This window comes from Thamnophis elegans, chromosome 3, assembly GCF_009769535.1.
Source record: "Thamnophis elegans isolate rThaEle1 chromosome 3, rThaEle1.pri, whole genome shotgun sequence".
NCBI lineage: Eukaryota > Metazoa > Chordata > Lepidosauria > Squamata > Colubridae > Thamnophis > Thamnophis elegans.
Genome location: NC_045543.1, coordinates 50,943,935 through 51,232,292, shown reverse-complemented (window position 1 = coordinate 51,232,292; position 288,358 = coordinate 50,943,935). Strand labels below are relative to the sequence as shown.

General features: G+C 37.7%; 1 protein-coding gene and 1 long non-coding RNA gene across 10 annotated transcripts; one reads left to right on the top strand and one right to left on the bottom strand.

Moving 5' to 3' along the window:
- The first annotated feature begins 95,725 nt into the window (after positions 1-95,725).
- Positions 95,726-258,410, top strand: NRG1 (neuregulin 1). Of its 9 annotated transcripts, XM_032214214.1 has the most exons (13): positions 95,726-96,262; positions 132,431-132,614; positions 143,344-143,468; positions 161,290-161,340; positions 162,938-162,988; positions 228,119-228,242; positions 233,849-233,907; positions 239,001-239,024; positions 244,354-244,456; positions 247,518-247,644; positions 251,114-251,244; positions 252,106-252,309; positions 253,964-258,410. In XM_032214214.1, exons 1-13 carry the CDS (start codon positions 96,100-96,102, stop codon positions 254,616-254,618), a joined length of 2,001 nt encoding a protein of 666 aa, XP_032070105.1. In that variant the 5' UTR covers positions 95,726-96,099; the 3' UTR covers positions 254,619-258,410. The 9 variants fall into 9 exon arrangements, with proteins under 9 accessions (XP_032070105.1, XP_032070107.1, XP_032070108.1 ...); XM_032214216.1 differs by lacking the exon at positions 162,938-162,988; XM_032214215.1 differs by lacking the exon at positions 239,001-239,024 and having other exon boundaries at positions 95,727-96,262.
- Positions 235,050-244,016, bottom strand: LOC116506454. Its single transcript, XR_004255029.1, has 3 exons — positions 242,793-244,016; positions 236,480-236,541; positions 235,050-235,414 (listed from the first exon to the last, which is right to left on the bottom strand). It is a non-coding gene; the product is annotated as an uncharacterized LOC116506454 (long non-coding RNA).
- Positions 258,411-288,358: the final 29,948 nt, after the last annotated feature.

Genomic DNA, 288,358 nt, shown 5'->3' with positions numbered 1-288,358 from the left:
GAACTTTTAGTGTCAATATGAGAGGGGGCTATTCTGGCACATTTCCATAAATGAATCACTCACTGTACACATGTTATTAATTTGATGTAAAGTTTGTCTAGAGATATATTTTTGCCACTCATGGGCTTCTCAACCCCAGCTTACAAATGTAGATATGAGTGCTTATATAGAGAGAGAGGGTGGGGATGGAAGAAGAAATAGAGATGAGAGGGAGAGGGAGATACATATGGTATTCTACAAAGCAAAACTTGCAGTCATTGTCATCATTTCTTTACGTGTCAGCATCTCCCATAGGACTCATTGTGTGTGCAAGAGAGGGGGGAGGAAGGGAGTGAGCAGGGGGAGGCTACTTGGAAGAAAGAAGAAAATGTCTTCTTTTCAAGACTCATGATTTTGCTATCTCTGTCAGAAATTATGTTTCAAGGGAGGAAAAATCAAACAAATACAGCAAATGCAACAGACAGGTTTAAAATATAATCTATTCTAGGTTTTTGGAGCTATTTATTGTGCAGCTGAACTGTATCACATATCCGTATTCAATTATGGCAGCTTTCTCCCATTGGATCCATTATAATTAAAATGAAGAAAATAAAGTAGAACTGTTGGATAAGAAAGAACCAATTTTTTACAGCCAGATTAGCCAGAGGAGATATAGAAACTACTGTGATGAGTTAATTATTGGCGTATTACTACAGACACTTTCACCAATGACTGACAAGGAAGTTATCATAGCTATTCTTTTTCAGCACAAGACTGTATGAAGCTGCAAAATTGTTACAATCATTCTGAATGAATGTTATGAACATTGATCTGGTCCTTTGTTATAATCAGCATAAAGCTTCATAGGTCTCATATCTTTTATAATCTAGGATAGTTAAGCTTATCGTAACTTCTAGTTCTGATGCAGGGGATGTTATTTAGTCCAGAGGTTCCCAATCCCTGAACCATGAACCGGCACCAGTCCGTGGCATTCTAGCAACCAGACCATGTAAATAGCAATAGCACTTAGATTTATATACTGCTTTACAGTGCTTTTACAGCTCTCTCTAAGCAGTTTACAGAATCAGCCTATTGCCCCCAACAATCTGGGCCCTCATTTTACCCACCTTGGAAGGATGAGTCAACCTTGAGACTGGTGAGATTTGAACTGCCAAGTTGCAGTCAGTCGGCAGTCAGCAGAAGTAGCCTGCAGAACTGTACTCTAACCACTGCGCCACCTAGAGTCATCCACTGGATGCAGACAGCCTGCAAAATCACACCACCTCCGGTCCTTGGAAAAACTTCTCTCCACAGAACCAGTCCTTGGTTCCAAAAGGTTGGGGGCCACTGATTTAGTCTACAGCTGTTGTATTTATTGTTTATTTCATTTTTTTCTGTAAGATATTGTAGGAATATAATTAAATGGCAATATAAAACTAGTTTAAATAGACAAAGCCACCCTACTGATGATTCCCTGCATCTCAAAACATTTAACACATGGAGGAATGGAGCAGAACATTTGTGTAGGGAACAAAATCTCTAGCATAGTGGTTCTCAGCCTGTGCAGAGCTGGCAGCAGATATGGACAGTGAAGAAGTTTGGGCAGGGGGGAAATTAAGCAGGTTCTCACAGGTTCTGGAGAACCGGTAGCAGAAATTTTGCGTAATTTGGAGAACTAATAAATACTACCTCTAGATGGCCCCAGAGTGGGATTTAGAATGGAGATTTTTCAGTATCCTTCCCCAAGGAGTGGGGAGGAAATGGAGATTTTGCAGTATCCTTCCCCTGCCATGCCCACCAAGCCACACCCACAGAACTGGTAGTAAAAATTTTTGAATTTCACCACTGGGTTGGGGAGGAACATGAGCTAGTCTTGGAGTCTGGAGAAGGCTCTGATGAGGGCTCTCTGTTGGATACAGAGATGGGGCCTTTCTGACAGTTATTGTGTGCCTTCAGAGTCGGACATCAGTGGGGCAGACGAACAGCTGGAGCCTGTTCCCAGTGTGCACATGCACAGAGTTGCCAGATGAAGGGAACAGCTGAGGAGCAAGGACTGACTTGGGAGTAAGGCTACAGGTGGACTATAAATGGCCTGTCCCATAGGGAATAAAAGAGGAGCAAAAGGAGAGTGGCGTTTGCAGGAGACAATTAGTTCACTTAATTGGTCCCAGACTCTCAGAAGCTCCTTGCCAAGTTTTGAAGATATCTGCCTAGCAGCTCTACAAGCCACATAAGGTCTGTGACTGTATATTGAAAGACTTTGCTGGATATACAGTAAATGAGAGTAATTCACAGTAACTTAATAAAAGGGTTTTTTTGTCAGGACAAGGAGCCTGATTCGTGGTTTGGGGTAGCCTAGGTCAGAACAGAAATGTTATGATTGAAATTTTGAATTAGGTCTTGAGAGTCTATGGCCACATTCCGTGGCCACAAAAGGTATTTAAGGGAGATCCATGGGGGAAGAACATGTTGAGAACCACTTCCCTAGCAGAACATGGATAAGGACAAGCATGAAATATTAGATATTTGAACCATACGGGACAGTGGCAAACACAGAAGTAGCCTCCCTCTATTAGAAAGATACAATGTACAGTGTGGCCTGAAAAAAAAACCCATTTAAATATATATTTTTTATATTGAAGGACAGAACCTTTGTGAGAAACTTAATGATTACCATACGTAAGACTACAGGTGCTGGATGCTGGATTTAGTTTTCCAGAGGAGATGCAGAATGAATGTTACAATCCGACGTTAAGCTGGAATGAATTAACTGTTCCACTGACTTCACAGATGAAATGACTAACTGATGGTCTGTTGATTTAACCCAGTTCAAGAGTTGGCCCGGAATCCATAGTTTATCTTATGTTATGTACAGCTTAGAAGGCCAAGCTTATTGTAGTGGTACTGGATGGGATCCCAACATGTTTGCAGTGTGTTTCAAGAAGATAAATGTGCTTCACCTTATTTCAGGCCATGAGCTCATACAAGCAATCTTTTCTTTTCTTTTTTTCACATGGATTACAGTGTCAGAAAATGGATTTGTAACAAAAATAGATCAAATCTATTTTTTTGAATTGCTTTTTCTAGAAACATCTGAAAAATATCACTCCAATTAAGGAAATTATCTGTTTAAGCTACTAGCGTAAACAGACGGAGCTAAGGAAATAGTGATTAGGCTTTCTATAGTCATTTGCATTCTTAAGATATCCGTCAGCAGCCACAACCATCTGTACATCTTCCAACTGAGCTGTTCAAAAGAAAGAAGGACAAAAATGCAATGATTGGGATCTGGGATGCTACTTTGTTAAGCCACAATGTGCATATGCCTGATATCTGCCTGGACTTCCCATTACTGGCTCATCTAAATCCTTAGTAATGTTATGTTCTGAAGAGATCATGGTTTTGAAATCTTGGCTTTTACCAAGATTTTAAAATTTGGGCCACTGATATACTAGATTCCTTAACTATATGGTTTGCAAATGCCTCAACAGGCTTTGTAACATGTGCTTTATAACCAGTTATACTTCCAAAGCACTTCTAAACACTCCCAACCCTCTAAAATATTGTATTTCCCCTCCCCCACCACTTATCACAAGACCTTATTTCAAATGCTTGGCAACTGGCTTACATTTGTGTTCAGTTTCAGCATCCTGAGGGTCACGTGACTGTGACAGCATCCTGTGGTCACATGACTGTGATTTGCAACTGTGATTTTTGCCGGAGTTAAGTTTATTATTGCAATTTAATAAGTAGAGTTAGTTCTTGCTCATGTCCAGCCTGCAATCTACAAATCATATGCCTGAAATGCAAATATCTGTGTTGCAGTTATAGCATATCAGAGACTGAAATTTGGCAAAAAGTTAAAAGGTGTATTTGGTGTCAAGCCCTGTGAGGTTGGCCTGTGTAAGAAGAACTTGGGTTTCTGGAAAGATTGTTATTGTTAGCTGTAGTAGAGAATAAGAAAGAACACTATGAAATAGGCTATATATGTTACCAAAGTAATGAGGAGAAACACTTAAGTCTTAAACAAGCAGAAAGTAAGCATAAGTGTCACCGATAGATGCCTCCCTAATCCACCTGGGTATAAGAAGGGGAGACGGTGTAGCACAATCATATTGATTTTGTTTTATAGCCGCTTTCATTAAAAGTAGTTTTAACTTTTCTGTAGAATTGATTTTTGATCTGGAGACGCTGACACTAATAGGTTATTGTGATAGACTCACAAAAGTTTACCAAAACAATTCTCCTGCACAATTTATCCTAGTGTAATTAAAACAGAGTTATACTTCCATCCATCCCAGACTCAAGAATTTCCCCTGGTTGCTCTTGGTTTTTTTATGTTTAATACATATTAATATATTTAATACATATAATTAATAATCTTTAAACAAAAAGAAATAGTAAAAGAGATCAAAAAGAAAAAGTTAGAAAAGAGACAACCTCAAATATGTTAAGAATACAAACTAAGTAAAGAAAGAGAAAACATGTACCTTATAATTTATACTTACGATTTAGTCACTGCTTTATTAATAAATACACTACATAATATCTGTACAAAGTATTATTATAAGATATCAGAGAATATCTATATTGCTTCATTCTTTGATTAGTGGGAGAAATTGCTGTTTCCAAAACAGATAGATCCCATATTTCTGACAATCATACCTTAACATCTGTAATTTCTCAATATGATTCTTTTAGCTATTCCCCATGCTCGATAGAATCATAATTAATTTCTGATACACAGAAGAATCTCTTTTGTAACCCTATTTCCTCCTCGTCTTGGTGCCCTCTCTGATTTCCCAATGTCTTTAGGACTTTATGCACAACTGATAAAATCTGAGCTTTAGAGAAGAGTGAAATCTTAGAGATGGTTAAAGGGAGGCATATACTACTGCTCAGCAATAGGAAAAGAATATCTCTTCTGCAGTGAATATCTATAACCTTCCTCCTGCACCCCAAAACAAAATGGATGATTTGAAGCACCTACTAGAACAGAAATTTACATCTGGAAAGTCCTTGACAATATTTCTCTTGTGTATGATAGCAATTGGCCGTCAAGATGACCATGACAATCTGAATATATTCCTCTTCCTGATTTGGCCTCTAGCAGATGCCCTTAAGGTGCAGAATGCACCTTATTTATATTCATGGAAGATAGAAAATGCTTTAAAAGAGCATTAAAGCAATAAAGCCTGTTGTGTGACATGAAAATATAGGATTGTGGAAGAGATGTCATCAGATCATGCATAGGAAAGCAGACTGGTGCAACTGAAAAATTTGTACAGCCACATACTTCAAAGTAAAGAATTTGCTTGTAATGTTGGCACACCGGTTGACTCTTTGATCGAACATCAAATCCTTCTGGGCATAAGGAGCACGGCAGGTAAGGACACCTATTTATAAAAAGTAGATCTGCCTTTAGTAAATTCTGTTGACATATGCCAAATAATACAACTACTCACTTGCAAATGAATGTTATGGAATATAGTTCTGTTAGTGCAGACACTCCCCAGAGAGCAAAACTCAAGGAAATGGAGGAGGCTGTCAAAGGACAGAAAAGGATTTGGATATATGGAAAGTACATGATAATTTAGTTTGGGCTCCTGTTTTGTTACACAGGGAAGTCCAGTGTTACTCAGGAACATCCTTGACTTTAAAAACTTATGGCTTTGACCAACTTGCCTCCAGAAGTTGTGAATGTTCCAACACTGGACATTTTTAAGAAGATGTTGGATAACCATTTGTCTGAAGTGGTGTAGGGTTTCCTGCCTAAGCAGGGGCGTGGACTAGAAGACCTATTTCAGAGTTGGAGTCCCTTCCAACTCTGTTATATTAAATAATTGTTGCCACCATTTTGACTTTCTACATTCCTTTCACAGTCATCACTGATAACAGTATTATAACAATGTTTTCTTCCAATAAGATACGTAGTGCTTTGAGTTCATATTTATTCAGTTGAAGAACATGCCCACTGAACTCATTGGTGTTATGACTGAATCACCCTTAATTGATTTTATTTGGTGTTTTCTGAATGTAATTTACATTCTGATTATAGCCTATTTTTATTATTATTTGTCATCAATATTAATATCTACTCAAAAGGGTCTTTCATTTTATCCTTACAGAATGTATTGTTGCATGAAGAACTAAGGCAAAGTAGGTTCCAGATTATGCTATCTGATATCATCAATCTGGCTTGTAGCCAGCAAACTTTAGCCAGTCATTTACATTATCTTGGTTAACTGTGATTTTGACAAAAAAAATGTCTATGCATTTATTGTAACTTAAGGACATCCCTGGAAATATTTCTTCAGCAATATTTATTTTGATACCTAAAGGGTGACAGGAAAAGTTTTTTTTCTTTTTCTTGTCACCCTTTGAATGGACCCATAGCTGTAAAATGCGTCCTGGTGTTCTATTGTTCACATAGCTCCATCTTTTTGTTTTTTCTAGATTTTAAGTTTGCAGCCATGGTTTAATTCTAAGCTCTCATAGGTAATTTTCATTTTTTTTCAGTATTGATGTGATTCATTACTTACATATTGTAGTCGTCCATTGCAATAAATTTTTCTGTTGCATTTTTTTAATATTGGCTTATAGGTAGTATCATACAATATCTATATTTGTTTCACGAATAAGAAGGCAAATAAAAGATTACTGGGAAAATACAATTTCCACAATGGAAGAATGGATGGTAAATGTGATGGAACTGGTGGGGATGATAAAATTGACAGTCCTCATTAACAGGAAGAATTTATTTAGTTTTGCTTCCATTTGGAAACTATTTCTGGATTTTGTACTCAGAACAAAACAAACAAAAAACGAAGCCCTAATTTTAGATTTTTCGATGTTAGAATGAGTTTGCTGTTATAGAAATCGTTTGAAGCACTTAAAAATGTAAAGCAAAAGACTGAGGCTATAACTTTTTTTTGTGAATTCTACTGCTCTGAAAAAGTCACTACTTTTTTGCTCCTTCTTTCTACATCTGTCTTTAACTTTCTCAGTTTGGGGGTTGGTGGGTTGTATTTCATTTTGTTGTTCAGTCGCTAAATTGAGTCTGACTTTTCACGGCTCTATGGACCACAGCTCACCAACTCCCCACCCCCCACCTCATCATCCACTGTCTCCCGGAGTTTGCCCATGCTTATTGATGCAATGACACTACCTGACATCCTTTTCTCCTTTTGTATTTAATCTTTCCCAACAGCAGGCTATTTTCCTCTTATCTTACTTTTCCTCTTACCTTACAATAAACTGTAATCAAAATTGGAAAAAAGATGAATCACAAAATTAATTCTGCCACTAAAACAAAACAATTTCCAAATTCCAGGTTTTAGAACAGATACCTATTATTTAATGATAGCATAGGAACACATTCAGATAACAGCTATCTATATGTATCTGATCAAAAGTACTGAGAAAGAAAGAAATCAGAGATATAGAATTGGGAAGGGAGGGGATCTAAAGAGTTTGATTATGCTGCAAAAGGTGAAGTTGTACATAATCCTAATATTTCTGAATAATAAAGCTACAGCAGGGATGACAGGTGTTTATCAAGATAATAAACGAGATGGAAGTAGAAAAAGACTTAGACAGAAATATAAGTAGTTCCATTTTAGATGCATAAAGTATCAATGAGTCACCAATTGGATCAGAAGTAGACCCTGTAACAAATCACTGCCTGAAAATGTTGCATTATATAATTTACTCCAGTATTAATAGAAAGAAAATGAAAGAGAATATTTAGGAGACAGGAAATGGAAATACAGAATGCTAGGATTACTAGAGTCTATGGATGTGCAAAACATTTAGATCTCAAGATGTTCCAGCCTCAGAACAGATGTTTTTAGTTTTCCAAGTGCAGAAGAAAATGTATTTCAAGATTTTTATTTTTGGTTGGGGTGCTATGAACGTAGACTGCATCCACATACACAAAGAAGAGATGTTCCTTGTCATATACTGTGTGGGGTTTTTTGCCTTTCTCTCTGCTGGAAATAGAGGGGCAGGAATGGTATTTTGAAAATGTATGGCAGAACTTCAGAGATGTTGCTTAAGAGGGAAACCCTAAGAAGCTAAAGCTGTCCAGGTTTGTTCAAAGAGCGGCTCGGTTTGCTTCAGGAAGGGATCTTCTGTACATAAAGGGTCTAGTCAAGAATATTGCAATAGGTTTGATTTGTCTTCTTTGTAGTGCTAATTCTTATTTTCTATATCTCTGTGCAAGCTAACAGTAAACAACAGTGCAATCAAGGAAACACAAAGACCACACCTACTAACACTGACGGGGCAAGGCTATGTTTAAAATAAGAGCAAACCTCACTCCCTACTAGCATTGATAAAATCACCTAGTTTGGCAATGAAATGTTTGCAAGAAAATAACCAAGGTCAGACACAGCCAAGGACTCCACATACCAAGGTTTCAGGATAGATACTAGATGAGAATTAGGGAACTATTTTTATTTATATTTCAAACTTTGTTCCAGAAAATATCTTTTTTCTATAGAAGATTAGAAAGTTTGTAACTCTTGATCTCATCTTGTTATGGAACAGACTAGTACCTAGAACACTGTATTATTTTTTAAATTATTCCTTTTTTATTATTTAAGTTTTCAACAGCAATAGCATGATTTGGACAGGTCTGTAATTATCTTTTCCAATGTTTGCCTTTTTAATCATTAAAATTAAATGGATGTTTTACATTTTAGCTTTTTCCCCTTTAAATAAAGTTCGATCATCAGTGCTAATAGGGAGCGAGGTTTGAGTTTATTTTACATATAGCCTTGTCCTGTCAGTGTTGATAGGAATGGTCATGGTGGTTCCTTGTTTGGGATGTTGTTTACTGTTAGCTTATTTGCCTGAGTTGGTGATTCATTGATTGGGAAATTGTTTATCTCTTGTTTGTTGATGTGATGTTAATCTTGGTATTAATTTCTCATATAGGTGTTGATTGTTGGTGATTTCTTTTTGGCTTTTGAATGGCATATAGATGTTGTTTATATTTATGTGCCCATTGATCACTGATTTAACCTTGAACTACAAATATTATCTTCTATTGTTTCCCTGGTATGGGTGAATGAAGAGATTCTCACAATCTGTGCTGTCGTTCAATAAAAAAGTACAAAAGTGAAATGATTTTAGCGGTAAAACCCATTGGCTGTGTATTGTGTGGCTATGTTCAACATTTCCTTTTCTTTTTGGTAGATAAAGAACGCCACATACCCAAGTTTCAAGATACTGTAGATGCCAGGTGAGAAGCCCCCTAGAAGATAGGTGGTGGGAGTATAACCTGCTGAAGCATTATCCCAGTAGATGACGAAGGGTTAATGTATAAAGGCAGAGAACTGCTGAGAGGAGAGGTGGGGAACCTTCAGCCTTATAGGTTATCTGTTACTATATAGAGTATGAAGCCAGACTTGGATGTTTTGAGGAGCCATATCTCAAATTCTTGCAACTACTTTAATTGGTTGCTGTTTTGTAGAATTTTCCCCATTTTTTTCTGTTTTAACAGCAGGGATCAAGACCCTTGTTCTTACTTATTTAAAATAATAAAGTGATACAGTGAGGAAGGAAAAGCAATAGTTAATTTCTTAATAGAAGACCTCTATTCAAAACTATGGGCCTAGTGAATGACATATTTTTTTAAAAAAAGAAACCTTAGCAAGTTCATGCGGCTGTATAGATAGATTCTAGATTATGCTGGGCTTTTACAGGCAGATAATACACAGGTGTATTTATAGGTGCATCTCTGTGCTTAATATAGGGGTACTGTTAATTTTGTTGGGGTTTGTGTATGTAAAACATTTAGTACAGTACTGTTTAAGTCAGATATCCCATTGTTGATAAACGTTTAGGTGCTTTTAAGAAGGTAGATTTGTAAAGGTTTATACAGCTATGGCATGTTTGCGTTCTGCAGGATCCTTGGTGCTTTCTGAGCTTGGTGCTTTTCTTGCAGATGTTTCAGCACCAAACTAGGCAACATCATCAGTATTGTTTACACCCACTATGGTATTATCCAGTTCGGCAATGAAACATCTACAAGAAAACCACCAAGCTGAGAGAGCACCAAGGACCACACATTTTGACTCTGAACTACGCATATTTTCTTTCAGTAAAGTTTTTTAGCCAGCAGCCAACCTTATGTGGGGGTGGGGAGAGTACAGTTGCCTTTGGTGGACTTATGACTGCTTTTTGATCTGCTAGATAATGGGGAAATGGTTGCCAACCAAAAAAAATGCCGGGATTATTTTAAAGCCCCACACAATATTAGAAAGTTTACCAAGGAGATTACTAATTGAAATGAATGTTAAAGAGATTAGCTGCTCTGTTTGTCATGTAATCTGTTGGCTAAGTGACTCAGAGGTTTATTGAGACTGAAACGTTGTTTTGCTCCCCACTGATGAGTGTATGAAGAGTTGAAAATGGATACCAATCTAAACAAGTGAGAACTTCACTGAGAATTTGGGTTTATATTTTCAAAAACTTTTTAAAAATTATACCTTCACTAACATTTATAAAATGTGGATGGTAGTAGCAACAGCACTCAGATTCATAGAGTGTCCCATAGTGCTTTTACATGGTCAGAGTACTGCCCCCAGCAAGCTGAGTCCTCATTTTACTGACCTCGGAAGGATGGAAGGCTGTGTCAACTTTGACCACCATCAGGATTGAACTCCAAACTGTGGGCAGAGTTTACCTGCAATACTGCATTCTAATCACTGTGCCACCCGGAATCAGCAACACTCATTGTAGGTTAAAATACACCTGTTCTTACAACCCTCAGGTTAAAAACAAGAAGCAGCAACTTATTCTAGGACTGGAAATTTAGCATTTTACATTGAATTTTGCTCCATTAGAAGACCACTGTATTGTTCTTAAAAACAGTTTTAGTATTTTATCCATAACTTTGTTTGAATATAAATGAGGCTTCTCCAACCTGATTTTTTTTTAATGTGTTGCAACTGCTGCTTCCTGAATTTTCAGCCAAAGTATCTACCATATTGGGAAAGGATTTGTGCCTTGAAGATTGCAATTTTACATCTGTCCTAATGTATTAAAAATTATCCATATGGTTATGTGTTCTGATCCCCCTCCATCCGGTGCATAACGCTGACATAAACTTACTGTTAGCCACACTTTATTCACAGTAATTACTCACAGACAAGACGTTGGCAGCAACCCAGACTCCCACAGATAAGAGATATAATACACACAAGAGCTTCTCCAGCTTGGTATAAACGGTTGTGTTCTGCAAAAGGTCTCCTCCCAAAGTCTCTTCTTATATACTCTTTTGGGAGGAGCCAAACTACAATCACCTGGGCTCGCTTATCTCTTATGAGTCTGTCTCCATAATTGCTGCCTTCGTTTCTCTGCCCTTCTCTGCCTGCGTCAGGGACAAACTCCCTTTGCTCTTCACCACTGCTCCAGTGCCTGATGTCAGGGACAAACTCTCTTTGATCTTCACCACTGCTCCATGCCTCAGCCGCCTCCTGGTGGTCAACCAGCCTCTCTGGTCCCTACTCAGAGTCTGAATCCTGCCCAGGGTCCTCCACATCTTCCAGAGCCAACTTAAGGGTCCCTCGCTATCGGAGTCCATCGGCAGCTCCAACGGCTCCTGCTGGGCCACAACAGTTATGGTAATGGAAAATGAACCCAATGCCCTTCCTCATGGCAATATTGATGTGTATTCCTCGTACCTCTGAATTTGCAGAAAATTATACATTGCACTGGTACTATATCTGAAGTTTATTAAGCTTTAGCCATTAGAACATTGTTTCTCAACCTTGGCAAGTCTAAGATGAGTAGACTTCAACTCCCAGAATTCTAGCTGGGGAATTCTGGGAGTTGAAGTTCATTCATTTTAAACTTGCCAAATTTGAGACACACTGCATTTAATGAGGAAAATTTTCAGGCTAATGGTGGGTGAACCCTTAGCAATAGCAATAGCAGTAGACTTATATACCGCTTCATAGGGCTTTCAGCCCTCTCTAAGCGGTTTACAGAGAGTCAGCATATTGCCCCAAACAATCTGGGTCCTCATTTTACCCACCTCGGAAGGATGGAAGGCTGAGTCAACCCTGAGCCGGTGAGATTTGAACCGCTGAACTGCTGATCTAGCAGTAGCCTGCAGTGCTGCATTTAACCACTGCGCCACCTTGGCTCTTCTAGCCTTTTCATCTCCAATCCAATCTCACCTATGGTGGGGGGAAAATAAACATCAACCACTATTAAGGTATGTGGGGTGAAGCAAGGCTGGGGATGGGTTAGAGCTGCCTCTAGAATTATCGTATATGATCCCTACACTGAATATTGTTAGTATATATCTAGATCAGTATGTCTGTTGCATTTATGCACATAGACACATTTGGATCTACTGATCTCAGCATTCTGATGTCATCACCCCAACATGAAGGAGATTTCCTAGCTGACAGTCTACTAGTTTTTCCCCCAAAACTCAGTAAATGTCTGAAAATGGAACCTTTTGAATGCAATTTTATTTCTACCCTGGGCATAAATATCACTTTATCTGCTGGAAGACATGATAGATTCATAACCAATGACAATGATGATTATATTCATTCAGCTGCATCTGACTCTTTGTGATTCTATGGCCAGGTCTTGCTACATCTTCCAATCTTGCACTGCTTCTTTGAGTTGTACTATGCTCTGGTTGGTGTCAACATTGATGGTATCCAGCCACAGTGTTCTTTTCTGCCTTGGTTTTCTTTTACTGCTAACTCTTCCCAAAATAATTGTTATCGCCAGTGAATTTCCCTACATGACTTGGCCAAAATAAGGGAGATGCAGTTTCATGATTTTAACCTTCTAGTGACATGTCTGGTGATCTTATGCACTTCAGTGCTTGCTTGTTAGTCACCTTTCCTATCCAGACAGGAGCCTTCTCCAGCATCACAGCTCAAACTAGAACCAATATCCGCATGTAAAATTAAAAGTTTGACAGGCTGCCCTTAGGAAGCCTTTTTGTTTTCCAAAAAACAAAAATGGGGAGGATTTGCTCATTTCCCCCTCCGCCAAAATAAACCCAAACTACATATATGATCTCTAGAGGTAGAAACTTTGTCTATGGGCTTGGGACAAGAATAAGAAAGTAGGAAGGCCTTAAGGAATGCCCTGTTCAAAGGGTGGGGGTGGGGTGTTACTAATCTGTTCCCAAGGACTGAGGTTACTTCTGGGCTTCCACCTCTAAGGTGGAATATATATGTAATATATACATATTATTTTGTATATATTATTATGTGTGTCTGTGTGAGTGTGTGTGTGTGTGTGTGTGTGTTTGTAGATTTTCACGGGTGTAGGTACGCTGGTCTTGTTGTATTCAGGTCTTTTCCCATGTAAGATTGAGATTGTCTTGGCAACGTTTCGGCGAGGTTTCACTCGCCATCTTCAGGCTGGGTTTTGGGTTTAAAGTGTGATCGGAGCTGCCGTCTTTCGTACATACATACATACATACATACATACATACATACATACATACATACATACATACATACATATATATATATATATATATATATATATATATATATAAGATTTTTACAACCCCTGGTAAGCCCCAATTATGGGAGGAAGCTAACTGCTTCCATCATCTGTCAATCGGCTCGTCACAAGAGTCCATCACGACAGAAACCCAATATTTTTTGTTGTGACGAGCCGATTGACAGATGATGGAAGCAGTTAGCTTCCTCCCATAATTGGGGCTTACCAGGGGTTGTAAAAATCTAATAGATACCTTTCACCCTGGCTTCGCTGATAACGGATAAAAGCCTGTGGCCTAATGGCTAAGATCTCTGCCTGGTGTGCCTAGTATGCCATATAGCCCAGGTTCAAATCCCAGTAAGGGTATGGCTAGCTGATGAGAGCTAAATAGCTTGAAATAGATCTATACTAGTCTCCCTTTATTTATTTATCAGCACAAATAAAAAGAACACACACACACATATATACATACATACATACATACATACATACATACATACATATATATATGCATGCTGGTCTTGTTGTATTTGGGTCTTTTCCCGTGTAAGATTGAGATTGTCTTGGCAACGTTTCGGCAAGGTCTCACTCGCCATCCAGTCTTCATACACACACACATACATACATACATACATACATACATACATATTTAGTGTCACAACCTCTGGTAAGCCCAATTATGGGAGGAAGCTAACAGCTTCCATTATCTGTCAGTCGGCCCGTCACAAGAGTCCATCATGACAGAAACCCAATATTTTTACTGTTGCCTTTGTTACACATTTTGTGTTTATATTTGTGCTGATAAATAAATAAATAAAGGGAGACTAGTATAGATCTATTTCAAGCTATTTAGCTCTCATGGGTTTCTGTCGTGATGGACTCTTGTGACGAACCGATTGACAGATGATGTAAGCAGTTAGCGTCCTCCCATAATTGGGGCTTACCAGGGGTTGTGACACTATATATATATATATATATATATATATATATATATATATATATATATATATATATATATATATATTTGTGCTGATAAATAAATAAAGGGAGACTAGTATAGATCTATTTCAAGCTATTTAGCTCTCATCAGCTAGCCATACCCTTACTGGGATTCGAACCTGTGCTGTATTGCTTCTTAGGCAAACGTCTAAGCCATTAAGCCACAGGTCTCCTCCTTATCAGATGAAGCCAGGGAAGAAGGTATATATTTAGTGTCACAACCCCTGTTTTAAATGTAATTCCAGTGCTTTTGGAATAGCACCCAGTGTGCCAATTACCACTGGAATTACCACTGCTGGTTTGTGCCATAGTCGTTGAATTTCGATTTTTAAGTCCTGGTATTTTGCCCACTTGTCGACGGATGTCCAGGGACCCCAACATCTGCCGCAGCCCTTGTTAACCCGCGCAACGACCGATGCGGTATGGAATTCTTATTTGTTTTTTTCACCATATTGTATGGGTTGGCGGTTTTTTTTTTACGGGACCAGATGCCAACCTGACCCCAACCCTCCTCCTTTCTCATCCGGGCTTGGGACCGGCAACGGCAGAGTTGTTGTTGTTGTTGTTGTTGTTGTTGTTATTATTATTATTATTCTCTATAGTATTTTTGTGTCTAGACTGGACTCCAAAGCCAAGCTTCCAATCACATGTTACTTTCCAAGTCAAGTTCAAGTTTCTTTACCCAAACCTATTCATAAGTCTTGGGATCTGATGGACGCCCATCAGGGGTGGGTTTCGACCGGTTCTCACCGGTCCCTGCGATCCGGTTGGTCGCCGAACCCGGAAGTAAGTAACTTCCGGGAATGGCGAAGCCCCCCCCCCGCGCCCGCACGCGCCCGCACACCCGCGCCCACTCCTTACCCAGTTTTTACGAATTCTGCCCTTCTACGCATGCGCAGAACGCATACAGCGCCTGCGCGATCCTCCAGGAGCAGCTGGAGCATCGCGCAGACGCTAGTACGCATGTGCGCGCCGTGTGCGTGCGCGAGGACGCCGCGTGCGTGCGCGAGGACGCCGCCGGCCTCGTTCCAACCGAACCGGTTGGAACGGGGCGAGAAACCCACCCCTGACGCCCATGGACATTCTTAATTATTCCAATGCTTGGATATCTCACTTTAGGCCTCCCTACCCAAGAAGGCCCAAGCCTTCTGGCATCTTATTTACTTTCTTGCAAAGCTGCTGCCACCTAAATCAAAAAACAGACATAGCAAAAGAGATGTAAGTAGGAGAGATAAGGATTTGCCCTCCACTTATATAAATTTTGTCTTTTAAAAAATGTTTGTGCGTATATGTATATCTGCATATGTAAAACACCAAAAGAATGGGATTTTTCTGTTCTTTCCCTCTCCTGAAGATGTTTTCTTCAGGCAAATTGCCTCCTTCTTTCCCACCTATCATTTCACATCTTTGTGTGTCATACAAAATCACTAATGTATATCTCACCAGCATGCACACATATACGCAAACTAATATAGCCTATGTATACACGCAAACTAATATAGCCTATGTATACACCAAATAGCAGCTTTGCAGCAGCAACAATCATCAGGAAATCCAGAAATTCTGGATTATCATATTCTCATATGAAAACCAAAATAAAAATCCTGGCTGGGAGACCTATCGGCCACCAAGGAAATCAGTAATCTGGTATAAAAACAAAAAAAACAAATGTCCCTCTTGAAAATAGAACTAACATGATTGGGTAAAGTGACCACAGCAGACTCTCATGACCAATGAAAGTTGGGGAGATCCCAGCCTCTGGCCATGTCAGCACCATCATCATCATCATCATCACTATATTACCTATAAATTTAGTTTTGTGGCAGGGGAAGAAGAAAAATAATGCAGGCATACCAGAAGAGTTACAGACATCCCAAGATGCAAGGAGATCAGGATGAGGTGAAGGCACTATCATTATTGTATCTAAACAATTATCAAGTGGGAAATGAGAATGAGTCATTACAGAGAATTCTGTTGGATGTATTACAAAAGAAGAAAATTCAACAAATTAGTATTCTACCAACAAAGATTGAGAAACTGAGTGCAGAAATTTAGGACAGATTGTCACATAGACAAATCTATGTGGTTCACTAAGAATTGACACCAACTTGATGGCACATAATCAATCTATCAGAATGTTGTCTGAATTTAACATACTGATTTGAATTAAAATGCCAATTCTTTAATATAAGCTTCTAAGTTGGTCAAAATCTATTATTTTCAAAATTTCCTCCTTGTTCCCTTGAAGCTTATCTCGCTTGAAAAATCCTTTTAGACCTTCCTTAGTGGTCATTATTTGTGTAAACATAATGTCTATTCCCAAAGAGAATATCTAAAATTGCATTTAGTGCCTTGATCTACTTCTTTTATTGTTAATTTTTGTGCTTTTCAGTAAGATGCCTTTGGCACACAACTGTAGTGTTTTAAAAGGCTTTTATTGGATAGTTGGTCCAGGCAGAATGATTTTGCTGTTCAGATTTTAATTGAAGAGAGCAGCCATCCCCAGAACAAATTAAGTGGTTGAAAAATTAGGTTAATATTTTGCTGGAAGTGATAAAAAAATCCTTGCCTATTCTTTTTAAATATAAAAAGAAAAGCAATTCAATGGATTGTATTTAATAAGTCAGGAGGAAAATTGCCAATCTGCTCCAGCGTGTAAGAAATGCATAATGGAAAAGCTAATTTATTGTTAAACCTGTAAATGCTACTCCAGAATTAATAGCAATAGCAATATAGCAATAGCAGTAGACTTATATACCGCTTCATAGGCCTTTCAGGCCTCTCTAAGCGGTTTACAGAGAGTCAGCATATTGCCCCCAACAATCTGGGTCCTCATTTTACCCACCTCGGAAGTATGGAAGGCTGAGTCAACCCTGAGCCGGTGAGATTTGAACCGCTGACCTGCTGATCTAGCAGTAGCCTGCAGTGCTGCATTTAACCACTGTGCCACCTTGGCTCATTAACTTAATTAAAAAATAATAATTATCACTTAGATGTCATAGTTTTGCAGAGTTAAAAGAATAGAAATCCATTGGGTTAACAATAGTTAAATGTACAATTGGAAATGGTTTTAGGAGGCAATTACAGGCTCATTTATCTTGATAAAAACTACAGTTAGGATGCCAGTCAATTGCTTAATAAAAGTTTATCAGTTGAATGCTTTTTATTGTTGTCAAATAGCATAATAAACAAAAACATGAAATCAAGATTCTGGATTAATTGCATTGTTTGTTTTTTAAGGGGAGAAATCCACACATTCACAGCAATTACTATTAATTTGCTGCCACCTAATGAACTGCAACTGATTACTATCTGGTGCTACAACAGATAGGTGGGATTCAATTCTTTTTACTATCGGTTCTGTGGGCGTGGCTTGGTGGGTCTGGCAGGGGAAGGATACGGTAAAATCTCCATTCCCTCCCCGTTCAAGGGGAAGGATACTGCAAAATCCCCATTTCTTTCTGATCAGGTGGGACTTGGGAGGCAGAGAATAGATGGGGGCCGGCCCAGTCAGAGGTGGTATTTACCGCTTCTCCGAACTTCTCAAAATTGCCACTACCAATTCTCCAGAACTGGTCAGAATCTTCTGAATACCACCTCGTATATATCTCATAACCTAATTCTCCTGGCATTCACTTCCATTGCTACTGCCCCCACCCCCATATCTTTAGCAGCAGTCAAGAATTTCCTAATTCAGAAACCCAGTGAAATTTGGGAAGGAAAAGGCAAAACAATCTCCACTTTTATATTGATTGATTGGTCTGTTTTTGATCATAGTCAATTAAGATATAAATCAAAGGTACTGGACACTTTGGCAACACTTGGCAAGAATACAAGTTAACAGAGTGAAAACCTGTTCAGAGCAAAAGATAATAGAAAATTAAATTGGGAAAAGTTTACTTGATAAATAGTTTGGAAAACAAGTGACGGTAAGGGTGATTCCAATCAGTTTTTGCTTCAGCTTTCCAAACTGGGGGACTTGGTGATTAACTTAGTTAGCTTTTTTCAAGTTTCAAGTTTAATTTTATTTATAGGCCACCCAATCCCGAAGGACTCCGGGCGGCTTACAGAGAGAGGAAAGAATAGAAAATAAGAGAAAATAAAAATAACACAAACAAGTTAAAAAATAACACAAATACATTCATTTCAGTCGGGGCTGGACTTCAACAATGAAGTCAACAGCCCCAGGCCTGCCAGAATAGCCAGGTCTTGACAGCTTTTTCCCCCCACCTTAGATATGTAGTAGAGTGGAGGAGCAAAGAAGTACCAGTAATCTGACAAAGCAAATGCTTGAAATGGGACAGATCTTGTTAATGGTCCCTACTTCAAAGTGCAAATAATCTTGTCTGTATTATAATAGGCAAGAATTTTGAGTGAAAACTTTACATATAAAATTATTTTTTCTTTCTCTTAAAATGGTTTGTAGTTGCTATTTAAGGCTATCACTTCTGGAGTATTTTCTTCAATTATATTAGTAGTCTGGCCTTTTCCATATGATTAAATAAAATGCCAGGTTTATGCTATATTGATGTTTATTGTCTTCAAGGGAAAACAAAGAAAGTCCAGATGCTACTTTCTTTGTTTTTCCTTGAAGAGGTTTCACTTCTCACCCAAGAAGCTTCTTCAGTAAAGAACTAAACTGAAGTAGCTTCTTGGATGTGAAGCAAAATGTCTTCAAAGAAAAACAAGAATGTCCAGTTGCATTTTGAAAAAGCATCTTTGGGACAGCCATGACCTAGATGACTGAGAATCTCCATAGACACTACATAGTACCTTTTCCAGTATCTGCTTTTCTTCAGCTATGTTATCACATAGTCTTTTGTTAGAATGGATGCATACACTGTACTTGAAATGCCAATACATATGCAACCATCTAGATTCTCATTAGAGTCACAAATTCAAATTTGAAAGTGCAATCATACCAGGCATAATTTCTTTTTTTTCTGCCTGGTTAACTTGAGCAAGAAAGTGGCATTAAGCATGTTTGTACTCAGAAAAGGGCTGACTGGGTCAAAAGCATTTTTCTTACTCAAATTCTGTCATGGGACAGTTGTGTAAGTTGACCTTTGTTTTCCCAGTGGAACAAAGCAGCTGTTGATTTAGAGCCCCCAAATATGCACTTTGACACTTGTCCTGCTAATATAACAGCTGAGAAGTCTTCCAGCAGTCAGAAGAAGTCCCGCATATATAATATGTATAATTTCCAAGCAGTTCTCCTCCATTCCATTGAAATGAGTGGAAGCTCTGCTCTCTCTCATTTTAATTCTCAAAGGGATGGTCAGGTTAATCCCTTGCTAGTTTCTAAATATCTTGGGAATAGTATAAACGTAAATGGGCTACTGTGGATATGAATTGTACCAGAGATTGCCCAATTTTAAACTTTGTATTGCTATCTCTGCTTTTCTCATTTAGATGTTTATTGTGGATTGAGATCTTTTAAAAAAACTGCATGTATACACACTTTTCTAAACATTGCAGCTATTAATTTTATATCAGCTATAGAAATTTAAACATATTTTCAAGTTCAGCTTGACTCCTGCTGAATATAGGAGCACCAGCATGTCATTTTTTTGAGAATACGGAAGGTTGCTCATTATAATACCCTTATAAAAATACTAATACTTTTATAATATTTATTTATATACTATTATAATAATTGTTCCTATTTAAAACAGCTGGCATTTGGATATCTTATTTTATTCTAAATAACAACATGATTTTATTGGAAGGTACAGTATAATGGTCAAAGTAGGTACAGCATAAAATTCAGGTTTTGCTTTATTAAAAGTGGCACTCCATCCAGAAACAAATACATCTCTACATTACTACAATTGTCCTTTTGCCCAATCAGGTTAGACTTCTTAATTCTATCTAATGATACTAATTGCAGCCAGGAAAAAAAAATACTTCCCAAGAAAGTAAGCTATTATGGCTGCTCTATGAAGGGATATTTTTGCTAGGATATAAGAAGCCCAAACTTGTGCTTACACAACCAAGTACTGGATACGGAAGGCCAAAATGAACAGTGTTCCTTTTCCAGATACATACAGTATTTGCAAGCAGCCTTTGTGTCAAAACCAGAGCGCAAAATCACCTACGTATTACAATTTCTAATTCAAAACAGAATCAATTGCATTAACCTTAGCCTATTTTAATGCCCTTCCTACATTGATCACAGAACAGAAATTCAAGAACATTCAATATATGGATAGATTATGCCCCTGGGATGCTAGTGCCGTTGAGTCTCATATGCTCCGTTGTTATCAAGTTTATATAGATATTTGCCCTTGCTTCATACCCTATTACTAAATGAATAATTCTGAATGTTTAGACTTATGTATTCAAAACACCTATTCTCATTTGGGAATCCCATTTATCTCTCTAAATAGAGCAAAGTTTTGTTCTACTGGTTGCAGATTACAGCAGGCCCTGATGAATTAACACTTGGCTAAGCACCTATGCTATTGTATATATGTGGATCTCTTCCATTTTATGCTTTATGTTACATGTGTTTTTCATTTTTTACCATTGTCCACGCTCATAATAAAGTTAATCTGATTTGCGTTTTTCATCCTAAAAATAGAGGAATTTGGCTTCTTACATCACTTTCACATAAACACTGCATGGAGTCGATCCATGCAGCTGCTTTGCTTGACTCCCACCCACCCCTCTCACCCTAGACCTGGCAGGAAATCCTGCTGCCCTGAAACCTGTTGGCCCCACATGTATTCCTACTGCCTGCCCAGAATGGATCCAGGTTGTGTTGCTGTCCATAAGCTGTGCTGGGAAAGGAATAGATGTAAGCAATCAAGAGATGGCAGGTGAGTCAGAAGAGACTTTACTTCATAAATAGTACCTTAGCTCAGGTGTCAATAAATGTTTGAAATAATTCAAAGCAACTGCACCTTAATTAATTATAAGGCTAGAAAGATAGAAAGAAGAAGAGGACAGTGAGCAGTAAGGGGGGGGGGATAGACTTGAATTTAGTGGTGATAGGCATAGTATTGGAATATGGGGGGAGGGGACCCATCATCTTGGAGACCTCTATGGTGTGGCTAAGGGTTGGTCCTGACTTGATAGCATATTATCAGTGCTAGCAGTGGGGAATGTCTGTTACAATTTCCTACAATTTTTTCTAGTTTTTTATGCTGCCCATAGTCCATTGGACATGGATAAGTAATACATACAAATAACAGTAATCAAACTGTGGCATGTAGTCTAGCATTAAACATATCTTACTAAAATATGTATAGTTCTTGCTGAGCTGTGGTGGCAGAGTGGTTAGAATGCAGCATTGCAGGGTGACTTCTGACCACTGCCAGTGGTTCAGTCCTGACTGGCTCAAGGTTGACTCAGCCTTCCATCCTTTTGAGGCTGGTAAAATGAGAACCCAGATTGTTGGGGGCAAGAGGCTGACTCTGTAAACGGCTTAGAGACGGCTGCAAAGCACTATGAAGTGGTATATAAGTCAAAGTGCTATCACTATTGCTTTCTTGATTTTGTCAGCTTGGAGTGTGGTGGGGAGTGTTGGCAACAGTATTAAGACTGCAACATTTCCCTCAGCTGAAATCCCAGTCGTGTCAATGTCAACTACTGTGTCAAAAGTCTTTTCTCACTTATTGGTAAATTGTGGTGGTTAATTTCCAGTTTAGTGTGCACCCAGCACCCTCCCAGTCAATCCCTAGGTCACAGCCAAGAGAAAGATATTTTGTATATATATATTTAACTGTCATCCGGTTTTGTGCACCTGGAATTAAGCTCTTGGTTAAGTGGTATTGAAGAACTGAAGCATAAGATTTCTGATATGTTGATAGATGTGACAACTGCAAAGTAGCCTTAGAATATTTTATCAGAAACAGAAGTGAACCAAAGGCCACTAGAAAGGAAATTATTTAGTGTACAGGCTACATTTGCCCCAAAGCCCAGTCCTTTAAAATACATTTTCAATAACATGCATTAAGAGTCAGAGAGTCTAGTTCAGTGATGGCGAATCTTTTTGGTACTGAGTGTCCAAACTGGAATATGTGCACCAGAAAGGAGCACCGGCAACTCAAAGACCAGCTGGCTATTGCGTGCATGCCTTTGCAGGGGGGAGGTATTTTCAGCCTGTTTTTCCGGCCGTTTTTGGCCTGGAATAAGGCCTGGAAACAGCCTGGTTTTTTGCTGTTTTTCGGGCCATTTTGCAGTGCCCACAAAGACCAGCTGGCTGGTGTGCATGTGAGTGCAGGAAACCAGAAGAGCAGCTGGCAACGGTGTGGATGCCCACAGAGAGGGCTCTGTGTGCCACCTCTGGTACCCATGCCATAGGTTTGCCATCACGGGTCTAGTCAGTTTAAAGACTTTGCATTCTAGCCCACTAAAAAAAAGATAAAAGGGACACTGTGGAAGGAGGAGTTTTGGTTTCCCTCATACCCAAACCAACATGACAGAACAAGTGCTGAACCCAGAACAAGATGAAAGAGGGATGTGGCTTTGCATACTTGCTGCACTGTAAGCAGCTTTATCAGGAGGGTCTTGATATGTGTTGAGACCATGGGAGAACCCAAAGGTGTCTTTAAGCTGCTTCATCTATGGGACTAACATAAAAATTCATCCTCTGAAGATTGTTAGGTAGAGCCTTTGTACTGGGACAAGGAGACTACACAGAAATGGCCATGGTCAAAATTTCAGAGTTAAATTGTCCAGGCTGGTGATCAATTTGCACATAGGTTTGTGTGGAAGGAGACTATTTTATGGGTTAATGTTAAAAAATTTATTTTCTTTTGTGACCTTTGGATAGTCATCTGTTGTGTGGATTGCATAAGGCTAGCCTCTAAATAAACACTGAAATGTTAAAGCGTGAGATGTTGAGATTGAAGGGTTTTTCTTAAAGCTCTCAAATGTCTTTTATTTCAAACCTTTTTTGGAATGTTTACTATTGTGGAGGGGGGAGAAGATAACTTAAATGGAACTCCTAGCCCCATATTTCTGATGATCTGTTTTGATAGGGATTAATCTCAAGAAGTTCTTTAAATAATAGAACAATCAAACAATTCCTTTTAATTAGAGAAAACACAACAGATGTTTCCAAAACTTGTAAAAAGAAACAAATTTATTTATTGAGAAATAAATGTGTTTTTTCATGGTAGATGGAACCTGATTGTTTAACACAAACATATTATTATAGCTATAAACCTTTTCTATGAGAAACTACATGTTAAACAGATGTACCATAAGCACGTATTTAGCAGGTAAAGTTTTCCTAGTATGTAGATTCTTCAGAAATAGGTTACTAGTAAATCTAAGGGCAACAGAAAATCCAATGAAACTGCTCTACTTCTTTGTTCTGATCTCTCAAGCTCTATTTCATGGTCTACCCTGTCCAATTTTTAGTCATGCCTCTGATTATTGTAGAATGAGAAGAAAATGGAAAGCAGATACACAAGATTATGCACACATCATACATTACAGTAAAGAAAACAGAGTTTGAGTATGATTCCCCTTTATAATGAGATCCTCAAAATAGCACAATTTTTTCTCACAAAAGGAGAGAAGGCCTCATAACATGCTCTTAGACAATGCGCTCCTTCCTTAAATCATCTCTCCATTTTTTTTATTCTTCTCTGCATACATATATGGTAGAAATGAGTTTCCATTTCATATTAAATAGAAAATATTAGCTGAGAAAATCTATGATTACTATTTGAATGTAGTACAATTGTGTGTACTACATTTACACAATTGTGAGTGAGGATGTTTACCTTGCTGTGTTCTTTGGCACTGAACCAAGGGAGAACGGAATGAGCCTGTTGCAGAAGATTGCTGAAGAGAAAATTAGTCATCAACATGGAACATGCAAATGTATCTCTTTATGATGTACATGTGATTTTTAGAGACTAAAAGAACTACGACTGTGAAAACTTTTCATGTACACTCTACACTTGAAGGCTTTCTGACACTTCCACCTTGTTTCACCTCACATAAAAATGTCTAGAAGGGAGGGTAATTCATGTTATGAATTCTAGATTTGTTCCTTGACCGAGGCTACTTCGCTAAACACTGAGATTTCATAAAGCCATCATGGATAGCTGATGTCCATTCTATTTTCCATCATAATCCTCATTTAAAGTCAGCCAGGCTAATGGATGTTGTCAAACCTAGAAGCAATTAATTAGCCAGGCACTATGTGAGAAAAATAATATCTGAAACGATGCTGCTAATGGAGAATATCGAAGGGGAAAGATTCATTTCATTACATGTCACATCAGGAACAATAAGGTTATTAGCAGAACTTTGCTGCTTGCTTCTGATTTAGACTCAGTTCATGATATGAGCCTCTTCCTCATTAGCCTAACTGGTTTACATTTTCTAAGCCCCTTAGATTCCTCCTTGATCAATGGAAGGGAGCATTAGTACAGCAGCCTGCAGGAGTCAAACATTGCTTTAATGTTGGGGATTCAACTCTAATAGTTGACCCACACTCAGTTTGCAATTTTCTTGGAAGGACACTTAGAATAGAAACCCGACAATGAATGTGAGTGACATGACCCATTTTCCCTTTTCTGGAAGCACTGGTTTCCACTCCTTAACCCAGGGGTGTCCAACTCACATCATCACGGTGGCATCATGTGACATAGTGGGACTTTTTCCCCCTTCACTAAACTGGGTGGGGGCAGAGCCAGCATGTGATGCGTTCGCCAAGCAAGCCATGAATTTGACAAGCCTGCTTTAACCCTATCCCTATTTCAAAGATTGCATTTTATTTCTTGCAGTTTCTTTTTTTTTTCCAATCATAATTTCAATTTCTCCATCAGGTTTGAGGATTTGTTTCTAGGTTTGAAAGGATAAGCTACATTTCTGAATGTAGTCATAGTTTTTGAATATTTCTCTAATACATTTTGATATTCCTTTTTTGAGGTGTCCTTGGTGCTCTCTGAGCTTGCTTGTTTTCTTGCAAACATTTCATTACCCTAACTAGGTTACATCATCAGTGCTAGAAATATTGAGCTACAAATATTCTTTTTTATTGATATTCCCTTCTGTCCAATATATGCACAATTGTAATGACTGTACCCTAATGCCATATATTTTGGACATTCTGTCTGTCATACCTGTGCAGTTTCCTTAATAATTGGGTTTTTGCATCCATCTTGAATGGGACACTGTTGCAAAATTCAGAGAAGCTTAAATTTGAAGGATCACTGGAATTTAGTTTGAAAAATGGGTTAAAAGCAAGAAAATAGATAAATTCATATGCATATATAAACTGAATGAATCCTCGTCCTAAATGTAGATCAATATATAGAGAAATTAAGCAATCTAAAACTGCAAGAACTATACTATTAGCAAGCCTGTAACCTATATGTTTCTTTTTAAATGATAGCTTATTTGAACAGATCCACAAACAAATTTTAAAACAAGATGCATAGCCTGATATTTGCATTTTTTTATGACTTGATATACCAGTGATATAACCTCAAGAAGGACTACCTCTCCTTCTGTACTTAATAGTTCAGATATTCCTTTTTTTTAGTTGGTTATTAGTTTTAGATTTTCTGCCCCTTCTTCCTTTAGTTATATTTATCTTCATGACTATAAACATGAAATCTCAAATTTACTTTAATAGAAATGTGTGAATCAGCCAAGATGCAATTTAGTTCCATGATCTCAGTTTTGAAAGTCGCATGATTCATTTTGAAGTAATACTTCAGAAGACTGAGATTTGATTCAAAGAGCCAAGGTGGCGCAGTGGTTAAATGCAGCACTGCAGGCTACTGCTAGATTAGCAGGTCAGCGGTTCAAATCTCACCGGCTCAGGGTTGACTCAGCCTTCCATCCTTCCGAGGTGGGTAAAATGAGGACCCAGATTGTTGGGGGCAATATGCTGACTCTCTGTAAACCGCTTAGAGAGGCCTGAAAGGCCTATGAAGCGGTATATAAGTCTACTGCTATTGCTATTGCTATTTAGCCACAGACAACAGAGATTCCCGCAGCCGCATCATTTGGGGGCATATAATTAAATGATTTATCAATGATTATATTGATAAAATATCAGTGATAGACATTAACCCAAAAGTACATTTAGATAGTTTCAATACATTTTAAAATATTTCTTCTGCATCTCTTGTAAAATATAAATAGCAAGGATGAACAAGGGAGAATGCAGCAGCCTCTAAATTGTCTAGCCAAGAGCTTATAAAAATTGTGATGAATCGATGCAGAAAACATTTTATTCCAAAGTTCACTACTTGCTAATTGTTCTTAACAAGCCCTCCTAAATAATCCTAGCATGGGACTGACAAACAGAAACAGAAGAACAGATTTCCTGACATGTTCTTAGGTTCATGAAGATATAAACATTCATTTTCCAGCAGCTCATATTGCTATCAAAGAACTCATCATAAGATTTGACCATGTTACTAAGATGATTTAATCAAAATTTCTTATAAGCAGAATCATTGTAAGCTTTTCACAGATTTATATTTCTATAAAAGTAAATAAAGTTGCTGATTTGTCAAATATTTCTAATATTTCTGTCTATCATCCCTCCATTCATCCACCTATCATCTAACTATTATCTGCCTGCTTGCCGGCCTGCCTGCCTATCTATCCATCATCTATCTATCAGTATGCTGATTTAGGTCTCTATATGAAAGGTCCTACTTTGCAGAAAACAGTGCAAGCAAGTTTGGAACAAACTAGACTTTGGTATTCTGACAAAAAATGGACCTAAATTGTGCTTTATCATTAGAAGGAAGTGCTGATTGTGTATATATACTATTAAGGCTGGTAATCCAGCATCCTTTTTTAAAAAAACATACTGAAAAGTATCATGTCCAAGGAATGAAGGGCAATGGAAAATAATTATTTAAAGGCCATCTCTTGATAGCCATGCTATATGGAAGCTTGTGGATTGGAATGTAAGAAGAAGAAAAGAAAAGAATATGAATTAAATTAATGAAATAAATATACATCTCTTGTTGGTTTGTGAAAGGAAAGGAAAGGAGGAAAGTATAATTTGATGAATACATTTTGGAAAATGTTGATGTAGATTAATTATGAATGACAGGTTAAAATGGATCTCAAAAGATATGAAATGACAACTCTGAGACTGTTGTAGATGTGTACAGAAGTAGGAACATATATGAAGGTGACAGTTGAATATCATAGTCCAGTGCACAGAGATAATGAAAGAATCAGGGAGGAGTTTTGAATAATTGTTTAAATTAATATGATCTAGAGACAAAAGTTATTCTGTTAGATAATACAATTGGATGAATAGGAAATCAAGTGAGAGAATACGAAAAAGGTAATCAGGCCATTCAGAATAATTAAATGTATGATTGGTCAGTATACACTTAGAAACAGTTCTATTTAAGCGTAATTCTACAATGCATACATGGGGCAACATAATGAATCTACAAGTGTAATTGATTTATGTATGAAGAAAGTGAAGGATATAAAGGTGCTGAAAAATGAAAGAGACTGTAGATGAAACTATAATGAAAGACTGTTGTAAAAGAAAAAAGAATAAAACATTAAGATTAAAAGGGGCAGAGAAAATTCCAAAAAGATTCAGTGGAAATGTGAAAATATGCTTTGGAAGTTGATGGGCTTAAATAAAATGCTTCCAGCAAAGTGAATTGAATTAAGAGGTGAAGCTGAAGTGAAAGAATGCTAGATGAACTATGTGAGATTTTTATGAGCATGATATGAAAAAGAAGTAATTAATGTGTGAGAATGTTGAAAAATGATAAAGTTGCAGGTCTAGTCAATGTAATTGGAGAAATGTTAGAATACAGATATGGTTTGGTTGTGGATTCATTATATGACTTTACGATGTGTGTATCAAGACAGCTTAGCCTGATGCCTGGAAGCATGCTGGGTTTTTTTTCCCCTTAGCTAAAGAGTTAGGGAGCAAGAATAAATGAAAAAAAAATACAAGGGGTTATTAAATGTGCCTGGGTAGATGTTTGGCAGAATTCTGCGAGTATGGGAGTGTGACAATTAGCAAAATTTAAGAAGTACATTATGGCTTTATGCTGACCAGGGGTGTCCAGACCAGATGTGTGCTTTTTCAGCAGGTCATTGAGAAATGTATGATGTTTATTGTACATCTGCTAATTTGAACCAGACTGAGAGACCATTTAAAGGCTCAGTAACCCTTTGCAGGTGTTATGGCTTAATTAGCTGATTAGAGTGGGGACACTTTGAGCCTAGAATATTGCACCTTTTCACAATATTCTAATTTTCTGAGATTGTGGAATTGGGGTTTTCATGAGCTGTAAACCATAATCATCACAATTATAACAAATCACGGCGTGAACTATCTTGCTTTGCCTGTAATCAGTCTACCTCATATATTAGTTTTACCTTTTAAGTTGCATTATTGAAATAAATGAACTTTTGCATGATATTCTAATTTTTCAAGTTTCACCTGTATGTGTGTGTGTGCATGCGCGCGTGCGTGCATGAGTGCATACATGTGTGTGTGTGTGTGTGTGTCTGTATGTGTCTGTGTGTGTATTGTGGCCCAGCAGGATCCGGTTGAGCTGTGGAGGACCCTGGGCAGGGTTCAGACTCAGAGCAGGGACCAGAGAGGCTGGTTGGCCACCAAGAGGCGCCTGAGGCATGGAGCAGTGGGGAGGAGTCAAGGCAGTTTGTTCCTGATGCAAGACAAAGAAGGGTGGAGAAACGGAAGCAGCAGCTGCGGAGGCAGACTCAGAGACGATAATTAAGCCCAGGTGGTTGTGGCTTGGCCGCTCCCAAGAGAGTATATAACTAAAGAAGTGGGGAGGGGTCATTTGCAAGACACAACCGTTTGAAACAGTATTGGAATACTCTGTCTGTTGTGTATCTGTGCTGTTGGATTTTGGATTGCTGCCAACTAGTCTTGCATGTGAGTCGTGTCTGGGCCTTCAGCCAAAGGAGTTGATGAAGCCGTGATTAAAGAGTGGCAAGAGTGGTGATTTGCGGGTCAGAGGGGAGGGTCAGAAAATAAATAAAACACACACACACACAAACACACACACATATATATTCATAGATTTTCACAGGTGTAGGTATGCGGGTTCAGGTCTTTTCCCATGTAAGATTGAGATTGTCTTGGCAACATTTCAGCGAGGTCTCACTCACCATCTTCAGGCTGGGTTTTGGGCTTAAAGTGTGACCGGAGCTGCTGTCTTTCTATAAATCTTGGTGGGTGGGTGTGGAGTGCTGGCTTTGTTTCACTAAGTGGAATGCTTGGTTGTGTGGTTGTATCATGATTGGTAGATTGGTGCTGATTGGTGCTGGCTGTGTGTCTATTGTTGTTTCGTGTTGTAATGGCCTGGGTGGTTGGTGGGACTCATTTGTTGACTAGGGCTGGTTTCCAGATGTCTGGTAGGTGGGAGGTATCATCACACTGGAGGCAGGAGGTATCATCACATTTATTCATGTTGTGGGGGTGTTTCTCTATTTCGATAGCTTCCATAATTATTCTCTTGTTGAAGTGTTCAGTTTTGGAGATTAACCTGGTTCCTTCACAATTAATTTCATGTCCTGTAGCTTTAAGGTGCTGGAAAAGGGAGGAAGTTTTTTCTTTTTTCTTACTGTGTTCTTGTGTTCTGCGATGCATGCATTTATTCTCCTGTTCGATTGTCCTATGTATGTTGCAGGGCAGATTTTGCATCGTATTTCGTAGACTCATTAGTTTTCTAGTTGGATTTTGTCTTTGGGGTTTCTTAAGATGTTGGCTATTTTTTGGTCAGTGTTGAAGGCTGTATTGATATTGTGTTTGTGGAGAATTTTGCTGATTTTATCTGTGGTGCCTTTGATGTAAGGGAGGAGGGTGATGCCATTGTCCTGTTCTGTGTCTTGGTTTTTGGAGGGGAGTCTCCCTTTGGAGTAGGTTGGTAATTGTTTTTCTTTGGAATCCGTTGAAGATTAATATGTTTGTGAGAGTGTGTAATTCAGTTTTCAGGTGATCTTTGTCGGCTAGGTGTTTGGTTCTGGAGATGAGGGTCTTGGCTACAGAGTTGATCTGTGCAGGGTGGTGATGGGATTGTGCATTTAAGTAGCGGTTGGTTGTTTTTTTCCGGTAGATGGTGTGTCCTAGGGAGCCACTGGGTTTTTTTGTAGATTAGGACATCCAGAAAGGGAAGTTGGTTGTTTGCTTCTATTTCCATGGTGAATTGTATTTTGGGGTGTAGGCTGTTGAGATGTGTGAGGAAGTTGTCCAGTTTTTCTTTCCTGTGTGGCCAAATCACAAAAGTGTCATCAACATCAACACAAGCCAGAGTTTGGGTTTGTGTTCAGATTTATCTAAGGCATTAGTTTCAAAATGTTCCATGTATAAGTTTGCGATGACAGGTGAGAGAGGTGATCCAATGGGTACTCCTTCTATCTGTTTGTATTTTTGTCCATTATAGGTGAAGTATGTGTTGGTTAGGCAGTGGTTGGTCAGGTCCAGGATGTCTTTAGGGGGGTTGTGTTTGTTTTGTATAGCTGTCAAGTCTTCTTTTATAGGCACTTGGGTGAAGAGGGATATGACATCAAAACTCATAAGTAGGTCGCTTGGTTGTGGGTTTTGTTTGTTTATTGTTTCTATGAAGTGGAGTGAGTTTTGTATGTGTGAAGTGATGGATTCTGCATCTCACTCGCTATATATATATATATATATATATATATATGTATGTATGTATATGTATATGTATATGTATATGTATATGTATATGTATATGTATATGTATATGTATATGTATATGTATATGTATATGTATATGTATATGTATATGTATATGTATATGTATGTATGTATATATGAGAAAACTTTAAAATAAAATAGTGTACTATATCCACATATATAGATACCTGTTGTGGCCCAGCAGGAGCGATTGGAGCTGCAAACAGACTCCGCCAGCAAGGGGTCTTATGAGTTGGCTCTGGAAGAGGTGGAGGACCTTGGACAGGGTTCCGATTCCAAGCAGGGCGCAGAGAGGCTGGTTGGCCACCAGGAGGTGCCTGAGGCATGGAGCAGTGGTGAGAGTCAAAGGGAGTGTGCTCCTGATCTTGGAGTAGTGATGAGGAGACAGGGGAGGTGGTCTTGGATGCCTGGCAGATTGACGTAGAGAGCAGCTACGCAGTTACAAAAGATAATTGGATTCAGGTGGTTGCAATTAGGCTCCTCTCAAGATTGTATTTAAGGAGAGACTCAGGGAGGAGTCTGATTTGCAGGATTCAACTTCATTCTTAACGCTGGAGAAGCTGTTATCAGTCTCTGTCGAAGTCTGAGTTGCTGCCAAGGTTCTTATCTGTTTTGTTGTGCTTGGCTTTCAGCCACCTAGGTTTTGGTTTCCTGCTAATAAAGTGCTGTAGAATTCTAGTTAAGCTTGTCTCGGCATTTGTTACTGGACAGAGGAGGGGGGTCAGAACAGATACCTAGATTCTACTGTTCAAAGTTATGTTCCTTTTAGTTTAGTGGTCTTATATAATCTCATTCCGTAAACTGCTTAACAAAATTTTAAAGCATCTTGCATGGTATTGTACTACAGATAAATCAGTCTGTGGGAACCTTTCTAACCTGAGATTTAAAGGTACCCACACCACCACATTTCTGCATAATGGTTTATTGCTTTGAAAGAAACAGTGAGTAGTACAAAGGAATTGTTGGCAACATTTCTGTGATTATCTAAGCCAATTCTACATCTGCAGTTGTATAAATTTTTAACTGAATCTGTTGCCAGGTGTGTTGTTCAATTGCTTGCCTTGTGTTACATGATGAGGAAAAAGCAGATCTAACAGAGTAAGCAATGAACTTAAGGAAATGTTTTCTTCTTAGATAAACACTGGCATGAGATACAGCGAATTAGTCTTCCTTTCATCTTGGCCATCCCCAAGGGATGTTCATTAGTCAGGGTTCCATTTCAAGTTGAAACTTTACTTGTCATAGGGATTGGTATAGAACAGTATAATTCACAAATTGGATTATGTATGTATCCAATTACAGAATTGTATGTGTGTTGTGGTGTAGTGGACACATAGTTGAGTATTCCCGGCTAAAGTTAGTTTTATAAATGTAGGCGTAAATCTCCTGCAGAATAGTAAGTAATATATTGCCGTAACTATCATAGAATTGGGGAATGACTATTTCCAGGTGTGGGAGCCTTTAGTTAATGACCAAATTTCATCTTCACCCTACATCCTTTATTAGTAATGAACAACATTTACTATATTCAGGTTGTAATACCAAAACAGGTTCGACTCTGTAATGGCTTTCTGGCACGTGATGGTAAATTCAAGGCAAATGGAGTATTGTTGGTCATCTCTTATTCCTTTCACTTTTTTATTGTACATTTCCATGGAGGGACATCAAATTCATTAATCATGCTAATGATTTTTATAATTGACTTACAAAGAAAGAAGAAAGACATGGTTTGATGATTTTTTCCATATTGCAAAATCAGGGAACAAAGATGGACAAGAAAGGATAAGCTTCGGTCATTTGTGAAGGCAAGGTTGTAGCAGTGAAATGTAGATTGGGGGCATCCCTCCTCAACTAGTTCCATCACCACTTGACTAACCCAGCTTGTCTCGGTACTAAATAGAGTCTTCAGGATGTGCCTTGTAGAGAATAGTGCCTGTCATTGTCCTAAATCCAACCTTTAAATCTCCTTATTTCTGACAACTCAGACCAGCAGATTCAGCTCCTTGATAAAGATCATCTGTGGCTTCCTTTGCTGGGGACAAAAAGTTGAACAAACTGAAAGGTCATCTATGTTGATGTATTAAAGCTACAGGATTGCACCATGTTTTGTAACAAAGTTGGGTCATTATTTATCTATTTATCCTTTTTTTCTTTTTCCTTTGCTTTGAACTGGAGGGGTTTGCTTATCGTGATGTTTCCAAGTCTGTAAACAGCTTAGGAGTAGCAGCTCTACTTCCCTAAATAGAGTGTTAGCTCACTTTTTATCAGTTCAACTGAGAACTGCCCATCTGTTGCTCTTTCACATCTGGAACCACAGATGTCCCTCCTCCCAGTCATCAATTACTGCAAGGAAATTACTACACCATGTTTATCACCTCTGTACCCAGTCACCTCTTCTCCGTGAAGTATCTTCGTAAGTATATCTAGTAAGCAGCCTACCACCCATCCACCCACCCACCACATTAGTAAAAGAAATATACTTTTTTTAGACATAAATGTTAGATTAAAAAACCCAACTCTGTCATCACTGGACACTTGTTAACATTCTGCTACTTGTGTATGTTCTTTGAATGCTAAGAAAACCTTCAAGTCCCTTATGGACATTTTCTAAACATACAGCCAATAAATAAGAAAGAAAAAGATATAACGTTATTTGAGTTTAGGCACACATATTTTACTATAGCATATTTATTTGCTACAGGAAGTCAAAATGGGCTTTGGGATACATGGCAATGACCCTTTCATGGCATCTTTTAGAACCGATTCCTTAAAACTCTAGAAATCTAGAAATCTATGGAATCAGTTCTAAAAGATTGTATAGAAAAATAATTTAGGGGGAAAATAAGCCGAATGGGACAATTTGGTGCAGCCAACCTGCCACAAGCAATTTGCCATGGACAACTCAGCATGGACAACTTATGGCAGGACAACTGACTGTGGGACAAGTCGCTTGCGGGACAATTCAACAATTCAATTTCAGTGTTTAAAATAAGTTTTAAAATATTTTAATTTTTGTCATTCACATTTTGTCCCTCCTTTGGCATCCCTTCTATAATGATTCTATTCCACCATTTATTAAATATTACTGCAACTCTTGTCCTGTGGTAAGTTGCCCTGTGGTGAGTTGGCCATGGTGAGTTGTCCCACAACAAGTTGGCTGCACTGAGTTGACCTTGGCAAGTTGGTCATGGTGAGTTGGCCACATTGAGTTGTCTTAGACCCAAAAATGAGTTCTATCTACATCAGTGTTTCCAATAAAGACTTTTGGAAGATGCTTCTGGGTGTACATAATATAATATGTTGTGACCTGCCAGCAGAGCTGGCAGCAGATTCGGACAGTGGGGAGATTGGGGAGGAACATGGGCCAACCCTAGAGTCTGGGGAAGGCTCTGATGAGGGTCTGTGTTGGAGGCAGAGAGGGGAACAAAGCCATATTCCAGTTATCAGCTGCCTTCAGAGTCAGACATCAATGAGGCAGATGAACAGCTGGAGCCTGTTCCCAGTGTGCGCATGCGCAGAGTGGCCAGATGAAGGGAACAGCTAAAGAACAGTGATTGACTTTGGAGTAAGGCTACAGGTGGACAATGAATGGCCCTTCACAGACAAAATAAAAGAGGAGTGAAAGGGGAGTGGAGTTTGCAGGAGACAATTAGTTCGTAACTCTCCAAGACGCCAGATAAGGTCTATGACTGTAAATCCGGTTCCACCACAAAACCGCGGTAGACTAAAGCGCACTCGACGAAAGCGCGTACCTGACGTCATCACAGCACGACGAAAACATCACGCTGTGAGTGGTAAATTTAAAATTAACGCGAAAACCTTACCCTAACCCCCCCAAACCTAACCCTAAACCTAACCCTAAACCTAACCCTTAACCTAAACCTAAACCTAACGCTAAACCTAACGCTAACCCTTAACCTAACCCTAAACCTAACCCTAACGCTTAACGTAACCCTAATCCTAACCCTAACCCTAACCCTAACCCTAACCCTTACCTTTTCGTGAATTGGCTTGCTTTAAAAGCACTTTTTAAAGTGCCCTTTTTTCTCCGCAGTGGTAGTTGTCGCGCTGCTGATGACGTCAGGTACGCGCTTTAATCGGGCGCGCTTTAGTGGACCGTGGTTTTGTCATGCCACGGTAAATCCTCCCTGGAAAGACTTTGCTGGATGTGAATGAGCAGAATTCATGAGTTTCATGCTCTTGGGATGCCTGGATCAGAACGTAATATCACAAAAGCAATGTACAAACACATTTAGAAATTTGTTTCTTGCATCTGAATTATTTTACCTCTAAATAAAGAGTTTCCATATGGTAGTTGATAAACATAATCCCATAAATCTGTTCTAATTAGTGAAGAGAGAGCCATAAGTTATCTTGTAAGGAGTGTCTTGAGACGTGTGATTTTTAAGAAGGATTCAGCTTTGTCAGGTATATAAGCTGGACTGCGGCCATGGCATCTGAGCCGTTATCTGCAATTTTAACATTCCTTTTGTGAATAGAAAAAGATCCTTGAAAAGAAGTGTCCATTCTTCTTTATAGCACCTCTTAGTTTCAAATCTGGTCTGGTGAAGAAAAAGACACTTGGGTGAAAGCAGATGGAGGAGAGAATTAGCTTTGTATAGATAGGGATGCAACACATACTTTCACTCTCTCTCTGACGTATGCTGCTATTCATATATGTAAGTTTGTGTACACTTAGGACAGTGGTGGGTTCCAGATCCTGTTGCGACTGGTACAGTGCAGCAGGGCCCGGTGGTCACCACATGAATGTGTGCAATGCGCGCATGTATCCTTACCTCCTGTGACACTCCGCAACACCTCCGCAATACTCCAGCTGCAGATGCGCCGAAGAGCTCAAATGCAGGTAAGGACAGCAGGCAGGCAGGTGGGCCCTCTGGAGCACCATATTGGAACGGTGCCATGCAGGCACCGGTATGCCCGTACCAGGGCGTACGCCCTGAAACCCACCACTGACTTAGGAAAATGTTATGCTATTAAAAAACAAAAGCCCACAAGCTTAAAATAGAGATACACTAAATGAATTAAGATTCAGCAGCAAAACACTAGCCATAATTACCTCTTGCAAATATGAATAGTCATTGAGTTCAAGTAATTACTGCAATAAAAATTACAGTCTAAATACATGTCACCACTGAGTCAGTAGGTAGATTTCTGCTTTCCAATTTAACTGGACCAAAGAATTAGAAAAAGAAAGCCTTCTCCTAGTGAAGGAAATAGGAAATCTCCCATTGATTTAATAGAAGAGGATTACCTTGAATCATTTTGTTTAATGTAAAACATCCTGGGTAGAATATTTACTCCATGAGTCATTGAGTCATTGTCATAGTGTTGCATGCAATGTAAGTAAAAAGGCTTGCTGTATATTTTTCTTGCATTGGTTTCAAAGGCAAAGGACTCATAATTACTCATGCAAAGTGGTGAGGCAGAAGCCAGTATAACAAAGTCCACACTATTATTGCAAGTTCACTAATACTCTTCATATGGCCAGATACGCAAAGAATTAACAAATGTAGAACACCAACATGACATCAGATGACACTATCTTAGTCACTTTGAATACACACAGTTGTGAATGTTATTTTTAGCATTCAGTCTTTAGAGTGAAACAGCCATATTTGATGTATTGAAACTTTATCTCATCAAGTTAAAACTCACAGTTTGTATCATTACGGCCACTATTTACATAAACAACAGGCAGCAAGGGCTGCTTACGTACACTGTTGATTGCGTAACAAATGTCCCCAGATGAATTTACGTAAATTGCAAAAGACAAATAAGTGAAACTTACAATACAGCTTCACTTCTTGACAATGCAGATGCAACTGCTGATATTCCACATGAGAATTACTGCAAAGTCCTGAAGGATTGTCTGAAAATAATTAACTCCAATACAGTAAATAAGTTTGCAAAGTTATAAAAATTGCTCAAATAATAAGCATGGAATTTTCTTTTTCCTTATGCAACATTTCTTAATTCTTCTTATTTGTTCATGCTGGTCATTAAGAAGTAGGCATGTCTGCCAGCAATTTTCCTTTTAAATACATTTATAAGTTTTCCCCCTGATATTTTTGTGTACAATTTTTTTGCATCTCAAAATTCAAAACATGTGCAATCTGAAAAAAAAATAGGCTACAAACCATTACTTCTTAGTTAACCTAGTTATTTATCAATAACCAAAACATAACTCATGGGACCAATCTCTTCTTAAAAATTTCCAATGTTGGAGCATTCACAACTTCTGGAAGCAGGTTGTTCCACTGATTAATTAAATTAGTGAGGAAATTTCTTCTTAGTTCCACTTTTGTTCTCTCCTTGATTAGTTTCCATCCATTGCTTCTTGTCCTACCCTCAGATGCCTTGGAGAATAGGTTGACACCGCCCCCTTCTTTGTGGCAGCCTCTGAGATATTGGAACACTGCTATCATGTCTCCCCTAGTTCTTCTTTTTATTAAACTAAACTACCCAATCCTGCAATCGTTCCTCATAAGAACAATGTGCAATTCTATCATCTATCTTCAAAAGATTCAAAACTTGTTTGATAGCAATTAGTAATTTGTTATTAAAATAGTAAGACTATTCTGTAGGAGAGCTTTCAAAACTGTGGGGTTTTTTATTCAAACTAGTAAAAAATGCCATAATATTGTTAGTAAACTTTGAAGTTTCCCAGAATGTTCATAAGACCACAAACTAAAAAACAATGAGCATTGAGTCAACAATTCCAAACCACAGATAGGACCAATCCCATCATCTTCCAAAAAATTCTTCCAGAAAGTCATTTTTCTGGATTGACATCAGCCTGGGGACCACTCTCAATTAAAGGGATTATTCCATTAAATATGGGTCATTACTTACAACACAATTTCTGCATCCCAGCCCCCACACACACATGCACACGTCACAGAAATGAGGAGCTACAAAAAACTTTTATCAACCAGAATAATTCCATTTCTCTTTTCAGTTATTAAATGAACTGAAAAGCTGACTAATGAGTCATAGTGGATATTTCTGATCATTTAATACTGATATTTTATTTCCTGTCATAAATGATTCAAATAAGCTACGTTATCTTCCATATATATATACACACACATACACACATACACACAGTAGTCAATCAATCAATCTTTATTGATACATACAGTACCTTTCCACTTTCTCCAGCCATTATCCAAGCTAAGAATGGTAAAAGTTATAGTGTGACACATCTTGAACACACTAAATTGAAGAATGCTGTTTTAGGCCCTTCTTTTTCATGTTCTCTTATTCGTTACTCAGTGATTCACCTGTCGCCTTAAAATATAATGTGGTTTGTTTGATTTTTTTTGGTGACAATTCAAGTTCTTCTATGAATTTTGTGGCATAACGTATTGTTTGATTCAGATGTAATACTTGGTTCTCATGTTGTCTTAAACATTAATCTAGGTCTACACATTCTCTAAACTCTACACTACGGTTTACAACCCAAATGACCGAGTTTACAAAACTTGCTATATATTAAGCCAAACGTAAATGCATCACAGTTTGGTTTAGAGAGAACATTTTTGCTGGTTCTAATAAAGGACCATAGTTTTGAAACCTCTCCTAAGAAATAGCCTTACTATTTTAATAACTAATTGCTAATCCTACTAAGTACGTTTCAAATCTTTTGAAGATAGAAGAAAGAAGAAACACCCTGTTATATATCAAAGTTGCAATTTTTGAGCCTTTTTCTTAAAAAAAAGAACAAAAAGGAGGGAAATCTGGATGATGCAGAAGGAAAATATGTAGTCTATGGGAGTGCCCTCCCATAGTAGGCATTTTAGAAAGAGGTGATAAAGGTTCTAAAGGGCAAGGAAGATACTGTGACAGGAGAAGATATTCTGTTTGCTTGTGAATGAAGGAAAGAATACCTTTCAGAAACAAAGGGCATGGAAAATTCTAGCAACTGAAATCATATAAGTGGTGTTTGAAGAGGGAGGAAATGGAAAGTCTCTTATTTCCTTCAGCTTATACTTTGTTAATCTACCCTACTGTCAAGACTGAAACACAATCAACAATGGTCTCCATGCTTCCGTTGCCCTTTTATCTGTACTCCGTGAATACACGTAGCAATAAAGAGAATAAGAATAAAGTTCTCTACAGCAAACACCATTAAGTTTCTGCTATGTACTTTGTGGATGTCCGAATCTTCTAGGGCTCACCACAACTTGTCATTATCAACCCAATCAAATCTTGTAGTCAATAAAGCAAATATAGATGTTCTTTGATTTTCTTGAGATTTTTCCTTGATCTAGCATAGATTAGCAATATGATCACCAGGGCCACAATCCTTTCTAAAACTAACTTGAATATCTGGTTATTCCCTTCCAATAGCCCATTTCAATTATGTCACTATTCCTTGGATAGTGAGCAAAGCTCACTATCCAAGTCTGTAGAGATTCTCAATCATCCAGGTCATGGTTGTCCCAAGGTGCTTTTTCAAGAGGCAACTGGACTTGATTGTTCTTTCTTTAGAAGATGTTTCACTTCTCATCCAAGAATCCTGTCAGAGCTGAAGAAGCTTCTTGGATGAGAAGCAAAACATCTTCAAAGAAAAAACAAGAAAGCCCAGTTGCCTCCTGAAAAAGCACCTTTGGGACAAACAAGACCTGGTTGACTGAGAATCTGTACAGACTTTTAGCTATACAATTTGGGATGAACACCCTTTGAATGGTGTGAGAGTAAGAATGGATTTCCAGAGGAAAAATTGCAGACTACAGGAACCAGGAGCACTACTCAAGTGACCCTGAGGACACAGATAAATCTCCAAGTGCTTCATTGACCCTCTAAAAGGATACAAAGGACCCGCTTCCTGCAAGGAATATACATCCTTCCATTCCCCACTATCTAGGCAGAGATGAAGAAGCTTCTTGGATGAGAAGCAAAATGAAATTGCCTCCTGAAAAAGCATCTTTTGAACTCACTATCCAAGCAAAAGTCTTTGCAGCAAACTCTGTTAAGTTTTGGCTATGTGCTTTGTCCTTCTGGAAAGACAGGTGACCAAAATGGAACAACAGTCAAGATCTCAGTTTTGTAATTTTGTAAATTACTAAGCTCAACTCAGAAGCTTTATCCCTACTGCTGTGTGGGTTTTGCCAAAAAAAAAAATATCTCATGCTCATTCTAAGAGTAAACCGGCCATTTGTCAGAGCACATGAGTTACGTGTGTGGGGGCTGTCTATGTAAACTTACTTGACTAAAACCAGTAAACATTTCTTCATTGTCGCAAATGATCAACAACAGAGTAACAAACGCAAGTTTAACTTTAGATCTGCCTGTTTATCATTATGACTTTAAACTGTTTATGAGAAGAGGAGTAGTTTGAATACTCCTCCAAAGGATGGGCAAAGCCATATGGGTTTCTTTCTGAAGCAAAGTTCAGAGGGACATGTGCCATTTTTTTGCTTGATCTATGTATCATTTTAAATGTGTTTACTGACATTTAACCATGACATTAACTTGCAGGATTGATACTCTTTCTACAAACATAGTGAATTAAGAATGGAAGGCAAGGATATCTGAGGCTAAGCATAAGTCTTTTATGTGTTTCTGCATTTTCACAAACTATACAACTTCTTTCAGTTTTGCCTAGGTAAGTTATAAAAGAAGCCAACATGTATCCTATGGCTTTTGATACTTTTATAAATTCATGTTTTATTATTGTTTATTTATTTGTGTATTTATATTAAGAAAGAACCAAGGGTGGGCTTCAAAACTTTTAGCAAGGGGTTCTCTGCCCGGTTGCTGGGTGGGCATGGCCATAGTGGGCGTGGCCTAGTTAGCCTCCTGCACCACGGCGAGTAGGAGGGGTTTTTTTGCCCTTCCCAGGCTCTGGAGGCTTTCCTTGAGCCTCCGGGAGGTCAAAAACGGCCTCCCCAGGCTCCAGAGGCCCTCTGCAGACTGAAACAGGCCTGTTTCCAGCCTTCCCAAACTTCTGGTAGGCCTGTTTTTTGGCCTCTTCAAGCCTCCATGCATGCCCTGCAATTACTTGCATCCAAAATGGGTAGCATGGGGACTCCTGGAAGGGAAAGGGTGGGTGGGGCCAACCACGAGTGGGATTTGGGGGTTCTCCGAACTGCACAGAATCTTAGCTAGAGGTTCTCCCAACCCCTGCGAACCCCCAGCAGCCCCCCCCCCGGAAAGAACAGTCAAGAAAGAGCAGGTTCTCTTTGCTCTCTTGCAGTGTTTATCAGAGCAGCTATAGATTAACAACTATGAGCTTGCAAATGGAGATATAATATTTTAGACTGAAATCAATGGCTCTGCCTTAAGCCATGTTCTTCATAAAGGACAAAAAATGTATTACTTCCTGTAAACAAAAAGTGATTATCTTACCCCGAATTACCTCTAAAGAATATGTAAATACTATCTTTTTGCCTAGGGACTATAAATCACAATTGAGTCACAATGGAATAGCTGTTCTTGTCTGTGCAAATCATCGAAACACTAATTCATTCAAACAGAGCTGATCTAAGGCGTTTTACTGGCTAGGATGAAGAATGTGATGTTTTCATCTGTCAGAAGAAGCCAAGTGAGATGCTTCGAATATTTTGATGCATCCTCCCAGCATGCACTACCTGAGACAACTGCCTTGAGCTACTCCATAGCTCCTACCTTTGGGAACATTTGCACTTTCCATTTCTTTCCCTTAAATCAGAGGTTCCAAACTTGGGAAGACTTGTGGACTTCAATTCCCAGAATTCCCCAGCCAGCCATGATATCAGAAGTTGTAGGAGTTTCATCTCTGGAGGCTTTCCAGAAGAGACTGGGCTGCCCTCCATCAGAAATGGTGTAGGGTCTCTTGCTTGAGTGGGAGGTTGGACTAGATGACCTATAGGGTCCCTTTCAACTCTGTTAATCTCTTAATAGAGATCCCGGAGACCTCCTGCCCCATGCCCTGTGTCAATCGATCTATCACCTGGAAGACTTGCCAAGAGTGGCAAGACAAGTTTCTCCAGACTAGCCCCGTGCAGACCTACCCCCAAGAGACCTCTTTTGAACTACCCCTTTGTATCTTGGTCTCCCTTACTGTGGTGTTGTTGTTGGGGGGGGGGTTGCCCAGCTTCACCACCCCCACCCCCACACCATTGACTCTGCTCACCAGAAATCAGCAGGCAAGGTCAGCAGTGATGATCGCACAGCCCTGGCATAAATTCAGTGGCATAAAAGACCTGAATTTTGATTACATGACATGGCTGGCTGGGGAATTTTGGGAGTTGAAGTCCACAAGCCTTAAAGTTCCCAGGTTTGGACAGCCCTCCCTTCAATTCTTATTCTTTACCCTCTTAGTCAAGTAGCTGGGAAAAACATGACAATATGTATCTTTTTTCATGTGCAGCATTGCTTTGAATATTCAGTCTTTTGGCCACCTCTTATAAAAAGGCCTTGACAAGAATACAAGTAGTCCTTGACTTACAACAGTTTGTTTAGTGACCATTCAAAGTTACAACAGCACTGGAAAAAGGGACTTATGATTGTTTTTCACACTTATGACCGTTGCAGCATTCCCATGATTCCATGATCAAAATTCAGATGCTTGGCAACTGGTTTATATTTATGATGGTTGCCGTGTCCTGTGATCAGCTTTTGTGACCTTCTGACCAGAAAAGTCAATGGGGAAGCTAGATTCACTGAACAATGGTGTTACTAATTTAACAAATGCAATGATTCACTTAACAACTGTGGCAAGAAAAGTCATGAAAAGGGTGGAAAACTCTCTCAACAAACATTTCGCTTAGCAACATAAATTTTGGGCTCAACCGTAGTTGTAACTTGAGGGCTACCTATATTTTAATAAGGTGGGGAAGAGAGGAAGCAGGCAAGCTGAGAGGCAGGAGATCCTAAAAAGTTCTGGACCTGAACCTAGAAGTGTGTTGGCTGGGGAATTCTAGAACCTGAAATTAATATACCTTAAAGTTGTGTTTACCAATGTGTTTGTAACTGCGGAGACAATTACATTGGCAAAACTGGCTTTCAGAATAAAGGAGCATCTTCTGAAATGGGTCCAAATAGCCTTGAGTTATCCAGCCACAACAGCAAATCATGGCCATAAAATGCCTTTTTCGGCCATTGCAAGCCACTTACTATGTATGGGTCACCAGGTGGACCGAAATTCTGTGTTTAAATTTCTAACTGTGCCACCGTTTCCTGTTTTGCTGAGGCGGTTACCATTAATTGTTTGAACCCCCCCCCCCTTGTGCATGCAGCAACAGCTTTATGTAATCTATACCTCCCGTGGGCATAAGCAGAGGTGATATTCAGGCAGTCCTGACAGGTTCTGGAGAACCGGTAGTGGAAATTTTTAGAGTGGGGAGGGAATGGAATTTTGCAGTATCCTTCCTCTGCCACGGTCACAGAACTACCCACAGTAGTAAAAAATATTGGATCCACCACTGGGCGTAAGGCTTGCCATTGGTTGCTTTCTTGCATTCATTATAGGCTTAATTAAGGCTCTTGCTAGATCTTATATCTGAGGCTGAGTTTAACCGTCTTATTGCAATGTAAGTACTGATGAGTTAATATCGAATGCTTGCATCTACCTCTGTTTGTCTTTTGGCTGTATTCTTAAAAGTATTAAAAGGGACTAATTGTTCTAAATAACTTAAGTTGCCAAGTTTGAAAAGCACTGCTGTAGTAAGTAGGGAGACAAGATGCCACAAACAGAGGCCAAGGAAACCAGATTTGATCACACCTACTTCTCAATCTGGGGATAGTAGTTTCCCATCGATTTAATCAGGCAAAATTAGAGGACTTCTGGTTGGGTGGAATCAAGCAGCTGCACTGGCATTTCCAGCCAAGTTAGATTAATTTAAACTTTTGAGGGGTTTGTTTTCATTGCAGCCTAGTCTGTAGTATGAATCCTATTTGGTGAGTTTAGGGCTCAGTTAATTAAAAGAACATGGATTAATTCAACAGTTACACAACTTGTGAACAGCTTGTGAACATGCCCGGAGCATATGTCCAAACTACTGTTTGTGATGCAGATCTGCAAATCAAAGTAGCTGGATCTCCTCATCAAGGGGCTGTAACATAACACACAAAGTGTCTTGGCCCTGTTGAGGTGGGCAACAAGCCTCCCACAGACAAAACTCAACAAGGGAGATTCCTCACAATTCACTCAGCTCTAGAAACAAAACCCAAATTCAGACAAGTAATCTATTGTGGTTGTTCCTAACGTCTTTTTTGCTCTTGCATTCTTTGCTCATCCTGCAGGAGTTAATGTGTACTTTTCTTTCTTTCTGTTTATTTTTTGAAAGATAGGCTCCGGGTACTTGAGTCCAACAAAGTGCACTCTTGCTTGAACTTTACATTGTGCTGCTCTTTCGATTTCTCAGAAGTGTTCCATTTTTAGTTTCTTTCCCCCCGCCCCCAAGGATTGACTTGTCTTCTTTAAAAATAAGAATCAGAGCCTGTTTACATAAGTAGCATTATTCGATTCTCCTCAATTTTCACACACAAGTTGTCTCACCAAAAGAAACAAGTGTGTTGCATACTGTATTAATTTACCTTACATTTATATATATTACGTATATTAGCAGTGTCCTTTCACATCTTGGTATTTTCCAGATGTTTGGAGTTCACCTGGCATGACCCCCCCCCCAAGTGACATGATCTTTGGTTATGATGCTGGCTGATGATTTTCAAAAATGAAGTCCAGCTCATCTGGAGAAGATCAGGCTAGGAAAAGGCAATGGAAGTTAACTACAGTGTACCTTTCCAACTTTAAAATTGCCACCAGAAGAACAGCTCTTTGCAATTGAACTGAGTTATACTCACGTTTCTTATTGTAAAATGAGAATCTTTTTGTCCCTGTTTGGCTTAGCAGCATCACCTATAACTTAGCTTTAAGAAATGCATTTTGGTTCCATAGTAGATCACCGCAATATGGATTGTACTATTTAGAATCTATTTTAAAACATTAGAAGACAGTCTTTGGCAGTGAAATAGTTTTGAAAATAAAAAAGGAACAATGTGTAGCTAAACATTTCAAACTTCTTAAAATATGAATGATTAAATAAAGGAGATGTGGAAAGGGAATAAGAAGTCTGTTGGTCCTCAGTAGATCCTGTGTTGGTTCCCTCATTTCCCAGACTCTGTGTCACCTCGGATGAATATAGTTGGCACCTTGACAGAACATACATTCCTACATCCTTTTTGCTACCATCCTATAGAATCAGTTTTATAATTGTGGGTTTCTTTAGCTTATTCAAGTGTCATGAACAACATCCTTCAAAATGGTTCCTTCCACCACGTCTACTTCTAAGAGGTACACTATCGTATGTAAATTACTTGTACCTCTGGGAACAAAATAGTACCTACTATGATTTATTTGTTTGTGGCTAATTACTAAGTACCACCTTATAAAAGTATTCTAAATAAAAGTGCTGTGCATGTTATTTAAAACGGGTGACCCATTTGCTACAAAGTATTTGGTAGAAAAATCTAGGGGAGGAGAACATTTGAACAGATTTTTATGGGGTTTCTCACTTCCTTCACTGCCTCTCCCTTTGAGAGATGTTTCACAAGATTATTGATGACAATGGACTTGACAGGTTGAACTGTGTAAACCCTACTCCCTCCTAGCACTGATAATGTTATCTAGTTTCGTAATGAAATGTCTCTAAGAAAACAACCAAGCTCAGAGAGTACCGACCTTGAGGGAGTACAGAAAGGAGAAACCTGCTAAGCACTGTTCTAGAATAATCTTCACCTGAGTCCCTGTGGAGAGTATGGGAGAAGATGCAAGAACTACATCTAGATAGCATACAAGCAAGCAAGGAAGGCCAGGCTAGGCAAAGGGTATACCCTGGGGAGAAAATGATATTTAAAACTTAGATGGACACTATTCTGATTTACTAAGATAAGAGAAGGAGATACAACACAATTCAACTGTCAAAATTGAAAGTTTTCAATTTTAGCCAGTTGTCCTTCCCCTGGAGTTGAATTTCTGGTCTGGTCTGGTCTAGTGAGGATGAGACTTTCCCTTCTTTCTTCAAATATATTTCCCCAGTTACTTAGTGGTTTTTGTCTTGTTTCAAGTGGAGGGGCGGAAGGCACCGAGAACAGTTTTGTTCCTTCAGAACCTAGAGAAAAGAGATTAATAACTAAAGCCTTGTATTCTAAACATAAATAGTAGGTTGGTATTTTAAAAAAAACCACACACATGACCTGAAACAGTCACAAACAAATGCTTGAGGCATTCAAGTGGATGGTATATAAAATAATAATAAAGAAATAACAGGGGAAAATGCCAACAACAACAACTGATAGATAGCAGATAAGACTAGTGTAAGGTAGAAATGAAGAAGATTTAACATTCCCGCAATAAATATTTCCTGTATAATGGACTTGTTACTCTCTGTACTTTCAATAATATTGACTATATTTTTTTACATTGTAGTTTATTTTAAAAAATGCAATCAGAGAACTGACAATCTTTATGTCTCTTCCAATATCAAGAGATTCAACTGTACTTCATGTGGTAAAGTTGAAAACCTGACCATTTCTAATATTTTAATCTGCACACTTGAGGATATTTGTAGTTTTTTCCTGGTTGAAAATTCTGTGTATCCTCTTCATTTTTCTCAATCACCTCTGCCATCTACGTATCCTCCAGTTTTATGGGCAGGAATATGGGAGAACAGAATCAAGACTGCATGTGAAAAGAAAGTCTACAATTCTTTTTTAAAGTAAGATTTTTCTGAATGTTTTTTATAGCTGTAGAAATGATAACAATTGAATTCAAGTTCTACATTTCATTTTTTAATTTCTTTTAAAAGGTATCTAGGCTTTAAAAAACCTCTAAGCAATACCAAAAATGCATCACCATCACTATTATCATTACTGTATCATCACATTTGCAGGATATTTAAGAAGAAAAGACTCCAATCTATAGCTGCAGTTCTAAGCTTTCTTAATACTTATTAGCCAGGTGGTGAGAGCATGGGAATGGAGGGAGAAAAGGGAAGATATGGAAGAAAAAGGTATGAGTAATAGAAAATGAATGAACAATTTAGTTGCTTAAGATTTGTAAATCAGGCCATTTTATTGTACAATTTCTATTAACCTTAATAACTCAAGACAAGGTTACATAATTTATAAAATAAAATACAAATAAAGATTACAAAATCACCCGGGGATCCACTATCTGCACCCCAAATAAGATCATTTTCATAGTTTTACAAAATAGTCATCTCAGAGAGTGAGGCGTTTCATAGTATGGGATATCATCCTCTACCTTCCTTGGTAGCACTTGCAACTGAAAAATGGTGGCAAACAGTTAAAATCATGAGGGACAATCCTGGAAGTACATTTTACCTCAAACTATGTGGATTTAAAGGCTAAATCACCTTGAGCTGGGCCTAGAAACCTACCAGTAGCATTAGCAGAGGTATCTCACTATGAAACACTTAAATATAATTTAGAAAGAGAAGGAGAAGAGAAAAGAGGAGAGAGAAGAGAAGAGGACTACATCAGAATCCTAGAAAAGAAATTTTGGTATAAAAGCTGGAACAAGTGTAGAGACCTTATAGCTCATGCTCTAAATAGACTTGCCTTGAAGCAATTCCTTTCGAGATAAATAAATGCTTAACCATATTCCTATTAATATGAATAGGCCATAAATCGTATGGTTAGAGATCCCAAACAAACATATATGGAATCATACTATAAAGGTCTATTTACAGGAAAGATTGCAGATGGTTTAGGATAAAAAGAATGCTATATAAACAAGTACAAATGATTCATGCAAATGCTTAGGACAAGCATAGACAAATACATAGAATATAAGTCATAGTTCCTATGACTTGCTCAGGTCCCACACTTTCTTTTCCTCTCTCTGAGTAAAAGGGTAAACATTATGATGAGCAAGCCAAATGAGTAAGGCACTTATATGTTATTTTAAAAAGCAATTTCAAAATATGCACTTAAAATACATTTTTTCAATACATTTCAACATTTTTAAATCCTGTTGCCATCTCATTCCTAATATGCTGACATTCGTTAGATCTGTAGCCACTTTCACAATTAATAAATATGCTAGTTTGCAGCACAAAATGATATTTGGATTGTTTAAAAAGCATTTATTCTAGTGAAGAAAGATTCTTGGCTTATAAATAAAACTGATAAAGTACCCTGGATAAATGCACCGATGCTGTATATCTCCAAAGAAACTAGAACCGCTTTAAAATTATTGTTTTTATTATATGCACAGATGTGAATAGCATTCTTCAGCGAGGCTACATAAAATGGTAAAAAGAGACTCTTTTGCATAATGTTATCAATCTTTCTATGAATAATTTTCTTGGTTATAAAAATTAAGCTGGTGATAAAGTTCAAGTGGCCTCCTGGGTTATAAGGACTGGATGAAATATATATTCAGATGGCCAGATTTAATAGTCCTAAACCGTTTGTGCCTATTTGCAAACTGATCAGCACAGGACAATATTGCAAAGATATAATGCAATGCAATGCAAAGGACCTGTTAACACACAAAATCTATCACTTTCAGAAAAAGATCATTACTAAAAAAAAAGCTGCATATAAATACTAATCCAAAACATGACAAGCACTGAAATTTAAAAAGTATACTTTATTTACATGACTGGGAGTGGGGGCGATTGGCAAGGGTGTATCACTCCAGTTAATAGCAAACCCAGGTAGATTTTGCAAAGAAAAACAGAACTAAAATAGGAAGTGGAAGCATGTTTGGGGAAAATAAATATCGCAACAGTACAAAACATCTTTAAAAAAAGACTCCTAAATCTTCCTCTAACTCAAGACCAATGGGGACTGATCCTTTACCATTGGTCAATAATTATTGAGTAGTTACTGGAAATGAACAACCAAAATTAGAAACAAATAAATTTAAGTTAAATAAAACCCAAGTAACTTCAAGGATGCTCACTTAATCATATTTGAGGAATGATCGCCCCTTCTAAAACAAAAGCTGAAAATATTAAGTAATGTAAATTCTTAAACAAAATGATTTGAACAGTGATAATAAAGATTTCCAGGCTCTCCAGGTACAGAAGTTGAAGGAATTCTTCAGCTTTTTTCTTTAAAGTCTATTATTTGGAATAAAAGAAGATCAGCTCTTTAGATCTCTATACAGCACAGTATTAATGTATAGCAATTATGCAAAATATTAAAATGGAAAGACATGACATTGACCACAAGTCAGTGTCATTTTTTTCCCAATTATAACATATAGCTACAATATCTGACCCATCAGAAAAGTTAAACAAAGAAGGGATTTGAGTTATAGTGCTGGAAAAAATTATTGAGACTATCTTAGAACACAAGAAGAAAAAATGATTCTGTAATAGATGACATAAAACCAGACTGTTTATTAAACGCGCTAATAATGAAGCTAAACCTGACCATTTTGGACACATGATGCAAAGGCAGGCATTTTTAGGTAAAATTCTGAAGCTTGGAAAAATGAACCACAACAAAAAGAAGCTGACAGAAGTCCGAGGTAGCTAGATCTGATCATTGATGACACAAGCAGGGCCTCACAAGTATTCAAAACAGTGATTGACAAATAGTCTTGCTTTGGGAAATAATGTCCATTGAGGCTCATAGCAATCAAGAGAACTGAAAAACAAAAGAGTAACAGAGCAGAGAGACGGATTATAAACCCTGAATTATGTAAATCTTGAAATTGGTCCCCGGTTAAGAGGGAGATGTAAACTCATTTTGCTAAGACTACCAGATGAAAACTCTGGATGACCACTAAATAGAAATTGAATATGCAGAAAACTCTCATCCAGTGACTGTCCGGTGCTCCCAAATCTGGTAGCCCTCCCATTCTCTGTTAATCAGACAATCGCAAAGCCAACATTGAGGCCTCTATCCATTACTGAATAAGAAGTTAAAATTAGAATAAAAATAGAAGACCCATGGCTGGTATGATTTCCTTTTACTCCTGTTTCTCCTTCTCTCCCATAGAAAAGGTTTATCAGGAAGCAAAGCAACATTTATAACATAAAATTGAAAGCAATATTCTTCATATAGTTATCCAAACCTTTTATTGTTATTGTTTTTACTGTTTAATAAAAAGAGAGGTTTTCAGAAACAGGGAAAGAATCATTCTCTATTAATGTATACGCAGTCTTTTCCTTAGAACATTTTTTATATTAGCATTCATCAAATGAACAGGATAATTTAGAATAATGATTTTACAGTTAAGCCTACACTATTATTATTTTTTTAAATTGTGACTGTTGGAAAGTAATGTGTCCAGTCTTTCGGATATAATCATCTTGCTCTTTGTACATTTGTGGCATGTTGTAAATTGCATGAAAGGAAATAGCAGTAATAATAGCACTTACTGTAGACTTATACACCACTTCATAATGCTTTACAGGCCTCTCTAAGCAGTTTACAGAGTCAGCTCATTGCTCCCAACAATCTGGGTCCTCATTTTACCTACCTCAGAAAGATGGAAAGCTGAGTCAACCTTGAGCTGGTCAGTATCGAACTGGGAGTGAGCAGCAGTGAGTTAGCCTGCAATACTGCATTCTAACCACTGCATCACCAGGGCTGAAATGGATGCTAAGTTTCATATTTATACATACCAGAAGTAACTCTTAAGTCAGTAAGGTTTAGTGGTGTTTGCTTAAAGCTTTCCCATGTGAATTGTGAATATCTCACGAGTAGCTATTTTCTGTATCTTTTTGTTGTCATGCAATTCTTATCCCGACTTTCCCAAACCATGTCCAGTAACCCTAAATTTGCACAGATCAGATTCCCTGTGATAAACTTGACAATTCTGTCTCAAATGTCTTCCCCCCCCCCAAGTTCTCATCTAACAATAAGTTACATTATTTATGGTTTATAAAATATACCATATTATAACTGGCTGATTGAAAAGAGTAAACTAAGCTAGGGACAGGCATCTTTTCATTGTTTATGTGATGAGTGCAAACGGTAGAGGGTCTTGCCTAGGAAATGGCTGCATAAAGGGTGAAATAACTCCCGAAGGTGCTCTCCACCATTCCAGCGGGCCCTCCGTAGGGTCTAAACATATTCCTGAAAATAAATATAAAACCTGGTGTTCTGATTTTTCCTCACCCTCTGAGATAGCATGCACAGTAATATATCAAAATACCCCTCACTTCCAAATAAGATTTGTTCTTAACATTTATTCCCAGCAGTAACATCAAACAGCCATGCATCATCCAGCATTATATCATTCCTCTAACTTGGTTGTGTGCAGAAAGGGAATTGGGCTTGCAGTAGCACAATGCCAGGTAAAGTCAAGTGATCTGGTGGGTTTTTAATAGTACAAACCCATATTCCAACATAATGTGTCTAATGGAAATATGAGGTATACTAATTAATTTACTGTACTACAGGCTACATGAGAAAGGCCAAGGGGGAGAGAAGGAAGAGCCACAGATGGGACAATCAACATAAAGAAATATTTCCGACCACAGAAGGGAAATAATTCAGAAGGGAGCCTTCCTAGTTTTTTGGAGAATAAGTACTTTTAGACTTGGAAAGATCCTGTTAATGTAACCTTAATGTAGTTAATGTACTGTAAGTGTTCCATGAAAAGCTGGGTTCTGAAGTCAGTTTACAAAAAAAAATCCTATTAAAGCATCCTGAGCCTTTCCGTGAGTAATCATAATATATGAATAGAGGCCCTGATGGATTACCAGTAGTGCTTCCTTTAATTAAGATTTTAAAATGTGTTGCTTCATGCAGCATTTACTCAGAAGGAAATGATTTGCCAAAATTAGGCAGATTTTCTGTCTTTTTATAACTGTGTCAGTTCATCCAGTCACTGGAAATGCTGTTGTGAAAAGAAGGCATACTCCATTGCGATATTTGCTTTCTTGAATTTGTTATTTGCATTTCTGCAAATATTTGCATTCTTGAAAATCGTAAATTCTTATTAATGCAACTGTAAGCATTAGCCTAGAAAACTGTATCTGGAGCTGCTAAACTGCCACAAAACCTTTAGAAAAATAATGCAGGGGGGGGCACCTCATTGTAAACTTTATTTGGATCTGTGTTCTTTTCTTTCAATGGAACCAAAAGTTAGCATAATGAGAAAGTAAACAGTTAAGCAAGAAACCCCTTTGTTTTCAAGCTGCGTCCCGAAATGCCTCCACTTCTTTCAAAGGGTTGAAACTATTGCCAGTTTTAATGTCAAGTTAGTATACAGTCCTCTTTTACTAAAAAATCTGGGACCATTTGAAAGAGATAATGGATTAGACAGCTGACTAAGCAGTCCATTGACCTCTCTAGCAGCTTGCTAGATTGATGATCCTTTGCTTCTCTCCTGGGGAACTGAAGCATGCAAACCTATCTTTTGTTATTTTGGAAATAGTGAGCTCTTCTGTAACATTCTATTGAGTGGTACTCTGTAAGATAACTCGGGGAGGGTGGCTCCACTTGGATACAACAGAGGTTACATCAAAGCAAATGAGAAACAAGGAGTTCATAAAACATGAAAGTGCACACAGTCAACCATTGATGACCATGGGAGCAGAAAACCAATTAAGTTAAATATCCAGGCAACAGTGATTGCTCTGACAGAGAGAAGGAGAGAATAGTGCTATGGGAGTTGTATGCACAGACAGCCCACTCAAGTTCTGGAAATACAGTGAAATGAACTGTACAGCTGATGTTAATTCATTTTCTCAAAATATTGATATTTCTTGTTAATGGTTATCTTTGGAGTGCTGTGTTGGTTGCCAAAAGGGCATTCTTGATTCTTGGGTAGATTAGGATTCTCTGCTACGATTCAGATTTTTAAGTTAATGCCTGTCTTTTATATACAGAGGAATAATTTAATAAATTTCACCAATACCAATTGGCAATCAACTAAAAAAAATCCAAACCAAATGAAAATTGTGGAGACATTTTATGGAGTAACTCTTTAAACAATTGGCTGCTATTTTCACATGTTTTAAGATTGAAAAGCCCACTAATTTTGCCATTTATTATAGGAAAATACTCAGCTTGCACAAAAATGGGCAGGATGGAACCTTTCAACCTTTTCCTCAAAATCATGTTCTTCTTTTTCAAAGTTCTAAATATGTGTTTGGAAATCACATGAAAAGAGAAGTAACTTGAAGGGAATGACAGCAGAAATCCTAGAAGAAGGCTCTATGCATGCCATTCACCAACCTCCACAAGCACAAGACCATTCTCCCATAGGAAACAACTGCGAGCTCTTTCATCTATTTGCTTGTTTTTGCCTGAGTTGCATACAACTTCTGTTTCCACTTCTTAGTGCTGGTGGACCCTTGGCATTAAGAAACCATCTGATCAGATCCGGAAATGGTGACTCCAGAAGTCATTCAAGCTGACTCAGTGTAAGATTCTCATTCTCTGGATAGAATGGATGCATTTGGGTTTGTTTGTTTTTTTCCAGTAGTGTGGGATGAAATGAACAAGAAGGCTCTTTACAGGAATGGGGATTCCCAAATTTTATAGAAATCATTGTAGGAGTTGCATTGTAAGCTGCATCCTTTGTGTTTTTTATGTGGCTGCGGTTTTGTGGTTTATGAACAGAATATGGAGAAAAGTAAGCTTGGCCCAGTTTTGAACAAATGGAAAAAACTATATGTTTATTTGATTATCATCCCATCTTTTGTAAAAAGGTAAAGGTTCCCTCCGCACATATGTGCTAGTCGTTCATGTCACTAGGGGGGGCGGTGCTCATCTCTGTTTCAAAGCCGAAGAGCCAGCACTGTCCAAAGATTTCTCTGTCCAGCATGACTAAACACCAAAGGTACACGGAACACTGTTACATTCCCACCAAAGGTGATCCTTATTTTTCTCCTTGTATTTTACATGCTTTCGAACTGCTAGGTTGGCAGAAGCTGGGACAAGTAACGGGAGCTCACTCCATTACGCAGTGCTAGGGATTTGAACTGCCGACTTTTCTGATCAGCAAGCTCAGCATCTTAGCCACTGAGTCACTGTGTCCCTATCTTTTGTAGAGGGTCTCAAAGCAGAGCACATAGAAATTACTCACATTTTTCCTGACAAGAACTCTGTGAATTTGGTTGGGTTGAAAGTAACAAGCTCAGAGTCATCAAGTGTGTTCCCATGGCTGTGGGTAGACTAAAACCACTCCTAATCCAACAACTTTATCACAATACCGACACTGGTGCCCTAGTATGAGATCTCTTTCTTGAATATAACAAAGCTGGGATTTTAGCATAAGTTTAAAGGATTAGCTTACATCATATGTCTTTTTTCATCCAATAAATATATTGTTAGGACAAGTCTATTGGGTAAAACAACCTACAAACACAAAATTGCTTAATTGTTATGCAACTACTCAGGAAGAGACCAGATAGAGCATGGCAGAGTGAATGATAAAACCAAGGGTATCACCCCTAACAGCAAGATGTTCACCATGGGTCCAGTGGAATTGAACTGAGCACAAAGGTCTCTCTGATTGAGCAGAGCTGTCAGTTCAGTCAATGAAATCAGTACTTTTCCATCCCATCCACATCATAGCTTTAAAAAAAGGAATTGCTTTGCTTTGTTTATTATTATAGTTGTTCTGACATTGGTTTCTACTGCAGAGCTGCAGAGAATCAGTCTAGGACTTACATTCAGATCCATTCAAGGAAAAGAAAAAAGAAAAGGGGAGGGGAGGGGAGGAGAGAGAAAGGAGAAGGGAAAGGAAAGGAGCTCCACTTTGAGATTCAGCTTCCAACTGTTTCAATTGCACATTTATTTATTTTTTTAAAAAAAGAACTGAAATACAGATTGACTTCTAAACAACCATAAATTACATTGCTACTCATATCTGGCTATTGATATTGCCCTTTTCCAGTCTCACTTAACTTAGAGGCTCTTGTATAACAGTTGTAGTTCTGGATTGCTTCAGGCATTGTATCTTTTGCTTATTCCTGTTTTCAGGGTATACAGCAATAGCACCTAGACTTACATTCAGCTTCATAGTGCTTTTACAACCCTCTCTAAGCGTTTTATAGAGTGAGCATATTTTCCCCAAGAGCCTAGGTCCTAGTTTTTATATAGCATAGTGACTTCTGGCAAATGCTGGTCTAGTCCACCCAGTTTTCCTGGCAAAATTTTGGCAGTGATTTGCCATTGCCTGCTTCCAAGGACTAAGAGAGAGTGATTGGCTCAAGCTAGCTGTGTCTCTGAGACACCACTAGAATTCACAGTCCCCCATACATTAATAGGCTCTCCATTTCTTTTATTAGATGTGATAACTGATTAGATTGGTGTGTGTGTATGAGAGAGGGGGAGAGAGAGGGAGGGAGAGAGATGATGGTGAGAAATGATGAAATTGTTTCCTCAAAGGTTGAATTTAAGGGGATTCATTTAAAGAATGTGGAAGAAAACTAGTGTTCCTCAGCTTTTGAAAACTTGACTAAGTTTTAAATATCTTGTTGCTACTACTAGGTATCTCTTTGACAGGTGAGTACATTGAACATTCCAAATCTCCATAGATACAATGCAATCCTCTCTTCAATAGAGGTAAGGTCCTCAGTTCTGAATACACTTTCAAAAAACCTTGACAGAAAATTAGAATACCTAGAGCAGCGCCATCCCCCCTCCCTCAACTTTTTGGGCACCAGGGACTAGTTCCATGGAGAGAGGTTTTTCTGTAGACCGGAGGGGGTGTGGTTTGTGTGCTGCCTGAATCCCGTTGATGGGGCTTCACTTGTCTGTGGGGATTGATTTCTGGCCTGCCACGGACTGGGCTGGTCCATGGACCAGGGATTGGGGATCTTTGGTTTAGAGGGCTACCCCAACACCCCAACCATCCAAACTTGAATAAACTATTCATTTAAAAAAAAAAATACTTTAAACAATCTACCATGAAACAAATGTGGATGCTTCTCTGTACAACTCTTAAAAGAAACCCATTTGAAATCTGGAATGCAGCCTTTGGAGCCCTTCCAAAAGATGTCATCAGTCTCTCATTTTAAGTGTGAGAGAAAGGAGGAGGGGAAACATTAAATACATAACCCGGAACAATCATACTAATTATATTTAATTAGAGTGATTTTAGTTAAATTTGTGTACATGCAGTCATATCTGCTTTAGTTTTGTTCTGCCTCTCCCCACTTTTTGGAGTCGAGTTCCTGGCACAGACATTGTGTAGAAGTTGCGCCTCCAGTTTTAAGAAATACCCAAAATACAGAATGACTTGTGCCAATTCACATGTGCATGGAAGACTTTCACTTGTAACAGTAAACCGTAATTCAGACTTACCAATATGAGTAGGAATGTGCCTTTTGAAAGTGGGATGCTCAAAAAAGCCCCCCCCCCTATTTCCCTAAGGTAGAACTTAGCCTCACTTTAACAGATTTCTGGCTTGCTATTAATGCAAACCAAAAATTGCAATTTAAAATACGTTCTAGTCCATTCTGTTTGTAGATTCCCAAAAGAGATTCCCCTTCTCCTATTACCTTGGAAACACAAAACACAAATGTAGGGATGACTCATATGCCTACTTTTTACCATTTCCTGTAAAACATGGAACTACCGTTTATAAATTAAAGATATTCGTAGTTACAGGTTTTGTACAGACAAGATTGTACTGATGTGAAGATAGCCTAGAACAGGGTATTATTTATCACCTATTTCATCAAACTAGGAGAAGCATTAAAGAGATTATCAACGCATGACACATGAGATGCTTCCCATGTACACTAATGAGGGGGTTACCCCACTGAATTTCCTGCTTAGCTGAAAAAGCCCACAAATGCAAAGGGAATATTTATTATTTTTCTCATTAGAATGTTTGCTCCTTATTTTCAGCATCACAGGCCGATGTGCTCTCATAGGGCTTGTCAATCCCACAGAAGAATCATGTATCAGTCACTTATTCAATCAATTAAACATTTAACATTTCTTTGCCAGCAAACTTCCTGGTGCCAAACAGCAATTTCCTTTTAAAAGAGGGGGGGAAGAGAAGACGATGAAGAAAGAGTGTGTAGGTTGGATTATAGAGAAAGAAACGTAACAGCAGCTGTGTCCTCGGTTAAGTCAATGTGTTTATCTAAACTGTTTGTAAAGCTCGATTATAAACAAACAAAATAGAATTTAATCATTCCCCATATTCGTTTTAGGTTTCATTTAACAGCCACTTTGCTGGAGCAGCTCATTTGCTGGAGTTGCTGTCCAGGGTTGAGATGAGTATTTGTCATTCTTTGATGTCTTTTGGGACAGCATCTCTCTAAACTTATACCCTTCTTCTCTAGTCAATGAAAAATCCTGGTCACAGATCATGTTCTCAAACATTCTGGCCTCAGGATGCCTTAAAATTCTTAAACTGACTGAGAACCCCAAAGAGTTTTGGTTTGTGTGGGATACATCCATAGATATGTACTGAATGAGAACGTAGAACTGCAGAATTTGAAAATATTTATTCATTTGACTCTTTCTGGACCACCTGAAAGGCATCAGGAGTCCCCAAACCAGCCTTTGAGTACTGCTGTTCTACATTAGTATTTGTTAGCTTGGTAACAAACATCTATCTCACTTACCCACTCAAGGGAATACGCTAATTCTATGTGTTGAGCAATCACATAAGAGTGATTTCATAAGGATCAGTTTGTATATTATAATAATAAACAAAATTGTTGTATATTCTGAGTTGCTGTTTAAATAAGTGTGATATTGCATACCTTTTGGCTACTTCACTTGGCTATTATAAGCAAGTACTGCTAATTTTGGCATAAATTGACTAGCATTCAAAAATATGAATTCCCAGTTTATCCCTGGATTACATTGGTATCTGAAGTCTGGTTTACAATTCCTAGCTTGTTTGAAAAGGGATAAAGGGTGAGGTGTTTGCTATGGACTTCCTAATTAGCTTTACTGTTAGAAAAAGTAGAGTGACATGATTGTAAATAATAAATTCATTATTTTGAATATTGGTTACATGGAAACGGGATATATATCTTCAACAGAGATAATAGAAAATTTTCATTGATTGAGCAAGATGGATAATCTGCATTTAAAAATAACTTCAGCAATAATAGCAACCAGCTTGCCAAATTCTTATTGATCACATTGACTTAATGCCTACCCTCCATTTTAATGGTAGTTTTAATCCAATGCTTAAAAATCCCTAGGTTGGCAGATAACTCAATTAGAGATTCATCCAATCCTGAGTTGACTTCTAATGTTGCAGTTATTCTCTATTTAATTCATAGATCACATATGCTATATGTCTGGGCAACAGATATCTTCAAGTCCTCATTTACTCTAGTGTTCAAATAGTTATAAATCGAAAGATATCATACAAATCTCATTAATTGTGGAGAAAATAAGTGGTCCGTTTAAAGAAATCAATGCACATTCTTGTCAAGGGTGACCTTTTAAAATTTGATTTGTAGTTCAGAAAAGGCAAAAACAAGCCACCAGGGACATTTGTTACAATTTCTCATATGTTTTCTTAAAGGAATCAGCCTCAGTGGCGTGTTGAATGTAAATTGTCAGTAACAAATTGAGTGCACTGCTCATAAAAATACACATTTTAGGATACTGTGGTTAAGATGCTGATCTAGAAATGGGACAGTCCCATTAGCTGGGAAGGTTCAGTGGATGATTTTGGGCTAGCCACTCAATCCATTCTACTTTATATGTTAATTTTGAGGAGGAAACAGGATTGATCTCCTGAACGAAGGTGAATATAAATCAAAGACATATATAAGATATCACACAAAAAACATGGTGGCCTAGAGGTGGAGCTCTTGTCTTAACATCAGGAGGCTGTGTTTGAGTTTGATCCTAAGTCACGGCAGATAGTTCTCTCTCTGGTCAAAAAGAGAAAATATCTGCTGTGAACTGCATGTAGGCATCAGGGAGGCATCCAACCAGGAAATGCTCAGCTCTCACCCCGACCTCATATATGATATCACAAGGAGTCACTATACATTGGGCAGCTATACAAATGTGTTTAATAAACAAACTAACTAATAATGGTTTGTATTGTAGTAATAATGGTATTAAATAATGGTAATTATGGTTTGTATTATTACGCCCAGTGGAGTTGCTGCCCAAAATGGCATTTTAGTTGAGTTCCTGCCCTTGACACTGTGCACTATCGATGAGTAACTCTGTGTTTTGGTATCTCTATGTGATTTCCTCTGCTTTGGCTAGTAATAGTCAGAAAACAAAGAGCAATTAAAATGAGAGTGGGCTCCGTGACATCAAGAGGCTTTTTGATGGCTAAAATTCATGGTTTTGGTGGAGAATGGCCGAGCAGCAAAAGGAATTATGCAAATCGTGTAGGACTAGGTCATGTATATGGAGAGTCATTGTCTTCATTTTGAGAATGATATGGTAGAATGCTTTACAGGATTATATTATAATTATATTTTGTTATATCATAATAAGACAGCTACTATATTCTGCATTAGAGTGGTGGAACACTGTTACTAGTTCTCATATTTGTTACTGTTGACAGAAGGACTGGAAGCTACAGAAATAAGAATTAAAGGTTTATGGGCAAGTCTTAGGGATAGGGACTGAGCTACCAAAATCAGTGCAACTGATGCTTCTGACTTCAAATGGGGATCCATGTTTTGAGCTCAGATCTGGGAGCTTTACTCCAACAGTCAAGTTGCTGATAACCTGGTTCATAGGAAGATGAAGGGACCTCAGAACAGAGACTGCATTTTGGGAGACAGCCACTTGGACTCCTGTGCTGAATAAGTATGCTTAGTTTCTTTGAACACCTTTTTCAATTCAGTCATTCAGTAGGTCTACAGGTAATCCTTGACTTAAAACAGTTCATTTAGTGATTATTCAAAGTTACAATGCCACTGAAAAAGTTACTTATGACCATTTTTCACATTTATGACCATTGCAGTCTCCACAGTCACACGATCGAACTTCAGATGTTTGGCAACTGATTCATGTTTAAGATGGTTGTAGTGTCCCGGGGTCATGTGATAACTTTTGTGACCTTCTGACAAGCAAAGTCAATGGGGAAGTCGCATTCACTTAGCAAACGTGTTACTAACTTAACAATTGCAGTGATTCACTTAACAACTGCGGTAGGAAAGGTTGTAAAATGGGGCAAAACTCACTTAACAGCATAAATTGTGGGCTCAGGTGTGGTTGTAAATCAAGGACTATCTATATCCCACACCCATTCTGGGAGAAGGTTTAATCTGGTTACCACCAAGAAAGCCCATCCCATATATTGGAACTTAAATTAAACTTTATGTAGTGTATGTTTTGCTCATCATCCAGCCGCACTTGTTTCCATATTCCAAAATCCCTATTGATACTCTACTGCCATGGAGACTATACTGGGGGAGCGAGATTCACTTAACAACCATGTTACCAACTTAACAACTGCAGTGATTACTTAACAACTGTGGCATGAAAATTGTAAAATGGGGCAAAAACTCATTTAACAAATGTCCCCTTAACGACAGAAATGTTGGGCACAATTGTGGTCATAAGTCGAGACTACCTGCAATAAGTGCAGTTGTTCAGTCTGTTTCAGAACAGTAGTTCAACCTAGTTGTCTGATATGGGCAACCTCCTTTCTCATTTGAAAATACTCAATTTTCACAGTACTTATTTATTTGTTATGTCCTGTCGCAATCAAAATGAGCTCCCAGTAATTACTTAAGGCATGCGATAATGCAATAAATGCAGACCTTGAATCTCTAACACTATGAGAGTTTTCAAAAACGTTTGCATTATTTTCTGATTGGAGCAATTTCTTTTTTTTTTTTTAATATATATTTTATTATGTTTTCATTCTATACAATCACATATTCACTGTGCTTAATCAGGGCATATAACATTGAATATAAACACGGCCCTCACTTATATAGAAAATGCCCTCTACAATACAACCCAGTATACCACCTTAGCCTGCCATACACCCTCTTCACCCCCTCCAACTTTCATTCTTCTTCTCACACACCCCTCTACGCCTACTTCCCCTCCCTTCTTTCTACCTTAACCCTATCACTCCCTCTACATTCCCTCCCTCCCTTCTCCTCCTCCTCTCTCTCACCCTCTCCACCCTCCTTCTTCTTTCACTCGACTCTTTCCTTCGTATCTATTACCTTCCAGTATATTCGGTTTTGTTCTATTTTCGCACTAACATTGAAAAGCCACAGATACAAAATACAATCATGGAAGTTAACACATATTGTATTTCCCCCCCCTCCCCCCCTCCCCCTAAATCCCCACCTCCCTTCCCTCCCCCCGACTTCCCAAAGACCATACATGGTATAATTTTGAACAATCACAGTCTAAAATATCTCTACATTGAACTCAGCTTCTTACGGTTACCCAAATTTTAAACAATTTAAATTATTACTGATACTAAGCATAAGCTATCTGGAGTTTCTTAGTCCCATATTACTTTTTATGTAATCAATCCACTTTTTCCAGGTCTCGTTTATATCTCTCGTTTGAATGTTCTTTGAGATATGCTGAGATTTTGGCCATTTCGGCTAAGTTCATAACTTTCAAAGTCCATTCTTGAATTGTAGGTAAATCTTTCTTCTTCCAATACTGCGCCACCAAGAGTCTTGCTGCCGTTATTAAATACAGAATCAAATTAGTCCTCTGCTACTGTAAAATCAATACATATACCCAGTAAAAACAACTGGGGGGTAAATTTTATCCTTCTTTTAAAGATGTTTTGCAGGATCCACCATATTTTTATCCAAGAATGCCTTAACATTACGACATGTGCCACCATATATGAAAATATGTAGCATCACAAGAACCACATCTCCCAACATTTAGGTTGAACATTTGGATACATAGAGGCAAGCTTTTAGGATCTAGGTGCCATCTATAAAACATCTTATAAAAAGACAGGGCTGTCCTCTGTCCCCATTATTGTTTATTATAACTTTGGAAATATGTTGAATAAGATACGGGGCCTGGGCGGTCTAAAAGGGATTAAAATTAGACAGCAAGAATATAGAGTCCGTGCATTTGCGGATGATCTGGTTATAATATTGGAACAACCGCAGGAAACTAGTAGGGTATTACTGAATACGATCAATCAATATGGTCAAGTCTCAGGATTTAAATAAATCTAGGAAAAACCAAATAAATAGCTATAATATGACTACCAAACAGAAGAAAGAACTGGGGGCGATGCTAAGATTGTGAGGTAGTTAAAAAAGTTATATCTTGGAGGTAATATTTAATCTCAAATGGGAAATTATACAAGTATAATTATGAATCACTTGGCATAGTACACAGTTGGAGTTGAAAAGGTGGAAAAACTGCATTTGTCCTTGCTGGGTAGAATAGCGCCAGTAAAAATGAACATTTTACCAAAAATTTTTTTTTTTCAAATGTTACCAATACTTAAAAGAGATGCGAATCTTTTAGAATGGCAGAAGGGTATCAATAAATTTGTGTGGGCAGGAAAGAAGCCGAGGGTAAAGATGAAATAATGCAAGATGCACGTGAAAGAGGAGGATTGAAATTACCTAACTTAAAATTATACTATGATGCAGTGGCATTATCTGCAATTAGTGATTGGATTCATCTAACTAATGACAGAATTTTGAATATCGAGGGATATGACTTGTTATGGTTGGCATGCTTACCTGTTATTTAACAAAAAACGGATAAGAAATTTAAAAATCACATCTTAAGAAATGCTTTATTGCGGGTTTGGAAAAAATATCAACATAAACTAAATGATAAAGTGCCCATGTGGGCAATTCCTAGACATGCAATTGAAAATATGAATGTAGAACAAAAACACGATAGAACCACCTATAGACAACTTCTTATCTCAGAAAGAGGGGTGATGGAACTAAAATCTTTAGAGGTACTTAAAGAAGAGAAGGTAGTTCAAACGTGGTTTCAGTATGGTCAACTACAGGCTAGGTGGAAAACAGATCAAAAAATTGGCTTTGTAAAAGTTGAGGATTTTGTTTAAACAAATAAGAGATCAAAGCTCAATGCATATAAAGAGGATATATAATGTATTAGTACAGATGGATTCTGAAACGGAACTGATTAAGGATTGTATGATAAAATGGGCTCAGAATATCGAGGAACCAATAATGCTTGAAACATGGGAAAGAATCTGGGTAAGAAATGTGAAATTTACACAAGCAACAAACTGAGAGAAATTTTTTTTTTAATATGGAGCAATTTCTAACTAGATTTAAAGTGACAGGCATCCTATCTTGAAAACAATAGGCATTGGCAACCTCTATTGCTAAGCAATGCAGAACATTGAAACGAGACATCACATTGCCACAGCCCGCAATTTTACTGCTGGCTTCTCCATCAATTCTGCTTGACAGAAGCTGGCTGTGAAATGTGCAAATGGTTGTAGGAATGCTGCAACAGTTGCCAAGTCTGGGGCTGGTAAGAAAATTATTTTGTTTCAGTCCAATTTAATTTCATATGGTCACTAAAGAAGGAAATTATTAAGCAAGGACTACCTGTACATCGAGGAGATCAACACTGGCTGCATTTTAGAAGGCCAGATCTTGAAGATGAAACTCAAATACTTTGGCCACCTAATGGGAAGGAAGGACTCATTGGAGAAGAGCCTCATGGTGGGAAAGATTGAGGGCAAAAGAAGATGGAACACAGAGAATAAGGTGGCTGGATGGAGTCACTGAAGCAGTAGTGTGAGCTTAAATGGACTCCAGAGGATGGTAGAGGACAGGAAGGCCTGGAGGAATGTTCTCCATAGGGTGATGAGGGGTCGACATGACTTGCAACTAACAACAATAACCTGTACATCCCCGACTCATATAACAAAATATTTATTCAAACAGTAATGTGTTCAGTAATTCTAGTTTGAGATCTAAGGGAAATTTGCTGTGTTTATGAAGACTTCTAGGTTTTTTTGAAAGAAATTCATGGAAGGCTTGATTGTTTTTATTATTTTACTCAAGGACATGGGGATTTCAGAGCCATTTGTATTGAAACTAGCTGAAGATCTTATACTCATTTATCAGTTTTAAGTGTTGCAGATATATAAGTGTTTGCAGTAGTATTCTGAAACTATGAATCTAACCTGAGAAGGGATTAGTGAAGCAAGTTTATAAGTAACTCAAAAAGAAAGGTTTATTTAAGGAAATACATTAGGTAAACTCTAACATTGAGCTAATTAAATCCTACCATGGGTGATAGAGAGTAAATGCCTGGATGTGAGCAAAAAGAGCAATAGGAAAATGATGCTGGCAGGAAGTATCCAGGAGCCAAAATAGGCAAATGGCAGATCAAGTAAAGGTATCCTTGACTTACAACAGTTCAAAGTTACGACGAAATTGAAAAAAGTGACTTATGACCATTTTTTCACAGTTGCAACCATAACGCATCCTCACGGTGATGTGATCAAAATGCAGGTGCTTGGCAACTGGTCATACTTATGATCATTGCTGTGTCCCATGGTCATGTGATCACCTTTTGCAAACTTTTGACAAGAAAAATCAATGAAGAAGGCATATTCACAAAGGGTTACTAACTTTGTCATTGCAATGATTCACTTAAAAACTGTGGCAAGAAAAATCGTAAAATTGGGCAAAGCTCACTTAGCAAATGTCTCACGTAACATCAGAAATGTTGGGCTCAATTGTGGATGTACGTCAGGGACGACCTGTATCACAGTGCAAAACAAGTGGATATTGCACACACAGCCAAAATGAGTGCAGCTTGCATCACAACTATTATCTTGCTGACTTAAATTAAAGTATCTTATTTTCCAGTCAGATACATGATTGTATGAAGGAACTTTTCTGTTTGTTTGATTCTTGATTGATTTGTTTTTAGATATTGATTTAAGATTTATTTTAAGTATACGGATACAATTACCTAAATGCGCACAACAAACATTAGTTGCAGTAGTCTCTACTATACACACTGACACACATGCACATCCACAAACATGCATATAATATTTTATCTTGCAAGATACACCTTAAAAATAATTTGAGAGTTATAACTTTTTGGCAGCTAAGATGTTTAGAAATCTTCCTAGTTTGAGGATATGGACATTCATGTCAGCAAAAGATAAGGTATGTCTAAATGTAGACACTGAACAATCTGATACTGTAATACAGAACACTGAATTTAATTTCACACTTCACAGACAATAAGGTCATATTCCTTCATTCATGTTTCCTTTTTAACCAACAGCTTTCTCTAAGCACAGAATGAACTTTAGAGTTAGAATAGATAGATGATAGGGCAATGATAGGTAGATGGATGGATGGATGGTATGGATGGATGGATGGATGGATGGATGGATGGATGGATGGATAGATAGATAGATAGGTAGATAGATAGATGGAAAGAAAGAAAGATAGATAGATAGAAAGATAGATGATAGATAGATAGATAGATAGATAGATAGATAGATAGATAGATAGATAAATACATACATACATACATACATACATACAATACAATACAATACAATAGCAGAGTTGGAAGGGACCTTGGAGGTCTTCTAGTCCAACCCCTTGCCAAGGCGGGAAACCCTTTCGGACAAATGGCTATCCAACATCTTCTTAAAGACTTGCAGTGTTGGGGCATTCACAACTTCTGGAGGCAAGGTGTTCCACTGATTAATTGTTCTAACTGTCAGGAAATTTCTCCTCAGTTCTAAGTTCTCTCCTTGATTAGCTTCCACCCATTGCTTCTTGTTCTACCCTCAGGTGCCTTGGAGAATAGTTGACTCCCTCTTCGTTGTGGCAACCCTGAGATATTGGAACACTGCTATCATGTCTGCCCTCATCCTTATTTTCATTAAACTAGTCATACCCAGTTCCTGCAACCGGTCTTCATATGTTTAGTCTCCAGTCCCCTAATCATCTTTGTTGCTCTTCTCTGCACTCTTTCTAGAGTCTCCACATCTTTGCTACATCATGGTGACCAAAACTGAATGTAGTATCCAAGTGTGGCCTTACCAAGGCATTATAAAGTGGTATTAACACTTCATGTGATCTTGATTCTATCCCTCTGTTTACGTAGCCTAGAACTGTGTTGGCTTTTTTGGCAGCTGCTGCACACTGCTGGCTCATATTTAAATGGTTGTCCACTAGGACTCCAAGATCCCTCTCACAGTTACTACTATTGAGGATGGATAGATAAATAGATAGATAGATAGATAGATAGATAGATAGATAGATAGATAGATAGATAGATAGAGTGAGTGAGTGAGTGAGTGAGTGAGTGATGAGTGAGTTAGTTAGGTAGTTAGGTAGTTAGGTAGTTAGGTAGTTAGGTAGTTAGGTAGTTAGGTAGTTAGGTAGTTAGCAGGGACGTGCAGGCAGGGGAGGCAGGGGAGGCAGGGCCTCACCAGTGTCATGAGGAAAAGAAAGAATAATTAAAAGGAAAAAGACTAAGGTAGTTGCTGCCAGACTCCAGAGTCACAGTGGATGACTCTGAGTCTGCTTAGTGCTGACTGCAAGGGGAGGTGAGAGAACTACGGGCCTCCTTTGCATGAGGATATTTTGGGCCTTTTAACCCTTGCTCAGAGTTAAGCAAGGGTTAAAAGGCAAAAAAAATTATTATGCAAAGGAGGCACATGGTTCTCTGCCTCCTGATCTGGGAGCAGCAAATCATGCTAAGTTGCCTTTTTATTTAATTTTTACATTTTCATCATGGCAGGTGGACAAGAGGAGAGTTGAAATCCACAGCTGCAAAAGGTATGTGGATCGAATGGAGGAAGGGGGCGGGGAATTCAAAATTATTGTAATTTAATTTGTAATTTTTTATTGTGAGTAATTGTGTGGTATGTGTGGTGTTTCTTTCTTCACTTCACTCAAACAAACACTCTCTCAATTTGAGAGAGAATTTGTTGAGAAGAGAGGGGCAGCTCTCTCCCCCCCCACTGGAGCCCCGTCCTGCTCCCCTCTCCCTTTCCAATTTTCCAATTTCCAATTTGAATAGATTTGTATGCCGCCCAATCCCGAAGGACTCCGGGCGGCTTACATAAAAACAGTTTAAAAGTATTTTAAAAGTTTAAAATACAAGACAGAAAACAAATTAAAAGGACACAACATGCACTCGATCTTAATGGGGCTGAAGGTCAATCCAGATCAACAGCCCCAGGCCTGCCGAACAGCCAGGTCTTAACAGACTTATGGAAGGCCGAGAGAGTGGTGAGGGTCCAGATCTCAGGGGGTAGATCGTTCCAAAGGGCTGGGGCAGCTACAGAGAAGGCTCTCCCACGAGGAGCCGCCAGACAACACTGCGTAGTCGACAGTACTTGGAGAAGGCCCGTCCTGTGCGATCTTATTGGGTGCTGGGAGGTATGTTGCAGGAGGCAGTCACGAAGATATCCAGGTCCTAGGCCATGTAGGCTTTAAAGGTAATAACCAGCACCTTGAAGCATGTTCGGAGACCAATAGGGAGCCAGTATTGCTCGCGCAGCTGCATTCTGGACCAATTGTAGTCTCTGAACACTCTTCAGGGGCAGCCCCATGTAGAGCGCATTACAGTAGTCGAGCTTGAGGTGACTAGGGCATGAGTGATCATTTGGATTTCCTCCTGGTCCAGGTAGGGCCGCAACTGGTGCACCAGGCAAACCTGGGCAAAAGCTCCCCTGGTCACAGCTGACAAATGATGTTCTAATGTCAGCTGCGGGTCCAGGAGAACACCCAGGTTGCGGGCCCTCTCTGAGGGGTGTAAGATTTCACCCCCAGGTTTAAAGATGGAATATCTGAACTATTTTTGAGAGGCAGCATCCAAAGCCACTCAGTCTTGTCAGGTTGAGTGCAAGCTTGTTCATTCCCATCCAGATCCTGACAGCTTCCAGGCACTGGCACATTACTTCTACCACTTCACTGAGTTGACACGGGGTGGACAGATACAGCTGGGTATCATCCACATACTGGTGGTATTTAATCCCATACCGACGAATGATCTCACCCAGCGGCTTCATGTAGATGTTAAATAGGAGGAGGGACAGGACCGAGCCCTGCGGCACCCCGTATTCCAGTGACCAAGGGGTCGGCCTCTGTCCTCCGACCAACACCAACTGCGACCTGCCAAAGAGGTAAGAGGAGAACCACCGTAAAACGGTGCCTCCCACTCCCACCTCTTCCAGCCGCCGCAGAAGGACACCATGGTCGATGGTATCGAAGGCCGCTGAAAGGTGAATAAGCACCAGGATAGAGGAATTCTCTCTATCCCTGGCTCGCCAGAGATCATTGGTCAGTGCGATCAAAGCGGTTTCGGTGCAGTAACCAGGCCTGAAACCAGACTGAAAGGGATCTAGATAATCCGCATCATCCAAGGTCCGCTGGAGTTGGGAGACCACCATCTTCTCAACAACCTTCCCCAGGAATGGAGGTTGGAGACTGGACGGTAGTTTTTAAGTACAGCTGGGTCCAGAGCAGGCTTCTTAAGGAGGGATCTCACCACTGCTTCCTTTAAAGGTTGCGGGAAAGACCCCTCTTGAAGTGAGGTGTTTACAATCCTCTGGATCCAGCCTTGTGTCACCTCTCTGCTGGTCGAAACCAACCAGGAGGGACAAGGGTCCAGTAGACAGGTGGCGGTACTCATCGCTCCAATGGCCTTGTCCACTTCCTCAGGAGTGGCAAGCTGGAACTCACTCCACAAAATTTGATCAAGGCTCTCCCTCGGCATCTCTGCTGGCACTGTCCAAATGGAGTCCAGGTCCATCCGAATCTGAGTGACTTTGTCCGACAGAAACTGAACAAATACCTCAGCTCTTCCCTGTAAGGGTTCACTCGCATCCCTCCCTTTCAGGAGGGAGCGAGTTATCCTAAACAGGGCAGCCGGGCGAGATTCTGTGGATGCAATAAGGGCGGAAAAATGGGCACATTTTACCGCCCGTAGCGCCACTAAATAAGACCTAATAAAAGTTCTTAGTAGTGTTCAGTCGGATTCGGAGTTACTAGCCCTCCAGCATCACTCTAGGCATCTCTTTTGGCGCTTCATCTCCTGGAGTTCCTCGGTAAACCAAGGCGCCCTCCTGGATCCACTGCCATGGAGAGGCCGCAAAGGCGCAATCCGATCTAGTGCCCTAGCCATTGCAGTATTCCAGGCAGCGACCAAGGACTCAGTCGAATTGTGGGCAAGGGAGTCAGGTATCTCCCCAAGCTCCGTCTGAAATCCCAATGGGTCCATCAGGCGCCTGGGGCGGAACTATATAATCAGCTGCACCACCCTGCAGTGGGGGAGTAGCTTCTGGAAATCAAGCCTCAACAGGAAGTGATCTGTCCATGACAAGGGCGAGATCTCAATCCCCTTTAATTCCAGATCACGTCTCCATTGCTCTGAGAGAAACACAAGGTCGAGCATGTGTCCCACCACATGAGTTGGACCCTGAATTACCTGGGTCAAGTCCATGGCTGCCATGGAAGCCATGAACTCCTGCACCCCATCAGAGCGTTTGCTAAGAGATGGCAGGTTGAAATCCCCCAGTACTATAAGTCTGGGGAACTCAACCTCCAGTCCGGCTACTGACTCTAGGAGCACAGGCAGGGCTGTTGTGATGCAGCTGGGAGGTAGGTACGTCAGCAACAAGCCCACTTGACCCCCTAGGTCCAACCTCACAAGGAGGGACTCACACCCGACATTCTCTGGAGCAGGGATCCTGGGAGGAACTAATGATTCCCGGATTATAACTGCGACTCCTCCACCCCTTCCTTGGTATCGTGGCTGGTGGAGCACCTGAAACCCTTCTGGCACATTTCTGAGAGGGGGACTCCTCCATCATGGCCCAGCCAGGTTTCAGTAATACATGCCAGGTCTGCCCCTCGTCTAATAGTAAGTCCCGGACGAGGGGAGCTTTAAGAACCACAGACCTGGCATTTAGCAGCAGCAGCCTGTGACCAGGGCCCTGATTTCCCATGTCACCTGGTTCCCGAGTTTAGCTATCACGGCCGGAACGAGGGATCACTGTGACGTAGCGAACCCTCCTTTCCTGGTAATAGCTAGCCCTGAAGCTCCCATCGTACCTGCCCCTCCCAGCCGTGACCATAATGCTCCAGCCCGCCCCCATGCCTGTAGACCCCCCTCTATCTCTCAAGGCCCCCGCTCTACTTGGCAGGCCATTCAAATCAGACACTCTGAGATGAGAGGCGGATCCGGGGCCCCATCCACTTCTGCTTCTGGACTCAGTGGAGGGGGCTCCAGGCCGCACTCTCAATCCCCTCATACGTACCAACCAAGCATTCTCTGCAAACATACCCCACTATAGTTTAAAAGGATACAGCAATACAATAAAAATAATAATTACGCTAATTTAAAAAAGGTGGGATCATTCACTCACAGGCATACACATACACTCCACATACAAAAAGAAGAAAAGGGGGGGTTGCGCAGATATTAAATTGGTGTTGAAGTTGTGCAAGTAAGATCGTTGGTTCGTGGGGCGAGGACACAAAGGTCGAGTCGATGGCAAGGGGGTGCAGAGGGAATTGTTCATCTTCTCTTCTCTCCCAGACAGTGTGGTAAAGGGAGGCAGAGGTCTGGGTGGTTGAGATGGTGTCTCTAGTATGGTGGGTGGTGGTAGTGGCCATGACAGGGAAAACAGGATCGTATATCTGGGAATCCATGAGTCCAAAGTCCAAAGTCCATAAGCAGTCCAAAGTTCATAAGCAGTCCAAAGTTTGTAAGTAGGGAGAGCCAGGTGGTAATAAGGCAGAGAGCCACAAAAAGGGCAAAGAGGAGGCCGCAACGTGGAGAAAGTCCGATCAAATGGAGGAGGGGCACCCGAAGGAGTCGTAACGATGGTAAACAAAATTAGCTGTCCACCTCCGTCCAGCGCCGCACAAAACAGCCACCCCACCCCGTGGAGACAGACGACGAGCCGATACAGCTCCGAAGGCTCCAAAGGCTCCAAGGGCTCTCCCAATCGCAAAGAACAGAGGCAAAGGCCGCCCGGACTGCCGCAAGCCAAAATATGATGAAGAAAAGGGAGAGGGGCCTGGGAGGGCCGTGGCGGCGGCAACAAGGCCAGCCGCCTGATCCCATTCAGCGCCATCTGGACTGGCCACCCCCTCGTTGGCAGGATAGTGTTAGTGCGGTCCCAGAGTTTCTCCCGAATTTCCAAGTCCAGAAGTAAGGCCAAAGGTGTTGGCATATTAGAAGCTGCCGGGCGCCGCCATCTTCGCTGCCAAAATGAGAGAAACCACCAAAGCAACCGCACAGGCTGGATACCAGCCAAAGGAAGCAACCCCCCAGTTGATCGTCTCGCCAAGTCCCCCGGGTCATACTCTACCATTCGGCCCCTTTCTTGCGGGGCTCGCCGATAGAGACCATGATGTTTTCCGGCGTTCTTTTCGCCTATCCCGCCGGAGCAAAGAGGCTCCCCGCCATTCACAAACTCGCACATGCGCAGAGACTAAGAAATAAGATGCATCTGGGTTTATCCAAGAAATCCACATTGCTTGCTGTATACTAGAAACAAACAGTTGTTTCCTCCTCCTCCTCCTCTCCCCTTTCTTTGCCAGCTGCCACCTCGCCCCCCGCCTCCTCCGTCCCCACTGCTGTGTCCAACAGGCCAGGCGTATTGCATTTATGTCAGACATAAACATGAGATGCCTGGCTTGTTCCAAAGAGCCAAGGTGGCGCAGTGGTTAAATGCAGCACTGCAGGCTGACTGCTAGATCAGCAGTTCAGCGGTTCAAATCTCACCGGCTCAGGGTTGACTCAGCCTTCCATCCTTCCGAGGTGGGTAAAATGAGGACCCGGATTGTTGTTGGGGGCAATATGCTGACTCTGTAAACCGCTTAGAGAGGGCTGAAAGCCCTATGAAGCGGTATATAAGTCTACTGTTATTATTATTATTATTATTATTATTGTTGTTGTTGTTGGACACAGCGGTGGGTCGGAGGAGGCGGGGGCGAGGTGGCAGAGCGCAGCAGCGGAAGGGACGTCCCCGCCGCTGTGTCCAACAGGCCAGGTGTCTCTCGTTTATGTCCACCATAAACACGAGACGCCTGGCCTGTTGTACACAGCGGTAGGGTTGGAGGAGGAGGGGGCGAGGCGGCAGAGCGCGGCAGCAGCAGGGACGTTCTCACTGCTGTGTCCAACAGGCCAGGCATCTTGCGTTTATGTCCGCCATAAACACGAGACGCCTGGTCTGTTGGACACAGCGGTGGGGACGTTGCTTCTTGCCGCTGCCACACTCTTGCCTCACCAACCATAATCCTCACCGCACGTCACTGGTAGTTAGGTAGTTAGGTAGTTAATTTCAGGCATGTGATGTACAAAATGTAAAAACTGGGAGATTAACACTGTTCCCTAAGAAAACTCAGGAGAATTCTGCCCCCTAAATGTTATGTCATCCCTGCAATATCATCCACTGTACTTTAAAGTGACTAAGTCAGGTCATCAGTCAAAGGGCAGAGTCTCTGCTGAATAAAACATCACAGCAACAGAACTCAATGGAATTTGTCCCGTTAAGAGACAGGAAAGGAACCAGAAGGTGATCTCAAGAGTTAAGTTCATACTGAACTGCAGTGTCTTGGCTATAATGAATCGGCTTAATGTGTACATGGAACCTATAGATCTCTGTGAGCAATTTCTACTAAGAGAGAGGAAAAGAACCTATATGTTTGTTTAGTGCAATGTATTTCAGATAGATTTTGAGAATTTGATGCCATTTAACACAGAGCTTGGGTCCTTCCTGCTCCAGAGCATTGCTGTTCTCTGCCTTCAGATGGGGCACTTCAGGTCATGATATCAAATTGGTTTTGAGGCTTAATGACGTTTATTTTGGTGGCTGTCAAAATGCGGTTCAGTTTTCAGATTGGCCTTCTAATATCGGGCCATCCTCTGTAAGATATAATCCTCTCCAGATGTTTGTTTTGCTATGTGGCTTTGCTTGAACAATGACTGTGGTTGCAGTTTATTGTGTGGAAATTTTCAGCCTGCTGTAAAAAAAAAAAAAACAATACGTAGAAAGGAGGTAAAGCAAGTAAGGCAATAGATCAGGGGTCCCCAAACCTGTCAACTTTAAGATTTGTGGACTTCAACTCCCAGAATTCTGGGAGTTGAAGTCCACAAGTTTTAAAGTTGCCAAATTTGAAGACCTCTGCAATAGATCCTTTTTGCTTTTGCAGCATTGATATGAATGAACTAAGGATAAGAATGTGCTAATCGGGATGTATTAATTGTTGGTGAATCCTCTGGGCAGAAGGGAATGGAATGGAAGGGAATGGAATAGAATAGAATAGAATAGAATTCTTTATTGGCCAAGTGTGATTGGACTCACAAGGAATTTGTCTTTGGTGTATATGCTTTGGTGTACATAAGAATAAAATAAATTCATCAAGAGTAAAAAGATACAACACTTAGTGATAGTCAAGGTTACATGGCCTCCAATGGATTCAGCCACGAGTTTCACAAACATTCAACCTTCGATAGAGTGATATGTTGCTAAACAGCTGTAGTTATAAATCTTCCTTTTTTTTCTGACGCTAATACCTACTTGATCCTGTGGCTATGTACAGTCCGGCTGCTAAAAAATATCTCTTCAGATTATGCTGAATAGGACTTGTTAAACTCAAAGCCTTGGAAATAGGTGCAGCTTGGGCCTCTTTCTGCTGTTTATATGACTTCTTCTGAGGGATGGACCCGTTAACTCTTGTGTCAAGACTGGGAATGGAAGAACAACCGAGTCAATGGAACGAAAAGCCTTGACTAGGGCAATGGCAATTGATAACTTTCAAAAAGTGATATTAGGTTAGTTGGAATATATTGGGCACTAAACCTCCAAATCAATGTTTTTCCACTTTAAAAAACAATAATTGGAACCTCTTCAAATACATGTATACTAAACGTTTCACCTTTTTTGCCCCACAACCATTAATTTAGAATTAACTTGAAAACCTGGATGGTTTAAATAAAACTTGATTTGATTGATTTGATGTTTTGGGAGTGTTAGGTGACCAATATACAGGTAGTCCTCATCTTACAACAGTTCAACTAGTGACCATTCAATGTTACAACGGCACTGAAAAAAGTGAGTTAGGACCGTTTTTTACACTTACAACCATTATAGCATCCCCATGGCTATGTGATCAACATTCAGATGCTTGGCAACTGACTCACATGTATGAGAGTTGCAGTGTCCCAGGGTCATGTGATCCCCTTTTGCAACTTTCTGACCAGCAAAACCAATGGGGAAGCCATATTCACTTAACGGCCATGTTACTAATTTAAGAACTGCCATGAATCATTTAACAAATGTGGCAAGATATGTCATAAAGGGGGGCAAAATTCACTTAACAAATGTCTCACTTAGCAATAGAAATTTTGGGCTCAATTGTGGTCATAAGTCAAGGACTACCTGTATTTATCTGCTGTTTTTGTTTTGTTTTGTTTTTGTTTCTGGCAAGTTACAGTTACAGAAGAAATGTTTTGAATTTCCTGTTCTTTTTCTCAAATTATCATGTGCTTTCAAATCCCAAATATGTATATTTAAATACTATTAACCAATCTCATAGCTGGTTAAAATCCCGGTTAATAAATAGTTTACAATTCTAAAATAATTTCTCTGACAATTAAATAAAATATCAATGTATTAAAAATGAACCCTGTCTGAAACTAGGTGCATATATAGTATTTACCTAAATTGTGATGATGTTTCTATGCTATCCTGACCTAGTTCTTCTGCTTTCTTAAACCACTAAAGTGTATGCTTTAATGTGTTGTGTAAACCCAAGCAATTGTCACTTATGTAATAAATAAATAAATTTGTAGTTACACAAATCATGGCATAACAAAGGGCAAGAACATTGCTTGAATATTAAACAACTAACTTTGTAGTAAAATTTAAATTTTTGCTTCTTAACTTTAGCCAACCAAATATTCATATGGTCCTTATGTAATCTATAATAATGCCTATTTGTTTTCTGTCAAAAGCCTGAGCATTTGTCCTTGCATCTAAATGAGATATATGCATCTCAGATGTGACATTGTTTTCATTCATCTCCTTTGAGACAACTAAATTCTAATCTGAATAATAGCCAACATAAAAAGTTAAAACAAACAACAGAAAGCTGCTGCAAAAGGCACCAGTTATCATCCAAAATGAGTGAGGGAGCTCAAATACATCAAAATGGCAGGCTCAACTAGGTTATCAACCCAACCCCTTTCTAATACACTGGCCTAAATTACACAGACATAAAATGCAGAAGCTCAAACTGCCTGCCAATTTAATGTTGTTGTTTAATAATTTTGTTACAAGTTTTAATTTTATTAGTAAACAATAATACAAGTTAAAAAGGAAAGAAAAAACGAGTGAATAAAAAGTGCTAGAAAAAATGCAAAGAAAAAATTATCCTTATAAAAATGATTTCCTTTCTCATCACCAATATAAACAATTTCACTATATATTTTTTATCTCTTCTCAATTAACTATTAAAAAATTCTTCTTCCAAAAACTCAGCTCTTAATTATAGGAAAATCCAATAAGCAAACTCTTCTCCAATCCAAGAGTGGTGTCAGCAAAAACTCCAAACAGAGCCTTAAAATAATAATGTTGATTAACAAATGTGAAACTCATCATTCTGTATCACAACCCACAATTGCAAGCAAATCTATATTTAGATCCAAGTGGTTTCAGTATTTTATTATAAATAAAAGGCTGAAATGTAACATGAAAAAGAAGGACAATATCACCTTTAAAATAAAAAGCTCACAAAGGTTGCTAAATGCAAAGACAATTAGATACTAAGATAATTTAGATACTGTCAGATTAAGGTTACAGATTAACAAAATTGGAAGGGTTCTTACAGGTCATCTAGTCCACCGCCCTGCCCAAACAGGAGACCCTACATCTGCCTCTACCTAGGATCAAAATCATAACCTCCTGATTGTGAAGTGAGAGCTCCACCTCTAGGCCACAGGGCAGGGGTGTCAAACTCAAGGCTGGCCCGTGGAGCCACCCTGGAAACAGTGAAGAACTGGCCCATGGTGCCTCTGCCAGCAAAAATGGAACTCAGGAGGGCCATGTGTGATCCCCCCCTCCCCAAGCTCCATTTTCTCTGGCAGAGGGTTGCCAGGAGGCCATTGAGCCAAAAACGGAGTTCAGGAGCCCTTTTTTTGCTGGCAGAGCGCTCGGGCCAGCACAGGCGCCCCTGACTCTAGTGATGTTAGGCTGGTGATATCCACCCTGGCTATGCCCACCCCAGCCCTCTAAGTTCAAACACAACCCTGATGCAGCCCTCAATGAAATTGAGTTTGACACCCCTGCTGTAGGGGGAAAGGCTTAAACACCAAGGGTTTTTTTTTTCATTCAATCAGGTCCAATTCTCAGAGACTGCCTATACAAGTCCCTCAGTTAACTATAAATAAATCCAACACATATATTTCTAGTCCAGATATTAGCAAGTCCAAAAAGAGCCACCCCCCAAAATATGTTGCATTTTAACACTGATTGAATCAACCCACTTTATGTTCCTTCCTTTTGTGTAAAAGAATCTTGATTTTTTTAATCCATCATTCAGCGATGAGTAATCCATTTGATCCATGATTATCAATTCTTCTCTCAAATTTCTTCCTTTTTGATGTTGTTAAATGCCTGTACATGCCCCTAACTATTGGGCACACCTTTCAAAAATGATAGTGATTTTTTTAGCAGTGTTTTTTTTTAAACAAATAACATGATGTTATACAGCATTATTACGGATATACTTATATGTCAGGTCATATGGAGCATTTTAAAGCAGGATATAAATGAAAGGAGTGTGTGTGTGTGTGTGTGTGTGTGTGTTTCTATTTAGAAAATATACAATATATAACCACCAACTCACACATGGTAACTCTGTGCAGCTTACAAAATACATACCCTTGAAATATTTTTTTTAAATTATCGAATATGCAATTTTCGGAATACTAATGTCCTTTGTGCCAGGCTTAAATTTTAGACTGATATATGGTTGTAATCAAACATAAGAATCCCATGCCTCTTTTATCCTCCCAATCCTACATTGTCCGATGAATGTATTGAATGATATAATACCATAACATTACACTTCCCTTATTAATCACTACATGCAATGAAGATAAAATTTCACAGGATGATGATGCAATATGCATTTTATGTTCAAGACACAACAGGAATGGAAGGGGGAAAGTATGGAATTCCTGTTCTTTTTTGCAGAGCTTAGGAATCAAATTCCATAATATAATAAAATGCCATTATTAATATTGTGATTAAATATGTTCAGTAGGCAGTTGTACAACATTCACAGACTTATTAATCATTGCTGCTACCTAAAAGTGATGTAAATATTGGAAGGGAATCCTGTGATACAATCTTTCCTGAACATTACCATTCAGTTTGCAGGGTGAGAAGGTGAGTATTTGCATAACATTCTATGCAAATAGAAAACCACTGAAGAGCTAATCAAGAATATCTTTCTCCAAAACTATACTTGCACAAGTGCCTTATTTCATGAGAAAGGCATTTGAGCATGGAATTTCTTCATCTTCAACCTGAAGAATAGAGAGAAAATAATTTTGTTATTTGTTTTATAAAATATTCTGGCTTATTCCACAAACTTTGGTTAAGGCAAAATAAAAATAAAAAAACACAGTATAATATGTGAATCCTACCAATGTGTGCTATGCAAAACCAACCTCTAACCGGCTGGGGAATTCTGGGAGTTGAAGTCCACAGGTCTTAAAATTGCTAAGGTTGGACATCCCTTTTCTAGAGAAACTTGATCAAAACTGCTTTCCATCAAAATTGCCCAAGCTTGCCACATAGCAAGATTGAGACATGCCTTTAACACATTTCCTCTTGCCTACGCAGACAGGATACACTTCCTTTTGGGTCATGTTTTTCTCGTTGCTTTTAGCCCAAGTGTTGTCTGTTTTCCTTTTATAGATCCAGATGTTGATGAGTTTAAACATTGAAAAAGAATATGTTAACAAGAGCAATCATATGAGAGTGGGAATAACTAATGGAATACTTGAACAGTAACCTCTAAATTCAAGAGAATTTAGGGATGAGCAACTCCAAGAAACAAGGTTGTTGAAAAAAGAGATATCCTTTATTTCCAAACTATCTTACTGGTATCATATCCCCTAATTGTCCAGCCCAAATTAAATCTCATTCTTCTCCTAACCCTAAACTGGCACAAAATAAGTTCTTCCTTCAAAAAATAAATCCCTCTATGAAACAGTACATCAAACTCCTGCAATGGATACACTTCTTCTTCATCATCATTCTAGCCATTGTCTCTCCCCTGCAGGATGAAGGCCTCATCTCCATGTTTCCAACCAATATGATCTTGAGCTTTCTTTTGCCAATTGAGACCGATTCTCACGATTTAAAGTAATTGAACAGAAACTAGCATACTAATCATCCAATTCCATAATCATCTCTATTTCCCAGTAATGTGTTGTGGTCTTAATATAACCCCCATCCATAAGCTTAAAAAATAAAACTGGTAGGTGGGCCAAGTTTCATGCCTATCTGACCAGTGGTGGGCTCCAGGCGGTATGGCCCAGTATGGCCGTACCAGTAATAGCCGGGAGCAGCAGCCACTGTACCGGTATGGTGGCTCGTTTGGCCCATCTGCCGGCCCATGTTGCTTACCTGTTTTTAAAGCAACCTGGCCAATTACGCACATGCGCACAGTATGCAGCACCTGCGCAACCTCTGCCAAGCAGCTGGATGTTGCAGGGCGGTGGTGTGCACATGCGTGTGCAGCTTGCATGCCCAACTAGGACACCCGTCCCTGTGTGCAGCTTACCAGTTGTGACTGGATCCGGAAGCCACCACTGTATCTGACCAGAAAATATGGAGAGATATAATAAGATCTGATGCAGTGTTAGTGATTGATGGTAAAGTGATGTCCTGGCTTTGCCATAGGAAAATAAGGCTGGAAGGAGGACGGCTACTTTTTTCTATATATAATTTTATTAAGGATTTTGAGTACAATAGTGAGAACTAATACAAACTAAACTGAAAAAGAAGAATCAACAGTGTAATAAGAAAGAATAAAAAGTACAAAGAAAAGGAAAAGGAAAGGAAGAGAAGAAATATATAAATAACTTGCAACCTTTATTATAACAAGTCTAGGCAAATGTAACAAATCTTCACTCCTGGTAAGGTTACAAACAGATATCTCTTCATACCATCTCCAATAAATAAATAAATAAGTACGTACGTACGTACGTACGTACGTACGTACGTAAGTAAGTAAGTACGTAAGTAAGTAAGTAAGTAAGTAAGTAAGTAAGTAAGTAAGTAAGTAAATAATAAACTTTTCAATCCTGATCACAGCAAAAGTCCAGATGGGTTGGCAGAACCTGGAAGAAAAAAAGTCTAATTATAGCCTTAATCAAGTAAATACATTTTAGATGATAGATAGAGATGTAGATGATAGATAGATAGATAGATAGATAGATAGATAGATAGATAGATAGATAGAGATCCCCCCCCATATTACCACTCTACTGAACATTTAATTCTCACAGCACTATCTCATTTCTAATCATTTGTCATCTCATCTTTCCTGCTATCTTCTCCTATTGGTTTCTTATGATTTATCAATTGTTGTTTGTAACTTATGATTAATGATTGTAACTATGATTTATTACCTGTGATCTATTATTTGCTGTTTATATATGATCTGTGAGCTTATGCATTGGAGACTTCTTTGTGTGTTCAATCATATTTGGGCAATGAAGAATTCTAATTCTAATTCTACTCTACTCTATTCTACTCTACTCTACTCTACTCTACTCTCTCCCAATGCTGTTTCTATGAGGTACAATTAGGGATTATATTTTTTTGTGGGTATGTTGAAGACTCAAGAAACTTCTCAATTATGACACCTCCACTTTAGAGATCTTTCACTTCTGAGATATGAGAGGCATTTCAGTAGATCAGTTTCTCTGATATCCACTCTTTGATCCATTTGGAGCTGAGTAGTTTGAATATATAGACCCTGCACAAAACAGTTTTATAAAAGTTTTTTTTTTTGCTTTTCATTTTTTCACTTTTCATTTTTTATTTCCATTTTAAATTATATCAGCTGTTTTGCTATTGTTTAAATCCAGGAGAAATATGGGAAGAAAGCGGGGGAAGAAAGAGGAGGGAGAAAAAGGAGTTTGTGACAGAAGCAATATTTGAATGGGAGATATCTCAATTCTTATCATAACCTCTTAGCCACGAAGCTCCTAAAGCAGCAATTAGCAACATGAAGATTCAGTCCAATTTAACTGGAGCATCCCAAGTGGCTTCCAACATGTTCTCTGAGCAAGCTGATGCTGAGGTTTCTTGTTTATTCCCAGTTCTTTGTTCATTTGAAACCCTGACAGAATCAGTCATCTATACCTAAAGTTTATATAAGGCTACACTTAAGAGAACTAACTCATGTCATATGTCTTTAATCAAAGCATTCTGCAATTCAAGATAAACAATAATTCTATAATGAGATTTTAAGGAACTGAAAGTAAGTCCCGTAGGCATCAAACCACAAATGCTGTAACATTTGAACTTTCTCCATGTTGGGACCGAAGCTTGACAACAGACCCTTGTTTTATTTCTCACCTCAGCTACTTCTCCAAGAAACTAATAAAAAAGTTCAAAGCCATTTCCATGGAATGAAAAACACTCTGGGAATAGAAGTTGGGCTCGCATGCTGAAAACATAGTGGAATAATCAGTTCTTGCTTTCTTGCTTTGATCTGTTAGTCTTTGGTTAAGTCAAAATATGCTCCTATCCTGACACAAATTAGTTGCTAATCAATTATTTCACATGAACATGGATTTCTTTTCTGCATTAGAATGTTAAGTACAAGTAGTCCTGGATGTACAACCACAATTGAGCCCAGAATTTATCTTGCTAAGTGAGACATTTGTTAAGTAGGTTTTGTCCCATTTTACAACTTTCCTTGCCACATTTGTTAAGAGAATCACTGCAGTTGTTAAATCCATGCTTCCTCATGGATTTAGTTGTCAGAAGGTCACAAAAGATGGGCACTGGACACTGCAACTATCATAAATATGAACCAGTGGTCAAGCATCCAAATTAACTCACATGACCATGTGGATGCTGCTAAAGTCATAAGTGTGAAAAGTGGTCATAAGTCTCATTTTTCAGTGCCACTGCAACTTTGAACAGTCATTAAATACATTGTTGCAAGTTGAGGACTACCTTTTCGGTCAACTTCATTTGCCAGACTGAGGCTGAAGTTCTGTATATCTATATAATGTATGTGGCACTGTAAGGTGCATTTGTGTGTGAGAGAGAAAAGGGGGGTGAATGTGGACACATTCACATATATATTCACAGAATTTCTATCCACACTTCTATGAATGTTATAACTACACTTTTATGGCTTTAATTTAACACATGAGTGGTTTCCTGGGTAAACTTTCACTTTAATCTCCATTTCATGCCATATAATAATATGATATCCTCACACAGCTTATTTTCCATCATGAAGAAAAAAGCTCAAGACAACTTTCATATTCTTACATATTTGAAATATTGAGTGAAAAGTCTGCAATGACTCAATTACATTGCAGAAGAGAATATTTTAAAGAACCAGTGGAAATCACTCTTTAAACAAAATTGCTACTGTGAAAAAATAGAATGAAATTTGCATAACACAGGCTGAATTAACACTATGCTGCATATAATCTAATAAAATGAAATTCAATAGTGAAAAAAGTAAAATTCTACATTTACGCAAGAAAAATGAAATGCACAGGTACAGTATAGATGGTACCTTGCTCAATAGTAGTAACTGTGAGAGGGATCTTGGAGTCCTAGTGGACAACCATTTAAATATGAGCCAGCAGTGTGCAGCAGCTGCCAAAAAAGCCAACACAGTTCTAGGCTATGTAAACAGAGGGATAGAATCAAGATCACATGAAGTGTTAATACCACTTTATAATGCCTTGGTAAGGCCACACTTGAAATATTGTATTCAGTTTTGGTTGCCACAATGTAGAAAAGATGTGGAAACTCTAGAAAGAGTGCAGAGAAGAACAAAAAAGATGATGAGGGGACTCAGTCTAAAACATATGAAGAGCGGTTGCAGGAACTGGGTATGTCTAGTTTAATGAAAAGAAGGACTAGGAGAGACATGATAGCAGTGTTCCAATATCTCAGGGGTTGGCACCAGGGCACCTGAGGGTAGAACAAGAAGCAATGGGTGGAAACTAATCAAGGAGAGAAGCAACTTAGAACTGAGGAGAAAAATACTGACAGTTAGAACAATTAATCAGTGGAACAGCTTGCCTTCAGAAGTTGTGAATGCCCCAACACTGGAAGTCTTTAAGAAGATATTGAATAACCATTTGTCTGAAATGGTGTAAGGTTTCCTGCCTAGGCAGGGATTGGACTAGAAGACCCCCAAGGTCCCTTCCAACTCTGCTATTGTATTGTATTATTGTATAATGGTAATTAGCTTCACTGAGGCCAGATCTAGTGTTGTAACTAGAACAAAGTTGTTGTTATGCTAGCCCTTGTCTGCTTAATGGACAGTCCTCCTGTCCATTAATATCTAATGAAAACAGGATCCAATGTGATATTATTGCCAATCCAATCTGACTTCCAATGAGCCCATATGTCAGAAAAAAAAGTTGTAAAAGTTCATCACAACAATGGTCCCCTCTTATTGGCTAGAAAATAGTGAGTATGGCTAGAGCTACTGCAGTCAGACAGTATTTGGAAGGCATATCTCATAGGCCACCTAATATTGCAAAACAATTTTAAAGTTCCTTGTGGTTGCTTTATGGACTGACTGATTGAGTCTTGGATATTACCCAATTGTTGACTGGATTAGTATGCTTACAAAAGACAATTTCTCAAGTTTTGTGAACTCAGCTACGTTTTCTTGGAGGAAAAAAATATATCTGTTTCAGTTTCAGCATCTAGAGTTTTCTTGGACAAGATGTTGTTAGTGCCCTATTCCTTGAGTGTATTCTTCTTGAAAAATTGCTACTCTGGGTCCAATTCAAAATATAGAGATTGAAGAGTTTGATGTTTCTTCCCTCTCTCTTTTGATTATTTGCTTTATTGGAGAAGATAAGGGAACAGAATAGAGCAGGGAAGAGAGAGCAACTCAGGAAATTCCAGGAATTCAACTTCCAACCTCTTACTTTAATTCTAAGATGTCTCCAGTTTGTAACTTTGGTAGGCTCATATCAGCATATAATACAAGTAAAATGAAAGAGGGGAGGGGAGAAGATCTTCCACACTATGTTAAATGAGAAACAACAATGGAACCTTTGAAGGACATGCCATACTCCATATTCCAAAACTGGGATGGGACATGACTAAGAAGCAAAAGAGACTAGGGCAAAGTTCAAAGTTGATTTCATGCTATATCATTTAATTGTGTGAGATGGATTTATCAAAAAACACATGGATTTTTCTCCTCCTGTTACAAATCAGTAACAATGCTTAGCGGAACTGCCCCTAAAACTTGCATGGACTGCAGATTGTACACCCATGCTAATTAAGTAAAGCTATCTCTTTAAAGAACAGAAATTATTCCAAATAATACTATTTAATGAGCAGATGTGCATACAAAGCTCCTTGATAGAAGATACTCTATTTCTGCTTGTTAATATAACTTGCAGTTGCTTATTTTAAGCTCTTGAGAGCTTGGAAATAATAAATATTATACTATTTCTGTCCACATTGTGTCATTTTTCTAATAAAGTTCATCAAATTGGTGATAAATCAGATGATGTTAAATCTTACACATACTCTTTGTATATAAAACCATTTATACAAACAACCCAGAAATTTGCCTTTACTGGGAAAAATACGCTAATACAACGTCATCCACTATTAGAAGTAGTAGTGCTGCCAAATCACTTGTTTAAATATTCGATCTCTCGTGACCCTCATGTTCCCTCCCCACTGTTTGGGTACTTTCGGTCATCATATGCTGGAAGTTTATAAATTCAGTATAATAAAAGTTATGGTTAATCTGATTCAGCTGAGGAGGTAGAAAAGAAGTTTTTATTAAGCTTGCAAATATATAACTGCTGATCAAATGCTGTTCAAATGCAGAAATATCTTCTTTGAGGGATTTATCTTTATATCTATATCTGTCTGTTTGTCTGTCTGTCTATTTATCCCTCCCTCCCTCCCTCCCTACCTCCCTGTCTGTCTGTCTGTCTGTCTGTCTATCTATCTATCTATCTATCTATCTATCTATCTATCTATCTATCTATCTATCCATCCATCCATCCATCCATCCATCCATCCATCCATCCATCCATCCATCCATCTATCTATCTATCTATCTATCTATCTATCTACCTTGTTTCCCTGAAAATAAGATAGGGTCATATTTTTTTGACCCCCAAAATAAGCACTTGGCCTTATTTTCAGGGAAGTCTTATTATTTTTGAGGTGCAGGAGGCAGTGAGCATGGTCACATCATGGCTGCTGCTGTGTTGCAATATTTTTTGGGAATGGCTTATTTTCAGTGGAGGGCTTATTTTAGTGCATGCGTTCAAAAGCCCAATTGGGCTTATTATTCGGGGAGGTCTTATTTTCAGAGAAACAGGGTATCTATCTATCTATCTATCTATCTATCTATCTATCTATCTATCTATCTATCTATCAATCAATACAGTAAAGTAAAAGTAAAAAAAAGTATCTATCTATCGGCTTAGGTGTGAATGAACTGTTAATGGGATATTCTCAGTTGTGTAAGTTTTCCCCTTCCAGTCCTCTTTATCTCTGAAAACTTGAGAAATACTCTAGAATTATATGGAAAATAGCATTGGATCTGGAAAATATACGAGGAAACATAATTCATGAAAATCACTTTCTTCTTCCGTTAAATCAAAGATCAATAGTTCCTCTAATTATGAAACAAGTCCCATAGAGTTTGATTCTGATGTGACACCAAATAATGGCTAAGCCAAGTATAAGCTTAACAGTATTATCATTATTTCCTCTCCTTTTTTTGCTTTTCTGTTTTGAAGAGAAAATAGAAGCCATTGTTTTCCAACTTAAACATAATGTTGAATTCTAATTTGCAGATAACTTGTCAGGCACAAAGAATCAAGACTATTTGTGAGGGTTGCAACATAAATGATTAATTGAAACATATATCCAAGAATCTGGTCAACTAATGATCTACATTAAATTGGTGCTAGATAATGGTCAATGGAATTCAAGGGGTCTGCAATTGGATTACTCCAAAAATATCTTCTTTAGTCATCTGTCTGTTCATTAGAGTTATCTCTGTGTCAACACAGATTTAAAAGTGTCCAATTGTAATATTGTTAATAAATAAGCATAAGCATATCTCATTAATAAATGTAGTCTGATTGCAATTGTTGACTGAACAAAATTATTTGAAACCTAAGGTGATTAGAGGGGAAATATCTTGCATTGATTAAATTTGATTTTATTCCTAAAATCAGATTTAATTCCTTCAGAGCTAATTTTTTTACATCCAATAGTTTTTTTATAAAACTAACTTTTATTAAAGGTTGGTGACAAAATGTTGGCTTAAATTAGTGTTCACAATATATATGAAAATATACATTAGAGTATACAAATCATACAATCCGACTCATTCAGAGGGGCACACGCTCAACCTCCTATTTCTCTCGGAGCAGTGGAGACATGATCTAGATTTGAAGGGCATCAAGATCTTGCCCTTGTCATGGTCAGATCACTTCCTACTGAGGCTCGACTTTCGGAAACCAATCCCCCACTGTAGGGAGGGGGAACTGATTAGGTGGTTCCGCCCTGGCGCCTGATGGACCCTATAGGATTTCAGACGGCACTTGGTGAGATACCTGACTCTCTAGCCCACAGTCCGGTGGAGTCCTTAGTCGCTGCTTGGAATATAGCAGCGGCGGAGGCTCTAAACCGGATTGCGCCTTTACAGCCTCCTCGCGGCAGTGGATCCAGGAGGGCTCCTTGGTTCACCGAGGAACTCCAGGAGATGAAGCGCCAAAAAAGACGCCTAGAGCGACGCTGGAGGGCTAGTAACTCCAAATCCGACCGAACACAATTAAGAGCCTTTATTAGGACTTATCTAGTGGCAATACGGGCGTCAAAATGTGAGCATTTTTCCGCTCTTATTGCATCCGCAGAATCTCGCCCAGCTGCCCTGTTTAGGATAGCCCGCTCCCTCTTGAAAGGGATGGATGCGGACGAACCCTTACAGGGTAGAGCTGAGGAATTTGTTCAGTTTCTGTCAGATAAAATCGCTCAGATCCGGATGGACCTGGACTCCACTTGGACGGTACCAGCCGAGGCGTGGGGGAAGGTCCTGATCAGACTTTATGGAGTGAGTTTCAACTTGTCGCTCCTGAGGAAATGGACAAGGCCATGGGAGCGGTGAGTGCCTCCACCTATTTACTGGACCCCTGTCCCTCCTGGCTGGTCTCGATCAGCAGGGAGGTGACACGTGGCTGGCTCCAGAGGATTGTTAAAACCTCTATTCTGGAGGGATCCTTCCCGCATCCTCTAAAGGATGCGGTAGTGAGACCCCTCCTTAAGAAACCTTCCCTGGATCCAGCCATTTTCAACAACTATCATCCAGTCTCCAACCTCCCCTTCATGGGGAAGGTTGTCGAGAAGGTGGTGGCCTTTCAACTCTGACGGACCTTGGATGAAACAAATTATCTGGATCCCTTTCAGCCGGGTTTCAGGCCTGGTTATGGCACCAAAATTGCTTTGGTCGCCCTGATCGATGATCTCTGGCGGGCCAGGGATAGAGGACATTCCTCTATCCTAGTGCTTCTTGACCTCTCAGTGGCCTTCGATACCATCGACCATGGTATCCTTCTGCGACGGTTACGCGAGGTGGGAGTGGGAGGCACCGTCTTAAAGTGGTTCTCCTCCTATCTCTCAGACAGGTCACAGTCGGTGTTGGTTGGGGGACAGAGATCGACCCCTAGGCCCCTCAAATATGGGGTGCCGCAGGGTTCGGTCCTGTCTCCCCTCCTATTTAACATCTACATGAAGCCGCTGGGTGAGATCATATGCTGGCATGGGATTAAATATCATCAATATGCGGATGATACTCAATTGTATCTGTCCACCCCGTGCCAACTCAGCGAAGCAGTTGAAGTGATGTCCCAGTGCCTGGAGGCTGTCAGGGTCTGGATGGGAATGAACAATGCTTGCACTCAATCCAGACAAGACCGAGTGGCTATTGATGTTGCCTCCCAAAGATGGTCCAGACATTCCACCTCTTAGCCTGGGGGGGGGTGAAGTTATACACCCCTCGGAGAGGGCCCGCAATTTGGGTGTCCTCCTGGATCCACAGCTGACATTAGAAAACCATTTGCCGACTGTGACCAGGGGGGCCTTTGCCCAGGTTCGCCTGGTGCACCAGTTGCAGCCCTATCTGGACCGGGAGGCACTTCGAATAGTCACTCACACCCTTGTCACCTCAAGACTGGATTATTGTAATGCACTCTACATGGGGCTACCACTGAAGAGTGTTCGAAGACTGCAGTTGGTCCAGAATGCAGCCACGCGAGCGATAATGGGTGTACCTAGATACACCCATGTTACACCTATCCTCCGCGAGCTGCACTGGCTTCCCATTGGTCTCCGGACCCGCTTCAAGGTGCTAGTCATTACTTTTAAAGCCCTACATGGTACTTGACCTGGCTATCTGAGAGACCACCTCCTGCCGTTTACCTCCCAACGACCAATAAGATCGCACAGGTTGGGCCTCCTCCAGGTGCTGCTGGACAATGCCTGCTGGCGGCTCCCCGAGGGAGGGCCTTCTCTGTAGCTGCGCCGGCCTTATGGAATGAGCTACCCGCAGAGATCCGGACCCTTACCACTCTCCCGGCCTTCCATAAAGCGACCAAGACCTGGCTGTTCCAGCAGGCCTGGGGCTGTCCAGCCCCACTTGATTGAATGGATGATGTCTTATTTTAAATAATTGCATTTTTAATATTTTTTTGTTTTACGTTTGTTGTGAGCCGCCCAGAGTCCCTAGGGAGTGGGCGGCATACAAATCTTATTAAAGTTGCAAAGTCATGTAGTTTGCCAAATTGAATCCTGGTAAACGATTTCTTCCCCAAAATGCAGGCTTTAAAAGAGATCTAATAATGGTTTTTGAAAGTTAAAAAGCAGCTTAAAAAATAATCACTGAGATGTTCTATTCATTTAGATTGTTACAAATTATAGGATAAAACTGTTCTAAAAATCTTTTAAGATATGACTTGCAATCAGCCTACATAAGCATTTCCACTTGCTGTTAGTTAAAAACTTTGTGCACCATTTTTCCAACCAAGCCTTCTAATTCCTTTCAGTAGCCCATCAGTGCCTTTTTTGTCCCTTGCTTACTAACACAACTCATGAGATTATATAACTACATGATAAAAAATAATAATCAATCAAGATTTGTCATCTTTAAGGTATAATAGAGTATAAATGAAAAAAAATGTAAATCGCTATCATTATTTTCCATTTCCGAGGTGGCTGCAATAATGAAATATATAACAAGTGCACCAAGGAGTTTGCATATGAACAGTCTGTATAGTACCAGAAATATTTACTGTACTTACTATCTCAGGAAGTCCTCTGTGAAAGTATCAGACAGGCACAGACCTGCTTACCTGGGCTGTGCAATGCTAAATATGTTTAATTGGAACTAAGTCCTATTTAATTCAGTCGGGTTTTTATTGCCTTAAGAGATTCCAACAGACCAAATGGTTGCACGCAGAATGGCTACAGTAAAAATAAGCTATTAAAGTGCATTGAATAAACACAGCCTATTTCATAAGATCTGCCTATCTATCTACAAGTAGGCCTGCCTTTTATCAGAATTAATTGGTGATGAAGAGGTATTATCTGCATACCTGTTACAAAAGTCATTTCATATCATTGACTCATTATAAAGAATCAAGACAGCGGGTGAATCTGAATAGGTTGCCTCTCGATTAGAAGATAGAAGAGTCAGCAAACAGGTTTAATTCGCTTCACTCCAGGGGCTTGTAGCAGTGGTGGGATTAAAAAAAATTACTACCGGTTCTGTGGGCATGTCTTTGTGGGCGTGGTGTGGTTTTGTGGGCATGGCTTTGTGAGCATGGCAGGGGAAGGATACTGCAAAATCCCCATTTCCTCCCCACCCCACTCACCTACTTTCCAGCTCTGTTCTCCTGTTCAGGGCAACAAAAGAAGAGTCTGGGGACTGGGAGGCAATGAAGGTGGGACGGGGCCAACCTATTTTCCGGTTCCCTGAACTACTTAAAATTTCTGCTACTGATTCTCCACAATCTGTCAGAACTGGCTGAATACCACCTCTGGCTTGTAGAAAGAAAAGACCTGACCAACATTTCAGACCTACTGCAAACCCAGCCTCAGACTGCATGGACAGTCTGAGGCTCATGAACAGGGACCCTTGGCGAAGAAGTAATATTCTTCTCCAGGACATGTGGTGAATGTCCTCACAATGACCATTTTGCTCCTTTTAATAATAGCAACACCCTAGTATTTCTCATTGTTTCTAAAACAAATATTTATCTTTAACATTTGTACATATACTGAGCTTGTGGCAGATTTTAACTATGAAAATCCTCACACCAGATCTACTTTAAAATTAGGTTTATGCAATATAAAGAAAGGCAGGATGGTGAAAATAATGTCTGCTGCTTGCTGAGCACTGACCTCTTAAGGAAATTGAGAGATACTGCATCTCATATAAGAAGCTTGATGTTTTCTTAGCAAATCTTAGATTTCTTTGAACCGTGCTTCAAGGATCTTGAAGTGTATGTGAAGAGTATGTCACACTATTTCAATGCCACATATTCAAGAATATTATGTCAAAGCTGTGACAATTGTTTAGCAAAATCATTTGAACCTGCTTTAAAGAGGGTTTTTTTGGGGGGGGGGTTATCTTTGTTTGTTGCAAGCAAATATGGGGTTCTGATTAATTCATTCATTGCTCCTTCTGAGTGTACTGCAAACAACTGCCATCATACTATCAGTGCTTACAAGGTTCAGAATGAGATGCAATCCTGATTAACAGGAGAGTCGGCGAATCTTTGTATTATTCAAATATTAGAGGAACTAACTCTGAGCCATGATCATCTTCACTATGCCACACTATGAAGAGGGATTTCATTGTTAATTTGAAGTTCTAAAACATAATTAAGCAATCTTGGAATACAGTATGAATAATTTAAGAGACTTCTAAGAATTAGTCCTTATCCACTTACCAAACAGCAGGAAATTGCCATATTTCCTGGTAACTTTATTACTTTGCAGTTACTTTATTTATGCCTTCTGTCCTGTCGTGCAACACTATAGATGCCTTTTTTTTTAACTGCAGCTTTGTCTGAAATCTAAAAATGTTTCTTTGGGGTTTGTTACTCAAGGATTGCTGAGCACATAAAAAGCAATGTTGCTTGGATAGGAAGGCTGCACATGTCCATTAATCACCTAGTTTATTTAAAATACATATGTGATTTTTGGTCTTTAAGCAACTTTTAAAAGTATTTTTGTATGTCAGCCATGAACTAATGCGCATATTTGAAACTGAGTATTTCCTACTTTGTGACATTCTATCATCCTATACCTCTGGTACCTCTTTTTTTTAGCTGCAGTTACTTTATTTATGCCTTCTGTCCTGTCGTGCAACACTATAGATCTTCAAAGCCATATGAAAGTTAGCCCTGGACTTTTCCTACATTGCCCCAAATTGGAACACTTTTATTTATTTCCATCACCATCTGCATTGGAAAAAAGAGCTTTTGGGATGGTTGGTTTGCCCTTGAAATGTCTGTCCATGATACACAGATAGTAAAAATTAATTTATGAACAATTCAAAATTACAATAGCACTGAGAGAAGTGACTTACAACTGGTCCTTGTACTTATGACCATGCAAGCATCTGTACGGTCACTAATCAAAATTTGGGCACTTAGCAACTGGAATGTATTTATCCTGTGATCACCATTTGTAACCTTCCCAACTGGCTTCCAGCACACAAAGTCAGCTGGGGAAGCTGGATTCACTTAACGGCCACATGATTGTCTTAAGAACTGCAGCAAAAAAAAAACATTGGAAATGTAACTCAATTAACAATCGTTCTGCTTAGCAATGGAGATTCTAGTTTTATTTGTGGTCATAAATTGAGCACTGCCAGATGAGCTTCCATTCGCTTTTTAAAAAAGCGAACAGCCCTTGAAAACAACATTGAAAATCTTCCTTCTTAAAATGATCCCCAGTGGGCTCTCTTGCTTAAGAAAAGAAGAAATACTCTGCTGGATCAAAACAAGATTCTCTTAGCCCATCTTTCTTAAAAAGACTTCTCCTACCAGAGACACTAAGTCTGCCCTGCCTGGTTGCCCCATTGGCAGAACTGTTTCTGAAGGGCTGCCTTGAAGAACAACATCTGTATTAATCCCCAGCTGACACTCAAAGTGACTGAAGGGCCCAACCCTTCTATCTCAGGTGGCTGGGGAAATAGTAGTTTAACTACCCTCATTAAAAAGCAATCAATCAATCAAAGGAGAAACAGGATGCTCAGAAAGACATATAGTATTTTAAGAATTCTGCTGAATTTTCAACTAGCAACTTTTTACCAACAATTATACTGACTTCACCATTATAGCAGTCTCATTGAAAAATGGATGAAAAATCAAATGCAGTCATAATAATAATGTAGTTTTATCTCCATGTATATGCATTTTGATACTGTGACTTTTATATGTGCATTAACTTTGTGTTGGGGGGATGTCTGCACAAATGGATAGACATTTGTATACAGGTAGTCCTCAACTTACAACAATTCGGTTAGTGATGATTCAAAGTTATAACAGCACTGAAAAATTGAGTTATGACTGTTATACACACTTATGACCATCGCAGCATCCCCATGGTCACTTGATCAAAATTCAGGCGCTTGGCAACTGATTCATATTTATGACGGTTGCAGTGCCCTGGAGTCTTTTCATCATCTTTTGTGACCTTATGACAAGCAAAGTCAATGGGGAAGTGAGATTCACTGAACAAGCATGTTACGCAAGAATGGTTGTAAAATGGGACAAAACTCATAACAACTGTCTCGCTTAGCAACATAAATTTTGGGTTCAATTGTGGTTGTAAATTCAGGACTACCTTTATATGATCAGGAAGACCCACCCAGAGGAAATTCGGCAAAGATGGGAGAAGGGGAATTGTCCAGTGGGCATCGTAATCTCTGTCCACATTGCCAAAATATCTCAGACCACACAAGCATTTTTAAGCTGGCTCAAAATCAAGCCAGCATGAGCAGAAGATAGGAGCAGCTTAAATTACAAGTATGCATGGGCTTTTTGCAATATAGTAGTAATTAATATCACGTGCTAATTTTTTTCTAGATGGTAGCAAAAATTCAGTGTACCTGGCACTTTCCAATTCCCCATAATGAGTAAGGAACTTTTTATCACATCAATTAATTTCTAATTATACTTTCCCTTTATTCTGTTTTATCAAAACAGATTAAATACATCTTGGGATCTTTCAGACACAACAATCTTGGGGACCGCAGACAAACACAGACTTATTCCTATCTACCTGTCTATAACCCTCTCCTCTACTTCTTATTGTGTTGGACAGTTTGCTAATCCATAGTTTTCAGATGGAAAATAGGATTGTAAAAGTATATGTGCTTGAAGATAGATTTAAAATGCCTCAAATAGATGATTTAACCTTTCCATCACAACTTTTTTATAGAATAGAAATCTATAAAGCTTTTCCTCTTTCTACTAAGCCCCAATATTTGCAACTACCATATCTTGGCAGCAAAAATCTGGTTGAACACTAGATGGCAGTAAATATTTCTTTGTTGCCCTCTTATTAGCTTCTGGTTTTTGCAGCCCAGATATAATAACTGTACAATGTGAGCTGAGTTAATTTATGTTTTATGGCTTAGCTTACTATATGATCCAGATAATTGTGATTTATTCTATACAACTCAGTCTTTTCATATGCGCTTGGAACTATTTGACTCTACAAATACATTCAGATTAAGGCTTTTTTTGAAATCCACTTTTTAAAAAAGAGCTATGGAATTCTTTCACTTTTAATTATTCAGGTAAAGTGGCATTGTGATTGCAAAACATACCAAACCAAGGTTAACTGAATCATGGTTTATTACATTAACCCAATTATCTGGATTTGAAGAGCACATCAAAATATAAACTAACTACATGGGCTTGTTTCATGCAATTAAACTTCTTGTCTTTTGTTGGCAGCAAAATATTTTATACATTTTTATTTCTGCAATATACAAATTACTAGAAATAATGAGAAAGCAATATATACAGTACACATGTTCTGTGCGTGCATGTATGCATGTTTTTCTCTATATGTGTGTGCACATTTTTGTGAGTAAACAGGCTGAATACTGTATGTGAGTAAACAGATGGACACATTGCCCTTATTTCAAGCTGAGATACTTGCTGATTTATTTTCAAATGTTCAAATGATAGCTCGCTTTAGAGGAAGTATGGTATCATTTTATATATATTTTTTATTATGGCTAGGGACTCTGAAACCCAGAAGCAACCCAGATGTCCGAATTTTAAAAGAGGTGGAGCCATTTCATACCTGACATGCTAAAAAAAATAATTATTTGAGAAAATCCCATGGATTCCATAGACTTTTCTTCTTATATGTATAATGATGCATTATAAATAAACATTAATAAGTCTGGTTTATTAAGCAAAGCAGAAACCACCCCTTCCTAAGCCACATTTATGAATGCTCACAAATGTGAGGATTTGCACCTTCACCTTCTCTAGGTATTTCCGCCTTTGGTAGAAATACTAAATATGAAAGCAAGAGATTATTGGTAATTTATTGCTTACCTAGTAGCAGAAGGCAATAAAATTCACTGGTACTGTATGTTGCACATTAAAAGGTATAGGGCATTATAAATCCTAAAAAGATTTATATTAACAAAGGATTAACTGTTGTTATCAGACTTCCCTCAAATGTACATACATAAAGTACATGCATTAGCTGAATGGCTATGAACCAAAGTATTCCAAATGAAAAGTGGGAACTCTTTCAAAGTAAGGATTATACATTTTTCAGTAACTGGGTAAATAATAACATTCTAAGCTGCAAGAGTGGGAAAAGGTTATCTCTGCAGAGTGTATGGAAATGTTATGTCTAAAACAAGGATAGGTAGGTACAGGTATGGAAGAGACAATGTTATGCACACATTGGGGCATTTAGGAAAATGGCTACCTACTCTATTATAAAATACTGAACATTTGTGCCTTCCCTTTGCCATTATTCTGCTAAATGGCATTCTCCCACTACAAAGACAGAATTTAAGAGATAGAAAAATGCCAGATTGCCATTTGGGAAAGAGCTGAATTTCAAAACAAAGGAAGTTTTTGATCCACCTTTCATATATTAAATCATTAGAATACCCATTAAACTTCTCAGTGTAAACTGGAGAGTTAATCTTGTTAGTACAATTCTGTGTATTGATTGAGGATTTCCCTAAATTAAATCATCTGAACTGCTGACCTAATAGAAAAAAGGGGTGCCAGGTGCAACACTTTGCCAAATCTCATTTTCTGTTCCCAAGGAGAGGGGGCAGGATCTCCTGGATCATTAACTATCAGTTATGGGGAATAAGAATCTGGATCGGGAGCTGTCATTGTTGGTGTCCAAACTTTAAAAGAAAGGATCAACTTTCATTTCTCAGCCTAGTTACTTCTCTTGGGCAACCTGTGTGCCACAGGACAAAAGGCTTTTAGTTTAAAAGAAACAAACAGACAACTTCACAACCTGGGAGGGCAGGATGGGCATCTAGGACTTTTCTGTCCAAAACCTCATCCTTGTACTTTAATTTTGTTTTAGTATTTGTGTGCTCCAGACTGCCTTTTAACAATTCAGGTCTATGCAGAAGGAACTGTAGCAAATGCATCAGCCAGGGGTCAACCCCGAGAGCTGAAAATGTCTCATTGTTTAAAAATATCCTCTTAGGGGTGCAGGAGGATGAAAGCTCCATGGGAGGTATCCCTCCGTGTTTTCTTCCCTCGTTTGTTGCCAGTCTAACAAAACTTGGACTAGATGACCCACAAGGTCCATTCCATCTCTGTCTAATTGAATACATCGCCATTATCCTTGGCTTGGGCAAAGTGAATGTAAGACTTGAGCAAAAAAGTCTATTATCCATCATCCAATAGGATCCACCATCCAATAGGATAATGTTACAGGATCCCATCTGGGACCCAGGATAACGTTGTCGGATCCAATCTGGGTCGGTCCCCTGGACCCAGATGGGATCCTGCAACATTATCGTATTGGATGGTGGATCTATTGTTGGATAATGGCTCTATTGGAATCTATGTAGCAGAAGTTCCCCTGAAGATGGGCTCCAGCACGAATCCAAAAGCTCGGAAGACCAAACCTGCGGTCCCGATGACCAACTCAGATTGGATCCTGAAAAAGCACCTATTCTCAGGGGGAAGTTTGGATGGAGCCCCCCCTCGGAGGGCGGCCGGACGAGCGGTCGGTCCTCTCTCTCCTTGCAGAAGCGGCCTCTGTTAGGCTCCCTCCGACTCGACTGGCGATTCCCTCGCGGCTGCTCCGCCCCACCCGCCCACATTCCCACACCCTCGTGCCCCCCCCCGGGGGGGTTTGCCTAGGCTTCTCCCGTCCCCCGGCAAGCGTGTGCCTGAGTGTATGAGGGTGCCGGGGGCGGACTTACACCTTTCCTGCGCGGAAGGGGGAGAGAGGCGGAGGGGGGAGAACCTGGCAGAAATTCCCTGCCCCGAGTTCTCGTTCGCTCGCGCTCTCCGAGGCTGCAGCATATGGAGCTAGGAGGACCGAGGGAGAGCAGCGGGCGCTGAAGGCAGCTGTGCGAAGAGCGGAGGGGGGGTGAAAACGGAACAGCGGAGAGAGAAAGAGGAGACGAAACTTTTCTCTCAGCTCTTCTCCGGCCGTTGCCTCGCTCGCTCTCTCGCCGTTGCCCGTTCTGTGTGTGCGCGTGTGGGGGGGCATTGGAGTTTTGGAGACGCCACCAGCGCTGGACATGAACGAATCGCGGAGAGTAGCCACCCAGGAGCAGGGGGCAGCCGGCGTTGCCGCCGCCTCCTCTTCCTCGCCGTTGGAGGGTCCGGAGAAGAGGCGGAAACCGCGGAAAGGCAAAGGGGGGGCCGGCAGAAGAGGCCCTCCGCGGGAGGAAAATGGGCCAGGTAAGTTCCATTCCCCCCCCCCCCCAAACTATAGGGATGAGAGCAAGAGGGCGCGCGCCTTAGCCCGGGCAGCAAAGTGCATGGTCTCTTTGGCGGGACACAGGTGGGCGGCTTGATTGGGAGGAACAGCCCCCTCCCCAGCTTAGAGGCACGTGTCTGTGTGCTTGTCTGTGCGTGTGTGTGTGTGTGTGGCCGCGCGTTGATTCTCCCGCCTCGTCCCCAACTCCAGTCGAGCAGCAGGCCGGTTGGCCCCGGAGAAGGTCCCGCACACGCGCGCTTGTTTCTTTTCGCCCTAAGCTTTGGAGCCTCCAGATAGCCGCTCCCCGCGTAACGGCTTACGTGCATAGCCGCTAAATCGAGCGCTCGCTTGTATTGTCTTGCGAAATGGGGAGAGGGGTGAAGGAAGAGCAGAACACACACCACAGAGAGAGAGGGAGAGAGAGAGAGACCCACCCCTGATCAGCAATCCTGGGAACGCAAAGGAGTGGCACAATTCTCCTCACCGCTTAGCCGGACCGTACAGGCAGGGTGAGAGCAAACCCTCGCGTGCCTGCCGCGATAAGCTGCTGTTTGGGAAGTGGTGTGCAGGTTCTTGGTTAGATGGGTTCAGATCTGGAGAAACCATATCTCTCTCTCTCTCTCTCTCTCCTCTCTCTCTCTCTCTCTCTCTCTCCTCTCTCTCCTCTCTCTCCCCCCCTCCCCCCTCCCTCCCTCCCATTCCTTCCTCCCTCCCATTCCTTCTTTCTTTCTTTCTTTCTTTCTTTCTTTCTTTCTTTCTTTCTTCCCGGCCATGCTCCCTAAAAGGACTTCTTTTGCCTACTTTGAACTACCTGAACTAGTTTCCTCAAGACTCGGTCCAGCTGCTCCCAGAATAACTTAACCTGAGATTAAACATACCTAGAATTGCTCTGTAGAAAGGTGCAAAGACTATTTATCCTTCAGCATTTCTTGAATTCCTGGGAGGCATAGTTGTCTTTACGGTTATACACATCCATAATACTGTATTCTTTTATCCTTCCTACTGTATTCACAGTTAATGATGATGAGGTGGTTTTTTATTGTGTTTGTAATCTCTGCTTTGCCTGCATGACAACCCTGTGAGGAAGGTCTGCCCAAATCGACCCACAAAGTTGGTGATAAATTGGGTTTTATATCTTAAATCTTCAGTGATTGGTAATGCTTGCTCCATGATGCCTTTCTCCAACTTTTCTCCAACTTGCATAAATTCCATTTCGTGAAATATAGCAGTTTACCGTGTCTTTGCACTCATGGACATGGATGGATTGAATTGTGTTGCTCTGATCTGATAGTAGTGTCAATACATAAAGTGGAAAATGCCTTTTAATGCACGCTTCAGGTTCAAGTTTACATTCTGATAACCACAAACAAGTGTGATCTTAAAAGTTGAATAAAGGAAGACTTTTGCATGTAATACAGCAGGTAATTGCTTTGCCCTAGTTATTCTAGAAGTGACATCTTGCATACTATATTCATATATAAGAATAATTAGTTACACTTGGATTTTTTTTTAAAAAGCACTGATCTTGTGTGACTTACTACTTAGAAAGGCACGTCATGCTATTCTAGACAGGAGAAGATAGAACAGTGTAAATCATGTCCAATTGTTTCTTTTTGGAGGATAATAAAAGTTGGTCTAAATTTACAAAGTTGTCTAAATTTACAATAATTAACATCTCTTTCACATCCATTAGCCTTAAGAGCTTTGCCAGTGCATCTGGTAATGGTCGTGTGTTTGGATGTTAAAAGCGGACTCTCACTAATAATGCTATATTGGTGGGATATTTCCAGCAGTAGTTCCAGCTGTTGAACATCTGTAGCATGCTACTGAAGCAGTGCTAGTTTCAGCAGCCTACTCCCAAAATCTCCAGAATCTGGAGAATAAGGGCATGACATCTTCCAAGATGAATAATATTGAAGAAGGCAGAAGTCTGAAAATAAGCAGTCAGATATCGTAGTTTCTTTGCCAGTCTGTCCTCTTAATTTTGGTGTGACTTACATCAAGCAGATGTGTTTACCAATGAATCCATTTAATTTCATTACTTCCAATGAGTTCCAAAATGATATATTTTATTATATATTGCATAATCTTCTGCGTGTATATTCAGAAGTAAGCTTCATTTGCTTAAATGTGACTGACTTGGAAAGAAGTAACTGTAGCCTTGAACTGATAAACCTGATGTTGTTTAAAAGAATTTGAGCAGGAAAATCTCTAGTTAAGACCTTTCCTCAAATGTGAGCCTGTTAAGTGAACATTAGTAAACTTTTTTTAGACCTTATGTTTTCATTTGCAATCAATAGGAATGACAATACTCATTATCCCAGAAGACCATGTAAGAGTCAGTGAAATAGTCTAGAAAAATCACTTTGGACATTTGAAATAGGTCATGTAAGTGTTAATTGTCCTGTTTTATATATTAATCCATGGTCAGTGAAGAAATTAACAGTTTCCATGGACAAGCTCTTTAAATGAGAGGTTCATAAGTTGTATCCCAAAAAAGTTCAAGGAACATCAAAGAAGAAGAATACCCTGTTTCCCTGAAAATAAGACCTCCCTGAATAATAAGTCCAATCGGGCTTTTGAGCACATGCGCTCAGATAAGCCCTCCCCCCAAAATAAGCCCCCCATGAAAATATTGCAACACAGCAGCAGCCTTAAGGTGATCATGCTCTCCGTCTCCTGAACTTCAAAAATAATAAGACCTTCCCCAAAATAAAGCCAAGTGCTTAATTTGGGGCATCAAAAGACTTCGGGGAAACAGCAGTTGACTACTGCTTTTCTTGCAGCTGTTTGCATATCTTTGTAAAATTAGTGGGGTTAAAAGGGTTCCTGAACAACTTAAATGAAACTCAAGTATTGTTTGGAAGTAGATGAAATAGAAACTTTCCCTTTTTTAAAATGTAGGAGGATCCAATCCTGGTTGCCAGCAATCCATTTTCACCATACAATAACCCACATTAAGTCTTCAAAATGGTTTAGACTGGGGACTGCCAAAAGGGAAATATTAGTTTTCCCTCAAATATAGATATCTTTGTAAACCTTTTCAGATAACCCAGCTGTGATCCAAACATCAATTAAACTTAAAACGTGTTTTTGCAAATGTGTGTAAAAGACTATAAGACAAATCTCATGATAACAAGCAGTCAGTACTAACACTGGGGATTGGTTTGCCATTTTAATAGGAAATAATAACATCTTTATCCATACTTTACCTACAAATCTATTCTCTATTCCATAATAATGTATGCTGCTAACATTTAATGTTTGAACAGTGGATCCACTGATACATTTGTGAATCATAAAAATATTTGTCTTTGCTTCTTATTTCAAACTAACATGTGAATCTTGAATGTGGGGCTTTTTTGAATGGTTTGGAACAAACCATTCAAGGATGAGTATCTCTATCTGATTAGAGTATCTCTAATCAGAATGTCTGTAAATAAGTATGCCTATTTGTATACATGGGGCCCTTGAAGAACTGTATATATGAGACTCTTGAAGAACTGTGTGGAGTAAACAATGTTTTTTTACATTTTGTTTTGTTTTGTTCAGGAACAAGAACAGATAATGTTATAAGATAATCTTGTAAAATGCTGCCCTCCCCTGTTGTTTCCTCAAACTGTTGATATTAATGGCTTAATTCTGCCATAATTAAAAAAGATCAAAATGTCCTTGTTCTAAGCACTGAGAAATTCCATGGGGAGCTTCATCTGGTAGAAAGTTATACCTGTAATTTAGTTTAATTTAATGGTATTTACAGATTTTTAGTATTAAATGGTGAGGGGGGGTGTTTGGCAGAATGTATTTATTGTTGATTTTATTGAGGCTGTGCTCCCAGTTTCTGCTGATAGTAAAAGATATATTTGTTATAATAAATATTTTTCCTACAGATATAAACTTCTGAAACCGAACAAGCTTGTCTAGACTGGAAGCCCTAACATCATGTTTTGTTTTGTTTTGTTTTGTTTTGTTTCCTAAAATGCAAGAATGTAATGAGGTATTATGCAAATGCTTTAGTGGAAGATGATATCAACTAGGATACTAGGAAGTAACTCTTTACTTTCAGAACTAAGACAATTCCATTGACAAAAGTTTTAAAAGATACCTAATGAAATTAATTCAGAAAATGAAAAATTTCTCTAATGTAATATTTTTCTTATCAAATTGTCAAACACAATAAGCTTATAACCAAGCAGCAATTCTTGAAAATAAGTTCTAATATTAGTAGAGAAATGTACAAATGAGACAGATCCAGACATTGCCTTTTTTTCACACATCTTAATTTTGAGTCATTGGTTTTGAATCTTTTATTAGCAAAGGTCATTGTTCGTATTAACTATGTCTTGAATTGGAAGTAGTACAAATGCAATGCTTTCACAAGTGAAATTAGATGTAACTACATTTCCCTAATTTAGTCACATTCCACTTAAGAGCTTTGGTGTAAAGATGAGTTTCAACCCCTTTTTTTTTGCAGTATGACACTGCTGAGATTAATGTAGGCAAGTGTAATAGAAAAGTTTTTAGTCAAACATGCTACCAGGCAAGGTTTTGAGGAAAAAAGGTTGAGTATTTGAATGAAAAGCAACCAGAAGCTTCCTTACCTATAATTGGCTCTATTACATTTATAGGTACTACACATAATAGTTGTAGCTTAGAAAACTGATGTGTATTAATGCAGCGGCCTCCAACCTTTTGGGCATCAGGGACTGGTTCCATGGAGAGAAGTTTTTTCCATGGACCAGAGGGGGCGTGGCATTGCATGTTGTCTGCATCCTGCGGATGTGGCTTAGTTTGTTCCCAGTTTCAGGCATAGCATAGCCCAGCACTGGTCCACAGACTGTGTGTGTGGGGGGGGGGATGTTATTTAGTGTAAATATATACAGCATATGTAAAGTTAAAGGTTTCCCTTGCACATATGTGCTAGTCATTCCTGACTCTAGGAGGCGGTGCTCATCTCCATTTCAAAGCCGAAGAGCCAGCTCTGTCTCCGTGGTCATGTGGCCGGCATGACTAAACACCAAAGGTGCATGGAACACTGTTACCTTCCTACCAAAGATGGTTCCTATTTTTCTACTTGCATTTCTCCATGCTTTCGAACTGCTAGGTTGGCAGAAGCTGGAACAAGTAACGGGAGCTCACTCCATTATGCAGCACTAGGGATTTGAACTGCCAAACTGCCAACCTTTCTGATCGACAAGCTCAGTGTCTTAACCACTAAGCCACCATGTTCCTATATTTCCCCTATCAAAGTTAATTGGAAGCTTACAAAGATACCAACATGCTGAATTGATACAATAGTTATTATAACAATCCTTGTCTGCAATTGTACATTTGCATGTCAGAATTCATTAGGATAAGTTGCCCATATATATAGTGAGTAGAATAACCCCAATTTAAAGAAAATAAAAATAAAAAAGTTAATGATTTTCTAGGCAGCTTAAACCTATTGACACGGGCTATGTTCCATCAACTCCTTAGCAATGCTCATTTTTATTCTGCACTTACATGGCCAAGTGCATTCAGCTGCTTAACTTGATTTTTGTCCTCTTGTCTGTTTTAACTATAAAAATATTTCCCTTTTGAGAAAGGGAAAGATTATGTACCATTAAATGCAACCCTCCACTTGCAGTGCCTGACAAGAAAAATCAAACATAGAGGGTCCAGATTGTAGAATATAAATTACTCAGTACAAGACAGTTCTTTCAAACAAGTGTTTGAAGCTTTATGGTATAATCTGTTGTATTCATCTGGATACATAATGTTTTCTTAGATGGTCTGCATACAAGAGAATTTTTGTTCTTTTTTAATCCACAAATCTCCATGGAGCAAATACACACATTATTTGTACTAAGTTTACATCAGCAAGGATATGCACATTTTTCATTATAAAAACCCTTTCCCAAAACTTGCTATAGATATAGTCTTTCCTTGGTCACAAATAAGAAATACCTATGGTCACAGCCATATCTAATTATGATAGATTATGCTAATTATAACCAAAATAGAATTTTGATTTGGTAGTATTTAGTTATGGTAGAGTTTGTTGATTGTTTCTGTTTTATTTATCCGTGCATAGAGGAATTCCTTAGTTTCTATATCCCTCTTGCCACTTTTTCCATAAGATAAAACTTGAAAAGAGTTTGAAGATAACATACTATTCCATCTTCCACAGAAGAGGGATAATGCTGAAATCTTATTTTTGTATAGTATTGCAAAAAAAGATATTCAATATGATCCTGTTTACTTTCTCCCCTTAATATTCTGTTTTGTTCAATTTATGCTTAGTTTTTTAAAAGCACGTTTCCTTAGTAAGCGGAAATGAATATTTCTTAACATTGTAATTTGCCGTGAAGTTTCTCCCTTTCATGGTAAACCCATTGCAGACAATATTAGTATATGAAAATAGTATTATCATCTGAACTATCATGTAAAGACTTTGAGTAAACTGTGCATTAGAGCTATGAAGAAGACTGAGTTCTACATGCTTCTCTTCACAGCTGACTAAGCAATCGGAGAAACTAGTCATGTGAATCCACCCTTACAACTTCTATAAAAAATTAACTTATGAATCAAAGTTGATGGTTAATAAAAACAATTTTTGTAGTCCTTGGAATTGTTTGGTCATGATAGGTAAGGGGCACAATCTTAAGCTTAATGAAGCTTGAGTTCCACTGACATGACTTGTACTGATGTCACTGTGAGGACCTGGACTTTTTTTTTGATAAGTTAGATAAGAGTGCATGCAGTAGGGAAGGGGGATTTTATGTAATAGGTGTAGGGCCATTTGCAACACTGGAGATGTGTGGATTGCAGTGACTACTAGTTCTAGGAATTCTGCTGTGCAACTGAAGTTTTCTCTCTCGCTCCATTGTTAAATAACTCAGGGGTGGAACAGAGTGCTCTGAGAAGTCATTCTGTTGAATAACATTTTGGATGCATTGGCATATTATGAAAGAGAGACCTGAAATGCACTTTTAAAGAAAGTGTAGTAGGTAAGCACGCTGTCTTAATTTCGTTTCCTCCCTCCAAATCTCAACTGGTCCGTAAAAGTACAGGTAGTCCTTGATCTACAACCATTCCTTTTAACAACCATTCAAAGTTACAACAGCACTGAATTACAAGAGGTTGTGCAGGATTTGGAGCAGTATATGTATATAATGGTTAACTAGATGAGAAGGAATAAGCTGAGTCTGAAGCCTTAAAAGATTGCCATATCTGTCCTTTTCTTGATGGAGCAAGTGCATGCGTGAAGCAGTGGTGGGATTCAAATTTTTTTACTACCAGTTCTGTAGGTGTTGCTTGGTGGGCATTGCTTGGCTTTGTGGGTGTGGATTGGTGGGCATGGCAGGGGAAGGATACTGCAAAATCCCCATTCCCTCCAAATTAACTGGGATTTGGGAATATTTATGTATTTATGAAGAATGCAGAGTTCTGGGTTCATTTGTGGCCTTCCCAGCAACTTCAAAATCCACAGGGGAAGCCAGATTTGCTTAATGGCCACGTGATTTGTTTAACTGTGACACACACAAAAGATCATGAAATCAGGTATAGTTCACTGAACAAACACCTTGCTTAGCAACGAAAATTCTGATCCCACTTGTGGTCATAAGGCAAAGACTACCTGTATGTAAGCTGTAACAAACCAAAAAATTTCACTGTCCCATACACATTCTAATCCCTGTCTCAGCATATATGTCTGCTGTTCTACTGATAAAAAGTCTTCTCTTTTTAATAGTTTTTTTAAAGTTTGTATATAGAGAAAAAGCCCTTTTGTAGTTGAGTATCAATTGCAACAGCATATCACAATTACTTTAAAAAATGGCTTCTTGTCTTTAGCTTTCCATTTTTACAGGAGAATCTAAGATGTGAATGGAGGGATCTTTTACTCCAATTAGTTTTGCATCTTCTGACTTAAGCTTTAATTGAAAGGGCAATGCTAAAATTTGTATAGCGGCTGGTATAAAAAGTAACTTTGCAATAAAAGTTTTACATACTTATGAGCCATGGTGGCGCAGTGGTTAGAATATAGTAATGAAGGCTACTTCTGCTGACTGCCAGTTGCCAGCAATTTGGCAGTCATTCTCACCAGCTCAAGGTTGACTCAGCCTTCCAAAGCCAGTAAAATGAGAGTCCATATTGTTGGGGGAAATATGCTGACTCTGTAAACCACTTAGAGAAGGCAATAAAGTACTGTGAAGTGGTATATAAGTCTAAGTTCTATTGCTATACAGTAGACTATTTGTAAAATAATAGTCTTACATAGATCTCACAAAACCAAACTTGGAATAATCCAGAGATAAAAGATAAAGTTAAAAATGTTTTCAATATTGTAAATAGTGAATTAAAAATAAATACCAGTCTTCAATTATGAAGAAATTTGGAAATGGGCATTGATGTATTTTTTCTCTCTCTGATACTTTAGCTGTTTTTCAAATGTTCCTGAACAAATGGATTTTCTTTGGCTTGTTTTTTAAATGTAGAACAATTGGGTCTTCAGCAGTGGGAGGCATTAGTGCTTATAAATACAGGTGGTGGGGAAACTGTGAAACTTGGGAGAGAACATTAATAGAAGTTGACTTTTTGCCAAATGAGATCATCAAATGGCTACACTAAGTATGCACATAGGCTGCACAATTTGTGAAGCAGTTTAGAACACATAAGATTCAGCTAAGATTCACTATGGTCATAATTCTAGGAAATATTGTACATAGAATAATATTAAAAGTTCCAAAGTAAATTATGTTGTAATTTGATCGCAATTTTGTTTTTGAGCACATAAATATTTAATAATTTAAAATTAGCTTTGTAGTTGAAATTTTGAATCCTTTACCAGACCAATTGAACTGATAAACATATATCAAAATGTAGTACAAATTATTTTGGACTAATATACCTCCATAAACTAATCGACAAGTCATTCTTATTTTGAGTGATTCATAGCAATTCAGTTTTTAAGTTATCAGCACATAAATCACTGTGACCAGTGATCCAAAAACAGCTGTCTTTCGAAAGCACTTCTTATTTCAGAAGCTACTTGGGCCTCCATTGGAAAAGGTGAAACTGGGAATACCCTTCAAGTATGTACTTGCTCCGTCGAGAAAAGGACAGATACGACAAACTTGTCAAGCCTCAGTGTGAGTTTATTCCTTCTCATCTAATTAACCATTGTATACTGCACATATACTGTTCCAAGTCTGCACAACCTATCTAGATTCAAATGTAGAAGTAAAATGTATCTACACCAACACTTTTTTTCTTGCCCATGATCTAGCTGTATTGTGTAGACATCTAAACTAAGTTCTCCCTATCATGCACTAATGACAGTGAGGCCATCATACTGCTTCCTATTTAGGTTGGATGTCCATAATTGTTAGTCCACGACATATAGAGATGTGATTTCCCTGGACTAACAAACCACAGGGTCAGAAAGCTATCAAAATACAACCATATTGAGTGATGGAATTTCACTCAAAATGAAGGTGGCTTCTATGGCTTCATATGGATGTTGAAAAGCTGATACTAGTACATCCTAGTTCAGTAGCTAAGGCGTGGTCACCTAATAATATTCATTTGACATGGGCACCCAGGTATGGTTGGAAGTACTCCAGCCCTATAATTGATCTACAAAGGCACAATGAGTACCCAGAAGGCATACAAAGTCGCTGTATGATCAAGGAGGAGTTATACTGCTCTTTCCAGATGCTGCTCCAAACCCAGGCTTGAAATCCAGATTGCAATCAGTTTCTTTCAGGAGCATCTAAAGCTCTTCAGAAACCACACAGTTAGGCTTCTTCTCTAAGAATGGGATATTAGCAATAGCTGATCATTATTAAGAACCCATTGAAAAATTCTTAGAGATTTTTTTTAAATTACATTTTGGGCCCAACCAAAATGTATTGGGCAGATTGAATTAAAGATAAATGCCAAATATCAGAGAACTTGTACTTGGATATCATATTTGTCCATATTCTTGGAGGGTATTACATCCAGAAGAATCTGACATGGAGATAGATGATGTTAGCATCAGATATAGTACAGCAAAATCTAAAGTAATGTTGCTATTTTTTAGATTTGAATATTGCCTTACCAACTACTAGAATTTTACTAGCCTGTGACATTTTATTGAGCTCTTAAAATGTCATAATTTCTTATGGCTTAGCTAGTTTTAAATGTATTGTGTATTATGGCTTAGCTAGTTTTAAATAGTGCCTTTTATGAAGTAAACTAGCAAACAGATAACTCCTGATCATCTACTACAGCTAAATTCATCTATGCTGAATTAAATTGTGGCTAATGATCTCTTATGGGCCCTCTGCCTATTAAACGAACACAGAAGCTAGATTTATGTAACATAGACATGCATTTCACAAGATGATGGGAAAAAAGTGTGTGTTTTTTCTTAACATTCTTAAATATTGTCTCTGCCATCAGGTCTTCTGTAATATGTAAAATATTATCATCTTGTACATTTATCAGCTAAGAGAGATGAGAGAAATTGGTTTTGTTTCACATTTAATGTGAAATATTATAGCATTTACAAAAAATTGAAATTGTGAGACCTGCAGTTTTCTTAAATTTGTGATGCAGTGAGATTAAAGAGTGTAAAATTCTATAATTTTAAAGATCACAAATATACATACAGAAGAATTCACTTGCCAAAAATGTATGCTTGAAACCACCTCTATCAAGAATTAACATTTCCATTTTATAAATTATTATTTGTACTTATTAATAAAATGTTATTTTATTCCACCTGGTTATACTTAATTCAAGGGGGCTTGAGTAACTCACTTCACTACTTTTCTTTTCCCAGTCTGTATATTCAAAAAAATGAATGTTGTACTCCCTTTTGGTAAGGGAGTTACCATTGGAAATAAGCCAAGTAGCAATCTCTTATGCAAATATATAAATATAAATTAAATAAAAAGTATAAATGGTAGACATAATTCTTGCTATAGAGTTGAAGTGAATTATCATTTATTCACTTTAGTTCCCTTGTTACATTGGAGTCCAGACTATTTAAAGACTATTTAAAGAACTCCAGGAACATGCAGGATAGAAAAACATATTATAGATGCAGCAGTCCTCAATTTACAACTATAATTGAACCCAGAACTATAGTCATAAAGGTGATCCGGTTGCCAAGCGCCCAAAATGCAATCATATGATTGAGTGGAGGCAGAGTATGCAGCTATCATGACTTTTAAAGTGTAAAATACCTTTTTTTGGGGGGGTCTATTATAAATTTGGTTGTTACTAAAAGATTGGTTGTAAGTTGAGGACTACTTGTAATTATTTTAATTTACTGTTAATAACAATTATTTTGATTTTGTGACAATGTTTTTTCTTAAATGTTCCTATTGCCTCTACCTTCAGGTCTTCTGTAACATGCAAAATATTTTTTACATATTTATATGTAAGGATTTGCCTGGAAACATCCATAACAATTGCAACTTATAAAAGAGACCCAGTATATATAAATATAAATTTAAAAATATATAAAAATATAAATAAATTGTAGCTTGCCATCAATAATGTATGATGAATAATAATCTAGTCTTGTGGATTGTGTATCCGTAATTGGTTCTTGCTGAAACCCCAGAAAACAATCTTTCTTTTCAATGTTACCTTTCCATATTAATTATGATCTTACAATTAAATAAGGTTAACTTACCATATCTTTCATAATTTAAATACATGTTACAGGAGTTGTGTGTAATCCATGCAACTGTGACAATTTTCTTGCTACTGCTTTGTTGAACAAATTGTCCTGACAGATAAAATTCTACAGAAAGGAAACAGTATCTTGTGCCTTGCAACTCATACATTATTTAAGGCAGAGATACAGGGCAATTGTTTGTCCTGTTGACCTTAATCTGCCTGCATTATTTGTACCCTGGATTGTGTTAAAGATCGGAGGAAAGGGGTTTACAAGAAGAAGATTAGAAACTTGTTTTTCTTCCTTTTTTCCTTTTGTGACTAATGAATTAGCTTTTGTGACTAAAGCTAAACAAACCAAGATTCCATTTCAGTTAGAGAAAAAGAAGTCTAGCATAGAGAGGAAGAGCTGGGAATTATCATAGATAAGAGTAACCATATTTTCAAGTAAGATAGGATAATTCTTTGGGCAAAATAATCTTTTGAAATGAATAACAAATCAATCTCCCTGGGGTTTTTATTCCATGTAAAAATATTTATGCACTTCCGTCATGGCAGTATTGGAAAAGAAAACACTTTAACCTAATGAATGTCTTCAGATATATCAGAAAATATTTAAAAATAATTTGATGATTAATCTTCATAAAATGAATGCAGCCCTCTTAACAGCACGTCAATTAACGTCAGTTACTAGGCAATCAACTTTTCCCTGGAAATAACAAGAGCTACTCTACAATAGTTAGTGGAATGTAAATAAAACGGTAAGGACATACCGGTACTGCTTTTGCTCAGTTTACAGTTAATAATATCTATGTACGGAAAGATAGTTCCTGTATATAATAGGCACAGAAACTCTTCTAGACATTGAGCAAATATTGATGGGAGAGAAAGGGAGAACATACCTAGTGCTTGATTTTAAAAGTGGAAATGTGTTAAGTTATGCAAAGAGGTTATGAAGAGGTTATCACAGCTATGTTGTATGTACTGTATGATGTCTCCTTTGAGAGTGGGGAAAATACAAAAAGGAGAAAGAAATTCTTATAGAATCAGAAGTTTCTGAATGTCTTCAGAAGCTCCATGTACTGATTTGTTTCAAAGAGTTCCAAGTATGATCTTTGGAGAACAGTTTCCCCATTTTCCATGTTAGTTGACCCACTGAGAAATGAAGCCACAAATAGAGATGAGCATTAATTGCTCTCTGCATTTGCCAATAAATGCTTTGATTTTTAAGAAGAAAGTATCCACTTATGGATGGATGGATGGCAGGTGCCTACCAACACCTTAGAATTCTGAACATCAATGATGATTGTGGCAGGGCACTGAGTGTTCTGGAAATGCTATGAATTCTTAGCAAATCATTGTGCTATTAACAGTCCAAAAATAACAAGAATGAATGCAATCCTTAACAGTGCTGATAGTTTTTATCATTTTCCGTTATGATAGAAGAAAGTAAAACAAGTATCAGGAGTTTGTATAAATTGTTTGGGCAACACAAAAAAGGCACCAGCACAATAGACATATTTTCTCTCTTCCACTTTCTAAAATATATTGTGATCACATATGCTTTCATACAGGTGAAACTCGAAAAATTAAAATATCTTGCAAAAGTTCATTTATTTCAGTAATGCAACTTAAAAGGTGAAACTAATATATGAGATAGACTCATTACATGCAAAGCAAGATAGTTCAAGCCGTGATTTGTCATAATTGTGATGATTATGGCTTACAGCTCATGAAAAGTGCAAATACATAATCTTAGAAAATTAGAATATTGTGAAAAGGTGCAATATTCTAGGCTCAAAAAGTGTCCCACTTTAATCAGCTAATTAAGCCATAACACCTGCAAAGGGTTCCTGAGCCTTTAAATGGTCTCTCAGTCTGGTTCAGTAGGAATCACTATCATGGGAAAGACTGCTGACTTGACAGTTGTGCAGAAAACCATCATTGACATCCTCCATAAGGAGGGAAAGCCTCAAAAGGTAATTGCAAAAGAAGGTGGATGTTCCCAAAGTGCTGTATCAAAGCACATTAATAGAAAGTTATGTGGAAGGGAAAAGTGTGGAAGAAAAAGGTGCACAAGCAGCAGGGATGACCGCAGCCTGGAGAGGATTGTCAGGAAAAGGCCATTCAAAAGTGTTGGGGACTTTCACAAGGAGTGGACTAAGGCTGGAGTCAGTGCATCAAGAGCCACACACACAGAAGGATCCTGGACATGAGCTTCAAATGTCGTATTCCTCTTGTCAAGCCACTCCTGAGCAACAAACAACGTCAGAAGCATCTTACCTGGGCTAAAGAAAAACAGACCTGGTCTGTTGCTCAGTGGTCCAAAATCCTCTTTTCTGATAAGAGCAACTTTTGCATCTCATTTGGAAACCAAGGACCCAGAGTATGGAGGAAGAATGGAGAGGCACACACTGCAAGATGCTTGAAGTCCAGGGTGAAGTTTCCACAGTCTGTGTTGATTTGCAGAGCCATGTCATCTGCTGGTGTTGGTCCACTGTGCTTCATTAAGCCCAGGGTCAACACAGCCATCTACCAAGAGATTTTGGAGCACTTCATACTTCCTTCTGCAGACGATCTTTATGGGGATGCTGACTTCATTTTCCAGCAGGACTTGGCACCTGCCCACACTGCCAAATGCACCAAAACCAGGTTCAATGACCGTGGGATTACTGTGCTTGATTGGCCAGCAAATTTGTCTGATCTGAACCCCATAGAGAATCTATGGGGCATTGCCAAGAGAAAGATGAGAGACATGAGACCAAACAATGCAGAAGAGCTGAAGGCCGCTATTGAAGTATCCTGGTCTTCCATAACACCTCACCAGTGCCACAGGCTGTTGGCTTCCATGCCATGCCGCATTGAGGCAGTAATTGCTGCAAAAGGGGCCCAAACCAAGTACTGAGTACATATGCATGCTTATACTTTTCAGAGGTCCAATATTATTCTATGTACAATCCTTGTTTTATTGATTGCATGTAATAATCTAATTTTCTGAGATTGTGGATTTGGGTGTTTCATGAGCTGTAAGCCATAATCATCACAATTATGACAAATCATGGCTTGAACTATCTTGCTTTTTTTCTCATATATTAGTTTCACCTTTTAAGTTGCATTACTAAAATAAATGAACTTTTGCACGATATTCTAATTTTCCGAGTTTCACCTATATGTGTAAGAATTGCATACTGGTAGTCCTCAATTTATGAACAACCATTTGAAATTATGATGGACCTCCCAAGGGCTAGTTGTGATATCTGACCCCCCCCCCATCTCACATGATCGCATTTCAGGTGCTTAGCAACTGGCCCACATTTATGGTCATTTGCAACATTCCATAGTCACGTGACCATAATTTCCAATGCCTTTTATTAGAAGCCAGTGTTTATCTACAGTTTCCAGCAAAAAATATTCATTGCAGACAATGTATTTGTTTAACAATCATAACATTCACTTAATGTCTGCACCATTCACTTAATGAAGAGAGGCTCAGCCAATCTCATTGTACACATGTTGTACTCTGACAATAAAAGGTTGAACTTTGAACAACTGCCAGAAAAATAACTGTAAAATCAGGTGAGATCACATTGTGACCCACTTAAGACCAGCATGATTTACAACTGTAATTCTGGGCTCAATTATGGTCGGTCATTGAGGATTATCTGTATGGTACTGAAACCAACTTTGTTTCTTTTATGAAAGGCTATGAAAGTATAAAAGTGAACTTTTATGTTTACTGGATTATCTAACAACAGAACAATGATTCACGCCCTTACTTTTTCATTTACAAAATTAGTTTTTTTTGCTTTCTGTGTTATTTTTATTAATGCAGAGATCTTTTTAATAAATTCTCCCTTTACTTTTAATGTTTTAAATAGATGAACTAGTATTCCTACAATGTCACACATTGCCATCAACTTTTTTTCCTTTTGTAAACAAAACAAAAAGGCACTTTTTAAATATATAAAATATCATTTACAAGTGCTTTCTTGTTTTCTGTAATAACTGAATAAATTCGAGAATGGTATTGATGTTGATTGTTGAAGATATAACATTTGGTTATGGCCGTGTCTACCTTCTTGTGGGAATACTGCATTTGTAAATAAAGAAATAAATATATTCTTTTGGGCCTCAGAAAACAATATAACTTGGGTTAGATGTTGTTTTCAATAAAATTCATAAATAATACAGTGTTAGATAATTTTTAGAATAGACATACTGAACTCACTAAGATTAACGAAGGATCTTTTGATTTCAGTTCTTTTGCTATAAACATGACTAATCTGGATCCACTCTCTAATTTCCAGTATTTATGTCTTACCTTTATATAAATAACACAACTATTTTGGTATTGTTGTTTTTTAAATGAGCAAAATTGACCACACATTTGCGTAACTTTTTAATTGCCTCTGTTCACTGTCTATGACTAATAAGAATAGTTTCCAAAAGTTTAACAGGAAAGTTTTATAAGGATTGCTCCTCTTTTTCTCTCTCTCTCTTTAAAGTAATGAGCTAATGCTTCCTTGGGCAGTTGTATTTAGGTGATTGAATCAGGTTGTCTCATGGAAAGGAGAGATGCTATCTTCAAGTGATGTCACTGGTTATTCTACAAAGGAAGAAGTGAGTCTATCCTTCTCTTTGCAGCTGCTTTTAGATTTAATCGTGAGCAGTGTCGTAAAATATTGCAAGCCACCATTTCTACAGAGTTCTTATTGAAAGCATTAACTTGTATCTGATGGCAAAAATGGATTGCAATTCAAACTGTATGCATCTCCCAGTCAAAACAACGCATAGGATTTAAAAAGATATAAACACCGAGGTAGCGAATTGCAAGAAGAAAGCTGTGTAACTTAGTTTGGCACCTAGGTTTGGCCACCAGAGGGTGCTCCACGAGCAGCACATACTAAAATACACACTTTATTTGTTACTTTTTATATATTCATAAGAATATATAAACTGTGAAACTCAGCGTTAACATATTCTAATCCATACAGTACATTTTTGGGAAAACATTCTGTTATCATTCCACAGTAAGTTATATTGCTTTGGCTAGGCTGATTATCGATAAAATATTTTTTACTAAATTTTACCTTTAAAAACAGAGGTGGTCTTTTGGCTTTTTTATCCTTGTAATTTATCTATTAAAACCTCAAGTCTGAAAGGATGCAGAATTATTTGAATTAGTAATTTCCGTACTACTTCCTAATGTTATTGTTTTGTTTTTAACAGTGGTTGTTTATCTGGAAAGTAATTTTAATTGTTGTACATTTAGTACATTTGGTTTAAATTTTTTATTTATTTGTCAACTTTGTCTGTCCCTTTCATCCAAAGTGATTGTAAAACAAGAACTGAAAATATTGCTTAAGCTAGTTTCCAAATAGGTCAACTCACACAATTTCAAGGTTACATTAAATGGTTCAATTAGATAATCTGGAACTAAAGATAGTTTTGTATCCTATAATGAACCCAAGTTAGATGAGCCTCATTAATATGTATATGCAAGGTTAAACCTTTTAAACTGTTAAATGTATACACGCTGTAATTCTGATCACATTCTGGACTTTTCCATTTAAACTGATAGCAAGGAGGCAACTGCTTCCATTAGACAGCTGTTGAGACTTAGAAAAGGTATGTGTTTTACACAGTCAGAGACTTCCTTAGCTTTATTCATGCCTGACTGACTAGAGAGGATTATGGAAATGGCAACTTTTAAGACAATCTGTTAAAGAGTTAGAAAGGTCATCCATTTGTTCATGTTCACACATGCGGTATACGCATTCTGATGGAGAAAGGCAGATTCTGACTCAGAAGCTGAGATACTGAACTTGTGCAATCTTGAGTATGGAATACATTCAGTATGAGTCAAAGACATGTTCCAGAACATGTCTTCTTCTCTTTTTTCATATATATATATACTGTACATATACCGTTCCAGGTCTGCACAACCTATCTAGATTCAAATGTAGAAGTAAAATGTATCTACACCAACACTTTTTTTTCCTGCCCATGATCTAGCTGTATTGTGTAGACATCTAAACTAAGTTCTCCCTATCATGCACTAATGACAGTGAGGCCATCATACTGCTTCCTATTTAGGTTGGATGTCCATAATTGTTAGTCCATGACATACAGAGATGTGATTTCCCTGGACTAACAAACCACAGGGTCAGAAAGCTATCAAAATACAACCATATTGAGTGATAGAATTTCACTCAAAATCTCCTGAAGGTGGCTTCTATGGCTTCATATGGATGTTGAAAAGCTGATACTAGTATACCCTAGTTCAGTAGCTAAGGCGTGGTCACCTAATAATATTCATTTGACATGGGCACCCAGGTATGGTTGGAAGTACTTAAGACTTTCATTTTTGAAAGCATTGTTTTTTCACATCACTTCTTCACACTTGCCTAAAACTTTTGCACAGTACTCTGTGTGTGTGTGTCTGTGTCTGTGTGTGTGTGTCTGTGTGTGTGTGTGTGTAAAAATTTGCCTTTATGTATATAATTTGCCTTTATATATATGTATCAGATAAAATTTGCAGGCATGGAAAAACTACAAGGTCTATTGCATTCTTCATAAATTAAACTCTATTTTAAACCTGCTAGCATTTTTGTCAGAAACCATCATGTTTCCCAAATTTGTTGATTTTTCCTGTAACCATTTAAAACTGTCTTCGAACTCCAGAGTCATAAGTATAGATTAGATATCAACTGCCCAGTTTTCACAAAATATCTGTTAATGAATGACATAATATGAAATGAGCTTATCAGAAGTTGTCTTAAGCAACTAGAGAAGAAAAATGGAAAATGTACCAAAATGTTAGGCAACAGGAAAAAAGCAGCTTTCCTCCTGCCACGGAATGTTAAAGGCATTATATATGCGAGTAGTCCTTTGTGATCGTAATGGAAGTTGGAGTTCCATCGCAAATCATGATGATCATAAGTCAAGGCACCATGGTGACCACTTCTGATTTTACAACTTTGTTCTTAAGTGAGTCCATGTATGCCTATCTTCTTTTTTTTCCCTGGAAATCAGCCCCAAAGCTAGAAAGTGGCCAAAAACAATTGTTGTAAATTACTGTCAGGTGACTGCGGAATGCTGCAGCCAGCCAAAAGATGAGCCAGTTGCCAGTTTTCATGGGAAACTTTGAAGCAAAAATAGAACAAACAATTAAATATAATAAATTTTTGACTTTTCTTTTAAGAAAAAAAACTTGAGTTATTGAAATTCCTCTTGTTCATTTACTTCACAAGCCTATTTTACCTTCCATAACACTATGAAAAATAATAATAGGGATGATAAAAGCAGTAAAAGAAATGGCTATTTTATTTTCTAATAAATACAGGTAGTCATTGACTTACATCCACAATTTAGCCCCACATTTCTGTTGCTAAGCAAGACAGTTGTTAACTGAATTTTGTCCCCTTTTATTGCCACAGTTGTTAAGTGAATCACTTAAGTTAACTTAAAATGGTTGTTAAGTAAATCTGGCTTCCCCATTGACTTTTCTTGTCTGGAGATTGCAAAAGGATTTTGCAAAAGATTGCAAAAGGCATCATTAAAATTGTCTAGTTTTATGATAAGCAAAGGTTTCGTGACCACAGGTGATACTGCAACCATCATAAATACGAGTCACATGGCCATGGGGATGCTGCAACAGTCATAAATGAAAAACTATCATAAGTCATTTTTTTTGCAGTACCATTGTAACCTTGAATAGTCATTAAATGAATGGTTGTAAGTTGAGAGCTACCTTATCTGTATCAGTACTGAAAGCAACACTAATTTTGATTTCTCTATATTCTCTTTTTGCCCAAATTATTTTAGGAAGGCGGTTTCTTTTTAAAAAAGTACTTTATATGTTGTTACCTGATCTCTATATTTATCAGTCTATGTATCATGCAAGGATGACAATTGTTAGCTTTGCAAGGAAGCTCAACAAATTTGGGATACTCATGAAAAATTCTGCCAGAAGCAAACCTATCTTCATTATTATTATTATTTTCCTTGCCTCTCTCTCTGACATTTAAAATACTGTAGCTTAAAGCACTGTTTTTTTCTTTCTGAAGAATGAAAAACAGAACTGAGAGACAATTGACTTTTAGACTGAAAGATAACCAGTCTGATTGTGTAACAGTGAGATTTGCTCATCTTCACACTTTTGCTTCTGTGTTAATTACAGATTATATCATGACTTTTAAATAACTGAAAGCTTGGAGAAATGATTCACGAAGAAATGCAATGGAGGCCTTGTCTGAAAACATGTAATTCTGTGCCTCTGTTTTGGGTGTGTCTGATTCAATCACACCTAATAAGAGAAAAATACGATTCCTGCCTCATAGTAAATCATGTCAAGATATGGAGTGCAGATTTCTTTGTTGATTACCAACCTCTAATACTTTGAGCTCATAGAAAGTTTGTGTTTTTTGCCACAAAGACTTCACACAACAAACAGATTTAAATATTTAGGAATAGGTAGAAGGAAGAAAGGATGGATCCTTATCAATAAAGGCTGAATGTAGCTATTATTCTCAGGAAATGTTGCATGTTAGCAACACATTTAAGGGAGTATTATAATAATAATAGTCAAGAGCTTTAAACATCTGCCAGTTATACGCAATATGCCTTCATTTGTATGGAAAAATAAACCAGAATTTTGGGTGATTATTCATTATGTGCTTGTTTGTACATTCAGCTCTTTTCCTCCTTGCCTTGCAGATAGTCATTGCTAATCTAATGAGAGTCAAAAGCTTTACATATTGCCTAAAGTGGGAATCCTGCTTTATTGCATATGTTATGAATCATAATTGCTTTTCTACTTAGCTTGTTTGGACAGAAGCAAAAAACTTGCCTGTATGGGCACATGGTAAGCCAATAAACTTTGAAATCTGCAAAATCCTATTGACCAGCATAAAATTACATTACTGTAATATTTTGCTATATATTTTTAAAACCTGATGTCTTTCAATTTAAGGAAGATGTACCTGTAAATAATTTTTCTTTCTAGTTTTCTCACATAAGTACTATAGAAAGAAATTTAGAGTATTTTATTGAAAATATGAGATGACTGATTTGTTTTTCAAAGTAGGGTTGGCACTGTATTTAAGTTTCTGTATGATTGAGCTGATGCTATTCAATTAGCATTAATGTAATGTGCCAGTGATAAATCAATTCCATTTCTTTTCTGAATCCTCTCTTTTTTACATAACTCAAAAGATCTGTTTTAATTGATTGGTAAACGAATTTCTCTTTATTATATTGCAATATGAGTTTAAAAGTATAAGACATTCTAGCAGATGATTAAGATAGTATTAAGTAATTATCTCTTAACCCAATAACTGTAAGTTGAAAGATACCAATATTTTGAATGATTACAAAATTACATAGGAAAACAGTACATAATTAATTCCAATAGAAGAGCATTTATGTACCTCACAGTTTAACTGTGGAGTTCTTGGTTCTAAGCGTCATTATTTGTTTAAGTTATTTCATTATCCATCTTCGTAACACCTCTTTGAGAGACATAGGTAGTTCAGAAATGTGAAAAATAAAAAATAAATACATGAATAACATCAGTGCTAATGAGCATGAGATTTGCTACTAGTTTATAAATTCAGTAGTTTGTCCTGCCAGTTTGGATGGGCATCTGATTTTCTCTCTGGTAGTTCTTTGATTAGGGTATTATTTTCTGTTTGGATAATGCTAATCCTTGCTTATCTGACTGCTAGAAAATAGGTGTTCTGGTCTTTTATACTGGTATTACTTTTTATTTTCTTTTTTGCATTGTGTGTGTGTGTGTGTGTGTGTATATGATTTATTTCTATGTGTCTATTGATGACTGATTTGTATGAAAGGCAAGCTTCCAGAAATCTTCCTGGCATTTTTGGATTTCATTTGGTTAAAATGCTCACAGTTGAAACAACGGTTGAGTCTGCTTATGTGGGTTGTGAGATTAAAGAGTTTCTGTTGTGTCTTGTAACTACTACCTGGGGTTCATGGATATGTGCTGCTTATCTTTTACCAATTTGCCCTATATTGTGGCTGTTAGGTCTTTACACTGTAGGTTGTAGGTTCCTGTTTTTTCTTCTTAGACTACTGGATTTTTTTGTTTGTTTGCTTAACATGTTTTTGAGGGTTTTAATTGGTTTGTGTGCTGTAATAATGTGGGGTCGTTGAAACATATAAATGTTTCCTTCTTGTAGTGTTCTGGGTTGCTGGAATGTGTTTGTACTCATCTGAATAATATTCTTACAAAGCTTCTCTTGTAGGGGGTTGGGTTCTTTTTTTGGTAATGGAGCATTTGGTTAGTGTGAGTTGTTATTGATAGATTTGCATTTCTAATTCACTATTGTTTTCTCTGCTGATAAGGTTATCCAGGAAGGATAGCGTGTCCTTGTTTTCTTCTTCCTTGATAATTTTTATCATTTTTAAGTTGTTGTTGATAGTTTCATGTGTCTATTCTAATTGTTCCTTTTTTACTATGACAAAGGTGTCATCTACATAGCAAATCTCTAATTTTGATTATGTGTGTAGGAGTATAGTATTTTCTAGCAGCATTATGGTCTTTGCTATGAGTACACAAAGTGATAACACCATAAGTGTCCCTTTGATTTATTGGTATATTTGGTATATTTGTCCATCAAACTGAAAGTAGGTAGTACAGCAGATATGGATGAAGTTCATGAGTCCAGATATTATATTTAGTATTTTTGGCTATTTCCGTTGTGTTACGTGGTATAGCTGCCATGGATTCTTCTGCTAATCCTGGATTTATGGACATAGATCCATGACATTGAATAAAACCATAATTTTATCTTCTGTCATTAGTTATAAAATAGAAGCCTTGAGAAAAATGAGGATCCCCCAGAAGGTATCCTCCAGGAAAATTGGAGGCCTCCAGTAATTTTCCTCTAGAAAATTCAGGACCTCTAAGAAAAAAATTCCTCCAGAAAACTGAGGACCAACAGAAAATTTCCTCTGGGGAGAGTGCCTCCTGAAAATTTATTTGGGGGAAAATGGGAGCCTCCCAAAAAACTCCAGAATTTTTTTCCTCCAGAAAACAAAATGCTTCCAGTGATTTTCCAAAATTTTCCTCCACTAAAATGGAGACCTCCAGAAGATTAAACATCTAAAAAGAAGGTGAAATTGTGGTTTCATTCACAAGTACTCTTTATATCCAAAACCAACATTGACCTACCTGACTGAGCATGTGCTGAATGTAAAGGAGAAAAACTAATTATGAAAACATTGCAAATGTTTTTTAACAATCTGTAAAGAAAAGAGAAATATTATAGAGAATGAATCTATATATTTTCCCTTCAGTTTGATTGTGTCAAATTCTCAGAGACTTGATTGGACAAGTCCTTGAAGATTTTTTGGAAGTCATTTGCCATTGCCTCCTTCCTAGGGTTGAGAGGTAAGTGACTGACCCAAGGCCACTCAGCTGGCTCTGTGATTAAAGCAGGACTAAAACACAGAGTCTCCTGGTATCTAGCCTGATATCTAAACCAGTGTTTCACAGGACTTAAAGTCGCCAAGGTTGAGAAACACTGATCTAAACAACTACAAAAAAATCTAGCTGTCTGCACATGCATGCATACTCAGACACACATACAAATATGAAGACAGAGAGAGAAGCAAAAAATTTAGAATTAGTGTGAAAATGAGAGTGAAGTGATGGATGATGGAGAAATATTCATATTAGGGAAAGATTAGTACAAGTTAACAGATATTGGAAATGAAACAATACCCATGGGAAGTTTGCATTGCTTAGAACAATATGTGAATGCTATCCCATTATCCTGAAGCCAGAATTTTTTCCCTGGACCCCAACATCAATTTAGACCTAGCCAAGAAACCTTTAGGTGGTGACTATGGCAACAAAGATTCTTGTTTCCATCCGAAGCCAGCTTGAGTGTGGTAGTCTGTCTGGTGGTAGGGAAAACAGCTGTGCAACACGAGGAAGTTGCTTGACTGTAGTAATCCTGTTTGGCAGGTCAAGGGTGATCCCTTGCCTGCCGGGATTTATGCAATGCCGGGGGCTAGGAAAGCACTCTTCTAATAAACCCCAGATGTTTCTGCTCTTCCTACTTAAGCTTGAAAATAAATCCAAAAACATGATCAGCAAAAGGGAGAAGATATTTGCTATGAGTTGCTGAAGAATTTCCCTTTTGATATTAATAGTTAGCTCTCTTTAAAAAGAAATGTTTCAGTACATTTTATAAAGGTGATCTTTCTCCAAAATGAGCCATTCCCTTTAGATTTCAAGTGAACACTGGACTATTGTCAGATGTTCTACGTGGGGTTGTCCTTGAAGAACATCCAGAAGCTGCAGTTGGTTCAAAATGCAGCAATGCAGACAGTTATGAGTACCCCTTGACTTGTGCCTGTAAACATTTCTGCTCCAAGGGTGGCATTGTTGGCATTAAGTATTTTCTGGATTCAGCTCAAGATGCTGACCATCACTTGCAAAGTCTGTCATTACATGGGGCCAGGCTATTTGCATGGGGCTAGTTGCGGGACTGGCCTTCCCCAAATTGTCCTCCTATCAAATCAGATTTTGAAGGTGAGGCATGTTATGGCTCCCACCAATTAAAGAACATTGTCTGGCAGGATCCAAGAGGACAGCATTGTATTTATTTATTTATTTATTTACCAGATGGATACCCATGCTCTGCTACGAAATAATATGATTGGGCTTGATAAAAAGAGCCAAGGTGGTGCAGTGGTTAGGGTACAGTACTGCAGGCCACTTCAGCTGACTGTTATCTGCAGTTCAGCGGTTCAAATCTCACAGGCTCAAGATTGACTCAGCCTTCCATCCTTCCGAGGTGGGTGAAATGAGGACCCAGACTGTGGGGGCAATTTGCTGACTCAATTTGCTAAAAATCTGTAAACCGCTTAGAGAGGGCTGAAATCCCTATGAAGCAGTATGTAAGTCTAATTAATAAATAAATAATAATAAATAGTTGCAGTTCGGCAGTTCAATTCTTACCGGCTCAAGGTTGACTCAGCCTTCCATCCTTCCGAGGTGGGTAAAATGAGGACCCAGATTGTGGGGGCAATATGCTGACTCTGTAAACCGCTTAGAGAAGGCTAGAGAGCCCTATGAAGCGGTATATAAGTCTAACTGCTACTGCTATTGCTATTGCTAAATCGAGACAGCTTGAAAATTAATGAGTAGTTACAGTTGCCCTCTCCTCTCTCCTACTTTCCCTCAGACTTGCCCCACAGAAGCCTCTTCTCTCCTATCCCCTCAGGCTGACCTCACTGATCCTCTCCTATCCTCTTCTCTTCCTCAGGCTTGCCCCACAGAGGTCTCCCCTATCCTATCCCCTTCTCACCCTCAGTCTAACTTCTTAGCATCAGAGCATTTTTCAGGTGGAGAGGGGGAGTAGAATGGCTAAAGTTTATTGTTTGTGACTATTACATGATGGTCATCTTATTGTTTTACCTCAACTGATGGTTATAAATTTATTTATTATATTCTTTTGTCAGACATGAAAGACCAAAATCCATATGGTGAAGGTTCAGTTTAATTGATTTATTGCTAAAAGCCCAGATTTCTTCTCAAGTAATGGACAGCACCTGGTTATAGGTAGATGAGGATTAATGGCAATCAAGAGGACTTGGACTTAGTTCATTTGTGGCTACAAAAATATAGTAGGCTGATCCCTCTTTTTAATTCCTCTCCCTGGCTCAGCCAGTCCTTCTCCTATAGTTTTTGCTAGCTTAACTATTGTTCAGCTACCCAGAGTCTCTTGATGAGAAATTCAGCCATATGGATTGAATTACATAAACAAATTAATAAATAAGTAAATAGGAACCACCAGATTTTGCAATTCAGAAAGTATATTTGAAGTTTTAATCTTAATAACGGAGTATCTGGCAGGGATAGAAGAATATACAACCCAATATTAAGATTTTAGACAGTAGAGAACTTCTTGGTTATGTAAGATCAGTACAACTTTCATAACTCCAGCAACAAAGCTCAGTTTAAGTTGGATGAATGTCTTACCCCATCTGATTAGGTAGGTAGGTGGGTGAGTGGGTCAGTGGATGGATGTAGACATATAGATATAGCAATAGCACTTAGACTTATATGCTGCTTCATGGTGCTTTATAGATCTCTCTAAGTGGTTTATAGAGTCAGCATATTACTCCACATAATCTGGGTCCTCATTTTACCAACCTTAGAAGGATGGAAGGATAGTTAACCTTGAGCCGGTCAGGATCGAACTCCTGCTAGTGGGCAGAGTCAGCCTTCAATATTGCATTCTAACCACTCTACCATCACTGGTCTTCTATTTATGTAGATCTATCTAAATCTAGAGATGATAGAGATAAAAATGGAAATTTTGAGAGATCCAAGGATAAAATAGAGATTATTGTCCAAGTTAGGAACTTGTGTAAGCCACTATTAATTCATGCATAAGAGATGCCCCATTTTGAAGAACTGCTGCTTCCAAAATATTTTGAAACTACTATCAATGCTGTCTTTTTCAAAATCAAGAGTCTAACTTTTATCTCAATTCAACATTATTTTATCAATTTTCTCCCTAAATCATTGATTATAAATATTTTATAAAGTAAGCAGTATTTGTTAAGAATACATAGTAGTTAAAGAGTATTACTTCATATATCTAGTAATAATCGCAAATAGCTCTGAGTTTATTCTGGTTTTTTATGTATTTGTTTCACCATCAGAAATAAGTGTTTTTACTTTCTTAAATGTGTTTAAGGTTCCTTTACATTTTATTGGCAGTTATCTATTTGTAGTATTAGTCATACTTTGCTCTGTACAGTAGGCTAACAACACTGCATGGATCTGATTCAGTGGTGGGTTTCAAAAATTTTTAGAATCTCTTCTGTAGGTGTGGCCTGCTTTGTGGGAGTAGCTTGCCAGCCATGTGACTGGGTGGGAGTGGCTTGCCAGCCATGTGACTGGGTGGGAGTGGCCAACTTATAAAATGTGGTGAAACTTACTTAACAATGCTCTTGCTTAGCAACCAAAATGTTGGTTCAGAAACTCTGGCATTTGAAGCACGCAAGTCTTAAAGCTGTCAAGTTGCACCCCTAACCCTTTACAAAAAAAACCCTCAGGGGTGTTCAAACTTGACAGCTTTAAGACTTGTGGACTTCAACTCCCAGAATTCCTCTCTCGCTCTTCATCTTGATGATGTGCGGATGGGCGGGGGTAGGGAACTGGAACCAGTTCTAAACGGCACTGTAGATTTGTGGAACCTCTTCTATAAAAGAGGTTAGAACTGGCAGAAACCCACCCCTCATCTGATTATATTGAGTTGTCATGTTTTGGAAATGCTTAGGGTAGAAATGACTTGTTGTAATTACTTAACACAATTCTTAATGAAGATACGTGAATAAAAAGATCAAGAGGCAGCTAACATATGTTATTTTAATATTTCCCTCTCTGAGGTGGTTTTGTAGCCGGAGGACATACTGAAATGCCTTTGCATTCTTTCAAGTTGTGGTATGAGATTCTTGTGACAGTCAAAAGGCTGTTATCACGATCTGGATAGACTGCAGTACACTTTGCTTATGACTGCCTTTAAAGATTATTCCAAAATTGCAGATGGTCTAAAATGCATTAGATGCATAAAAAACAGTGCACGCTTGTGTTCCAGAGCCTGCATTAACTGTCATTAAGTTTCTGGATGCAAGTTGAAAGTGCCAGTTTAGACATGTAAAGTCCTAAGTAGTTTGGCGCTGCTGTGCCTTTGGAATGTTCTCCTTCATCAGGAATTGACAACCCTAATACAAATGCCCTAAAGAAAAATTGACTATAATCCTCATTAATGGATATTAGGTGGACTGAGGACAAGAGGAGTTCTTTTCTGAGATGGTCCCCACATTATGAAACAGCCCTTTTCATGCAATCAGATTCACCCTCACTTTGTTGCCATTCTGGAAGAAGTTGGAATGTTATATAAATTACATACTTATATTACTTTGTTTATTCAGGTCGTCCTCGGTTTATGACTACTCATTCAGCAACTGTTCAAATTTGTGGTGACATTGAATGAAGGGGGCTTACACTATTCCTTGGAGTTCTGGCAGTCATGTAATCACAATCCAGGAAACTGATGTGTGGTGATGACCTCACAATGAGCTGCAGTCACATGATTGCAATTGCCAATATCCTCTGCCACTTCTTGAGAGGCAAAGTGAATGGGGAAGCCAGCAGAAAGCTGAATGTTGGAAGGACCCATGTAGTTCTTGTTAAACAATGGTAACTGGATTGCTGTTGCTAATAGCAGTAGCACTTAGACTTAGATACCACTTCACAGCGCTTTACAGCCCTTTCTAAGTGGTTTACAGTGTCAACATATTGACCCCAAAAATCTGGGTCCTTGTTTTATTGACTTCGGAAGGATGGAAGGCTGAGTCAACCTTGATGGACTCAAACTGCTGGCAGCCGGCAGTCAGCAGAATTATTCTGCATTACTGCATTCTAACCACCACGGCTCTTGTGATCAGATGATGTCACACGATCACATTATGTCACACTTCATATGCATGCATACATATCTATGAACACATGTAAGCAACAAACAAAACTATATTAAGTATCTTATTTAGCATACATTATTGTTCAATATGTTTTATGTGTGGACTGCAAAAACTCATGATTGGGAGAGGTGGAATCAAAGAAAAATAATAATATTTATCTTTTATTGTACTCCTGAAAATAATTTTGCACAAGCCGCAGGACATAAAATGGAAATCAAAAGTTTCCAATTTTAAGATTATTATGAATGAAAATCTTTTACTTCTTGCAATTAAACAAAATGCAATCATTCTAGAAGCAGGGAGATTTTGTAGGTTCCTGCATAAACGCAACACACTTTTTCTCTACACTCCTCAAACTGTTCTTATTTTTGTTTAAGTTGTTCAATTACCTATCATATTTTAGCTACATGTTTCTTAGCTGCCTAGTACTTTTGTTGTAGTAGTACTGCTTTAAGTTAACCACTTTGTAAACCAGTGAAATTGAATAAGCTTGTGCTGTTAAAAAAAACTTTATTTGCAGCACTAGGGTTTCACAGTCATAACATTTCTGAAACCAGAAATAAATACTAGTTTCTTAAAGTATTGCTATTATATGAATGGAAAGTATAGCAGAGAGTAAGGGTCTCTATGTATATTGAAGTGGCCATAAATTTTATTACCCTTTTTTTATATTTAGCTGCATATCTTTGTCAGTCTGAGGCTTCAGGAACCTGTTTTCAAGGTAGTTTCGTTTATAGTTTATTCTTGTATAAAATAAATCCTTGGGATAGCTTATAAAACTAGAGAAGAAAAGAAAAAGAAAAGAAAGATAGTTCTTAAAGAAAAATAAATCTTCCGCAGTAGAATGCATCTGCAAATATGCCTTTTAATTTGAACTTCTAATATAAGGTGTTTGGTTCAATATTCAATTATTATGCTAGTTTTGTTATATCATATTCAAATACAGGTAGTCCCTGACTTTTGACCACAATTGAGCTCAGAATTTCTGTTGCTAAGTGAGACAGTTGTTAAGTGAATTTTGCCCCATTTTATGACCTTTATTGTCACAGTTGTTAAATGAATCACTACAGTTACTAAGTTAGTAACATGATTATTAAGTGAATCTGGTTTTCCCATTGACTTTATTTGTCAGAAGGTTGCAAAAGTGGATCACATGATTCCAGGACCATCATAAATGTGAATCAGTTGCCAAGCCATTGAACTTTAGTCATGCGACCATGGGGATGCAGCAAGAGTCGTAAGTGTAAAAAATGGTCATAAGTCACTTTCTTCAGTGCCATTGTAACTTCAAACCATCAGTAAATGAACTGTTGTATGTCGCGGACTACCTGTATTTATGATTTTCAGAAGCATACTCCAAGATGAAGTTTCTTAAATGAGGCGTAGCAAAAAAAAACCCACAACACAGTGTTTTCATAATTCATTGCTGCTAATTAAGTTAATAGTGCTAGAGTATCTGTGTTAGCATCGATTACTGCCAGAGAAATGGTCACCATACTCATTTTAACAAGGTGTTTATTTTAATTTAATCAATTGCGGTTTCATTGCACTGTTGACAATTCTCCCTCTATAAGTCACGTGTAACGTTTATTAGCAAGCTAAGGGAGAACATTGGATCTCATCTAGAAAAGTGTTGCCAGAATATATTAATTATAAGGTAACACAAAACACTATGATTTTGTTCAGAAGCAAGAAATGGGAAAGGAGCATTTTCCTTACAGTGTTTGTTTGCATCGACCATGTGAAAATTCTGGCAAAGAAGTAAAACTAAAGGTAGTACTGGAGTTAATGATCAGAACTGAGCCTGGAACTATAACTAACCCATAATTGTTAAGTGAGTCACCATGCATATGCCCAGTTTTGCAATCTGTTTTTCAATGGTGGTTAATGCTGCAGTTGTTATATGAATTCAATATACCCAATGGGCATTTTTTGTCGCTAAGTGAAGAATATATGTAGTTCTTCATGGATATGACTTTACTTCATTTCCTACTATGTTACTTATAGGGACAATTATAGTGACATATTTTGACAATTCTACTCTGTAGCTTTTTCAACAGTCAATATTAACTTTAGACTTGTTCAACCAATAAATTATGCCTTGGCATATTCATTCGTATTATTAATTTGCACATGAAAGTCTGACAATCAACAGTCTTTGATTACTTAAGGTGCATGATAAATTCAAGGGCTTTTGACCTGTGTGCCTAATTCTGAGAAGGAATGATAACTTTTCATAGTTCAGATAGATGGATAGAACTCAATTGGCTATCTATTATAACTTTTTAGTGTTCTGGACTACTAAGTTGATCTATCCAGAGCTGCTTCTTATGAAATGGGCAGTTGTATAAATGTGATAGGTAGGTAGGTAGGTAGGTAGGTAGGTAGGTAGGTAGATAGATAGATAGATAGATAGATAGATAGATAGATAGATAGATAGATAGATAGATAGATAGATAGATAGATGATGGATGATCTCTGATGTGTGCTAAATGAGATGAGCATTGATTTCCAGGTACAATTCAAGGTGCTAATTGTTACCTTTAGGTTCTTTGTGGCATAGAACCAGGTAACCCGTGGGATTGGGTTTCATCCATTTGGCTTACCCATTATATTGGGACAGAATGGATATGCTCCATGTCCATTTTATTAAACATTGTCAACTTGTGGGTCCAAGGAAGCATGCTTTCTCTGTGCGGCCTCTGGCCTCTGAAACTTCATCCCCACCACCACCAATACAAATAGCATCCTCTTTTCTGGCATTCCCAAAGCCCTTAAAACCTGTCTTTGGTCCCAAGCCTGGACTTAATGTCTACTGGAAGAGGATTCATATAACATTAAGCCAAAATCATGTTGTTCTTGTTTTTAAAAAACAAGGCAATTGTACACTTGATAAGTTCTGTAAATAACTGAAAGAGAAATAACACAGGAAATCTATAATAACAATTTGCCACTTCCATTATCAAATCAATTACTTCCAATTATTGATTTGCCAAATATATACATGAATATTTAACATAATCCATAATCTATTGAATTATTTGCCCTTGTCCATTAAACTTAGCATAAATTGCAACTCTGCTCCATCTTTTAAATATACTTCTGCTAATACTGGAAGCATGTCTTCTAAATTCAAGTTTGGGACATTAGCCTGGATGCAGGGTCTCCCTTTCTCTGTGAATATTGTTTTTAATATCTGATGAAAAATAATAATAATTTCAAACAGCTTCAGTCAAATTACCTTCTTAAGCAATAGGGAAATTTCACAAGAGGGAAAACATGCAACTTGTAAGAAAGGATGTTTGAGCATCCTCATATTAATTTCTGGAGGGCTGATAATAACAGTTAGGAAATATCATATTGCAAAGTTTTCCCATTAAAAAATTCATTTGGAATAAGAGTAAAAATAATAGATTTACTTAAAGATATACATCAGTGCAAAATGCTTATGAAAATAAATTAACATTCTATATTGCTGTTTTGTCAGTTGTGTAAAGTACATTCTTGTAAACTATGTATTTGATGCATGATTTTGCAGTATATTGCAAGCTTAATACTTAAGTAGAAACTAGGATTTATAATGTACTATATTTTTTTAGGTAGATAGGTAGAAATGGATAGTTTACAATTCAATGGTAGCCCAAAAGTACATTATCCAGCCACATCAATTTGTGGTCCTTAACTAACATAATGCCTAACTAAGGCCATTATGCAATCTTAGTATAATCAAAAGCTTCCATGGACAAATTGTTTAATTTCAAAAATATTTAAGTTTCATCATTTGTTTCCTAGTTCAAAGGCTCTATAAAAGAATTTGGCAATTTTAAAATGAATATTAGAATCCACAAGAAGAATTTAATAATAATAACTACCTGATCTACCAGGAATTTTACTTAGAATTATCACTATATAATCACTATCACTGTATATCATAAAATTGATAGCAGTATATGAGCTGTGGTTCCAATTGTTCTAAAATATCTGAGGTAAAACTTCTGGGCCAAAGGTATGGGGGTGTATCAATATTTTCCAGTAAGTCTGAACCACTGACACAAGTTAAGATGGTATCTGTACTGTGAATTATTCAATTTACAATATTTGGCAAACAATAACAGATAGTTAACAAGATGGGTCAAATGTTCAGGGTACATTTTACCACTATCTGTCCTGCTTACGACTGAAGAGTAATCAAAATTTTGGTGATTGCCACACCTATATAATTATTATTTGTGATATATAATTTTATTGAATTTTATGTCTATATTTTTTTAGTTTTATAAGTATAGCTATATGTACAGGCTGATATCCCTGTTGAATGCCTGTTTTGCCCACTGCCTCCACTACATACCTTCTTCAAGATCATTGTTTTGTGATTCTCTGCAGTGTTTGCTGCAAAAAAAAAAGCTTCTTATGGAAATAGATTGCCTATATTAAAAAAGCTAAAATTGAATTCACTATTTTATTGAAAAATATTAAGGCTCAATATAAATTTAATTGGTAATAAATTCAATAAAACAGCTCTTATTTTGGGTTGACGTCCAGTAGCTTGTGCTGCAAATGTGTCCTTCACAAGATGTTTATGTGCTATGCGAGATAATAATTAGAAAACATTCATGATAAATTTTGTGCAACTTAGTCTTTTATATCTTTACCTTTTAAGGGTTTTTTTCCCTGGATTCAGTGGGATTTATTCCCAAATTAAGCTTGTTTTTGTAGTCCTATATTTGGCTTCCATCATTCAGACAAGCTGCCTTTGTACTTTTTTTAAATTTTTATTTTTATTACATAAGACAACACATACACACAACAATTAAAGAAAAAACAGGAAAAAAAAAGAAATTGAAAAAAACACTAAAACCCCATCATCACATACAGCATGTCATTTGGTTACAAGTGTTTTAACATTTATCATTCTTATACATTTATTATTTCATTTAATAGGTTATAATATATAGTTTGGGTTGTTTTGTTTACCATCCCTTCCTCCTGTTGTAACACCACCTTATTTTCCCTTTCTTTTCTCCCTCCCTCCCTTCTCTACTTTCTTCCTTCCTCCTCTCCTTTCCCTTCCTTCTTCCTGTACCTTTCTCCTACTCCTGCTCTTCCTCTTCCCCTTCCTACCCTCTCTCCTCCTCTTTCTCTCCCTTCCATCCTCCTCTCCTTACCTCTTTCTTTTCACCCTCTCTCCCTTCTCTACTTTCTTCCTTCCTCCTCTCCTTCCCCTTCCTTCTTCCCTTACCTCTCCTTTGCTCCTGCTCTTCCTCTTTCCCTTCCTACCTTCTCTCCTTCCTTTTCTTTCCCTTCCATCTTCCTTTCCCTTTCCTTTCTCCCTCCCTCCCTTCTCTACTTTCCTCCTTTCCTCTGTGGGGGGAAATACAGTTAGGATAGATTAGCAAAGGTAAGGGAATAAGAAATGATACCAAATTATGTCTGGGTTGGCGGAAGTACCATCCCAAGGAAACATAAACTGAGATTTAAAATAGACACACCAACAACAATAGAAAAAGAAAGGGAGAGAGGAGGAGAGAATGAAAGGAAGACGGGGGAAAGAAGAAAGAGGTAAGGAGAGGAGGATGGAAAGGAGAGAAAGAGGAGGAGAGAGGATAGAAAGGGGAAGAGGAAGAGCAGGAGTAGGAGAAAGCTACGGGAAGAAGGAAGGGGAAGGAGAGGAAGAAGGAGGAAAGCCTTTGTACTTTTTGATATCATTTACTCTATACCTTTCCTTTTAACAAGAAATGGGCTTTTTTTTTTTTAAAAAAAAAGGCAATCTGCTGGCAGTAAACTAATTACTACAAGGTCAGTTAATGGTACCTGATAAAGCGAAAATACCACAATGGTTTGCAGAATCTATAGGTTGATTTCTACAGAATCCAAGCTCTTGGTTTCTCCATAGTTAACCATTTTTTTTAAAAAAAAATCACATTTAAAAAGGACCACTAAGTATCACGTTAAGGAAGTAAAATCTCTCAACTTGGATTTCTTCCTGTTTTCCTATCTTGCAATTTTGTAGTAATTCAATGAAATCTTAGACAATAGAACTAGCAATAATACAGCCTGTTTAGGGGGATAACACCTTGATGATCTTTAAAAGGGTTTTTTTTTCTTTTGCTCTTGCTGTTTCTTATTTTTTCCCATTGCTGTTTCTTCATATTAATTCATGCATAACTTTTGCCAATTTCTGTGAAAGTAACAGAATTTTATTTTTAAAGTTCTAATATTTCTTGACTGCAGACAAAATAAATACTAGTCTTACTGATAAATATATAGTGCATGATAATAAAATTGACTTTACATCAATAATTATAACAGCTGTATTTTTCTAATATCTGGGGGAGAAGCTTACCTATGATTTCCTCATCTTACTGACTAATTACCTTGATCTTTAAAAATATCAACTGTGCCATAAGATGTTAATTGATGCTTAACAGCCAAAATATCAAACAACCTAGGTTTGAATCTTTTGATCTTGGTAGAGTCAACATTACATTTATTAGAATATATTTAAATAGCTGAACTGTTAAAAACCTGCAACCCTTAGTTTAGCAAAGGAGGGAAAGTCACGATATGTGATGACAACGTGACACCACGAGTTTGACACCCCTGGCCTACTGGATCCCAAGGAAGGTGATATTCAGTTGCACACACCTCACTTCTTCACACAATTTGGCAGCTGGTGGGTCTATTTTATATATGGATTTCCCTCTTTGGCAAGTAGAGAGATTTGGAGATTTCCATTCAAGACTTTCCTAAAAGGAAAATGAAGTAAAACCATAAACATACTTCCTGCTTTTCATTGAAATCTGCCAGTGCACTGCATTCACCCTGCACAATAAGTCATAAACAAGTTATGCAACTCAGTGAGGGGGAGGGAAGTAATTGGGCTGGTATTCCAGCTTGGCTTTTTATGTCATGGAAACATCTGTAATCAAAGCCTGTGTTTATTTTATTACAAAATGTAATGTATAAAGTGTTCCCTCTTTGAAAGCAGAAACTAGATCTTGAAAGATATTCCTCTAAGTTTCAGAACTGGAGAACAGTGTAAATAAAGCAAGCCTATTACTGACAGAGATAGACTCTTTTTGAAGAACAAATTTTATTGTACTGACACAGCTTGGCTTTATTGGAGCTTGGCTCTATATTAGAACATGATCTGAAGGCCCATGAAGCAACAACTTTTCTAAGACTGGTGTGATTTTTTTTTTCTGTGTAGCACACCTCTAGAACTGCTAAACATGTTGCCTGAATTTCCATTAGAAAATAACACAAGATGTAAATTTAGTGGTTTCTATCCAATGGTGCCATTTGTATAGCAGGCATCAACAGTGGAAGGGATTCCTCTGTTGAATCAAGTTCCTATAGTTAACCTTTAAAAAGTTGCATGGATGATTTATCTAAAGGCAAGAACATTTACTAAATTCCAAATGTTTTATAGGTTAATAAATATTCTAAAATACGTTTTTCCTGGTTGGGAAAGTAATGCTTTGCAGGTAAAATAGATTTCTCTGGGCTAGAGAGATTCCTTCTAGTGATCATACTATAATCTATTGTAGAATAAGTGGAAATCTTGTCAAATTCCACTTCTAGCCTTGAGATCCAGGAACAAGAGGATCCCAGAGTATTCGTTTCTGAGTTTCTGCAAACTACAAATGATGGAATAAGAGAGATCAGCATTTCCCCATCATATTATCAGTTCATCCAAACATAACATTATTCAATACACAGAATACACAGGGTGTATAACAAACTTAGTGATTCAGAGCAGCTTTGATTGTTATCATTAATTACGCCATTTGTTTCCCTTCATTTCATGATATATTTTTTTCATGAACCTGGCAACTTTCATGTAAACAATGCATAATATTTAGATGTCTTAAATGCTCCAAGTTGCTCACTTTTGTTTTCAATTTCAAAGACAATGTGGTCACTTACGCATTATTATTATTATTATTATTTTTCTTTAGCTGTGCCTCCTAAATTGAAGGAGATGACAAGTCAAGAATCTGCTGTGGGTCAGACAGTAGTTCTCAGATGTGAAGCCAGTTCTGAGCATACCTCTCTCAAATTCAAATGGTTAAAGAATGGAAAAGAAATAACAAAAAGAAACAGACCAGAAAATGTCAAGATTAAGAGCCCCAAAAAACAAAAGTAAGTATATAGCAGTGTATCTACAAAGCTAAGAATTGTTTATCTTGATGCAGATATCAACTGTATTAATCATCTCAGATGCCCAAAATATGCTATTCTGTTTGGAAAGAGATAATTAATGGAAATAGATTGTTATTTTATTTTAACTTAATGATTTTATGCTTCTGCTGCTGTTATATCTTACTTCATAAAAAGTTAAATATAAGTTCTTTGTCATTATTAAGCTAATTCTATAGGGCAGAATTTCTTTTACAAATAATGTATTTCTAATCCTGCAATAATCGGGCAATAAGCCAAACTATGCAGGAAAATATAAATGTATTAAGTGGGTTTGCACCCTCTGCTAGACACATTCACAGTAATAATCATTGTGAGAGACAAAGAACAAACCCTTAATTTACTAGGTAGATATTGTTATGTTTCAGGGGAAAAATATATACAGTTTCCTCTCATTCTTCCTTATAAAACTCACAGACCTGTTGCATGACAATCAGAATCAATATATTTTTAATGATCTGGTTAGAATGTGAATATAAAGTGAATATATTTTTTCATTGATCTGACTAGATTGGTTTGTGCATTAGTTTAACATTTGTGCAATCAGTATAATGCGTTGATTGGTTTTGGATACATTTAAACTCCCTATTTTTTAGTTTAATCTACCTCAAAGAACAGTTACAAAGCTAAAATCTTGGCATGAATTTAAAAAATGTAACATGAACATTTTGATGTGTTTTGGTCCATTTCTCTGAGTGAGCACAATTGAACCAAATATCAAGACACAAGTATCCCTCATGTTGCTGATTTTATCATATATTCATTAAACAAAGATGAAACTTTTATTAGTTCATTTCAAAGAATGAGTGTCTGGAAAGCTTATTATGCTTATTGTCATGTCTGCAATTTTCAATCCCAAACAGCAGCCAAAATCAATAAAAACATTTAATTTTTTTGATAGACCAAAGTTCTTTTTCTCTGTTTCTTATATTAAATACTAGAATACTAAATTGCCACCATCTGTCTCTGTATTAAATACAGTAAAGGATGACTTAGGAAATTACTGGGTTTAAAATGAACATGATTGATTGAAGCAGTAGAGTTGTTAAGGCTGTGCAACTGGCAGAAAAGGCTTTTTTCCACCTTCATTTCATGCAAAGCTCAAAGAGGCTGAAGTATTGCAGGAAAATAAAAGTTTCACAGATGGATCCAGGTTACTTTGGACCCAGGTTTGAGTGCAATATTATATATTTTGTATATAATATGGTCCCTGGTACATTGTGAGGCATGCTTTAGCAAATGAATCTATTTGGGCAGATTTATTGAATATGCATTTATGAAAATTATTAGACTTGATGTTACTTTTCAGTAACAGCTAGCATGGTTGAGACGTTGAGCTTGAAAGTTTGTAGAAAATTTGAGGTGGACTCTGAGAATTCAAGAGACAAGCTATGAATTTTTTCGGGTAAACGAATGTTATCTTGGATAAAATACCTTATCTTGGATAAAATTTTGTTTATTCTCCTAGCTACAGACACTGAATGAACTTTGTAAAATTAGTAGATATATTTTATTTGGATTTCTATTTATTTTAAATAGAAACTAGGGGGGCATTCGCCCAGGTTCGCCTGGTGCGTCAGTTGCGACCCTACCTGAATCGGGAGGCACTCACAACAGTCACTCGGGCCCTTGTGACCTCTAGGCTGGAATACTGCAATGTGCTCTACATGGGGCTGCCCTTGAAGAGCATCCGGCGACTTCAGTTGGTACAGAACGCGGCCGCGCGAGTGATTGTGGGTGCACCGCGGTTCACCCACATAACACCTATCCTCCGCGAGCTGCGCTGGCTACCTGTCGATCTCCGGATGCGCTTCAAGGTGCTATTAGTCACTCATAAAGCCCTGCATGGTAGTGGATCTGGATACTTGAGAGACCGCCTCCTGCCAATCACCTCCCTGCGACCAATTAGATCACACAGATTGGGCCTCCTCCGTATTCCATCAGCCAGCCAGTGCCGGCTGGCAACTACAAGGAGGAGGGCCTTCTCAGTAGTTGCCCCGACCCTTTGGAACGAACTCCCCGTGGAGATTCGTACCCTCACCACCGTCCAGGCCTTCCGCACAGCCCTCAAGAACTGGCTAGCCCGTCAGGCCTGGGGACAAGGATAGTTGCCCCTCCCGAATGATGAATGTATGTTGCTTATTACTTTTATTATATGTGTCTATGTTACTGTTTGTACTTCCCCTCCCTGATTTTATGTGAGCCGCCCTGAGTCCCCTCAGGGAAAAGGGCGGCCTACAAATGTTAATAAAATTCTAAAAATTCTAAAAAAATTTTTTTAAAACATGCATATCAGTATCATGGTCATAGTTTGATATTATATTTCATACCAGCTGAAGATGTACAGGTAGTCATCAACTTACTACCACAATTAAACCCAAATTTTATGTTGCTAAAATGAGACATTAAGTGAATTTTGCCACATTTTACAACCTTTCTTGCCACATTTGTTAAGTGAATCCCTGTAGCTGATAAATCAATAATCTTAAATATGAAAAGTTGCCAAGCATTAGAATTTTGATCATGTCACCATGGAGATGCTGCAATGGTCGTAAGAGCAAAAAACAATCATAAATCACTGTTCTCAGTGCCATTGTAATTTTGAAAGATCACTAAATGAACTGTTGTACATTGAGGACTACCTACATATGACACAAGGAAGGTTTATGATTTCTACCCCAGAGCTTCTGCTTAGATTCTTTGTATCAGAAAATAGGAATTACCTCAGAACATCCTAATTTGTGCTTGATTTTGCCTGCATGTTTTCTTGCTTTGAATGGAGCATTGCTCCTTTTTTCCCTTGACCTTTCCTGTCCCTTTCTTGTCTGTGCTGCCATTTCTTGAACAATTTTCTGGATGAACTGTTTGTGGTCAGCACAAAAATTTTGATTACTGAGAGAATGTCTGGATGACAGACTTTACTCATACTTCAGCCTAAACCACTTTAGCCAGAAATAGCTTTGAGTTTGGATCATACCATTATGTAGGCCTGACATAAACAGTTACATAATTCCAAAATACAAATTGATTACAAAACAAATAGTTTTATAAATATCTTAAAAGCCCACAGTTCCCTTTGCCAACCTGATCACCTCATGTGTACAGCTCCAGTGAGATATATTTACAAGTTTGCAAGTGAAAGGCTCAATCTCCTGCTTTTTATTTGGATGTTTTGTGATACTTTAACACAATTTTCTATTTGCAAGTTACATGTAATGGTTATATTAAGTTATTCCCTACCAGAACTGAGAGCTCCTGTTATATCAGTACAGTTATTTTTAGAGGAGGAGGCATGAAGTAATAGGCTAATTATTCTACAAAAATTATCATGTATATAAAGATGATGGAAAATATGCTAAGTGTCATAGGATATTCTTCAGTAAAGATTTTATTTAAAAATATATGATCAACAACACAGGAATTCAAATAAGGTTTTTATACTGCATATCACAGTTATGCAAATATTTAGACCTCACCTTAATTACAATCTTAAAAGGAGTGAAATAAAAGCTATTAGATCTAATGACCGCATTGAAATTCCATCCATATCTTTATAACTTGAAATTGATACACTTTGAGAACCACCTGAATGTAAAGATTTTGTACATTCACATATGGTTTAAATTAAGCATACCTTGGTATGTTTGAGTTTAATTCATACTGAATTGAGCAAATATTATTTTTATAAAATAAAAAGGCAGTGTTTAAAGCAATTATCAATAATGTTGTGGGGCTTGGCGGCAATAAATACATTTCTGTAGTTGGTTCACCTATTCAACCCATCTTGACTTCATCCCTTCATTTCTCCCTCCTAACCTGGTCTTATTTTTATTTACAATCCAGCTTCCACAGGTGCTATGCGAAGCTGAAAGCTTTCCTCACTGCCATACTATGTATAAGTTCAGTGTCAGGCAAACTTTTTGTGCTGGAGGATATGTACACAATGCTGAAAGCCCATCATACATAACATACATGCCACTGTTAAGGATCTTCCATATTCACAACATGTTTTTGTGCTAACTATGGCCTTCCACAAAAGATGCATTAAACAGAATGCAACTAACCCTCCTTCTAACACACCAAGATGCTATCTAAGATTACCAAGAGGGAAGAGGTTGCATCTTTAACAAAAGTACCCATTGTAGACATCCATTGATTTTATTATTGAGGTATGCACATCATATTTATATGCAGCGTAAAGACATTTTATGAAATAGAGTTAAATGCTAAATCCCATCACTTTGTGTCACACCCAAAACCAAGAATGATAAATGGCAATTCTTCCAAGCTGAGCTCTTTATTGTTTCTTGCCTATAGACAAAATCTTGCCAGACTAAAGACTCTACTATTTACATTTGCAACATACTTTGTGAACTAATAGGAAGATGTTGTTTTCACCCTCTTTCTCTCACACATACTTTCTTATCTGAGTTGCCTCTTAGACTGCTGAAATTCACCCCTCCTCCTAGGAACCCACCTCCTCACTACTTTCCACCACACTTTATACCATGGCAAATTGTTGACCTTATTTTTAAAATAGGTAAAAATAATATACTAATAAAATCAGATGGAACACAAAACCTGCCCTGGCATGGATATTAAGGGATATATGCTATGTTGCTTGCATCTATGCTGGCTAATAGATACAAGCAGTATTAGTATTAGTATTTTGGTCTAATACTTAGGAATGCACTGTGCTGCTATTATTTCAGTGCTTTCATATAACACAATTTATTGTATATTTTCATTACTTTATCTTCATCGTTATTTTGTAAAGAAAAATAAGCAGATGTTTAGTAACTGGTCCAATTCAGGCAACTTATATTTGTTATAAAATCATTTACATTTATCTTGTCCTCACAAATTGAGGAGAGCAGTTTAGTTTATCATTGGCCTAATTATATATTAGAGAAATGTGTATCTAATACAATTTTAAGGAATGGATAGAAATTTATATAGATTCAATGTGAAGTTTAATCTCCTCCTCATGCATGATTTCTGTTTGAAAATGAAACCTGGGATTTCTGTAAGACTATCCATAGGAATCATGTTTTTATTCACTGCATGGAAATTAATTTGGCGGCTTTCAGGCTGAAATCTAAAAGTCATGCATCAAATATAAAGCATATATTGTAACTGTGAATAAGAAACCCACAACTTCCTGCGTTTGCTGTGGAGACTTATAAGCTAGTTGCCAATTCATTGTATATGACCAATAGCTTCACAATATTAGTAAATATTTAATATTAAAATCTTTTCTATTCATGTGTACTCATGGGTACTCATATAAGAGTATATGTGGGAGACCTTTTTATTATTTTCCAAAATTGGGCATGACTTCCAGAATATTTTCTTATTTTAGCATTATTTTTCCTTGGTAATTTTGTAGCCTCTACAGCATTAAACATTTTTGTCCGTTAATAATCCATATAGCTCACTTCCCCCATTCTTTCTTGTTTGAGAATCCCTAGGAACGTCTCTAGATATTGGTTAATTATAGTGGGAAGGGGTTTTTTTCTGTCTGGGTCTGGTCTTATCAGTACCTTGGAGAGCTCACTACAAGAGTTTACAGGAAACCTGGTGTTCCATGACTCAGTAATGGTCATCTGAGATTTAAGAAGTTGACCCCTTGGCAATTGGCATGTATTTACCACAGGGCCATGTGGTCGCCATTTTCAATCTTCTCAGCCGGGTTCCGACAAGCAAAGTCAATGGGGAAAGCCAAGTTCACTAAACTACCTGATTCACTTAACAACTGAAGTGATTCGCTTAACAAACATGGCAAAAACAACTGCCTTGCTTAGCAATTCTGGTCCCAACTGTGGTTGTAAGTTGAGAACCACCAGTAATAGTTATTAGGTAATGGAAATGCCAGCTAGGTTTCTTCGTGAGTGTTTGATTCCTTTTAAAATAAAGACCTGAAGATTTCAAACTATGCTGCAAAGGAATGGTTTTCCCATGGTCTGTCCTGAGCAGTCTTTTGAAGTGAAATCACTTCCAAAGCTAGAGAAACATCAGTTTTAGAATCCTCATTTTCTATAGAAGGAGGCATGTTTTAGTCTGGAATCTATGGTGGGGTTCATGCCTGTTTTCTTGTATAATTTCTTTAAATCATTGTACAAGAGGAAAGTTTAAGAGCCACTCTGGTGTAGTGATTAAAGCACCAGTCTAGAAACTGGGAAACTGCGAATTCTAGTCCCTGCTTAACTATGAATCTACCTGGTAACTTTGGCCCTGTCACTACCGTAGGAGGAGACAATGGAAAAACCTTTCAAAAAGATCTTGCTAAGAAAATTGTAATAACTAATCCAGACAGTTGCCAGAAGTCAAAAATGGACTCAAAGGTCCCTCTCCCCCTTCCCCCCAAAATGAGGGAAGAATTGAATTGTACTGTATGTCTCCTATGAATGATGTTCCAGATATGTACAAGGAGAACATTGGGCTTTTGTAGCAGGCTATTGCCTTCATACGTTTTGCCCAGAAGCTTAGTTTTTTTTTTCATCTGTGTTTTAACTGATCCATGCCAATCTATAATTTATTTCTTCAACAATGATTGGCTACATTTTAATGTTTAATATTAAAATTAAAAAGGAGTGCTTAGTTTTATTTTTAAATAAAATTTGGTTTATCTCTAATATTATCTCCCAAGAGCGGGGGAAGAGCTGAATATGGTGAACAGTTGAGGCAGCTGGGTATGTCTAGCCCAGTGATGGCAAACCTTTTTGGCACCGAGTGCACAAACCAGAATGTGTGTACGTGTGCGCACACTGGAGCCCCGGAAACTCGAAAACCAGCTGGCCGGTGTCCGTATATGCACAGCCACCCAGTCTTCTGGTTTCCGGTGCATACATGTGCGCCAGCCAGCTGAGCACCACCCAGCTGTTCTTTGTGTTTCCAGGGCTCTGGCACACATCAGGATCAGCTGGCTGGTGCACATGCACACACTGGAAACCAGAAGAGCAGCTGGGGACAGCACACATGCTCACAGAGAGGGCTCCGCGTGCCACCTCTGGCACACATGCCATAGGTTCGCCATCATGGGTTTAGCCTATTGAAGAGAAGGATTAAGGAGAACATGATAACTGTCTTCCAGTATTTGAGGGACTGTCACAGAGAAGAGGGGATTGATTTATTCTCCAAAGCAGAGCAAGACAAGAAGTAATGAGTGAAAGCTTGATTAAGAGAGATCCTACCTAGTAGAAGTAAAGAATTTTTTTCTGAGAACAGTTAATCAATGGAATATTTTGCCCCTTAAGAGTTGTGGGTGCGCCAACACTGAAGATTTTAAAAAACAGACTGGATAACCATTTGACTGGGATGTATAAGGTCCCTGCCTTGAGCAAGCAGTTGAACTAGAAGACCACCAAGGCCCCTCCCAGCCCTATGATTCTATGTTCTAATCTTACATTAAGATCATGTTTCTATGCTATATGGTTAGATGTTGCTGTACTATGTTAAACTTATTTTCATGTTGCGCTTTTAATCACAAGAAAGGCAGCATAGATTTCAGGGCCATTGTCTCTCATATACTGGATTAAGAGACAAGGCACCAACTGGAAGATAGAAGCTATTAAGACACTCCTCAAGTAGGATCTGAGGCTAATGTATAAATAGATGTGGGGTGGTTTCAGACCTCTAGCCTTATATCCTACATTCGCAATCATGTCTACAGCAGTGGTGGAATTCAAAAATTTTCGCTACAAGTTCAGTGGATGTGGCTAAGTGGGGACATGTGACTGAGTGGGTGTGGCCAACCTGATGTCACACATGACCCCCCCCCCACCAAGCCACGTCCACAGGAAAAGGTAGGATTTTTTTTAGGATTTCTCCCTATCTATCCCCACCCTCCCTTCACCAGTCACCCCCATTTCCACTCCTAATCCCTAGCTTCCTCCCCCACCACTGCCTCTTTGGTTGCTTACCTTCCACAGCGGCTGGTCCAGAGTCTGGAAGGCAATCTGACCGGACTTTTCTGCTACCCCCACCAGCTGCTGTTACTGGGATGCAGCTGGCTGACAAAGAAGCCTCCCAGCTGCCACCTCTTTGAGAGCTGCTACAAGCTACTGAAAAGTCCTCTGGTTGGTGAAAAAGCTGCTGCCATTGCCTCTATTTTGTTTGCGCATGCGAATCCCATTGTCTTGCAAGTCTGCTTTCTATGTATCTCTGTGACTGGGCGGGCCCAGGCATTGCTACTGTTTGCCGAACTGGGCAAAATTTCTGCCACCAGTTCAGGCGAATCGGTGCAAATCAGTTAAATACCACTCCTGGCTTACAGGGTTATACAATGTTTCCAAGTTACTAGAAAGTTCTGAGCAATGATAATAAAAGTGCTGTAATCTATAATGTATCATGATAGTGTCTACTTCAACATGAAATCCTAACATTAAAATCCTAAATTAAGCATTGTAGTTAACATTTTTGAAAAACCACATGTAACTCCACTGCTTTTAGTGAGGCGGTTGAAGAGTTAAATTATTGTACTTAAGATTGTCCTACAAAATTTGGCAGTAGTTAGAAATCTTAACTGATCCAAACAAAGTTAAGCAGGATTGGCCATCATTAGTAGCTGGATGAGAAACTGCCAAATCCTCTCAGGGTTACAGTCTAAACTGGGAGATTAAAACAACAACAACAGAAGAAGGAATTGCAATCCATATCTGTACTGTTGCCAAAATAAATATGTAAATACATTCATTTAATCATAGGAGGGTATTCAGTTTCAAACAGGGTTTATCTCTTACTGCTAAGATTGCTTTATTTATTTTTTAAAAAATAGGACCTAAATGTTTGGGTATTTTTATTATTAGAAGTATTTTTCTTTGCCCAGCCAAGAGGGCTCTTAGAGTTACTTAAAAAGTTTAATAATGGGAAGGTTTGTGCTCATATATTCACATTAAAAAAAAGATAATCAAAAAGAACACAATTGAACTGCTTTCTAGTTCTAACTTCTAATGATCCGTTCAAACAAGCAGTTAAAGGTTAATCTCAAGTTAAAGACAATAGCTTATACACTTTTTAACGTGATGACCAACAGTTGAGCCTGGAATTTTGGCCATAAGACATTGTGGTCCTTAAGACTGGACTACTGCAATGCACTCTACATGGGGCAGCCTTTGAAGAGTATTCGGAGACTTCAACTCGTCCAGAATGCAGCCGCGCGAGCAATTGTGGGTGCACCTCGGTACACCCACGTTACACCTATCCTCCGCGAGCTGCACTGGCTACCGATCGGTCTCCGGATACGCTTCAAAGTGCTAGTCGTAACTTATAAAGCCCTTCATGGTATTGGACCTGGGTACTTGAGAGACCGCCTGCTGCCAATTACCTCCCAAAGACCCGTTAGATCTCACAGGGTCGGCCTCCTCCGGGTTCCATCCACCAGCCAATGCCATCTGGCTACTACCCGGGGAAGGGCCTTCTCTGTAGCAGCACCGGCCCTTTGGAATGAACTCCCTGCGGAGATCCGGACCCTCACCTCTCTCCAGGCCTTCCGGAAAGCCGTCAAAACCTGGCTGTGCCGGCAGGCCTGGGGTTGATGAGTTCCCCTCCCCTCTCGACTGGTATGGCTGTGTGATTTTCATGTATTTTAATTATGTGTATTGTGTTTATGTTCCCTTTCCCCCCTGAGTTGTTCGCCACCCTGAGTCCCTCCTGGAGAAGGGCGGCATACAAATAAACCAAATACAATACAATACAATACAAGTGTGTCACTACATGACCGGACTCGATTTTACAACTGTAAAATTATATGACTCGATTTTTAAGACAGTTGTAGAACAAATCTCTGTGATCATTAAGTGAATTATTTGGTTGTTAAGAAAACCGCATGGATGTTAAGAAAATCCTTTCTTCTGAATAGATGCTTTTTTCTGGAAACTGACCAAAAAGGACACAAATGACATTGTGATGTTATTGTGGGACATTGTAACCAATTGTAAATGTTAGCTGAAATGTGCCAAGCATCAAATTGTGATCATGTGTCTCCAGATGTGTCTGTGCGGCAGTCATAACTTTGAGGATGGATTGTAAGAAACTTTGGGGGGAGGGTGTTTCACCATATGGTCATTAAGTAAGGAGTACCTATACAACCAAATCTATAATAGGAAAATGTGTGTTATGTATTACAGGTAGTCCTCAATTTATGACCACAATTAAGCCCAGAATTTATGTCTCTTAAGTGAGAAATTTGTTAAGTGAATTTTGCCTCATTTTGCAACCTTTCTTGCCACAGTTGTTAAGAGAATCACTGAAGTTGTTAAATTATTAACACAGTTGTTAAATGAATCAGGCTTCCCCATTGATTTTGCTGTCAGAAGGTTGCCAAAGGGAATCACATGAGCTTGGGACACTGTAACCGTCATAAACATGAGTGAATTGCCAAACCATCTGAATGTAAATCATGTGACCATGGGGATGCTGCAGCGATAGTATGTGTAAAAAATGGTCATAAGTCACATTTTTCAGTGCCGTTGTAACTTTGAATGATCACTCAGCAAACTGCTGTAAGTTGAGGACTACCTATAATTTACAATATGTCATTTATATTATGAACATGGTTCCTCTCTGCATCTCCAGTAAAGGAGGAATAAATCTTTTAAAATGTTTTTGTGTATATTTGTTTCTTTCAATGATGCATAAAATGATTAATATTTATTCAACTTTCTTTCCTTAGAACATTCTCCGAACTCCGCATTAGTAAAGCTTCTTTGGATGATGCTGGGGAATATACATGTAAAGCAAGCAACAGATTTGGAGATGACAGTACTAATGCTGAAGTAACTATTATAGACACCAGTGGTAAGATGTGATTCATTCTTATCTAGAATTGTTTAAAAGAAAATGAATTGTTATAAGAATGATATTTTTTTTCCTGTAATATATCTTCTTAAGGGTATAAAATGACACAAAACTAAAGTGAAAGTATTTTGGTTTATCATTTAATAGATAATATAAAGGCCAAATATAGGTAGAATTTCTAAATAATAGGATACAATATTGGAGGGGACATTAATAATGTTTACACTGAGAAGTTCTTTGAATATATTCCACCTGACACATTTTCAAATGCAGCTGTGAAAACAATATATTTTTATAATAAGTGATCATATTTATTTTATTACTCAGATAAGTAAATTAAACTTTTGTCTGTTTTTGGGCTTAAATGCAATCATAGTATAAGAGACTTTAAAATGTATATATTCTACCACAGCAGCACCTGCCGCATTGCTTTTCTAGTCAGCAAAAACAGTGAAGATATTCACCTTTGTGCACATGGGAACTGCTCCAGTTTAATATTCTCATTAGAGAGATTGCAGCAACAGATTTACAAGAAATACATATGGAGTTGTTAAATTCATTTATTCTTGAGTCCTGTAATTTAGATTTGCAATTTTAAGGTGCAGAAAACAGAAAAGTAAAAAATAGTTTGTGGACAATGAAAAGAGATACATATTTTTAAGCTGTGTTCAGCTATGTTTTTCACAGCAGATACACAAATTTCTGTTTACTCCATCAGGATCTATATAATCTTTATAACAGATACTCCTGGTTATGAGCCACCAGATGATTATACAGTTTGCCATTTTGTTTCCTAAGATAGCAAAACTCAGATGCTTTGTCTGTTTACCATTACATGAAAAAACAAAAGTAAAATGGAAATGTATTGTGTTGTGCTACTTTAAATTGAATGTTCTGGATTTTCAAACATCGTGCTAAAAAGTGATATGCAATATATTTATGTGCAGATGATATAACTATAGAGGCAAATATTTAATTATACATTGTAGTGTTAATATTAGAATCTTTTATTTTGATAATGTTACTTGTTCTGTGTTATCTTGACTTTAAAAGCTTATGGTATAAGCTTTATGTTAAAACAATATATTTAATATTTAAAAATTAAGGGATTTTAGAGCACTGTGTGAATCTTTACAAAGTGATTTGAGGCCAAAATGTCCATAAAATAGTGATGGGAGAAACATTTGCACCTAAAATGCCACTATTATTTAAGCTTCATCCTAGGAATTGCTTGTATTTGGGAATTTATCCAGAGAAGGGTCATTTACATTTCAAATGTCAAAACAGCACTTTGAATGAAATAAGAAATATTCTAGAAACCAATGAAGGTAGAAAAGTATTGGTATATTATGTCCAGATCATTTTTAAATTATGTTGAATTTTGGAGGCCACTTTCAAAGGTTCATTTCCATGTGTAACACATATAAAAAAAAAATTCAGCCTGAGTTTCATATCACAAATAAACTGAGGACATAGTATGTTCTATATTACCCTGAGTTGACAAAACTGTTTTGAAGCCATTTGACACTGTGATAGAGTTGCAATCAATGAGTCCCTCTCTGAGAGAACAAGCTCAGCAAATAAATAGGAGCTGTGGTTGCACCATGGTTAGAATTTAGTATTGCAGTCTGACACTCTCCACTGCCAGGAGTTCGATCCTGATCAACTCAAGGTTGACAGCTTTCCATCCTTCTGAGATTGTTGGGAGCAGTATATTGACTGTAAACTCCTCAGAGAGTGCTGTAAAACATTATGGAGTAGTTTAAGTGTTATTGCTATGCTATTGCTAAATAGATATATCCTTATTGTATCACATCTTGTATCTGTTGAATTTCATTTACCATCTCTTTCTCTTAGAATCTCCAGCTAGTCTGCATAGAGAGGGGTTTTTTTGCGGGGGGGGGGGAGTATAGAGTCTTTGGGTGACAGAGTTCATAGGCCTGACCTCCCCATAATCCTTGAAGCCTTATCTGGTGTTCTCAAGAGAATGCAGCTGGTGAGATTCTTGTAACATGGGTGGCTAGCCATAAGGCTTCTGTCTGAGACTATTCATGAGTGCTTCTGGTTGCTTTGCCTGACACTTTTGTATCTATTAAGTCTTCATTTTATTGGTTAGCCATGATGCTGTTTTATGTAGCTATGATGTTGGCAATTCTTTCCCCAGCTCTTTTCAAACTTTTATACATTAATGAAATTGATAAAGATTTTTGAATCATCATCAAACCTACATGATTAGATAGAACTTTATAGGAGTTAATTAGGCAGGAGCAGCTCCTCTATCATTCTGGTTAGATTGAAATTGTGTCCTTTAAAAAAATATAATTATTAGCATTAGGAACATAATCATCCTCTTCATTTTATTCATTGTCTGTCCAGTGTAGGATGAAGGCCTTTTCTGTATGTTTCTAACCTTCATGGTCCTGAGCTTTCTTTTGCCAATTGGGCCCACAATACCTGCTGATGTTGTCGATCCATCTTGTTTTAAGTCTCTTTTATGGATGCTTTTTATCAAGTGGGATCCATACTATGTCTGCCTTGGTCAACTTGCCATCAGTTCTTCTTGCTTTGTAACCAGCCTATTTCCATTTCAGTTCTTTTACTCTCTTGATGATATCATATACTTTTGTTCGTTCTCTAATCCATATGAAGTCTTTCTATCTTGCCTTGCAATGCCAAGCATGTATCATACATACATACATACATATGATACATACATAGAATAATAGCTAGGGTACCCTTATTCAAAACTAAGTATTCAAATAGCTGAAAAATTGACAGAAAGCTATGTAAAGAACAAAATTACAGTCAAGTTTAAACTACATGAAAAAACATTACCAGTAAATTCTACTGTTATAATAGTGTTCTACTGAAATACTAATTTATGAGTATGAAAGTAATGGATTAAACAGGTATTTCTTTTCAATGTAACTGACCTAGTTCCCATACATAAATGAATTGGTTGCCCATAAATCTGCACAGTTTCACACTTAAAATGGTTTTAGCAGTTTGAAGTAATATCCCAGACTCAGGATTTGGTCAGAGTACAAGGGTGAAGTAATGACTGAGATAAATGGACACATCTTTGTGCACCAAAGGATATTCCTGTATTCTCTTCCAACTAAAAGAATGGAGAAAAGATCACAGAAAGTATGAGAATTCTTATTGCAAGCCCTAAGTACAAGATACAACATTCCAACCAAGTTTGCTAACCTATCCCTATAATGAAATTAAAGTGTGGTTCAAATGGAATTTTTCAAGTGCTGAGCGAGCACCAAGAATATTATATCTTCATAAAAGGAGACATAAGCATTAAGAAATGCAATTCAGCAAGGTACGTTTTTTCAGCAAGTTTTTGAAGGCAAAAATACCAAATAGCATACTAGATTGGCAACAGAAGGGCTTTAATAAAATATAATTGATTTTCCAATGTTATATATCTTGTTCTTTGGTACAAAAAGCAAATATTACATCAAAATGATAAAAATAACGGGAGGAGGGAGGGAAGGAAGGAAGGAAGGAGGAAGGAAGGAAGGAAGGAAGGAAGGAAGGAAGGAAGGGCATTCTCTGTATAGGGTCTGGATGCATGATGGGAACAGTTATTGAGATCTGAGAACTATTCAATTCTTTCCTATTATGACTCAGGTTTATTATAAGTTTGCTGGGAAACATTCAATAATAAAAATGCTTACATATATGATAAATAATATATTAAAAGCTATACAGAATTAATGTTTTGTAGGCCCCAATTATATAGAACAAGAGTAGTTAATTTTTAAAAAAAATCAAGGGCAGATTGAGAGTTGAAATGTTGAAATCCTGAAATGGCTGCCATGGGAAACTTCCCTACTTACAAAATGGTTGCCATGGATAGGCATTGCTAATAACAAAGCACCCATTTATAAGATGATTGATTAGTGATGCTCTCTGTAATCTCAGTGTAGCATTTGCATTTAATGGCTCTCCTCCAAGTGAACATGACAGCAGAAGCTGGTGATTTGTTTTGTAGTATGCTAAGTTTCCACTTAATTTCTTTTATAATTAAAAGAATCTTTAGAAAATATTGAGTGAAAGAAACACCCCAATGGGCCACGTTGAAAATACTAACCCACAATAGAAGGGTACCATATTGTCTGCTCCTGATATAAAGGCATGCTTTTATAAATACACATTGCTATGACAAAACAATAACACAATATATGTTGTGTTATTTTTTTGTCATAGCAATGTGTATTTTTATTTTATTTTATTTCGAATTTGTCTGTAATTCTGTTCTGTTTTACCCCATTAGCATTTTTCTGCTAGTTGTATCCTTCAACATCTTATCGGACCATTAAAACAATGGTTTTAAAATAATTCTAAATATATGAGCAAAGAAATAATTGGAATTATATTCACAGCATTTTAAAGATCAGCATGTGTATGAAGAAAATAGCAAAAAAAAATCCAATTAGATTATCCTGTTACAATCCCCAGTTATTCAGCTGTTATCTACCTTAAATATAATTGATCATCTCAAGTGTTTTCTGAAAACTCTCCAAATAGCTATCTTGAATCAACTATTTATCTTGGATTATTTTGTAAGTGGCCAACTGAGGCAGCTTTCAAATTGTGCAAGACCTCTTAATAATCCCTCCCCTTTTAATAGAACAATTATCCCATATATCTAGTCCTCTTCCCTCTCTTGGCTCTTTAGGAAAGATCGGGAATTGTAGAGTTTCATGACGTTTTCTAGATTGATGCTATGTTTTGGCATTTTGTAAGCTGCTCAGAGCCTATGAGAATTTAGCAACATCAAAACACTAAATAGCATGGATGATGTTACCAAGTTTGAGAATGAAACATCAAGAAAACCACCAAGCTCAGAGAGAATCAAGGACTCCTCATTCCATCCCCAAGTTACAAATATTCTCTTCCATCAAAAACACTAAGTAACATTTTGTCTTCATTATAACTGACATGGTTTTAGAAATTGAATAGCTTTCTCAGATTCAAATGGTAAGAAAAGAGTCATTGTTTCCAACATAATAATAGTGAAAACTCTCCCAATTATTCTATACATATATCAATAAAATAGAAACATTAGACAATCTATAGGCTGACCAAGAACCTCTGATGCCTTCTGGCATCAGCCTTCAAAGAAATACCAGAACTAGCATAAAAAAGGCCTCCATCCCAAGAAGGAACCCAGGAGAGGTGGATGAATTCAAACCTGTTAAGGGTTTTAGCAGAAGAATAAGGACAAAATTCTCTTGCTAAATTCTGATGTCACAGCAAAATAGATCTGGATAATCAACACAGTCCTGGTGAGCAATCATTTAAATATGAGCCAGCAGTGTGCTGCAGCTGCCAAAAAAAGCCAATGCAGTCCTATGCTGCATTAATAAAGGGATTAAAAATTAATCAGTGAAAACACTTGCCTCCAGAAGTTGTGGATGCTCCAGCACTGGAGATTGTTAAGAAGTGATTGGACAACCATTTGTCTGAAATGGTATAGGGTCTCTTGCTTGAGCAAGGGGTTTTACTAGAAGACCTCCTAGGTCCCTTTTCTGTAAATTTCCCAGCACAGGGTTCAAGGTCATGTTTCAGGGTATATGACAGCCAATTTGGTCTAATGGTTAAGGCACCATGCTACAAAGCAGGAGACCATGAATTTAAGTCCTGCCTTAGCCATAAAAGCCAGCAGGATGACCTTCGGCCAGTCACTCTCTCACACAACACAGGGTGGTTGTTATGGAGAAATAAGAGAAGGAAGGTGCATTGGATACATTTTTGAGTTATAAAAATAATGAAAGTGGGATACAAATAAATAAATTTTAGGCATGAAAAAATGCTTATTTTCAACAGAACAGAAGCAGCTTGCAGGAAATACTGTAATGATTTACTTTAACAAGATTTTTCACAAAGTCTCTCATTGTATCCTTATTAACCAAAAGGTCAGACACAGGCCTGACAAGTCAACTATTGAGTAGACTGTATAGGCTAAATAAACAGAGGGATAGAATTATTAATACCACTTGATAACGCCTTGGTAAGGACACACTTGGAATACTGCATCCAGTTTTGGTCACCACGGTGTAGAAAAGATGTGGACACTCTAGAAAGAGTGCAGAGAAGAGCAACAAAGATGATTAGGGGACTGGAGGCTAAAACATATGGAGAATGGTTGCAGGAACTGGGTACGTCTAGTTTAATAGAAAGAAGAACTAGGGGAGACATGATAGCAGTGTTCCAATATCTCAGGAGTTGCCACAAAGAAGAGGGAGTCAAGCTATCCTCCAAAGCACCTGAGGGCAGGACAAGAAGCAATGGATGGAAACTAATCAAGGAGAGGAGCAACCTAGAACTAAGGAGAAATTTCCTGACAGTTAGAACAATTAATCAGCAGAACGGAATTAATTGTGTGGATGCTCCAACACTGGAAGTTTTTAAGAAGATGTTGGATAACCATTTGTCTGAAGTGGTGTAGGATTTCCTGCCTAAGCAGAGGGTTGGACTAGAAGACCTCCAAGGTCCCTTCCAACTCTGTTATTCTATTCGATTTAATATGATTCAATTTGATTTGATTCTATAATTGATTCAAGGATTGTATTCAAGTGACAGTTATTTAAGGTATTGAATTTATATTGAGAGATATTTTGAGTGGAATATCACAGGGCTTGACCTTGCCACTGTTCAACATTGTTATAAATAATATGGGCAAGACCAGTGAGGAAACACCAAATCTGCAGACAATGCAAAACTAAAAGGAATGGCTAATATATGGAAGGGGAGATAAAAAAGACATTAGAATAATGGATGGAAACAGAAAGAAATCTAAAGTCATGCATTTAGATAAGAGAACTAAAAGAAGCATGTATAAAATGGAGAAAAAATGGCTAAAGAGCAGCACATCTGAGAAGGACTTGGGTGTACTTAATGGATCTCAAGGTCAAAGGTCCCAACAATGTTATTGGCAGTGTACAGAATCCTAATAACATCTTGAGGAACATTGAGAGGAGCAAAGAGTTCACATTGTGGAATGTTTATATTCTGGTCCATTTGGAGTAATATATTGAGTCCTGCACACCTCCATTTTAAATGGACATCAATAAACTGAATACTTAATTTCATTTGTTCCAAAGGGGTAAGACTAATAGGATGCAATTTCAAGGATATAGATGCAGATTAGACCTTAAAAAGAACTTCTTGACAGTGAGAGCTGTCAATTAGTGGAGCAATTATTGGATGGAGTAGTTTCTTTTCCTTCAAGTAGGGATTCTCAGAGGCTAGATAGTTACCTGTCCGGGATGGTGTAGAGAATTCTGCAATGTGCAGAGGTTGACTTGATTTCTTAGATGCCTTCCCACTGTTTGATTCTGTGATTTTATGCTATTAAGCTGATATGACATTGGTTGAAGACATTCGCATATTTATGCAAGACTAGGTTTTGAATGGGACTTATTTTTCCTCACTCAGTCACCTGGAATTCATTCCAGAAGAATTGTTATAACAATTAAGGAAGCAACTCAAACCCATTGTCTTTGCTTCCTTTGCAACAACTTTTCCATGCAATATTGCTGTCTCATTCAATGCTGCTCTCTCATGCCCTCTGATTCTTTGTCCCCCTTCAAAACATTTCTACTAACAGACACTAGTCATCAAGCCCTACTAATAAAATGCATGATTCAATCAATTTCATTTTCCTGCAGAAGTGGCAAGGCATTTTACTCTTGTTCACCATCAAATGTGTTTGCCTTTTAGTTCTTCTCTGTAGCAATCCTGACACCAATGTTTTGTTTCAATTTTAAAAGGCTGAATACACATTCGTAAACAATTTTCATTAACCATGTTTTCTTCTCTCATTAATGGTTATATTTTTGACTAAAGATCTGGTTTTGCTGCCTCAGTCAATCCCAAATAATAGAATAATGTAAAAACCAATTATTAAAACAAATCAAATACCACGTTTTGTATTTTAAGGCTATCTTTAAATTATTTGAGCATTTTTTCCATGTTGCTTTACTCTGAAAATGAAGTTCTCCTTAGGGAAAGTGTAATTGAGGTCAGAAAAGATGTGTGGAATTTCTCCACGAGAAGGATATAAATAGCAAACAGAAGGAATTGGTTACATTTACTGTATGCAAATCTCTTTTTGCAAACTACTTTTGCCTTCACCTTCTTGTGTGAGCTTTGTGGAATGTTAAGTGTCTTATGCCCTAATGAAAGGTAACTGATAATATTTTGTAAAAATAAAAAACAACATTTTTTTCAGAGTTTGTTGCAGAAAAAAATCAAGTCCAGAAAGCACACACAGATAACTGATTCAGCTGGATTCATTAACTTCTTTATATACATAATAACAGATGAATACATGTACAATACCTATAGTAGATTCTTTCAACATGGTAGAAGTTACAAGCAGAACACAAGCAGGAGAGAACAGTTAGTTTCATCTCAGAGTTCAGAGGAGACATAGTTTCATTTCCAGCACAGAGCTTAATACAGACAAGACTAGTTTAAATTCTCAGCACAGCATAGAACTGCAGGGCTAAATGACACCCAGGCTCCAATCTATTTTAGCTCCCATTGGCTGATCTGTTGACATGCCTATTCATTGGCTGACCTTGTTATCATGTCTCTCCCAGTTATGAATATTCTAACAATTTTCAGGTAGGTATGTCAAATACAACAGAATATTTTATTTAGACTTTCAAAAAATTAGGGTTTTGTTTTAAAAAAAGAAATCCTGCCTGTCGTACACATACATGCCCAGCCGTTTATATTTTATGGAGAGAATAGAGAGAAATATGACCTTTCCCCAGATGTTTCTTTATTTTCAATGGACTTCTGTTACATTTAGTTGGATGCTTCTTTCTTCCTTCCAATATTAAGATTTCATAAATGTGATCATGAATTTGTGCTAATGGGCATACCCTTGGAAAGCGCATTGTCTCTCCTAAACTGCTTGGGAGAAAAATATATTGACAGGAAGGCAATAGAAATAATGCCATGATTTCTATCACACCTGTTGCCACATATAAACTTTATTTCAATGCTAAGGAAAACCTTAGAAATTCATTATATACTGTAATGATGCCCTCATCCTAATGATTCAGATGCCTGAATTGTTGTTATCTCACTTGTGTAAATTATATTGTAATTTTTCAAATTGTTTTCTTCACACATTTTTGTTTTAAATGGTTTGACAGGTTGTTTGGCTTAAAAAAAAACTGCTGATCGTCATTTGAAATTAATAAATGCATTAGAATTCATAAACAGCAAATAACAGGAACCATCCGCTACTTGAGGATTTGAACAGACAGAGGGCTGTTATGTTTTCAGGAGCCAAACTTCTGAATTTCCAGTATGAACAAAGTACTATTTTTCTCTTTTTCATCCCTCTTGACCAGCTACATGTATGGTCTCCATGGATTGTGCTTAACTTTCAGGCAATGATTAAGTCTTTCAGAATATGTTTATGTTTTCATTTTCATCTTTTTATGGACAAAAATATATGTACATTCCTACTACTTACCATTGTATCTGGAGGAGGAGAAGAAATATGGAGGAATATTTCTTATTTTCAGGGAGGTATATAGATTTTCATTGAAATATTGAAACATTGGTTTTTTTAGAAATATGTCATTACTCTTAATAAAGAGATTAAATAGGACAGTGACTTCATATTTTCTAAAGTTTGGCAAATGTTTAGATGGCAACTACAGTTCCTTTCAGAAATGTTACTACCATCTGCCATTTGCCTTTTGGCAAACAATAAAACAAGCAGCACACTTCAAGTAATTTCTTCCTGTTTTCTGTTTATCTCATTCCCATTTTCCTGTATGATGCCAAAAGCTTATTTTTTTCCAACTATAGGTTTGAGGTTTGAGGTTTTATTCAACTTGTATGCCGCCCTGTTCCCGAGGGACACAGGGCGGCTAACAAAACCAAAGGGAAGGGGGGGGACAATACAAAATGGAAGGCAACAAAAACCAACAACAATACAAAACCAATTTAAAAGGTCACAACAAGCACACCAGTTTGAGTGGGGATGGAACTCAACAGCCCCAGGCCTGCTGGAACAGCCAGGTCTTAACGGCTTTACGGAAAGCCTGAAGGGTGGTGAGGGTCCGAATCTCCAGTGGGAGATCATTCCAGAGGGCCAGAGCAGCCACAAAGAAGGCCCTCCTCTGTAGTTGACAGCCGGCATTGGCCGGCAGATGGAATTCGGAGGAGGCCTAGTCTGTGGGATCCAATGGGTCTTTGGGAGGTAACCGGCAGGAGGCGGTCTCTCAAGTACCCAGGTCCAATACCATGTAAGGCTTTATAAGTGTTGACTAGCACCTTGAAGCGTATCCGGAGACCAATAGGCAACCAGTGCAGCTTGCGAAGGATACGTGTAACGTGGATGTGCCGAGGCACACCCACAATCGCTCTCGTGGCTGCATTCTGGACAAGCTGAAGTCTCCGAACACTCTTCAAGGGCTGCCCCATGTGGAGCGCATTGCAGTAGTCCAGTCTTGAGGTCACAAGGGCATGAGTGACTGTTGTGAGAGCCTCCCGGTTCAGGTAGGGACGCAATTGGTGCACCAGGCAAACCTGGGCAAATGCCCCCCTGGTCACAGCCGACAAATGGTGATCTAAAGTCAGCTGTGGATCCAGGAGGACTCCCAAATTGCGAACCCTGTCTGAGGGGCGTATAATTTCACCCCCCAGCCTGAGAGTTGGAATACATGGCCAATTATTGGGAGGGAAAAACACAAGCCACTCGGTCTTGTCAGGATTGAGAGCAAGTTTGTTTACCCCCATCCAGACCCTGACAGCATCCAGGCACTGACACATCACGTCAACCACTTCACTGAGTTGGCACGGGGCGGACAGATACAGCTGAGTATCGTCCGTGTACTGGTGATATTTTATCCTGTGCCGCCGAATGATCTCACCCAGCGGCTTCATGTAGATGTTAAACAGGAGGGGGACGGGACCGAACCCTGTGGCACCCCACACTTAAGAGGCCTAGGGGTCAACCTCTGCCCTCCAACCAACACTGACTGCGACCTGACCGAAGAACGGTGCCTCCCATCCCCACCTCTCGCAACCGTCGCAGAAGGATACCATGGTCGATGGTATCGAAGGCTGCTGAGAGGTCAAGGAGCACCAGGACGGAGGCATGGCCTGTGTCTCTGGCTCTCCAGAGATCATCGGTCAGTGCGACCAAAGCAGTTTCTGTGCTGTAGCCAGGCCTGAATCCAGACTGAAAGGAGTCTAGATAATCGGTTTCATCCAAGGACCGCCGGAGCTGAGAGGCCACCACTTTCTCTACAGTCTTCCCAACAAAGGGGAGGTTGGAGACTGGACGATAGTTATTTAAAATGGCTGGATCCAAAGACGGCCTTTTCAAGAGGGGTCTCACCACCACCGCCTTTAGGGGGGTGGAAAGAACCCCTCCTGGAGGGAGGCGGTAACTATTACCTGGATCCAGCTCCGTGTCACCTCCTTGCTGTTCATGACCAGCCAGGAGGGGCACGAGTCCAGTACACACGTGGAGGCACTCACTGCTCCGATGGCCTTGTCCACTTCCTCAGGAGTAACAGACTGAAAGTCAATCCAAAGATGTCATTCAAGACCTTGCCCCGGTACCTCGGCTGGCTCTGCGCAATTGGAGTCCAGGTTTGCCCGAAGCCGAGCAACTTTATCCGCGAGAAATTGGACAAACTCCTCAGCTCTGCCCTGTAAAAGATTGCCCGCATCCCTCCCTTTCAGGAGGGAGGGGGCTATCCTGAACAAGACGGCTGGGCGTGACTCAGCGGATGCAATCACAGTGGCAATGTATGTATTTTTTGAAGTCCGAATTGCCAGAAGGTAGGCTCTGATGCAAGTTTTTAACCGTGCTCGGTCTGACTCGGATTTACTGGACCTCCAGCAGCGCTCCAGGCGTCTCTTTTGGCGCTTCATCTCCCGGAGTTCCTCAGTGAACCAAGGAGCCCTCCTGGATCCGCTGCCTCAGATAGGCCATAAAGGCGCAATCCCATTGAGAGCCTCTGCCGCCGCAGAGTTCCAAGCAGTGACCAAGGCCTCAGCCGGACTGTGGACGAGAGTATCAGGTATAACACCAAGCACCATCTGAAAGCCCAAAGGGTCCATAAGGCGCCTGGGGTGGAACCACCTAATCAGTTCCTCCTCCCTACAGTGGGGGGGGTTGGCCTCCAAAAGTCAAGCCTCAGTAGGCAGTGGTCCGACCATGACAGGGGCAAGGTCTCAATACCCCTCAGACCAAGATCACAACTCCACTGCTCCGAGAGAAATACGAGGTCGAGCGTGTGCCCCGCTGAGTGAGTCAAACCCCGAATTACTTGGGTCAAGCCCATGGCTGTCATGGAAGCCATGAACTCCTGCACTCCGTCAGAGTGCTCGCCGAGCGAAGGCAGGTTGAAATCCCCCAGCACCATAAGCTTGGGGAACTCAACCGCCAGCTCGGCTACTGACTCGAGGAGCGAGGGGAGGGCTGTTGCAATGCTGTTGGGAGGCAGGTATGCTAACAACAAGCCCACTTGACCCCCAAGTCCAACTTCACCAATAAGGACTCACACCCGACAAGCTCAGGAGCAGGGGTCCTATGAGGAACCAGAGACCCTCGAATAACAATGGCCACTCCCACACCCCTTCTCTGGGGTCGCGGCACCTGAAAACCCTCTGGGCACATCTCAGTGAGGGGGACTCCTCCTTCTGGGCCCAGCCAGGTTTCAGTAATACATGCCAGGTCTGCCCCCTCGTCTAAAATTAATTCCCGGACGAGGGGAGCCTTGTGAACCACAGACCTGGCATTTAGCAACAGCAGCCTGAGACCAGGGCCCTGACTACTCATGCCATCTGGCCTTGGAGTGGGACTAATAGGGCCAGAAGGGGGAATCTCTGTGACATAGCGAACCCTCCTTCCCCGGTAATGGCTCACCCTAAAGTCCCCGCTATATCTGCCCCTCCCAGTTAGGACCGTAATGCTCCGGCCAACTCCTGTGTCCATGGGTCCTCCACCCTCCCCCATAGCCGCTCTGTTCCCCGGCAGGCCCTTCAAATCATACATTCTAAGGATGGGATTAAACCTAGGCCCCCCTAACACTTCTGCTAAGCACTCAGTGTAGGAGGTACCCGGTTATAGTCCCAGCCTTCTCAAACATACACACTCAAACAGTCAGGCAATCCCCACAAACGATTTAAAAAACACAAATACAACAATATAAAGATAAAAGTGGGTACATTCATTCAACCACAGTCATAACCACAAGCACTCACCATACATTAAAATTCGCGGAGCACTGCACTAGTGCGATATAGAAACGATGGTGTGAAGATGAAGGGAGAGCTGCTCCGCTCTTCTCCCTTCCTCAATGCCCCGGAACGACATCCACGGCCACAGGACCAAAAAAGTCCGTCGATTGGAGGACAATTGTACATAAAGGGAAGTACAGTGTGATAATTTTCCTATCTCAGAACTTGGAACATTTTAATGATATTAATACATATTCTAGATATGACCTTGGGTGATTTTGGAGGGGGGGGCAGGGTAACAAATTCCCCAATGAAGAATCTTGAATATCTCAAAAGATTATCTACCATTTTGTGACATTTTGGCTATTCCTAATAAAAATGTAAGTCAGCTACTGTGAGTTCGCTAAGATTTAAACTAATCTTATAAGAAACACATCTTTGATTAATTAAAGTAGCAATACTCTGCCTTTGTGGATCTTCATATTAGCTCAATGCTTGAATGATCTTTCCTTTTTAGTGATGGATCATAAAGTATATGTTGGGGCCTATTAGTTCTCATCTCTCATACTTTCCCATCCACTCTTTTTCAAAATATCCCGGAGGAGTCCTTTACAAAAATTGGGGGAGGTATTCTTACTGTGCTTCCAGATCAAACAAAACAAACCCCTCAGTTTTCCTGTATTGCTTTTCCTATAATGCTTATTAGAAAAGGTTTTTGAAAATCTTTTCATTCTTACCTTGTATCATATATTGGAAAGGCTGAACAATCTTGAGATATACATAGGGTACTTTTTTTTGTATATAATGTTTACCGTGCATACATTTATATTTAAACATTAATTGGGAAGAAAATCTCCATAAAATATCTAAAGATACAGATCTAGTATGAATAATATTTAATATTCATTTATTACAACATTTTGGTGCTTATTTATACATTGATGCAATCAAGTATTTCAAATATTTTAAAGAGATATTTAGAACTGTATGATATATATCCTAGTATAGTCTGGTTTTAAGTTAAAGATCTATGAGAAAAGAAAACAAGGTCTGTAGAACTGCTTGTCAACAATAATGGCCTGAAGAGTTATTTTCTTTTGAAATCCTAATTTCTTGTCTTCCTCTGAAAACAAGATTTTATTATCCTACATGTTTGGATTGAATGATGATAAAATATCAGGATGTTTGTGTTGTGTATGAAAAAATAAGAATGAAATCTCTGCTTCGTTTAATATTTAGTGAAAAGATTGCTTCTTTAAGAAGTAGATTTGTAGATTTGTAGATTTATTATAATTTATAGGCCGCCCTTTTCCCTGAGGGGACTCAGGGCGGCTTACAAAAACACGGGAAAGGGGGTACAAAGACAAAAAGCATAAGACAGTACATAGTATTAAAAAATAGAGCACAACATTCATTCATCATTCGGGAGGGGACGAACTAAGATTTTTATCCCCAGGCCTGACGGGATAGCCAGATCTTAAGGGCCGTGCGGAAGGCCTGGGCGGTGGTGAGGGTGCGGATCTCCACGGGGAGATTGTTCCATAGCGTCGGAGCTGCAACTGAGAAGGCTCTCCTCCGCGTAGTCGCCAGTCGGCACTGACTGGCGGATGGAATTCGGAGGAGGCCTACCCTGTGCGATCTGATGGGACGCAGGGAGGTAATTGGCAGAAGGCGGTCTCTCAAATAGCCAGATCCACTACCATGGAGCGCTTTGTGAGTGGTAAGTAGGACCTTGAAGTGCACCCGGAGACCAACAGGTAGCCAGCGCAGCTCACGGAGGATCGGTGTTATGTGGGCGAACCGTGGTGCGCCCACGATCACTCGCGCGGCCGCATTCTGGACTAGCTGAAGTCGCCGGATGCTCTTCAAGGGCAGCCCCATGTAGAGCACGTTGCAGTATTCCAGCCTAGAGATCACAAGGGCTCGAGTGACTGTTGTGAGGGCCTCCCTATTCAGGTAGGGCCGCAACTGGCGCATCAGGCGAACCTGAGCAAATGCCCCCCTGGTCACAGCTGACAAATGATGGTCGAAAGTAAAGTACGTAGATAGTGCTTCAATTTAATTATGAGATTGTAACTCCACTGAAAGATTTTCCCTAAATTGTGATTAAAAAAGATAACCACTTAAGCAGCTAAGAGTAATGATATTCTGCTAAGAAGAGATATAAGGTTGCAATAACAAGTATTTTTTTTCCTTTAAAGCTCTTGAAAGATGGCTTCTAAATTGTGTTCCTAAAGCAATATTCTATAGCAGTGACAATCTCCCATCATCCTTAAAGGATGTTCCTCAACCACACTCAATGTGTAATCCTCAATGGAACTGCATCTAAATGGAGGGAAGTATGCAGTGTAGTACCCCAAGGCTCTGTTTTAGTCCTAGTACTCTTCAACATCCCCATCAATGATTTGGATGAGGGAATAAATGGGGAACTCATCAAATTTGCAGATGACACCAAGCTGGCAGGAATAGCCAGAAGACAGGCTTAAGATACAGAAGGATCTTGGCAAACTTGAACATTGGGCACTATCTAATAAAATGAAATTCAATGGTGAAAAGAGTAAGGTTCTACATTTAGGCAAGAAAAATGAAATGCACAGGTACAGTATAGTTGGTACCTTGCTCAATAGTAGTAACTCTGAGAGGGATCTTGGAGTCCTAGTGGACAACCATTTAAATATGAGCCAGCAGTGTGCAGCAGCTGTCAAAAAAGCCAACACAGTTCTAGGCTACATAAACAGAGGGATAGAATTAAGATCATGAGAAGTGTTAATACCACTTTATAATGCCTTGGTAAGGCCACACTTGGAATACTGCATTCAGTTTTGGTTGCCACGATGTAGAAAAGATGTGGAGACTCTAGAAAGAGTGCAGAGAAGAGCAACAAAGATGATTAGGGGACTAGAGACTAAAACATATGAAGAACAGTTGCAGGAACTGGGTATGTCTAGTTTAATGAAAAGAAGGACATGGGGAGATGTGATATCAATGTTCCAATATCTCAGGGGTTGCCACAAAGAAGAGGGAGTCAAACTATTCTCCAAGGCACCTGAGGGTAGGACAAGAAGCAATGGGTGGAAACTAATCAAGGAGAGAAGCAACTTAGAACTGAGGAGAAATTTACTGACAGTTAGAACAATTAATCAGTGGAACAGTTTGCCTCCAGAAATTGTGAATGCCCCAACACTGGAGGTCTTTAAGAAGATGTTGGATAGCCATTTGTCTGGAATGGTTTCCTATATTGGCAGGGGGTTGGACTAGAAGACCCCCAAGGTCCCTTCCAACTCTGTTATTGTATTGTATTGTATCATATAAAGAATGTAGAACACATTGCAATAATTGGCATGGGAATAAATTCATGTCCCAGGTTTGCTGATGATTTAGTCCAAACTGATTAAAAGCATTCCAGGTCATTAAGGCTATTTGAGCATCCATTGAAGGTATACCATAGAATAGCCTCAAGCCATTATCTACTCCCAAACTAATGCCTACTCCAGCACACCATCCTCTGAGTTCCATTTTCTTGGAATTCTTACTAGCCCTCATCCTGCAGATTCTAGTCGTCTAATCGAATGTAATAGACTGGATTCCCAGGAGGGACAGAACACACTCCAGAGGAATAAAAGACAGTCAGTCCACATACCTTGTGCGAGAGAAAAAGGATGAAGGGATATTAGGGTTTCTGACTATATGGTAGATGCATAAATACAGTGCTTCAGTTTGACAAGATTTCGCCTAAAGATATAGAAATATATATATATTTAAGAATCAACATTTAATTATTTAAAAAATCGTTAAATTGCAAGAATCAATCTTTCTTGACAGATGCAGAATTTATATATGCCCATCTAAGTCTGAGAAAGAGTAATTAAAAATGGTTAGAAATTATTTGATAGCTTCACCAATGGCTTCATACCAACATTAACTAGCAGAAGGCCAACCTGACAATATTCTGTAGCTTAATAATTATGGAACCAACAGAACTTTTCCATTATCAGTTTCACAACTGTCCTTTCATTCTTATTTCATTTGACTGCTATATTCTTGTTTCACATTAATGTGTGACACTATAATATCCTTAGAGCTATATTATTTATACATCAAGACACCCAGGTAATTCTTAAATCAAATGAAGCTTTATGTGTCTTCTACATGGCTCAGAAAGAGGAAAGAAGTCTCTGAAATCAAGATATTAAAGTTATTTTTCACAAGAAAACATTATTTAAATCTGCTATCATCACCTAAATTGTTTTTTTTTCAGTTATACAATGCATGGTATATAATAGATTAACTAGATCTTAGTCTATGCCACCCAAGGGAACTACTTATTCACTTCTTATATCATCTTTCAAAATTTTTCTATTTCCAAAAAGTAAAAAAAAAAATAATAATAATTGAGAATAGTATTTCTAAGATATAGCTATATGTGAGATTACTAGAAATAAATTTTAATTATATTAAAACTTATAATCTTTTTTTTTCTTGTTCTTCCTGTAATTTCATCAGACCACCATCTTACACACATGGCAGTTCACTGACATGTATAGCTGCTTCTGATTCCTGCTTTTGTTTTTTGCAGAACCCACGGGCATGATACCAGTTTTGACAAAAGGAGTAAATGCATCCTCACGTAAGTCAAGTTGTACAACTTGCCAACCTAATGTTAATTCTACAGATTCAGGGTTTTTTGCCCTAGCCTTTCTTTGCATCATTATACTTTGGATAGAGTTTAGACCTATCATAAGGGGGAGAGGGGAATGCAACTGGATCCTGGATCTACATTTATGAGTTGAAATCTCAACTGGAATTTAGTGCCTTTCTTATTATAATGCCATTACATTATAAGTTATAGCAGCCTATTACAATTGCAACTTGCCAGGTATTCATCCTTCCTTTGTCTTCCTTGACAAGATACTTCCTTTTTTGGCATGAAATATTAATGCCTCTCATTTCCTCTAGTTTTGCATGCATCCTCTAACAAAATAACATTATTTAAAAAGAGCTGCTATTATATTTAGATCTTTTCCTTATCTATTTTATATTCCCTCTGTTCCACATCTTGGATTGTATTTACTTTTTTAAGCTTCCTTTTCACAGAAATTAGTTTTTGAAAGAGGACCTACATTATTTACAGTGGGGCTACCTACATTTGGAATTTTTAAAACCTACTCTTTGCAATGTCTGAAAGTTTCCACTCTAACGGCTGTCTTGTATGCTCATATTGCATGCTGCTGCTTGTTCTGTTCATGTCACTTTTGTGGCACAGCAGAATAATGAATGCTGCATCTCTCTAGCTTTTCTGAGAGTCTTTTGTCTTAACACTGCTAGTTCTGGAGTGGTAGCATTCCGAAACCAGAACGGAGCACGTGGCCTTCTGAATGCATGTTTTGAAATGTTACTGGATTTTGGCATGTGACTACTTTTTGCATTTCCTAAAGATCCTCTGTTTTGCCTTTCCTGTGCTTTATCAGACTGAAAATTCAGTCACTCCTGTTTTTATTTCTCTTTTCTTCAGCTGGTTATCAGATCTGGACTTTTGTCAACTTGTCAAGTTAATTTCATCCATTCAGATTTTTCTACATAATTTGAATTATCATTATAAAAGAAATGTTTGCGTTGTTATCCAAGTTCCACTTCAGATGTGCAATTCAATCTGAAAAGGTGATTCCAGTGGATCATTTTTGAATCGGATACCCATAGTCTAATTATTTTAAATTTATCAACATTACATGCACCATTAAACTTCTTTCATTCTTTTGTATTTTGCTCTTATTACATATTTTTCCAAAAGCAGTGCTGGTCATGAATTCTTTGCAGATGTTGAATCATCTAAACATCTGAATTTTCTTATGTGACCCAGAATAATTAATCTAGTCAGAAATTATATTTATTTCTAGTACTATCAATGTAATAATATAGTGGTCCTTCAGTTCAATACAGTGATATCCTATCATACTCTTACAAGTGGTTACAAGCATTTTCCTTAATACTTCTAGTTTTCTGCCAAGAATAAGGAATGTTTTTAAGATTAATTTTGGCTTTAACGAATGATTCCCAATGTAATTAGGACCACATGTAATTTCTTTGTAGTTCCCTGCTATTCGAAACTGCTTTTTCAACCATTTTCCTCAAAGAATTTGACCTTCCTAGGAAGATAAATTTTAAATCCCACTTCATGGATAGGATTTTTCCATCTCTATTACCATGTTGCTTTCTGTGTATTGCAGAACTCATAGACACGATTTCTGCCTCTACTGAAGGAACAAATGCATCTTCTAGTAAGTATATAGTACTACTAGCAATCTTCATATATCTACAGCCTACCTATATTTGTTTCAGTAAATATACAAAATATATACTGATTCTTGGAATACAAAACAAATTGCAAAAATAGTCAGATTTTTTTAAACCACCTTCCCCAGCTAATATCTTTCAGATATATTGTTTATTGCCACTCCCCTATCATCCAAAATATCACCATAAAAATATCCGTCATATCTTAAGCTAAAACTCATTACATCTGGGAGGCACAAAATGCAGAAAGATTGCAAAAGGAATCACTCCATAAAAAGAAAAAGCAATTTGCTTCCTTTCTTTGAAAAAAATATTTTTTCCTTTTCCCCCCTTTCCTTTCTGGAAAGGGTTTTTTTTTCCATAGCAGACTGTTTCATTAGGTTTACTGCCAATACTTTTAAGCAAATTGTGGAAGCAGTAATTACTGGTGTTTCTGACTCCAGAATATGCAAATAATCCTACGCTTTAGATACCATTTTACATAATTGGAGTGCACAGAATAATTGCAAATTGGAAGAATGCCTATGTTGAAAAGGTGTTTTATTAAAAATATCACTTCTTCATTGCAGTCAAGAATCATGAGATTATGAAAGTTCTAGGGACACTTTCTTCCTTAACTATACTGTGCTTTGTGTGCTATATTATGCTTCAAGAAGTTCTTAGCTTATACTAATGTGTTTTGTTGAATGATCCTTTTGACTTCTTTGATGAATATTAATAGTAATGCTAGCAATATTAAGATGATATTGTCACAGATAGATCAATGGATTTGAGCTGAGAAGATTGTGGATAATATCCAAAATAATAATAATGCAACATACTGTATGATTTTGGCCCAATCATAAGTCTCAGTGAATAAGATTGTAGGGTCTAGTACCATGTTGAGCCTATGGCATGCAGAGCCCTCTCTGTGGGCACATGCACCGTTGTCAGCTGCTCTCCTGGTTTCTGGCATGCGTGCTGGTCTTTGTGGGCACTGCAGCATTAGAAAACAGATAAAAATGGCCTGAAAAACAGCCAAAAAACAGGCCATTGGGGGGCGTTTTTCAGGCTCAAAACGGCCTGAAAATGGTCCCCAAAACAGCCAAAAAATAGGCATGTGTGCAATGGCCAGCTGATCTTTGGGTTTCCAGTGCTCTGGTGCACACACATGCATGCACGTTCCGGTTTGGGCACTCTGTGCCAAAAAGGTTTGCCATCACTGGTCTTGTACATGCCTGTCAAACTCAATTGCATCACATGACTTTTCGTGACGTATCATGACTTTTTTGCTTCTGTGGAGCTGGGGTGGGCGTGACCTGAACATGACGCATTCGGCCCGCAGGCTGCCAGTTTGACACCTCTGGTCTAGTAAAATTTGAAGGGTTTATTCCTATTACCCTGAAATTCTAAGATTACGTTCTAAGGATTTTCTGCAAGATACAGACTTCTTTCTATTGATTATGTAATGAATTAGGCACATGAATATGGTAAATCAGATAAATGTATTTTATGAAGAGTTTACCTGAGTGCAGTTAAACTATGTTTCACATTAAAATAAATTTGAAGAGGTATTTTAGGGTGAAATAAGACTGAGCAGGAGATGAAAATTGGAATGGTTTAAAAAAACAGAATGTCTTTGGACAGATGAAACAGTTGGGGAAGGAAAGTTTTTTGGGAAGGAATATTGTGTGAAACAAGAAAATTGGAAAATAGGCTAGTGGAAATAATAATAAGACATTGGAATCCAGATCCATAATAAGATGAGTCCTTAATAAGACAAAGGATCTTTTAGGATCTTTCATTTCTGTTGCAGCAAAAATTCTTTTAATGTAGATGTCTAGTTTTATAATTTTAAATATCTGTATGTTTTCAGGAAAATGTGAATGTATTTTCTTATCTGAAGCTCACAATAAGCTGAAGTTAGCAAAAGTCACTAAAAAAATTCTTCAGATATATTCAAAAGAAAAGGGAAAGAAAAGCAACATGCCAGCTACTTGGTATGGGTATTGGATAGCAAATGATAACAAGGGGAAAAAAATAGAACTGCACAATTCTCAACAATTCAGAAAGTCCAACCTGCTGATATGTATATTTTACATGAAGTTTTAAAGTGGTATAAAAACTATGATTCCAGTTCAAGCTTCATGTCGACATAGTCAAAGAACATCTGTCAATTTTGATGGGTTCAACTATCAAAGCCAGATAGATTCTAAAATTGGGGAAATTCTATCCTTTGGTTGACATCCTAGATGGACAGCTGCAACATTGGACAGTGTTTTAATGACCCATAATTCCAATTCTGTGGCTCTGTGCGTGATCAGTCTCCCTAGTCTCTTCACATCATTGTAACAGGAGAAAGTTAAATCTCTTTATGATTCCCAACCCTAAGATAAAAGACTTAAATAGCAAGAAAATTTTAGCAACAGGAAATAAAAATAAAGTTAGTCCCAAATTGTCCAACTGCAATGTTGAAAATAATGTGAAAGTGCCATGAGATTAAAGATACATGCTCAAAATACCACTTTCAATGTTAGAATTGGGAATAAGTGATTATAGTGTGGAATGGATGAGTGGATGGATGGATGGACGTATGAATAGATTTTAATTTCACCCTTCGTACTGTGAAAAGATCATTAAAACACTGAAAATCTGATGTCTGCCATTCCTACACAATTGCTTTTATATTTTGTATCAATAGAAAACTTTATTTATCTCATGTTAGACTATGTCTAGCCTTTGTATCTTCCCCAACATGCACGCAAATTCATGGGAATCATAATTGCAGAAAATACAAATAGATTGTGATGTATGATGCTACTCTGTAACAATTGTTGAGAGTTAATATTGGTCTAAGAGGAGATATTAATTAAATAACAAAATAGGTTCCTTACATCTTAGCAAGGTATCTGTGATGGCATGTATAGTATACAAATATTTTACGGATAAAGTTCCAACCGCAATTAAAATTATTAGAATAAAATAAAAGTAAAAAATTATACAAATGCTATATAATCAGTATACTTCAAGATATGTTTATAATATCATAAAAACACTTATAGAGATATAAAACCTTATACCTAGCAACCCTGCAATTTGTTTTTATCTATAGGATTTATAACAAGGTATTTTCATTGCTTTATAGTACAATATAGTACAATATTACTATAGTAAATAATGAAAGTCATATAGTACAATAAGGAAAGTAGGAAAATTGCTGTTTATTTCAAGCAAAGGAGCAAAGACGCAGGGCTTTCTGTTTTAAACTCCCATGAAATTATTGATTCCTAATCTGTGTGTACTTGGGGTTTATTTTTCCGTTGTATGGATTTTGTTCTACTGATTTATATTTTCTCCTCTCTAGCCATACATCTGCTCCTTTATACATCTGATAAAGTTTTGTGAATGTTGCTTCTCCCACAAGAGGCTTTCTCTTCTTCTGGCACCAGGCTAATATAGCCACTCTTCTGGAATTTCTATGTGACCTTGTAAGGTAGAACACATGTATAATTTATCAATTTAGGGAAGTTATACTTCCTTGCTAGTTGGGCAGAATACATTTATTTCATTAGCAAGCAGCCTTTTTCTATAATAGGATTAGTGTAAAGAATATATCAGCCAGGCACTCTTCTTGAACACGCTGAAAGGCTTCAGTAGAAAAAAGTATATGTCAGCTGTCAGAGTCTAGCTAAGAGGTTGCTGGTAATCAATGGCCTCGTGGGATTGATGGAGCCATCTTTCAAGTGGAAGACTGCTGTTCTTCCTGCTATGGGCTCAGATTCATATAGGCAAGGGGGTGGGGAGAAGATTATTAACTCTGTAAAAATACCATCAGCTGTTATATTACTAACAAAAATGAATGAATGATCAAAATCAAGAAAAACTAGAGAACCAAACTGGGTTTGTTTTATCTCTTTAGAAACGAAACCTTACTAGAATAGAATTCTGCTTAACCTGCTCTTCTGACACAAGCTGACACAAACACCTCTTTTAAAATTGTGACATTTTAAAATTTCATATTACATCTTATCAAAAAGCTTGTATATCTTACAAGTTTGATACATCATCAACTTTTTTTTTTCAGTCATGGATTTGCTATATCTTGAAAATTCAATAGGTACATAAATCTGTGCATTTTTAATAAAATTAAAAAAATTAAATTAAAAATTAATTATGAAATGCAACAATTGTACATGCCAACATTAGCATGGCAAGCATCTGTAATGAAAAGTCTCTTAACTTTTTGGGAAACAAATGCTGCTGTCCTGCCTTCCACAATTGTTGCTGTTGTTCTGTTATTTTGAAACTATACATTATAAGAATGTGTGTGTGTGTTTGTGTGTGTGTGTGGGTTTAAGAGGTACTAGATTTCTCATTCTTTTCTTCTATAACCACTAATTTTTATCATTGTGTTCACTGTCTGCCTTTTAGAAATTGCTGAGTAAACTCATTTACATTTAATCACATCAATAGATCAAAGGAAATGTCCAAACCATTTACAATCAGTTAATTGCTACAAGAATAATTTGAGACTGTCTGCTGGGTTGTTCTTCCAAAACCATATATGAATTTTCCCCAAAAAATTGTTTGTCATTACTTAACAATTCTATTTGGCAAGGCTTTAGGTCTGTCTCATCACCTAATGCACAGGCTCTTGCTTCTCTTTGCCAGGAACTACAACTTCCCATTTCAAAAGCTATATAGACTTTCTAGCATCTTCATTCACATAAATAATGCATTTAGTTTCACTTATAGAAGGATGCTGCCTGGGATTATTGAGCAGGGGGAGAGATGGAGGGCAAATGTAGACAAAACAGGGCATATAGTTACTATTATTAAGTAAACATCAGGTTACTTTTGAAATCATCAATTATTTTGGGATTGTACTGGTTGTTATAATAAAAAAATGTAGAGGATTAATACCCACTGTTTCTTCCTTCCACACTTGACAATTTCAAAATGTCCTTGTTCTTTTTTAAGTGATTGATATTATGTATGGGATTTTACCTATCCATCTGACGCACTAAGCTAATCAAGCAGTGTTTCTGTATTTATTAAGTTGATGTGTTGCATTGTGTGTTTTATAGCAGTTTCAACATGTATGGTATTGATACCAAAAATGGGAAGGTCTCCAAGTTTGTTTCAACTTACAAATTTGCGTTTAATAAAAACAAATTTGTTAAGGCACTCATGATTTGCTGTATGTCAGAACTGTAGCATCCTGCTTCTTATCCACCTATAGAATAGATTGTGGATAGGAGCCTTGGTAGTAGGCTATTTATCATCATCATATCCAAGACAGCAAATTGATTTAGGAAGACCACAATAATGTGCAACTTTTATCTTCCATCCAAGAGGAGCCTAGCAAGTTTGTAAAAAATGCATCTTTTTCATTGTAGCATCTAATATCTCTCGCTTTCTTTGTAGAGCCCAGCTTGGCCCTTCCCATATCAAAATTGATAACTTAGTGTCCAGTGAATGCTGTTCTATTATGCAGGAAATTTGGGATGTGATGGAATCTGATGTGTTGAGTGGCTGTATTATGTTTTAAAGAAAAAAAAATCCATTTTAACTTCTCAGGAGATATGAAAGTCATTGTTGGATTCTGATTGGAGGGAAATGGCATACAGAATTTAGCAGATATAACAACATTTATAATGGACCAATAGAAGCATGTCAAGGGAGTTTCCATAAAGCTGAGTTTAGAAACAAAATTTTACTGCCTATGTGCATGCTTGCTTTAGGAATACTCAACATGCATATTTGTAAATTATCAGATTGCTAATACATCACTGTACAGGCCTTTTGGTGTTCTGTGCTAACAAATGAATGGTTAACAATATCTTGATTTTTTTTTTTTTAACAAACACATTTCACGTGGATGCTGTATCAGCTGATAAGAATTCCAAGTATATAAATACGTTCTGTCTACTTCTATCTGGGCTCTAATTTTGAAAACTTTCCTAGAAGCTTCCAAAACTTCTCTTTTTTCTAAAGGGAAAAAAAGTTTCCTGCAAAAAAATAAGGAAAGAAAGCCATCATATTTGAAAATGTTAGAAATAGCATTTTCAAAATCATACCCATGTTAACATTATTTGAATACAATATCTAAAAACAACAAGATGGGTAGCAAATGAATTTGATAAATAAATAAACAAGGTAGTGTAAAATTGTACCATAATTGTTGAGTGAATATATACGTAGTTGTGGTAGAACAAGACTAATATGAATACTGTCTTGTTTCTGTGTCTGTGGAGATTCTCAGTCATCCAGCTCACAGTTGTCTCAAAGGTGCTTTTTCAAGAGACAACTGGACTGTTTTTTCCCTGAGGAAGAAGAAGAAGATGACAAAGACTAAACTTCTTCTTCCTCAGGGAAAAAAACTTTTGAAAAAGCACCTTTGAGATAGTCTTGTTTCTGTGTAGTTGTGTTCGCTCTGTGTATTCTGTGTGTTTCTGTGCATCTGGAGTCATAATGGCAATGCAGTTCGAAGTTGGGACTCCTCGAGGATCAACCCTGCTGAGGTGAAAATAAACTGCTATGCCAGAGGGAAGGCCTTCACTCTGCTCAGGGACTTTCAATTTGGTTAGTCAATTCAAATCTTTATTACTATCATAGACCAAACATAGAAAGGGTAAAATAAATACAAACAGCCAATTTTAAAAACCAAATGCAATATAAAATATATAATGCTTCATCTCATAATTTTCTATATTATGTAATGTTGAACTAAGCCCTGAATGATATAATTTTCATATTGTGGAAGGAAGAACTGCTCCCCACTGATTCTTCACTTAACATATTTGTCTGTATTGCAGGTTGTAGTTAATATATGTAGCAATAAATAACAGGCATTTATTTATTTATTTATTTATATTGTGATATATAGAAAATGCATCAGACAGCGTTCCAAGTAATATTTCAATAAAATTTATAAACCTTGCCAACTCTAGAGCAAACTGCTAAAGAACTTTAAAAGAAGAAATAATAAATCATCATTTAAAATATATAACTGCATTTTAAAAATAGGTTAATTAAAGGTTGGAGGCTCATACAGAACAATTTCATTTACTCCATGAGCTGATTCAGACCCCCTCCCCCATTAATTAAGAAATTATTAGAAAGATAATAAATTAGTAATAATACTGGCCACCACATATGCATAAACATTAATTTCTACAGAGAGGGAATGAACTCATAGCAGATATGTAGCAATATACCTGCTAGCTATGCTTCCCTTTAGATTTTCTGAAATCCTCAATGGTTACAACCAGGCTGCAGGGAACTCTGGTTAATTGTACCATGGAAGATCAAAGAGCATGCATGCACAATCCACAGAAGCAACTTGGAGTAAGGACAAAACTCTTGTTTTCTGAAAATCAGCAAATAAGTGGGCTTTCACCTCGCCCTTTCTTGCCAAACAACTGATGTATATCAGAAGCCAAGGACAAAAAAAAAAAAAAACAACGATACTGATTTGCTGTGTGTATTTCCCATGGATGGCTGTGTTACAATAATAGCTGACTGCTGGAAATAAAACCAGGAAAGCAATCTAATCAAGCAAGGGAAATCTTTATGGGATATTACAAAAAGGAGGAGACTGAAAAAGGAAGGGGAAGAAATAGCATGAGAGCTGTATTTACCCCCTTGAGATAGTCATTGTCAGTCTGGGATGGTAAAATTCAATCTACCGTCCTTAATGCAAAAAGAAAATATATACTAAGAAAGTATCACCCTTGTTGCATGTTGATTAATAGCATTGTGGCAAACACTTATTTTACTGCAGGTTCTATGCTACTCATTCTGCAGATTGAATATACTATTCCTTGAAGTGATTTAGTTAGGTATTAAATAGTTTTTAATACCCTAACTAAGGAGCCTTAGTGGCACAGTGGTTGGAATGCAGTACTGCAGGCTAACTCTGCCCACAGTCTGGCGTTCAATCCTAACATGGCTGGAGACTGACTCAGCCTTCCAATCCTTGTGAGGTCAATAAAATGAGGACTCAAGATTGTTGGGGACAATATGCTGACATTGAAAATCAGTCAAAGAATGCTGTAAAAACCACTATGGAGCAGTATATTTTGCTATTTTCCTCCTTTCTGTATTTTCCTTTGTTTGGCTGGTTTCTTAATAAGCCCAGGAAAAAAAGGTATTTTTCTACATTTGAGATCCTAAAGCTATTAGCAGATAAAAATGATGATGGAAAGTTAACGTTTTGGTAATTTCCAGAGTACCTTCATATCGGATTCCAGTAAGATTTGGAGTGTATCAGGGGTGACCAGCATATTAGAAACCTTGTAAAGGATTGTTCCAAAGGTGCTTTTTTCAAGGGGCAATTGGACTTTATGGTTTTTCATGAAGATGTTTCATTTCTCATCCAAGAAGCTTCTGCAGCTGAAAAAGCTTCTTGGATGAGAAGTGAAACATCTTCAAAGAAAAAATAAAGTCCAGTTGGCTCTTTAAAAAAAGCACCTTTGAGACAATTATGGCCTAGATGACTGAGAATCTCCATAGACTTATAAAGGATTGTGTGAAGCTATGATTTGATGAAATATATTAGATATTCCATAAAACCTACCATGACATTATTTTGTACTAGATCCACTAAAAAGAAAAAGGAACTGCAAAGTATCCTAAGGGAGACAAGACTTTCTTTTTAATGTTGAAGATTTTTTTCACATTTTGTACTGTTATCAACTGTTACCCTGTAAAGTAATAACTTTATAGCTCCTTAACAGTTTGTTATGCCATGTCCATTTGATATTCTTGTGCAATCTATCTCTCAGTAGCTTAAAGTCACCCTTAATTTAAGTCACCCTTAGCTATTCCAGTTTTGAAGTATTGTTTTCCCTCTTCTTCCAAGCCAATGGTTTTCTAGGAATCTATAACTTGTCATTAATGGATTGTGTTCTACCCAGTTTCTATTGGTCTTTAGGTACATATACAGGTACAACCCTCCCCTTCAGACAGTGGAGATGGCCCTTTATGGCTGCAAGAGACAGCTGACACCTGACTTCTGAAGAGGCTTTTGTTCACATAATAATGCCTGCTTGGTGTTTTGTTTGAGGATTGTTTGAGGGTATTTCAATTAACCTGCACATTAGGAAAGTGCAAAGTAAGAAAGTTTGGCTTAAAATGTGAAAGTAAAATTTACAGGTAGTCCTCGGCTTACGACCACAATTGGGCTCCAAATTTCTGTTGCTAAGCAAGACAGTTGTAAGTGAGTTTTGTCCATTTTATCTTGCCATCATTGTTAAGTGAATCACTGCAGTTGTTAAATTAGTACATGGTTATTAAGTGAATCTGGCTTTCTCATTTCTTATTGGATCACAAAAAGTGATCACAAGGCCCCGGGACACTGCAGCCGTCATAAATATGAGCCATTGCCAGGCATCCAAATTTGGATCATGTGACCATGAGGATGCTGCAAAGGTTGTAACTGCGAAAAACAGTCATGTCACTATATGAACTGTTATAAGTTGAGAACAACCTGTGTTTATTTTAAGGTCAGGCATTACAAAAGGCAAAATTACAGTTTTGTGGTCTACCCAACCCTTGCAGTCTTATGTGGCAGATATTAGATTCTGATTATCACAGAAGATTATGGAGAACAGAAAACAAAGGGACTGCAAAGGAAGTAGATTTTTTAAAAACTATACCTTCCTTTTCAGCCATTTGAGCTGATGATATACGTAAAATAGAGAACAGTATTTTATTTACTTCTATTTCAAATAAAGTTGGTCTGAAAAGATAGAGAATGTGAAAGCTGGTATTATGCATGTGTTCAAAGACATCTGAAATGGATATGTTAAGACTCTTTGAGAATAAGATTGTGATTGATCACTGATCATGATTATATATATCACCTTAGAGAGTACAGGTATATTCCTGCAAGGATGTAATAGGAATAAAGATGGGAGTGAGCCATCACCTTCCTGTATTTTTAATGAGGTTTTTTCCCTCTTTTGGACTGGATCTTTGGCTAGAAAAGGCTTTTTTTTCTAGTTGCAAAAATGGCTGAATAGGGTAAACAAACAACAATCTCAGCAGATCTAGTAAAAGCTTTCACTGGAAAAAAAATCAAAAAGTCAAAATAGTCTTTAGTTTTCTGAAAAGGCATTCAGGCTTAAATACAGAATAATGCAGAATACTTCTCCACCCAATGAAACCTCTAGATCAGCATTTTTCAAACTTGGCAACTTTAAGATGAGTAGACTACAACTTATAGAATTCCTCAGCCAAAATGCAAAATTTACATATACTGCATATTCCCATCATGGCCTCAAATATTTGGGTTGGAAAACTTAAGCTTGTGAGAGGTCCTCCTTCAAGTTACCATCACCTGGGATGCAAGAATCCTGATAACCACTAGAGGGCAGCAAAATCCTAATTAGTGATTGCCAATATCTTTTCACTTCAGATATGGTAACCTCCTTTGAGTCAAGCGCAACTCCCAATAGCATTACACCCATATGATTTTCATAGCAGCAGTATAGAAACAATTTGTCTGCTGCCTTTGATGAGAGAGGTAGGTAAGTAGGAAAGTAGTTGTAAGGAATGTGAAATCTTTGGAGAATTAATAGAAACCATTGAACTTGTTCCATCAATAGAACTGCATACATTTTTTGCTGCCTCAGTTTTACTTGATCAGTTTTGATGTGTTTACTCCTATGAATAATTCTATACTCATTTTATGTTTACATATTTGAAAATCTCTGTTTTTACTGTTATTGATTAGTTTTTATTAATTTTAACAGAAGATATTTTACTCAATACTTCTGAACAACTAAGAGTGGATGAATGATTAAAATTAATGAGGCTACTCCACAGTGCCTTGAGGCCAGAGAAACTGATACAGTGCGTAATCTTGAAAAACTGTAGATTTTAAGGATTCAGAATATGTTCCATCACTATATATTGACACTTTGGACTGCACAACCTCCAAGGGAAATCTTGCTAACCCTTACACTGTGATATTCAGACTTCTGTTTTATATAGTAACGTTAAAAGCAGTTGAGTTGTATTTGGCAGATTGAATCTCACCAGGCTCAAGGTTGACTCAGCCTTCCAGCCTTCTGAGGTGGGTAAAATGAGGACCCAGATTGTTGGGGGCAATAGGCTGACTCTGTGAACCACTTACAGAGGGTTGTAAAGCACTGTGAAGCAGTATTTAAATATAAGGGCTATTGCTATTGAAATAGTTAAATTAAGGAATACAATTACAGGTTTTGGTAAATAATAAATTATCAAACACTGAATCCTGGTGATTTATATGGTCCATATCATTTTCTTATATACAATACAAAAGTGGATTGCCGTTGAAAATTATCATTTGACTATTTTTCATCGTGAAGTCAATATTTATATAATTTCTGCATTTGACCAGTCACGGTTATGTTTCTATGCAGATTTAAGTTCCTTTTATAGTTACTTTTGTATATTTTTCATTTATGGTATCAGTGTCCTTGAAAGTATTTATTTTGGAATTGGTAGCAGTTCATTAGTTAACAAGAAAATAATGCAGATTGAAGAAAGAAAATGAAGAAATGCTTTAAATTTGGTTCTCCTTTAAATACTTTCAGACAAAAAAATGAAATATTTGCAAAGCCAGATTGTTGTCCCACATAACAGTTTTTCCCATTGAAGGCTTTTGTGTGAAGCTCATTCAGTACTAATAAAGCAGGAGCCACAGTAATCATCATAGCAAAATCATAGATTGTTGATGTGAACATTCTGATTTAAGTGCAAGCTTTCTCAGATTGGATCATATGACCAAAAAGAAAAAAAAAACACTTCCAATTTAAAATGAGGATTATGTTCTCATCCTGTCCATTATGATTCTAACTTGCTGGATTGATAGGAAGGCAAACTTTATATCTAGGTAGCAGCAGAAAGCAATTGCAGCTGAGAGGCCTGCCATCCCCCTTGGGAAGGATCGGATATCCAACAGCCTCAGCCTGAGGTCCAGCCCATAAGGCTGTCACCTACAACCTTCTTCCCCGCCCCGTCCTCACTGCAGCTTTGTTAGATTTCTCTAATGGTTGGGAATCCTTTCGTGATCATACACTGGGAGGAAAAGGAAAAAAAGACCGCTCTCTGGCTCCTGCATGCCTCTTTTTGATTGTACGTCTCTATTCCATCTAATTGGATGAAATAGGAAGTCCCTGGCAGCCCTGTCTTGCTGGGTGTGCGGATTTAACTCAGGCCAGCCCTGCAGAGGGGTGGGGAAAGAGGAAAGAGAGCAGAAGGAAGGAAGGCACGGAAGAGAAAGAGTACTCTGGAGGGACGAAGAGGAGGAGGAGGAGTTGGTAAGGACGCAGAGCAGAGAGTCCCCATCCTTTTATTCCTTCCTCTATAATGATGATGCTGGGAATGATGCTCAGGAAGCAGGCACCTGCTGCTCTGTAATGATTCAGCCTCTTTCAACCAGCTCCTTTGCACAACAGGATGCTGTTGTTACTGTCTCTGCTGCTGCCATTGCCGCTGCTGCTGCTACCCTCCTTACTGGTTTTCCTTTGGCTTCTCCTGCATGACTCCAGCTGTGTTTTCCTCCTCCTGAGCAGCCCCCAGTCTCAGATGCTGAAGGTGAGAAGCCGGCTGTTCACTTTGGGCTGTTGTTGGTTCAGTTAACCAATTTTGTGGAGGAATTGAGCTTTCTGCTTTTCCTTGCCTTGTTTTGAAGAGCCGGGGATGGCTTGAGAAGAAACTAGGAATTTAAAATAAGAACCTTTGAAAAGTGGGAAGGGAGGAGGAAGCTTCACTATGAGAAGCTTCTTTTCTGAGAATTTCGAAGGTTTAGATTCTTTGGTGGTCTCTTTCTGTTGGATCATTTTTTCTGATGCTTGGACTCTATTTTTATGCCTGTGCTGTGATGCTGTAAGATTTCTGAAGCCGGCTTTCCTGTGAAAGGGGATGGACCCGAAACAAGCTTTATAATTAAGCGTTCTTGAGAAGAATTCCCCTTGGAAAATACAGGCTCAAAAATGTCGGAAGCTAGCCTGGAAAAAGCTCCACATCCTTCAACCCAGCTGAGTCCCACTGCATCCCTTGATGGGCTTCCTGGTGAAGAAGAGATGCCAGAGACTCAAAGGGAGGAAACCAGGATGCAGGGAATAGCAGGCCTTGCAGCTACTTGTTGTGTGTGCCTGGAGGCAGAGCGACTGACGGGTTGCCTTAATTCCGAAAAGATCTGCATCGTCCCAATCTTGGCTTGCCTGATCAGCCTCTGCCTCTGCATTGCTGGCCTTAAGTGGGTGTTTGTGGACAAGATTTTTGAATATGATTCTCCTACTCACCTTGATCCCAGTAGGGCTCGACAAGATCCGATTACCTCTATGGACCCTACTGCACTGTCTGCTTGGTTGCCATCTGCAGCGCAAACCTCCTACTTCCCCCTTCCCACCAATGAAGCCGCACAGGAGATCATGGAGCAACCCAGAGGCCCCATGGTAGTTACTTCTGAGATTGCCTCTAATCCATCTCCATATAACACTGTCCGAAATGATTATTTCTTGCCATCTTTGGTACCCTCGCTACCTCTGCCTAGCCTAAAACCTGAAGTGAAAAGACCCACCACTGCATCCCTGGTACAAGAAATTGAAACCAATATCCAAACAGCTGCACCAAAATCAGGTAAGTTCATATTTTATCCCCCGCCCACCCACTTCCTATGCCAGTTGGATCACAACACTTTGCATAAAGTACCATGATGAGTGAACATTTTTTCCTGATCATTAAAACTGATGATGGTTAGTGCAAATTATACTTTTAACTTATTCCTTTATGAAAGTTCACAAAAAGAATATGAGGGAAGTGAAACTTACTGTACCATTTGCCAAGTCACTTGACTTTACACGTCCATTACAGTGATTTTATTTTATCTGAGCTGAATTGTCAAATTTCTTTATTATTCAACCTCTGCGTATTTTGCATTCCTGACAAATTATCTGCCCCTTCACATAGCATATACATTTCTCCCTTAAAAGCAAGAATAAAATAAAAAGTACATTGCTCTGAATTTTAGCAATAATTCTAGGTTCTGATATTACAAGTTGTACAACCTTTATCAAGGATTGCTTCATTGTCATATGCAGTTCTACTTCATTGCTATATGCAGTTCTATTAATACCTCTTTTGCTGTGGAATTCATTAATATTGTTCATAGCTCTTTATTCTGGGTAAAAAAACAACAATAACTTGCTATATTCCACCCTGGAATCTTTTTTATGGCAAGAGCCTTGGAATGTATAGTATAGCAATGAAAACAAAGGTGCCTCTAAGCATGTACAGACTGTATTTCTCTTGACCTTGGCTACCAGTTTGGAATCAAAACGCAATGTATCTGACTTGGAGCATCTCATTTCTAGGCAATACTTGAGAAATGTAGGTCAGTGTGGCATTCAAAGAGAGAAAGGGAGTCCATATAATCAAGCTTTTTTCAGGATTGAAGGTATCTGAATAATTTAACTCAAAACACCCCCTCTTTGCTGATTGGCCAAATCTTGACCCATCACTTTAAATTAATAACTTTATCCCATTCGTCTTATGGTTCAAATCAGAAAAACAGAGAAAACATTTTTTTCACTAACATACCAAACTTGCAAGTAATGAAAATGTAATGGGATAATTTGATGTGCAGCCCTGAAAGAAAGTTAGCATTTATTTTTATCAAAATCATTTCTAACCTTTTGTATCTTTAATAGAATCACCTCCAATATTAGAGAACAAAAGTGCTGAGGTTTATTAAAATGCAAGTGTTGTGATAATGCAGTTCGTGCATGGTGTGTCTTGAATCAGAAAGCTGCTTTGAAGTGATTCATAATGTTTAAGAGGAACATGCAGTGAAGAACACTGCTAGTCCTTTGATGTATGTTCACTTTTGATGCAAGAATGTTCTCCCTCTTTTTTCCCTGGCCAAGCTGCTTTGTAGGTATTCCTTCTGAGAGCATGATGTATCAAAGATGCATCTTCTCTTCTGTGTAGATACATGTCTCATAAATTCTGTCATTAAAACAGTTTTGCCATTTCAAAAATCAGGTCTGCACAAGTTCTTGCAATTCTTCTGCTAGATTAATAACTTTAGGCTTATAGCTTTCATGTATGAATGACTTGAGTTATACAATTCAGAAATCCTATCACTTTCAGGAACGCTGTACGCATTTTCAGCAACTACAGTTTGGTTCTTGCCTAGTTATTATATTTCAGATGACAGAGTCTCACTGAGAGGAATTGAAGGTTATAACAATGCAGCTTCTTCATGTACTTTTTGCTTTGAGAATTAATTACTGAAGTATTGGCTGGAGCTCTACCTATCTTGAACTGATAACCTGTCAAATAAAGGATGGATCGCTGTATAGTAAAGATCAGCTAAGTAACTGTCATATATCAAGATTGCTTCAGACCATTTTTGCACACAACAGTGTCATCTTTTCTTCCTTCCAAATAACACTGCTGACAAATGGGTTATCATTAGCAGGAGAAAAAAAATTATTCCCAGAGGACCAGAAAATACCAAAGACCTATAAATACAAATTTTAAAATGCCTGGCCCACAACAGTCTGTAAACTGTTAAGGAATTTAGTTCTTTCAATATTATAAAATTAGGCCAAAATATGGCCTCTGCTTATACCCTAGTCACTGAATAAGTTTCTACAGGGAGAAAAAAGGAGTTATAACAGCTGGTTGGTTTTATTGGTAATGCAATTAACTCAGATATTTGCAGAATAAAGGAAGGAGGTGACTCCACATTAATTCCATAGAGAGATACCTTTGGTTATGTTTTCATTTGCATTTAAAATCAGTCTATCTTAAGTTTTGCAGCAATGAACATCTTTACATAAGAGAGAACAAGGTTACAAGTTAAAAAAAAACATAGGTTTGGCATAAAATGTAAAGAGGTAAGAGGTGACTTACAACCTAACCCTATCATAAATTAGAGGTTATATGTTATTGGAGCGGATTGTAGAAGAAATCAATTAGGTGGATTGTTGGAAGAGAGTGAAGCATATACATGTAAGGAAGCATTGAGCTTCGTTGCACTGTTCAAACTAAGTATAGTTCAAAGCCTGACAGGTCAATTTTGAAGCTGGATATTTTTTGTGTATGGCAGAATCTCATTTCCTTTCTCTCCAACTCAGCATATTCTGTTTGGGGTTGCATCTTTCAAGGTCATAGCCTGAGAAGAGCTAATTGATTCTTCTCTGAGCTGGAGTCAGAAAGAGAACATTCCTAGCAATTAGTTTCAAGCGATTGTCTACCTTTTTAGTACTAACATTTTGTCAATTTATCAGTAGGAACATAAATTTTCTTTATCTTTCTGATTTTGAAATAAATCTCATATTTCTTCTCCTGAAGTAAGATTTTTTTAAAAAAAAAATTACACATTTATAGGCATGGTATGTTCACGTGTCAATCGAATCTGTTATATTTTGCTATAATTATTTCAATAATCCTTTGTTGGTGTCATGAATACGAATCAAACAAGGTAGAAATATACTTCTCACAACTGTACAAAAGCAGCACAATTACTGTAATAGCTAATAGGTTGGATTATAGCAAATGTTTCTGTAATATTGTATATACATTGTATTATATATTGTAAATATTTTTTTTGCTACTGTGCTAAAGAAGTAAAGCTTTTTTATATTTTTTGTTGTTACTATGCTAAGGAAGTAAAGCTTTTTTATCTTTTGTTTGAACATACTTTTAACTGCTAGAGGAAGAGTCTGTGCTGCATTTTTCAGCAGAGATCATGCTTATCGTCCTCTAAAATAATAATAGCAAAAAAAAGGTGACCAAAATTGACTTATTGGCCAAAAAATAAGGTGACCATTACTGTCTTTGTTCTATTGTACAGCTTCATTACCTACATTTTTGTCTATTTATTGTTAACTCCTTGTATGTGGATAACAGATGAGACAAAAATGTTTAGAAGCATAAAGTAAAAGAGTCTGCATTCCTGAAAGCCACCAAGAACAGCTCAGAGCATCCTTAATGCCTAATCAACAGAAGGACATTAGGAGGCTTTTTTAAATGGTGGCTTTAGACCTACTTAAAGAAAATCCTAGCTGAATCTAAGCTTGCAAAATTTGGAGAATAGTAACTGCTTCTCAAACAGCCCTTTAGATATATATACCTGTTGTTTCTGGCCTACAACAGCAATATAACATCATAAATAAAAAGCACAATTTAAACAATATAGATTAGGTTCTTGAATTTATGGAAACAATATTTGCCTTGCAGAATTTTTTTCATTCACATGCAAACATGTGAGTTAAGACATCCTTAATAAATATGACTGCTATTGTGGTTTTTAATCAAAATGTATCTCTCTAAAAGGTATATTACATTGCAATCAATTTTGGTAATTTTTTAAAAATGTTTTTAGGGGAATAACTGCAGTTGTTAAGAAGGTATTAAGTAAATCTGTGTCAGGGTTCTGACTGATGCCCTAATTAAATCATGAGCCTCAAGCCAAGCTTCAAAAGAAATCCAGTTATTTACTAGGAGCTTCATATCTGCACAAACCAAGTAAAGACAACTCTGACCATACTTAATTCGCACCTTGGCTCTGACTCTGTTTTCCCCTCCCCCCAAGGTGTGTCATCCCCAACTAAGCAATTCCGCAGGTTGTAGAAGTCGCTCCGGCCAATGTGGGTTTGCGTGGAGATGATCTTGACGTTGTCAGCTGAAATGTGCTTTGTTTTGACTGAAATGCAAGTTCCTTGATACAGCTGCGAGGCTCATTTCCCCATCCCCTGCCTTTGGCAACTCAAGAGGTCTGGAATGCGTCGCGAGTTGACAATCTGGTTTTCCCATTGATTTTGCATGCCAGAAGGTCACAAAACATCGATCACATGACCCTGGGCTGCTGCAACTGTAATAAATATGAGCCAGTTGCCAAGCATCTGAATTTTGATCACATGACCAAGGGGATGCTGCAACAGTCATAAATGTGAATAAGTCACTTTTTTCTCTGCTGTTGTAACTTCAAACAGTCCACTAAACAAAAGGTTGTGAGTCAAGGACTACCTAATTTCTCATCCCTGTCCTCCCATTTCAGTTGGTTGTTATCTGAATCCTCTTTTCACATTCTAGTGGCTGTTACTCAAAATACTCATATATTGCTGTTGTGATTGATAATCATATTTAGAGAGATATTAAATACATTTCTTTCAACAGATCAGAGTGATTTAGATGAATAGTTTAGAAGGGAAACAGCTTCCTGCGGGCCTCATCAGTTCCCCATACTTTTTTTGTCACTAAAATAATTTCTTAAAAGCTTTACATTATAATATTAGAATGAAACTCTTTTTTAATTTCATATGATATAAAAGAAGATATCATTACTGCATAAAATTCACAAAAACATGTATCAAAGTATATGACACCAATACAATCAATTGTTTTTAAAATGTACAATACAAATCATGAATAAATTATGAATAAAATTAGGCATCATTTCTTTTTAACAGATTTTGCCCCTTGCTGCTATTGGCTGATTTAGATAACAACCACTAAAATACGAAAGAGGCCAATGAATGACACTGATAATCTTTACAATTAGTCTACAAAATAGCCAGTGTTATTTGTTCTCATTTGATATAATAATTGTTGTTGTTGTTGCTATTGTTGTTATTCATTTGATACAGCATTTGATATAAGGGTTTTCCCCCTTATTCTGCTATCTATCTGGCAGTCCTACTCCCTCAAAAGAGGCAACCCAATCATAAATATACAAATATATGAATTATTTTGATAAAATATCTTATTAGTTGATGAGGTATATTATAATAAAAAATACTTAAAGATATATATATAATCCAGAATAGACAACTAGATTTGCTGATGCAATTTAAAATTTACAGCAGCAAAATCACTTAGCTTTAGAATTTCTAAAGCAAATAACATTTCACTAAACTGAAATGAGAATAGTGTAAAATAATTTACCTGTTCTGCCCTGGCAGTTTAGACATGAAGTCAAAATGCTAAATAAGCTATATCACTCTGCAAGAATTAGGAAAATAAATGAATTTAACTATGTACACAATATATAAACCATAGCTACAGAAAAACTTCAACTTCCACATTTCAACAATGTGATTCAATTTTTCAAGACTGCACATGTGCTTAAAAATTTTAATATTAGTGTTTTCACAACCACTTATTAAACTCACACATTAGCAAAAGTAATCCAAAGTGTCACACACACATACACAATATGTTACTATTTCCCCATGTAAAGATTGATAATATTTGTCTTCAACTATAGCATGGGATGGTGTAATATTGCTACATTTGTCCTTCGAACATTGCATATATTCAATTTGTGAATTACCGTATATACTCGAGTATAGGCCGACCCGAATATAAGCCGAGGCACCTAATTTTACCACAAAAAACTGGAAAAGTTATTGACTCGAGTATAAGCCTAGGGTGGGAAATGCAGCAGCTACCGGTAAATTTCAAAAATAAAAATAGATACCAATAATGTTTTTGAATATTTATTTCAAAGAAAAACAGTAAACTAGCGGTGTATTCAATGAAATACTTCACTCACCTCATGATGCTGATGTCCCGCTGTGATGATAATGTCCCGTGCAGCCGCGGGAGCGATGTCCCGCCTCCTATGACACACGGCACAGTGATTCCTATCATTGGATCACTGTACCAGAGGAGGTGGGACATCGCTATGTGGCTGCTTGCCATAACAAGGAGGATGTGCGACATCGTTGCAGAGCGGCAGGAGGGGGAGGAAGGGGAATCGTAAGACAGCCCTGCATTACATTAGAACGTGAGGGGGGGATGGTGCGGTGCGCGCTGCGCGGCAAACTGACACAGAGGGAGGGGAAACTCACAGGGGCACTGGGCCATTCACGAGTGTCACCCAGTGGCATGGCCCCGCCCCTTTTTCTCCTCCATTTCAAATTTTTCACTGACTCGAGTATAAGCCGAGGCGGCTTTTTTCAGCCCAAAAAGTGGGCTGAAAAACTAGGCTTATACTCGAGTATATACAGTAGTCAATATTATAAGAACAACAGTGAAAACAAAAATCAGGAATTGGTGCACAGTAGTTGGCAACAAGACAACATTTTTTCTTCCAAGAGGTTATGGCTCAAGTTGCTGTGTAGTAGAGCATTTGTTCTGCAGTGTGCAATTCAAAAGATATAAATGGAAACTTTTTTATCATTTGCACTCTTGCTAATGGAAATGCAATAGATTTTGTTGCAGAAACCTAACCCTGAATCAATATTGATGCAATGCAATGAAGCAGCTGGTTCAGCAATGAAGCACCTTTAATACAGAACCTGCATTATAGCTAAGCAGTTTCAGAGGCCATGGTCAGTTTGGAATAGCAGTATACGACTGAAGTAGATATTGCCCGTTGTATTTTCTTTAAGACATACTGGATATCAGTGGGGCACCAAGACTCTTCATTGTTCTGTTAATCATCAAGACTTTTCCTGAAAGGAATTTTTATTTTTAGCATAGCGACAGGAATGATGAAATTTGAGATACAATATCTGATTAAAGCAGAACTGGGCATTTTATGGCCCCCTTGGCTGTCCCTGTCCAGCCTCATGAAATCAACCAGAATTTTGAAATCAAATGTAAATAAGTGCACTGCAGGGGACAGGAAGTGAAGTTGTCATGCACTCCTTCAGGCTCTTGAGAGACTCAATCTTGACCCTTACAAAAAGAAATATAGCTGAATGTGGTTGGCAGTCCCAAAGAATTAGATTTTGCGTGCACTCTCTATCTTGTGTACACACACACACACACACACACACAAACTCACACATTGTGAATATAGATTTCAGTATGAAAGAGGGTTTTCTACCCTTCTCTCTTTTGAGCCCTGTCTAAGCTTTGTGTGATGCTGGAAAGGACTGGTTATCCATAGCATAACATTTCCCATCCCATCCCTACACTGGTACTGAATCTTGTGAGACTCTTTGAGTTGAATATATTTTTGTTCAGAATATATACAGAGATGTTTGCCCAGAATCTTATCACAGATGGTCTAATGCCATCTCAACCAGCATCGGTATCTTTGTATATGAGTCACCGCTATACTGCATGTCTTAATACTTTCTGATGATACCCTACATTATACTCTGATTTCAGTATTGCTCAAATGTCTTGGAATGAGAAGATCAGAATCATTTTTACACAACATTGTGTGTATCCACCTTTTTTTTCCTTGAATGGTTTTTTTTATTCCAAGTGCATACAATTCAAAGAGTTCATTATATCCTATTATCTCCCCATGATTGACCACACACTCATATCTGCATAGCAATATATTCATGCATGCATGCATGCATGCATGCAATTTCTGTAGCCACCCTTTGTATTCCATGATTATGGGTGGCTTACAATTCAATTACTGAAATATTATCAGGCACTTTTTTTCCTGTCCTCACTGTCCCAAACTCACATTATCTTCACATATACTTTACAAGCCATGTCACAAAATACCCAGAAACTGTATCCATGACTTCAGACATTTCTAGCAGAATTGATACAGATAGTCCTCAATTTATGACCATTTAAAGTTATAATAGACCTCTCAAATCTTCTTACAGTGTGACACAGTTCCAAACTTCCCAATGTCCACATGCCCCTGCATTTATGTGACCACATTTGGAGTACTTGGCAATGGGTCCACATTTATGGCCATTTACAGCATCTTGCAGTCACATGACCACAATTTGTGACACCCTAACCACTGCGCCGAGGTGGCGCAGTGGTTAGGGTGCAGCACTGCAGGCCACTTCAGCTGACTGCTAAGCTGGCAGTTCGGCGGTTCAAATCTCACCGGCTCAAGGTTGACTCAGCCTTCCATCCTTCCGAGGTGGGTGAAATGAGGACCCAGACTGTGGGGGCGATATGCTGACTCTGTAAACCGCTTAGAGAGGGCTGAAAGCCCTATGAAGCGGTATATAAGTCTAACTGCTATTGCTATTGCTATTGCTATTTTTGCCACAAAACAGCATTTACTTTTGGTATTTGGCAAAAACACCTCATACTGAACAATGGGTTTAATTAACAGCCACTGAGTTTACTTAACAACCATCACATTTCCTTTATAACAGTTGCAAAAGAAATGTTCTTAGTTAGTCACCTGCCCTACTTTATGATTCTGATAACCTATGGCCATAGTAGGCAGTCTCCATTTATGATTATAAGTCAAGGACTACCTATACTACATAATATGAGCTTCATTACAACAGTAGTCAAATGCAGCTTAGGTGGCTGACATTGGATAATTTGAAGTATCTGTGCTACATTACTCAAATGGACTGGTAACAAGCTGAATAATAAAGGGGAGTAATTTACATGCAGGATATGTCATGCAACTATAGCATCTAAAAATTATTTCATGTTAAAAACGTTTATCTGGACAGCACTTCATTGCAACAGAAGCCAGTAAAATTTAATTTGTTACTTCAAAAGATCTGGCTAAATTAAAACTATATTTTGCAGTGTGATCTCTATTTTCTATTTACCTGTCTCCAGAGTGAGATTCTCTTCCTTTATTTGGCAGGGACTTTTTAAATCAATTCTTCTCTCCATCCCTCCCTTCCTCTCCCCCTGTTTCTATTTATGTTTCATTTATTGTTATTTGTGCAAAAGCAGTGTCACTAGCTTAGCAAACCTATTTTCATGAAAATATAAAAGCAGTTATTATAGGCTTTGTGTAATGTTGCCAGATATACAGGCTTTAATTTTAATTTATCTAGAAACCAGAGAGGCCTGGTTTCCAGGGGGAGGAATAAATCGTGAATGATATACACTTAGCTTGATTACTTGGTTAAAAAGCTAAAAGGGTAATGATATGTTATAAACTTATCAGAGGCACAGGATGAAGTCAAGCTCTCTGTTGAAAATAATAATCTAGTTATTAATTGAAACAAATAGTCTGAAATAATCTAATAAATGCTTCTAGAATATTCTAGGATTTTGAACACTAGGATTGCAATTACTAGATAGGCTTTCCATAATATCCAGACTACAATATTCTTAGCATATTTTAGGTATTGCCATCACATAATGTTATTTAAGCATATATTTCTATCCTTGCAATTTTCATGCAACTTTGATGAGCTTGGAAGCAGTAAGACTCTTGAAAAATTTACAAATCAAGTCAGACTACAATATATAGTAGAATTTAGAAGAGCTTTCCCCAACCTTTGCGGCTTGGTGGCCCGGCTTGGGGGGGGGGGGGGGGGGGGAACTGAGCCATGTGAAGAGTGGGCCGGCATTCATGCATGCAGCTCAACCTGCATGAGCAGCAGGCTGGTACACATGTACACAAGTGCCCCCACCCCACTATTCATGGAAGTTGAGCATAAACATATGTGTGCACTGCAACCAGCCATTTGCTTGGCCCAATTCCTAATAGTGGGCTGTGACCTGGGAGTTGAAGACCACAATTTAGAAGAGTTTCATCCTGCTTGTTTTAAAATGAATGTTTAAAATTAGACTTTGGCTATTTGTATTTGGCACCTCTGCCCATTGCTACCTTTTCCCACCCTCAGTCTATCATTCTCCCTCTGTTCATTTTAAAACAAGTCAGGCACTTATATTAAGAAAGTGTTGAACATGCATGAAATACCAGAGAAGTCTGGAGATAATACTTGGGATGAATTACCATGTGAATTTAGAGAGTTGATCAAACCAATTAGTCCTTGAATCTCTTTTGGAAAAAAGATAATAATAACATCATTAGTGATTTCATTTTATTGGGGTTTTTTTTGCAGATGAAATAAATGTGTGATAATAAGGTTTTAGCATAAGTCATCATCTGTGTTGCAGGATTTATACTTTAGTTTTTGAAATTGTTAGGCAATTGTGATAAAAAAAGCCTTTGGATAAGGCATATGTTTGGCATTCTGAGAATAGGAAATATTGCCTAGCTGCTTCATAATACTCTTGGTTATATGAATTATGCATTAGGTCATAATATAAGGACAGCATTTTCTAGTTCCTATTTGGGGAGATGATTATGAGAAGTGGGAGATAAGAAATATGTTGCCAATGTTCTTTTCACTTTTGTTAGTTGGGTTAAAAGCAGCCCTTGAATTGTGTCATGTTTTTCCTGAGCTTGACTATTTAATCATCTGAGAGAATACAGGCATGGATTTTGTGGCAAGATTTATTGCACCCCTAACTGCCAGCAAAATGCTTTGTTCATTTGAGCATTGAGAAAGAGCTCAGTTTAGAACATTAAATGGGCTTCATTCTGGGAGAAAAATAGCTTGGGTAATTGAAATGTCACTGCAGAGTTAGCTTTTTGGGCTGCATCTTAAATAGTATTAAAATCTGTAAGATTGGTCTTCTTTCCCTCCACACAAAGATGCCTATGAGATTGCTATTTATTTTTTTCCCCAAATGCAGAATTGGGGAAGAGGGTTTTTTTTAAAATTTAGTTAGGCTTTATTGGAAATATCAGAAGAAATATTATAGCTATTCACTTGCAAAGGGAATATCACTTTGCTTTTATTGTGTTATCATTGTGATTATTCGACTTGAAATTTCTCCAGTTCTAAAAAAAACCCAAATCCTGTAAGGGAACTGAATAAAAGTATTTTGATACACAAAATTTGTCTAGTGTCAGCAGAATAAAAGTGGTCTTCTTCCAGTTGCAAGTAAAATGGGATCAGACTTGAATTCTAAATTGCAACTTTTATTTCAAAAGGTATTAATCTATACATCTTTTTGTATCTGAATTTCATTGGGGGACAATCCAGCTTCAAGCAAAGAGGTTGCTAAGTGAAATCGTGGCTGTTTATTATGTTGTTTCAGCTTTCCCTTGCTTTTCAGAACTGCCAAAGGTTCTAAATGGAAAGATTGTTTACAGTGTTATTTTTTCATGCAGGATCCAACCTGAGTAGGTCAAGAGGACCAAAGGTTTGTTCTTCCAAGTTTTTGGGCTTGTGCTGGAGCCCATCATCAGGAAACTTCTCTCTCTCCAGAATATGCCCATTGGCTGTTCTATACATTATATTTATATAGCTCCTGGTTGTGTGTAGCTCTTAATACTTGGTTAGGGTGTTAATGACTGGCTGTTAAGTCATTAATTGTTGTTTTCTTGTGCTTCCACCCCATTGGTACCTAAATACCAGATCGGCTGGTGGTAATTCTATTGATTGAAAAGGGGCCCTTGGCTTCAATTATTTCTCTGGCTATTTTTATCCCTGATCAGCCAACAACTGTAATAGCTGAAATTGAATGTTGTTCATTGCAATGGAAATCTACTAATGAGTTTGGATCTCCTAGTCTAACTTCTTGCTCCTGTTCTTGCAATCTGGTGATTAGCTTCTTCCCCATCTGTCCCATATAGGTATAAGGTCAATCCATGCAGGGAATTCAGTAAGTTACATTCAAAGTTTCTCCATCTCCAAATAATTACTTTTTCATCACCAAATGGTTGCTAAATGAGGCAATTGCTGAACTACCTACTGTATTTATCAAGTGGATATTTTTGAAAGTGGAATATTTGCACTTTTTCTGGCATAGTTGCCTTCTAGCTGCTCCTTTTGTAAGGAGTGAATGCAGGGGTACCATAAACTGTAAATCTCTATTTATGTTTTAATAATGATAAATTTCCAACAATTGCTTAAAAGCACTTTGAATTTGCTATATCTCCCAGCAATAAAAGAGGATTTTCTAAAAAGGATAGAATACAGAGAAAATGTCTGGTAATGATTATTATGAAATCAGCTTGAAGGCCTCCTTAAAATATTTTATAATGTTAGTCAAATCTATGTCAGCATATAGTCTCTATGCTGGATTTAAAACTTAGAAAGGAAAGGCTAAAGCAAAATTACAATATACAGTATATGTCAGGTGCGACTTCATTTAATAACAACAATAATAACAGCAAAGCAGAGGCTGACAGTATATCTTGGAAAATGCTGTTATTCTTCAATACATTATTAAAAGTTCAATCACCTAGCTCCTAATGATTTCAAAGAGTTTTTTGAAAGTGCAGAAGTGTCATTCTGCTCTTCCATGATTATTTCTTACAGTCCCAGTCTAGTCTAGTGGTATTTCATCCAAGTGCTAATCTGTTTGCTTTGACATATCGAAATAAAGAAAAAAGATACAATAAACCAAAACTAAATAGAAAAAAATGGGGTAAAAGGACAAAAACAGAAAAATGCTTAATTTTTTAAAAATAGTTTTAATCTTTCTTCTCTCCTGGTTATCCATTAATGTAATAGAAATGTTGATCAATATTACTCATTGAATGTTTAGAGAGGTCTAAACACATTAAGCTTTTTGTGATCATCTAAGGTCAGTTAGATGTTGCCATATATGTGGCCTGCATCTTGAGCAATAGCTACATAGTCTGCTCTGCACTGCCAGGTTGTTTACCAATTAATTGAGTGGTGATAAAATTGGATTCACCAATATAATTAGCACATTATGACATCAATTCTAGAGATTCTATGATAGTGACAAATGTGCACAAAATTTCTACTCAAAATACATTAGTTTCAATATAACTTTATAAAGGGGAACTAAATCTCTTCACATTTAGAGAATATATATATATATTGTGTGTGTGTGTGTGTGTGTGTATATAATATATATATATATATATATATATATATATATACACATACACATACACACACACACACACACACACACACACACACACACACACACACACACACACACACACATATATATATATATATATATATATATATATATATATATATATATATATATATATATTTAGTGTCACAACCCCTGGTAAGCCCCAATTATGGGAGGAAGCTAACTACTTCCATCATCTGTCAATTGGCTCGTCACAAGAGTCCATCACGACAGAAACCCAATATTTTTACTGTTGCCTTTGTTATATATATATATGTTATATTTGTGCTGATAAATAAATAAAGGGAGACTAGTATAGATCTATTTCAAGCTATTTAGCTCTCATCAGCTAGCCATACCCTTACTGGGTACACACACACACACACCAGTGACGTGCGATCAGCTTTAGGCCTGGTGAGGCCCTTTTTAGACTTGTGGACTTCAACTCCCAGAATTCCACAGCCAGGCATGCTCATTTTTCCCCCTTGCAAAATAAGTTTTCCCATTCTTTTTCTTCTCCCTCCCCCTCCTTCCTCCCCCTCCTTCCTCCCTCTCTCCCTCCCTCCCCCCTCTCTCAAACAGACACACGCACACAGAGAACGTGGATCCCTCTCTCATTCACTCACTCTCAAACACAAACACAGAAGTTGGATTGGATATATTTTCCAAAGACTTGAAAGCAGCTCCTCTGCCATACTCCCCCTTCCCCTGCTGCCTTCCGATCAAACTTTTTGAATTCCTCCCCCCTCCCCACACACGCACCTTTTCCAGCTGTTTCAGAGACTATTTCAACTCTGCTTCTCCCTGCCCTGCCCTGCCCTCCCCTCATGAAAGGCCAGAGCTCTGTCAGACTGAGCTAGTTGCTCCCTGAGAACTCTAAAAAGCCTCTAAAAATGCCCTCTACAGGAGGCGAGAGAATACATGCCTCATTTGCATAAGGAATTTTTTGCTTGTTAACCCTTGCTTAACTCTTAAAAGGCGAAAAATTCCTTATGCAAAAGAGGCCCCTAGTTCTCTGGCCTCCTCCTATGGTTAACACAAAGCACTGTTCCAAGTCACTGTGAATCTGGCAGCAAGTACCTTGGCTTTAATTATTTTTTAAAAATTCTTTAAAATTCTTTCCTTTTCCTCATGACTGGTGAGGCCACGCCTCCCTTGCCTCTAGTGACTGCACGTCCCTGTATACATACATACATACATACATACATACATACATACATACATACATTTAAAGTTCGAATCCCAGTAAGGGTATGGCTAGCTGATGAGAGCTAAATAGCTTGAAATAGATCTATACTAGTCTCCCTTTATTTATTTATCAGCACAAATACAACATTATATATATATATATATATATATATATATATATATATATATATATATATATATATATATATATATATATCCAATGAAAAGAATAAAGATTTATATTTTATTTATATATCTAAATTTATTGTAGCTGTCCAATGAATTTTGATGACATATTTTAAAAAAAACAAAAACCATAAAATTGGATAAAACATAAAACCACACTAACAGTCTGGGCTAAAATAATCTAAAAGCAACACAAATCAAACAAAATAATACAAAGTTTCCAAAAATAACCTCAGGCCTGGGACCAAAGCCAGGTTTTAAAAGCCTTCTTGATCCTTAGGAGAGAAGATACAGTCCTTACCTCAGGAGGGATTCTTTTTCAAAAGGAGGAGACTGTGACAAAATAACAGCATTTAACAGAGGGGACCTGGAGTGCGAGAACTTATCAGGCAGGCAGAAATATTTGGAGACTCAGTTCTCTAGGCCATACAGGACTTTATGGCATCTTGAACTGCACTCAGAAACCAATTGGCAAACCATTCATTTCTCCATAGTGAAGTGACCTGGAAATTGACTCTGAAACTTTATTTAAGTATGTCCCTTAAAATAATCTGAGGAGAACAAGGGATGGCATTGAATGTAGCAAAATGGCCTGCAAATATCAAACTGTGCAGCAGTTTAAGAAAAATACTAAATATGTACTGATCAAATCTGACCAAGATAAGCTAGCAATCATTGAGGTTTCCAAGTTGTTGTTTTTTTCTAAGCCTGAAGACTGTGAGAGCAAGGAGCTTTGTTTATCTGAAGGAGAATCTGCTTATCTCTGGCAACCGTGCATTGTTCTCATTGCTTCAGAAGATTGAAAAAAATGTATATTGAAAGTATGCTGTCTTCTGCAGCATACGTTGAGCAGACAAGGCAAGAAAGGGTCTTTTAAATTCCTTCCAGTTCATTTTATAAGCAGAATATGGTACCATTGCATCTCATCTCCTTTTTTCCCTGCTGCCATGACTAAAACCTGCCACAAATGTTTGTCTCAGCAAGAAGTTCAGAAAGTCTGCAATAAGGGCTACCTCTGACTCAGTATTCTAATGAAATAAGCACTTTTCCTTGCTTCCTGCAATCTAAGACTATAACATGAACAAACAAAACCCATGGCTTTTCCTTGTGGTTTCTATATGACAGGGAGATCATCCTTCGGAGTTCTGTCTAAACCTTTGGCTGTATCCTTACATTTAATCCACATCACTGATCCGGAGCCAGTAAAATTGCTAAAGAACTTGGATCTGATTTCAAAGTCCCCAAGCCCAATTCTGTTAAGTGGTAGTATGCTCACTTCCAAAAGCATTTGCTGATCATTTATTGTGGACAGTTTGTTGTGCATAAGTTCAGAAGAGATGACAAGGAGCAAGGCCCCAGCTAGAATTCTTCCCATTACATCTTGTTATTCCTTATCACAAGCGGACTATCACTGTTGTTTTAGTGCCAATAATATCACACGATTATGCCCATTTAATGACTGGCAATGAAGCTCAACTCAGAAGCATGTTTAACTTCTATTCAGAATGGAGGATGAAAGATGCAATGAAGCTCAAAAGCATGAGCAAAATTGGATGACAAAAACGCTGTAGTAGCAACAAGTAAACTACTCCCAAGGCCTTGTCCAAGGTCCTGAAAGTTCTAGCATCAGATTTACTGTAACCTCACCTTTTCTTTGCCTTTTTTCTTGCTTGAGCTCCAGATTGTTTGCCAGTTATTCAGTTTTGGCTGACTGCCAAATTCATAAACTACTGTACTGTCTGGGCTCCACTTACCATAAGAGGTCAAGTTGGGGTACACATACACACACACACGAGATCAAAGTTTAATCAATCTATCTAAGGGAACTTAGTCCTGCATTTCAACACAGGTTTACTTTGAGCCAGGTGAGTTGAGTTTACTGAGTCACATGAATGTTTGTGCAACATTTTTTCCCAACATGCTTGCTGTACTGTGGCCAATATAATTGTTACAACCTTATTACCCAGTCAGGAATGACTGAGTGCTTTCTCATGCTGCAACTTTTAGAAAATGTTGGGAAACAACTTTGTGATGTATTCTCCTAGTTTGTCATATTAGATTAGGAACACCAGGTTCAGAATCACAGTTATAAACAAAAGAAACCAATTCTTTTCTTCTATTTATCAGGAGATAGTTGAAAGTTTTCTTGAAGGCAATCGATTTTTTTAAAAAAATCCTTAGCTATGTCCTATCAGAGATGGGCTTGAGTATTGCTAAAATATAATCAAAATAAAACCTTAAAGTAGGGTGGTAAAACACGTAGTACTTGTGGGTACAAATATAACTACCAGCCTCCTCATTTGTGTCTTTCCAGATATTCAGGGCTGCAAATAGGCAATTTTAATACTCTTCCATCTTACTCCTGTCCCCATCTCATCAGGCCTTAGGCACCTGTTGATCAGTAAAAACAACTTCCTTTCCATCATATCAAACAACAGTTGAATTTTCATTTTCAAATCTAGAGACAATTCAGTTTTTCTAATATGATTTCATGTTAAGAATAGACAGTCTTCAGGCCCCAAATATTAAAAGTTTCTAAACTGTGTGCTGATAGTGTGTATAATTAGGATGACTGAGATGTTGACTGCGGGATCAGAATCAAAAACCTATTCAGTAAAGTATCCTTGAGCCATAAAATGTACCCCTGCCCTATATTGAAGAGTTCACAACTGGAACTGAATCCATATTGGGACATAATTTTTTTTATGTCTTTATTTTTTTCAATGGGGGGCATGAAAGCTTTATAAAGCCAAAATGACATTTTGTTGTAAAATAGAAAAATATTGGCTATGGAAGTAAAATACATATTTAACTATAAAATAATATCATTTTGCTACAAAGCAGAAAATCACTGGGAACTGAAGAAATAATGGTATGTTACTGGATAATTTTCTGACAGCTACATACTTAGATATAGTCAGCTAATAATCTTCTCCAACTTTCATTCAAGTTTTATTTATAAGGACACAGATTATCATCGTCAGAGACATATAATAATGGGCATAAGAAGTTTGAAGCAAGAATACTTTTTCTCTCTCTATTAAAATCTTTTCAAAATTCGTAGGAGTAAGCATGATCAATGACTTTCTCACTTTTATCCTTGTAAATAAGCTTGTGGGTACAGTATGGGGCAGTTCTCTCTGATAGATCTGTTAATCAATGTCTTCCATATTCTTACCTCAAAGGTACTGACTAATGCATCCATTTCCTCCTGTTCTGATATATAGGGTTAATGTTTATATGAAAAGGGCAGTGGGAATTGATACGCAAATTCTGGTGTAGAATTAATGGACATGGAAAAAAGAAATACAAGCCACTTAATGTTCTGGCAGCTTTACATTTTGAGATCCTTTTTCTTTAAAATTTAAGCTTAAAAGTTTCCTTGCATTATGTCAGGAATTTCCCAACCCTATATGGAAATTGCATGAATTATATGTAAAGCTTTTTGCAGGAAATATGCAGTATGTATTCTGTCATTGAGGTATATACAATTCATCAGTACTATTAAGCAGTGATTTATCAGTAAACCCAAACATTATAGGCAATATTCCAGTATGTTCAAATGATATACTATCGTCATACCATATCATTCCCTCTGTCCATTGCAAGAATCTACTACTACAGAATTCCTGCTGCATGACCAACCAATCTTTGTTTAAACACTTCCAATAAAAGATAGTCTACCATCTCCTAAAGCAATCTGTTCACCAAGGAATGTTTTTCTGGTGTCCAACTGAAATCTACTTCCTTGTAATGTAAACTTACTGTTTTTTTTTTCTGTTTTCTGAAACACCTCTAAACAACCCTAACATGTCTCCCCTCAGTCTTCTCTCCATGCTAAATATGCCTAACACCTTGAACTATTTCCCTTACGTTTTTCCTTCTTAGTCCCCTTATCATCTTGCTTGTTGTCTCAGGACATTCTGCAGTTTGTCAGTATTTTTTTTCCCTAAATGCAGTCCACAACACTGGCTCGAATACTTTAGGTGCAGTCTGATTCAAATGGTTTACAGAGGGGTAGAATTTTTCATATGAACAGTAATTGGCAACTACTTTAGTGTACTATATTATCAGGTTTGTTTTATATTACTGAAACAGATTTATAAATATAACCACCTAGTTAGCTTTATTGTTCTACAAAGAGAATTATAAGAATTTTAAGGAAATACAGTAGAGTGTCTGAATATGAATTGTAAGTTAGGTAGCTTTGAGTTCAAATATTACCCATTTGATGAGCTTTTGTGCATTAGAAAAAACACTAAATTTCTAAAGTGAGAAATTTACATTTGTCTCAGCTCCATTATGTTATTTTACCATATTAATATAACTTAACAAGATCAGTTTGAATGTGTTTCTTTTGGGAGTAATACACAGTTTTGTGTTATCTGCAAATAATTATACCCTCCAGCTTATCCGACTAATTAATAATAAAATTAAATATTGAAGAATAGAGGGCCCAGGGATGAATTTTTCATGATACTGCTAATCCGAATATCATAAGGTACTTTGTCAAATGCTTGTTAAAATCAAGATATATTGCAACATTCCTACAAAGTTCTTATAATATATCAAAAAACTTTATTCAAAGTGTTTTCAGTTCTCTTCTGTATTAGCAAACTGAACACTTGATTTATTCAGCTCTTTCAAAACATAGCTTCAGCACTCCTCAGTTGATAATTAAGAGTACTGTTCTTGGGGAATATCTGTTTGAGAATAAAAGCTTCTAAGATATGGATCTAACTAGAAATCTTAAAAATATTTTAATATTTAATATATTTAATATTTTGTAGCCAATTAAGTAGGGTTCTCCAAGTATTTCTAGAAAACGTAAATAATAGAAGAGATGATGATAAAATTAATATGTTTTAGCCTGCATTCATTGCAAATTTAGCATTAAATTTCTAGTGGATTCCTTTGTAATGTTGGGGATAGCTGAAATGTATTGGTTAAAAAAAGCAGCAGAAATGAAAACAAATCTCTGATTGGTATAATTTTATTTTTTTTAAGCGGGTCTTAAAAATGGCATTCTGAACTCATTAATTATGTGACTAAACAGCATAGGTAAATTACAAATCTATATATTTCAAATTTTGATATCTTGAGCTCCTTTTTCAATCTATATAGAAATAGATATTCATAAAGCCTGTAATAATCAATAACAATTAAAATAACCAGAAAGTAGGTGGTGATATTTTTGCAAAGACGTTTTATGTGCATGGATTAAGTTATTTACAGTTTGTTAAAAATCTAAAATGTTCATACAGAATTCTCAGATTCAAACCATGATTTACAACAATGACTAGGTTCAAATATATTAAACAAAAAAGAGATTTTGGTTTAGTGCAGTGAACCCAGCAAGTGTTTTATTTGTAGCCAAAGTTTTTATGATTTCAAAACTTTCAGCTTTCTGTTGTAGTGAGTATATTATCATTACAGAAATTTGTAGCACTTATGTAGATCCATTTTAGTAGTATTGGTTCTTTATACTCTACAGAATAGGAACACTATTTTTTTTTAAAAAATCATAGTGTTTTAGTAGTACTGATAGCATGGATAACTGTTAAGAATTCATCAGAGGTGGGTTGCCAAATTTTTACTACCGGTTTGGGCACGCACGCACGCACACACTTCTGCACATGCACAAAAGTGCCCGGGCAGGTGTGCAGATCCTCCTGCCATTGCTACTACCAGTTCAGCTGATCTGAGATAAACCAGCAACAACCCTCCTCTGGATTCATCATTGGGAGCAGGGAAATCCATGGTTAAGTCTATCAGTGGCTAATTTTGAGCCTCCATTATCCCACAACCTAACCTACCTCATATGATTGTATGGATAAATGAAGGAAAATTGAAGACTGATTTAATTTCCTAATGAAAAGCAAGAGCTGTGGTGGCACAGTGATTAGAATGCACTAACTCTGCCCACTGCCAGGAGCTCAATCCTGATTGCCTCAAGGTTGACTCAGTCTTCCATTCCTTCGAAGGTGAGTGAAATGAGTACCCAGATTGTTGGGGGCAAAATGCTGACTCTATAAACTGCTTAGAGAGGGCTGTAAAGCACTATAGAGTGGTATATAAGTCTAAGTGCTATTGCAGTTACGCTTTCATCAAGTAATAAAACTACAAAGACCAAACAAAAGAAATATTAACTGGTGTTCTTTGGAAGTTTGTTTTCAAAATTTTCATATACAAATACATTTGTATATGAAAATTGCATTACATTTTAATACAGACATTGTCAACATTTTCAATTTTGTAATTATATTACACTTAGGAATTTCTGCACAAATGCCAATCAATCAGAGTGGCTAGTCTGTCATGATATTCTTTATAATCAGAGTGCAATTTTGATGCATGCATAACAACATGACTTATATTTTTCCTTACAAAATTTGCATTTGCTGCTATTGAGCCGTGGTGCCACAGTGGTTAGGATGCAATACTGTAGGCTAACACATTGCTCACTCCGGGAGTTCAATCCTGACCAGGTTAAGATTGATTCAGCCTTCCATCCTTCTGAGGTTGGCAAAACGAGGACCCAGATTGTTGGGGGCAATATGCTGACTCTGTAAACCACTTAGAAAGGGCTGTAAAGCACTATGAAGTGGTATATAAGTCTAAGTGCTATTACTATTGCTATTTGGTAGATGTAAAACTCTTGATGATTGTTCTTGAGATATAAAAATTAATCTTTCTGTTTATTTCTTGATCAGGTTGGAACCATTGCCAATTCCTGTTTTTGCCTATTTTTATTTGTATTATTGCTACTATTATTTCAAGAATGTTTCTTCTCTAACTCTAAATGTTTATTGTTAAGGGGGAGGGATCAAAACTGTAAGTAAGGAAATACAAAATTTGTATGTTCAACAAAATTATACTGATCGCTGCTTTATTTTATTTAAAAATAATATCTATGCTTTTCTCTAAAATATCTGATTCTTGGAAAGTCTTGTTTATAGTTATCATGAATCATTAAAAAAAACAAGGATCAGCAGGACAAACTGAACAATACTGTAGAGTGGTTTCATATGTTACACTGAGATAACAAAGGGAAGGAAGTTGCTATCTCTTTCTTTGTCAAATCTCTGTAGAGCCTTTCCAAACAAATGCACTTGTCAGTCTCCATAAAACTAACATTTTCTGTCTATAACAGGAATCTCTATAGATAAAAACGTGTAATAGTTTAAATTCTATTAGGATAAAACTTCTCATTTATGTTATTAGCTTAGAATTAGGTACACAGAACACAAACACAAAAGTACTTGCCAAAATACTAAAAATGTTTTGTGGCCACTTCTTTCATGCACTGCCTTGCTGAATGTCTTAGGTAATCTTCTCTGGTCAATAGTTACATAATCATAATGATTTTGCTATAAAGCCTTCCCAAATTAAGGCCAGTATAAAAACCAGCAGAAGAAAATAGCTTTGATGCCAGTGCTGCCCAGCCATATATGTTATCTTTTTCACTCACAATTCACAGCAAAATACTCAAGTCTATATGATAAATTGAAAAGAAAATGAAAGGGCACACTTAAGTAATTGTAAAAAGGGAAATTGTTTTTGCCTTCAGTCCAGTTTAACATTGTGCTATAATAATGCTATGTGGCAATGACATTCTGTCACAAATAGTTATACAAAATATTCTTAATATCACTTTTGAAAGCTCTTCATTACATTACTTGAAGCTACTCTTTGAACTTTATTCATGTCAGAGCATCTGGGTGCTGCCCCACACCCTCTATCCATTCATTAGCATGCAAGTTTATACATACACACACACACATATATATGCTGGTCTTGTTGTATTCGGGTCTTTTCCCGTGTAAGATTGAGATTGTCTTGGCAACGTTTCAGCGAGATCCCACTCGCCATCTTCAGGCTGGTGTTTTCGGCTTCGTGCTTGTGCAAGTAAAGTGTGGTCGGAGCTGCCATCGTTCTATAAATCTTGGTGGGGGCGTGTGGAGTGCTGGCTTTGTTGCTGTAAGTGGGTTGATTGGCTGTGTAGTTGCATCCTGATTGGTAGATGGAGTTGATGTTTGTAGATTGGTCGGCTGTTTTGTATCATTCTTTACTTGCACAAGCACAAAGCCAAAAACACCAGCCTGAAGATGGCGAGTGGGACCTCGCCGAAACGTTGCCAAGACAATCTCAATCTTACATGGGAAAAGACCCGAATACAACAAGACCAGCATACCTACACCTGTGAAAATCTACGAAAACAAATACACACACACACACACACACACATCATTCATGTATGTATGTATGTATGTATGTATGTATGTATGTATGTATGTATGTATGTATCCTACATTTATTATTTTTACAAATAATTCAAAGTGGCAAACTTATCCAACACACCTTCCTCTTCCTATTTTCCCCACAACAACAACCCTTTTAGGTAAGTTGGGTTGAGAGAGAGTGACTGGCCCAAAGTCAGCCAGCTGGCTTTCATGTCTAGGCAGGAGTAGAATTCATGCTCACCTGCTTTCTAGCCTGATGCCTTAATCACTGGACCAAATAGGCTCTCACTATAAGAAAATAACATTTATAAAATTCTAGTGTATAGTTTAGGGTTATATGTCAACACTGTTGCTTATTCAGTAAACCATATTTAAAGCAAACATGATATGTGAACTCAACTTAGGCTTTTAAGTTGTACTTTTATCATTTAAAACTATGAATTCATCTTGAGAGAAACCAAATCTTATTTATATTTATCATTTACTGTGGTTGGGATATGTTATCAAGTGTATTAAATTGACCAAAGTCAACTCCATTAAATTAATTTTATAGAGATTGGCTACTATAGCAGAATCTTGCAAGCTGGTTGGCTATATCATCATCATCTTCTTCCTCTACCTCTTTTTCCTCTTCCTCTTCCTCCTCCTCCTTCTCTTCATCTTCTTCCTCTTCTACTTCTTGTCTGAGCTCCTTCCAAATGTTATCTGGACATTCTGGACTTAAATAGTATATTAGTCTTTTTTGCAACAACCTTTGCATATCTCAATCAAGGTCATCTCCTTTACTGTCTACATTTATTCCAAACTGCACTCTTTCTTTCAAGGCTTTCTTCAAGTAACAAAAACATTAAAATAGAATCCTAAAACTCAGCACTGCAGCATCTCCTAAAGATGCCATCCAGGGACTTGTCAATCCTCTTTTTTCCTCCAACACATTCCTGAAGAGCCAATTTTTCAAGACATATTTAGACAAGCAAGAAAATGAAGAAGTGGGCAAGCAGGTTTCATAGATTGGAGGTCATAACTGAGAACACTTGGACTATGGAGTCCCTGGCATTTTCTCACAGAAGAGATCCTGTGCAGGCCTTTTCACCCAGCTGTTCCTTGCTGAGCAAACTCAAGCTGCTGGAGATTGGAAAGGGGTTTTGTATGCTGTCTCTATCACATCGTCTGCTTGATATTAGCACACATTCTCAGCTGCTCTGAATTCACATTCTCAGAATATAATATACAGCATAAACCAAGAAAATACTTCATTAATATACAATAGAAAGACTCCTGAATGACCTTGTCAATCAGAAATAATTTAACCATGAATTAATATTGTAGTACATTATTAGTAATATAATTATCCTTTTTTAACATAACCATTATCTCTGTTATAGTGTTTTGGTTTTCTTTGTCATCAGACGTGATATACTGCTGAGACACATATTGTTTGAGGCTTGGAGACTTTTCATGAAAGTTATCCTAGGAAGGTTGGTACTCCCCATGTCTATGACATCTTGTTACACATGGCTGATAAGATATGCTAAGATAACATGTGAATTGCTTGATGTGCATTGTTTTCACTTTATTCCCCTCACATACATATGCATGCATCATCATCATGGATGATACTTAAGAGGGTCTCCCACTCATCAAGTGTTCTGGTAAAATAGATAAAAGAAGATGGCAGATTCCATTGAAGGAGTAGAATTTTTGTGCAACATTTTGATAAAAGCTATGTATCTGGTCAACGTACAACAGTTATCTTTCTATTCCTGGATTAGGAAGAGTGCTAATATCCTCTTGCCTGGTTTGTCCTTTCTTTCATTGTTGTTTCTTCTCTGAATCCAGAGAATGGATGCAGGTAACAGTGTGAAATTACAGCTGCCAATTCTTTAGATGGTGTTGGCCTTCATATGCACTGAGTTCTTCCCAAGGACCTAGGATGTTATAATGTATTGGCATAATGTGTATGCAGACCCAAGCAGTGTGGCCTTTTGTAGTTGACAGTTGGAAATATTGTCAGGGCACAGATTTTTCTAATACTAAAGTTCTAAGGAACTGTTGTGGACTGCCAGTGGAGCTGGCAGCAGATTCAGAGAGTGAGGAGCTTGGGGAGGAACATGGGCCAGTCCTGCAGTCTGGAGAAGGCTCTGATGAGGGTTCTATGTCGGAAAGGAGGCCAGAGCTGTATGCCAGTTATCAGCTACTTTCAGAGCCAGACATCAATGAGGCAAATGAACAACTGGAGCCTGTTCCCAGTATGTGCAGGTGCAGAATTGCCAGACAAAGGGAACAGCTGAAGAACAGGGGTCGACTTGGGAGTAAGGCCACAGGTGGATGATGAAAGGAATAAAAGAGGAGCGAAAGGGGAGTGGAGATTGTAGGAGACAATTAGTTTGCTTAATTGGTTTGTGACTCTCTGAGACTGCTTGCCAAGTTTTGCTGATATTGGCCTGTCATCTCTCCAAGCAAGATAAGGTCTGTGACTGTAAATCCTCCCTTGAAAGATTTTGCTGGATGTGAATGAGAAGAATTCACAGTAAATTAATAAAAGGGTTTTTTGTTGGAACAAGGAGTCTGCTTCATGCTCTTGGGAAGCCTCGGTCAGAACAGGAACTACCTTCACATGCTCATGGAGCTTTTGTGCTGTGAGGTGAATGAAATCTCTGCCAAATATTCAATCATACTGAATAGGTCTTATCAGAGGTGCCAGACAAAGAATGTCTCATCCACCATATACAATATGGTGACACCTAGGTCAACAAGGACCTCAGTTGGTGTTGGAGTTATTAGAAGAAATGGGCTACAGGACTCTGAGCAATCAGGGCCAGCAGCTCCAGAACTACTGGAAGAAAAATGACTTACCTATTGCAAATATACAAAGATTTAAAACAAAGAAATAATTATCTGAATAGGATATCTGAAAAGAATCCACCATCTCTAGAAATAACAGCATCCAGAATCAGAAATAACTGAATAGAGGCTAGCAGATCAATGTCAATTTATAAAATGAAATAAAGGATTCACGGAAGCAGAACTGGAAGAACTGCAAAGGTCTACTCAGGGCAAAGACAGCCTCGAAGCCTTGCCAGAAATTGCTCAGACTGTAGAGGCAAACCAGGGAGAGTCAGCAGTAGAGGAAGCCAGCACAGCTATTGAATTGTTTTAATCCCCAAATTGTGAATTGATAATGAATAATTAGGCTGTCTGAAAATAAGGTTCAATTTGGGGTTTACAAAATCTGTGTTTTCCCATGAGAGTAAGAAGACTTGGCTACCCAGAATAGTTAAATGCATGTATCATATGCATTTCCCTTTAATTGCCATCTGGTTTCCTTCTTTATTTTCTTTCCTCCCACATTTCTGATATTCCATATGTCTCTTTAGTCAGATCTTAAAGAATCTAGTTCTTATCTGTGGGATAAAATTATATGAAGATAAATTTTATACCTGTCTGACAAGTGTAATAAAGTTCATTATTCAATTATTAGCCATTAATTTGCTAAGGTAATTGTTTTTCCTTAAAAGTTATAAATGTTTTAGAACACCAATGAACTTGGAACTTCATAGAAAATAACATTGTGTAAGATTAGTGGCCCCAACCTTTTGGGCACCAGAAATCAGTTCAGGGGACGGAATGTCCAAGGACCAGAGGGAGCATGTTTTCACATGTTAACTAGATCCTGCACATGTGCAGATGAAGCTTTGCTCACTTGTGCGGCCTGGTGTCTAATAGGCCACGGACCAGTCCAGGGGTTGTGGACTCTTGCTGTGAGATGGCTGCCCATACACTTTTTTATATTAGGATCAGCAGGAAATCCAATACTTTCCCACTTAAAAGCAGTATGATATGTAGAAATAAGAATGAAAGACTTGCTGCATTGAACTGCTGCTATATTTGTAGGTTTCAGGACAACAGATATCCTTTCTGAGAAAGAAAAATTTACAGCTGAGCACTGGGAAATTTTAAAGATACTTGGATTACAAGAAATGCGATCAAAGAATAATACTGAATTATTTGGCAGCAACAGCACTATGCTGACAAAAAAAGTAATTAAATATTAATTAGCTAGTTCATTTTTATGCACTATAATTCCACAGAAGGAACAAACATGAAGCAGAAGCTGCACAATATGAAAGCATGGGGAGAAAAGGAAGTCATGTTAAGAGAAATAAACATATATAGAGATATAAATCCTCTATTGTAATCAGCTGTGATCTTTCTTCTGGCATTGAATATCATTTGTATGGCATAATGTTTGCATTAACTGAAATAAAATAAATCAATTAAGGAAGCTTGGAGGGAAACATTGTGCTCAATAGTAGAATATATTTTCTTTTATTGTTCTGTAAGTGTCCCTGAAGTTTGATTTGTTGCAGCTTGAGTTCTCATTTAACCTACTCCCTCCAGTGTAGCATTTGTGGCATCAGGCTGAGGAAAGCTGTGCTGAATATTTATATCAAGAAACTCATGGCAGGGCTCAAAAATTTATTACAAGCACTTCATTTTTGCTCAAGAAATCTGAGCTTCAGATGGAATGGCCAGTCCCTCAGGATTACCTATATAGGTTCTTCATCCTTTTTGAAGGAGAAGAATTGATATTTAAGTATAGCTGTAATAACTGTCAAATTACAATTCAAATGGGTATGGGCATCCCACAAATAGCTCTTAGTACCAATTTCTTGGCCCACAGAGCACTCCTGGGCTGCAAAATGGCTGACTTGGGCTGGTGAATATTTTCTGAGACTTTAATTAATTAATTTAATTGGATTTGGCCACTCCAGAAGACTCTATGTGACTTACCAGATCCACACAAAAAAACCCAATAAAACAGTTAAAACCACATAAACCAGCTACCTAACTAAATCAACTAACACAGCAAAATACAGTCAGTATAATACAAAATTACTACAAGGGGCCCATCAATAATCACATCTCTGCATTAACCTCAGATCTGGGAACAAAACAAAATATGTGTATTGAACTCTGTGAGGCATAAGACCGTTATTTTGTACTTGGCTTCCAAAACCTAGCTCCACCCATTGCAAAATAATAATATACTCCTGGACTGCATTTTTGTGCCGTTCAATCCCCAACTTCCTTCTAACTTAAGAAGATGAAAAACAGCATTTTGCTCTGGAAGAAACTACTGTATGGTCTATCTGGAATTTTAAAAAATTAAGATGAAGAAACATAGGATGCTAAAATCAGGTTAGCTTTTTATTTCTAAACTAAAATTTAGGTCAGGAAGCATTTTCTATCATAATATTCTTGATGTTCATATTGGAATCAAGAGAATGCCTAGATACTTAGTGTTCCATAATTCCAGAGCCCTCTGGAAAGAAAATAATTTGGAAATAACTTATTTTAATCATTCAAACAGTTAACTCCTATAGATTTTCATGGATGTAGGTATGCTGGTCTTGTTGTATTCGGGTCTTTTCCCATGTAAGATTGAGATTGTCTTGACAACATTTCGACAAGGTCTCACTCAGAGTGTGTCTGTGTCTGTGTGTGTCTGTGTATACATACATACATACATACATACATACATACATACATAGTGTATGTATGTATGTATGTATGTATGTATGTATGTGTATGTATGTATATATATATGTATATATATATATATATATATATATATATATATATATATATATATATTTATTTAGAGTCACAACCCCTGGTAAGCCCCAATTATGGGAAGAAGCTAATTGCTTCCATCATCTGTCAATCAGCTCGTCATTGATCATCTCATTTCCATATGGGCTACTTGTCTTTTGAGAATTGCCATTCATTGTCTACCATTATTTTTACATTAAAAAATAAAGTAAATATCAGCACAAATAAAACATATGTATATATATACAACTTTTCAATGGTTGTGACCGGATAGGCTGCTGCTGCTGCTGCTGCTGCTGCTAGGAAGAGTAAAACTGAAAGAACATTTGAAAGAGAAATCTGGAGCTTAGCTTACTATGCATAGGTCTCCTTTTGAACTCACTGACCATTTTTTTTTTTATCCTGTGTGGACAACTCTTCATCCATTCTTAGAATTTGAATGAGCAGCACAACATAGCACTTAAGTCATAAGAAGTATCAAATAAGACGTTGTAGCCATAAAATTGCATGCAAGAGTAATTTCTATAGCATCTTTCCCCAGTCTTCCATATATATTGGGACTATAGTTCCTCTGATTTTCAGTCAACAGTTAATCATGCATGAGAGGGATTCTTGGAACTGTGATCCTAATGTATCACTCTGGGATATCCTGACTTATAGAAATCGTCTAAAGTTTAGAACAATAACGAAGCAAGTACTGGGATGTCATTGAGTTGTTCCTTATTGTAATATGATGCGTGCAAATTGTGAAGGATCTGCTTGCTGGGCACTTAAGATATAACCATTAAAATAATAAATACAATTGAAACAGATATAAACTGCTGAGAATTGTTATTCAAGTGAGTTGAATAATCAATTATTATATTTTTAAAAGAATATAGCAAACAAAAAATAAAGCACAGCATAAATGCACCGGCAGTTATGTGTGCTCCTAGAACAGTGAAAGTTACCTTTCTGCTCCCTGAGCTCCTTCCAGGTCCAACTCAATATGCTCATTTTAACCTTTACACAGTCCTTCAAGTCATGGCGCCCGGTTATCTGAGGGACCTCCTCTCCCCAATTATATCTGCTTATCCCACCAGATGTGACAGAAAAGGCATTCTGTTGGTCCCATCTATTAGGGAGATGTGCCATCCCTGTCAGATGGTCCCAAATCCTCCTCATCCTCTTCCAATCTGGGATCTGACAGGGCCATGACAACCAGGGAAAAATCCTACAAGGGCTCCCTTATTGGAGCTAACATCATCCTCTCTGCTTGTGTCCATTCTTAGTGGTGGTAAATGCTTTAATTTTTTTTTCATTTTAAATTAAAAAATAAATGAATATACCACCCTGACTCGTGTTTGTGTGTGTGTGTGTGTGTGTCCACCCATAAGCACATTGTGTGTGCTATGCATGGTTGTTAGAACAGGAAAGTTTGGCTCTCAGAGAGAATTAAACTGTCCTGGCTAAAAAGAATGCTGCAACCTTCTAGGATCAGCAATCATCATTACTCAAATGCTGCAACAATAAATGTCTGCAGTCTGATGCCTTGCTAAATCCTGCTTAAAGAAGCACATAGGCATAACAGCCTTATTGTTACAATATGCAAGTCTAATATGTACAGTAGCATGCCTGAACATTTTCAGTCTTAGTTTTCCAATGATACTGTGCAGAACAAGTCAAGCCTTTCATCTCCCTCTTCTTTCCCAATCTATCTGCCAGCATATTCTATGGGCTCTGCCAGCGCTCAGATTGGAATTCTCTCCTTTAGTATCTTTACTGAGAGACTTCAGTTACTTAAAACAGCTCAACTGCTAGCAAATGGAGATTATTTGAAATCACTGTTTTCAGGCAAGCATGGGAAGCTAATGATTTCCTTCAGCTGTTTGATTGTTTTATGCTACAACACCTGTGATTCCTAAATACTGACTTCTTGTATTACTTGGTTGTGAAATGTAATCCAAAATAATTGGAAGGCACAGGCTAACAAAAATAAAATACTTGATACAGAAGAAATCTAAGCCCCAAATGTGAAAGAATAGCTGATACACATCTAAGAGAAAGATGAACCTAAGAAGAGGTTAAGCATGGAACAGCAACTACTATGCCATCCTTTGTAAAGGGCATTTAGACAGTTGAGCATCTAACACTACCATTCTCATTAATGATCAGAATGTGGTCGTTGGGATATCATTATCCTTTGCAAAGAAAATTATAGGAAGAACTTCACCTTAGCTTGCAATTCTTCTTGCATTATGTTGAGATTGCTAATCTCAGAAATCTAAGCAAGGTTAGATCTGGTCCACAATTGGGGACCAGGGATCAAGTTCAATTTTACATTTACTTTATTTTTTAATGTAAAAATAATGGTAGACAATGAATGGCAATTCTCAAAAGACAAGTAGCCCATATGGAAATGAGATGATCAATGACACTGGCATGTAAAGACAGGAATAGGCATTCTTACTTGAAATGACAAAGAGGCTTGGTTTTGAATTGTGTGCTGAAATAGGGATGCCTATTTCTCTCTTTAAAAGCTTCTGTCTCTTCTGTAACAAAGTGAAGGCATTTAAAGTAAAACCCACTGACTTTGATAAAGCTGCTTTATCATTCCTTGCTCTCTGCATCTTATTGTCCAAAGCTGCCTCCCCCATTCTGGCATTTAGCAATAGCAATAGCAGTTAGACTTATATACCGCTTCACAGGGCTTTCAGCCCTCTCTAAGCGGTTTACAGAGTCAGCATATTGCCCCCAACAACAATCCAGGTCCTCATTTTACCCCCCTCGGAAGGATGGAAGGCTGAGTCAATCCTGAGCCGGTGAGATTTGAACAGCCGAACTGCAGAACTGCAGTCAGCTGAAGTAGCCTGCAGTGCTGCATTTAACCATTGTGCCACCTCGGCACTTTAGTCTTAAATACAACATGTGTGTTGTATCCCAGATGTCTCGCAGAAAGGGACTCTATAGCCAAAGTAAGCAAGATGGTATCTTAAAAACACAAAAGACCAGATGTTGCAAAAAAAATCTGTACAGCCAGTCTTTTAGTAGCATGAAAAAAATATGTACAAAGAATTTGTAAAACATTTTCCTCCAAATCTAGGGGTTGATTTTCACTGTTCTAACATTTTTCACTTCACAGATTTTTATAAATTGGATCAGTTTTCCACTAGGGGTATTTACTAGCACAAAGCCTTTTTATTACTGGAAGAAGTATGCAAATTGTCCTTACTTACATAAAAAAGAACCAAAAAAGGTCGAAATTAGATTGTTTTGTAAATGAGTCTAAAAGCTGAACAGAATATGTGCATGCAGTGCATATATAAAACAGAATTTTTGTTTAAAAAAACCAATTCCCTCCAGATTTTATTATTTTATATATTTGTGACTAGGATGTATCATTCTGTTTTCTGTCCACAGGGCACTTTTCTGTATTATGTCTGGAAGCTATGAAAAATTAGTTCCAATGTTTAAATAATGTTTGCAGGTATATAAAACATAAGCCTTGTGTGTGTCGTTTTTATAAGAGGAATTTCCTCTCATTAAAATTTTACAAAAGCCACTGAAAGTATTATTCCAGAACAGGAAGAATTCCTCAGTCGTGTCTTGGAGTCTCAGCTTTTAGCATTTGGAAGGCTCAGATATATGTCAACCACATACTATTGCTGGAGAAGAAAGGTCTTCCTGTGGTAACAATTTACTAAATGTTGCAGTAAGATGTTGCCACAAATTTCCATGACAAAATTGTCTGTAAATTAGCCCAAAATACTATTGCATGTGTAAAAGCCAAAACTAGTTTTGGAATCAGATCAAGACAGGATTACAGTCACTTACAGTAAAAAAATTATTATGCAAAAGAAAAAGCAGTAGGAGTATGTCAATTCTATAGAATAACTGAACTAGAATGCAGTATAACAAACCCCACATACCTCCCTAACTTCAGTAGTTTTACTTGCTTCCAATGTTTCCTAATTTAGCCCCAAATACTATCCCGTTTCGCCGAAAATAAGACCTCCCCAGATAATAAGCCCAATCAGGCTTTTGAGCGCATGGCAAAATAAGCCCTCCCCTGAAAATAAGCCTTCCCCAAAAATATTGCAACATAGCAGCAGCCATGAGATGACCATGCTCATCGCCTCCTGCACCTCAAAAATAATAATACCTCCCCCAAAATAAGCCAAATTGTTTATTTCAGGGGTCAAAATAATATAAGACCTGGACTTATTTTGGGGGGAACACAGTAGGTATGACTATTAAACAATAGAATGTCTTATGACTGGGACGTCTTTAAAGGATCATCTTTTCTGATGGGAGCTTGGCATCCTAAAAGTTTTCAAGGATGATTTTTCATAGCTTTTCACTAACATCTGGGTTGCTTAGATTTGGATTCAGGAGAAAGGAGACACTTCGGTGATTTTTTTCCTGTGTGAGGAAGTGCACTTGGTTAATTTCTCGTGCTTTAAGGTTACTTTTCTTCCTCTCTGAAGGGTGTTCCTTCACTTGTTTAATTATTTGTTATTCAAACTTAGTTTTTTATTATATGGTTGTTTTGCTGATGCTGAAAATTCTCCAGAATATTTTTAAATGAAAACCAAGATAGAAAATATTTTAGTATTTGTATTTGTATGTTTACATTTATCCCTAGCGCTGTTCCTGATTCCCACTGCTTTGGAAAAGAATTTGTTTGCAAAAGACCTATGTAATTTAATATCTGGGTCCCACAATGACCAACTTGATACCAGCAAGAAGCCACAAGGAAGATATGAGAGGGAAGGAATATTATGTATCCGCAATAATTCTTAGTAGAGCCAGGAAAGATAACTGTGTGGACTCCTGGGTAGCCATTCTCAATAAGCATAGATAATTTGCTACATAAGCCAAACATTAATCAGCAAGTAGCTTTGATAAGCATACCATTTTTCATTAAAGAAAAAAAAGATATATTAGGTGTAGATGACCTTTTTAGATGATCTTGTTTTCCTGGAAGTGCCTAAAGGACTGGTTTGGACAAAACCCAGCAGCACTTTTTTGTGCGGCTGTTGATAAAAATAAGATCGACAACATGATCGCCAATGTCCACTAATGGATATAGAAGAAAGGATGAGGAGCCTCAGTGACACTATTTTTTTCATGCATCTTAAAATTATAGATATTAACATCTAACAATGTATTCAATTGTGGGCAAACATGAATTTGTTCTTTTTTGTTCTATGTAGAGCCCCTGGTGTATTTTTGACTTTTACAAGTGTGTTCTTAATGCCTTTGCCTCTTTAAGTGACAGATGAGATTTGAAGCCGGTAGAGGTAGTCCTTAACTTACAATCATTCATTCATTTTGAATCAACCATTCGAAATTACAATGGCACTAAAGAAAAGTGGCATGATCATTTTTCATACTTATAACCGTTGCAGCATCCCCATGGTCATGTGATCAAAATTCAGATGCTTGGCAACTGACTCGTATTTATGACGGTTGCAGTGTCCTGAGGTTATGCAGTCACCTTTTGCAACCTTCGGAGAAGCAAGGTCAATGGAAAAGCCCAAATCAATTAATAACTGTGTTAGTAACTTAACAGCTGCAGTGATTCATTTAACAACTATGATAAAAGAAAGATTGTAAAATGGGCCAAAACTCACTTAACAAATATTTCACAGCAACGAAAATTTTGGGTTCAATTGTGGTCATAAGTTAAGGACTACCTGTACTGAATTAAGAAAGGAGTGTGAACTACAGTAGCTGAGGAAAAGAGTGAAAAACTGAAATAAGGGCATAAAATTTCATTAATACTTCTTAGAAGTTTAGTTATTGACACTGCAGTCATTTATAGTACTTTTGTATAGTTTGAGTTTGAAAATAATTCACCCTCTAGCTACAGATAAGAAACACTAAAGCAGTGATGGCGCGCCTTTTAGACACTGAGTGCCCAAACTGCGCACGTGCATGCCCAAACTGAAAGAAGCTAACCTTTAACCAGGTTAGTTCCAGTCCAGACTTGGAAATTAGGAAAGTAATCTGGAGGGGGGTGGGATGGATCCTGTTTGTATTTGAATAAGAGACACCCAGAGAATACTGGAGCAATAGACTAAATTGAGAAGATGAAGAAAGATTTTGGAAAAAGATAGTGAAAAAACATATTTTGTCCACAATACCTCTATATTGATGTACCATATTTTTGGGAATATAAGACACATTGGAGTATAAGACGCACCAAAATTTTGAAGAGGCAAATTAAAAAATTTTTTTTTTGCATTCTGCAGAACTCCTAAAAGAACCTCGTTTTTTGTGAAAACGCCCCCCCTTTTTTTTTTCAAAAAAAAGGCATGCCTTTAGGAGGCTTATAGAGTGTTCCTGGGGACTGGGGAGGGCATAATTGAGCAAAAAAACAGCCTGTTTTCTGCTCATTTCTGCCCTCCCCAGTCCCCAGGAGCACTCTGTAAGCCTCCTTAAGGCTATGCATAGCCATTTTGGTGAAGGGGGTGGGCTTTCGGGAGGCAAAAAATGCTGTAGTCAATGTATAAGATGCACCCAGATTTTCAACCTCTTTTTTGAGGGAAAAAGGTGTGTCTTATACTCCACAAAATATGGTAGTCAGCAGAAATCAGATTCATATTGAACAGGTCTAACAGGTCTTTTGCCTTTTTCTTTTGTCTGTAAGACTCTGGCATATTAAGACAGGCATTTCCATCCCACTCTATCCTTCATAGTCATTAAGCAACCATTAAAAATTAACTTCTCCTGGCCCGGAAAGTAACAATGATGAAGGGATCTAGCATGCTCAAGACAGTAAAGAGAATGAATAATTAAATTAGAGTAGTTGTAAAGAACCCTTTCTAATTAGTTAAACAACTAAAGCTTTGATTAGTAATTAACATGATTGCAAGAATCTCCTGTGTTTTCTTCAGTGGAATATTATATCACTGATGATTATATGATAAAACAAATAAGAAAACGTTGCTTCAAAGAACAACACTAGAACCTGGATTACTTTCTGTTTTCCTGCATCTGTCCTTTTATCCTCTGCACGACAGAACGAGGAAGAAATGATTATATTGAAATATAGAAATAGAAATTTCCTATTGAAACTGTGTGTGCCCAGTATTAAGCAATGCAAAAACAGAGACTGAGAATTAAGCCACACATTAATATGCATTAAAGAGTTCAGTAGTGGAAATGTTGGCTAGCTGATGGCAATGAAGATTACATGTGTGAGAGGCTTAATTCCCTCTCTCCTAAATCACTTGTTTTACAAAATCTCCCACTAGATGTTGTAGTTAAAAGAGGGGGTAGGGATCTTATTAGTAGAGGAGTGATTTTGCAGAGAAAGGGGTTGGGAGGATATGAAATTTAAGTACAAACACGGATCTTGATCAGATTCAGGTTTACTGTAAACAAAAGTCACAAGGAAAAATAGAGCTAAATAAATGTCACTGATTTGGCCAACTACAGCATTGTAATTGTTTGGAATGTCTTTTAAAAGAAGGTGCATTAAGATCTGGTGCCTAACATTCTCATAAGTTGCCCTTGCTGTTTATACTTGGTAATGACAAGCATAACTATCTGCAAGTAAATTCTGTAGAATAGATAAGGGGAGTGAAACCTTTTCTTTCCACCAAAATGTAAATCAGGAAGAGGAACATGATAAATTTTAAAAAATCAATAATAGCAAAAGGAAATTGGAGGGTCTTCCTTCACTTAGTGTATTCCCTTATGGCTCACAACATGAGGTTGATTGCTTGAAATTGTCATGTTAATGACAGTTTTGCTACAGAATATATATAATTTCCTTGTCTTATAGCTATCCTTTCTCTAAAGAAGATGGATGCCCCAGACAAACTAGAGAATTAAAACATAGCAGAGGCCATCACTTCTCTCTCAAAACCAGCCAGGCATACAAACATAAGCTCCAATCCATTTCTTTAAAAATTAGAGTGCAAATCATCATGATCAAGAATAATTTTAAAGAGGCTTTCATCTTTGCTTTGCTTTTTATTTAAAATAATTGGATCAAAGGGATTTTTAAAATAAAAATTAAAGTTTGTATGATTCTAGGTCAGTTAGACATTTCATTCCTTTTCTCTGGAATGTTTTAGAACAGACAGAAAGTACTAAGAATACTTAATGTGCATATTAACAATTTAGCAAATTATGCATAATATAAAATTAAAGGAAGATGTATAATGAACAGGCTCTTGTAAAGGAAAACATCAGATGGAACATGCTTCCATAGAAGCAGATGGTTGTTACCATTCAATTTTAAGGATAGCTTTTATTGATGTTAAAGCTATAATAGAGCTGTTCTTATTATTGATATGACATAGCATGTCATATACTTTTATTCAGTATAGATGACAATGAGGTTGCCATACAGATAAATCACCCTTCTTTTATATTAATTGATTTGAATGAATATTTTAATTTTACTCAATCTCTAAATTTTATTTGTGCAGTTTGGCTATCATCTCAAACCTGATGGATTTTTGGATATTACAATTTCCATATGTCACAATATGTGATGATTGAGTTATCGCCCAGAGTTGCTAGTGTATATAGCATTATTTTTCTCATCATGTTATCTATTTCACTTTCTAATTTCATGTCAGAACTGTGTAACTTATTATATAGAAATGAATTCATACCCTCTTCCTAGATAACTCTGGCTTCTTTCAGCTATTTCAAAGACAACTTTTTTTTAGGACTTGAAAAGTCCTGAAGATGGACTTTTGGTTTATGTTGTATCTTCCTTATACTAAGGCTGTGCAATTTTAACTAATTCAATCAAGCATTCAATACATTTAGAGACTAAATTGCTTGAGAATGTAAATTAATCCCATCAGTCAGACTGTGGAAGAACTACAAAATTTACATTCTGCGAAGTGTTTTATTGTTATGCTAAGTCAGTAGTATTTTTACATGTCTTGAATAATTTTGTGTCAATCCCTAATTCATTGAATTTTTTTCACTTAAACAAGAACCTTAATCATTTACGTATATATATTGTTACAAAAACATAATGCTAACTTTTTGTGCTAGGGCCAGATTTTTTTAAATATAATGATTTTTTCAAGCTTTAAATTGTTTAAATTACAATGTATTGATTTTTTAATTACTAATTAGCAATAATCTGGAGTTGTCCTGGTATTTATTTATAGGGGGAAATGTTTGGACCAAACGTAATTTCTAATGTTAGATTTTCCCCCTTACCAGAGGGAATCCCCTTGTGGAATACTGTGAAGCCATTACCATGGCAACTCCATGGTAATGCGCTGTATAGTAGAAGCCATTTTATGGCAGTACAGTAGAAGCCATTTTAAGGCATAACAGGCTGTATCTTAACAGAACACACACCCCAAGGGGTTTTACGGGTGCCTTATCCCCACAGTATTTGTTTCCAGAGAGTAAGTCATCTGTGTACCAAGTTTGATTGAAATTCCTCAAGGCATTCCAGAGTTATGCTGGAACATACACGTGCACACACAGTGGGTTATATAACCCATCCTTATGTTGTGCAACTTGAAGCAGCATAAAAATGTTCCTTCTTATTTCCCCCAAAACAACCACCCTATGAAGCGAGTTAGACTTAGTAAGAGTGATTTCGCTGTCTAAGGGAGGACTAGAACTTCTTGTCTCCAAAATTCTAATCCAGTAATGTAACTACTGGTTGGCAGTTATATTTAATTATTTATTATACTTATTTGCCACCCGGTTATGATTACATTGTTTCATGATGGTCAAAAGTCAAACTGAAGTAAAAATAGATAGGCAAGATGTATTTGCCTAATGTCTAGGAAGATCCAGAATTCTTAAGATTAGTTTTTCCTGGAAGTAAAATAAAACTCAGATATTACTATATTGTAGAACTATATACCATTTTTTTTTTCAAATTTATCAAAATATTTTATTTTAAAATATTATTTTTTTCTCTATATTCCTATTGCTAAGCCATTTGGAAATGCAATGTACTGATATTGGGACTACATAGATTTGGATTGTAGATGAAATAATATTTCCACATTGTTGAAAGGAATTAATTTCAGCTAAATTTCAGCTAAATAATATTAATTTGTATCTTCAAAAGCATAATTCACATTAGTTTAGACTGTCCTTTTTTTTTGAACAAGCAGCCTAGTCAGAATTGAAATACCAAGAAATCAATAAAAAGTAATTAAGTGCTTGATGACCTTGAAAGGGCACTAAAGGTAAACTTGCATACGAAATAAATCATATTACATTATCTTGATTTTTTTATTTTTTCTTAACTTTCCTGAAAACTGAAATATTTCATATGGCATTTTAACTTAACAAAAGCATTTAGCCTAAGTTTTTCATTTAAAAAAATAAAAATAAGTCATTACTTTTATAAATTTATATGTGTTAAAATCCACCATGGATTGCTAGTTTGCTTCATCATTTCAAAACTTTTGTTTCAGAAATTAGAAGAATCTACTGTCGTCAATTGTGGGATTCCAAATCTTTTCCTACCTCTTCAATGAGAGAGTGCTTCGCGCACGATCACGCAGCACTCAAAGACCGTCCTCAGTGTGAGCTGAGCAGTTTTTTAGCTCAACTGAAGTGCAGCAATCTGCTCTGCCACATGAATCAGCTGTGCTAAAAAACAAGGGAATATAGGACAGGGAACGACGGGAGCGGGAGGGTGGGGCCAGCCAGAGGTGGTATTTGTCGGTACTCTGAACTACTCAAAGTTTTACTACCAATAAGCCAGAACCGGTCCGAACCAGCTGAATACCACCTCTGACAGCCATCTAGCTGTTCCTGTGATAGGTTTTATTCTATGCAAAGCTAAAATTGCTCTTTATTGCAACTGGATTAGTAATAAAAATGTAAAATATATACTGACTAGGATGTTCATTCATATTCAAGCCATTTTCTTTGCTTTATTAAAAGTAGTAACAAAAATAAAAGAAAGAGGCTAAGTAGAGTTTTAACCCTTTGTGTAGAAAACTTAACACTAGTCTAATAATTAAAGAAAGCATACAAGTCATTCCATATGGTTTCCACTCAGTGGTTACATTCTCAGTTTCAGTACATATTGCAGTAAAGGTGATGACTGGTTTTTATGAACTTGAGAGAAGTGGAGACAGACTTCATCCTCTTTGACCAGGAAGTCTGTTATTCCTACTGTTTCAGTTAGATAGTGATTTCCAGAAAGACTCCAAAAGGAGAAACGATTGAATCAGATGAAATATAAATAAATGGAATAAAACTATATGAATAAAAAATAAAGAAATAAGGGAGAACAAATGAACAAAATAGCTATTGGGAAGTTGGGATGATGATGACGGCGATGATGATGATGATAATAAAAGTATGGGAGCTCTGGTGGCGCAGTGATTAGAATGCAGTATTGCAGGTTAACTCTGTCTGACTTTTCTTGGGACATTTCTTAATTGATTCACTGCCATTGTTAAATTAGTTACATGGTTGTTGAGTGAATCCGGCTTCCCCATTGAGTTAAAGGTCGCAAAAGATGGTCACACAACACTAGGACACTAAATATGAACCAGTTGTCAAGCATCCAAATGTAAATGCTGCAGTGGTAATAAGTAACTTTTTCAGTGCTGTTGTAGTTTTGAACAGTCACTAAACTAACTGTTGTAAGTCAAGGACTACCCATTTAAGCCTAAATGCTATTGCCATTGCTATAAACAATAACAGTTGCACAAAACACCAGTAGTCGATCGTTTTCTTTTTTAAAAAAATCAAAATCATTATTGAGTTGCTGTTTTTGTTTGAACTTGTACTGAATACAAAATGATCCCATGATGACAAGATGGAAATAAAGGAATTTGCCTTTAATTTTATTTTTTTTAATCTGTGATAAAATGTTTTCTGCAATCAAGGCATCACCTAATTTCAGTTTGTATATAATAATCATTTTATTGGCATTTGGTTATCCACAGTAGAATTAAATTCCATTAATTCTTCTAACTGAAGTAAACCTATATTACAGCAAGACTCATTCATTATTTAATAACATTTAAGTTACCAACAGTTTACATAGTATAAGGTAGGTTGTATATGCACTAGAATAGATCTACATATCCTCGGCAAGGTTAGGCATGTACATCTAAGACTTCCATTCTCAAAGGAATAAATTGAGTTTGTGTAATGAGATTCTTTCTGATTCTGACTCTAATTGCCTTTGTGTTAGTTGAAATAATAAATACTCCAGCCACAACACTGGCATAGTACAAAATTTGGGAGCACAATGGAATTCAATAGTCTTGTTTAGGGCCGCACTAGAATCGCTAGAGAGGGTTTGATGCAATTATAATTCTTCCTTGCTAGAAGCAATGGCTGATACGTTACGATGACCATTGATTGATCTCTACAGCTTGTTTTTAATGTTTTGCTTGCAGTGGTTTGTCGCCTGTGGATTAGATGAGGGAAAGAAAGATCTTCAAAGCAGCCTTTGAAAAGTTAGAACACACCAACAAATACATGGAGAAACACAGAGACAAAAGTTGGGACAGTCATGCTGTCTTGAATCGATAGAAATTGTATCGTGCATTTGAAGACCCTCAGGATGTGAAAGGCTACTATATAATATGAATGACTTAAATTTATCAAAGACATTTCTTGGTAAATGAACTTTGGGAAATAGAGCTCTGTTAAAAAAAAAAAGGAAAATTGATAGCAATGTCATTTTGCCGAGATGATGAAGTTAGGAGGAAAGTGCTATGGTTGTATTTTTATTTTTTTTATTTTTTTTAGGAAACATCATTTTAATCATGAAATTTGCTGTGGGCAAATTGTCTCTGCAGAAAATAAAATCTGTAGAGTAACTTTAAGGAGCTGTCAGATGCTGCTTCGTTCAATAATCAGGAAAGAAACCACTCAACTCCATTTGTTTGAAATTAAGTGTACTTTTACTAATTACAAACGAATAGTAGCAAAGCTAAGCTGAGTCTGGTTAATTGGGCGCGAAAACAATGAATATCACGTATAGGTCAATCCCCTCCCCTTGGCACCCCAGTCCATAGTCCAATTATAATTCACCCAACTGTCAGGTGGGAGATATCGTCAAAAAACATCAGGGTGGAATGCTGGACAGTTAACCTTGGCGGGAAACTCCCTACCTCCACATGCGCAATGAGATGGTCAGAACAGCTTCTAGAACATTCCTCCAGCACATAATGATTCCATGCCCCCCTTCCCCATTTCAATGGCAGCCGAAGCAGCAGCAAGGCAGAGGCTGACAGGAACCTTATGTCAGAATTTGTAACTTCTCTGTGATGTCTGTCTCTGCAATATTTTTTCCCTTCAGAGTATAAACAAAGATGGCATGAGGTGAAATGCAGCTATCAAGTCATAATTTCCTTTTATGTTTTAAAAAGTTATTTTTAAAGATTTGTTTTGAAACTTACACTTGCAGAGTTAATACAGGTAGACCTTGACTTACAACAGCTCATTTAGTGATGGTTCAAAGTTACAATAACTCTGAAAAAAGTAACTTAGGACCAGCGGTGCAATTCAGCCAGTCTATTCAGATTGGACAAACCATTAGCGGTGGTGGTGGGAGGCTCTGCCCATCCTCCCGGATGTCATCAAGTCCCATTTTTGACACTGTGCATGCGTGCACACTCACATTTGCAAATCGGTAGCGAAGGTAAGTTGATTTTACCCCTGCTTAGGATTGTTTTTCACAGTTGCATCCTTTCCAGCATCCCCATGATCATGCGATCAAAATTCTAATGTTTGGCAACTGGTTCATATTTATGACCATTGGTGGGACCTAAGGTCACAGGACCTTCTTTTGCAACCTTCTGACAAGCAAAGTCAATGGAGAATCCAGATTCACTTAATAATTGTGTTACTAACTTGACAACTACAGTGGTTCACTTAACAATTTAAAAAACCCCACCCATTGAGGAAAATAGATTTACTTAATGACCATAGTGTTTGTTTAATAACCTGCATCTGCTTAATACCATCATTAAAAATGGTTTATTCATTCAAATCCAGTCACATGATGCGTTGATCTATGACCACAATGACTTACGATCCATAATTTTTGTTTTTGTCCCCCTCTTCTCTTCTTCATGCTTTTGAACATATCTTTGACTTTTTGACTCGAGAAAAAGCAGACATCAGCATTATACTCTAAGGACTAATGTTGTAGTGCATGTGTATTTGTGTAAATGCTGATAATACATTACTTTAAATACTGTGTTTTCCGGCCAAAACCCTCATGGTATAGAGATGGGAGAGATTTCAACTTTTCTTTTACAGTTCCTTACTCTGTAGCAACAATGACATTGGACAGGGCACTTGAAAGTTACATTTACTCATATGAGCAGGTTGAATGCTTGCTAAGTCTCTTTGTTACTCCTTTTCTGAGAGAGATTTTTAAAGTCACCCAGGGAGTTGTTTTCCTGGATTGCCTTTTTTAGTTGCTTAAACTCATCTCTTTTTCTATTGATTTTATGTTTTCTGAAAATTGAACTACACTGTGGAAGGGCAATATTTGTAAGACAAAGATAAGACTGCCTTTCAGCCTAATTGGTGCCAGCTTACAGGATTCTAAAATTGACATATAATCACATCTGCATTAGTGTGGTGTTACAAACTGTAGCCTTTAGCTGGCCTTTGAGTCATGGAGTTCTGACATTATAGAAAGACAGGGCTGCGGAAATAATTAAGCTCAGGATGCTAGTGTAAGTGAATAGGATAAATTTAATTGCTTCATAGGTTGCAAACCAATGTTTATCTGTGGAAAATATACATCGTCAAATACTCCTTTGAACCATTTCAATTCTACAACATTTTTTTAAAAAATCAGGCTTGGCTTGGTGTATAGAATTGCATAATGACCTTGCTTCAGAGAAAAGGCTTATACTGCATTTTATGGCGATAATACTTTTTAAAAAAAATATTCTACGATGATTTATATCATTTGCATTTATTCCACACATTGTTACTCTGAAGGTATTTTACAACATCGCAAAGAATATATATGTCAAAACTAAAGTAAGTTCTAATAATTACAGCTGCGTTGCAGATTTTTAAAATAACTTACAAAAAAATAAGTAAGCATCTTTTGCAAATTATGATCATGGTGTGCCATGCAATTTAGTGTGACTAACTTCTGCTTTACTAGCCATAATGTGAATATTAATTATTTTAAAGTACATATAAATGTAGTGATACATGCAATTTTGGGGTAGACTTTCTATACCTCCAGGCTCTTGTAAAGACTAAATTTTAATCTTGGTATCAAATATTACCGTAGCTTCTTTTAAAAACGACCTCAGAGCCAGTCTCTCTCTTCCTTCCATCTTTAGCAGCCAAGTCTTTTTGACTTTGCTACTTCTTGATCATAATATTGTTCTCTCTGGCTTCTAGTGCAAGGTTAGATGTTACACAGAGCCAAGTTTCAATAGTGCTTCTGCCAAATGGGCTACTTTGTCAGAGAGCAAACATACTGAACTGGAATATTTTTAAAAAGTTTATGTTCAGCTTGGATTCAGAAAGGAGACTAGTCCAGAGTTTTTGAGTCATGTTGTATGAAGTCTCTATCTTTGGGCACTAAAGTAGTCCTCAACTTACAACCATCCGCTTAGTGACCGTTCAAAGTTACAATGACACTGAAAAAAAGTGACCGATGGCCATTTTCCACACTTGCAATCTTCATGGCCAAGTGATCAAAATTGAAATGTTTGGCAACTGACTCCTATTTATGATGGTTGCAGTGTCCCAAGGTCATGTGATCACCTTTTGTGGCCTTCTTACAAGTAAGTCAGTGGGGAAGCCAGATTCTCTTAACAACTGTATTACTAACTTAACCGCAATGATTCACTTAACAACTGTGGAAAAAGAAAGGTCGTAAAATGGGATAAAACTTGCTTAACAACAGAAATTTTGGGCTCACTTGTCATAAGTCAAGGACTACTTCTAATTATAGATGTTGAAGCCCGAGTAAGTCCTCGGACTTACGAATGACAGCTCGGCAACAGCCAGGCACGCCTTAGCCAATCAGGCGTGACCTGCAAGTTGCCGGGCTGTCATACGCGCGGCTATTGGTTCTCCTGTCTGACAGCTCTATATAAAAAGCTGTCAGACAGAGGAAGGGTGCCGGTCTACTCCTGTTGTTTGTTCTTGCCTGTAATAAACGTGTTATACTTACGGTTACCTCATACGCCTCCCGCCTGGTTCTTTCTGAGAATCTAACAATAGATACATTCAGAATCTTTTTATTGCAATGCAATGAGAACCATAGCCCCACTGATTCATTAGCCTAATTTTGTGTGTACCAATACACTGAGAGCACCACATTCTGCAGAAACAGTTGTCACAGAGTTATGTGGTTGAAGTGAGAGAATAAATTCTAGCAACTTAATGAGTTGCCGTTTTTCTTTTTGGAAATTGCAGATTGTAAGAACCACAATTAATGGATAAATGTATTTCAGGAAACTATGTTTATATGGATTTTATCAAAGTATTGTAAAAATCTACTGTACTAAAGAAAATGAATCATTTAAATTAACGGTGTCTAAAAATAGCCAGAAATATAAATCTTATATATAGGGTATCATAATTTAAATGTTCTCTAATTGATTTCCAGCATTTTGGATCATCGTAAATCACTAACTCACTTCAGTAGAGTGCATTACAATTATGCCTCTGCTGACAACTATGTTTATTCACAAAAACCTGTAATAGAGTGAGTTCTTTGTTCTGTCTCTTTTTTTTTTACTAAAGAAGACATCCTTGTCTATTTATAATTCAGCAAAAGAGTCTTGTCCATGACCTACAAGGACTGAAGCTGATACTTTATTTTCCCTTCATCAGTATCATTAGACTTGTCACCTTGCATGCTTGACACTCTAGCTGCTCGAAGTTATACCTGATCTCAGCAGAAACTCTGTTGAAATATAAAGCAAATAGACTTCGTTCAGTCAGATTCAAAGCAGCCCAAGAAGTAACTTCAAATAGGAGGCTATGTTATTAGCTGTATATCTGTTACTGACCAATTGAAGGTACCACCTGACTGGTTTCATTCTTGGGCGTAGGCCTCTCCTGGGAGAGATCACATAGTTATCTATTGTGAGTATAATTTTTAAAAAAAGAAGAAAAAGCATAACTTTATAAGTCAATATAAAAGATTTTTGGAAGACACTATTAAAAACATGCTAGGCCTTTGAAAAACAAACAATTCAATATAGTATCTGTTTCCATATTTCTAGGTATGAAAAGAGGTCAATAGTATCCAAATAAGCTGAAAAAAATCTGGTTTTAGAGTAATGTATAACTAAAACAGAACTATTTCAGTTTTACTTTGTAAATGTGTTTGAATTCTTTAAAAAATTTATTAGATAATGTGTACACAAATTGGAGAAGAGGAAGGATAGAAAGAAAAACTTGAAACCTTGCATTTTGTTCTATTTTATTTATTTTTGCTACTACAATAAATTTTATTTATTGTGAAGTTTTGTTTCTCAAAAAGGTTTTCTTTTCCTAGGAAGAAATCTTTCAGTTGTGCCTTTGAACAGATGAGTTATTATATTAGTTTAAAAGCCAAACATAATTGTGCTTACTCAGTATCTGTCTAGAATGAAACTATGGCCCTTATTTTTTATCATTCTTTGCTGATGTACTGTTTATTGGTACCACTTTTATATATTTAGCACAGTAAATATTATATCAGATTAGTATACTGTTTCATGTACCACAATGATGCATTAATAGTATACATTTCAGTAAAAGAGACATTAATTTTGCAGAGAAGTATAATACCTGGTATGAGTTTCTGTGGTCTTTTGTCAAGCAAAGTCCTTTTTTTATTAATAGTAGAAGGCGTCATAATTTGGAACTGTACTAAAGCTGGTACAAATTCAAATAAGTAATTATTGCAAAACATTTGACTCTAAAAACCCAACATAATCCAATGAATTTTAATTTCAGTCTAGCATATTCAGAGGAGTATTGTACAAATGTGGAATACTTGCCATCAATTGCTTTCTTGCAAAAGGATTTAAAAAATCATGTGAAAGAATTAATAAAGAAATGTCCCTTGGCATTTCGCAATGCCACTTTTTACATAAAACCTGGGGTCCAGATAGGTAGGGCCTTAACTGCTCAACTAAAATTAACAAAGCACTCTCTGTACAGGTAGACCTCGACTTACAATAGTTTATTTAGTGACCACTCTGAGTTACAACAGAACTGAAAAAGTGACTTATGACCATTTTTCAAACTTATGACCGTCACAGCATCCCCATGGTCAAAGTGATTTACATTTGGATGCTTGACAACTGGTTCATATTTATGACGGTTGCAGTGCCCCAGGATCATGTGATCAAATTTTCTGGCAATCAAAGTCAATGAGAAAGCCAGAGTCACTTAACAACAGTGTTACTAATTTAACACAAATGTGACGGGGAAAATTGTAAAATGGGGCAAAGCTCACTTAACAAATTTATCACTTAGTAATAGAAATGTTGGGCTCAATTGTGGTCGTAAGCCGAGGAATACCTGTACTATATGTATAGCTATACAGTGTCAACACTGAACCCAGAAAGATGCTAGATCCTAAATATGTTCTATAAGAAGAATGCAGTTCAACTTAAAAAGGTATATCACTCAAATTCTGAAAGTCATTCATTGAAGTCAGCTTTTATTCTGTTGTTCAAAATCAGTTTATGTTCCTGCGTCTAACCCCTTAGAGTTTAAAGACAAGTGATGTCTCCCAATATATTATATCCCTTTTGCAATAAAAGAGCAGTGCATTTGGGTATCATCAGTATTCAAGGTAGCAACTAATTCTGTATCCACATATGATTGTTTCCAGTATCTTCAGAAAGCTATTAAATATCATGGAGGACAAGACAAAGATATCAAGGTGACGCCCAATGTCACTATCTCATAGCTCAGAATGGTAAAATGGTAATGGGAAACCACCATAAACTGATATCTCCAAAAACCTTCAAGCATGCTAAAAAAAATAGCATTATCAAAATCCATAGAAAGATTCAAGGATATCAGTAAGAATGCACTCTCTCTACATGTCTTCCAATACAGGTAGTCCTTGACTTACAATAATAGTTCATTTAGTAACTGTTCAACAGCATTGAAAAAAGTGACTTATGACCATTTTTCACGCTTATGACCGTTGCAGCATCCCCATGGTCACATGATCAAAATTCAGGCTCTTGGCCATTGACTCTTATTTATAACAGTGGCAGCGTCCTGGGGTCATGTGATCACCTTTTGCAACTTTCTGACAAGCGAAGTCAATGGGAAAGCCAGATTCACTTAACAACCATGTGACTATCTTAACAACTGCAATGATTCACTTAACAACTGTGGCAAGAAAGGTTGTAAAATGAGGCAAAGTTCACTGGACAAATGTTTCACTTAGCAACATAAATTTGGGCCTCAATTGTGGTCATAAGATGAGGATTATCTGTACACAGGACATCAGAGCAACCAAGAAACTTTTCTTGGCTCCTTGGAAGAACAATAGCCCTTCGTAGTTTTAGTCTTCAGAACTCTCACTTACTTTCCCCCCCCCCTCTTATTTTCCTTATGTTTGTGGCTTCTGAAACTCATGCAGTCTCAAAGGTACTTTCAATTTTATGCTATCATATCAGCCCTTTCATAGCTAAGGCCTGTCCAGGATTTGGCTCCTAAGCTTTGGAATCAGGCAATGTCTTATTTTTAAGATATTTAAATATAGTTTTAAAATATGTTAACTGCAATTCAGGATAAACTGGAAAAAGCTGATGACAATCAGGGGAATATTAAAATCTAATCTTCTGCCAAGCAGGTAACATGGAGATATTTAAATTTACTGACATATGGATTTAATTCCATACTTTTATTGGAAATTGTGATAGGATATAGTATTCATGTTTAATTCAGTTTGCTGCACTCCAACCACCTTCTCCACAACTTTTCCCAAAAGGTGGACTTTGAAGATTTAATAAAAATTATCCAGAACGGTTGAATCCAGAATTAGTTTGAGTCTTAAGAAGGATACTGCCTTCTTTAAAACAGATGGAACAGGGTTTTTTAAGAATAAATTCACTAATGTTGGGACTAAATTACAGACCATCTCTTTTAGACAATTGTAAAACAGAAAAATCATGTTCTTCCATGTATTTTATACATCTATGCAATTGTATTCAGAGTTAAATTTCTGTGCATTCTTATCAACTAAAGTTATAAGGATGATCATTCAAGAGAGGACCTTCAAAGTAGCATCCTAACAGTGTGGGGTGAGGGATATTTAGTGTAAATATATACAGTATATGTAAAGGTAAAGATTCCCCTTGCACATATGTATTAGTTGTTCCTGACTTTAGGGAGTGGTGCTCATCTCCATTTCAAAACTGAAGAGCAAGTGTTGTCCAAAAACATCTCTGTGGTCATGTGGTCAGCATGGGAGTAATGGGAGCTCACTCCGTTACACGGTGCTAGGGATTCAAACTGCCGAACTGCCAACATTTCTGATCAATAAGCTCAACGACTTAGCCACTGATCCACCACATCCTTTGTGTATATCTATGTATGTACATAGATACACACAGGTTTCCCCTTGATGTGATGCCTTCTTGTGGCATTTTCAGCACTACAAGAAGACTGCTTTATTCATGCAAGAATACTTTTTCTCAACAATTTTTCATCAAAGCATTTCTGCAACTTCATTATCTTTGTTGTTGCTTTTCATTATCACAGTTTATATTCCAATAGTCTGTTTTTCCTCCTATGGTCCACTTAGAGAACATTTATTAATAAACAAGATTCCTCCCCATATCTGATTGCTCTTTAATTTGTTGAATCTCATCTCCCAGAATTCTCACTAATAACAAAGGAAGCCAAGGAATTCAGGAAGTTGAAGTTCACATTTCTGAAAGCACCCAAATTGGGAGAAGCTACTGTGCCATATCAACAAACAGACAAATAATATTTCCCTAATGTTTGTATTATTTTTTTAGAGATTCCTCAAAAGAATCACTGTTAAGCCTGTTTGTCCATGGTTCATAATGGCCCAAAATTTATTTCAACCCCCAAAATATCTGTTTTTTGCATTCAGGTGGATTACTTTTGATCTCACAATTGCTCAGAGAAAAAGTGCAAAATAAGATGGCCACAGCTATTATAGATAGCTTTAAGCTTAACTCTTCTATAGTCATCCTTGTAATTCAATTTAAAGCGTTCCATTAGCCTTTGTGGCAGTAATAAACTTTGTCTGCAGGATCTAAAGCAGACAGTATTACATTTCTTTTCAAATTAATGCATTTACTTCAGAACTGCAGGTTGTCTCTAGAGTAATAGTCTGATTTAAGAAGGAAATGTGATGGAGGGATAAGTAGAGGTGGCAATAGATGGAATTCTTACATGATTCTAGAATTGCATATGCAGTAAATATTTCCACCAGAAAACACTGATACACCGGTTTATACCCAATTATAGTTTTAAGTCATGATTCTGCAACTAGTTTTTAACCCAGATTTCCATATAATGGAGCTAAGATGTGCAGTTATTTGGGTGTCCTCTCCTGGAATCTGTGTCTCCGAAGGGTTTGAAATTTGGAGATGGAACGAGCAAATGCTATCTACACCCTGGAAATCTCAGAGCTGATTAAATCCTGAAATTATTAGCGTCAGCTAAATTGGAAAGAAGGCAAGGAATTAATGATGGGCTTTGACAGCTCTACCAACTGTTATTGTTCTTTTGGATTGAAGCATCTACAAGGAATTAAATTAATTGATTGAACTGATTAAATGTTAGTAGCAAACTAAGGAGAGAAAGAACTAGAAATGGAAGGATAGTTATGAGCAAATTGGATTCAAGGCAGACAAATGCCTTGTTATTCAGTTTGACTTTGATTTGCTTGGTTAAAGTTGAGTCCCCTTTATTTCATGTGTATGGATCATCACCCAAAGAATAGACCCCTGCTGTAAAGCCAGGTCTGGTGTCACAAAAGGTTGAAGAACATTTTACAGCTGATGCTGTAACATGTCCAACATAACCGTCCTTCTATTTTCCCCACCACAAAAACCTTGGGAGGTAGATTGAGCTGAGAGAGACTGTCCCAAAGTTACCCAACTGATTTTCATGGCTAACGTAGGACTTGAACTCATTGTCTCCTACTTTCTAACCTAGTGCTTTAACCATTGTCTGGCGTAACAATACAACACATAAAATGCAGACGGAACAAATATATGAAGAGTGAACAGTTTGAGAGGAAGAGGAAGATTATTAAAAGTTTTGATGGGATGAAATTGATGAGATCCTCAAAAAAGAAAGAAGTCAGAAGATTAAACCACAAATGACAATATATAAGGGGGGTTTGGATATAGATCAAAACAAACAAGTAGTTTTCAAACAAAGAAAAGTGAAGTACTCAAAGAAGTTGGTAAATAAGATACATTGTAGTTATATTCTTTCTCCTTCTCTCCCCCCCCCCTCTTCTTCCATTTCTTTGGCTTTCTATTTCTTGCTCTCTTTGAACATTGCAAAATGTTACTTATCTCAAAAAGAAATAACATGGTTGATATGTATGTGTGGATATTACAACGTTTTGGTTTATTGTGGATATGTAGATTTGTATACTACTTGTATTCCTTTTTGGATGTTCTTTCTGTACTCAGTTCAGCAAATAATTTTTAGTATAATAAAATACCATGCCAGGAGCAGGAGACTTGCCTTTCTCCACCCCTTTATCTATCCCACAGTGTCACAAAGATCAATTCTAAAATTGAACCATAGGCAAGAGGGTCTGAGACAACTCACTGTGGCCAATTCAACATGACCAAGTTGCCAGGGCCAACTTGCTGCAGGACAACCACCACAAGTTAAGAGTTACACTAATATTGCAGAAATGGTGGAATAGAATCATTAAAGAAAGGATGCCAAAGGAGGGAGAATATGATATGTGAATAACAAAAAATAAAATAATGTCTTAATTATCTTAAATAATTAAATCAAATTGTTGAATTATGCTGTGTCAAGTTGTACCATAGTGAGTTGGCCATGGCGAGATGGCCATGAAGCGTTCTGCAGTGAATTGACCATAGCATGATAGCCATGACGAGTTGGCCACAGAGAATTGGCTGCGGTGAGTTGCCCCATTCTACAAGCAGGAAAATGATTATTGACTCAGACATCATATGGTAACCCCCATAATACCTTGGACAAAGTGATTTTTGTTGTTGTTTTTTTAACTAAGATACTGATTATTTGTTACATGTCATAAAAATGCTAAAACTCTTTAACTCTTTTGTTCTGAGTACATGCATACTGAGATTTATCCCTTTCTATTTCCATTGTTTCTTCTAGCCACTACATCTACTACTGGGACAAGTCATCTCACAAGATGTGATGTGAATAAGAAAGGCTACTGTGTAAATGGGGGTGAATGCTTCATGGTCAAAGATCTTCCAAACCCAAGATATTTATGCAAGTACGAGAATCTTTCCAGTGAAGCTACAGTATTTATTGCTTTAACGGATGTTTCATATGGTAACACTGTTTAACCTAAAGAACATATGTTATGAACTGATGACAGCTTTTTTTATTCTCCAAAATAAGAGTTAAACACCATCCCAAGTCATTTCCCTTGTTTCCAAAACATGAAAATGCTATTGTATGTATGGTTTAAATTAGATTAAATCCATATATAAAATTATTTAGCCAAAAAAAAGGAATAACAATCTGTTAGACACAAAAACATCACTTAAAAAAAAAAAATCCCCAATACATTAAAATAAAAGGGCCACTATTTTGTTGCCCAATTTGCTTCCAGATGTATTGGACCATCATACTCTGTTGACATGGCCAATGACTGCATTTCATAAAAATTATCAGACCCATAAGTCAACATAGCTAGAGGAAACCAGTTTGAAGGGCTACACAAAATGAATCTGTAGTTTGACTAGATGATATTTTTCATATGGTAAAAGCATTCAAAAATTTTAATGTTATTCATGCATTTGTTTGGAGAGAAAAAACATGTTTTAAATTAAAACACCATTTACAAAATACAAATATGAAATATACACATACATATGCTTTCTCTCTTTCATTAAAACAAGACTTTCTGAAATTATTCCATAATGTTTGCTAGATCAATGACCTGTGATAGCTTAACATTGTGTGGTAGGGCTGCCACAATTGACTTTCCAATATTTTTCAAGCTGAAAGTTGTTCCAGAAACATTGCAACATAAGCACATACTCTGTGAACAATTAGATAATTAATTGGATGGAATTCTAAAATGTCTCATATTTTGGCTACAGCAAATAAAGATGGCTTATCTTTTACGATTGCTTTATGAAATGCAACTAAGTGGGGGGGAATGCTAAAATAGTCTATTTCTTTTTTTAGAATCTAGATCCCAGAGTTTAGTTAACCTTGATACTATAGTGTCATATCCATTTTCCTCTATAATCCTGATTTAACGTGATGTATTTTTAAAATATCTAAATGCAGCTGTTTAATATTCATATTATAAATTTCATACCAAATTAAGAATACAATTGCTACCTAATGGATATTCTTACATTCCTTTGTTTTCAATAACCAAAGAGTGTGTTTGAGCACAATTGGAAATTATCAAGTGCTTTCCATTTCATACCACTTCTACTGTATTGCTCATAATAACATTCAAGTCCTGATATAATTATATGCAAGAATGGATAAAGCAGAAATATCAATTTCATTCAGATAAAATGTCATCCCAACCGTAGTTAAAATGTTCAGACTGGAAAACAAATTTGACCAGTGAAGTGTTATAAAGACCACACTGAAGAGTAATATGGGTCCAGTTTTTGACAAGCAAAGTCAGTGAGGAAGCCTGGTTCACTTAACAACCGTGTTACTAATATAACACCTGCAGTGATTCTTTTAACAAATATGGCAAGAAAAATTGTAAAATTGGACAAAACTCACTTAATAAATTTCTCAGCAACATAAATTTTGGGTTCAATTGTGGTCATAAATTGAGGACTACCTGTACAATGTCTTGATATAATTTGTCCTAGACAGGTAGCATTTAGATATTTCTGTTCTTGCTTTAATAATAAATTCATATTTATTGTATATGATTTACTTTTTGAAAAGCAAAACAATATTTCCTTAAGCTGAAATGCAAACCATAACATTTCAGATAATTTTTCTATTATCAGACATTCTCTGTTTCACTGACAACTTGGCATTCAAATGTCTTTATAGCGAACAAAGTTATCAGTAAAATATTTGACACTAAGAAAATTTCCTAACAACTGAAAACTCTAATTCTAATTCATATTACACAGTCAGGTCATTGTTTTGCTAATGTCAACCTTAGTCTTCAAGCTTAGAGAATAATTAATGCAGTGTTGGGAGGTCTTCATTTTAAACATGTAGTCAATGTGTAATCAACACTGCTACAGTGTTGTTATAGTCACTCTTGCTTTTATAACTTGTTTTAAAAAATATATTAATCAAACCACATGTTTTGCTATTTTCAGAAATAATCAGAGTTTGAAGTTCTGAAGTTGAAGTTCTGCTTGAGTTAGGAAGAGAGAACGCAATTTGTTTTGTGTTTTTCAAAAATTAATTCATGTTCACCAATTACCGGGATTCATGAATAGTGGTGCTATTTACTCAAAAGGAACTATTGGTATTCTTGAAATAGGACACATTTTTTACAGGCCATTCTGGTTTATTTGCTAATAAGGCCTTTCTGAAACTTTCACAAGCTAGATTGTTGATAAAATAGATTTTTAAAAACCTTAGCATCTCTGATTTGATGAAGCCCTTCTGAAAAAGAATGTTTGACACATACTAACATTTGCTGTACTTCAGCAAAATAGTTTCAAAGTGCCTTAAATGCTATACTATTTTGGTCAGGGTATATTTCAAGCAAACTGCGACTACTATACAGGAGTTTGAAAAACATATTTGGGAGAAAATGACCCTTCAATGTTAAGCATGAAAAAAAGTTGTATATTTTTAGAATCCCAACAACTCTATTCATAAAAACAGTAACCTGCGACTCATACATCATTTACTTACTGAATTTTCAAATAATTGCACTTTTCACAGGGGAAAAAAGGAATGATCCATTGTTTTTTTAGATTTTTTTTAAATAGATAATTGAAATTAGAAAAGTAAAAAAAAGCAAAATGTTTAAAAAGAGATTGAATTTGGATTGGATTCAGGCAGCAAATAAAAATTACTAGCAATCAGGAACAAGAGGGTTTTTTTTTTATAAACCCAGCACAATTTCTTTGTATGAGACTTTGTTTAAATAAAACAGGGATGATGAGTTTTTGTATGGTATAAAATTTCAAGCAAGTTTTTTCTCTTTTTCTCTCTTTCAATGTGGCATTTCTTTTCATCCCTTAGATTCAAAATAATGCTGAACAAAAGCAATGAAATCTAGTTCAATTCTAGTGGGGATTCTTTTCTGTTTTTTTATTCCATAGCAATAGCTATAGCAGTGATAGCAATAAAAAAGCACATTTTCTGTGGCAAATCCAATGTGAGCCACTGTAACCTTTCCAAATGGCTTTGAACTTATGTTCTAAAGAAAGTTCAATAATCCCCACCATTAAGTTACATCGCATTTTATAGATGAGATTTTCTTCTCTATTTTTTTTTCCTTCAAGGATATGAACAATATATTTTGCTGTCTCAGGAAAATTGGGTGCATGGTGGACCTTTGACTATACTGGCTAATTAAAATTAGCCAGCATAGTCTAAATAGACAGAGGAAATGATAATTGCTTCCCTGTAAGATTATAAATTACCTGCAGTATTAAAGGACAATACAATTAGAACATGTCTTAAAAAACCCATTATCCACATTTCTCTTTCCTAGATTATTATTATCCCTTTTTAAATGTTCTCCATTCAGACCAAAGTATTTGAATGTGTGTTACAGTCCCAATTTCACACATTTTTGGATTAAATAATTAATTAGACCAAATTAATGGTGAAATATCCACAATTGTGGAATCTGTGATATTGTAATCTGCCAATTTGTATAAATCACGTCAAAGTAAAGTCTCTTGAACTGAGAAATTAGCTTTACCTAGAAACTGAACTAAATTAACTGGTTTTTAAAAAAATGAATTTGTTTTGCTGACCATTCTTTGTTTTATAAGCATTAAACATATATTTAATCCTTACCAATCTGCCAAAAACTATTAACATTTAACAACCCTGATTTAAATTCTTGATCTAGATCTATTACAGTTCAGATTCTGGTCTTGAAACTTAACTATAATCAATTGAAATGTACATGCATAAATATATACGTATGTACGTACATACCCATTATGCTATTCCCTTTGTTATGTACAACACAGAAAAGACTAATAAACAGTGACCCAAAGAAATTAAACACACAAAATAAAGAAAAAGAGAAGCATATAGATATTTCTTCAATCATGGATATAGTGAAATTTCATCTGAAGAATTAGATGTAGAGGTTGAAGAATCTAGAGAATGCATCTAATGCAAAGTTCTTGATAAAATCAAAAAGAACATTTTGGGAGCAGAGCATTCCTATATGATAGAGGCTCCCAGTTTTCTCCTGAGGTAAATTCAAGTCCTGTTGCTTAATTTCCAAGAGTTTACATCCTCTGAGGAATTGCTTGTTTCAATATAAGTCTGTTTAATCTTTACAGAGGACATTTTATTACCGATTTTCCTGAGGCATGGGTACAATTTTTTTTGGGGGGGGGGCTAAAGCTTTGGAGTTTCTTCTTGGAGTCCTGTTTGGCCAGTTTGCCTCCTTTATTCTGAAAAATATTGAGAATCAGCTTTTCTACTAGACACTAATAATATAATAAATTTATTTTTGCCTCTGATTTTATGCTGTTCTTGCTACCGGTGGTATTATATTGTTGTTTTGACATAATGCTGCCCAGAGTCCATTTGGCTTGGTCAAGTAATGCATTTAAATAAGAAAGAGAGAAAGAGAGAGAGAGAGAGAGAGAAAGAAAGAAAGAAAGAAAGAATAAATGAATTATGCTCTGCTTTAATAGTTTTGTAGTCCAACTATAAAAGTCCGTGTTTCTGCATATTTATTAAACTATCAATAGATATGGCAGTAGAAAAAAGATATCTTTAAATGATCTTGCCATCAAAATAAATGCTTACAGCATCAATGAATTCAGGGTATTCTAGAAAGAGAAACATCAGCTTTAAATTTATCATCACCCTTACTTCCTTTCCTTGATTGTACTTTTTAGTTTTGTTATTTGTGGTTGTCTTTTGGTGACACAGGTTTGTTTAAATAAAAATGCAATGCTTTTCTCATCTGTTTTCCTTTTAAATTCTTTCTCCGAGGTCTTTTAGAGGAGATTTATGAGCCGTAGAAACAGAATAGGATTTTCTCTACCCCATGGGTTCTTCTCTTTTTAAATTGTGGATCACATTTTTGCCTTTAGGTGTCAGGATGGATTCTCTGGACCACGATGTGCTGAAGTTGTACCCATGAAAGTCCATAAATTGCCAAAAAGTCCACAAAGTATGTTTTAAAATAAGATGAAATCTGTTTTCTTCCCAAATTACAGCAATCAAAATCGCTATCATTTGATGTTTTCACTCTTCAGTTTAAAATGGGATCTTTTTCTTTTGCCTTTGACCATTCTGTGAAGATTTAACAGCACCAAACACCTATTATTGTTTTGGTAATTGCAACAATTCTTTATTGTTCTGGTTGTCATTGCAAGTATTCTTATTTAGAATCTCTTTAGCCTTAATTTTTAAAAAAGCTGGTTAGTGTAAACATTACATTCAAGTTCACTGACTAATGACAATATCAAGTTGTCATTTCAGGTGTTGTACTTTTATATTTACTAAAATTAATCACCTTCCTCGTTAAATTGGTATTTGTGAAGCCATTGTTTCTTCAAAACTTTTTCAGGCTCTTGGCAATAAGAAACAGGCCCAATTTCTGAAGATGAATTCATCAAAGTTCTGGCTGCAGTCACTCAAGGAGCCTCTTAGCATATAATTGCCTCTTTTTCTTTTTCTCTGTTTTCTCTTTCTTTTTCTTTTTGTTTTTACTCTCAGGTGCCCAAATGAATTTACTGGTGATCGCTGTCAAAACTACGTAATGGCCAGCTTCTACAGTACGTCCACTTCCTTTCTGTCTCTGCCTGAATAGGAGCATGCTCAGTTTGATGCTGCTTTCTCCTAGTCGCATCTTTCCTCAGATTTTCCTTTATTACTAAATGGATTCCATGAACCTTAATCTTGATTGCTTCTGCCTGTTTGCATGGTAATGATTGTCAAACCAATGTCAAAACTTCAGCAAAATTAGAATAATAAAAATGAAGGTGCGTGGGGGGGAATGATATTGATTCCAATTAATAGTTGTTCAATGAGCTAAATATGAACATAAGGCTAAATATCATTACAAAGCTATAACTATCCAAATGTAATCTAAGTAAGATATTTCTGAGCAATAGTCATGGAGGAAATTGGATATAAAACATGTTTTATATTATCCTTATCAAATATAATCAATGAACAGTACTGAAGAATATGTGGCCTGAGGAAAATGGTTCTAGTTATTTTTTTTTAAATGTCCAATTTAACATAAATAAGAGAATGCCATTTATATGGCATACATGTCACAATTCAGATTTATATATTGAATTGCAAGGTTAACTGATTCTGATTAACTGGATGTTAATATACTCTGCTTTGCCCATATTTAGTAGGGTTCTAAAGAGCTATTACAGAGTTAACCAAGTCCTTGGGCAGACCTAATGAGATTTTGTGAAACAACCTTTTGTAGTCTGACTTCCTATAGAAATGTTATAGGTTCCCATAATTCATAACCAGTAAGTCCAAAGCTAAAACTGGCCATGAGATTACACTTTATGACTGCAGAGTTTACCATAGAGATTTCTTACAGTTCTATGCATATCCAAATATTTTTGATTAAGTTGTTAGTGGAATACTAATGCTTTAAGAGTAGTTTGAATTTGAGTTTAATAAAATTTGTATGCCGCCCACTCCCATTGGGACTCTGGGTGGCTCACAACAAAATAAAAGCATTTTAAAAATTCAATATTTAAAATTAATACATCATTCATTCAGTCAAGTGGGGCTGGATATTAATCAACAGCCCCAGGCCTGCCGGAACAGCAAGGTCTTAATCGCTTTGCGGAAGGCCGGGAGAGTGGTAAGGGTCCGGATCTCTGTGGGTAGATCGTTCCACAGGGGCGGTGCAGCTACAGAGAAGGCCCTCCCTCGGGGGGCCACCAGCTGGCATTGTCCGGTCGACGGCACCCGGAGGAGGCCCAACCTGTGCAATCTTGTTGGAGTATCATGTTCATTTAATGAGTATTTCCTTAAAGCAGTGGCATCTCTTCTTTAAACTCCTGAAGAAGCCTGAATCCCCCCCTCAAAAAAATGACCTGCTTTAATGAGTAGTAGAGAGATCCTGTTTATTGCACATGGCCCGAAGCATGTCTTTCAAATCATTTTTGAAATGTACAGAGCGCTACCAAACAGTCCTTGATGGTTTATTCAACAGCAGTGAAAAATGTCAGCTGCTTCATAATGATCCTGTTTAATTTCCATTGGCAAGGTAGTATGCATCAGTCATATGGGTTACATTTTTCATGTCTGTGAAAAAAATATATGAATAATTTATAACCATCCTAAGCACTCAGCTTCTAAATTAGAAGCGATTTCCCAAGGAAGGGTTTTTGAATTAATATTGCCTAATATTTTTCTTGGGTTAAAAAGTCAATTAGTAGAGAGCTTCTTCTTGATATTTTCATTACCCAAATATATCTGAAAGAATTTTGTAACTTTTTTTCTATTATATAAAATGTTCAGGAACCAAGAATAAGTGAAGGCATAATATGAACATGAAGTCTCTGCTTATCGAGAATAACAATTGAGCCCTTTATTTGGAGAAGGGGAGAGAGGGAGGGAGAGAGAAAAAATTCTGGACTCCTTAAATATATATATATATACACACATACACACACACACACACAACAAAGGTCTCTTTTAAAGCCTTAATAATGTATTAAGTAAATATACATTTGCATCCCACAAGAATAATCCAAAATGAAGCAGTTTAAAATGGTCACATAGAAGTACAGATATACAAAAAAAGGGTTTCTTTTTGTTTTGCTAATAGTAACATCAGAATAGTAACATCAATATTATGTGAGTAACTCTAAAAGACCTATTGAGGATTTATTTTATAATGTACCCTAAGGTAAAATGAATACCAAAAAATGGACATAGTACTGCTATAAGTTTTAGTTACTCCTGATACAAATAACTTTTTAGAAAATTGCCACTTTGCTTCTTCTATATTAATCCTATCAATAAGACTTGCAACTTCACAAAATTTAATTCTCAGTGGTTTCCAGTTCTAAGGGATATAAGTGGTCCTCAAGTTATGCCCATTCGTTCGATACCTGTTCAAAGTTACCATGGTGCTGAAAAAATGGATTCATAACCCAATTTCAAAAATCCAGCCGTTGCAGCACCCTCATAACCATGTGATGAATATTTGCGGCAGGCCATTATTATGACCAACCTCTTATGGCACCAATCCATCCTCCCTAATTGCCACCCGTGGCATCTGCTCCCTAATAATCACCTGTGATATCCGCCACCATGCCTTTTAATATTCAGTCAATAAAGATTAGTTTTGAGAATAAATTTTACCTTATCTTGTTGGCATTCAAGCAGAGGTCCACCAGTTTCAGGCAACATAGACATCTCCTTTGCTGCAAAAGAGACAACAAAATTACTAAAAGTTATTTTTACTTGGTTCAGGCATATCTACCTTTGAAATTAGAGGCAGGAGGGGGAAGAGGGGTTCCTAACGAGATAATAGAATAAATCACTATGTTCTGCCCCACAGCCAAATTATTTTAGATTTTAAATTGTTTCATCACAATTTTGGTAAGTCATTAGCTTCATGCATAGATTATGATAATTGTCTTCAACTTCAAAGCACTACAGAATGGAGCTTAGGGGTATGGCACATGTCCACATAGGCAGAACTGCCTAAACAAACAAGCCAAAAGAAAAATTACAAAGCTGCTCCCCCCACCTCCGACTCAGTGAAAACATAGTCTCAGAGTTTTAACAGCAAAGTACAAGCAAAGTGCTATCACTTTGCTATTTATAGACTGTGTCCCTGTGTAATAATTATTTAAATAAGCTATTATAAATTGTAACATTCAAGGCAGGCATAGCAAATAAAATTATAGTAGCTATATAATACTGTGAGTGTATGGAGTAATATATTTAGCACTGAACTTATTAGCAAGCAGGACTGAGACTTTCAAAATCAAGAGAACATATGAATTTCAAACATTAATTGGCATTTATTCTTAATTTACATTTATTCTGGAGTTAGAATAAGCAGTGCATGTTCCTTATGCATGATTTATGCTACCAGAATGAATGAATGAACAAATGAATGAATTAAAATTATATATATTATATATTATAATATATATATTATATTCAACTTGCCATTCAATTATTTAATATATAAGATGTTCGAAATTAGTGAATTTATGTGAAATTCATCTGGGTTGTCTATCTTACCATATGATGAACTACAATATGCAATAATAATTATGCATGAGCATGTCACCAAATCTACCGAAACTTCTCTGCAACTGTAACTAATATATTTTGTTTGTAGTGTTCATGTAGCAGGTAACACTGGCTCTTAAGTATATGGAAAAACCTATGTATTTTATTTAACCCTTAAAATATGACTGATTGTAAAGGAAAGGTGTACACTGTTGGGAATATTTTAACCTATAAGAAGTGAAAATGAATATAGTATATACACACCAATAGAAAGGAATCAGCAATTGCTCCTGAGTGATAAATATAGCAGTTATAGCTTGATACAAGAATTAAATGATTACATAACAAAGCTGTGAGTAATCAATGAAATGTTTCATAAAGCCAGCAATCTAATATTATCATGTTTTTTTAAAAAAAAAAACCGTAACCCATGCATTATTCACATTCCAAATATTGCAATGAAGTAGATTTTCAATCCATATTAGTCTGTCTATAATAGTATCAAACAATTTGAATGAACTAAAGATGCACTTTACTTTACTTTACTTTACTTTAGCTGTACTTTAGCTGAAGTATCAGTATAGTTTCCTTGTAACACATTATGCTGTCTGAATTATTTCCAGCAATTACAATAGCCACAACACAACAGGCACCCCAAATGGGAGGTAGGCATTTGCAACTACACACAGTCTCTTCTTAGTCATTATCTGCTGTAACGCCATTGTTTTCTGCTCCCACCGAAGGGGGAGAAATCACTCATAAGAATCAATATCTTTATCATATAGTACTCTGAAACACATAATGTTTATACATTGTTTCATGGTTTTACAAAGTTACTTGTTGTAAATTTGGCTCCGATCAGATTGAGTCTTACTTTTTTTTCTGAGGCTTCATAACACAACAGTTTCAGTAATTCTTCTCATTGCTTTTTATGATCTAAGAAGTGTTCCAAATCAGTTTTAGTAGAAGAGGCTACTACCACTTCAGGTACAGAATGGTGTAGATTTATAGTGTCTCCCTACTAACGTAAGCTTGGAGTAGACTGAACTTAATTCTGCCTGCAGCAGACTAAAAGCTGTGTTTCTCAATCTCACCAACTTTTAAGATGTATAGACTTCAGTTTCCAAAATGATGACTAGGCAATTTGGGGAGTTAAAGTCCACACATCTTAGTTCCTAAGATTGAAAAAACAAGGAACAGTGTAGTTTTATGTATAGGGAATTCCAAGATTAGTTCCCCACTATAGATCATAGATATACTAAGGAACATGTTTTATATGGGGATACTTTAGACCTGAAATGTGGCATAGATGATATAGTAAACTCAGATACTTCAGTAATATTTTTAAGGGTTAAATACATTGGTGAAGTCATTATGTTAATTAAATTATATACAGGTACCATTGTATGGTTTGGTTTAGAGTCAATATTTTTAAATAATTTTTTTAAAGGAGCCTGTGAAAGCTTACATGAGCTCTACACCATTAATCTTATGGCATTTGTCCTGTCTCAGTGTGCAAACAGCTAATAGGTATAATATCCATGTGCAATTTGTTTTTTTCAGTGAGGTGTATTGCTCTTTTCTGAAACTATTTTCCCTTTTCTTTCTTTTTTATGTCAACTTTCTGCATTGGCAGAACACCTTGGGATTGAATTTATGGGTATGGACCAATCATTCCTTTTAGCTTGCTGAAAGATTGAAAACTTTTTTTTCATTTCCTCACCTTCAATTCCTAACCAACTTCCTTGTGCTTCAAAAGGGATCATACAGCTATAACAGCCTTTGCCAGCTCCCTATTTACACTTAACTCAGCTCTCATAACCATACGCCTGTGTGTGTTTGTGTCTGTTTATCGGTGAGAGAGAAAAAAACAGAAAGAGATGCACACACAGACACCACTATGGAATGTGCTTGAGATGCCCACAAAAGACAGGATAACTTGGCATACTTTTTAAAATTTGCAACAATATATTACTGCTGATATCTCTGAAAGTACCTATTCAATTTTCACGTATGAAATTAACTGATATAAAACATTCAGCAAATAACAAGGAGAAGTCTCCTTTTTGGAAACTATTAGGAATAACTTGAAGTCATTCTATATAACCATTATTTGCATATTTCCCTAAAACAACTGATTGAAAATACTTATTGGATTTGCACCATGAAAAGGAAAAAGGTTATATAGGTAGTTATTGACTTACAACCATTTGGTTAGTAACCGTTCAAAGTTACAATAGCACTGAAAAAGTGACTGGCCATTTTTCATACTTATCACATCAATGATTTTTAACACGCATTCCCAGGGTCATATGACCACCTTTTGTGACCTTCTGAGGAGCTAAGTTAATGGGGAAATCAGATTCACTTAACAATCATGATAGTAACTGCAGTGATTCACTTAATAACTGTGGCAAGAAAGTTCATAAAATGGGGCAAAATTTACTTTAAAAATATCTTGCTTGGCAATGCAAACGTTGGGTCAATTGTGGTCTTAAAGACTACCTATACAATGGGGAGAAGAGAAAAGAAGGTGGAATACAGAGAAAGAGAGGCACTATAAAATGCGAAGACAAAGCTTTGGGCCTTCAGGATTAGGACTTGTTTTTCCAACTCTAAGTGAAGAGAAATGGGGACTGAACCTGTAATTAATTATTTCAGAGCTACAGTCCTTTTTTGTTATTCAGACCAGAAATTTATTTTGAGGTTAAAGAGATTGTATGGAAAGGTCTGTTCTTACCACATCACCACCTTTGACTTGTTGCCTTTATCTCCTTTCTTTTTTTAATTGAATGTTGCTTCAAACTCTAAATTAGACCTTACTCAGGACTTAAATTTTAACATCTAAACTGTTTTGACTAGAAATGATTTTAAAGTTGTGGTGAGTACTGACTTCTTGTATTTCTAAACACAACTTACATGCCCATTGTGATGCTTCAGATGTGCAAGTATGAGTGGCAAATTAGTAGTGTTCTTTCTTTTATATTTTGTTCAGCTCTGGATGCTTTTGTTTCACTGCTGTTTAGGACTTCTTCACTATGATGCCCAGCCAGTCCAGGATAATATACATATTAATGTCACATTACATGCCTGGCAACATTATATTAAATCCTTGTATGGCCGCATTCATAAAAGAAAGAAGGGAAAATGTAGCTAACACAACTATACTGACATATTTTTTCATAATTATACTACATTGCCAATTCTAGAATCTCACTATGTGGCAGGATTTTTCCCCAAGTCATATGATTGGCTATAAATCTCATGGTGCAAAGCAGTGATTCAAATAATTTGACAATTGGTTCGCCCAGGGTCAGGTTGGCTGTCGGAGGCGTGGCTCATCCCCATCCTCCAGCTCCACTGCACATGTGCAGCAAGCCTCCCGCGATGGCCAACCTGACCTTAGGTGAACTACTTGTTAAATTACCTCCACTCTCGACTATCAAAGTGGATCCTGGGTGCTGCACTGCAATGGAGAATTGGAAATGGAGCGGCCACCACAAGGGAAGGAGTAGGAGCAGGGAAAAGAAAGGGGGAAAGCAGCCTTCTCCCTCCCTTGTGCTGGCTGCTCCATTGCCCATTTCTCCCTTGCAAGGCAGGCGGAGCCCAGTGGGAGGTGGGAATAATTTAACAATTGGTTCACCTGAACTAGAACAAACTGGTTGAATCCCACCACTGGTGCAGAGCTATATTAAAATACTATATATATCCATATCCACATCATGCTGCATGTGGCCTACAACAGAAGCCAAGTAGATTTGGAAAAGAGGATGTTGGTTTAGTAATGTGAATACATTCCTAGTATCCCCGTAGTATCTGCCTAAATACAGCCATTGGGAAGGAGACATAAAGTCTGCAAAAGAGGATGCGCTTGACAAGTGATTTTGCAGAAAATGCATATTATTAAAGTTTCAAACAAGATCACATAACTCAAGAGAGGATGAGCAGGACTATTAGCGATGAGCAGACTGAAAAAAATGAGAGAATACTGAATAAAGCTAACCCTGCTTTTGCATTGCACTAAACATCCATAAAAATGTCACTAGAAAGGCACAGTGCACCATATCCATTGTGATATAGCACTGAAAAAAACTATATCATTAATTATAGTTAATATAAAGCTCACACAGCTTGTGTACCCATCCTAGGCAGTGGGCAGGGGGGAAGCAGTCATACAATTAACCCATTAATGAATGATGCTACAAAGAGAATTCTGATAACTCTTTTAGAACTGCATTATTCCCTATGTACTAGATTGTGTTTAGCATGGCTTTTGCTATCTCTGATTATATAGCAATAAGACTCCACTATTTGGCTAATCAATCGGGAGAGCATAGGTTGGTTGTTATGCTGTATGTAAAATCCCTTTAAATTCCGCTTCAGTCTTATTTTCAAGCATTTTTCTTATTCTTCCTTCCAGTTATCAAGCATGCTGTGCCAGGCCTATAGTTGACTTTTCAACTTCTAACGTTATATTTCCCTTCAGCTTCCTCTTCTTCCTTCATCTGTTCTTTTCCTTCTTCTTTCTCTCCTCTCCCTCTTCCCATATTTGTGTTTGTTTCAGTACTTCTTCTTCTTGTTCTTGGATTTTTGTTTGTATAATCATTTGAGCATTCTAGTTTTTTTTTTCTCACAAAACTGATCCTCCCCTCCTTTTGTTCATAATCAGTATTGTTCATTTCTGTATAAATACTGTATGTTTAGAAACTTGTTAATAAATGTTTGTATTGGGATTGGCTTATAGGAAACAATAATATGCATTGTATCATAGGTATGAAGGTTTGAAAGATCGTTTTTAAATTTTAGTTTTGGTTTATTTGGAATTTCAAACTGTAGTACTAAAAGCAGACTGAGAGTTAAATATGGATGCCATATAAAGTCATATATATGAGGTTATGCTCTCTTTAAAAAAAATAAACTACATTTCATGGAATGCCCAGGTTGGGAGAGGTGATTCTCACAGAGAAATATTTGAGGAAAAATACTATGTCCCTAAGAATCTGTTTCCTTCGTGTAAATTTCAGTGAATGTAAGGGATTTGAAAGGCTAACTAATGGCTAATGGTAAGAATCTAAAAAAGTTAATAACCTTTGCTTTCTCCAACCTATATATTTATACACAAATTTATAATTCATGGTGAGTGAGCCTGAAAATTTAGTATCTGGGTAGCCTATTCCTTATACCTAAGAGCAGTGTAAGAACAAAACGTTAAAAACCATAACATAGATTATTTTTTCAGATATTCTCAATCCCAGCACTATTGTCATTAAAACTAGTATTAGATGTTGAAATAAAAAAGAAAGTAGTGTGCTGAAAATAGCATTTGAAAATTATGCAATAAGCTTTTGATCAAATCCTATCTCGCTTCTTTTTTTTAAAAAAAAAATCCAGACAGCATGTTTTTTCCCCCTCCAAAATGGTTACATACCAATAAACGGCCCGGCATATCAGCAGACACAGCCAGTTATTGGATCTTGGCCAATATGACATAGTCAAACTATATATTGGGTCAGTGTCTAAGAAAATATTTGGATCCTTAAAGCAACAGTGACCACAGAAGTCAGGAATTTGGGACCTGACAGTGCTTATTGCCAAAAATCAATCTGAAACAACAGGCTAAGGCAAAGCAAGCCCTAACAGATGTCTTATCTGCAAACATACAAAGATCACCAGACCAGGAAATTGCTAAATACGAACTATCGCAAAGCAGAAAAGTAACAGATTTTCAAATCCTGTTCCATTGATGACAAACTCATTTCCAAGAGTACTGATTTTTCCAGTCCCCTTCTTTAACTCTGAATAGTCATATTCCTAAAAACATTCCCATTATGAATGCAAATTCTTGTTGCATTCACATGATGGTTACTTTGAGATTGGCAACTATATGATTGCACAATTTTAAATTAAAAGCTAAATAAATTTTAGCAACCAAGTAAGATAAAGAAAAAAAAAGAAAAAATACAAAGTTCTGGCTCATTCTGGTGTTTATTCCTGTGCACCATTGGTATCAGTGCCCTAAATGTATCATTTCCTTTCTTTAGCATATAAACTATGTTTTACCAAGCAGAATTTGATTATCTTTTCCTAAGAATTTGTTCATATTGATTATAGCAACTTAGACTAAGGTCACTACAATAAAACAGTTTTTTTTCACCCAAATATCTTCATATTTTCTTTACTATTCAATCAACCATATAATGTCTATGGTACAATGCATATTGCTTATTGGAGGTGGATAAAGTTAAATGTTACTGTCAGTTCCTGATAAATTATGCTATTTTCCCATGCGGCGTAGCAAAATTCAAAGTAGAATTTAGCATTCCTCATGTAAAGATTGGTGTAGACCAGGGGTGTCAAACTGGTGGCCTGCAGGCCGGATGAGTCACACGGAGGCCATGCCCATCCAAGCTCCGTGAAGAAAAAACATCGTGATATGCAATGTGACTCCGCAAGTTTGACACCCGCTGTGTAGACCAAAATAATATTGAAAAAAAAACTGGATATTTTAAATTACCACAAGAGACTATAAAGAGAAAATTGGGCGGACGGAGGTCCAATCTTTATCCCAGCTATCTTTGCAAGAAAACCCTATTTTTAAACAAAATGATTTGTTCTATCAGTGCCTTGTTTTTATTTCATTAGACAGCTTCATAAATTTTAAATTATGTTAAACAAAACATTGAATTGTGATTTGATTTGATTTAAATTTAATTTAAACTTAAACTTGAGAGTCTATCAACTTATAGCTACAGTGAAAGTATGACAAACTTTACAATCAGAAATGACAAACTATATTCAGTATCACGGATATTGAAACTTGAAGTTTTCTCACATCTGTGATACTGAATATAGTTTAGCATTTCTGAGCATAAAGTTTGTCATCCTTTCACTGTAGCTATAAATTGATAGACTATAAGCTGTATTTAGTGGTCTCTTGTTTTTTCATCCAGTGTACATGTTATAACCATCTATATTTTCTCATTTTCTAGAAGCTGAGGAACTCTACCAGAAAAGGGTGTTGACCATAACTGGCATCTGCATTGCTCTTCTTGTTGTTGGCATCATGTGTGTTGTGGCATACTGCAAAACCAAGTAAACATCCTTTTTTCTACAGTTTTGTAATCAGGACCTCACAAAACACAACAAAACTAAAAAATACATATTTGCATCTTGATACACAATTAGGTGGCTTAATAAACTTAAAACTTTATCTGTGTTTGTAAGCATAGCTGGAATGTAGTATGTAATTTGTCACAGCTTTGCATAGGAAGTGATCTCTTATAATCTAATCTAATTCATGATCCATTGAGATCATTGCAAAAACATCCCATTTGCTTTAAAAGGTTTCCACCTTGAAACGTGTTGTACCACATGATATTACACACAATGACTGAGCTGGGCTTAAATCCAAGAACTGTCTTTATCTTTAGCAGTGTGTGAGATGTGGTGAATCACACTAATAATGAATGTCAAAAGGTGTCTGATAAATGAAACTTGGAACGTCCAAACATCTACCCCCTTCCAATCAATTGGCAACAATTGATGTTGTTGATATTATGGTTTATTATGTAAATATAGCCTGATATTGACTTTTTACAACTTTCAGGAAATGTTTTAAAGCTTTCGTTCACAATCATTATGATTATGTTTATCTTTCCAAATTAAAGCGTGGCATCTTTCTTCAGAGTGAGCTGTTCAGACAAAAATGTTGCCCAGCTCAGAGCTGTGTTTTGCCTAGTATATTGGTGATACATTTTTACAGGCAAAAATATTTACTTTTATGGCATTTAAAAAAATAAAAGACATAACCAACCTTCAAGGTGTCCTTCCCATTGTTTCATCTATCCATCTTCTGAGTGGAGAGAAGTCAAAACTTTTATTAAACTTGATAAGACTTCGAAAGTTTTCTAAGTATGTTTTCTTTTCCCTGTTGATATTACTTTCAGCAATGGTGGACTCAGTGAAAGTATTAATCAAGGTGATATCTTAAGCACAATTAATTGAATGAATTATAGGTGTGGAAATATTGAGCCTGTTTATCTTTCATCGGAATTTTCCTCTCAAGAGTCCCTTGAGTGCTTTAATGAAATGCAGAGAGGTGTTATGGACGTGCAAGAGCCAAAGCAATACTTTTAAATCATTTTAGAAGTCGCCATAACAATAGCAACTGTTATGTAAACAATAACACACATTTTTCAACCATGTTATCTTCTCACTTATAGAAAGTGCACATGCATAGCTTAGACATAATAGGAAGTTGTAAGAATGAGCTAACCTGAACTTTGACCCTTTAGTCCCCAACCTTTTGCTTCTTTAGCTCTGATGAGGAACCATCACATCCAATTTTAAAGAAATCTCCATATTCAATCCATGGGATTGAATCCATGCATTTAAGTCTTGGTTGTGTTACAGAGTCCTACAGATAGTCCTAGACTTATGACCACAACTGAGCCCCAAATTTCCATTGCTAAGTGAGATATTTGTTAGGTTAGTTTTGCCACCATTTATGACTTTTCTTGCCACAGTTGTTAAGTAAACCACTGCAGTTGTCAGGTTAGTGACACAGTGAATATGGATTCTCCATTGACTTTGCTTGTTGGAAGGTTGCAAAATGGGACCACATGACCCTGACACACTACAACTGTCATAACTATGAATAGGTTGCCAAACATCTAAATTTTGATCATTTGACCACGTGGATGCTGCAATGGTCATAAGTATGAAAAATGGTCATAAGTCCTTTTTTCTGTCCTGTTCTAACTTTGTAACTGTTTAAGGACTGCCTGTTTAAGGTTTGAAGCTCCTATTTATTTTTAAGTATCCCACTCCCCCCCCCCCAGAATCATCTTTCTGATGTTATCTTAGCGAAAATAATAATTATTAAATAATACTAAGTCTAAAAATGCTGCTGACCCCGGATTTGAGAAAATCAAAATCTTGCTAGTTCAATATCTCAGTTTGAGAGTTTAAAGCAGGAATTTGGCCCAGTAATTATATTTTTCCCCTCATATACCCTTCCTTTCTCCTTAATGATGTCAGGACAAGACTTTTAGGAATAGGTAACACTGTTTCTTCTTTCTTCAAAATCTTGTCCCTGAAGGGAGGGATACCTGCTAACTTTAGTTTTCTGCAAAAGGGGGGTGTTATTTTCCTTTCCATATATGGAGATAATCGAGGCAACTTCATTTAGGTGCGTGAGGGAAGCCTTATTTTCAGTCTTGGGCAGTCAGAGAGAAGGAGTTTTCTCTTCCCCCCTCTACTGAAAGAAAAATCAATATATGGAGTGGATGCTGTTGTGTGTTTGGACTAACATCAAGCACATATCTTCAGCCTAGTTGAATGTGCAGCTAATGTAACATTCTCTCATCCAAGGGGCAGGAGAGGTCAGTGAGTGATTCAGCATTTTTAATAAATGAATTAGTTGAAAAACTCCAGCCAGTAATTGCTGCCTCTTTCAGAATCAAAATCATTTCTTGAATCCATGCGGGATAGAACCATTTTGTTTCTGATATTTTTATTTTATTTTAGAAGAACTTACTTTTCCCCCCCTATACCTTTACCATCAAAAGTAAACTGCCTAGCAAATAAGCTATAGAAAAACCAACACACAGCCCTCAGCTGTACATTATTGGTTGCTGGCAGGCAACAACTTAGCTGCAGAGTTCAAAATAAGGTCTTCCAAAGGGTCCCTGATCCGGATATATTACAAAGACCTAGCCACAGGGAATAAGGTTTCCAGTGTGTTGTTTTTGCCAGAAAATACATGAAAGGGCAAAAAAGCTACTTTCCTAGAAAATTCTACTCCTCTGGATCTAATAACCTTCCTTTGGCTACATGTATTATAAACCACTGGAGTACAATCTGCTTTCTGTAGCATCTTCATATGATACCGTGATGTAATTGGCCACTGGATGAGATTGGTATAGTTTCAAGATTCCAGATACCATATCAGAAACATGATTTGTGAATAAATCTTCTTGTACCTTTGGCAAAGTTTAATACTGGTTGTCCATCAGCTCCTGGTATTTCTGAACCTTCAAATGATAAAAATTCAGTTCTATAATGGGAACGTGCTATGGTCAATAAGGCTTATAGAACTATTTTATTCAGTCAACTATTTGAATACTAAAGTTCCTCCAAATTTCAAATTCAGAAAGCAGCGGAAAAAGTTACATGACCGTCTCAGGCAAGGCCTTCGATCAGAACGCAATCACAGGGTCAACATGGCAAACGGGCCTCACCATCCTCATCCACCGCCAGAGAATGTCCAGCTGGTGAATGTAAGTTTCGCACAAGCTTTGTTGAGTGACATTTAGTCCTTTTAACAATTTTAAAAATAGTACCACTATCTTATTCTCCCACTAGTTGTAAGGCAGAAGAAACCAGAAGCAAGGCAATTCAAATGAATACAGGTTTATTGCTTGGTAACACTACTGCAAGAATCTGAACTACTAACAGTCAAAGCAAATATGTGGTAGATAAGAGTCAATGAATTAAAGGTGGGCTGTACGAAGATCTCTTGTGAGCACAAAGGAACTCGAGACTGATGATGCGCTTGACACTCCTTTAAGGCTCGGCCGGGTCATATCTTACATTTAGTTTGTTAAAACAATGCAATAGCTGATTTAACTGAAAACAGTTGTGAAATTATATTTAGATGCTGGTGGGGTTGTTTGTCGTGGGGAAAACAGGAGGCAAGTATATTAAGTATGTTCATCATCTTGAATTATGTGTAGAAAACACTGGATAAAAATCTAAGAGTAATAATAAGAAATTATTATCTATAAAACAGCATTTAATTTACTATTTATTGTTATTATCTATAAACAGCATTTTGTATAATTTTATGAGATGCTTATAAGGTTCAAATTAAAAGTAAGAAGCATTTCTAAAATCAATAAATAGAAGAGTGGTTCGCTCTAATGCTATAAATGCAAATAATAAAATACAACTGAAAAAACTACTGCTAAACAGAAATATATTAAAAGCTAATACCAGGACTATAAAAATACTTTATGAATAAAGTACTAAAAAAGCTCATTTACTAAGTGCTATGTGAACATGCACAGATATACCGTATCTATATTTGTTTGTATATATGTATACAGTATGCACATATATGTATACAAACAAACCTGTTGGTGTCACTGAGTTGAGGTATAAATTGATTTTTACATTATACTTGTAAGATACAAAAGATTAAAGGAGCAATTTTCTGCATAAAACATTTGTGACCACAAACATTTTGTAACTATAGTAGCAGTGCTAGTTCCACCCCATAAGTAAAAATCAGATGAAATTGTCTTCAGAACCTTCTTGCAGCAAGATAGGATGCATTGCTGTAGAAAGCATATCATATCAATGTGGGCTAGGATGAATGTGCTGGAGAAATCATCTGAAATTAGAGTGGTTTTAAGCAAAAAAGGAATTTTTGTGGTGCTTCCCTGTTCACAAATTTCACTCAACTGAGAAATCTAATGAGACAGTTCTCTAAACTTTCAGATTATAAATTGTACCATTCTGTTTTGGATCTAAAATAATGTTTGTATATTCCACATCTGAGCCTTTTCTCACAAAACTGAACCCACAAAACTGTCAAAGGAATCTCGGTGGTGTAGTGAATGTGTGAACCTTTTTCTCCTGATTGAGAAAATTCAATATGAAAAGCAGATAATTCAAATCTTCGCTTGTTTTAACTCAGTTTCTGGTGTTGGTTCTCTTGCATTCATTTCAACAGAGTTCATGATTTTGTTCTGCTTTCAAAATGCATTCAGGACCCACAGCCTAAATTTATTTCAAGAAAAAGCAAAATCCATCACTATGAAGAAATATTTGAGGGGGACTCACAAAATATGTATGATAGTTTAGGTAGTTCTATTATCTTCCACAGCAAAGTAAGAAGAAATGTCTGTGCCTTTAGAGTAAGTTGTTCTTTCCCAGATTGAATGGGATTAATGTCTATTGACTAGGACAAAAGCAATAGCAATAAGGACATATTCTCAGAAGCTTCCGTATCAGAAGAAATATGCCTGCAGTATGTATATTCTATCTCTTTTTCTCTGTTTCTCTTTTTCTGTCTCTCTATTTTTCTCCCTCCCGCTCCAACACACACACACACACACACACACACACACACACACACACACACCACACCACCCAGTACCACACCACATGTGGTATTCAGCAGGTTTTGACCTGTTCTGGAGAACCAGTATCGGAAATTTTGAGTAGCTCGGAGAACCGGTAAATGCCACCTCTGACTGGCCCTGCCCCCTTCTATTCTCTGCCTCCTGGGTCCCTGCTGATCGGAAGGAAACAGAGATTTTGCAGAACTCTTCCCCTGGAGTGGAAAGGGAATGGAGATTTTACAGTATCCTACCCCTGCCATGCCCACCAAGCCATGCCGCACCCACCAATCCACGCCCACAGAAGGGGTAGTAAAAATATTTGAATCCCACTACTGCCCCACACCAACTAGCTTCCACTCTGAACTGAAACAGAATAAGGTCTGATCAATATACAAGAATTGGTTGGGGAAGTTCCCATAGGCAGATACAGTACCCAGGTAGCAATATACACTTTATAGCTGAATCAGTTTTATTGAACATGGAAGATCCTAAATATCCAACAGGGGTCTTGCTGTCAGTTTCATTGGATGCAAGATTTTTATGTATTCCAGTATATATTTTTGTATATTTAAAAAGTGCAGACATTTTCCATAGTGTATCATTCTCAGAAAGAACCAGTTTGTAGACAAGCTAGACCAATTATTTAGTCACTTCAAAATCAAACCTTCACTACTGCCAGTAGTTTTTATTACACAGGTAGTCCTCAAATTGAGACCATCTGGCTTCCCCATTGGCTTTGATTATTAGAAGGTCGTAAAAGGTGATAATGTGACCCTGGGTCACTAATCATCATAAGTATGAATCAGTTGCCAAGTGTTTGAATTTTGATCACATGACCATGAAGACGTTGCAACGATCAGAAGTGGAAAACCAATCATAAATCACTTTTTCCAGTGCCATTGTAACAGTCACTAAGCAAACTTGTAAGTCTCTTCATTATTTCAGAGACATCAGATGACAGCCAAATTAAATATTTTGAAAGGTTAATTCATAAAATTACAGGAAAAATATTCTATTCCTAATCCATTTCATAGAAAACAAGGTTAATTCCCTGTCATTAACATTCAAACACGTCATGAACAATTAAGATTGCAAAAAATACAGTGAGCAAAAACAAGGAGAAAAATAAATCTACCACTCAAACTGCTCGGTAATAGTCCTATTCCTACCCGTGAATTCCATTAGAATAGATTTGTTTTGGTGAAAGAATTCTGCAGATAATAAACTACTGTTTCCACAGAATCACTCTACTTTCATTTGAATTAATTCTAGGAAAATGTCTTCTGGGGAGAATAAAAGTATTGACTGCTAATTTGAGAAGTACTACCACTTCAATTTTTGAAATCCTTTCATATGTATATATAAAGCAGGGATGTCCAACCGTGGCAACTTTAAGACTTGTGTGTTGTTGTTGTTGTTGTTGTTGTGGTTTTTGCTGACACTGGTCTATCAGAGCAAGAAGTCCTCACCTAACCATGCTGGCTGGGGAACTCTGGGAGTTGAAGTCCACAAGTCTTAAACTTACCATGGTTTGACATCCCTGGTATAAGGCAGGAGTACAGAATTGATCAGTAGTTTTAAATTGTGTTATATATAAATGCTGTGTGTCTGTTTTGTTTAGCAATATGTATCTAAAAACATAATATCCAGTGAACATGCTGTTGAGAGAGAAACTGAGGCATCTTTTTCTACAAGTCACTATACCTCAACTACACATCATTCTACAACTGTCACCCAAACTCCCAGCCACAGGTAGGAGGCTCAGATAAAGCCAATGTATTTGTTAACTGAACTCAAACCCCAAACCCCAAAGTAAGTTTTAAAAACAGTAAACAGAAGTATTTGGATTTAAAGGTGATGGACTTTTTTTGTAGCTGAAATGTCCTAAATTGTTTTATTTTATTAAGCTTCCTTTGCTTCTTTGATTCTTTTCCCTGTTTTGATTTTTCCTTTGAAAAGAAGCAAGTCTTAGTATCAACATGTTAGCCCGCTTCTTCACAATTACTGCCTTGTTTCTGTGGACTTTATATCACACCATTAATTTTCACTTATAGAATTAGTACTGCATTTGGACCATGATGAGTTACTGCATTTACTCATCATTATTCTTTCGTGTACATAATTTGGCTTTGCTTGACGTAGAATAGTCCTACTCTCTGGCATTGTTCATTATGTCATAATCAGAGGTAGTATTCTACCAGTTCAGACAAGTTCGCCCGAACCAGTAATGGAAATCGTGGGTGGCCCCACCCACCAGTCCCGGCTCTGTGGCATCCCATTTAGGTCCTTTTTTGCCAAAAGCGTGTGCGCACACACACACACACACACACACACACACACATTTGCAAATCAGTAGGGAAGGTAAGTGAATACCACCCCTGGTCATAACAGTAAAATCTTAAAAATGATGTTAGTTTAAGATTGAGTGTTTATCTTTTTATATTCCCAACAGTTAGGGAAGAATGATCAGCTCAATTCTTCAGCAAGATAATGAATGTAAAACACTGCTGCCCAACAGATACACAGAGGACCCTGTCAGATACTTTCTTTTCACTTTCCTCTTCTTGAATTTTAAAATGTTCTCTTCTGTTTTTCATAACGGCTCGTGGTCAGTTGGAGTAATGGTCGGACCGAAAGCATAATCTCTGAAAGTCATTCAGCCCTTGTGTGCTCCTCAGTTGAGAACAGCCGCCACGCAAGCCCCTCAGGACCTCGCGGTCGCCTCAATGGCATTGCTGGACCAAGAGAATACAACAGTTTTCTCCGGCACGCACGAGACACACCGGACTCTTACCGCGATTCACCGCACAGTGAAAGGTATCCACAGGAGCTGATCTTAAGAAGGATATCAATCTGAAATACTGTAGGGCATATCCAGATCCTCACAGACAGAGAACTGCAGCTTGAAATCTTATCCGGGTTGGTGGGTTTTATTTTGGGGTATATATATATATCAAGAAATTTTAAACAGAGGTTTTGTATATCCATATTTATATAATAATTTGCCATTTTCATAGTGTTTTGGTGCTTTTGTGATAGCTTTTTTCCTTCATTGTTTTTAAAGCTATGCCGTATGTCTCCACTGGTTAACCCTAGAACGTATCATTAGCTTTGCATGAAAAAATGGCCAAAATCATCTTCACGACTGCAGCATATGGTGATCAATGAGTGTGATTTATATTAGAAGTGTGGAGAAAATATACAGCTTGAATGGAAAAGCAACCAGAATAGCAATATAACTAGACAAGAGTTGAAAATGAATGTTTAAAAGGCAGTGCTAAATAAAGTTGCACTCTTTCCCATTTAATAATTTTTTTTAATTGCCTATTCATACACTGTACTGAACAGATGGGCAAGTTAAAAGCATTTTTTCCTTTCAAAATAAAGATGAGAAGGTGAACAAAACTCTACTATTTGGGACAATACCATAATCCATGAATCAATACAGTCTTCACGTATTTACTGTATATTGGTTTTACTTGCTATTAATTTCTGATAAAATTATCTGGATTGTGGAGAATGTTTGACTGAATTGGCTCATTCCTTCACCTAACAGCGTTATCTTGTTTCCTTTCTGGAAAGCAAAGCTTGCCTGTGCTTTCATTAATTCCTAATTGTTGAGGTAAAATAGCACAGAAAATAGAGTACAAAAATATAAAATGAATAAATAAATAAATAAATAAGCCATACTTTCTTCAATACAACCAGTACTGTTTGACTGTTTTATTATAGAAATAGTTTGAAAGGTGGAGTCCCATTGCTCTACAATACTTACATTTCTTACAATTTTAATTCTGTGAGCATTAGAGTTTAAATATTTAACTCTCTAGAATAGCTTTTATTATCTATATTTCATCCTGGATTTTTTAATAGCTACAAAACCTGGAAAAGTGAATGAAAATTTGGAATTTTGCATGTTGACATTGTAGAGGACCAAAACAAGAAATGCTGAAGAACATCCAAAGTCTTCTTTCTTAATCCTAAAATTTGGATAGATGTATTGTATTCAGTGCAGTTGCTTGCAATAAGATGGAAATCTTTTTTAAAAGACAATAAAGAAGGAAGAGAGTCACACTCTTTTTTAAAAAAACTCTCTGCATGGTTAGTAGCAGAAGCTCCATTATAGCTTCAGAAATGTCAAAGAGAGTCCAAGGCTGGAATAAATCATAGATTAAAGTGAGTTGTATTGCCAATATTCAATTTTTTCAGGTGTTGGGTTTGCATGTTGAAAATCAAGAGAAGTGAATAAATGATCATTTAATGTTATTTTAGCCTAGAAATTTAAAGTTAAATTTCAGTAGCTAGTAGCTATTTATAGAAATCACATTTCTACTTACAAAATGTGTGGCTGTTACATCTGAATTCAAATTCTCAATTACTGTCATGGAAGAATAAATACTTCTTACCACCATCATAGTTCTATCACATTTTTATTCTTCAGCTTAATTTTTTTTTATGTGTACTTCTTTAGGTACGTATCTGCCATGACCACGCCAGCTCGCATGTCTCCTGTAGATTTCCACACTCCAAGTTCTCCAAAATCACCAGCTTCACAAATGTCTCCACAAGTCTCCAGTTTAACAATGTCTGTCCCGTCTGTAGCTGTCAGTCCATTTATAGAAGAAGAGAGGCCTCTCCTGCTGGTGACCCCACCCAGGCTGCGGGAAAAATACGAGCTTCACTTACAACAGTTCAATTCTTCTTACCACCACAATCCTGTCCATGAAAGCAACAGCCTACCACCAAGTCCCCTGAGGATGGTAGAGGATGAGGAGTACGAAACCACGCAGGAATATGAACCTACACAAGAGCCTCCAAAGAAACTCGTCAACAGTCGGAGGGCCAAAAGAACAAAGCCCAATGGCCACATTTCCACTCGATTGGAAATGAACACTGGCACGAGTTGTGAGAACAGTAGCTCAGAGAGTGAGACAGAAGACGACAGGATAGGTGAAGACACACCTTTTCTGAGCATACAAAATGCTACAACCGCTGAACTAGAATCAGCTGCTACATATAGGCTCACTGACACTAGGACTAACCAAGCCAGCCGCTTCTCAACGCAGGAAGAATATCAAGCAAGATTGTCTGGTGTAATAGCTAATCAGGATCCCATCGCTGTATAAAGGAGGAGAGAGAGAGAAAGAGAGAAACACTTTAAAAAAAACCACATAGATTCACATGTAAAACTTTATTTTATATAATGAAATACTCCATGATTAAATTAAAACAATTTATTTTATTTTAGCAATTACGCTATTAGGATTTAAAAAGAAAAACACAGGAGGGGGAAAAAACTTTTATAAATTAAATATATAATGTATATACAAACGTGTTATGTGCCATATGTAGCAATTTTTTTACAGTATTTCAAAAATGAGAACGATATCAATGGTGCCTTTATGTTACGTTGAGAGCAAGTTTTGTAAAAGTTACTAGTGACTGCTGTTCCACAGTATTTTGCAGAAGTCTCTAACAGTCTGTTTCCCATCGGGTTCATGGCGACTGGCTATATGGTCTGTAAGAACTGCAACCGTTCCCTGTCTTGCTTGTCGTAGCTCTGATAAAAGAAAAAAAGAAAAATCCATACTGGCATACCAACCTAGAAACAAAACATGCTCATTTCTTCTTTGAAGAGGCTTCTATTTCCTTGCATTTTATGAGTTGCTCTCTGACAAAACAAGATTTATTTTGGAAACCTTGAGAAAATGGGGAGGTCCAATAGCCTGCCTTTGTTTTTGGTTTTTTTTTAAGGATAATACAGCTTTCAGAAGCATAGAACTATATCCAATATTAGACATCACTGTAGGTTTGTCCATTTGACTATAATTACCCAAGAATTTACTTGAATTTAAATAGGAGCTATCACTGCTACCAACAACAACCTTTTCACTGAGACACACATGGACATGCAAGCACATAGTTTTGATTTGTGTAACAATCTTTCCTAGATGTTCGCAGTGGTTTGACGGAAGCATAGTGGGATCCAATCTGACAGGAAGTCCTTCTATGCAAGCATCTTTTAAATTAATAGGATAGGTCCAAGAGCAAAGAGTTTCTTGTTTTAGTGTCCTTTGTGTAGGAGAACGTGCTACTGAATTATCCTGGGTTAAGTAAATTGAAGTACCAAAGCAGGTATTTTTAGACCATCAAGGAAGTGGATAAAAGCAGAGAAAATGTAATACCCACTGCTAAAATTACAGTAATTTTGAAACAATATTTTCAGGTAGAGCACTTTTTTTTTCCACTTTAAATTGGGATGATCCATACCAAAAATAGGACTTTGCAGTGGATTATCACTTCCCGTGTGCTTAAATTTTATAGTTTACATATGGGTGGAATCCAAATGTCGTAAAATAAGCTCTGATAGAAAAAGATAAACATGATCTGTATGCCTAGTGACCTATTATGTTTTTTACCTAAGTATTAGTAAGACGAGCATGTTTATACTTCTCAGGCTCCCGTCATGCATGGGTTTTTGTTATATAAATATAGATATATAGATATATATGCATGTGGCCGGAAATAGATGGAAGCCGCCTTTCTTCGAGGCATGTTGGAGAAACAATTTGGACATGATAAGAGCAAATGCATTTATTTAAACTCCAGATTGGCCCAATCACTTAGAAGGATTCTATTTCTAGAGCAACCACATCGAGACAGGTGAAGGAAGCTTGTCTAAGTGAAATGTATTCCTCAGCGGAGAGGAACAGGAGGAGGGAGAAACAGAGTGCTGTGCTGTAGTTAGGAGTAAAGTAATCATCTATGCTATGATTTTCTCCCCCAAATATGTAACCTCTTGCCCTGCTTTATGCATCATTTGGGCAGACTAAGTTCAAACAAACAGGTCTGGTATTTAATTTGGCACCAGCAACAACATTACTGCAGCTTCTTAATTCACAAGCCAGTAATTTATTTTGGAGACCTGAATCTGGAATAAAATTAGCCTTGATTTATATCATACTATAGAATGCAGCCCAGAGGCCAAAGACTAACAAACCTATTCTCTTAGCCTTCGTAGTGTTGGCAGTCATGTCCGTTTGATACCGTTGTGAATGAAAAGCAAAATGGTTCACATAAAAATTATTTTATTAAAATAAAAACATGCCCAGTGCTCAAATTTGCTTAATAGTGGTATCTTCACAAAAGGCCTAGTCTGGAGAATTGTTAATTTGATTACAGAAGGCTAACATGGCAATCCTAGTACTATGTATTGGAAAATAATTATAGAGTGGACTTCTGCATAGCACTGGGTAGAATTGTGCTATAAAGTGATATTTACATTTCAGAAGCATCAGTAAATCACATTCCTATGATGCAACATACATTCACTGCCAGTTTCCAAATCATCATATTGACTTCAACTGGATATTGAAGCAAACTCTGGTGTTGACTACTGTTCTATTACTTTATATATGTTTCCTAATATTCACTTACAGGCTTCAATTGCATTCACTTTCTCTTGACTAAATCTGGGGGGAGTTTTCCGCATTGCCAAAACAAAACAAAACCCTAAAGCAGGGGTTTCTGGACTTCTGGACTTCAGCTCCCAGAATTTCCCAGCCAGCATGATTGGCTGGGGAATTCTGGGAATTGAGGTGCCAAGGTTTCAAGGTTTCTTAAGCATAAGGCTGGACAGATCAGAGAAAGTTTTCCAGAATGTTACCAATCCTTGACACTGAATGTCGACTATGTTGTTAATATACATACTTCTTCCAGTAATCTTTCTTCAGTTTTCTGTTGTTTCAGAGTCATTATGGCTATTGTATGTAGGCTATTCAGGGGGAATAGTGAAACAGACATGTACATATTTCACTTAGAGTACTTGATAGAGTATATTGAGGCTCCAATATAAAAGAAAACAGAAGAAATAATTTCAGATTTCAGAAAGACTATTCCAACTCTCTAGCATATGATATAGATTAAAAAGCATTTCAGAAACTAAACATTTCACCAGTTTTATCATGTTGTTCCAATAGTCTTCTGCACACATTCCTTTCTTTTAAATACATTAATGCATTGTATTCCTGCCAGGGCAGACAATGCTTCCATTACAATAATGTCCCTATAACCTTTAACTGTCTTTCCATTCATTCTTCTGAAACTAAAAACACACCTATGCGAGGCTGTCACATGTTCTCCTTTCTGTGCTTACCAATACTAAATTGGTGCATAAACTTGATCTCCCTCCATTTTGGGTGCACGTCATCATTCCCAAAACTTTTCTTGCAGTATTGAAGTTGGGATCCCCAGAAGAACCTGGGGAGAGAAATTCATGCATTTTGATTGCCTTGCCTTGCTGCTGAATCTCACTTTGGACTAGTGGATGGGGGAAGCACTACTAGACTCTTCTTGCATTTGAGCTTGTTGTCCTGGCATTGATTCCCTACTAGATATTTCCTTTGAGTGGAACTCAACTCCTGGTGACTTCATAAGCAAGGGTAGTTACTTTGATTATAATACTGCCTTTTAAAACATGGGTAAACAACTAATGTGGGCAAGGGAGAGAGTTTAAATCAATGCAATATGGCTTTCAGGAAGATGCACTGAGCAGAATTGCACGTACATTGAAAAATGGCTCTAAACCAGTTATAATTCTACCAGAAAAGAAATGCAATTAAATTAATGAGGAGTAATCATGTAACTGCATTTAAATTCATTCAGCTAAACTTAAATTTAAATTAAATCAACTTGAATTTTTGCTCTGCTCCTAATTCTTTAATTTTATGCTGGGTCCCTTCAGACTTCAGGTAGGGTAACTTGAACTGGCCAATGCAACCTTCAGTCCATAATGAAAATATGCATGCCCTGTTGTAATAGGTAACACTACTGTGCCAGTTAGCTTAATATCTTACTCTGTTAATTGATGTGTCCAGATTAGTTTGTGCATGAATATTGCTTGTTTTCTCATCATTTTGTGATGCACAATTGAATGAATTGTGATAGAGTTGGTTTTGGACAATAAGAACATTCCATCTAGATAATTAAGCTGTGGACTGCATTTATGGTTATAAATCAGTGCTACATCCATGACAGATATAAGTGTTAACTTCAATAGTGGTGTGAAGAATAGCTACGGGTTATAAGCAAGAATGGATTACAAGCCATTCCTCTCAATGACTCCCATTTCATAAAACAAAACATCATGTAGAAATATCCAATGTGGTAAGAAAACCACATACGATTGAAAGGCAATTTCAATTCTCAGGGCAATTTTATTTTATGCATTCAAACGTTATTTCATAAATGTATTGAGCGTGGTATTTCTACTCACTTCTATTTAATCTTTAATTTGGAAAAAAAAGTTATGTCAAGTGAAACAGCAGTCAGAATAAAGAATTGCTCTTATGAATGTAACTGATGCTCAAGTTCAGTTCAGACATTTCATGATAAATAGTTTGGCATCTTAAGAAAATACACCAATTAGACTTCTACATCGGATGCAGTGTACATATAACAGGGTATCCGGGATCTCTGCACCTATACATTTTCATCAGCCAACAATCTGTTTCTTTCTAAGCTCAGCCATGTTAGCCACTATTAGTGGCTAATGGACAACTAATAATGTATAGTGTTTTTTTTTTTAAGGTTGAAGTATTGTCATGCCCATATTTTCCCATGGTTGATATCAAAGTATGAAGTGGTTACTTGAATATTCAGCAAGATGTGTTGATGTATGGCTAAATTGCACATCTTTAATAAGCGACACAAGCAGAGTCTGTTTTCGACTGAATTTTTAATAGCCACAATGACTGATGCTCAACCAATCTGAAATGCTGCAGAGAAATGCAGGAAATGCAATGGCCACATATCATTTTAAGTATATATTATTTTTGTAAATACATCTTGTACATACTTGGATGTTCCATCACCATCATTTATTATCTTTATGAGTTATATATCCAATATAAGTGTAAATAACACAATGTTCCTTATTATTTATATTTAGGTGTCTGAAAGAAAAAAGAAAGTCATCATTTTATTTTAAGATATATGTCAAATATGTTTGGTTATCCCCTTTCCCCCTTTCACAATTGAAATGTACCCTTTTTTTCTTTCTTTTCTTTAAAAAGAAATAATTTATTGATCCAGAAAGAATGTATTGTAATGGAATTGTAAATAGAATGCAGAGTGGAAGGCCATAAGGTACTGATAAACTAAAGATTCTATAATCCCAAATATTAAGCAATAAGTAATTGTTGATTTATTTAAGGTTGTATTGCTCATCTTCAGTAAAAGAGGTGCTGGAATAAATTGCTACTGTGTAGTATGGGCGCAATTGGCCCTGCAGATTGTTTCAGACCATTAGATTCTCCTGCCCTCTTTTCTATTCTAGTCGGTGACACCTCTGTCAATGACACAGTTCTGATGTCATCTGTTCTCTTGTCAATCTCTCTCTCCCTCCCAGTCTTCTCTGTTCTTATTGCTGAAATGGACAGACTATCCAGTCTGCTACTTGTTGCCTGTGTTCTTAGAGATCACATGTCTAATTGCTGCTAAGCAGTTTAGCATTAACCAGGGTTCAATAAAAAAAATAATAACAATAAATCCAACGGCATGTCTTACATGTCTTTAATGTTGCTAACGTAAGTGGGGCATTAAAGCAATGCAAAGCATATTTGTAACGGTGGGGATGGTAAGGAAAGTAAATATGGGCCAGGCTCATTTTTAGTTCCTTGACAAGAACAAGATTTGGTTAGACTATCGGGTTCTCATTATTATAATTTAACTTTTGCAACGGGTTTCATAGAAGCAAATGGACTTCCACTGAGTTCACCTTCTAGGCAAGTATAACTATAAGAGCATTTTTTTATCATAATCACATGCACCATCCATGCACAAATGTATGTCATTAGTCATTACATTATATACATTGTAAGCCTGGTTCCAGCATGGAGTATGTGGTTCCCACTTACTGCGCAGCATACAGTTGCCATACATCATTTATATCTCCATTTCACCATTATGTAATCCCATAAATGTCCACACACATCACTGTCAGGAGTTTCATGTATAAAATATGAAGCACTTTTTAAAGGAACATTTCTTGCAAGGTATAATCGTTCATAATAATCATAGAAATATCTGACCTTGAATCACATTGTAGCAAAATTGAACATGGAAAAGGCTAATGGAACTTGTAGAAGTCGGATGGTGTTACGCTGTACTTGATAAAACTGGTAGATAAAACGGTGCTGCACTGCGCTAGACAAGGTGTGGTTGAGCAGCTAGAAAGAACAGCTGTTTCTAATTTCTGGTTACCTACACACAGTATTCCTTCTGAGCTAGAGCAAAGTCGTTTGCTGCAACCAGATCTAAATTCTCCTGCTCAATGCAGGTTTTTTAAAACTCTTATCTTAGATACTGCATGTCTGCTATGAATTGAATGCATGTTAAGTTCTTTTCATATGCACTAGCCTGGAAGAAGGACAGGGAATATGACTCAGGTACTCAATGTGTGCTATTGCCAAGGACTTTTTTGGTTGGCATTGTATGCTGCTTATGTACACTGACTTTGTAGTGGTACATAACAGCAGTGAAACTTTCAGTCCAAGACATCTGGAAGACATCAAATTGGGGAGGGATTATTGCACACATAGAGGTTGTAGCCTATTTTCCCTAAATTAAGGTAAGAAAAATAAAATGAACTCTCATGCTCCTTCCGCCTCTCTGTACATCATGCACCCCACAAAATTAGTGGCTAATTCTAGGAACATCCTCTAAAGGCAATTTGATAATTTTTTGTTCTACCAAAAGAATAAAACTAAATGCTTTGATAAAACTAAGGCCTGTCTTTGGAAAAAAATTCAAAACCTGAGCTGCTGTTGTAAGCTAAACTGAAAACGATATCCCCATTTTTCTGTGTGGCAATTTTTCCAAATGTTATCTTCATGAAATGGAGAATAGTGTAACAAAACTGCCTCATATTTCCCTCAAATCATCTTCATCAGCACAATGAAGTTAGGAAGAAGAGAGAGAACTTGCTTGGCATGGCTTTCTAGCCCAAAAGAAAGGGCTTATCACCACAATATTCATAAGTCATACTGCTGTCTTTTTCCCCAAAAACAACAATGAAAAACTAGCTTAGTACATGGAAGTGCAAGCTGACTTGAATTCTTTCATACTTCAAGCTTATAAACAAATACACCTTGAGATATGAAGAAAATCTGGCTACTCCCATGGTGAGGATGTCTCAGTTCTTCATAGGAACAGCATTATCAAGATTTTACTACTATAGCTTAGCCATTTTAATCAGCACCAACAGAAACAGATCTATATAAACTCCACCAACAAATCTTGAACTTGTTTTATTCATAGATTACCTCTTATCTTAAAAGACCACAGAGGTTACAACGTTCAGCTCTTTGTGTTGATACAAAGGCTGATTATCAGAAAGGATTTTTAAAAAGCATTAATGCAAAATGCTAATTGCATTTACAACAATTTGGGGTATAGATCATCTTCTAAGCGATGAGAGAAGCTGAGATTTAGCAAATGAGGGCACAACCAATCCATGGACTTTCAATAGTCCATATTGAGAGTTATTATTGTTTTCTTTCCCAAAATTCCTATGCATTTGATAAAGAGGAAAAATACTTATTTCCTAAATGTTTATCAGAGATTCACTTTCAAATGAATGTGCTTACAGATTATCTTAGTTCATCATATTTTATATCAATAAATGTTATTAAAAACCAGACACAGACCATTTTAAATCCATGAGATGCTTTTAAAAAAAATGTTTGGCTTTATTGAGCCATAGGGATGTATGTCAGCAATACAGGGACATTACCAGAGTGACAGAGCCTGAGCGGATGAGATCTTTTACTACTATAATATTATTAATAAAAAGATTGCAGAAAATAGATGTTTTTTGCCTCCCAATACAATTTAAATTGCTCTTTTAGAAAGAAAAAAAATGTATTGCAGATTTTTTTTTGCCATTTGTCATACATTCTAGAAGACTTAGAAGCTACTCAGACTTAAGCTGGTGATTACCGTACATGCAACCAGAGGGCACCACTCCAATTTAATTCTTGTAAAAATTCAAATCAAATCTCAGGTATAATTCTTGAGAGCTGACATTCTTGAGGTTGTTCTTGAAAGTATCTTAGGTGCCTCCTGTGCTTCAACTGACAGCTCTTGTTTTCTATTCCCTATTCAGCAACTGTACTTTCTCTTTTCTGATTAAACTATTTCATAGAAAGCATCTTCAGGCTTATAATCACCCCCACCCCTCCACTCTTCAATGTATTAGTGTTATCAATAAGTAGGAATAGGTATGTCTGGGAAACAATTCCAGTTACTAGACAAAGAAGGAGGAAGCACTAATGAATCTCTTAAGTTTTCTCAATCAATAAGGCAATGGTGTAGTAGTACAGGGAGAAATCTCTATTTTCCATTTTAGGCAATAGGGTTAACGTCTCTTGAAATATACTTCTTGAGAAATTGGCCCTGACAAGAGCACAAAGCCATACAATCCAAATGAGAACTGAATGAATGTAAGTAATTTGCTATTTTTATTCAGAGGAGCAGAATAGCAAGGGAGGGATGTGGGGGGAGGGGTGGATGGGGTGGCGAGGGAAGATTGCATTTTCTCTGAGGAAAAAGGAGTTCCAAAATATGGTGAGTATCCCAAAATTTGAGCTAACAACCTTCATCAGCTTTATCCTAATGAGAAGAAATGTTGGGATAGATACTGATAATATTACAGAGGGCTCAAGAAGGCTTCTAGGATGAATTTTCGCAACAGAAAAAAAATAGTGAACTCCAGATGGATTTGTCTACCAACGTTGACAGTTCTGATATCCTAGGTTTGCTATCTAGGAAGGCTGCCCTTCTACTTCCTGAAGACAGGAAGTCTCCTGTTTCCTTGTCTCTGGAGAATTTAAATTTACTCTTAAACCAAAGGAGCATAATTTTTATGAGACCAAAATCCACATTTGGCATTTAAGATGCGTGCCAAGGCAGCATCCAAGAAGGAAGCAGAGGCAAATTAAAGAAGTGAACGGGGCCAAAGCAAACACTGCCGTCTATTAAATTATATTAAAACTGAAGTTCCATCAAAGTTATATGAAATAAATGTAGAGAATAAGTGTATTCCCTGTGGCGTCTTTTCTGCCTTGTTTCCAGTGTGCAGAGTAGATTTCTCTATTGCTTGCTTTACTGAAACCTCTTGAAGAACTAACTCTGCAAGATTTGCAGCATATTTTGGTAGCCACAGTCATACAACAACACATGAGCATGCACTATGTGTCTATTTCAAAGACAATTATTACTGGTGATAACTAAGGAATTATAGATTGGGGCTCCAATATTTGATCTTAATCTGCACTACCATTCTTCTCAGATAGTCAATGTGTCAGCTCCAAATATTACCAGAAACAATCTCAATGATTTAAGTAAATGTGCCAGATCTTTTTTTGATCTTTCCTATTGTCCACTGTCCCCCTTAGTCTCTTGATAGTAGGTTGCCCTACAGATAACTGTTTTATTTCAGCCTATGAATGTTCATGGTGTTTTAGTTATTTTAAATAAGGTTTGAGAAGGCCCAACCTTGAACCTTAAGGGTTGTCCTAAAAACATTGCTGGCATGTGAATTGCTGCATGTTCTGTCTTGACATATGCAAATAGAAAACTAGTTAAGATTTTTTGATTCCCTATGTTTTCCCATACATTGCCTGCAAAACATTCTTGGGATTTTGGATAAAGTTTTCGGTCAATCCCCTTTTGTTGTTGTTAGTTGCGAAGTCGTGTCTGACTGCATGGACAACGTTTCTCCAGGCTTCCCTGTCCTCTACCATCCTCTGGAGTCCATTTAAGCTCACACCTACTGCTTTAGTGACTCCATCCAGCCACTCATTCTTTGTTGTCCCCTTCTTCTTTCCCACCTTCTCCAGTGAATCCTTCCTTCTCATTAGGTGGCCAAAGTATTTGAGTTTCATCTTTAGGATCTGGCCTTCTAATGAGCAGTCAGGGTTGATTTCCTCTAGGACTGACCAGTTTGATCACCTTGCAGTCCAAGAGACTTGCAGGAATCTTCTCCAGCACCAAAGTTCAAAGGCCTCAATTATTTGGCACTCAGCATTTCTTATGGTCCAACTTTCATTCTCTTTTAGCTGAAGGCTATACTGCTGATGATGCAGATCTGATTTCATTTTTTTCTTCAGCAATATCTGAAGTTCAGCTACAAATTGTGAGCAATCGTTGTTCACTTGATCTGGAACACTATTCTTGCAAATATTCCTTCCAATACTTCAAAGGTGCTTTTTCAAAAGGCAGCTGAACTGTTTTTTCTTTGAAGAAGAAGAAAATGTTTTGCTTCTCAGCCAAGAAGCTTCATCAGTTCTGTCAGGATGTGGGAGCCATGGAAGGATTAATTCTGACAGGATGTGGAGGGTTGGAAGGATCATATTTCTTTGGAGTCATTTAAAGAGCTCTCAGGGAGAGTGCTAATGACCAGATTTCTGTAAAGAAATATGATCCTTCCAAACAGCTCCCCTTCCTGTCAGAACTCTAGACTCTAGAAAGAGGGCAGAGAAGAGCACTAAAGATAATTAGGGGACTGGAGGCTAAAACATATGTAGAACGGTTGCAGGAACTGGGTATGTTTAGTTTAATGAAAAGAAGGACTAAGGAAGACATGATAGCAGTGTTCTGATATCTTAGGGGTTGCCATAAAAAAGAGGGAGTCAAGCTATTGTCCAAAGCAACTGAGGGAAGGACAAGAAGCAACTGGTGGAAACTAAACAAGGAGAGAAGCAGCTTAGAACTGAGGAGAAATTTCCTGATAGTGAGAACAATTAATCAGTGGAACAACTTGCCTCCAGAAGTTGTGAATGCCCCAACACTTAAGAAGATGTTTGATAACCATTTGTCTGAAGTGATATAGGGTTTCCTGCCTAAGCAGGGTGTTGGACCTTCAAAGTCCCTTCCAACCCTTTTATTCTATTCTAACTAATCCTTTCATAACCCCCACCATCCTGCCAGAACCAATGAAGCTTCTTAGATGAGAAGTGAAACATCGTCTTCTTCTTACTCAAGGAAAAAACAGTCCAGATGCCTTCTGAAAAAGCACCTTTGAGACAACTATGGCCTGTATGACTGAAACTCTCCACATACATTCCTTTCAATACCTCTGCAATATGCGTGGCAGTTGTTGAAGCCACTGAGAAAACTTCTGGCCAATGTGCTACCAAATTTTAAAAGACTGTACCTATAAATGGTTCTGTAAAGTTTATGCAAATTCTTTGCCATAGCGAGTCAAGCCATTACCATGGTTGAAATAGCACTGGTTTCCCCATCTTTGATATCCTAAACATCTCATTCCAAGCTGTTCATTGCATTTGTCACTTCACAGCCAACAAACAAACACTTAAGCTAGTACCTTTGTCTTTACTACTCCAAGATGTCCAATGTGTAGCTCATTGAATAGTCCTGTGTTTTTCAGTATGCATATAACACATCATCTGCCAAGTGTAAGGACCAATTATGGTGGTAACAGAACTTCAAGAACTGGGGGAGGGGGTGTTTCCCTGTGTATTCTGACAATTCATCAGAGCATTAAATTCTTGCTCTAAAAGTCCACTAAAATATTATCAAAGAGAGAAGGGCGTTCAATGCTTGTCTTACTAATTTATCAGCTGTGTATTTGGCTCAGACATTTAAGTATTCTTTTTTGTTTGCCAGCATCATAGCTAAACAAAATAAATACTTTTTTTGTTCCAATTAAGGGGCCTTCCAGTTTGGGTGCCATGTTTACATTTGAATTCAATGATTTCTTCGTGGTTTTCATCATTTGTGGAAGTCATTGTACAAACATTCTCCTTGTTACCACATTGGTGCTACCTGAAAATATGCCTGTTGTGGGTGGGGGGGGGACATCTCTGCCCTAATCTGCTCATTAATAGAACTTTCATGCTGCCTTCACTGAATTTCAGGTTATTCTTCTCCATCCAACCCTTTCTTAAGTGTAAGCAACAATAAAAGGAGCCTTGCAATTAGGGGATGAGAAGCCATCAAGATGAGGTACCTTGACTGAATATCCCTCAAGAAGATCAAAGCATTTGCATTACCAAGCTTTGACCAAGTCCCAATTGAAGCAAGTTTGGAATTTCACTTCCATCCAGCTTCACTTGGAACCACAAGGCAGCCATATTCTTGATCACCTTACCTAGGAAAGGAAGATTAGAAAAATGGCCTATAATCACATTTTGGGAGTTCAGAAAGTGATACAAAACATATGGCTGCCTCCCGTAAACAAATGACAACATCTGGTCATTCAAGGAAGCATTAATCACCTCTTGCAACCTTGGGATCAGTTTGAAAGCAAAGGTTAAGCAAACAAGTGGATTCTTTCATCTCTTCATCTACCCCATCCATATCACTGCAGTCTCCAAGTTTACCTTCCGATGACCTGTGTTAACACCAGCATTCAGGTTGAGGAAAATCAAACCAACAAAGAATGATGAAAACGAATCACTGCAAGGACCAAATGTTTGGACCTTCCCTTTTCCAACATCTTGATGAAGAAGATACCACAGACCATGGGGAAATGTCACTGACCTCTTCATGGCAGCCAGTCTGTCAAGCATGAAAAACAGCTGGGTGACCTTGGGCCAGTCATTTCTTCTCAGTCCCACAACTCACAGGGTTGCCATTGCTGGGGAAAGGGCCACAATAAAGGTTTTAATTTGATTTAATTGAAGTAAAAAATAGAATAGAATAGAATTCTTTATTGACCAAATGAAATTGGACACACAAGGAATTTATCTTTGGTGCATATGCTCTCAGTAAAGAATAGTCTTAACTACCCAGAGTCTTTTTGGAATTGAGCAACATTAAGAAATCTAATGAATAAATAAACCAGAGGCCAAAGAATTATGTACACTGTCTTAGGTTGCACAAAAGAAAAAGGAGATACCATTAAAATTTGTATTGCTCTGTACAGAATTGGCTTACAGGTTGTTTTGGACCCAGAAGCAATAAGGAAAATCAGCATTTGCCTCTGCAGCCTGATTTTGAGAGACGATTCACAGTGATGCAAAACCTTCCTCAAAGTCTGAACAAGAAGATGGAATTGGGGTGTTTATTTAAGTTTATTAAGATTGTAGCCATGCCACCTGAAGAAATTCCCCTGGAATGCCCTTTAAAAGAGAACAGAATCACCTTCAAAAAAATGAAAACTTGTTTATAGGCTAATATTGGAATTTTAAAAGTGTAAAGAGACAAAAAAAAAGATGCCGCATTTTAGTGGCAGACTGCATCCTTGAACTTCAGCAGCAATTCAGAAGAGGTCTTGGAGACAACAACATTGCCTCAGAGAGGAATATTGGCTGTTTGGCTGCTCATTTGAGGGCAGATTTTCAATCCCGTTATCTTATATCCTGGTTGTCACACTGCAGACCTTTGGTTTAGGGCTTCCTTCTTCTCTGCACATTAACCTTCTCATCTCCCACACAACAAGCTGTTTTAAATTCATGGGACTCCATTAACGTAGCATTTCAGAAAATGAACAAGCAATTTTTACAGTACATTATCCTACCCTATTCTATTCCATTCCATTCCACTTACCTCACCACACTACACAACACCCCATCCTATTTTTATTTCCTTTATTTTATTTAAGATTTATACAGTGCCATTTGTAATAGAACTGGGCTATGCAAAACAATAAACTCCCAAACCAAATCAAAGCTAACATCTATAAAAGTTCATGACATCCCAGGACAATAGTGCAATTTGTTCATTTCCAGTCCCATTCTACCATGATGCTTGTACCCTGCACATTCTTTTTTTTTTAACTTCTGGCCCCTCTAGTCTTCAAAGGGTTCCTTTCACCTCTGCATGGATGTCTCCAGTATTATGAGAAGCACTAGGCAAACCTCTTACAGTATCACCACAATGCTGTTCTCTTTTTTTTTAATTATTTCATTTACTTTTCCCCAGAAAGGATTTTATGTGTACGAATTATATAAGAAGCTATTGTTCTTCAGCTATTTAGTAATCCCCAAATAAAATAGCTTTCTGGCTGTAGAAAGCCATATCCTGTTTCTATTCCACCCCAGATGTTCTATTTTAATTGGGAAAGTACCTGCATTCTAAAGTATCTGAATTCTAAACATGCACCCAAGATAGAAAGTAGGAGAAAACCCAGCATCAAGCAGTACCAGCTGCTACTTTCAAAAAACCATGTTATTAGACATTTTAGCACCATAATAATAACAATAGAAGATGGCAGAATAGAAGAGAAAGAACTGGAGAAGATAACAAAATACAGAGTCCCGCAAATAGAAATAGAGCGATTGTGGCGAAGGTAAGCAAAGATAGTAAAGAAAGAATTGCTTTGGGTGCAATTCCAAAACAACCGGAACACCATTACCATTGACAAATACACTATTAATAAACTGCAATAGATGGCTTTACTTAGAACATTCAAGCTTGTCTTTTGAAGTAAAGACAAGCTCAGGATCCAAATGGATCTTGACAAACTTGAACAACAGGCCCTATCCAACAAAATGAAATTTAATGAGGAGAAAAGCAAGGTTTTACACTTAGGCAAGAAGAACCCAAGGTACAAGTACAGATGAAATGAAACTTGGCTCAAAAACAGTTGTAACTGTGAGCGGGACTCTGGTGTCCTAGTGGACAATCACTTAAAAGTACCATCTTGTTTCCTAATTAGTCCTAATGTCAGTAGTACCTAGTGTTTATTTAGAAAAAAAGCTACTCCAAAAGCATTTGGCTTTCCTACGTAGTTACTGTATTTGTTTGACTGAAGATGACTGATTGATAATCTGTACCTTGCTTTCAGTTCCAAGAGCTCTAAGGCACCTGCAGTATAATTTAATTAAACACAATATGAAGTGTACAATAAAACGAAGGAATAAATATGGAGAAATTCTGGGCAGTTCATACAAGAACTATTAACCATTCATAGCATCACGAATACTAAAGCCTCCTACACAATGGCAAATATGATTAAAAAAGGCCTAGCACCCTTACCAATCTCCTTATTCTGCCCAGGCTACTGAAGGGATGATAAGAGTTGTAGTCTAATTTTTTCAGATGGACCAGGCTAAGGTAACCTGGTCTAGTGGCTAAAACCATGGACGTTCTTAGAAAATGTATAGCATAAGTCTTGTTGAAAATCCCAAGCCCCATTGTGGTTTCTGATGACAAACAGAAGAAGATCATCCAAGACAGGCAAATTCAAATAAAGGCCATTATTCAAATAATCATTTTAGAATGTATAAAAAGTGCAGGGATCATTCCAATCCTTTGGAACTTAGAGCAATGTCCCCCAGCATCTAACCTTTCAGATGTATCAGACTGCAATTCTCATGACTATCAATCAGCATGCAAGCAGGCATCTTTGGGTGTGATATCCAAGACATCAGGAGAGATCAGCCACACAAAGTAGACCTCCCAGAAAAGAGGAACAGTTAATTCTACTTTATTGTAATGTCACATTAACAGAATTTTGCAAATCTGAAAATACAGTGTTTGCCGTCGCCTTTAAAGCCTGAGAAACTAGGAAAGAACCTTCCTGAGCTTGTTTCTCTGTCTTCATCTCCAACTGAAGGCTAAGCCCTCTCTTATCTGACCATTCCTTAGGCAGCATCTCTTTGCTCCATCTCCCAAGGCCATTTCCACATATTACAGGTACTCCTCAACTTACAACAATTCAACATGTGTCAGTTGTGCAGCAGCAGCCCCAAAAGCTAAAACAATCCAATTCTAGCTCTAGCTGAAGAAGCTTCTTGGAATGAGAAGTGAAATGTATTCAAAGAAAAGCCAGAAAGTCCAGTTGCCTCTTGAAAAACCATCTTTGGGAGAACCATGACCTGGATGACTGAGAATCTCCATAGACATTAATATAATCCTTGGCTGTATAAACAGATGCATAGAATCAAAATCATGTGAAGTATTAGTAGCACTTTATAAATCCTTATTAAGACAACACCTTTTGACAGATTAAACAGTGTTCCATCTCTCAGGCTGGGGGGGGGTCAAATACTACGCCCCTCAGATAGGATACGCAACTTGGGAGTCCTCCTGGACCCACAGCTGACTTTTGAACATCATTTGTCAGCTGTGACCAGGGGGGCATTTGCCCAGGTTCGCCTGGTGCACCAGTTGCGTCCCTACCTGAACCGGGAGGCTCTCACAACAGTCACTCGTGCCCTTGTGACCTCTAGGCTGGAGTACTGCAATGTGCTCTACATGGGGCTGCCCTTGAAGAGTATTCGGCGGCTTCAGCTGGTCCAGAATGCAGCCGCGCGAGCGATCGTGGGTGCACCTCGTTTCACCCACGTAACACCTATCCTCCGCGAGCTGCACTGGCTGCCTGTTGATCTCCGGGTGCGCTTCAAGGTGCTAGTTGTCACCTACAAAGCCCTTCATGGTATTGGATCTGGGTACTTGAGAGACCGCCTACTGCCAATTACCTCCACTAGGCCAATAAGATCCCATAGATTAGGCCTCCTCCGAATCCCATCAGCCGGCCAATGTCGACTGGCGACTACCCGGAGGAGAGCCTTCTCGGTGGCTGCTCCGACCCTTTGGAACGAACTCCCCATGGAGATTCATACCCTCACCACCCTCCAGACCTTCCGTGTAGCCCTTAAAACCTGGCTGTCCTGACAGGCCTGGAGCTAAAGACTTCAACCCCACTCGAATAGTATGACTGTTGTGCTTTTTAACGATGTATTGTCTTCATGTTTGTAACTTGTTTGTCCTTCCCTCCCCTTGAATTGTGAGCCGCCCTGAGTCCCCTCAGGGAAAAGGGCGGCATACAAATAAAGTAATCTAATCTAACAGAGTTGGAAGGGACCTTGCAAGTTGTCTAGTACAACCCCCTACCCAAGCAGGAGACCCTACATCTGCCTCTACCTAGGATCGAACTCACAACCTCCTGACTGGGAGGTGAGAGCTCCACTTCTAGGCCACAGCAGCAGGTATGGAATACTGCATCCAGTTTTGGTCACCACATTACAAAGGTCCCTGAGGGCTCCGGAGGGCTAAAACCAGCCCTATGAGCAAAACGGAAGTCCATTCCTGAACTTTTGGTTTGCCCATAGGGCTGGTTTTTCATGCTCTGGAGGCTTCAGGGAAGCTCCTGAAGCCTCTGGAGGGCCTCGGGTGGGGGTTGTTTTTGCCCTCCCCAGGCTCATAAAGTGTCTGGAGCCTGGGGAGGGTGAAAAAGGCATGCCAAAAATGGGAGGTAGTGCTGGTCATGTGTGCATCCACTCTGGGGTCGTGCACAAAGCATTATGGGTGTGGCCCCCCTGCACTCCCCTGCTTTTGGCATGCGAGCCAAAAAAGGTTCACCATCACTGGTATAGCCTTTATTGTCATTGTACATCATGTATACAACAAAATTGGTACAACAGTAGTGAAAAAAGTGACTTATAGTTTAGTTTAGTTTAGTTTATAGTTTTATTGATTTATATGACTTATGACCATTTTTCACTTTACAACCATTGCAGTATCTCCACAGTAATGTGATCAAAATTCAGATGCCGGCAACTGACTGGTATTTATGATGGTTGCAGTCAGTGGTGGGTTCAGGATCCCGTTCCACGCATCTTAGCACCTCCGTGAGCCTCTGCGAGGCTCCAGCTGCTCAGCAGAGTGTCGCACAGGCGCTGTACATGCCATGCACATGCGCAGACGCCCCAAAGATTTAAAAAACTGGTAAGGAGCTTGGACGGGTGGGTGGGGCCTCCTGAGCACCATACTGCTCTGGGCAGGCTTCAGTAGACCGTACCGGAGCATACCGCCTGCAACCCACCACTGGTTGCAATGTCCTGGAGTTTGTTCCAGCTTTCTGACAAGCAAAGTCAATGGGAAAGCCAAATTCATTCTATAATGGGTTACTAATTTAATAACTGCAGTGATCCACTTAACAACTGTGGCAACATGTTGTAAAATAAGGCAAAATTTACTTAACAACTGTCTCATTCAGCAACAGCTATTTTTGGCTCAATTGTGGTCATGGTTTGAGAAGTACCTGTATTATGGGAGAACAGCTACAATGCCCTGAACAGACCTGATTTAAACACCACTTAGTGTAGAATGGCTAAGTATTGAATTGAATTGAATTGAATTGAATTTATTATATTTCTATGCCGCCCTTTTCCCCGAGGGGACTCAGGGCGGCTCACAACTCAAGTCAGGGGGGGGGTAGGGGATACAAATAGGGCAAAAAAGACATGGACAGACAATGCCACAATTTAAAAGCAACTCAACAGACACACCATTCGAGCGGGGACAGGAACTCATCAGCCCCAGGCCTGTCGGAACAGCCAGGTCTTGAGGGCTATGTGGAAAGCCTGGAGGGTGGTGAGGGTCCGAATTTCCACGGGGAGCTCATTCCAGAGAGCCGGAGCAGCCACAGAGAAGGCCCTCCTCCGGGTGGTCGCCAATCGGCATTGGCCAGTGGATGGAATTCGGAGGAGGCCTAATCTGTGGGATCTAATCAGTCTATTGGAGGTAATTGGCAGCAGGCGGTCTCTCAAGTACCCAGGTCCAATACCATGAAGGGCTTGGAGTAGCTTTGGATTGGCAACCTTTGCCCATCTACTGTAATTCAGAGGGATGTTGTAAAATATAAAATGGGGGAGACCTGTGTCCCCATCTCAATTTTTGGGAAGAATGGGAAAGAATGTAATTGTTAGCATGGTTAGCACCAGTGAGTATTTGCTTGCTTACGGTTACTTCTGATTCATACTCAGTGCCGCAAACAGTCATTACCTAAGAATGCAGATCTCCCCATTTTTGGCATTAGATTTCTCTGAATGGAATTTGTCGTACAGATAAAGCTCTCAAAGAAACAGCAGGACAGGAATCCAAGGACATTTCCTCTGATAACAAATAGTCAATGTAGGGGGGGGAATATAAATTATCCACTGATTTGTCTGAGGTTAGGGATTTAAAAAAACAATGTTTAGAAATTCCAGTCAATCTCTGTGCAAATAATGGTTACACAACCATTTTGAGATGCTTGCTGGGCAACCTCATCCCATTGAGCTTAATGGGAAATATTTACTCTCTGCACCCTGAAATGAAAGAACAGAAGGCAGGTATGCGATGTATGAACTTTCCTAGCTTGTGAAACAAAATATAATTTACCAAGAGCGGGAATAAGGCCAACTATTTAGTCAATCCACACAAAATTTAATCACTAATCACTAATCACTAATTATAGATGAAAGCAGTGTTTTTCAACCTTGCCAGCTTGAAGATATGTGGATTTTAGCTCCCAGAATTCCCCAGCCAGTAGACTGGGTAATTCTGAGAATTTAAGTCCACTTATCTTTAAGGTGTCAAGGCTGAGAAAGGCTAAGCTTGGGTGCTAGATCATCTTATATCTATCTATATCTATCTTCTCTATTTGTATCTCTCTCTCTCTCTCTCTCTCTCTCTCTCTCTCTCCCTCCCTCCCTCCCTCCCTCCCTCCCTCTCTCCCTCCCTCTCCATCTCTCTCTCATCTATCTATTTATATCTATATTTATATCTATATCAATCTACATTTATATCTATCTAACTATCATTTATCTATCATCTATCTATCTATCTATCTATCTATCTATCTATCTATCATCATCATCATTTTTCATTGCCTATCTATCTATCTGTTAGGTCCTGAAGTAGCCTTTACCTTCTTCCACATTTCTTTGTCCCCTGATATCTAAAATTTCTTTGGCTCTATGTATTGTAATGTCCTCCCCTGATGATGGAACTGGTTTTCTTCTATGATTGCTCCTTCTTATATTGTGTTATGTTATCCAGAGCAGTCTGCTAAAAACATAACTATTCACAATGTGAAAAGATCCCTTCTAAGTCTTGCCATATATTGCCACCATATATCACCAGACTAATTCTTTTGGACAGTCTTCATTTGAAACCTGGTTGTCCATAATTTTATTGCATTTTAATGATTTTCTATAGGAAAGCATCTCAAGAAATCAAAAGATTAGTTGTAATAACAAAGGCACCTTTTAACAGCCATACGTATGTTTTGAATAGGCATAATACAAGACTGAGCAGAAATCCCTACTGGTTAGTCTTTAGGATTTGTAGCTAACTGGAATAGGTTGATAACACCTCCATTTGTCATATTGCTTTAATGCTAGGCTCAGGAGGATCTCAGTAAACAAAACCACAGAGACGAGACACTTGGAGACAGCTCGTAGGTTTTGATACTTCTCCTCACTTTTACTTTGGAAGAGCTAATCTGATAAGTAAAGAGATTATTAAATACACCAACTTTGGACAAGTGTTATCTAGGGACGTGCTCCTTTGCACCTGCAGCTCTATCTCCGTTCTCCCTCTTCTTCTATCCTTCACACACCTGCTAGTGCTAGCCATTTCCCCAGGGAGGGACTTACAACTTGGCCAAGCTGAATGGCTGATTGTAAGAGGGGATTAATATCTATCCAGAGGCTAGGATGAGATCATCAAATATGGTGTTATCCATGATGTTTGAATTTTGCAAACTTGTTGAGAGGCACTTTTTTAAAACAAAAGCATCCTATGTATCCCGATCCAATCACAGTGTTTTCTTAGATAGCAATTGGAAAAATAATACATAACAGTTGCATTGGGAAAGGAGGCAAAAGACTTGTTTGTTATTAAAAGGGATGAGGAGGACTTCAGCTGGAGAAAGAGTGTAAATAATGGAGAAGCAGCCACCGATGAAGTAATTAAAAACATGGGATTCAGGAAATAACATCCTGCAATCATTACACTGCATGTGCTTGATAGTACATGATCTTTTCAGATAATTGTGACATGTATTCCGTTAATTTAGATGAATTTTCATTGACCAGGCATTCTCTGTAACTGCAGAGTCAGAATGCTAGGAACTGTAGTCCTAGCACACCTGGATAACACTTGGTAGGGAACAATCAATCCAGAATCCAATGGTCATTTCAGGCTAAACCCAGCCAGAATAAGCAATGCTGAACTTTAAGACTAGATTTCTTTCATTTATTCTGATCATGTTGATCAGGCAGGAAATGCTCTAATCTTCACCACCAATTCGGAATTGGGAGCGCAGGTGTGGCACTTCATCTGTGATGCTGTCTGGGTGGTTGGGTGGGTGGTGCCTCCCACTGCTGCCGCTATTGGTTCGCCCGAACCGGGTCGAACTAGCAGAATACCACCTCCGATGTTGATGATGTTATCCATTTATTCTTGGCGATTTTATGGGTCAGGTCTCTCCACATCTGTCAATTTTGTACTATTTGTTTGAGTGTTTTAATGCTCTGGCAGGTGTCAGCTTTGATGGTGTCCAGCCACTGTTGTTTGGTGGCTTGGTTTTTGTTTACCACTTTTGAAACTTAATTGCTTTCTCAATGAATTCTACTGCATAACTTTGCTAAAATAAGTGTTCATATGTTCTACCTGAAGACTTTTCCCCAACAGAAAACTGAACCCCTCTGTGTTTCTTTGTTTTTTTTTTGGAAGATTTACATACTCAGTTCTTCTGGAAAATAAACTCAATCATTTCTATTTGTGGTAGTGTTTATATCTATAGAAGAAAAGAGAGCTAGTTTTTGGAAATCAACTTGATCCTTAATAAGAGTTTTTCAAGGAGTTCCAGGGATATGGGGACTTGCTGCAGAGCCGAGAACATACATTTTGAAAGGCACTGTTGTGAAAATGTATATTAATAAAAATAATTGCTGGGACATTTGCACACAATCAAAGAATAGAAGACTTTAGAACCGGAGGATGGGTTTGTAATCCAACACATCTGGGAGATAGCAGATTAGAAAATGTTACTTTGGAATACTAAACACTATGCTATTTATTTATTTTATTTTATTTATTTATTTATTTTATTAAACACATTTATATGCTGCCCAATCCCGAAGGACTCCGGGCGGCTTAGAAAAATAAAGAGAAAAACACATAACAAAACATATAATGAAAGAAACAGTTTAAAAACAGCAACACTTCGTACATTCATGCTAATTGGGGCTGGACCTCAAGAATGAGGTCAACAGCTCCAGGCCTGCCGGAACAGCCAAGTTTTTACAGCTTTCCTGAAGGCCATGAGAGTGGGTATGGTCCGGATCTCTGGGGGTAGCTGGTTCCAGAGAGTTGGAGCAGCCACAGAGAAGGGTCTCCTCCGAGGGCCCGCCAGCCAACACTGTCTGGCTGATGGCATCTGAAGGAGGCCCAATCTATGGGATCTTACTGGCCGTTGGGAGGTATGTGGCAGCAGGCGGTCTCGAAGGTACTCTGGCCCTAAGCCATGTAGGGCTTTAAAGGTGATAACCAACACCTTGAATTGTGTCCGGAGACCAGTGCAGCTTGCGGAGGACAGGTGTAACATGGGTGTACCTCGATGCACCCAATATCGCTCGCGCAGCCGCATTCTGAACTAACTGCAGTCTCTGAACACTTTTCAAGGTAGCCCCATGTAGAGCGCGTTGCAATAATCCAGCCTCGAGGTGACAAGGGCGTGAGTGACTGTTTGAAGTGCCTCCCGATCCAAATAGGGCTGCAATTGGTGCACCAGATGAACTTGGGCAAAGACCCCCCTGGTTACAGCCGATAGATGATGTTCCAGTTTCAGCTGTGAATCCAGGAGGACTCCCAAATTGCAAGCCCTCTCTGAGGGGCATAGATTTTCACCCCCCAGGGTTAAGGATGGACTGTCCAAGCAGTCCTTCGGGGGCAGCATCCAAAGCCACTCAGTCTTATCAGGATTGAGCACAAGTCTGTTCACCCCCATCCAGATCCTAACAGCCTCCAGGCATCGGCACATCATATCCGCCGCTACACTGAGCTGGCACGGGGCAGAAAGATACAATTGAGTATCGTCTGCATATTGGTGGTACTTTACCCCATGCTGCCACATGATCTCACCCAGCAGCTTCATGTAGATGTTAAATAGGAGGGGGGACAAGACTGACCCCTGTGGCACACTACATTTGAGGGGCTTAGGGGTCGACCTCTGTCCCCCGACCAACACTGACTGCGACCTGTCAGAGAGGTAAGAGGAGAAACACCGTAAAACGGTGCCTCTCACTCCCATCTCCTCTAGGCGTCGCAGAAGGATACCATGGTCAATGGTATCGAAGGCCGCTGAGAGGACAAGAAGCACCAGGATAGAGGAATATCCTCTATCCCTGGCCCGCCAGAGATCATCGGTCAGGGCGACCAAAGCGGTTTCCGTGCTGTACCCAGGCCTGAAACTGGACTGAAAGGAGTCTAGATAATCCATTTCATTCAAGGTCCGTCGGAGTTGAAATGCCACCACCTTCTCAACAACCTTCCCTGAAAAAGGAAGGTTGGAGACAGGACGATAGTTTTTCAAAATAGCTGGGTCCAGGGAAGGCTTCTTGAGGAGGGGTCCTACCACTGCTTCCTTTAATGGTTGCGGGAAAGACCCCTCCTGCAAAGATGCGTTAGTAATCATCTGGAGCCAGCCTCGTGTCACCTCTTTGCTGGTCGAAACCAGACAGGAGGGGCACGGGTCCAGTAAACAGGTGGAGGCACTCATCGCTCCCATGGCCTTGTCCACTTCCTCAGGGGTGACAAATTCAAACTCATCCCAGAAAATCCGATTAAGACTAGCCCTCGGCATCTCGGCTGGTACTACCCAAGCGGAGTCCAGGTCTGTCTGAATCTGAGTGATTTTATCCGAAAGGAACTGAACGAACTCCTCAGCACTTCCCTGTAGGGGTTCCCCCGCCTCCTCACCTTTCAGGAGGGAGTGGGTCACCCTAAACAGGGCAGATGGGCGAGATTTCGCGGACGCAATAAGAGCGGAAAAATGTGTACATTTTGCCGCCTGTATCGCCACTAGATAAGTCCTAATAAAGGCTCTTAATAGTTTATGTGCATGAATAAAACCAAGTGGCTTTTCAGACACATTTTTAGTACTGGTCTATTTTTATGTAGGAGAAAGAGAAAAGGAGGAGGGTGTTTTTCTTTATCTTAGACTTTGCTAGACATTGTCACAGGGGTGAGTTCCTGCCAGTTCTAACCTCTTCTATAGAAGAGGTTCCACAAATCTACACTGCTGTTTAGAACCGGTTCCAGCTCCCTCCCCCCGCCCGTCCGCACATCATCAAGATGAAGAGCGAGAGGAGGAATTCTGGGAGTTGAAGTCCACAAGTCTTAAAGCTGTGAAGTTTGAACACCCCTGGGGGGGGTTCTAAAGGGTTAGGGGTGCAAGGGTCTTGTAACTTGACAGCTTTAAGACTTGCACACTTCAATGCCAGAGTTCCTGAGCCAACATGACTGGAGGAGGAATTCTGGGGGTTGAAGTCCACAAGTCTTAAAGTTGTCAAGTTTGAACACCCCTGGGGGTTTTTTTCCTAAAGAGTTAGGGGTGCAAGGGTCTTGTAACTTGACAGCTTTAAGACTTTGCGTGCTTCAAATGACAGAGTTTCTGAGCCAACATTTTGGTTGCTAAGCAAGAGCATTGTTAAGTGAGTTTCACCACATTTTACAAGTTGGCCATGTCCACACAGTCACATGGCTGGCAAGCCACTCCCACACAGTCACATGGCTGGCAAGCCACTCCCACATGGTCACATGACCAGCAAGCCATTCCCACAAAGCAGGCCACACCTACAGAAGAGGTTCTAAAAAAATTTGCAACCCACCACTGCATTGTCATCATGGTCCACTCTAGAAATAATGTTCTCGCCAGTCATTATGGTCTGAGACATTTTTTATTCTGGACTCATAGAATGTGTGTTCAATCTTTTATTCCAGTCTTGTTTGAATGCCTTCTTCCCTTGAACGATCTGTTTTTATCTTAGTTTAGCACTGAGGCTGAGTCACGTAACGTAATGGCTGCTAAAGATCCAGATTGGGGTAAGTGATAATTTGCTTGCTTTAATAGAACCAGCTTGGAAGAAGAATGCACTCTGCAGCAGTAATTTGGAACATATCTTTGTGTTACCATTACAGGAGAAGATTTGTAGGTCATAGTAGAAATGCAACTACCACCAGCAAGACTAGCAAATATGTTTCCAAAGAGATCACCAGAATGCTGGAAATGCAACAGACACAGGGAACATACTATCACATGTGGTGGACCTGTCCTTCAACAAAAAAATATTGGATAAGGATTAAAAAATGGTTAGAGGAAATGGTAAAACAGCAAAAAAAAAAGTTAAAACTGAAGCTATTTCTATTAGGCATAATAACAGGGAAATATAACAAAAAACCAATATTTAATGCTACATGTAATAACGGCAGCCAGAATAGTATATGCTCAAAATTGGAAAAATGGAAATATACCCTCTGAATAAATGGTAATAAAAAAAATTAGACTGCACTGAGATGGCTAGGTTGACAATGGAAATAAAAGACAAAGGAGAAGCAGAATACTATTTAATATGGGATGGTATAATTGGCTTGATAGTAGATACAAAGATTGGAAAACTAATAATGAAAGATTATTAAAGAATTAGAAATTAGAAATAAGTGTAAATGTAATGATAAGATGTTACAAAAATGTAAAAAAAATCTAGAATGATAACTATATAATGTATACATAATAGTACATCTAAATGTAAAAAAAACGATGGATATAAACCGGTATAGAGTTTTTGCAAAGATGAAGCTGTGATATAAAATGAAGAAAAATGTATAATGAAAATATTTTTTAAAGAAAAGAAATGAAGGGTGCTTGGAGCTTTATTGTTTTCTTGCAGATGTTTCATTACTCAATCATAAGTGCTCTGATGATATTACCTAGTTTGGATATTGAACATCTGCAAGAAAACAACCAAGCTTAGAAAGCTCCAAAGACCCCTCATATCTTTGTTTACAGAACTCAAGCTGTCTTTAGTAGCAAGTTTTAGAAACAAATTGGCTGTCCCTTGAGCAACCATCGCAAGAAACCCTCCCAAGAAAGACATCTGCACAGAATCTATAGCAAATATCACTTTACAGCTCCATGGTCCACACAAGATGGATGGCTAAGTGATGTACCCCTAGGATTTACAGCTTTTCCTTGCTTGGTCTCATTCAGGTAGACGTTTTCCTCAATGATATTTCCATCCTTAAATGTATGCGTCAGCTCTGGCATCCAAAACTGGATAGAAAGAAATTTACTAGGCTTGTATGGAGCCATTACTTGGGATTCAAAAGGTAGATGTTTTCAATAGACTTACTCTTCACATCCAGATGCTCTGCCTGAAAAACTACTAGGAGACTTTTATTACCTCTGATTGAGCACTCAGCTTGATTTGAAAGTTTGACTAAGTTCCAAGAATCATATTACCTTTAGCAAAATATTATCCAAAATCATTTTTCCCCACCTGCAACTTAAAATTCCAATACTTCTAAAGGATCGCTCACATTAAGTGTCCTTGAGGAATTCAATCTTTATGAATCCCACTATGACTATAACTGATTTGCACCTTCCGGATTAACTGTGGGGAGTGGGGGGCAAGGGGAGAGGTGAATGAAAGCTCTGCTAGGAATGCAAGATAAATTTAGCTGAGCACCAGGATGACTATTATTTGATGGTTGATTTCTGTTTATGGCTGCAATGCTCTCAATCAATTAATTTTAATCTGCTAAAAACATTAAACCAAACATTAAAAGGTGTTCTAGTAATTAGCATATCTTTTTTATATTCTAAAAACAGAAATGCTTGTAAAAGATTATGTATGGCAGGCAATCAGCAATTAATTTCCCCGACAGGAGATGTTTCCTCTTTTTTTGTTCTGTATCTTCTGTGCCTACTGAAATATACAGTCTATAATATTTTTTTCCAACCTGGTATCCTCCAGATGTGCTGGACAGAAACTTCAAAGTTGAGATAGAAGTTACAGTTCAACCACACAGGAAGGTTGCTATTAGGGGAAGTTATCTAATATGGTCGATAAATTGTAATGATTTTGAGGTCATAGTGAACTATATGTATATGAATAGATGGTGGATTTAGAAAAACCCATGGGGGTGGGTGTTATGCTCTTTTTAAGGAGTTTTTCAGAGGTGTTAGCTTTCTTTGGTAGATCATCCCCACTACTAATGGAGAATCTTCAATTCTGTTCTTATCTTTATCATTATGGAAAATTGGGGTTTTTTTTTACATTAAGACCTCATGGACATGTATTTCCCTCTAAAATTATTAATAAAGAAGTCATAAAGAATAAAACATCTGTGGTAGCAGCAATGAACATACCTAGGAAAGTGTGTCAAATTTTTCAACTTTCATGTGTGACATGCCTTAAGGCTTGTAAAGATATTTTTGTTACTTTAATATAATTTAGACGTGTTTGGTACATCTAACTATATAAATATCATAACTTTTTAACATTTTGTTTGTTTCATTTAGACTCTCTCCGCCCCTTTACAATGGCATAAATCAGAGCAATCTCTGTGTTGGAATGGATGATGGTAGATATGCAAGGACATTCAGGAGGTTCTGGACAACCAAAATGTCACTGCAGGTGAAGATAAGAATTGATCCAGGACCTCCTTATGTCACAAAGGTGCTTCAGATACATATCCTCATAATTCACTTTAAAGAGCTTTGCCGAGTTTCTTGTCCCCAATTGCATGAAAGTCCATATTTGTAGGAGTATCTCAGCAGGGGGGAAGTTTGAATTAGCTTTTAGATATCTTTAAAGAGTTTGATGGCACTTTCCCTATCCTTTACCTTGTATTCCACAGCTGCCTTCTTTTTGTCCTTGAGTTGAGCTTGACTCCTGGTTCAGCATCATCTATGCAATTTTCTTGGCAATGCTTCAGAAGTGGTTTGCTGATGCAGTCTTGAAGGGATGTCTTTTGGCATTCAAATCTAGCTAACAGCCAAAAGATTGCCATATATCAAATGAAGTATATGTCAAAGTAAATGCAGAAACCTTGAAATCAATGATTTGGCAAAGATGCCATCTGGATTCTCTACTAAAAGTGAGCACATAATGGTCTGCAATTCTATAAGACAACTCAATGAAACTGGTGTCCCTCTTTATCTCTCTCCCTCTCTCCCTCCCTCTCCCTCTCCCTCCCTCCCTCTCTCCCTTTCTCTCTCCCTCCCTCCCATGATCTCCATTGGTCCCTAGGATTGGTGCATTACAGCAGATATATTAAATGTGTCCATTATTTCAGTCAGCCTGGGCTGATGGCTACAGTTGGCTGCAGATCATAGCAAAAAGTTCTGATAGTAAAAGAAGGGAAAGACTGTCTTGCTCTCAGGAATTCACAAAATAAAGGAAAGGCCAATGACCTGTCCACATTTTTATATGCAGCATGGAGAGACATCTACCGGATGACTAGTGTATAACAGAAAAAACTCATTTTTGCCCTGCAAGATGCTTCCCATTAGCCTACTGCTATCCCAAGATGCTGTTGAACTGTTTTTATGAGCAACATGTCAAATCTTTTCCATTCAATTGGCATTCAACACATACAACTTTTTGGTGCCTCTTTCAAAACCTGCTTGATCGCTTGTTCCGATACAGACTAAATTTCGCTGTTACAAACCTTGGAAGAAAGCCTTTATCTAGTATTGAAGCTTGACTAGCATTGATGATGTTACCTAGCTTGAGTCTGCAAGAAAAGAACCAAGCACCATAGAGCACCAAGGACCTTTCCTTTCAATCCTGGGCTATACTCCTTGAAAGCTTTCATTGTTTGCCAAAATATATCACTTTAAAGTAATAACTATATAGAGAGCAAGTGCTTGATTTGGTTTAAGACTTTGTCATCTCGGCTATTCAGATAAATCGGCTGGTTCTAAATAACTCTCCTGACTAAATGTGGGGCATGTTTGATGGAAGAGTGGTAGGTTGATTTGGCTTCCAGAAATGAATTTTATGGGCAGATGAATCCAGATGAATTCCATCACGCATGCTCACAACCAGCGAACTGGTTGTTAAGATAAGTGCAGCCACCTCTGTACTAGTCATTCCTATAACGACAAACTCAATCACCAAAACCTAGTCAAGATTTTTATTTTTTTATTTTTGTCTCAAGCACAAAATCTAGAAGTGGCTTCCAGGTAGAAAAGCTGGATATATACTTTAATTAAAAGAATCAATTTTGCCATCTCTGCCAACTCCATCTCTTTTCCCATCCATTCTTCTCTTGTGGGATTGAGTTATCTTTCCATTTCTGGCCATAAAGAATTCTTGCTGCAGTCAACATATACAAGAACAAAGTTCCAAATCTTTTTTCCAACTCCTTGTCCAATAAACATAAAAAAAGCTTTTATTCCTTTGTTTTATACCAAGTCCACCAAAAATGATATAAAGTATCTTAGAATCCAAATGCAATGTTTAATTCTTCTACTCCTCTGCTCCTCATATGTACGAACTTAGTTTTTCAGGATAATAGTACAGACTTCAGTAATAGAATTCCTCTTGGGATGCTATTAGAATATATTCTTTCATGGTATCCATTTTTGGTATTATTGTTCCTCTAAAATCATGGGGTACTATGTTTCTTATAAAGGCTTAATATTGCCAATCTTTCAGTTACAAATGTAGTGTGGTTCCAGATGGCATTGTCTCCTGGAGAAAGATATGGCTCTCCAAACACTGTGGAAGAGCATAGAGAGTTTCAACTCCACTTCCAATCTTTTGCTAATTTTATTTAATTACTGATACAGCTATTGATTTCAAGGCGGATATAACAGACTTACCAAGCCACAAGGGAATTAATGGCATGTGTTTAAATTCCATATGTTGATTAAAGCTATCAGGGGTCACAGATGCAAAGTTGAATGAAATTTCCACTCCAATTTTCTAGAAAGTAATGATTAGAAAATGCGGCTAGGCTAAATTCAGATGGCAGAAAGGCAGGGCAGGAAATACTTGTTTCTTCTGATTTGTCACATTTAATTATATGAGTTTACATTATAGGTAACTTCACTCGTGTTCAGGAATGGAACTAGCAATCCAAAGAGTAAACAATAGCAGGTGAGCATTTCACAGGTAGGGTTTGCTCACTCCACTGAGACACAAACAGACACACACTTTTTCAGCAACAGAAGCTTTTGTTGGTCAGGAATAGTGGGGGCTTCCCCCTCCACTGCCAAAGCATGTTTCCACTGCAGAATGTGCTTTTCTACCTACAAACAACTTATTTTACTCGAGAAATGGATGGATAAATGATATATTACATTAGAGATCATACAACAGAAACATGGGCCTTGGATACTGTCCCATCACTGCTGTATTAGCTGGGTTTCTATGAGTTTTAGGGCCTCAGTATTCAGTCTTGTGTAAAACTGAGTCTTCAAACACCCTTGGAAAGATTGATGTATACTAGCCACTTCCCCTTTTACACAAACATACAATGCTTTCACACAAGTTCCAGATCACAACAGTTGAGCAGAGATCATGCCTTCTGTCGAGTGTCTATGGAGAACACAAAGATTAAGTATCCTATCTCCTATCTCTCATTTCTCTTCACAACTGGTCTTCTCATAAGTGCTTGTTGCAAAGATGGGCCATAGTCTCCTTCTTCCACACATGGTCATAATCAGTGAGTAGAAGAAACATGGATCATCAATGTGTTGCAGCCAAGACTTTGGTGCCTGGAATTCAATTTCTTAGTGTGACACTAGGCAGTAACAAATTGGAATAATTAATTCTGGCAGCTTAGAGAATAAGGAAAATGATACTGATAATGAGAGGCCAGATCCAACAACTAAGTGACAAAGAAGAAAATAATTGCTTGAATCCCAAAGAGTATCCATAAGCAGCTCAGACAGACACTTCCCTAATTTGCATGGGTATAAGAAGGGGAGGAGGCACAATGCAATCAGGCTTACAAAATTCTGCTATTATAGTCAATCCTGGAAAAAGTAGTCTTAACCTTCCTGTGGGTAGATTCTTGGTCCCAACCACTTGGTGGGGTTGACAGGCAGGTGCGTCTTAGATCTTTTATAGCAATAGCAATAAGGACAGAGGTGGTGATCAGCCGGTTCAGACCAGTTCTGGTGTACTGGTAGCAGAAATTTTGAGTAGTATGGAGAACTGGCAAATACCACCTCTAGCTGTCCCCACCCTCCCACCCCCCTCTGTTCCCTGTCCTATATTCCCTTGTTTTTTAGCTCAGCCAATTCACGCAGCAGAGTGGATTGCCATGCCTCAGCTGAGCTAAATAGCAGCTCAGCTCATCAGTGCTGACACCAAGGGCTGTGCGCATGCGCAAAGTGAGCTCTCATAGAACTAGTAGGAAAAGATTTGGAATCCCACTGCTGAATAAGAACCTCTTTCAGACTGTCTCCTTTTATAGTATTTGTAGACTCAGAGACCAGAAGGGGATGGCTATGTCTAGTACTAATAGAATAATTGTCATGTCATTTGCTGTTATAGATCCCTGGAGGTAAAGGGCAAATTCTGTAGAATTGCTGGCAGCAGAAGAAACAGAGGGAATGTTTTATTGTCCACATCATTCCCAATGCAGCTTTTTGCTTTCCCCATGTGAACTGGTTGTCAACATACAATGTCTGGATAAAATAAAGAGACACATGAAAAGGGAAGGGAATGAGAAATGTGAGGCTCACCTTGCCTCTTGGCAATCTCAGCTATTGAAAGTATTGCCTGATCCCATTTGTTCAGCTGTATTTCAGGCCAGGTTCCTCATATGTCTTTTGTGATTGTATGTCTCAGCTGTATTTCAGAACATGTGATTGAATGTGTCTATCAACTACCTTCTTCCATATAAAAGAATGTTCATCAAGAAGAAGACCAGAAGGTTTTTTTTTTTAAAAAAAAAGAACTAAACTAAAATGTGACAGAGATAACTGTCCATATGATATAGCATGACTCTGGGTGGCATACAAACGCATCAACAATTTTAAAAAAGATAACCGATCTTGCAACACTAGACATAACTTAAAATAAAAACATGGAAAAAGCCAAGGTTGTGGGAGAATTAACATTATCTACCAGGTTTCCCTAAAAATACAACCTACCCCAAAAGTAAGTCCTAGCTTGATTTTACACATGCACTCAAATATAAGCCCTACTCCCCCAATAAGCCCTAATAAGCCCACCCACTCCAGGGTGCATGGGTAAAAATTAAGTTAGGGTGGGGATGGGGGTGGAGCTGCCCTACTACTTACCTTCGGACGGTTGCAGCCAGGTCTTGCATACCCTGACACCTGCCTTGCTGACTCATTTCTTCTGCAGATGGCAAGTCTTTCCTGAAGACCTCTGCAGCTGATAACAGAGCTCTGGTTCAATCTGGACATCCCCCCCCCCAAGACCTGGTGCCTTTTTTGGTGGCAAAAAAAATTAGACAGGGTCTTATTTTCAGGGAAACATGGATATCATACAAGCACCTCAATAATTCCCATAGAATCATTGATCATATGACCTAATTGATTCTTCAAGTGAAATTTTTGAGAGAAAACTATTTTTATAAGGATGTTAAGAAGAAAATGGAAACAAAAGAAGAAAGAAATTCTGGGATATATTTCTTTCAGAGCAGATTAGTTTCCAACCATGGATGTCACATATTGTAGGTAAGGCATGGTTTTAGCATCCATCAAAAATTAAAGTCTCACTAGCTTTTTGAATGACTTAGCAGTTATAGTTCACCATATCCTGAACATAAATCTGCTTACAACCCATCTCCGTGGGTTGTTCATTGCATCGCATAACAAAACATTATAATCCATTGGCATTCAAATTTCTTCAATAGAGAGTAGAAATCCACACTCACCCTTCTTAGACTGAGACAAGTTTGAAAATGACTTTTCCAAGCTTCTTGGAAGACAGAGAGAGAGCTAATAGGAAGACATCCCTCCAATTTGTAAAAAAGAAAGGGGGGGTGAATAACAAAAGCTGTGAGGTAATGTAAGTTAAAGAACTCAGTTTCCTTCTAACAATCTACAACACTGCTATGGCAATGGGATTTTCTCTACATGCAGTAGATTCCATACTGGAATAATTCAAAAAGAAGCAAGGAAGACATCTCTGGGAATGAAGACATTTATATATGGTTACCAAACAGTTGTAACTAACCGTCAAACTATAAACTACCCTACATACATTCCCTATAGCTGACGTCGCTAGCATTAGCTTTTGCAGTAGCATTAATATTGGTTGCAGTCCAGATTGGGTTAATTTAAACCCCCCACTCCAACCTACCATCTCATTTTACAATCCCTTGACTTTCAAGGAACATTTCAAAATATAGTTGCTATTCAGCACTGAAATTGGCATGTAGAAGTGGATGTTTCTTACGGCTAATGTATTTCTCTGGAATCTTGAATCTGATCTGTAGAATTTTTAGGCACATCTCACATCCTGGACATAACTGTTTCAACTCCTACCCTCAAAACAATGCTACGGAGCACTGCACACCAAGACAACTAAACACAAGAAGAGTTTTTTTCCAAACTCTACTAAACAAATAATTCCCTCAACACTGTCAAACTATTCACTAAGGCTGCATTACTATTACTATTAGTCTTCTCATCATTCCTATCACCCGTCTCCTCCCACTTATGACTGCAGGATTGCAACTTGGTTGCTTGCATCCTTATAATTTATATTGATATTGATTGTTTCCTGATTGCTTATTTGCATCTTATGGCTATCATTAAATGTTGTACCTTATGATTCTTGACAAATGTATCTTTTCATCTCTTTTTATGTACACTGAGGGCATATGCACCAAAGACAAACTCCTTGGCCAGTAAAGAATTCTATTCTATTCTATTCTATTCAAGTGACATGCATGAAGAAGCCATTTGATCAAGATAACTTCAAAAACCATTTCAAGTCTTGTGGCAGGGGCCACACCACAAGGCATTAGTCCAGTTGCCTATGTACCTGTTGTGAATTTTCACTCAGAGAAGTGTTTCCAGCCATGAGCAAAACACCAAAAGTTTCATTTCTTCTTGCATTTGAAA

Bases quoted from the DNA above. Each gene is read 5' to 3' on its own strand.
- NRG1 (XM_032214211.1), top strand. From the start codon at position 175,970: ATGTCGGAAGCTAGCCTGGAAAAAGCTCCACATCCTTCAACCCAGCTG. The intron at 228,243-233,848 runs GTACGAGAATCT...TTTTACTCTCAG, and splicing joins AACCCAAGATATTTATGCAA to GTGCCCAAATGAATTTACTG. The intron at 233,908-239,000 runs GTACGTCCACTT...CTGCATTGGCAG, and splicing joins CGTAATGGCCAGCTTCTACA to AACACCTTGGGATTGAATTT.